Consider the following 288358-nt stretch of genomic DNA (forward strand, 5'->3'; position numbering starts at 1 on the left):
ATACTGACAGCTATCATATAATTATCCATCACAATGAAGTAAGGGTTTTTGCTAAGATACTAAATGCTATTTGGCTCTTGAAATATTTACCCATGATAGTATTGACTTGACTAACTGCATGCCTAGCATCAGTGGAAAAGTAATCAATACTTGAACCCCCAGGCTACCAACTGCTATTCTGAAACCAAATTACCTAATAGAACTTGCTGAATAAAACTTACATTATTTCATTCTGAAAATATTATTCTACCATTTTTTTTTTTCCCTGAGTAACAGGGTGTGTTATTAGTAACTAAGCCCTCGGAGAAAGGCGATTAGTCTTTGAGTGCTAACCCCCTTCAAAACATGGGTGGATAGCTGGTGAAACTGTGATGAGGAGGCCTGTTTTTTACCAGAATAATTCTGAAAACAAATCCGAAAAGACACTAAAAGAATGTTAAATAACAAAGGAAAGTAGAAGGTGAATGGTAGAACCAATGGAGTACAAATCCAAAACAGAGTCATGAGCTCACAAAACCAATCAAAGAAGTTGAACAAAATTCTAGTGCTGGCTTCATTGGTAATACAATAGAGAATTATCGCTTATTTATAGACATTAATTTGATTGATATTATTAGTATTAATTAATATTAATGAAACCCGAGGGGGAGAACTTTATTATGAGGGTAGAAATGATGGTCATGAAGTACCAAGTGAGAAAAAATGGGAGAGGAAGTGGCAAATTGTGCCAAAATAACATATCTTATTGCCAAATGACTGGTACCTTAGAGACAAATTGTGTCCAACATTTTCCAGTTTCTGAAAGTTAAAACTGTTATTAGCTATAGTTAAATTTATTAGCTATGAATTTGAGCAGGAAAAAAAAAAAAAAAAAGGAATGATAACTGGGAACTGCTTTGGGATAGCTCAGTAGATGTCTACAAATTGATGATCAAACCCACAGTCAAGATGCTCAGCATGAGAAGATCTCATGTTAAAGAAAAATGACCTGGCTAGAGAAGAAATGAAAGCAAGCTTAATTATCTTGTTTTCCTGGCCAAGGGGCAGATATTGGCCATTTTAAGCCAATCACTACTTTGCTTAGTTCACTCTTCACTTACATAATTTAAGAAGTAGAAGCCTGATTCAGTTAAACATAATTAACTTCATGAACACATCACTGGTAAGTTAACACTCCTTAAGGGATAGGAAGGGCCTAAAAGAATATAAAAAAAAACACCTTGAATCACATTCCTTTCCCTCTCTCCCCCCCATCCAGTTTTTCACAGCACTACATGCATGTCCCTCTGTACTTTATTGAGACTGTTCAAATGAATACTGGAGTCTCATCTTTTAAAGGGGAGGTGCAACTCAGAAGGTTCTTAAACAGCAACAGATTAAAGGTAAGTATTTTACATCCAGAGATCTAAATAACTCACAAAGAGCTTTTATGGATCACTGATGTTGTTTTTTGTGTGTTTTTTTTTTTTTTTTTTTTTTTCAGGATTTTTTCAAAATTATGAGAAACATCCCTGAAATGAAAGAAAACAAGTATGCAACATTTAAATACACTAAAACAGACCATTCCGGGTACTTCTTGGCCTGTCAGTCTGGTGTCAATCCTGGACAAAATAGTTCTAGATGCTTTGCTTTAGAAATGTCTGTTACTATTGTTCCTGATGAATTGAAAACATTGAAAATTTGCTGAGACAATGCATTGAAACTACCCAAATTTCTCATTAAGATCTAAAATGACACAAAATCAAAATGTTCTACAATGTATGGATGAAAAATAGCTAAGTGTGTCTCAAACTTGAACTGTAAACAAGAAGTCATTGAGAAACAAATCCCGTCTGAAATTTTTGTCTCTTTCTAGTGTTGGCTTAACAAGAAGATTTGTACCACCAGTGAAGTTCAAAGGTGACACAAGTATCGGGAATATGGCGGTTGCTGGAAAAGAGAAAACTGTTGGTGCAGAATGATTTGAATTGGTTGGTATGCTGAAAGAGCAAAGAAAACCATGTTTTACTGTGATTTTTTTTTTTCCCCAGTAGTGATAATGATGGTAAGGATAGGGAGAATTCCCCTGTGGCAAATGACAATGGAAAAGTCTTGAAACTTCTGTGGAATACCACCTGGATGTGAAATCAGCATATTGTTGTGACTGAAAATCTCATGTAATCTTGCCTATATAGAGAGAGAATTATCAAATTTGGGGTATAGAAGGTATATCATCTGTACACCTGATATATGTTCCATATTTTTTTAAAAGGAATGTAGTGGTTTTACCCTGATGGACAGATGAACTCCACCACAACTACTCTCTCGCTCCCCTTCATCAAAGGGGAGGGAGGGGGAAGAGCAGGAGGGGAGAAAGTAGGATGGGAAAGGAAAAGGCTCACAGGTTGAGAAAAGGATAATTTAATGAGAGGGAAAAGAAACAACAACAACAACAAAAAACACACAAAAATCATGAGTTTCCCAGTAAGCAAAGTAATCTGTGCCATATCAGAAAAATGTTGAAAATGCTTCAAATGTGGAAAAAAAATCCAACAAAATTCCAGCTCTTGACTGGCCCCAGAAGTTGAATTCATGATAGTCAAAGGTAAAAGTACAGCAAGAGAAATTGCACATGTTAGAAATGGCTCAGGATTCAAATTAGGATTAAATAAAAAAATAGGATTTATTAAAAGAATATAAAGGAATAGAGGTAAGCAAACAGCGCTGGGTGCACCGGGAGTCTCCGCTCCACCAGGATGCACACCAGCCACATCAAGTAGCTGATTTTTATGCTCCTAGACTAATACATATTCATTACTACTTCTAAAAAAAACAGGTTATTATAATTAGCTTCCGGGGTCCAGTCCCTCCTACTGGAGCATGCACATCAGTCTCCTCTGGGGGTCTCTAGGGGTCTTTCATGCTGAAGGCTCGTAGTCTTCCTCTCCAAGTCCTTCCCCTTTGTACTCCTTTGGCACCGTACCAAGTTTATAGAACATTTTCTGCAGGTCTTGTCTCCCAGCCGTCCTTCAGCTTCTTTTTTCTTCTTCTTAATCTCTTGGCCACCTGGCCAGATACCAGAGGTTTGCATAGTATCCCATAATAGTAACTAGTTGTTATCAGTTGTTCTGAAACCCCCAGACATCAAAGACTTCATACAAACACAAATAGCTTTCTTATTGACACTTCACAAGTAATTAAAACATTCTTCACCAGCCATTCACAGGGACAGTCACACCTATAGCAGTGTTAAATTAATCTCGAAGAAGACAGAAAAAAGGCTGTAACTGTTAGAAATAGAAGTCCGGAATAACAAAAGCAAACAGGTTCATAAATTTGAGGAGTATTTTCTGAAGACTTGATAAATTGACTAGAATGAGGGGGAGACTGGGACACACTGCATCTGTGGTTCAAGAATTAAATTGCCAGTGCAGGGCCCAGAGGCAGACAGGACTGTTCTTTATGGACATGAATTGTTAAAACATTCCTCACACACAATTTACATTCTTTAAACGGCTTGAGTTTAGAAGGTTAATGTACGATACATTGAGACCCCACAGTGCAGTGTCCCATCACAGAACATTATCAAATGCTACCCCTGACAGCCCATGAGCTGAAGGTCAAGAATTTATCATCCTTTCATTAAATAATCAGAATGGAAATAAATGAACAATAGAAGGGGAGAAAACCAACAGCTATAATGGCAGTAAGATTAAAACTAGCGCTTTCAGGAGGATTACTGTTAAAGTCCACTAGATTTTAACAGTAAATGCCAAGGTTTGGGATTTTGTTGGAGATGAAAACCCTAAGCTATTTTCTTCACTGTGATGACCTTTCTGTTGTAATTTTCCTTTGAGCAAATTGATAATAGGAAAATAAGAGAGAAGATAATCTCACCCTGATACGCTCTGCCCATTCACGGTTTTGCTCAAGATTGTGTTTTCAAATGAGAAAAAGAAAGACCTTCTTTCATTTGAAATCTCATGAACTATTTAGTCTTAAATCACAGGAGATACAACAACCTGAATGACTCCAGCAGTTTGCATTCTGTGAATAATTATGCTTTTCCTATGAGAAAATGAAGTTATTACCTGGTTTAATATGTCGCTTCCTAATTCCAGGAGAGGTTTGCCTTTTTAAACTTTATTGCAAAGACTGAAATGCTCATTCGCTCTTTCTTTTCCCCCCTCCTCCACCTATCCATCATTTTTATTATGTCATTAAGAGAACTAGATATATATATTAGCTGCTATGGGCTCAGATACAAGGTGATGCAAAGGAAAGAGGAGGTATCTTCATCTTTGAGTTATATATATGATGACCAAAATAAATACGTGATTTTTTTCTGCCTGTAGACTTCCAATTATGCTTACAGATAAAATAAATACTAAACCCCTTTCCTTACTGCTGAAGTCAGGATATGTCCATTTTCCATATAAGCTGATCTATGTTTGAATATATGTACTGATTATAGCATTGAATTGATAGTGCAACTGTGTTCAAAAAGACAATAAAGGCAGAGTCCTAACAATTCTGGCAGTAAATCCAGTCTCAAAATAATGTAATTATTTAATATAGTCTTCTTTTGCTAGGCCTTGATTCTGTTTAAAGGAAAATAATATATTCCTCTTTTGTTCTGCACAGCAACAGAGCAAGTAGAGAGTAACAGAATGTTCTATTAACTGAACTAACGGAGCAGCTCTTTCTGCTAAACTTATATAACTCTTTAGATACACCATGTGCTGCTTGTTCACTTCCAGTCTATCTCCTAATCATTCTAGCAAGTCAAGTAAGGTCTCTTCCTGCTTAAAGGATATTTCCCTACATCACAGTCTTGAAGCCTCACTTGCTGCTAATTGCAGTGATTGCAAATGTGTTGACACTAAAGCTTGTTGAATGCTGAAAAGAAATCTGCAAATATTTATTTGACTTAGTAAGCACATGTGTTTTCACAGTGTTCACACCCTTTGGAGATTTACTTCTACTCACAAGCTTAGTAACACGAATGGTTGCAAAGCAATGTATTTTGAATAAATATTGCAAATTTCTGGAAAGCAAATTTCAAAATCATAATGGCAAATATTATTGCTGAAAAACCATTCTTAAGCAGACTGTTAAGACTTACTGAAGTTGGTATAATATTCTGTAGATGAAATAGCTCGTGAGTTTTCAAGAATAAGAGAGATCAGTGAATTTGCCAGTTTGCACCAGCAAAAAACTTAACTGCTAAGCCATATCTGTAGAGCCATCTGGGCATCATTACTTGAGATGTGCACAGTTTGTCCTTGGGGAAATGAGGGATTTAAATGCCAAAATAAATGTACTGTGCTACGGTTTAAAGTATACACTGAATTGTTTTAACATTCTCATCTCTCTTTCATTTTGAAAACTGCAGAGCCCTGCAGTGATCGGTTTATTAGTGAACTTTTGTGAAAAATAGTGCTCAAAGGATCCTATTGCTCTGTGTCTTCATTTTCTCAAACCTCCTTAGATATTTTCCTTACAGGATTTTTGTTCTCCATGTTATGTACTTGACAATATAAGAAAACAAGCTAATGGGGTTGAAACGGAAGAAAGATACAGGTGAGGAGACAACAGTAAAGAAGGGATACAATCCTAATTTCTAAATAAGAAAAGGGGAATAGATGATTTTGTAATTTTTGGCTAGTAAATTTCACACCTTTGCATATAAATCAGGAAAAGATGATAAATTATATATTATATAACTATAGAACCTACTCTTTAACTGCCATTTCACCTCTGGTCTACATTACTTTACATTTAAAACATGATTAGGAATATTACCCATAAAAGCTAAGCATGGGAACAAGGTTAAGCCTGAGAAATAAAATTACCTTTTCGTTTCAATTCTTTAATGTATATATTGCAATGTTAGGAGAAAAATGGATTATGTTGAAGCTTTTTTGAAGCATTTAATCTTAGACTGCTCTTTAGTTTCAGTATACTGAATCCTACTTTGATGAAGTTACTTTAAAAAAAGAATGATAAAAATGTGCTGATGCTCAACCTTATAGAAATACTATTGCAAGCTTAAACAAGCAGTTGTCCATTTTATACTGGTGCAAAATGTAAGATGTTGACAAAAGAATTTAAGGCAAAAAAAAAAAAAGGAGTTAAATTCCTTTGAAAAAAAATAGTGTGGTTGCCCCACATTTTTTCTTTAGATGCTTCCCTTTCTTTTACCTCAGTCCCAGCTATTTGAGGTTGCCATGTGTTATTAGAAAAAAATCTTAGATCAGTTTATTGTCAGTGTGTACAGCTTTCCCCAAACTATTATAATAAGAAGCCAAATCACCTGCAATGTTTGAAAACAATTTGCTGCTGCTGTGTGTGTATTCAGTGTCTTACAAAATGCAGGTAATTGTTTTAATTGTTTATTTAGCAGTATCTGATTAAACATGCAGACATATCACCATAATTAAGCTAGTTCTGTTCTGAACTTGGTGTAAATCAGCTCAGATGCTGAGGTCTAATCACTGGTAGTTGAAAGCACTAGTGGCATCTGGTGAGACAAATGGATAAATATCTTACAGAAGTCTAGGAGTTGGTGAGGTTACCAGCCTCACAGAAGACCATTATTTTGTCATTAACTGGTGTGAGCAACAGTGTATAACTCATTTGCAGAACTCTCAAACTATGAACGTTTCCTTCCCCTTCCTTCTCATTCCCCTCCTCCCCCCAGCAATGTGCAAAATTTTAGTAAGAGACTCCATGTCCTGAAGACCATACCTTTGAAGTATATAAGATGGGCAAAGTGTGGCAGAAGGGAAGAACTGTTATAACTAATTTACAGGAAACTGAAGCTCAAAGATGTTAACTTTTTCTAAGATCAGACAGGAGGCTGGAACTGTGAATCAAGGTAAGGAGCTTAAGGACAGGATGTTCTTTCTGGATTTGTTTTCTTAAATATTGGAAAGAAAATGTTTGTGATCTCCAGATTTGACATAGCAGGGATATTTCTCCCCTTGGAAATCTCCATGGAAACGCATGATACAGATTGAAATGGAGACTGCAAAGCAAAAGCAATACAGCTCTGGGCTGTTTAACTGTAGCAAAGAATTTTCTATGCGGTAACATCTCCTTAAAAGTGGATTAGGATAACTGTGAATAAAGGGAGCATCTTTGTCAAGGACTAAAACCAGAACTTTTGTCATCAGTGAAATGCTGTGGCAATGTGGCACCTATTCTGTAAGGGTTATCAGATTATAAAGGCTGAAAAGTAGGACAAATCCAGAAGAAAAATCATTTTTACAGTAAAACAGAATTGTTTAATGCACCTGTAGGATGGCATCATGATTGTTCCTTGTATGCACCATTATGTTGTGTATTTCTCTGGCTGCTCAGCAGCTAGTGGAAAATACAGAAACCTCAACTGATTAATTTGCAAATGGACTCAGGATTTTTCTATATAGAATGAAGGTTTTGATTCCTAAAGGTTGTCTGTCAGTCTTTTTTTTCAGCATTCTTTTGGAATCTTGTGGCATAAAGGCCAGACTCAGCCTATTCTGGGTAGAACACCACAAATTAGAAATTTTATGGTTTTAATATTTCTAAGACTTCAAGGTAGAGTTAGGCATTGTGGTCCTTTTTATGTAAAAGTAACTAGTTCAAAGACTAATGCTGCTTCTTTTTGCCCATATGTCTTAATTTCCATCATAATTTTTAGGTCCTAAGAAATGTAGATTTGGGCCTTTTCTGTTCTAAACTGACTGTGTAAACTTTGTTCTGAGTTGATGGTGCTGCTTAGTCAGTTCTACCAAGAATGAAATATATGCATATGTAGTTTAGGTATGCGACACATTTATTTACCTTCATTGTTATCCTACTATGCTTATATTCTGTCCATAAAATAATGGCTAATAAAGTTTTCCTTTAATTAGTATATTTTGATTTGATATTTTCTAGCTCATTTAAGACATGCAGAATTACTATTTGCGTGTGTTTATTTTCTTTTTGCAAACTTACAGTTATGTTCCTTTACTGAGAGACAATGTGAACAGTTAATACCAGTTTTCTAGCTTTCATGCTTTCTAGCATACTGTCTTGCATTTTAAGTTATGCCTAAGAGAACTCAGAGTAATAACTCTGATTTATTCTCAAAAGATACAGCTGATATTTATGTAGCGGTCTTGATTCTGCAGATACCTGTGTGTTAAATCCTTAATACTCCTGCACTTTCAATTCCTACATTCAAGTGTTGTTTTCTGAAGTAATGGGGTCTTTGTACATGCCAAAGCACGTACAAAGTGATAATGAACATATAATCACTCTAGGAAGTTTAGAAATCACTTTCATTACAGGAAGTTACTTAAAAACATTTTAAGTCCTATATAAATTACCTCGAATTAATGAGACTTTCACTGAAATAGAACTGACATCCTTGCTAATGCTAAATGGAATCATGATTGTTAGTCTAATACACAGAGTAAGAAATCTGTGCATTATAGTTTAAGAACACAGGGCATGCGAGACTTGATAATATATTCACAATCAAAGGAGCTGTATTAAAACATTTTCATTGTCTGTCCTCTCTTTCCCCCTGGGAGGATGCCTGGTGTAGCAATGTTGTGTCCAGGCACAGACGCTGTGCCACTATGCCCAGCCAGCACACCAATTAGACTTAAATGGGGTATCACTGCTGTGAGCTTTAAGGCGTCACCTTTAAGGCATGAGGGAAATTCCTTTGAATTTTAAAGGAGAATAGGCTATTGTCACTTCCTTATTTTAGGCACACAGACTGTGTAATCAGGGGAAGGATCCTCCAACAGAGAGCAAGTGAGAGCAGGAAATTAAATGTAAGTGATCTGGAATACCCCTTTAGAAAAATTCATCCATCTCCATGGGCTATATGGTGATCCTAGGAACAGCAGGCTTTGAGTCAGTCAGCTGAAATGGGAGGGGGAGATATTTTTGACTAGAGCTAGAATAGAATTTATGTCAAAATATCTTGGTGAGAGAATAAAATCTTTCCAGCAGCTTCATTAGTTCAAGTGAACCTGTAAGTTGTGTTACAGCAGGAAGCCACTGGACTTCTTTTGGCTTCAGACAAGAAACTTCTCGAAGCTGCTGTGTTCCTCTTTGTGTCTTCCCAGACTACGAGGACCTTCTCTTTCTCACTTGTTTTGCTGTCAGGAAATGATAGAGTTATCCTGAAAGCTGTGCTTGCCTTTCCACAGAGCAATTGAAATTCAAGCCCTTCTTCTGGACAGTCTTTAATGAGTCAAGAAATCTGAAATTTTTGGTGGAAATTGTGATTCTTCTTGGGAAGGCTTTTGGAAACACACGATTTATAAGTGAGAAATAGGGTCAGGAAAAAGCAGAATTTTGACTCTTAATGGCCAAACTGTTGCGCATTCTACCGGAAGAAGCAATTTCTAGCCTGTACATAAACTTCTTCCTGTCTCATCTCATTGGTCTTCCTGTCTTTTGAGACCTGTTATTCTACAATTATTCACTTTTCCACAGGGCAGGCTCCTCAGCCTCTTTTACTCCTTTTACTCCATGGACTAACCCCCCCCCACCCCTTTTTCTTTCTCTTTCTTTACAGATGGGTTAGGTTGTTTTTGTCTAGCCTTGCAGCTATTAATATTTCTCTTCATGGGAAATTTCTCTGGCTTTTTTTCAGTCTCATGTTGTTTTTGTGGTAACTTGCCCAGAGTGGGAGTTGGAACAAATTCATTTTCCTGAAATGTAGTTATGGGAGGGCTGCACGAGAGGATGAGAGAGAATATGAGAGGATCTCCATTACTGTGTTTATAGCTACCTGTCGCTATTGATCATTAACCAATCTTGCTAGAAGTATGGCTTCAATTTTCTTTTTTCAATGTGGATTAAGCAGTGTTGCCAATGCACATTTTTCTCTGTCAGACTTTACAGTAAGTATGTAGCACACAAAAGTTTGAAAGCCATCTCCTCAGATGCTGTTTTAAAAAGGACTTTTAAATGACTCAGTCAGAGATTTCATGCTCACTGGCATTGAAAAATTAGAATTTAACACTTTCAGCTGACTTTAAAGGCTGCAAAAAGGCTAAAATGGACAGCAGAATTCAGCTGTGTGAAAGACAAAAAAAAAAAAAAGGAGTAGAGAACGGTGAGGAGATGCTTGCTTTTGAAAAGGCTGGAACTACAGCACCACTTAGCATACAGTGCAGCGTTTTAAAAAAGAAACAAGCAAAAAAAAAAAAAAAAAACCCGGAAAACAGCACGTCTCTACCTGTGTTGGGATAGCACTTGGGTCAGGATAGTGAGGCATCTGAGTATTTTCTGAGGTCAGCAGTACCCCAGGCTTTTACCTCCACTAAGCACCTACGCACACTGAAGGAAAATAGGTGAAAATGAACTCAGAGGAAACAGATAGGTGACTGGGGAGACTGAGATTTGGAAACAGAGCTTGAAGAGTCTTATATAAAATGTCCAGAATAGAGGGTGACAAAATCAATAGGAGGAATGGTGTGTGTTCATACATTGCAGGGGATAGCCATAGGAGTTTCTGTGTTCTGGATGTTTCCTACTTCACTTTCATTGGACACTTATTTCTACTGTTACTAAGGCCAGAACTAGGTACTCATGTAGGAAAAATAGGCAGCAAACAGCCAGAAGTGGCAAAATGTTGGTGATCTTGTGGCTTAGCCAGACGCTGGTGCTGCAAGGTAGGCATCTAGCTGCTGTCTCGTCAGGGCAAGAGCTGGGCTGTGGGTGGGCAGCTGGCTCACAAGAGAGGTGCCAGCTGATGTCCCCCTTCTCTGTCCTGCTTTGGCTGGCTGTGTTTCTCCCACTCTGTCTCTTTCCCCTGTGGCTCCCTGTGCCATGACAGTAGTTGTCTGGCCTCAGGTGGGTTCCTCACCCATGTTCAGCAGCTACAAAGCTTTGAGCCGATGCTGGCTTGTCATGTTAGAAGGTAGTTGGTCCTCTTTGTTTTGGTCCCACCAAAAACATTGTCTGAGCATAATTTGAGGAAGTTCAGTGGCCTCTTTTGTAGGACTATCCACCACAACCCACATGGGAATCGGATGATATTATTGGGTCATGATTCCTCACCAGGAGGGAGCTTTCAAGTGCTGTGGTGTTTGTAGCTAGTTGTTTCACAATGATTTACCAGGATTTTAGCAAGTCAGTTGCTTTGGTTGTATGATATTATGAAGCAGAGGTATTACATATAAAATTATTTAAGAAACATAGGGAGGAAAAGGTGGAAGCAGCATAGGAGGCACTTCATCATCAAAAGCTAAGGAAGAAAGGGTGCAGTGCTGACACTTTTTGCTGTCGCATCTGTCTTGCAGCTTGCAGCAGGTTCCAGACAGCGCAGCTGTCTCTGTTTTTATGGTGCTGCAGTTTGTGTGTGAAAATCGCAGTACATCCTTGGCCCCTCCTCCTATCCCCCTGCAGTTGGGGTTTTCTACCACTGGTTTCTCTGGGGTCAAGGTTGCACTGCTGAGTTGTGTGGAGAGGCCTAAGACATCAGGCATACATGCAGTAGGCACACCTATCTGTCAGGGTTTCCCTCAGAAGGAGCTGCCCTGTCTACTCTGCTCTCTCTGTAAATAAAATAAAAATAGAACTCAGGCAGTATGTGAAAGGATTAATGACATTGTCTGAAGCTATATCAGTGTTGTGTACAAACTGGTAGTATGCCAGTAGTGAAATCAGATTATTTAGTAAACTTTAGTAGTAGCATTTCAAGATGATGATGCAAGATTTCTGCACAAAGTAAAAATAGTCAACTCAGATGTCTGCACTCCTGCACGTTGCTCAGCTAGTATTTAGGTGTGACATGTGTATGCTGCATCTGCAATCCAACAGAGAGAAACAAAACTCCACTAATAGCTGAAAACTCTCCTGAGTTTAATAGGTGTGGTCCTTTCAGTCTTTCAGGTTTCTTTTATTTTCAGATTTATTTATTTATTTAATTAATTTTTATTTTTAAGCTTTAGGTTTGGTTGATTTTGCCACTTGGCAATAAAGGTATCCTCCAGCTGCCTTCCAATAAATGAGAGTTAATGTATAGAGTACCGTAAAGTGTTAGCCATCTTTGTGGAGCTATCTCCCTGCAGGACAGCACATGTAAGAAAAATGCAAGCCAAAGATTCAAGAACATACAAAGGAAGATGAAACCTGCCCTCACAAAGAAATAATGCTTCGGGTGAAAGGAAATTTGAGAAGTTACGCAATGTACCAGTAAAAAAACTAGAGCTTATAGTGACAAAATAAATAATGTTAAACCACTGAAAATTCTAGTAAATGCACAGGTTATTTCAGAAGAAGAGGTCCACCTATAAATTTGGAACAGGCAGTTTCCTTCATGTTGCAAGAATGAATGAGGGAGGCAAGAGTGGCATGAGATCAAAGGGCACTTACAGGGTATACTAAACGAATGAGGGAGAGACAGGCAAGACAGAAAGCAGGATCAAAGGACACTAATGATAAAGAAGCTCTGCTTGCCATCTCCTATAAAGAAACACAGTGAGTCAGCAGAAGTTCAGAGAGTATTAAAAGAAAAAATCTAAAAGGAGATCACATTAGAAGCAAGCTACATGTATTTCCTGACCATCAGAGGATGAAATAATAATGGGATGCGGGTGACATTCAAGCACAAGCTTGTTGACTGCAGGTGCCTTTGGCTTGCAGCTATGGATTGAAAAGCCTTTAAGGGAATAGTCTGAAAGAAGCTAAAGCAGCCAGTGCATTAAATGATGGTCTCATTAGGGAGCTTGGTGGAGCCCTGTCTAGAGTGCTTTGAGTTCAGATCCGTTCCTAGCTAATGCCCTGCTGTAAGTATATAGAAATGGTGCACTTTTTTTCCCCCTCTTTTTTCTTTGGTTTTCCTTTAGGTTGTTTCATTGAAAGGATAGTGAAAAGCAGCTTCAAATCATACTCTGAAAGGGTACTCAATTAAGGATATAAAAAAAACGGATTAGAATAATTAGGAAATTGCTCAATATAATAGTTAGCATTTAGATACTAGTTTTCATCCATCAGTTTCAGAGGACTTTATGTGTAGTATACATAGCATATCCTTACTGCTGTTTCTCAGAGGCCTGTTTGTGCTTGAGTCAGTAAGTGGCATGTGTAGTGCTATGCCACAAATCCAATGGAAACCTGGAAACATAACTCATATCTAAGGCTTGAAAGAGGGAGGGAAATGTGTCATTTCAGACAGTTCACAATAGTGTGTTATGCATAGTCTATAAAAAGCATTATTGCAGGGGAACATTACCAGCTACCTCTAGAATGGGGAAAGGAGAAGAAAAACAAAAACAAAGGAATAGCACCAAAGTCACAATTCTTCCCTGAAAAACAGATTTCTGTATCTTTATGCATCTCCCATCACAGGCCTTACTAGCAGTGTACTACCTGGTCAGTATAGCGTGGCAGGAGACAGAAAACAACTCAGGAAATTCATTGACCTGTTCCTTGAAGTAAAACGTGTGCTTTCCATTGTCCTGGGAGATGGATGGGAGAGCCAGCCTCTATATGTAGTATCCTGTACAGAGTACTCACTTTACAGGCTGTATATACCAGAAGGTGGCATGGAGCAGTCAGTAACAGCAAGACAAGGGACTTAGGGCCAGGCTCCTCAGTTGATGCAAGTCCATATAGCTAAGAATCTTCTCATCTCTTTTACTAAATTCCATGAAGTCTTAAGACTTGCCAAAAGGAGTGAAGCTTACCTTCTGTCAAGTTATTTACTGTGTAGGTGCGGTTAATCAGTGAGTGCTTTCTTTGGAGTCCCTTTCCTTTGTGTTGCTGCTTCCCTACGTATGCCTTGAGGAATTTTTCCCAATGTGGTGAATATAATCTTTAAACTTCAAGTCTCCATTGCTTTCTGCTCAGTTTATTCTAGCTGGCTTAATATTTCATTCTACCTGATTCATTTTCCTACTAGCCCTTACTTCTTATTTTTTCTTGTTGAATAAACTGTGGTAGGAAAACAGATTGAACTAGCCCAAACAGTTTGAAATATGGAACTTCTTTAGCAGTTATTCCACTGTTTTACCACTCTCAATTGCAATACAGCTGGGATTCCTCCTTCTTATCCCTGATCAATGTTCTAGTGCTTTTACATCTCATTTTTCTTTGTTTAAACAAACTAGTACCTGATTTTACTATTTTTACTCTAGAAATTTCAACTATTATTTTAGTGAACACTTTTTTTTCTTTTTTTCTTTTTTTTTTTTTTTTTTTCCTGTTGGAGTAGTTAGAGTATATTTCATTTTACTACCCCGTTCATTTTCATTTTACTACCCCTTTCCACAGACTTCAGAGTTATCTTCTCACGTGCTTTCTGTCAAGCTTAAGACTTTAAAACTATCATCTACAATTTTCCATACTTAAGGTTTTTGTTAGAAGGATGAAAATTCCAAAACTGCCAGATTACGTGGAACCGTTTTTATTTAATGAAGTAGATTTATAAAAGCATGTGCCGAAACTAAGCAATGTATAATCCCTTATATATATGCATATATATATATATGTATATATATATATTTGTTACTCTTGATGTCATCCACCTCAGTGATCAAGCTGCTCGATGTTTTTTGAAAAACATGGATCTGACTAATGCATCTTGATCATCTATGGTTCTACCTTTTCAACTGAAATTAAACTCACTAATTTTACACAAGTTTTTAATTTTGATGGAAATTTAAATTTAAGATCTTGAAATTTAAGCTCACTTTTAGCATTGGCAGGCACAGCAGTAATTAGAATCAAGAGTGAAAGACTTGAATTTCTAGTCACTGAAGACTTGATAAAAATACGCGAGTTCATATATTTCATGGAACATATACATCTAATATATAGTAATGTTATAACTTATGTAAAATGTTCTGAAAAAGAAAGGAAAGGATCATATCCCCCTTTACATGCAAATGCCATATGGTGCAGTCCTATATATTTCTGTGCCAAAACGATTGCTCTCCAGAAATTATATGATGAAGTTGCCATAACAGTAGTCCTTTCCAAGCCGTGTGTGGTGGCATTAAAATAGGATAAATGAACTTCAGTAGAAAAGGGAAAATGACTCATTCCAGTTGAGTGTGAATAATTACAAATAAATTTACAATATACCCTAAATCCATGATGGTTTAAAAGTTTTGCTCATGTAAAGGATGTTTGTAATTCATCTGCAGTCTTCTGTGTGACCATCATCACTGGTCAGCAGACCTAGTTCTGAATCCAGCATCTTGAGGCTACTGAGCATTGCAGACAACTTTCGGAGCTTCTGATTCAATGAACATAAAACAATTTTCCTTCCCTAAATGGGAAAAGCATTGATCCTAATGGAGAGAAAGGCTCTGAGGTATGGTGTTGTGGTTTTCTTCTGGGACATAAGAACTTCTTGTATGTTCTGTTTTCTACCCAACAAGCCTAAATGTTACTCCCTGAAAGAGATTAATGTCTCTGGTATAATCACTGGTTTCTGCTAGTCAAAACTAAATGTGGAATAAAAAATAATGAAGTAATAGAAAATGAGTCCAAACATTTTAATAACAGCGAAATATTTCCTCCACTATATCTGAACAGAACATGACCTAAGATCAGGTTAAATTGGGAGAAAACATTTTGGCCAGATTCTGTCCTTGAAGTCAGGAATCAAGTGGAGATATGCCAGTTGACTTTGCTTAAGGATCGGATCTTTGGATGAGAGAAAACAAAGGGAAAAACGTATATACCACAGCTAAAATAAGGTTTATTAAAGTGAGTTTGAATGGGAAGTAATAGTGCTAGATCTACAAAAGAGATTTAATAGGGGATTTAAATTGAATTGTGAAGACTTATTGGTAGTACATTATCAGCCCAAGGTATTTTTTCATCATAGCCCCATAGATTAAAGTAAAGACCATTAAGAGATTGAGGAAGGCATTGTGAACAATGACTAATGAAAAATAAGATTAATGTAGCATTCCCTAAACAAAGAATGGCCTTCAAATAAGAAAGAAATGAATCAGCAGGCAGCAATTCCACCCTGAAGATTAAGACACAGTTTAAGAACCAAATCAAACCTGAGAAATAATTATGATATGCCACATGTTTCTGATGACATGCAACACACATTCTAACTCAGCTTCTCAACTTCTCCTCATTCCTACTTCAAATTAGAGAAGAAAAAGACCTAACAATATGCAGTCTGACTGAACAGCTCCCTGTTTCCTGCATCTTTCCAAGATTTCTCTGGATTTTGTCCTCCTAAGGCCTGTTGATTTGTAATCCTCACCTGATTTTGGCAATATTCTGATTTTTGGTAGCAGACTTCAAAGTTTGATTGGAAGTAGCAATTAATAAACAGAAGCTAAATGGTCTTCATAGAACCCTTTTAAAATGCGAAAGGTCAGAACAGCAACACATTCTCCCAACAGTGCCATCCTGACACTGTTTGGAGATTCCTGATGGTTGAAGTTTCACAGTCCCAGACCTGAAATTTATGGCCTAATTTTTCACCATTCTTTGGAAATAAGCATATTTTCAAAACACCAAGGGACCTTCACCTGTGAGAGATGAGCAATCTAATTTCTAGACTGTGAAGAACCCCTTCACTCTCTCTCACATATCCCCTTTTTTGTTCGTGTTGCAGTCCTTGTCAGTTTTAAAAATGGGCAGGATTCACCTTGAACAAGTTAGTTCTGAAAAGACAAAAATTTAACCCTGATTTTCAGGAAAACTTGGGAACAGTAGAAACATCTTGAAATCTATTATCTGTGTCTTGGAAAACCCCTGAGATACAAAACAGGGTCTATAAGGAATGCCTTGGATAAGTATAATTTGTCTTTCATGCACGCAACTCTACCAATGTAAGCTGATATGTTAAGTAATGGATTTGGTTAATTTGACTGTCATAATGCTAAATGACATCACATTTATAATCCTATAATTAAATTGTAATTGAGGAGGGCTTGAATCAGCTAGCTAGCTGCTAATATGCAGCAGAGAGTTGAGTTGAATGAGAAGAACTGCACATTTAATTCTTTCTCCTTTTATGCTGCCTGTTTGTGTAGCTTGATGGTTAACTGTTTCAGAATAAGACTGGCTGGTTGTGACTCAGCTATAACACCACCACCATGTCATGACACTGTGTCATGATAAGCAATCAAATTCTTGGATGGGGGCATTAATTTTTGGAATAAAATATCAGAATGGTCCTGCAATCAGATGGAATTACTCAGAAGCAAAACAGAGTAACTGTACTAAAATTAAACAAAAGTAAACTTAATAGCTTAAAAATGATAAAAATGTGAAAAAGATAAGGATGAAAAGCTGATTGGAAGTCTTATGGAGTATTTTCTAAAGATGGCAATGTGTATTGTTGATAAGAACTGTGAAATAATTTTGCATTATTGAAGGTATATATTAACATAAGAAAAAGAGTTGTTAGCAGCAATTTACAGCAATATTCTTGTATAATAATCACCCTTGGTCTAGGTGTGTTTATTCATCTAGATCTTCGCTTTCACGAGGATTTTATGACAGTAGTATCAAGTACAACTGGAATGTTCTCTGCAGTCCATTGTTTACATATAGCCTTCTTTACGATACTTTTTCAGGTAGGTCTGTTCAAAAATTTGTCCTAACATTTTTCCTGGTTTGATTCTACTGCAGTTTATTTTTAAATAGTTGTAAGAAATTAAGTTAGTTCTACCTGAACTGTTCTCGAGAGCATAATTTGTTAAGTATGTTTGAGAAGCCTTCATTTGAAATTGAAACTCGTATGCTGAAGTATTAAAAAGAAGCAAATATTCCCTACGTGGACATTGCAGACATTGCAGAAGAGGCATGTAAGAAACATATACACAAAGTATAAATTTGCACGTTCTGGACACATTTTATTCTTTTCCTCTTCTCTCACCTTCTCCCTCCCATCCTTCCTTTTTTCTCTCTCCCTTCCCACTCCCCCCACAATTTTTATATAGCTCTCAGCCAGAGAAAAGGGATGTGAATATTTTTAGAAACAACCAAGGTCATAGAAATAAAATTCAGAAGAAGTAAGAAAAAAAGAGGTGCCCTGAAGCTAAGCCCCTGTTAGCAACCAATTAACTTGCTGCCTATTTGAATCATTTGGCAGGAGGGGAATACTTCCCTTCTTAGTTTTACTCATCAAATTATTGCTTACCTCCTTCATCTTTCCTCATCAAATGAAGAATAGAACTCTACTGCCCAGTAGAACTTTTAAATCAAAAAGTAAACTTCTGGACGTGGATTTTTAACTAGAGTTTACCAAGAATTCCAAAGGCTGAATATATTTTACGTCATTTGTAAGTGAGATCCTTGATAGTCTGAGCAATATTTGGGAAAACCTCAGCATAGGTAAAGTACTAACTGATTAAATACAACTAATTGAAATGTCAATGTGAAAAGCCTGAGACCTTTTCTGAGAAGGAACTGTGATGGTTAGTTTGGAAATCTGCCTTTTTAATCTGACATATAGTTGTGGCATGACTGGATTAGGACTCTGTTGGTAGTAAGCAGTGCCAGTTCCTAAGAGCTAGTCCACAAGAATCTGTGACAGAAGTGACTGGATCAGTCTGAACCCATGAACTCAAATTTGTCCAACTTGCAACATTTTGAGAGTCCTCTGATTAGAAAATTAAGAATCCTGGTTTATGTTGCAATAAAGCCTAGCTTCTTGGACAAAAATAAGACTTTTGTGCTTCTTTTAGAACCTCACTGAAGCATATGATCTGGGCACATCCATTTCAGAGCTCTGGCTCTCAGGTGAAGAGATAAAATTACAACTCTGACACTATAAATGAAGGTATCTGGACAGCCCACGTGCTGGTTGGGGTGTATGAAAAGGAATGGGTGCTTAGGAAACACAACATTAAGAGTGTTTTGGCTTAATAGGCCCAAATGTTTGCAATCAGAAGCATACCCTTGGAGGAACACCTATATTTTTAATACTTAGGTGCAGCATTTAGCTCCCCAACTTCCCAGAGGGACATCTCTTTAAAAAAAAAAAAAAAAAAAAAAGTATAAGATAAAAAGGAAATAATGAGCATAAATCTATAACTGCACATGTCACTAGAGGAATAGATTTTACAGTCCCCTGTTAAATATGGCCTGTCCTTTCATGTCATGAGGATATTTCTTTTTGCATAAATCCTTTTTGCTTTTGAAGGTTTGAAGTATTTGCAAATATTAGCAAGGTTACCCAGGAATGGAAAGAGAGCAATGGGCTTGCTTCTCAGTCATACGATTTATTCTGTTTCTGTCATTAGGCCAGTGAATTTAAGAACGGTTTATTAGTAAACGTAGATTGATTGAAGACAGCAAACAAACTGAGGTTGTAAAGGAACAGGACACACTATGGAGACCCCAGATATTCACAGCTTCAGGAAGTTATTTTGCAAACTAAATTGTGTTTCTCAAATTCTCAGAGTAATTCAACTTTGGATTACACAGAGTACCAAAAATCCACCAGAGTCTCTCTTCCTCATAACCCAGTTTGATTGGAATTTGTTGGTTCCCAGATTTCAGCTTGGAGTAGCAGAGGTACTCCAACTAAATCTGTGCTAGTTAGCTTGGGTACCAGAAGCACTGTAGATGTAGCAATGACAAGCATCTTTTCTATGTGGCTTCCAAGATGCTAGTTGTTTTCCAGCTGGTTCTGGTACCTCAGTATAATATTGCAGTTTTTAAGGTGGGTTGCTTGCAGGGAAATCAACCAGAACCTTTTGATATTTGTACCATTGTTTGAATTTTTCATTATTTGAGTAAGACGTTCCAGCCTATTATTCTGGTTGGAAATTTTTCAGTATTGCATATTTATAGTACTGAAGTTAGAACTGCCAAAGCTAATATCTGCAATGATAAACTCGAGGCAAAATGAAGATATGAGCTATTCCCTGTGTATCCAACGGCAGTGCTATAACTGCCAGACTCTAGAGTCTTCAAATTCCTTTGTCACCCTCCCTCCCCCATTTGCAGAATTGTTGGAAAGAGCTTAGCTTTGCCTCCCAAGACCCTCTGACATTACAGAGCCCCTGGACATTTTGCAGAACAAAATAAAACAAACAAAACCCAACCAACCACCAAATCTCAAAACTAATCAGCCGGAGTTCAATTTAAAGGCCACCTATTAAGTATTTATGGAGCAAAAGCAAGCGGGAGTATGTAGGAAATTTCAAGAGACCTGTATGCTAAAGTAATAGGAAATTTTATTGTTAAAGCTCTACTCTGGGACAAAAGCAGGAATGTATGCCTTATTTTCTGATTACTTTGATGCAGCCCTAACACTGTGAGTGAGTCGCTAATAAGCTCTGTATGTATAAACTCTATGTTTGCAGAGATTAGAGGTTTGTATGTCCAGAAATTTGCTGTGACACAGTAAGGGAAGAAAGCTGAATCATCTCTGTGCAGTTAGCAGTAACTGGGATGGTTGTAATTATTAATAAAAACATACACAAAGACCTAAAATAAGCTGCCTGTTGTTCTGGCTTTTCACTGTATTCTGTGTAAAAAGGAACATAAAATGATGTTCTGATAATTAAAGGGGTAAAAAGTGCTCTTACAATCTCACTATGCACCCAGTATAACATGTATACTTGGTCGCTGTATGTGTTTTAAAATCAGATGAAAACCATAGAAAGCAATATGAAAAGGTACTGTGTTTAAAATCAGACGAGAGGAAATAAAAAAGCTGACATTTTATATCTGTCTGAGTTTGGATTGTATGACTGCTCGTTATTCTTAACACTGAATCATCTCATTACTGAATGACCTATCTCAGGTCACAGCAAAATACACATTACAGTATCTAACATCCATTTTTGTCATTGTAGTGTATAATTTACAAGATGTAAATATAATTTTAGTGAAAACTGGACAGGTCTTGTTTTGCGTTTTGGATACAGGTTAAATAATCTGCATTGCATATATATCAATGTCTGATTCAATGGAAATGTCCATTTTGACCTGGTTAACTCTTAGGAAGAATTGTCTTCTACTTAACACCGTGCCTGTCTTAAATTATGATGTCCTTAACTGGATATTTTTGGCTTGTAATTTTCTTCTGCTGTGTTATTTGCTGTAAATATGCATCTCTCTCTCTCTCTCTCTTTTTTTTTTTTTTTTTTTAATGCAGGGTTTTATGAAATTGTAATTTTTATTGTAACATAAATAATGCTGATTTTATAATAGATATTGATGCCAATAAACATTTACCTATTTTATTGCTGCTATGTAAATAGTGTATTAATTCTGAATGTCATTTACCACTACATAGTCATTTGTAGTTCTGCAGTTCATTGAAGAGCTAGAATATACTGATTTTACCATTTTCTCTCCAGCACAGGCTGGAGGTTCAAGAGATAAGAGGAAACTTTAATAAAGGGACTTTAATAAGATGCTTCTTGAAGAAGTTACAAAGGTTTAGCAGAAATATACATTTGAGATAAGTTGCAGCATTTGACTGAGGAGCAATTGGATAATTTCACAGATAACAAACCTTGTTGTTGTTTCTTCCCCTAGGGAAAGATAGTACATCTCAGAGCACAGAACTAGCTTGGGAGATCTCTCGAGTTTGACTGCATTGTCTGGGGTGATAAACTCAAGGCAAAATGAAGATTTAAGCTATTCCTCACATATCCCATGGCAGTGCTGTAACTGCCATACTCTACAGTCTTCAAAATCATTTGTCACCCTTCCACGTTGCAGAAGTGTTGGAAAGGGCTTGGCTTTGCCTCTCAAGACTCGTGACACTACAGAGCCCCGCACGTTTTGCACCACAGAGCTGCTGTTCTTCACTCAGTGCTGGTAACAAGTTCCTGGTGTTGACTTTGGTGTTTTACATCAACTGCACTATGACTGGAGGCAAAGCGTCAATGGGGGGATTTGAAAGGAGCGGTGGGAAGGGATTTAAGTGCAGCACACTGGAGGAGCACGTATGCTTGGTGCAGGGTGCAGTGTCGCCGGTGGCAGAACAGTGGGGCACTGGGGTAGAATGGAAAGGGGATGGAGGAAATGAGAGGGTCTAATTGGGGATTCAGTAACTTCTCTAAAACCTTGGGTAAATTTTGTGTGTTCCTTTTTGGTTGCTGATGTCTGTTGTCCTTATTAGTTTCTAGTGCACAACAACAATGTGTTTTTTAATTTTCCTTTCAATGTTTCATTTTGCATTATAGTAATACATTTTAAATTATATAATAAAAGAATAGTACATTTTTTTTTCTTAACACTTGTTTCTGTCCTGCAATGTGGGCCCATTTATCCTGTCCTTCACTCCTTCATGTTGCTTGTTTATCTATTGTTCAAGTCTCTGCATGTGCTGTAGGTCTAGTGAGGTTTAAAGTCTTTTCCATATGCCAGGGTGCTTGTGCTTCCCAGGGATAGCTGAAACTTCTTAAACACTACTTAGCTTTTACTCACCTTAGGTGAATCCCCCCTGCATGCAAGTTTTGCATGACTTTTGAGGCCTTAACGCATTGGAATTATACATTTTGGCAGGTTATTCTATACGATAACATTCTGTGGATTCTTCTATTGCTCTCTTTACTCTTTCACATGTTATTGTCCCTTCTTCTGACATCATCTCTATTGTTGTAAAGTTAGATTTAGATGTTGTATTGTGGTTCATTCTACACCCCTCCCCTGCCCCCAAGAGTACATACATTACTGTCCACAAAACTTTCATGTTTTGGGTTTTTAGGATCTATAAGCCTTTAGCTATTTTAAGTAAAGATTGAAGAGCAGACTCTTGAATTCTCTGTGAAGTGAAAGTAGATGTGACTGGTTGTTTCTTGGAAGAGATTGTTGGGATTCAGAGAAGAGCTAGGAATGTGAACAGACAAGAGGAATAAGAATGCTGTTATTGTTATTAGAATGGAGATGAGACAGCCTATATAAGTGCAGATGCATTCATGTAAACTTATATGAGTCTGCTGTCTGAGAATCCAGTGAGTTGCATAATGTTGTGAGGAAACGAATGATTTTACTCGATTTGGACATTGATATGGTCAGATGCTTTGAGAAAGAGTTACTTAGCATTGGAACAAGAACCTGCAAAATATGTTGGCAATGCCCCTCCTTTCTGAATGGCAAAACAAAGGATATATTGTCTGTATGCAAGTACAGTCAGAACTTTTTGATACAAAACACTCGGTTGGTCATGGAATTAAGATCTAAATTTGAAAGTTTCTGGCTCAATGTACTGCTCATTCCTTAAGCGAAATCCTCCTTGGTCCTTGTGATCAGTTTTGAGGTTTGGGGTGCATGGAGTGGAGTAAGAGTGCAGGATAAGGGAGATCTCCCGTATTACCCAGTTACTTCACAATTACTGCCTTCCTCTCTCAGGCCTTGCACTAGAGAACCCTTTACAGAAATGGATCAAACCATACAGTAAAAATAGGAAGGTTTTGCTGGCATTTCCCCTACTGACCTGATTTATCCTGAGCTATGCTGTTCAAACAGGAACTTCTATTTTCCCTCTAGTGGCTAGGCTGTAGCTATTTAGTTTTGTCCTTTAGCTCATGCTGCTCATTTCCCTCCCCAGTGCTGATCTCTTCTGTTGTCTTGCATTCTCAGTCTGTAGGTAGCAATGTTGCTGCCTACCGGCTTTCATTTTAGTACACTAAGAAAACCAAGCTCTTTTAGTCTGACCTCATAATAGGCTTGCCACCCTCTGTGCTCCTAATAATTCTTGCTGTCTGCTGAATCTTCTGCCACTGCAGTTCAGCTGGAGCTGCAGGTACACAGCATGCCCAAAAAGCAAGCATGACTGTATGTTAGCTCAGTTCATTTTTTAAAAGGTGATTCTTATAATCACAGGATTCGCATGGTATTAGCATGTATGTTACAGAGAGATAATGCTAGTGCTGCCACCAATACCCATCCTCCTCCTCCTTGCTCTCCATTCCTGAGGCGTGTGCCTGGCGCTTGTGTCACAAAGGTGGCCTGTCTTTTATGTATTCCTTCACGCAAGCAGCTGTTAAAATAACACCAGCAGGCATTATAAAATAATAATGAATAATAATGATCCCAGGAGTAGCCTGCCCCTCCATTAGCTCAGCTGGAGGGTAGGATAAATTGTAGTACATTCTAGTTAAGAGTTTAAAGTCAGTGGGGGATATGAGACAACCCTGCTTTATGCAGATACTTCACACGTGGATGTCTGCAAGGCTGAGTCTCTGCTGACTTGCCTGTTTAACAGGCAACTTGGCTGCCACAAGCACTCCCTGTTAAGCTGTTTTTGTGATCCATTATCAAGGTGTGGGAAGAAAGCAAGCACACTCGTTTCTGTGATCCGTGCTGCTAATGGACACCTCATAGAAAGTCTTTTAATAGAAAGAAATGGGCATAATCAGAGGAGCTCTCATGGACACCTTGCAGGCTGATTATTGACCTTACTCATCATTAATCCCAGGATATCTGCAAGTAGCAAGAGTTACAAGTTAGGTGTTGAAGCAGCAACTTCACAGTAAACTCAAATTCTTGATGACCAGGATGAATTAGTACACGCAGCCATTTCCCCAAGTCTCTTCCACAAAAACAGTCTGTTTTACTTAATGTCCACGGATGTGTGCAGCATTTTTCTCTGCTACTGAGCATATATAAGCTGTTGTGAGGCCTTATAGTGCTGGTCTGATCAGAAAAGTATTGTAAGTATTTATTTTGTGCTTTCAGTGACTGTAGGACAGCTAGAGCCCACCCATAACTCAGCTGGTTGTGTATTTAGTTTTGGTTCTGGCTTCTGGGATCATGCATGGGACTCCCATTGGTAGTGTCGCAAAATTGTTTCCAAATTAAAAAGAATTTCACAAGTTCCTGAAGGAAATACCAAGAAGTAGCATCTTTGATAATCCAATAAATGGCTTTTCCCTTGCTCTTAACTCTTCATTTCTCACAGGGGAGAAGTTTGAAAGAAGAGCATTTTTCTTTAGGAATTTGCCAATCATGGAATCACAGAAAGGATGTCTGGAAGAGACCTAGTGAAATCTGATGAAGAATGAAAAACATGCCTGGCAGCATCGTGCATGAGGCCAATAATGAATCATATGATCGCTTCAGTTAGCTTGTGCATGCCAGTGAAATGTACTTATTATTTTTTTTCTATCATTTATTTCACAGTTTTGCCTATCTCCTCAGTTGTAATTGTCATTCCATCGGGGTTCTGTCTAAGAAAGCAGAACCATCTGGGGAAATCAGCATTGCTTCACTCAGTCTCAGTTGGAATTAAAATGATGTGATGTGAAGATGAAGAAGGAAAAAAAAAAATCCCAAATACCTTGTCATGGGAATTAAATGGGGCTGTTGACCAGCATCTGTAGTTCAGTATGAGAAAGAAATTTTATTTAAATACTGTAATGTACACTAACATTACAAACCAAACCAAACCAACCAACCAACCAACCAAACAAAACATAGAAATAGCTCCTGTTTTTATAGAGAAGACAGGCAGTCCTGAAATTGTGGTGCATGTGTACTCTAATGAAAGCCAATGAATCGTTCCTGCTTATAAAGACGACAGGATGAGCCCAGCATGTGTTAAAATCAGTGAAAAATATTAATTCTCATTCCTAAAATATGACTTCATATCCCCAAGATTGCAGAGATGAAAGATATGCAGTAAATTAGCCCAACAGCCTTTTACCTCTAGGTCTAAACCCTTAGATCACCAGCTGAAATGAATCTCTGTCTTTATCTGAAGCATGTCTTCTCTGAATATTTATTGACATCACAAAACAGCTTTGGCATCTGGCACAATTTGACATGATTAATTGTCATTGTTCAAAGAGACGACAGAAACAGAGCTGAGCTCTGTTGTGTTGTCTGGGAGTCTGCACAGTGACTGCTAAACTCGTGTTGCTGCTGTCAGGCCTACACTTTCAAAAACATGCAGGAAGCTAATATTAACAAAAAAAGTTTATGTATATGTGGGCGAGAGAGAAGGATAATAAATAAACATGTTAGCAAGCCAGTTGTTCAAAACGATCATCTATCACACACAATTCAGCACTGATGTCTTAATTGATGCTTGCTGCTTAAAATTTGAATGTCTCATAAAATTATCAATGCAGAGAATGCATTGGCTAAATTATCAAATAATATGAGGATTAAAATCGTGTTAAGAAATAGCATTAAATGAATAATTCTCTGAGCACCAGAGCAAATGAAGCCTGATGTTTTTTTATGAATTTTTATCCACTGTTTTGACAGGATAGAATTTATTATATGGCAACATCTTCCTGTTAGGATATTTCTGTCTTTTCTGCATAGATCCTAGGGTACCTGATAATGTTTTATTTTGTAGGCTGTGCCTTGGTGAGGATGACATGGTGTCTCTCCTCTAGCTAGCCTCAGACATCAAACATCTGGCAGTGTAGCATTGACTTTACATGCACAGCTGGGATGAGCTGGAATCACAGCCATTACTCCATCCATCCTGCATTTATTTATTTATTTATTTATTTGGATAATCTGCATTGCCAATGTGGCTGTTGTTCTTGCTGCAGTGAGACAAGTAAAGACCTGGGTGTGAGAGAAGCACAAGCTCTCAGTGATAAAGGCAATGTAGGTGTAACTTGCCCAGACTATTTAGCTCTCAAGCACAGTCTTTCTGTTGAATTTAGGTGAAGGTGAACCTTGTCAAAAGATGGAGACTGACAGATTTTGGCACTATATAGGCCCTACATTAGACTTGCTTCCAATAAAAGCAGGTCAGCCGTTGTGCAGGAGCTGGGAGGAACTTCATGACTTCCCACTTCTGCACTTTTTAATGAATTGATGAATGGCAAATGATGACATCTGTCTGTTTCTGGAAAACAAATGCAAGACTCAATCTTATAAAGGCTTATATCAGAGCTACTATCCACTGTTAGCAAGGAAAATGTTTTAACTGATTAAAAAAAAAGCAAAGTAATGAAAGCAATACCACCACCACAGTAAGGTTAGAGATTTTGTTTCTTTTTTGTCTCTGTTATTTGATTTAAAGCTGGAAGGAGACTGTAGTGTTTCATTGCACTAGAGGGTTAGAAAAAATATCTGAGATTGTCATAAAAAGTATGGGTGTAGAAATGGTGTTTTCACCCATCAAATTTTCCAGCAGCTGAGCAGAACTCTTGAGAAATGTAGGCTTCAAGTTCTGTGGAATAGCTTTTCCTCTGCCAAAAGCACGAGCTAGCTGGATGCCCTCAGTGGGTGTTCCTGGCAGATGAAAACAGGAGAGGGGAAAAAAAACACAATGCACAGAAAATGATAGTCCTAAATCTTGACAGTGATATGGGAATATTAATAGGCAGTGCTGTTTGTTAGGGACATTTATTTTTGCACCTTTGTTTTATGTTTTGTATTGTTAAGAGTGGAAGAGCGTAATAGCTGTTCTGTTTCTGTGGATGAATCTGCCTTGCTTGCTGCTGATTCAATATCACCCCATGAAGCATAATAGAAAGAAGCGAGGGGAAAGAGCTCATTCCTCTTCTGCAGTTTCATACTGCTGCTTCAGGTGGCTACACTGTCTCCATGTACACGTATGCAGGCATATCACTTTGAAAGCAGCCGAGTATTTGTCCTTTCCAGGTTGAATGCCATGCTCACTGTCTTACTGTTTTGATGTGATTTGGTTTACGTTTGAAAGTTATTTTATGTTCTATAAAAGTATACATTTATAAAAATACATGTCTTGGCTCATAATTTAAGAGCTTATTATCACATTTAATATCTTAAATGAAGTAGCATACAGCTGTCAATTCAATGATCAGAGTACCTGTGTCTCAGGGGCTCGGATGTTTAGAAAAAATACTCCATGCCCTGAGCAGCTCAAAATCTAGATAAATGTCCCTCATCAAATATGGCCTGGGGTGAGGAGAAGAAGGGCAGATTGCAGAAGTCAGACAGGGGTGTTACAACTATGGATCGATGATGAAGCATAAAAAGCTATACTTAAGAGGTTGAAGAACAAATGAATGAATGAGCAAACATTTATTTGATCCATTTATTTGTTTGCAGCTATCCAGACTTCACTGTTTCAGACACTCAGATAAGCTCCTCCCCATACTGTGTTTAGCTCATTTTATTGTACATCACACCTGATTTCTCTGGCCACACATCTGAGCCGGTGTGGACTGATTCTGTTAGCTGTATTTTGAATCAGTCTACATTTATCCTTCACTAGAAGGATTCATTCTTCCCATTTCTTTTTTGCTGTTTCAAATAAGCAGCAATGACCTGCAAAAACACTGGCAAGTGAGTATGTTTGAAGTGGAGTGTCCACTTTTCTGAGCTTTTCTTTATGTTTTGTGAAGTAAGCTGCCTTCCTGTTAAGTGAATTGATGGTGTACTTGATGGGTACTTTCTTCTAATGATGGCTGGGCTTTACTTCAGGTGAAGTGCAACTGTAAGAATGGACTGGTGTTGTTCAAGAGGGAGAGATGAGTGCTTTCAGAACTGAAGATGGGTTTTTGATCTATTCTGGGACATTGTACGAGGAAGTTTGAAAAATGATGTAGGAATATGGAGGAGGTAAACAAGTTATCTTCAGGGTTTGAGGCATCCAAGGCAGGTTTTTGGAAGTGAATAGGCAATTCACTGTCTTGTGCACTTTATTTATTTGATAAGAGGTTGTTCTGGTGCTTATGCATTTGAAGGCTTGTTCTCCAAATCCCTTATGTAAAGAACATAAGTTGTTCCTTGCTTGGGAGAGTTGGAGGTCCATATTTGCAGAGAACAGCATGGAGTAAATAGGTCTTGAGAGGAATATGCTAAACTTCAAGGAAAATCTGCAGCAAGGCTAAGGCAGACTGAGGAGATGGTAACTACAGTTACATGTATGGGTAGGTCACACCTGTGAATGAAGAGATGCCCACAGGCATAAGCACACACCCTTCAAGCAGGGAAGAGACAAACTAGAGCTGCTGATCAGACCGTCCCCTGACTTCCAATGTCCCTCACATGAAAAGCACTCTCTTGGAACCACCCTGTTCTAGTGTTATTTTTGCCTCCAAAGTTGGATTCTGATGTGATCTGTGGTGGTAATATTTTGGAAGAACAGCTGGCCTCTCATCCACTGTCAGAATGAAAATGTGAAAGCAGACCAAATGACAGAGACATCAGAGTATGCAATTTGTAAATTTATTAATTGTGGATTGGTGTTTCCCTGTAAGTTTCCTATGAATTTCATGTGTAGTGCGTGTGGAAATCTGTCCCATCTCAACAGTGAATTCTGTTGATCCACATCATATAACTATTTGGCTCAATCAAACCATCAATTGGTATATCTAATAATGCTATATCCTCTTGCTACAGTGTGCTGTCTAAAAGACATTCTTCATTAAAGCTCATTCAAAGGAAGCATTCTGTCAGGCACCAATAAGCCTTATTTGCCTAGACCAGCCGCAGCTGGGACTCACTCCACCTGTCCCTCCACCCTCTGGAAGTTTCTTGCAGAAGCTCTGTTTAAACTGCGGTATGGCTTTTTCTTCCTGTCTGGGTTATGATGCAGGTGTATTTATTTCCAATTTTGCTCCTGACTTGTTCTTTGGATTTGCTGAATTGATCTTGGACCTGTTCTATGGCCTTGCTTTTGTCTGTGCCATCAATGAGGCCTCCTGCCTCCGCTGCTCTACTTGCCCAGCTCTGGTGTTACAGACTGAGTCCTGTTGGTGAGGTGGTTGCCCAGCCTGCACTGTGGCCATACTCAGCTCACCTTCCTTCTTGAAGCTGCCCTGTTCTCGCTCTTCTACCAGGTAGGGAACTTCTTATCATTTATCCAATTGAATGAGTTTTAAATATTATTATTTCATTCTGGAGTGTCTATGCAATGTGGTACAAGTTAAATCGTTGTTAAAATCATAATAACAACTATCGAGATGTATAAGCTAAGCATGAAAGTGAAGTTAGGTCTTCCAAAAAGTTAAGGTTATTGCTTTTGACAAAATATCAAAGTTGCAAGTGGCTAAAGACAGCTGTAATATTTTGCAGTAGAAACAGTTAAAAAATTATTCCATTTGCTGATGCTTATTTTTAAAAAGTAATCTGGGGCTAGGTGGTTTTATCATATTTGAAATGCAGATGCTGATCTTAGGTGCTTCATCGTTATTGTTTTCTGTTATTATTATTGATTCTTTTAACTCTGTAACTACTCTAGTGCAGTCATATTGGATGTGTGCTTTCTGAAGGATAAGCAGTGTCACATATCTAGCTTTCCAGTCGGGGAAAAGAAAAGAAAGGGGGAGAAGTTCTTTATGCTTTGGGAGCTGCAGGAGTGTGTCTCTAAAGAGACCCAGGAGTACCTTGTGTGCCTTCCTGCAGCCCTGCTGCTATAGCAGTCACTGCTATGTGCCTGGATGTGTCTGTATAAAGAAAATAAGGCCCACTGTGTAAGATGGAGTACGAGGGGCACTCAGCTGAAGAATTTGCATTTTATTCACCTCTTGTTGCACTTCCCAAACACTGCGCCTGGACTCAATTCACTAATAGGCAGGAATAAGGGAGGGTGAGGTGAGATGGGATGGTTCTAAGCAGAAGGTTGCTCATGAGTTTGTCGCCGGTACCTGCAGAAAGTTTAGGGGCCCACCAGTGGCTCTGAGACCATGCTGTTTTCACAGGTTGCATCCTTCTAATAACTTATTAGGTGGCAGATTTACTTGGAGCGATGTAGATATGATTGGCAAAGAATATAATTCAGTATAGTCCACCAAGGACTCTTGTTTTTTTAAGCCTTTGCTATTCATCTAGCTGAATGTACGCCTACAGTCACATTATGAAAACCTTTTCAGTTACTGCACTGTTTTGAGCTACTGTGAGCCAAATGAGTAAGAAATCCATGTAATGCTAGGTGTATGCTTAAAACATCAAAGGCTGTTCAGGAAACTAAATGGCCCATGGGCTTTGCTAGATTTATTAGTTTTTGAAAAGCAAAAAGTAACTTGTCTCATGAAATAAACGCAGTGATCCCAAAAGCATCTGTAGTTTACCAGCAAAGATGGATGACAAGCCAAATTATGCTTGCTTCTTTGGTTTAACAACCAAAGTGCCCAACCACAGTGCTCAACCATGTATTTATTTGGTAGTAAAAATAACATGACAGAAAGCAAAGTCTATATACGACTATTTACCAATTCTGCCATTGGAGATAATAAATGCTGTTTGAGTTTATATTCTCTTGTTGGTTAATTTGGAGGAATTTACCACCACTGTGAAATCTGAAAGTGTAAGGGAAGAAGCTATGAAAGGGAATACGTAATTTCTTTACTCTAACTGCTGTTTCATTGCCTCAATTAATCTACATTTCCAAGGCCTTCAATTTATGGAAAATTATTGGAGTGGCAATATGCACCATGGTACAGCTGAAAGCTGGATTTTAATAAATGTGGACTATTCAGTACATAGACATAGGCTGGCCTTTGAAATCCATCAAGGCTTGTCCAGCCTGTTCTGAATAATTTTAAGAAATCTGTGCATAATTAATGAAGAATGCTAACAGATCTTCTGCCCATGGGCTATCATCCTTATTTCCATGAGGAGCAGGAAACGTGAGGTTTGTATAGTCAAGGTTAAAACTTCTGAATCTGTTCCCCTCTTGTCCCTTGTCTGCTAGCACAGGAGTATGATTTGTATCTATGAATTTAAATTAAGCAGCTCTTTTCTGTTAATGAGTAGTATATGTGAACTAGAAGTGTAATTATTTATATAACACATCTAGTCATAGTGTCAGAACTGTATTTCAGTGTGCTTTGGCTCTGAAAGGATGTTGCCTTGTATCAAGAAGCTGGGGTGCAGTGGTGTGTCCCTCTTCCCCGCCTCCCAGTGTCCTGATGCACCATTCTGGCTGTTAAATCTTATATATATATATATATATATATATATATATATATATAAATTACATAAAAAAAAAAAAAAGTATGTAACTGGAAAATCTGAATGTGGAATCTGCTTCTGAGCAGCCTGTGAACAAAAAATGAAAACAATCCTGACACAGGAAGCTGGCATTTGCCTGAGACTGAGGTCTCATCTGCCTCATTATCCCCTCTTTTTCCAGCAGTATTCGTAGCGAGGAGGTTGGGCCTGGCCAGGCTCCTCAGCCATGACAGGCCCAGGCTGCGGCCTGGCAGCCATTTTTCCCCTGCCAGTCTGTCCTGGTTTGGCCTGGGTTAGCGTTAATATTTTTCATGGTAGATGGTGTGATGCTGTTTTAGATTTAAGATGAAACACACTGACTTGTCAGCTTGTTGTGCTGCCCTGCCAGCGAGGAGGCTGGGGGTATCCAAGGAGCTGGGAGGGGACACAGCCAGGACAGCTGAGCCAGAGCAACCAAAGGGATATCGCATGCCATGTGGCATCATGCTGAACAAAGAAAAAGTAAAACTGGGAGGAGTTGGCTAGGGAGGCCGTCATTTCTGGGCATCCATCAGCTAGCTCTGAGCAATTGTGTTGCTTTTTTTTTTTTTTTTTTTTTTTTTTCCTTCCCACTTTTACCTTTCTAATTCTCTTCCCACATCCTAGTGCACGGGGGAGTGAGCGAGTGGCTGAGTGGTGCTGAGCTGCCTACTGGGTTAAACCACAACATGGTTGCCAGCATTTCCATGTAGGCACTCAGATATTCAGGGGCCTACAAATAGAAAGTGACTGTGCTCTAGTACAAGTAATCACTCATTTTCATCTGAAGATGCCACTAATTATCTTTCTAGTGGGTTTGATCCTTCTGCTGCAGTGCTTGGCCTGCTATTAACTGTGAGTGGCCAAGGGATAGATCAAGGTATTATAGCTAGTGCCACTGGTTTCAATTACACTATCTGAAGTGAGCTTGGATTCTGAGCAGCAGAATTTTTTTTTTTTTTTTTTTAAACATTATTGTATATTAAAGAAGGCCTCATTTCTGAACCCTTAGAAGCTGGTAGAGTCCACAAAAAGTAAAGGGAAGGGAAGCGGGGACATGCCAAGATACCTTGCCATGAATCTCCCACTTGACAACTATTTTGTTTCCAAATAGAAACATAGGATTATGGAGATTACCAGACTTGGCTGTTGCTTCTATTCTACCGTAATCCATTTGTTTAGCTTTGTGAGCATTTACCCCAAAACCACAATGCTTTCCTCCTGCTTTTCCTGTTCTGGTGTTGCCACACATCAGTGGCTGAGTGACCTTCGTCAAATTTTCAATGCAAATCTGCTTTTGGCAAATGGTGTATATCTTTGCCCTGCATTGTCTTCTCTTAAATTTATTTTTTTTTTCCTAATGTCTAAGTGGGTTGTTCATGTCAACTGGCAAGAGGGAAAGGCAGCATTCTGCTTGACTGCACAAGGTTGTTTCCAGAGGATCAAAGCACTATCTGCACCATGTTTAAATCACTCTCCAAATTTTAAAATTGCTTGTTTACAATTTACTAGTTATCTGAAAATATCACATAACCCATAGAACAGGCACAGATAGTTCATTCAGTCTTCATTGACAGTTCTTGCTCATTATAAAATGCAACTTATTTTTATGTCTGAGACCAATACTGGGAAAGTGCATCATGTTAGCTCCACCATTAAAAAAACAAACAAACATTAATAGTCTACATTTTTAGTCAGAGAGTAATGATTGAAATGTCAGCCTTGTAGCTTGTTAAACCCTTTGAGGGTTCACAGTTCATAGGAAAAAAGATGACTACTTTCTTCTTGACAAAAATGAACTATTTCAGTCTTGGAAACCACTCCCTAATTAAAAAGTAAATCATGTTAAATGTTCACCATGATGAACTGGTAATAATTGGAAATATCAATTTTATTGATATAAGGTAATAAACTATTTGTGAGTAAGAAATCAAAAATACCCTTATATTCTATGTTTCAATAATAGTCTTTTTAATGTCTATAAGCATAGGCATTACTTTTGTGTCTGTTGTGGCTTAATGCTTTTATTATCTTGAATACCTCATAGAAATAAGAAATTGCTTTCCATCACATTTTAAATATTATTCCATAATAAACCTTGACTGTACCATTAAATCTTCAGGAGCTCTTAACTGCTTTAACAGTAACAGAATTTACATTTGGGCATACTGTAGCTCTTTGCTTAAGTACAGGACATTTAGGGGTTGGTCATAACTCCATAATAAAAGATATTTGTCTCTTTTCTAAGTATTAGATATTAGCTGGTTTGCAAATGAGGTGATAGTGCAGAGCTGTATCAGTGCAATGCATACAGGTGTGATAGAACTGCTAGTTGCTCACAAACTACTTATTCCAAGGCAATTTCAAGGCCTATTCATTTAGCCTTTGGTGACTGAGCATCCAGGCTAGCCTTGTATGTAAGCAAGAAGACTTGCACCACTACAGAGATACAGTATGCAGGCAAACTGGAAAATGCAATTCTGTAATGTTTTAAAGTGGATACCATGAGAACCAAGTGTGTAGTAGAACTACATTTCCCTGAGTAGGCTGGGAGATGGAATTTATTCAGCTAAATGAGGTTTCAGATTCAGGAGACTTTTTGGTGCAAATGATGCATGTCAGGGGAGGTAACACAATTTTGCATGATAGGAGGCTTAGGTAATAATAACAATCCAGACAAACAAGTCCCCAGTGTTCTGTGTATTGTATTTAAATGCAAACTTGTGTCCCTACCACATTTTAAAATAACTGCTCTTTGTACTAATTCTCAAAAAAGATAAGATTTCTTTATAAGAAAAAGCGCTTGCTTCTATGCTTCTTTCTGGGTTCTGCAGCAAAGTCATTGTGATCAATACTTGTGAAATTACAGGTGATTCTTGTCAACAAAAGTTGTCATACTCTGTATTCTAGTTTCATTGCAGAATAAGGTAAAATCTAATTTAGGAGAGAAAAGTTGTTGTTCATAAAACTTTACATAGTTAGAAAGCACAACAGGGGTAAAGGAAATTAGACACAGTAAATTGCTTTTTGTTCCAACTTTCTCTTTATTCAAGCTTGCCCCAGCGTGGTAGCCATTCTTTCAGTGTCAGTTTTCATTAGTGATGCCAAGAGATTTCAACAGCACTAAATGGTAATCTTTAGCGTCTCTCAAGCTCAAACCAATTTCTCAGTCTTCTGATTTTGGTGAAAATAATCCCTTTCAGGGCTACTTATGTCTTGGGAGGAGTTATGTGAAGAAAAATCTGATCTTTGCCCTATAAATGATGATAATTTCACAGATAGAAAGCACACTAATACACACTTGGAGGCAGAAAACTGGACTCTCAAATATTAATGTCAGGTGTGAGGCTGTGCTTGTTAAACTTATGTAGGCAAAATCAATTGTGATATTCCAGCTTGAGTTCTGTCATCTAAAAAGTTTTTTTTTTTTTTTTTTTTTTTCCTCCTATTTGAAAGCAGCTTCCCTCCCTCCCTCCCCCCCCCACCCCCTCTATTATTTTAAAGCAGAGTAGGGAAAAAGTATGTACCTGTGGTACAAAATGGTCAACAAAGAACTGCTGGAGCTATGTGCTGTGTTGATAAATCTGTGTTCCAGTCTTAGAGATATTTGAGGTAGTGTCTTGGTCATGGTGGCCTTAGGAAAAAGGGAGTGTTGGATGCAATTTGGCATTTCCTGTTTAGAAGAATTAGTGCCTCACTTTTACTGCAGCATAACGTTTGAGCAGCCTTGGTGACTTTGTGACTGTTCGTTGCCTTTGAAGGATGGAGTAGAGCTAATAGAGGAGGACAAATGGTGATACACTCTATTCAGGCTTTCCCAAAGCTGTCACCATGCTTGGCAAACTTGAGCAAGGAGAGCTCTGCAGGACCATATTTCCTACTGTTGTGTGGAGCTGGACCATGCCACTTCAAAGAGTTCAACTGGGCTCTCTGGGACTTGGCAGTGTGCAAGGGTGAGGGTTTTCTATAGAGATAGCAGGGTGGAAAACCCCTGGACAGCTTAGTGCTTGCAGTCCTAACTGCAACTTCTGCAGCATGTGATTCAAAGTTCTCCCTATCAAGAACTTGTGAGTGTACAAAACGTGTCAAATACCACTTGACAATACTAGAAATAGCCAAAACCAACACCAACTTCAATATTTTCCCATTTGTCTGAGTGTAGTGCTACCTTTTCTCCTATGTCCTCAGTGTTCTACCTGGATCATGAGTAGCTCCCTTGTGCCTTTTTATATACTTCTGGGTTTGGAATAGACTATCTGAGTTTTTGGTTTGGAAACTGAAAAAAAATAAGGAATATTGAACTCTGCTGATCTGTCAGTAGCTAGCCACATGATCTAACTATTAATAAACTATACTTTTGCAAAAAAAGAATCACAGCATGTGTTTTACATGTTTCTTAGTCATTCAGATGCTATTGAATGTTTTGTAGTCTAGGAGTGGCTGAGTTAAGTTCAGCTGGGCATGCTGTATTTTTTTTTTTGTTTTGTTTCATAACTGTGTGCTAGTAAATGGAGTAAAACTTAAATTGATTTCAGTTTGAACAAGTTTCTGCCTCTGTTAATCAGATAAATTTAGATAGTGGTGGTAACTGCCATTGTTGATATTGCATAAGCAGTTCTGCTTTGCTCAGCTGGTTTCTGCTAGTTACAGTATTTTCAGTTATAGCATTTTCAGTCAACAGTTTTGGAGAAAGAAGACTGAAAATGTTTGCTCCATGCCACGAAGGCATATGAAGTTACATATATCAGTCTCTGTGCCTTGCTTATTTCTTTATCTGTAACAAATGTTTGAAGATTTTTAAAAATTTGTTCTTTGCAGTTAAATGCCCTCAAGTGTCCTGATGAATATGTCTCTTAAAACAGACTAACACACTAAATACGCCATTTTGATTAAGTCCTGTGTGTATTCATTTGTAACTTTATTAAGAGAGAAGGTGGGATTTACTATCACTTACCAAGGAATTAGGGAAACTAGCTTTTGTTATCACATCTTTCAGAGTTGTGCACTCTGTCTCTGGAGATACAGGTCCATTCAGGAAATCACTAAGAAATGTCAATAGTTTCTGGGTTCTCCTATGTACCTGTGTAATTTAGAACTGATTGTAACAAAACATGATTTGAAAATCACACTGAAAATCACATCATGAAATTGCGATTTGAAAATCACACAATATTCATTCTCAAAGAACAACTGGTCTTTGGACTCTGTCTAGAATATTAAACTTTCATTTATGAAGGAAAAATAATCTTTAAGATTAAACTTATACTAACCCTCCACAGAAAAAAAAAAAAAAAAAAAAAAAACAACGACAAAAATTCACCTCAGTGCTTACATTGCTCTAATGTAGGAAGTACTGATGTCCTCCAGTGGTGTGAGTTCAGTTCCAGGAAAGTGTAAAAAACAAAAACAAAAAACGTGTGTGATATCAGCATATCTATTGTATCTCTTTCTGCTTCTTGCTTGAGCTGCATTGGCCCACTGAGAATATTTCTTGGCACCTCTTGTCCCTGTCCATTTTTTCTTATTGCTTAGAAATAGAGAAACAGCATCACTGCTTTCCCCAGCTTTGCTCCCGAATGACTGATTTATTCCTAAATTAATCTTGTGTTACCATCCTTTTCAAACATCACATAAACCTACATAATGAACACTACTTGGCATTTATCAGCTTGTTACTCCAGTAAACTAACTGCAGACTTTCTGGTCTAGTCACTAGTTTAATTGTGCTTCCTTTTATCAAATTCAAGCAATTTTTCAGATTATGAATTGATGGTCTTAGGTACTTTTAATAAAGTGTGTGCTTTTATCTCATCTTTTAAAGCCTTTTATGCTTGGAGTTTTAATCACTGGTCAGTACTGACATAGTTGGTGATTTATGATTAAGGAAGCAGCCAGTTATGCATTAAAATTCATTTCTACATAAATACTTTAAAATCATCCCCTTAAACTATTTGGTTTGCCATTATTTGCAAAGAGAACCAGAGTGATGGTAGGGTAATTTATGCACATACAATGTTCTCTTCATATGGAAACTTTTCACATAAAAGAAGCAAATCTTAAAACAGCTGTAGTCATCTAAGAGTGAAGACAGCTTCTTTTCTAAGATATATGTCTATTTTAAATGCTGACTAGCTTTCTGTTATGGTGGTGGTTGTTTAATTTTTATGTTTTGCCAATTGAAAATGCATCAATATTTGTTCAGGCTTAGTTGCAAAATGACAGAGCAATGGCTCATGTACTGTACTTTCTTGACGGAACAATTTGATTGAAGTCCATAGGGAAACTCATGGGGGGGGGGGGGGGGGAGTAAATCAATGCTCATTTCCAAGGAGATTTCAGGTACTGTCTTTTCAGCCATAGCGGCATAACAGATAACTATGGGGAGGCATTATTTTACAGTTTGGTATTCTTGTTGACATTTCTGCTCTTTTGAAAGACATTCAATGCAAGTGTGCAAAATATGCACAATATGCAAAGTTTCTGGGTTCTGTTCTGAACAAATCTGTTAGTCTGGGAAATCCAAGTATGTTTCATTGTAATGAGAAAAAGTTAGATCTATAACATGGTATTTCTGCTTCAATTATCTTTCACATTTCACTCTCCCATACACATTGGATTTGTGTCTGTCTGATATTTAAAACAAAACATCTCACTGGGAGACATAAAAAGGAATAAATGGAACATCATGTTATTGCTTTATACAAACTAAGTCAGTAAAGAGCTGTAGATGACTTCTACTTTTTCTAGCCATTTTCTTAGAGCTTTATAAACGTAGATACCATAAATCGGAGGAAGGATAACCATTTTTGGTGGTACCAGGATCAGCTGGTGTACCAGGATCCAGATTTTAAGTGTTCTCTGCCTAGTTCTGACACAAATTATTGGCTGATTTTGATCAAATAATTACTACTATTTTTTTTAACATTTGTATAAATAGTTGAGACTGTTTAAATAAAGATGATAATTTGACAGCTCAATTATGATAGTCTGTACTTGAAAAGAACTCTGAATTTATGCAATAAAAGCAGTTCTGTAAACTCAAATGGCTAGACAGACAATTTATTACCAGACCTTTTTGGTGCAAATTTCCTTTCCAAGTGTATGTGCACAGCTACATAAAGTGATTTATGGGCAGCCATAGTTACTTGATTGCTGATACTAATGATGTTGATGGTAACACCTCAAAATTATTGTCCCACATAGCCCACATACATGGGATCAACTTTGCCTTCATCAGCTTACTGTATTCATGCGATTCAGAAAAGGACTGATTTTATTTTCTTTATTTTTGGCAAGCAATATTTAAGTATATTTCTTACTCTTCAATTAACATTGTAACATAGCTTCTTTGACTGTGAATATAAAGGAAATCAAAATTAATACTAACTGCACAGAATTTGGAATAGAATATTCCAAATACGTAAGGTGTTTCAGTATGTTATTTATGTTATTTAAGACATCTGATAAACTGATTTGATCTGTTCCAATGAGAAATAGAACTCTGAATTAATAACTTCACCACTTTTTGGAATTATCCCAGGATGAATCATTCCAAAAAAAAAAAAAAAAAAAAAAAAGGAAGAATCATAGTCCTGAAAAATCTCTAGGCCATAAAGCAAGCAGGATTACTGACAAGTGTACTTCCTGTACATGTGTCTTAATTAACGGAGGATAGCATGCCTGAATTTGTGTACTCTGTTATTTTTTTTGTATGCAACTGTCAATTTTATGATCACCTGTCTATCCTGTTTCAAAGCGGGTGGCAATATGTGAGAGGATTTTCACGTGTAATCGCAACTATCCTATCTATCTCATTGCATTTCCGATAGTTGCATCTGTCTCTCATAGGCTAATTCAAGAGGGAATTGCTACCATTGACAAGATCAACTTGTGCTGGGTAATCTTGAAGCAATTATGAAAGAATTTTCTGACATCAGACTCTTTTCTTGACTTTCATAATTCCCCCCAGGGAAATGCACTTTTAATACAGGAGATTATTTACAGAGTCTATGACACTTCTGGATTCTGTACACAGAATGAAAAGGTGGAAAAACACTCACAAAGCAGACGTTGCATATACAGCCCGTTTTACCTTCCAGGGGTCTCCTGTTGCTTTGAGATGTGCTTATGGGTGGACAAAGCTTACAGAAGAAATAATTAGCTCTTGACTAGCTGAGAAGGAGGCTCTAACCCCAGTCCTAGGAGAGGTTTTTGAGTCAACCCCATTATCCTTGTAAGGGTGGAACACAATAAAGAAGTCTTGATCCTTTCATCCCGTGCCTTTAACATGGTTGCTATCAAGAGCTCTGCAGATACTTGGGACAAAACTGACCTTTGGACTTGGAGAAGCCTGGTGGTTCTGGCCTTTCTTGATTGTGAGGAGGAAAAAGAAGAAAAGGAACCATTGGTTTGATAGGCCAGTCTGTCACTTTAACCTTATAAAGATCACTCTGGGGGGGGGGGGGGGGGAAGTCTGGAAGAAACGTGTGCTAAAACTCTGTATGTTTGTTAAAGAGGAAGGAGAGAAAATTTACCTAACTTTAAAAAAAAATATATAAAATATTTAAATATTTATGACCTAAAAATTGGATATGATTTGAAGTGGTGGGAAACAAACAGGAGAGAGACTATTCTAAGGTGAGGGAGTTTCTGAATGTGCCTGGTATGAATTCCCTTCCTGCTGACTCATGCGGGATCTTTGTCTCCTTCAGTCTTACTCCATGCTGTTTGAGAAGATACAGTTCCAGAGACAAGTAAAGTTGCTTTTCTTTACTTCCATGAATCTGTAACAGTTCACTAGAAGTTCAGAAAAAATGTGTTGGTGGTTGGAGAAGTTTTTCTCATAGCATTTGAAGTTGCGCCTTTCTAGAAATTGTGGTTAGTCTGCAACTTCTCGGAAGTTCATGGATGTCCTGGCTGATGCTTCCTCGAGATGTGCTATAGCAAAAACAAATGTTCATGAGCAGTTTGTACTGAGTGTATGGTATTTCCACTTGGGGAATTAGAAGTGTTTTGAGTTCATGTATGGCAGGTGCTGCAGTGTTACTACCTGGTGCAGTCATTGCAAGGTTCAGTTAATAGTACGGATTAATAGAACAGAATTTATTACTTCTGTATCTTGCACACTGTTCTGTGGTGGGAATTTTTCATGTGCCATGAAGCTGTGCATTCTGCCACCTGCAATGTTTGAAAATAATTGCATGGATCTGCCCTGGATATGCTTTGGTCAGAGGGTGTGTCCCACGCTTCAGATACATTTAGATGTCACAGCCCCATGGCAGAAGTTTGCTCCTAATGAAGGCTTTATTTAGGCTGGAATGTGTCTCGAGCCTTTATTTGTTCAATATGATCATCAAAGCAAAGTAAATACAGTTCTGAAACAAAATGTCAGTGAAATGACTTGGTGGCCCTTTGGTAGCTTGGCCAAGAAAAAATAACCCTTTGAATATGTGTAAGCGGATGTCAAAGATTTTTCTAAAATCTGGAGGATTAGCCCATAAATGAGAAGGAAATGGCTTTTCCCTTTCCTCCCTTTCAAAGGTATCTGCCCCAGTCAAAATATCAGTATTTCTTGTATCACTAAACATGATACGCTGAGTTTCAGTGAGAGGGATGCTTTATTTAAAGTAGTGTTTCATAAAAAAGATTAATTTCTCAGAGGCAAAAAGCAAAGCTTCCTGAAAGAACTGTGATGTTGATCCAATTCCATTACTTTCAACCTTTTGATGCCTGCTGAAGCGTAATGTTGCTTCAGAAGTGAAAGGAAGGGACTTTTTCACAGATTGTAAAGAAGTTGTGACATTTCTCAGATTCATAATAGCTTCTCAGAAGTTCCAGCATTAACTCTTTTATGCTATCGTACATCTGAACTGAAAAACCCCTTTGTTCCCTATACCAATTATCTTCTTAGAGTGGATCAGTTGCTACAGCTCATGCATACCAGAAGCTCTCTATTCCTAGGAATATGCTTAGCTTTGTTGTGCTTCTTCTATATAAAAAAAATAATCATATCAGTCTTTCCTAATTTTATTTTTTTGGCTCAAATTAATGGATGTTGCAGTAGCAGATCCAATATTAATGCAATTAAAATACTTAAAGTATAGAGGAGCTGAAATTCCAGGAAAATGTTTGCGCAAGCTGAGAAGTGAGATTGATATTTTACTCTTCCAGTAATAGAATAGTAATTATGCTATTTCATTGCAGGTTCAGTAGTGATTATCTACACTGCTGAAAAAGGAAGTGGGGCAAAATATCCTGCTCCAGGCTTTGACAATAACTTGTTGTTTGAGTCTGGGCATATTAACTAATGTCTGCCCATTCCTTTTCATGAGCAGGAATCCAGATAATGTGACAATAAAATCACAAAATGTGGCTGGGGAATAAGGTGGTGTGACAGGATCCTATCTGAGAAAGCCAGCAGAAATTGCTGTAGGATGCTCCCTAGAGGGCCAACCAGTACAGCTCTGACTAAGGCATGAGTTTGTGCAGGAAATGTGCTTCTAGGATACTGAAATCCTTTCTTAAAAGATCAATCTTTATTTTGTATTTTTTTTTTTTTTTTGCTTCATGAGAAAGAAACTTCTGTGGCAGAAGGATTTTTTTTTAATTTTTTTAATGTCAGAAAAACAGATTATTTTGAACAGCTCTGGTATTTAGTACACCAAAGGGCATGTTGTGAGACTTTTATATGCTTCCAGGGAAATCTTAATGAGTGGAAGAATAATGTGGGGAAGGAACAGTGTTGCTCCTTACTGAGGCAAGTCAGGTGTTGCTTCTTTGGTATCATGAAGCCTTGCTGCTTGGGGCTGCAGACTGTGTCACAGAGATGTGTGAGCTACTGGAGCAATTCACCCTGTAAGTGTAGAAGCAGTACACAGCTGCGTGGGAGCTCTCTGTAGAGCTTACTGGTTTTGGTGTGGGTCTCTACAGCTTTGCTAACACTGGTGCCTCAACTTAAGCTCACTACTTTGTGGATGCAGCAGACCACTGCAGGGGGTGGGAGGTTAGACACCTCCTAACACTACGTTCAGGCTGCAATATTTAAAATTTACATTTCCTGTGGCAAAGCACAGAAGAGACTGCTGCAACCACTGCATGCTTTAGGTGGTGTCAGTTGTTGCACTGAGTTAGCCCTGCAGAGATTTCTGCGTGTATCCCACAAACTGTCCTTCACAGCGAAGTGTTACTGATGCCAGTTGTCCTAATGAGATGGTCAAAGTACTGTTATGGATCAGACACTCTCTAGAAGGGAAGAAAACATAAATATTTCATCCAAGGTCAATATCATATATCAGCTAAGCTGTGCATCAGTGGTGCATTGCTCTCAATCCCCTTTTTTCCAAAATATGAATAAAATTGGAAAATTGGATGATAGTATTTGATAACTTTACTTACAGTCAAGAGGACACTGAGCAATTTTGGCATGAGTTCAGACTAGGTGAAGAGACTATATGGTATCAAGTCAAATTAAGAAGTGCCAGGGGGGTAAAGGGATGGGGTTTCTAAACCTGTGGTTTTTAGAATGACTGGATTTTTAAATGTTTATTCTTTGCTTGGAGAAGCCACATCAGACTCAGAGACAAAGCAGATGAAAGATGAGTATACACTAAGAGTAGAATAGTCAATAAAGGGAACTTCCCAGTAATGCTGTATTACATCTTCCAATGTAACCCAGGGGTATTCAGTACATGGAGGAGAAAACTCATGACAAGACAGGAAAGGTTGAGAACAACAACTGAGGAAAGAGATGATAGATACATGAAAGAGTGTGTTCCTTTTTTGGGGGGGAATTATCAGTTGGAGATACAAGTGACATTAATAGCTTGTAAGACAGATCTCCTTCTTCCCTCATAACCTCCAAAACAACAACAACAACAAAAAAGAACAACAAACTCCAAGAGGAATGCATTTTACAGCTTGTAATTTGGTAGTGCTGACAGTCATGATGTAATTAAATACTACAATAAAGGAGGGGTATTTAGAGGTATAAATTCTCATGCTTCAGGGATAAGCCAAGTGTCTAACCGCTGGAGTTTCTAAAAGAAACCTTCCTCGAGAACAAACTATTTCCAATTATCTACTGCAAGGTTTCTTAAGGGAAATATTCTGTTAGATCACATGGAGGGTTTGTACCATGCTCATGTTTTTCTGTACTAACTAGTTGGTCATTAAAAGAAGCAGAATCAATTGGAGTCTGTGACTCCAAGTGTCACTGAACAGCCCACTATCTTCACTTTTTCTCTGAAGCACTTGTTGCTGCTAGGATGCTCATCTAAGTGTAACACTGCTAAACAGTACGTCAACTCTTATGATCTTTGTTTCTTTTGATCTCTCCTAAAAAATACAGTTTGGTCAAAAACAAGGGGAAGAAGCGGAAACCATTAATTTTATCACAATTAATGTTGTGCAAGCCTATGCACTGACTTCTGTGTCTACTTGTATAAATAAGTCTGACTGCTTAAAAGTTTGATATACTTCAAGAACTGTTTTGAAACTTAGTTTATTTCAAATGATAATGAAATTTGAACCCATATGAGGTTTTTGATAATTTTGGCCTTTGTTTCAAGAGCAGTTCTGAAGAAGTAATATTCTTTTATCTCACGGACTACCTGGTATTTCTCTGTTTTGTATTACAGTTGTTAAATTCACCCCACACAATCTCATTGATTTACGTGAGATTTTTCCTATAAAAAGGAATTAAATAGCCTTCAGAATTAGTTCCCCCATGAATTCAAAATATTAGATATTACCACAAATCATGTTACTGTTGCATGCTGTCAGTTTTCCACCTTGTAAAATTCTTGGTGCAGAAGCAATATGTATACATACACACACACACACACATATATATATATATATATATAAAGTCTAGGAATTTTGTTGACGCTTGTTTAGGCTACTCTGAGCATCTTCTACAGGAAAGGAAGTTCTTTGTTCAACGTTTTGCCCTTCCTCTCCTCCCCCTGCAATTCTGCATTTACTTTGTTGTTATGCATTTAAATGAAGAAAAATAACTATTTTTTGGGGTAAATGATAAGTACATGATAAAGGCAAGGGCATAATAAAAGATGCCAAGCTCAACATGATTATTTTAACTTGAAAAAAGACCCACAATAATTTACATTTTTTTTTTTTTTTTTGTGTGTGTAATGAGAGCAAAAATGCAACTAGTGTTTGGGAAATGGGGAGTAACATTATCATTAGTTATGCAAAATTAAAGGATTCTTATGATGACTTCTCCTTTATATGAAAGCAAACTTTGGAATACTTTTAATCTTCCTTGGCTCTTTTTGAGGTCTTGGTCTGTCAATGTACGTTTATGCCTAAAGTTAGCAGAGAGACACAGTAACAGAATTCAGAGGTGCCCACTGGACTTTACTTTGGATTTAGAAAAAGGAAGAAAAAGTGATTTGATGTACAAGTTGTGAATAATGTCATTCACCTTAATCCAGCATGTGAAGGTTGCTTTTTTTCCCCTCAAGACTTTTTTTTTTTTTTTTTTTTTTTAAAAATATGCATCTTCCATGCAATTAGATAATTCTAACATGAGGTGGGTGATTTTGATATGAATTCAATTCTTTTTTTTTTTTTTTTCCAGTATATAAAGAGTTTTGAGGATGTAGTAAGAAATAGACTAGAAGCATACATACAACTTTCTATGCTATGTGCACCAAGTGATAAAACAAGGGGAAATCACCTAAAGTTTAGGTAATTTAGGCTGGATAAAGTTTAGGAGGTTTAGACTGGATATTAGGGGAAATTTATTTAACGAAAGGGTTGCGTGGCGTTGGAATAGAGTGCTCAGGGAAGTGGTTGAGTCATCATTCCTGGAGGTCTTCAAGAAATGTGTAGAGTTGGAACTTAGTGTGGTTTGGTGGTGGAGTTTAGTACTAGGTTAAAGGTTGGACTAAATGATCTTAGAACTCTTCTCCAGCCTGTGTGATTCTGTGCATATACTTCATAGGTTCAGATGATTAAGTCAAGGAAAGTGGAGCTTGTCAGTCTTCCACACTAAAGAAGATAAAGTTTATTTAACATTTCATAGCTGAACGCAGTATGTATAGCATGTCCTTGTGAACTGGTGTTCTTTTAGCCAACTAAAAATAAATCCTCAGGTTATGTTTGGTTCTCAGCAAGCGACAGTTCTATGTGTTTGTTGTTCTGATTTTTTTTTTTTAAATCATTATTATTTTAAAACTGGATGTTACGACATGTCTGTGGATGTTGTGCTCCATAAATAAATCATGTACTCTGAAAGCACATTGTAACTGCATCATCTTTAAAATGCTCTAAGTCCTCTGGATGGATTGCATCACTTTTTTTTTTTTTTTTTTTTTTTTCTTTTTCCCCTTATTCTTTTATCCTTGCCACCATTTGAAACTGCTACAGTTTCATCTCTTCCTCAGAACTGGGTGAAAGCCAGGGGCGAGATTTTCACCTAGAATAGATCAGTGCAGCTTGTCTGGTTTCACAGGAAAAAAACACCCTGCCTTTGCCCTGCTGATGATCTCACTCTCTGAGAACATTTTCTTCTTGAAGAAATGTACTTCAGCCTGCCTTTCATAACAATGTTGTTCCCCTGAGATGTCTAAGGAGTCTGGCAGGTCTGTAGCCTGGCTTCCAGCACTCTAACAACTTCCCTCCCTCCTACCCCTCACCGGGCAATATGTTTTTTTTTTCTTCTTTGCTTAAAACAGGCTTAGATCACTTCCATGGTTTAACAAATGGAAACAATGCTTCTGCATTGGTAAGAAACAAGGTTGAGGCTTCAGGTATGGCTTTCCTGTACTGGGCCTTATATATGGTGTGCCTTTGTGAGCTGACATTTTAGCAGTAGTAAAAGCACTACTTGTTTTAGCTCAGAAATTCCCCAGAAGACACTTTAACAGTAAATAATCTAGAAATAGCTAATCTTATTTTAAAGTAAGCACACCAGATCTTGACTTCCTGATTTAGTTTTTCATTGGTCAAGCTGCTATAGACTCTCTATGAGCTGGTTCAAGAGACAAGAATATAAACATGCAGGCCTGAAAATACAATAGTACAAAGGCACTGAAGATCAAGAGTGGCTTTATTGTTACAGAGCAAGTGACTACATAGGTGGTATCTGTGTGTTTGAACAAGTAGGGAAAGTATTGTGCTACACTGAAACTCAAAATATAATATATTTCTAGTATTTTTTATTTCTCTGTAGTACGAGCTGATAGAATTTATCATCATGAGCTTCTCCTGAATGGGTTTTGGGAACAGATATTTCCATAATGAAACCTAAGATTTGCAATGAAACCATGTGATCTCAGGAGCTAGCAGATAATGAAAAATACTGAACTTTGTGGAAGCTTTCAGTTAGCAATTCTGCAAGGCAATTTCTGGCCATTTGGGATGCTGCTTGCCCAGGACTTTACTATCCATATACAAAGTCAGTTGTTTGATTTTTGTCTTTAATCTTTTCTCTATCACATGAGGATCTGCGGTGTCTAGTATCTAACTTGTTGTTTCCAAATACTGCAGAGTGACTGTCATAATTTTGTAATGAATAATGTTATTGTTCAAGGTCTGCATAAGATCTTGATGGAATTAATTGGAGGGAAATTCAGCATGACTTGAGGATGTGCACAGGGAGAAAAATTGGATTGCTGATATTTATTGCTGATATTTATCAAGGAAGGGTTTTTTCTTTTTTTATTGACACACTAGGAGCTGTTTTTACTATTGTCTTGTAAACCTGTAGAAGAAAGATGAAAGAAGAGAAGCAACTTCAGGGAAGATATTTGTGACAGATTGATGATGAGTTTCACCAGATAGTTCCACTCTCTGATTGAATGTGAACCGGGAAAGGTTTGTCCCTTTCCTTACTTGATCATTTAGGCTTATCGCCTGACAGAAAGCAGGAGGCATGCTCCTAGCCATGGAGCACAGCAGGACTTTTGTTTGCAATAAAATGACACTATAGAGAAGTTACGAGTCATTGAAGAAAGAACAAAGCAACCTTTCTGGAAAGGTTGTGGGGTCTGCTGAATCGGAACACTGTGTTATTCCAGTGCAAATGTTGAAGCCTGGTGTGATCTCAGAGCACTGTGGTTGATGCATGACACTATTTCTAAATGAGTGTAGAAATGCATTTATGTGCATAGCAGGGGCTGCTAGCAAAAGGCCAAAACATGCAGGAGACTGTGTGGCACTGTACTCATGGGGTTAAGGTTTTCCCTAATATCATTCAGTTAAGCCTACTGCCTGTTGGAAGTATCCAAGTTCCTTTCCCACAGCTTTGTCAGGTCTTGAGAGTGAGATGACAGAAAGAGTATAGATAATAAAAAGACTTCCTAGAGATGGCTTAATAACTGCAGACATTTGTCATTTGGTCAGAAAAGCTTCCAGTGCAAAAGAAGCAAGCTGGTATTTGCTGACCATATGCTCAAGCAATTAATATACAATTCATGTGTGGTTTAGGAGCCATTTGATCTCAGCCTTCTAGACTGCCGTCAGACAACCTGATCAGGCTGTGGTGGTAGGTGAGAAATCCAGCTTGCACTCAGGTGGCCTTGTCAGGCTGCTGTGTGTCAGACTGCTGGATAGCTGTATTCTGTCAGGCGTAACCAGTGAAAATATTAAGAGTGGGGTGGTGACCTTTACTGTGTTGCTGGCTATCGAATACTTCTAAATTTTGGTTGTGTGTGTTTCTTGAACTGCACAATTGTGCTTAAACAGTACAAAATATGGCATGGCTAGGGAGTTGAAGGCCTCATTGTGAGAAGTATTCAGGAAACTCCTCATATTTGTATGAATTTGAGGGGGTATTCAAGAAGAATAACAAAATGGTTCAGCTATTCTGATATGAATGTATGAAAACAAGTAGAAAATTAGAATAATATAAGCAGATCAGCCTGGCTGCTTCAGTTTTGTAACGGTGGAAGTGTCTGCAGGTAATCCTAATGTAGAACCACAGAGTCAGCATAGGTTACCAAGTCCAACTCCTTGATTCCATGCAGGGCAACCGAAGTGTTAAACCATATATCTAAGAGCATTATCCAAATGTTTCTTGAACGTGGACAGGCTTGGGGCCATGACCACTTCTCTGGGGAGCTTGCTCCAGTGCTTGACCACCTTTCCAGTGAAGAATTTGCTTCTAATATCTGATCTGAACTTCCACTGATGCAGCTGTAAGCTGTCATGATGTTGGTGGTTGAGAACTTTGTGCCTTGTCCTTTTTGCTGTTCCCCTGAGAGACCTCTGTTAACTTGGCTTTGCAAAAAACAAAAACAAACAACAACAACAAAAAACACCACCTAGAATATAGACGCAATCTCAACCTTTCCTTTAGCAATTGGACGAGCGTGGGTTTCCCTTGTCTGTTCCTGCTGTTGTCTTATCCCCGCAGGGAGACATGCAGAGCACGGGGAAAGAAATAGCAGATGGCATTGTTAGGGTAGGCAACAACAGCACAGATGATGAGGAGGACATGCCCTACAACAATAGATGACCCAGGCCACAGACATAAGCGAGGGGCAGAGTAGAGGAGAACAGGCAGGCACTTACCTCAGATACAGAGCAGTGAAAAATCTGGAAAAGAAGCTCATCTCATGATTTGCACAGCTGTTCACTTGTCATTTGGCCTAACACCTTTTCACTGGTGAAATGGGCTCATTAGGACCACTGTGAATCTGGGCTGGTATCAAATTCCTCTGCTGCCCTCATTGGGCTTGCTGGCCCTCAAGTCTCTGTATGGACTGTCTGCCCAAGGGCCATTGTGTTGCTCCAGAGGGCAGGGCCCAGGCAGAAGATGGTGGCTGATGATGCAGTGTCAGCCTATTGCCCTGTTACCATCCCCCTACCTCCTCCTTTTTGTCACTTCTTTTCCATGACTGTGTAAGAAAAGGCAGACGAACATTCTAATAGAGGAAGCAGGAGTTAAATGGTACAGACGTATTTTTTTAAATAATTTATTTTGCAGTTTTAGTCAGCCTTGAGATGGGAGCTCATTTGTATTCTACCAGTGAAAGAGAGAACATTGCTTATTTCTTTTTCAAAAGAGGGTTGGTTACTAGGACTTACTGAAGCTGTGGATTTTGGCAAGCAACAAAAGACCTAAAGTTCAACCAGTTTTGCCTAAACCAGTCACATTTAACCTCTGCATCCCAGCTATAATCTGTGATTGGGTCACTTCAGCAGAAATGGTTTCTTTTGTTTAGAAGCTGTGTCATTCTGTCTGAAAACATAAAGGCACAGAATACAGGTATAATACAGCTCTTAGACCTGTGTAAGCCTTCTTGAACCTTAAAAGCCCTTAAAAGCACTAAAAAAAGTGTTCAGTTAGTCTTTTGGACTGTAGAATTTGTGGGATCTCCATTCTTACAAAACTCCTGTATTTGAACTAGATGGGATAGGTATCTATGACGTTTTCCTCTGGTCAATACCACTAATGCTATCTATAAGAGTACCAGAGAAATATTTTTTTAGTCTTTGCCCTGATTCCCTCCCCTCTTTGTTTTCCTTTGTACACATAGAGGAAAAAATGCTAAAAATCAGTTTTATGAAAACATCTGATCTTTAGTACAGAACTGGTTACTATTACAATCCAGCTTTTATTAGCAGAAAAACACAGGTTAAAGCTCTTTATAAAAAGAAACAAGTGGCATAGCAGTGAGAGCTAGGTGTCTCCTGAAATGCCCTTGGTCTGTCTTTGAAAATATCCTTGAGAGAAGAGAAAGATGTGTCATCTGTATGTGTATGTGTTTGGAAAGGAAAAGTCTCCTAAGATGTACCAGTGTGTGGTGCTGGTGTGGAAGGCTGCTTTTTCTCTGTATGTGTGTACATGAATTGAGGTAGAAAGTGAGTCTAGACTGTGGCAAATTATGATTAAATAAAGTGCCCTTCTTGTTATTTCCAAAGGAAAAAGATTTCATTACTCTATTGATTTACAGTGATTAGTGTTTTCTTTCTGTCTCTCTCTCTTTTTTTTTTTTTTTTTTTTTTTTTTTTTTTTTTTTTTTTCCCTTTAGAAGCTGCATTGTCAGAAGAAGAGTGGTCATTCACAGCCTCTTATTGATTCTAACCAGGACTGAAAAGATGATTGAGTGCTGTGACTTTTTGTGTCCTATAATTTGTCCTTGTACTCTGGTGAAAAACAAACAAGCAAAAAAACAATTAAAAGTATTCTTGTTCCCAATAACAGTATCTTCCTACGTACTCTTAGTCTCCAAAAATACCACTATGGAAAGCAATGGAAAAGCCAGTGATTACCAGACAACCTAGTGTAAAATGAATGCTCATCATTTTACGATATAACATCTATAAGCAGTACAGTCAGGTTCTTTGGAACGGGATTGGAGCATTAATTTAATCTGTAAAACTGCAGGCATATAGGAATAAAGAATTTTAACAAAGAAAAGATTTAAGGATTCAGCTGCACTGTAGTTTGTTTATGATAACCAAACATCTAGAAACATGTCCGATTAGCTGATCAATGACAGTCTGTTGCTGTGCTTTTTATTATCCTGTCACTGCGATAATGACATCGGGGATGTAATTGGTTCTTTAGCTTCGTTGATACTACACATTTGAATCCAAAAATAGGATTTAGCTTTGCTAAATATAGATTGGGATTATACAGCATTGCTAGCACTGGTTTTTAGTGCTTCAGCATTTTAGTGAACAAGATTGGCTTTGCTTCATTCTTGTGGGTTCTTTCCAACTCAGGATGTTCTTTTCTTTAAAAGTGCTTGTTCTCCCACTAGTGAAAAATATAGATGAAGATAAAACTGGTAGGTTGATAAGGGGAATAAAGCAGGGTGCTGGAAAAAATGTGGATTTTGAATCATTGTCAAAATTGTGGATTTTGAAGTAGTTTAAACTGTTGTTGTAATCCAGTTGCATTGGTTGACATGGCTTCTGGTTTACAGCTGTCACCACTCTTGGATCAGAGGCACCCAGGTCATCCGCCTTTTCCACACTTTTCTCCCTTAATGGCTATTTTTGTCCCCAGGAAGCTGTAGACTTGGTAGCTGTTAAAGCTACCTTTTCACTGCTGGGATACCATGTAAAGTTTCAAGGAGACACCCCCGATTGTTGGTCATACTGTTTCTCAATTTGCTCCTTGGTCACTGAGAAATGTCCCTCTGGGGTGACAGTCCGCAGCATCTCACAGGGCATCACGTTTGAATTTCTCATTTGATAGGTATGCAAGGTCTTTTATGGAGATGAAAAAACATAGCAACAAAATCTACTTATTCATCTGATCCTTTTTTCCAGCCTAAAAGTGAACAGCAGCCAGAACCCAAATAACTAGGAAGTAATATGTATGTGAGCCAGATCCTACAGCTCCATTGTAGCTTGAGTGATCTTTCTACGTACAAGTCAGACAGTGAAATCTACTTAATTTCTGGGAAAATCCAGGGTCCTGGGAAGATCTGAATTTGTGCTAGAAAACATTCCTGATCTTCCCCCTCTGTTGACAATAGACTAGGCATTTGTCTGTGTGACTACTGCTGCATGAAAGGAGAGAGCTGAAATTGTGTGTACGTGAGTTCAAATGAAATGCGGGAAATGCCAGCACTCGGGCTTTTTGGTTTTACAGTAGAGAAAGCAGGCTCTGCCATTCTAGTTGGATGAGGTAAAATATTTGTTGTCCTCCCTCTTCCCCCTCACCCCTGCACCCTTGCTTTATTTAACTTGTCACTACTTGTTTTTCTCTGGCAGACGAGTGTTTGTAGATCCGACTTACCTGAGCACTGATGCTGACAGTTTTGTTGCAGTAAGAGCGTGCTAGTGCCTGTGTCATAAATTACAGCTACTGATTTGGAGTTAAATAACAGGTATGTCTTTGTCCTGTACAATCAAGGGGCAAAATAAATAATTGCTATGGATTTTAATAATCAGCAAAGTACTGTCAACTATATGTTGGTTGCTGCTGGTATGTTACATGTGTTTTTTTTTTTTTTTTTTTTTTTTTTTACTATTATTAAATATAACATTGAGGAACATGGCTACTGTCAGTTGATAGAAGGAATGACAGCATTGCCACCAGCGCAGCTGTTTAGCTGGAAGTGTACTGTTGTCTCCCTGAGGAAGGGGGCATTTATGAGAAGGCAAGACATACTGCAGACAGCAGTAATATTCCTCCAGCTGTCAGGGGCTGACATCTCCTAGAACAATCGCAATAGCAGCAGAGTTCAGTGCTAAATACATTTTCAGTAAACCAAAGAGAAGTTCTACCTAGAAAATCACTATCCATATCCAGCCCAAAATGGCAAGCTGGCATACAGAGTAAATTTGAATTGGGTGATCATACTGGGGGCAGATACATTTTGGTGTCTTGCTCTAAGCTAAAGGTCAAACTTCTTGCTATATGTTTCACTGGAAGTGATGCTGCTGAGTGCCCTGCAGGAGAGAGTGGATGGTTAAGGGGCAATATGTAGGTTAACTAAGAGATATTATGGGCGTGTCTACTCTCCTTTGTTAAAGGAAAAACATGCCAGGGTTTCCATGCATAGAGCACTAAAGTTGAAAATCAGCACTGCATTCAAAACTAGAAAGATTTGGTGGCAAAATCAAAGTCTGAGGTTGGTTAGAAGAGGGGCTGCTATGTACTGATCTGTTGCAAAAACCAGTACTGAAGGTGTTTGCTTTACTTCACTAGGAACACGTTTAGCCAATGCCAGTGTACCTGAATCTTCTAACACATCATCTTCTAGTGCTTTGGATGATCAGTCTAAAATACTTCTTGCTACTGGAATTATTTCTACCTGGACAGGAATAGAAAGGTTCTGCTGACATTTTATTTCTGCTGAGGCTACACCTCCTACTTAGACTGTGCTGTTAAAGCTGTAGCAAACCTCTGATTTTCACTGTATAACTACTATGTTCATGTATGAAAACTGACATTTTGATACACTGAAGAAGATCTTAAATCAAACAAAGGTGTAAAGGGTTATTTGTAGAGAAAAATAAAGAAACTGTATGCTGGTCTCTGAACTTGCATCTGTATGAGTTGGGCTCTGGTGGAAACGTGTTTGTTTTCTCCTAAGAGAGAGCAGCTCTCTCCTATAGCAGGGAATTGTGTAATTTTCTTTTAGCAGTTGAAAGAATTCTCTTCATCTTTCTGTTAGTACTCTTTCTTGTAACATGGCATGCCTTTTCTTATCTGAGTTGACTGGAGAACAAAATGTTTGTTTCCCTATTGCATTGCTGTTATGATACTGTCATGATGAAAGGCAGATATGCTGAGCGTGGTCATGTTTCTTCTCTGTCGGCCTTGGAGAAGAAACCAAAACCTGTTTAGTCCTGGACAGTTCTGCCCAGGCTCAAAATCCTTACCCCTGTACCTCTGTCCTCTCATTTCTGAAGTGAATGGTTTTATGTGGAAATACTGACCTAATCCAAGAGGTACCTGCATTTCACCAGCTTTAACAGGATGGCCAAGTTCCTTGTTGTTAGTGGCTTTCACTGTAAAGGACAGAATATAAGAACGGAAATAAAATAACCCGTGATTATTAAAAACCAGTGAACAGCATCAATGAAGTAGACAGAAAGCTGCACCATATATATAGCGATGTACTTTTGATCCTTTTGAAAATTACAATTCAAGCAACTTCTTGTTTTTCTTGGATTTAATGTCTTGAATAGAAATAATCTTCGTTAATGTGTTTGCTGTTTGAATAAATCATTCAAATTTCAGCACTTCAGAGAGGTCTTCATACCAACCAACTCATGCATCTAACACAGATGCTCTGAATTCCCCCATTGACTTCTCACCATTCATTACGTAAAGAATTTCATCTCCTAAATTGCGAGATGTAATAGAAAGGTACCTAAAGAAAGAGGTGGAGCAACACTGGAGTTGCTGAAACTCCCATTCAGAATTGTAAATGGATGCAGCTGAGTACTTAATGGAAAAATAGTCATATATTATTAAGGAAGAAGAAAAAATATATGCTTAGAAACTGGGAGTCTTAAACTGCAGTGGCATACTGGGGGAAAATACTTAACTACTGTTGTTAATATTTCATCATTCCTCACGCTTCTGAGAAAAAGTTGTAGAAGTAGCACTTCAGTCAATATGTTGCTAATATATTTACATGTTATGTCTCAGATCATGTGTAATGCTTTATGAAAAAAATAGTTATTTGTCATGAGTTTTGCAAGAGATACAACTTTACAATCTGTGTTAATATTGAAATATCCTTTGCTTTTTAAAGATCTATGTACCATTTGTAGTGCTGTTGAGGCTTTAAGTTTCTACCTCCTTGCTGATATAATTTATTACTAACTTTTATCTGAAGGATATAAATGAGGGTAGAATTGCTTGAAGCCTTCATATAACCTGCAGGCTTCTTTGATATAGGATAATGAAGAAGCAGGACATTTTCCCATGGTGCTTGCTTATTGAAAGTCCTGTTTAGCCCAGTGGAGATGCATGATTTCTTTATATTTATATATATAAATAAATATGTGCACATATTCACTCACTCTCCTGCAAATTCTGCAAGGTACCATGAGAAATTTATGTGTCCTTACTTTCTTTTTAAAAAAGGAAGACAAAGAAGAGAGTTGTTAGGGCACATCATATACAAATAGTATTTAGTTTCCTGCATTATAGATCATCACATTACCTGCAGTTTACTGGTAATACAAATGTATTTTTTCCCTTGCTGGCTAAGCTACACTTAGCTAGTTTCAGGTATTTTAATCTACAGGATCTTGCTTAACTTTCATCTCTTATGCCCTGTAGTTTGTGATAGTTTTCTGCCATTAAAATGTGAAATTTTAATTATAAATAAAAATTCCAGGAGGAATGTGATATAACTGATATATGGTTCAGTTTTCCAGTGGGATAGCTTTTCCTGCAGATGGAATCAAGCATGAATTTCAATGCTGTGCCTCTCAAGACTTCTGTGTCTCTCTTGAGACCTGAGAAGTATTGTTTTTCTTTGTAGTAATAGACTGTCAGGAAGTACCTTCAGTGATTCTTAGCAGTAGACAAATGGAGCAAAATGGACGTAGAGTATGATTCTTAGTAGTAGATGAATGCTAATGAAAGTGATTTGTAGCAGTAGATGAATGAAGCAAAATGGACATGCTAGGTTGGCCTGAGGAAGGCAGAATTCTTACTAGTTTCTGACTGAAGAACAACAAACTGTTGTGAGAAAATTTCTTGACCAGAAATAATTTTTAGTATTGTGGCTTTTCAGTGAACATTTGTTTTCTGCAATGAACTACTTTTTCCAAATTCACATATTAAATTTTTCCCTGTAGTGGGAAAATTTGGAAAGATTTCTTAGTGAATAGAACACTACTGAGCAGCAGAAAAAAATCTAGAAAACTTTCTATTGTCTAACTCAGTGACATAAACCTTAGGCAGTAAAGTATGCAGGGATAAGCTTGTTAAACAAATGCCAGTATTTACTTCTCCCCTGTGGTGACAAAGCATGGTTATCATTTTGATTGTTATAAGATCAAAAAAAAAAAAAAAGGCATGAAAATTATTTCTGTTTTCTGACTAGCAACTTCTGACAGATTTGGAGTAAAACTAGAGTGGAGCAAAGCTTTCATGTCTTGCCTTTCAATACCAAGGCATTGTGGCTTAGGCAGGTATTCCTGACATGTTGACAGTGATGTATATACATGATCTAACTTTAAATCCAACTCATTAGCTAAGTGCTGAGGGTATAAATAAGGAATGAACTTCAGGAGCTGTGGATTGACTACTAACAGATCAATAGAACTGGGAGGGGTACATCAGCTTTTGAAACTGCAGAACTTTTTTTCCCTGTGTGTTTTCATGTTGTGTAGACATGGGAGTTGCAAAATTGCTTTGCTCTTCTCAGTATCTGTATTGAGCTTTTTGATAAGTTATCCAATGCGTACCCCATGTTTGTAGATGCCTCACTTTTTCTAAAATAAATGGACTTAAAATTCTAGTAAACAGTGAAGTGGGTTTTGGATGATGATCAGTTCTGGTATTCAACTGAATTAGGTATTACCTAAAGCCAGCTAGTATTGTCATGTCACCATGCAGTTTTCTCATGAACATCTGAATCAGCTTCCCTTTTGGTAGTACGCAAATCTGTACAATGTAATACACATACTTCAGCTTGAATCTCAGTGGGGTGTAAGCTCTGTCTCTGTGGGACAGCGTGCAGGCCACCAGGAACGGTCCCAGCTGCTCAGAGGTGGTGTTTCAATTCTACATGGTTGTGGTGATGCTGGTTTTGTAGTTTATTTGAAATCTGACTGCACCTACAGCTACATGGTGGTACCTTTCAGTAGTGGAGCAGCTAGAAATGACTACTGAAACAAATGTTCAGCAATTAACATGTTTCTGAGCCAGAAACACTTCACTGAGAGGTCTGAACCTTGAAAAGTATTCTCTATTCTAAGACAGAGTTTGTTGGCTTCCTACTTGGATTCCTAGTGGGTTTGTCCTGGAGCAAAGCCAACACCAAATAGCAAAAGATATTTTGGGCTGAAACTTTGTAATTTAGAAGCTCCTTTCACAACCATCATACCAGCAAAAGATGCTCACAGTATGAAAGAATAAATGCTTTCATAATTTGCCAGAAGTCATCTTGGCATTGGAAACTGATGTGGCTTCAGTCTTATCCCGTATAGATTTCTTTTCACATTTCTTATGAAAGAAAATAGATGTAATAAACAGTTACACTGCAACAAAATTATAAAACATACAAGTATGAAGTCCCCTCTTGCTGACCTCCTTTTTACTATTTGAAAGGGAGCTCTGCTGTTGAACATATCTTCCTGAAACTTGGAGGAATTTCACTCTAATTCACCAGCAATTTTTAAAGGCTTTTTAAATCTTTAATACCTGCTGGGGAGCTGTTTGCATGTCTGATATGGGTGTGGTGATGACTCAAAAAATCATGCAAACACTTTCATTTGTGGCTACCATTTTCAGAATGGCAGGTGGAAATGAAGACTTACTGTCCGTTTATATTTATTCTACATGTATATCTGCATTGCCCCATGTTGTGGTGTACCTTTTTCTTTTTTTCGCAATAAACCTGTGGGAAGCTGTTGGACGTCTGCTGCATTCATGGTTTCTCTTGCAATGTGCAGTTTACCACGTGCATCTTTTGCATAGAACACCATTCACTCTAATGCCTCTTCCTTTACTGCATATACAATGTGTGCATATATATGTACATTTTAGAGTTGTTATTTTATTTTATTTTATTTTTTTTAATTTTACATCTTCTTTTATTTGCTGCTAGGCAGACAAAATTTGGTCATGATACTGCTGTCTTGTTCTTGCTTTCTGTGTTCTAATTGGTTATCACAGGCAGGCAGCACCATGTAATCTCAGAGGTTTATTGGTGGTGAGGAGGAACCTCACATTTGTGAGTTGAGGGTATTCAGCCTGTTTGCAAGTTAGAGCGTGGTTTATTTTGCTTTTTGATTTGCCATAGTCATAATATGCCATTGCTGCAATGTTTTTCTTAGGTGGATTATTTTTTTTTTCTCCCACAACATCTGTGAAGCTCCACTAAGTGGTAGGAAACTAGGAAGTATTCTTTCCTTGCTGGTTAGTGCGGCTCCTCCACCTGATGCATTTTCAGTATTTTGGTTTGCAGTTATTTTACCCAGGAGACCCTAAAGCACCTCTATTTTTCACGTACATTTATACTGCATGTTTGTGTCAAGGGAAGAAGGGGAATTGTTGATGGTTCTCTGTGGCTGACCACAGGGACGAAGCTTTAGGATGATATGTCTTTGTGTTAGGCATTCTGCTAATTTTCTACATGATGAGATGCATCTGGGAAGCACAGCACCAAATCATACTGAATTCTAACTAATCTCTCCTCATTGCTTCCTCCCACTAAAAAGGGTATGTATCCTGAGCATCATTACTGGCATGTCCATTAACTACTTAGAGTAGGCAGCTGCAGTTTTGGTGTGCATGGCCTGTGGCTGTGGGAAGACTTGCTTGTTCCCCTCCTTGTTCTGTTGCTTGTGCTCTTTCCAGAAATTTGCCTTGCTGCTGGTCCTTGATGCACTAGAGCTGAGCACCACTGGGTATTAGGCTGGATGTGGCAGGGCAAAGGATTCTGTGCAGTGTTTGTGGTGTGTGTTTTTTTTTTTTTTTTTTTTTTTTCTTGCAGGGTGGCAAGCATGTTTGAAGTGCTGATCTCCTTTGCTAAGGGGAAAATGGGTTCCTCAGTCTGCCAAAGGCATTGATTTGTGTCCCCATATATCCCCATCATCCCTACTAAAATTTAACAATTCTGAGATTTATTCAATGTTTTTTTTTGACTCCTAAAGAATCAGAAGAAGTGTATGAAGCCCATCTGACACAAAGAAACTTAACTAATCTGTGCAATTTCTAATAACTTTCGTTGGTCTTCTTCTAGAGTATTTTATGCTTTTGCTGGTGGTATTAATTGAATCTAACAACTTAGTCTTGTTAGTGGAGACTGATATAAACCAGGGTTTATGTTCATTGGACTTCCAGATACGATTTGCTGATACTTTGGCTCTCATTTGAGCAGCAGTCCTGCACTTGTTTTGCTCTTCCTTCTCTGGCTAATCTTAGATGACTCGTCTGTGAGCTGCATCTCATTTTATGGCTTATCTGTTCTCACTAACGAGCATTGCTTTTGTTCTTCCTGCATGTTTTCTTCTTGTGTGAGATCAGCAAATAAGGTCTCATTCAGTTGACACACCAGGCTGCGCATCGCCTGGCTGCTAGAAAGCATGTGAGTGGAGTGTACAGTATCTGAGGGTGTGTTTTTGCACCGTGTTTTTGTGGGTTGGAAACTTTTAAGTAGTGCCTTCAGTAGAAGAAAGGTGGTTCCAAAGCTGTTGGATAATTAGGGTGGAAATTCTAGATTATATTCTTACTGCAGTGGGTATTTCATATGCTGAACATACTGTTTTCCTGCTTGGGGCAGTGTGATTTAATCTTAAAAGAGATTTTGAAAAATACAAATGTATGAATTCTAATACTCCTTTACCTCTCATTTTTAATATTTTGTAATGGTTTTAACAAGTGTTATCAGATGACTTTGATTTCAGGGCAAATCAAATTTTCATTTTCAACTAAACAATTGGAAATAAGGATTTCCAGCACATGAACTCTTTTTTAATAACAGCCATGGTTAAGCTTATAAAGTATTGCACAGTAATTAGGTTTATTGCAGTGTGCCATGGTGTACGCTTATTTAAATTCTGAACATACAGATCTAATTTGTATCTTGATGGCAGGGAGAGAAAGAGAATACATAAAAAGGTGTTACACATACCACTGCTCTGTTGTTGGAAGGTGATGAAATAAAAATCAAACCACCCTAAGTGCAAGAGTAATGTGCACTGGATAACATTCCTTTTAGACTCAACTGTTTTATACAGTATTTTTTTTAGTGTTATTGAAAATAATGCATAGTAATTAAAATGGGGTGATTTTTCCCTTCCAAGTAAGCCTTTATATCCTGTCTAAGAGCAATTGGATGATATTAGGTAAATTCATTCTCTGCATTCAGACATGTTATCTTCTTCCTGATTCATACGTTGCTATAGAAACAATTGACTTCACAAGGGCTGACTCAGCTTTCACAGAAATATGAAATGTCCTGTTTTATATTTTTTTCTGGCATAAGTCACAGAGGTGACTTCAATAGCAATAGCTGATCTTTATACCATGATTTATCTTTTTTTTTTTTTTTTTAATTTGAAGATAAAACAAATTTTTTTCTTAAGTTGAATACATTCCTTTTCTTCCATATTTATTTCTATTAGCATAAATAATGAGATTTGTAGAATGAAAAATACAGATATGATTTTAAAAAGGGCAACTATGATTTTAAATCTTATTTAATTATATACATGCTTATATCGAACTTCTGTTAGTCACCAAAATTGACATCAAATGGCTAAAACCTGCATGCCACATGTAAATATGCAGGTAAAATACAAGTACACAAGGTAAATGCCTTCATTCACTCACCAAAAAAGCAAATGGAAATGTTGCTCTGACAGATCTGCTCTTCTTGACTGACTCCTTAATTCCTTAGTTTGCTCAGAAACAGCTCTTTCCCTTGCCTTGTGACTTTCAAGTGTTACGGGTCACTGTCTGCCCAGCCATATTTTATCAACCCATAAATTGACAGGACTATAAACAGATTTAATAAATGGAGTTTATTGCTGCCTTTTGACTGAGACCAGGCAATGATAATCAATCAGGCTGAGGTGACAAAACCCAAAAGCATCCTGTAACAAACAGTGAAGCTAATCATTCTGCATTTGCAGTGGAATCACTTTTAATTGTTAATAGAACCAGACTAGCTTGCTTGATGTCTGTATGTCAAAGTTCACAGCAAATTGCATTATCTAGTGAGTATTTCAAGCTCTTACATCCCTTCACAGGAGAAAGGCTAAAACTGTAATTTATGTGTGCTGTTTATGAGGCAGTGACCTTGCATGGAGTTTCTAAGCATGTATTTAAGAGTTCATTTTACAGCTTTTCTCCAGTTATTAACAGAGATAATTTAATTGAGTTCTAGAGTAGAAATTTTTACATTACCTTATCATTATGAACTTCTAACGGATGCCCTAATTAGGCAGTGTTTCTACTGGGAATTTTAAACTAAATTAAAATAGGGATGAAAAAGTTCAACATGCTTGGTAGCTTTAGCTTGGAAGGTTGTGCATCCCATAACCTGCTCAATAAACAAGGGTAAATGAGGAAATGAGGCTGAAACATAGGGTGTGAGTTTCATGAGCTTTTTTTGACATCACACTGATATTGAGGTAATGTGCTGGCTTTTGAATGCTTGTTAGTGAAAAGTTGTTATGCTGTTTTCTTCCAATCTGTGAAGAAATGCAGCACATGAGTATTGGAATTCCCATGAAATGAAAACTTAAAATTTGGGGGTAGGGGCCTTTCCACTTAGTGTCACAGCTTTTCAAAAGAGCAGGTGAAAAAGATGATATTTTTATTATATATTTTTTTAAATCTGTACCAGGAATAACTTTAGAATTTCTCTATATATTCTGATCTGCATCTCTTTACTTATTTGAACTTTATGTACTTTGCAACCTTGAACTGTAAAATTGTAGCTGGACTGAAAACAGGCTATTTTAAACTTTTCTCCTCCTTGATTTCTTATGACATTGCCACAGGCATGCATGAGATAGTAGCAATGTTGATGACAACTTTCTTCACTGACCTGGGAGGGTTCTACCACCATGTGACCTCTGCCTTTTCCATTTACTCCTTACCTCCCACCTAATACATCATAATTGGGCCTGTGAATGCCAGAGCTTAATATAACCACAGGAGAACAAAATAAACCATCTTGAAGATGGTGCAAAACAACAGAGGTGTCCAGTCATGTGACTCCATTTCAGGTATCGCACCTGGAATACATTTATCTTGGGCACTGCATTCTCCGCTCTTCTTGCCCACAGCAGATACTTGTGAGTGCAGTGCAGCCATCCCACGCAACAGGGCATATCCCTTCTTATGATGCCTGATTACAGGGTAGGGAGAGAATAAATCTCTCTACTGTGGCCAGAAAAGTGCTGGTTATACAGTAGTGGTATCTACAGCTGCTGCATGAAAGTCCAGTTTATGTATGGAAAAGGTTCGTCAAAAAAAATTTAGTACTGATTTTATAAGAGACTGGGCTGCTTTGGTGGAGGGATAAACGTATAAAGAATGTGTATAAGGATGGCAAATTAAAATCGCATAGATAATCTGAATTCTGGAATAGTACGACTTTTCAGTGCCTAAATCTGCCATGGCATTCTATCAAAGTAACATTTCTGTGTTAAATATAGATGCCAATACATTTACTTTTTTTTTTTTTTTTTTGAGAATTCATGGAATAATCAGTAGAGAGTCGATTTTTGCAGTAGTAACTATTCTTATTGAGAACGCAGGTGAAGTCATTGCACATGTTACACAATATAAATTAGTCACCCCAGTGGCTGACACATACAGGTGTGTGTATAATTTAGAAAATACGTGATTGGATGGAATGTTGATGCATTTAATTTTTCTCTGAGAGTATTCTGAATAATTTTATTTTTTTGTGACAATTTCTCATTCTTGTACATTTGTGCTAATTTTAGCTTACCTGCTAAAGTAGGTAAGCATCAGAAATACTGTTCTGAGATGCTTCTGAGTAACCTGTTGAAATTTGATTGCTGTTTCTAATTACATGAGATTAACAGGCTACAATTTGTACTTCATATTTTATTTTCTTATCTAAAGATTTTCAAGTATGCAAACTGAAAAATAGCAATGCCCTGGTTTGGAGTAGGGAAGCATAACAGCAAGAAAAACAAGAGGAAAAGTACTTGCAATGCCTAGTCAGCCTAGGTGTTAGCATTTATTTTTCAGTGCAAGGTTTGAGATATTTTCACTGCATTGATGATTGATTTTCTTCAGCTAGTAATGCCCAGAGGGGCAACTGTCATGCAGCAAGGTGTGAAAGGGCATGTAGCAGAGCTGGGATGGAGCAAACCTCCCAGGATGTTATAATAGTCCCATTTGCTTAGCTGTTATGTGTCTATTCATGGTTCATTAATTTTGATGGTATCTAGCATTCTTTCAGCTTTCTCGGAAAAAGAAATGATTCATTCATTTGTATTATTGTTTGGCTATATATTCAAAGTTCATTGAAACAAATCCTCCCTCCTCAACCTCCACAATATTCCACTTACCAGAACTGCCCTATCTGTAGGGTATTGGTAGAATATGAATTTCCTGTTGCAATTTTATTATGTCTGTCTAAAAAGATCTTCTAGTAATGGTTTATGGTAGTGGTTTGTTTGTTTGTTTGTTTGTTTGTTTTGTTTGCTGTTTTTTTTTTTTTTTTTTTTTTTAAATTCTGTTGGCGTATTTGTGGGTAAAAAGATGAAGTTTGCATGCAGTAAATGCTGTTCTCTGTTGGACTCATAAATAGGAATCATTAAATGGCTAAACTGGTGTTCATGTTCAAATATCATATTTTAATTACCAGCCAGGGGCTTTAGACGTGAGGACGGACTGTTTAAATCATCTTTGCTTCTGGCAATGACAGATTTTCTGCTTACTGTATATTTTCTATGCTTTTGTCCAGTTTAATTATAAATCTCTAATTAGCAGTATAACTTAAGTAAATTTCTAACAATGTATGTTTCTTGGCAGGGTCTTAAATACATTTGCAAATCAGTCTGCAAAGAAAAAAATTATCTGTGGTAGTTATTTGCAGTGACTCATAAATAGCATTGACATACAGACCTATACTCAGTAAAAGAAGAGAGATCTGTTCTAGGCTGAAGGAAATAGACCAGAGCAGGACAGAGTGTGGGGAAAATATTATTTTGTGTGCAAGGGGGCAAAAATATGTCTATTGTACACATATATGTTGAATGAAGTGGGGCAACAGTAAAAACAGTCTTTTGAGTTCATATAGAAGAGAGAGAAGGTTTTACTGAGGGTTACAGCTCCTCGGTGAGACTGTACAGCTATCACATTGTAATCATGTACCACTAAATTGGGTCTAAGCTATATGAGGATAATTAAAGCAGTGAACACACTTGAAAAAAAAACAAACAACTAGCTAGATTGAATTACTCAAAGTCTCTAGAGGTCTTCAAAAAACATGTAGACGTAGAGCTTAGTGACACGGTTTAATGGTGGACTTAGGAGTGCTAGGTTGGACTAGACAATCTTGGAGGTCTTTTCCAACATGAATGATGGCCTGAAGGGTCCCTGAATGGGCTAGTTCTGAGTCCATGCTGTGAGCCAGGCTGCACCTACCAGAGGTTCTCATCTGGGGACTGTGGGTCTGGCCCTCTGGGTCGTCCAGCTTGGTTGGTTGCTGCTGAGGTGACTCACTGGTGCTGGTGGTTCTTCATTCAGTCCGTGTGACTGCAGAAGCTGGGGAATAAAGAAAGGTCAATGACAAAGCTGATGTCAGGATATATGATGACAGTATCTTTTCACAAGAATGTGAAATGAAATACACACGACATTAAAATCTTGGCCCCTGTCTGAGAATGGATTTTTGATTTAACTCAGGTGGAACTCTTTTCTGATTGTCATAAACCCATGAAAATACATAACCCACGCTTCTGTTAGAAATAAAGAACAGTTCAATGTTATTAACAAAGTAGACTTTTATTATTATTGATATTATTTTTTTCTAAATGGACTCTCCTCAGCTTTACAGTCTTTTTTCCCTCCTCCAAGTCTCTAGCTTGCTCCTTTTCCCCATCTCCTTTACTTTAAAAAATGCATTGTAAAACTGAATGTAGAAGGAAGGAGGAAGGCTGTGGATTTAATGGATTCTAATAATGACCCAGGGATCATATTAAAAACAAATAAAGGAGAGAAAAAAAAAAGGAAAAGAAAAGATCCTTAAGTCGTGTGCAGCCTTATACTTGGCAGTTAATTATGCTTCGCTGTACAATATGTAATTCAATATTTCATGTGTGGCATTTGCACTAGCTGCATGAATGCTGCGTTACATTTCTGAATGACCTGACTATGCTGAAGTATGTGCAGTTTTCCTGCGTGCATTTCATTCTTTTTTTTTTTTTTTTTTTTTTTTTTTTATTGTTCAACTTAATTTTCATCGCATTTTAGGAAGGCAGTAGATAAAAAGCAATCTTAATGATAAAGAAGGTATCCTCAGCAGAGGAGAGAAATGATGCAGGTCAAAATGTTGACTCAGTGCCACTCAATGGACTGTTTCTAACTTTGCAGTGAACGAGAGAATTTGCTTATGGACAGCCAAGTTTGTGTCAAGCTCACTAGGAGCTATGAAAATATCCCTGCTTAGGATACAGCCCAAGTCCCTCTAATGGAAGTTCTCACAAATTTTGCACTTTCAGGAATTATTCTCGCATCCTTCAGCCACTCTGGGCCTATGATCTCTTAAGAATGTTACAGGTTAGCTGATGGATAGGGTTTTTTAAGACCACTTGAGGTATCTCTTTGTTTACTCCTTCCTCTGTTTTCAAAAAAGCAGAAGTTTCTTTGCTCCCTCACATCCTTGTTAAAATGACTCTGAATTTCCTATTGGAAGTGTTAAAATGGCTTTCCAGGCAAGTTCCTGAATACATTTACGAGTGAATGTAATCAGTAATAAAGGAAAAATTGGCTTATAAAGTGGGCTTCATGAGCACGGGTCTGTGCGGACATTAGCACTGTCCTGTGGGAAAGCAGTGCAGTCCCTGTGGCACAATGCCTCAGTTTTCTGTGCTTCAACTTCTTCTTTTCCTCCTTCTACCATTTTGCAATTCTGTATTCCCCAAAGGAAGAAGAGTGCAAACTCACTCTAAAACGGATGATTATGATTTGATTATTATTATTTTTATTGGCACACATGAGTTGCTCAAAGACAAAAAGACTAGGGAAAATTTTTACACCATTTTCATATAATATATATATATATTCTCCAGGCTGTCATAATCTGTGTAAATATCTGAGAGATATTTCTTTCACAGTAAAGTTCTAGATTGGGCATTTATAAAGGAATATGCTTTCCAGAACATCAGTGTTTATCTGAGTAAAGATATATTTTTATTTGCAATATAAGTTTAGCGATTAAAATGTAATTAGTGACTAAACAAGTAAGACTGAAACAGAAACCTCAGTGGTATGAGAGGTTTCTGACTCCTGGAAGGGTGTTAATCCATTTAGAGATTTTTCAAAATAACAACAACAAAAAAGGCGATAGTAATTATCTAATTAATAGGCAACAGGGTCCACTTTCCATAACCACTTTTCTACTGGTATGTTACATTTATTGAAGATAGGGTGGTTCACTGCAAAAACATGAGGGTAAACTTGCAACTAGGGCCAGACACAATTAAAACTGAAAATTGAGACCTGTAACGTTAATTAGAAAATCATTAACTATCACTTATGATAATGTGCCTTTGTGTTTCTCCTTCATCCTCATGTCCCTGTCTTGCTCAAATAAAAACAAAAACTTTCTGATATATCGTTTCTTGAAGGGCAGGGTAATCATGTTATGCTTCCATGCAGTGTCATAATGATTTAGGGACTGAAACTCATGCTTCATTCATAGGAAGGCCATCATGTTGTGGCTTGAGGAGTAAGAAAGCAAATGCTGGGGACAGGATAGAAGGAAATGTTTGAGGGAGAGGGTCTGACATAAAGAAGCAAGTAGCAAGAGTCTGTCAATATAAAGATTACATTGGGATTAGATTGTTTTCTCAGTAAGCATGATTTAAACATGGTCACTTTAATTTGAGGAAGACCAGAAGAGGCAGGTGAACAAGACATTAGAGTAAACAACTGTTTATCTCGAAATCAGTGAAAAATTTCTTTATATAATCTGCAGAAGGTATATTAAAACTTGGCTGTTTTCAAGACTTGAGAGATTTTCACATTGGGAAATATATGAGGGGAGATTTATTACAGGGAGCTACAAATCAAAGTAATTTCTGAGTCATCCACAGCTGGCATGTATGCTACCCATTATTTCTGATAATATGTTCTTTCATTTCATGGACAATATGAATATTTAGTAACAAAGAAAGCTTGCAGGATTTCAAGACACTTCATTAACAGCAGTGAAGGTAGAATTGAGTAAAAAATCACCTTATTTGTTGCTTTTCATTTGGTTGGCAAAAAGACAAACAAACCGCTATTTCTGATTGGATTGACAATAAGCCTCTCTCGTTCTCTGAAATGTTGATAATTAAGAAAATAAATGTTCTGAGGGTGATCGTGATTTTCTGTGTTTTGCCATGATTTGTGTTTGAAAATATTTTGACTTTTAATGAGGTTTTCAATTCAGCTTTTTTTTTTTTTTTTTTTTTTTTGAATGGGAAGAAGTCATGCATATTTTATGTGGGAACTATCTGCTTAGAATTGTGTTTATTTATTTATTATAAGAGTGAGAAACATGGTGAAATAGGAAAATGTTATCAATTTTTAAGTGAATCCTTACTGGATACAGTTTTTTTTTTTTTTTTTTCTTCTTGGCATGGCTTGTTCTCACCACCGAAAGTAGATTTAGGGAACATTTAGGTAAATGGTTTGCTGGGGTAGTAGGATGGTACTTTGACATTCCAGAAAAGGTTTCAGTCCCCTCCAAAAGGCCTCTTCACAAGGCTGAGGAGAACACAAAGATGATGATCTTTCTTCTCACATATCAGGGATGTCTTTGTGCTGCACTAGTTTTCAGCTGGTTTGGGCACCTTGTATGTTTGATGTTATCTGAGCTTTCCTTTAATGCAGAGTGGGTAATTTGCTTTCCTCAGACCTCGGCCATGAGAATGATTGCTGAAGGTTTGTGTTACTCTCATCAGCGATGCCCCCTCTCTCTTGCTGACCAAAGCTATAGTGTTACCTATGCACCAGGAGATCTCTCATACCATAGGAAAATCTATTTGAGGTGCCTGAACCAGCTTTGTGCTGGTTCTCAAGCACCATGATTCAGTCATGTGAAGCTGCTCATGTGCAACAGACAAGGTCAGATGGCACCTGATCTGGTCAGCAGGTGAAGTGAACTGTATTCAGTTAATAGGACTTCGCAGAGTTGACTCCCTCTTCACACTGCCTTACCTCGGAACCTGCACTGCTATTTGCAGAGCAGTACTATAATTTTTTGATCTGGTAAAAAAGTCTGAGCTGTCTGAGACAGACTGCAGTGTTGTCCCCAGCCAGCGTGCAGGTTCACAAGGCCAGAGGAGAGGCTACAGAGGTATTTAGGAGCTGGGAGGCCACCTGTTTGGAAGAAAAGAGTTTGCTCAAGACTTAGCCTAACAGAGGACTCCAGCTCTTAGAGTAGTTAGGTAAAACTAACTGAATGTTTTTTTTCATGGTAGTGTAGGCTCATGTGGCATGCCTCTGAAAATTACTATTAATGCTCTAAGGCTATAGCCATATTTCTGTTGAAAACTGCTCTTTTCATGTGTAATCACAGCAAACAACTTATTAGGAATGTTCTGTGTAACCAAATGATCTGCTGTGTGTCCTAATTTTTGTTAATGTTATTGCTCACATGGCAAATTTATTACCACATGGCAGGACCTATGTTCATCGTGCCACAATTCATCTTTATAACTCAGACTGCATAGTGTATCACCTGGGTAAACATCAGCTTGAATGTAGGGACACACCATCCCAAAAGACACATCAAGGCAGTAAGTGCCAGCCCTAGCAGTGTGCAGAGGGTTTATATTCTCTTCATCCCAGTTTGTTAAAGAAGCGTACCTGACCAGTTTGTGTGGAAGCACCAGTTTTTGAGGAGGATTTGGGTTTAGCAATCCTTGTTCGCATCTGCTGAGACCAAGGAAGCCAGATGCCTTAGGTGGATTGGAATATTCCACATTTGATGCTGAAGAATCTCATCGTCCTGTTGGAGTTTGTAACAGTTGTCGTTGGTAGCTGGCAGTTTGTAGTATTTCATTTAGCTAGCAGAGATAGCCATAAATTGTTATTTCTATTAACGTGTGATTTGTACAGACGTGGATCATTACAACAATTCAATGCTCTAATCATCATGATAATGGAGCCTAATTGCTAAGCTCCGTAAAAACTTTAAGACAAAATCTATGCTAATACCATCTGAAGGCTGGCAGCAGTTCATTATTTCTATTTTGATTTATATTATTTCTATTTTATGTCTATTTTCTGTTCCTATTCTGTAAGGGGGGGAGGGGGAAGGTGTTCTAATTATGCACTTTGAAACATGACCTTGGGATTGTAGATTCAGGCAGACAATGGGAACATTATCTTTTTTTCTTTCTCCCTTTCTGAGTAAGGAAAGAACACCGAATTCTCACATACTATCTAATAGGTAAGCATGGTCTTATTAAAAATAGATAATCAAACACTCAAGGAAGAGCTTAATTAAATCCAGTGTGTCTTTTTTCATAAGGTTGCTAAAACAAAAAGAGGGAATAGCTGAACCTGCTAATAGTCTTTTAGAATGATCTGCCTTCAGTGTCAGTCTCAGTTTTTGGGATGTACTAAAGATGTATATTGTGCACATCTACAGAAAGAGCTTCCACACAAGAGTTATTTATTACCTTCAGAAGGTCAGCAATTGCATCTCATTGCAACACAAAAGCTCAGGTATAAGGGTGACATTTCATACCTAGCACAACATCGGTTTCCAAGCATTTACCTGCAAAATCAGAACACTTGACCACATAAAGGCCTTTTCTGAACATGCTTTCCTTTTGATAGAAAAATTGCCTTCTGAGCACCACATCAGAATGAAATTTTGAGTTAGCTAGACAGTACTCTAATATTGCTTGTTTTTCTTGCAAATATAGCTTAACGTTTTTATCTTCTGACTAGCACCAGGATCTTCACTGTACATGTCACAAATGACGCCTATGAGCTTGTGTCTGTAATTCAGTGAAGCGCTTACACGCTTACAACCTGAATAGCACAGGCATTTCTAGATGATTCCTGCACCCCCCCCCCCCCCCCCCACTCCTCCATTTTTTTTTGTTTCCATTTTTCTTTTTTCCTTACTATCCAAGGTCTTCTCAGAAGATATGTGCTACTTCTGGGAGAAAAGACCATTCTCCATGTTTGTTAGCTCTGCCTTGCCCTCTGGTCTGTACCATTGGTGTTCTCTTTCATGGAGCTTTTCAGAGTGTGTTCAGCTACCCTTCAGTTTTATTTTCACCTTCCTTTTTGTGTCAACCTTAAGAGTATAAGTAAGAAAAAAATCTTTCCCTACCTCATAAAAATGGTCTCTTAATCAGCATTTGAATATCTAGTAAACAGTTTGCTTCAAGTCTGATGCCAAGAAAGCTTTCCTGATGTACTGTCACTTAGTTTCTGCAAGTTTTCATATATAGTATTAAGTATTTTTCTCAAAGTTTTTACAGGTATTGCTAGTAACACTGATCCAAATTACTTTGTTGCGTGTTTTATGGAAATACATTGAAAAAATAGAAGCAATCTTCTTCTGCAGGCTGTAGCCAATACACAGGGCTTAATAAGCGAAGTTATGTTTGTCTGGGGGACTTTTTCACGAAACATAACTGAGGATGACAGCTTGGTTATGAGAAACTCGATGTATACATCAGTTTAAAAGCTTGTCACCTACTTGATGCATTAATTCAAGTATTTTGTGCAAGCCAAAGTTCCTATTCAAGGCAAAGCATATGGTCTGTCACTTAGCACATGACATGTTTTTAGAGCACTGTGTCTGCAATTGCACCACCATCCCTGAATGTGAATGTATAGGCTTGCCCTGTAAAAGCTAGCACTAATTTACTGCTCGTTCAGATAGCTCTGCTGTATTGTTGTGATTATTTATAGATTAAATATGGGGAAAGATGTTTATGGTTTAGCCCACAGGTTGACTTTACTGTATTTCAAGTTATTCCTGTGAGAAATGGCTTCTATTAATCCATCAGTTTAAATAATATTCATAGGAGCATAAATGTATACACACGTGTGTCTCTGTAGAAAAGTCTCAAGTCTCATAACTTTTGCTTTGACTATTTGCTTTGCTTACTGGGAACTGAACTTGATTGTGTAAAGATTGGCTAATTCATCAGGGCTAACTAGATTTTAGTCAGATAAAGGTGAACTGAAAGAAAGAAAGAAACAAAACCCCAAACACCTGAAATTAAGCTTTAAAAGATATCTGTTCATTTACACTTTTGGCCAGCAACTCTGGGTAACAGTACATAAGTATAATTTATGATCAGGCTCATACATGTAGGAATGATTTACTTTTCAGTGCACCAGAATAAGGTCCAAAGATCACTCAATATATTACGCTAAAAATCAGTAATTGCTGGATACCTGTGTTCTAAAATTTCATGCAGTTACTGGGGCATAGGTACATTAGATTAAGTGCCTTTCTATAAAAGTAAGTAGACTGCGAATTTAATGAAAAATATCAAAATCTCTGTTCTAAATGTCAAATAATATGTCACTTCCTGAATGAACCAGAAGATTTATAAATGTGATAAACTTGCAACCAAATTTTGTTTCCCCATAGAAATGTAGTAATTCAAAAAAGTACATCCCTTAATAAAACAATGAAAGAAAAAAAATCTGTCTTTAAACATTTATTTGCATTCTGGATTGCTGATTAGCATGATTAACCTTATTCCTTTTCCATTTTCTTTTTGCAGCTATTGATATGAATGTTTTCTTTTGTTTTCATACACTGATTAGCAAATGTCAGTAACAGAATGTGCATATCTGCATTCGTACATGTCTTGAAGCTTTTGCTCTTTGTGTTTTGCTATTATAATCCCTCCCCCCTCTAAGCTGTCACCATTCAGTTGCAAAGCAGAAAAGGTGCTGGCCTGTGTGAAAAATTGCACACTAATGAAGTGAATTCTAAATCTTGGGATAAAAACCTGTGAAAAATGCATAGGATGTATTTCATCCAGCCCTGGGAACAAGTATGTACCCAGACTGCTTGAAGGGGTGAACTGTAGTTAACTTTTTTTTTTTTTGTTAGCTTTTGTTTTTCAGGCCACTTTTGTCCTTCAGAGAAAACTTTCAAGTGTAAAGTAAAGAAAGATTCTGGCATGTGACAAGTAGTATTAATTTCAAAGACTAATAAATACTGCATTGTAATTGGTTTTGGTCTGAGTGCTGTGAACATGCTCTTCCCCTACCTTTTGTTCCTCAAATTTTGTAAAAAATAAAAATAAAAGTAAAGGCATGTGTGGAGGAGATATCCTTCCAAATGCATGCAGGTACAAAAACTCGAGTACAGAAGATGTAAAAATTGAGAGGTATATGATTTTAGCAACATGATCAAAGTTTAAGCATTAATACTTGCTTTGGTATCTCTGAAAGAGGTATTACAAAGGTTGTGTGAAGCTGTGGTGGTGGCATTTAAAAATGGGTTTGTAGGAAAGCGTGTAATGACCCCCCAAAAAGCATACCAAGGCCTGGAACAAAATGAAAGTAGTAATTGTTTTTGCACTTTGTATTTACAAAGGAAAGATTTGTGCATTGACTTCTTGAGTCTTGAAACATGGATGTGGAAGGCGAGTAGAGCAGGTAATTGGCTGAGAAGGGGTGGTTCCAGTTTTGTGAGGAAATCATCTAATGTCTGGTGTTTCCTGGTAACAAAATTTGCAGCCTTGCTAGCTACTTTATTTACAGTGAACAGTTCAACATATGTTCTGATTAATGTTCATTTTGCTCGAGGTTTTCTCATGTCTATCTCTATTTTAAACAACGTGCCAAATAAACCTCAGGTTAGTAGGTGTTAGTTTTTCAGGCTGTTGTATCAGAGACAAATTCTGGAAGTTGTGGGAAATGAAAACATTTCTGACTTCAGAAGGAGAAAAAGTGAACACAGGAATGAGGTAGAAGACTGAGCAATCACATGAAATTGAAACACCTGGGTGTTAAAGTAAAAAGTGCTTCCTGGCTATGACTTGCTACCTTAGGGCACTGAGCATATTGTTGACATTAGTAGGGCCAGAGCTAGGCACAAAGTACTTGAGAAAACAGTTTTCCTGTCTCACTGTTTCTGCATTCACATGAAACAGCTAGAAAATGACTTGTATTGTCAAGAGCTCTACTCAGCTTAAGTTTAAATAAATAAATAAATAGTATACATAAACATATATATATATATATATATTATTTACTGATTCCTCTCAGTGTTCATTTCACTTCTCCAAAGAACTGAGTGGTACAGTGGCTCTTCCCAAATACAGCTTTTCTTGAGAGTGAAGAATCAAGTAATAAGATAAATGTAATTAGGAGAGACTTGTTCATTTAACAAATGGAGCAGGAGTTTTCGAACAGAAGCTTGGAAGAAGCAACCTAGTGGAAAAAGAGCTCAAGTATTAGCTTTGTTTTCCCTCAGTTAATTGTATTCATAGTAAACAATATGTAGTATTGCTCATAAATGTGATTTTTTAAAAAATCTGTGGTGACTAATGTATCTAGCCTTACTATTATCAGCTTAAAATAAATAATAATAATAATAATGAAAAAAAATGCCCTAGGAAAAACTCTGATTGGCCTTAACACTGGTGCAGTCCTACTGATTACAATAGGATTTCATGAGAGAGAAATCAATGTAAAATTAAAGTCCTTATATTTATAAAGCACTCTTTGATCAAAGGCCTCTGCATTAAGTAAGTTTTACAGTTTCTGAAAAATATAATAAAAATCTCATATTGAAAATGTTATTCAAGGCTGTTAAAATAATTTGCTTAAGGTTATAGAACAGAGGAATCAGGAAACAATATTCTGTTCACTTTTTTGAAGTGCTCTGACTGCAATTGTCTCTAATGCGCTTGACCAATTCTGCTAGAGTAGGGTAAAAATAAGTGTAAGAAGAAAACTCTTGTGAGAGAATCAGTGAACTGCTTTTATTATTGCATCTTGCCGCATAAAGCAATCATTACTTTCAGAATACTATATTGGATTTGCACTGGGCTAAATAAAAATGGAAGTTCAGCAGTATGTTGGCAAAGACCAAGTAAACATTTAACTGTTGCTTTTTACATCTTAAAACCAACCAACCAAACAAAAAACAGTGCATCAGATGCCACATTGCCAGTCACCTTTATGGACTCTGAACTAGTATTATCTGGTATGGCTTGCAGTTGATCCCATCATGTGACTTGGTGGTTCAGTCAGGAAGATAACTTTAATGCCAGACAGGGAATAAATATGTTGTTGCCAGTGTCTATAAAGCAGAATGAGATAAGGGTTACTTCAGCATTTTTAGCTGAAGTAGATTGATCTTGACTGGGATTGATCTTAACTGGGAGATAAAATGGCAGATTGAATTCAATCTAGACCACGCACCCTGGGGGCAAAAAATCTTAAATAAAACGATGAGCTTTGAACTGACTGTTTCTGCTCAAGAACATGATGTTGGCATTGTCTTAAATGACAGCACTGACTTACCATTTTGCTTCATTCTGAAAAAGTGGCTTCAGGTTTAGAATTATTAGGAAAGGAATGGATGGCAAAAAAGTGTGTGTTATTAAGATACTCTGTAAACCCGTGGTTCAACTGCACCTCAAACACTGCATGGAGTTCTGACTCTTCTGTCTGAAAAGGTTCAAAAAAAGTGTCAAAATATTTGGAAGGATGGGGGGAAAAAAAAAAAGGCTTCCACAGGAAGATAAATGAAGTGGGAAGGAGATGTAGAGAGAAGTATAACACAATAAAGGCACCGAGGAATCATAAGGGGAACAAAGAGGGGTAAATAGCAAATGATTGCTTGGTTGTTCCTGTACAAGAAATGATGGACGTCATTTAACAGATGGATGGTTCCTCACACTGCATGTAATTGGGTTGTAGAACTCTTTGCTACAGGACCTTGCTATGGGATTTTGGGGAGATAAAAAGCTAACTAAAAATAAAACCTTATAAGCAAAGAAACAAAAATCCACCAAGGGACTTTTTATAAGATGTTAATACTGGACCCAGAAGACTATTTTGGGTTAAAGTACTAAATGTTTGCCTTATCCTCATGCAGGTCGTTTTACATTCACTAGTGATTATGCTGAGCTATAGATGTGCATTTGCTCTCATGGAGTGTAGCCATGCTTATTGCAGTTACCCAAAGCAAAATAGCTGTATGGTTTGCAAAATTAAATCTTTCAGTTACTGTGCACCATTGTGGAAAAAAAAATCCATATTTTTAAATGGATAAATAAACTCAGAGTAGTTTGTATACACAGCTTCACTTATTCGTCTTTATTTTCAACTGTATTAACATCTGCACACCATAATCTTGGGATATAGTGACAATAATAGCAGTAGTGGAAGTGACTGATAATCCTTTCACCTGTTGGTTCACTGAAGACTTAAAGCAGATGCCATAAAAATGTGGGACTAAGAAACTGAGGAGTAGTGATGCTTTCCCTTATATTGGTGCATAAAACTTTATGTTTTACTCTGGAAATATGGCTTGTGGAGCTTGCATGAGGACTTTGTCAACAAAACCAATTGGCGGTCCTCATTCCAGAGAGAGTGATTTCTGTTAGACTTATTAGACCTCTGTCCATGGAGTGGCTGGACTATCCAGATTTTGGTGTGAAGACTCAGCCTTATCACAGAACAGTAAATCAATTACAGAATTTCTGTCAAAGGATGCTTATTGCCAATTTTACCAGCTTCTCTAGGGTGTTAGAGGGTAGAACACACATAGCAGAACCCCGCTGCTGTGGGGAAGAACAGACAAGTAGGAATATCTTTGAAGAGAGATATTTAAGAGAATTTAAGAGAACAGTGCTGATATAAAAGGGAGATAGAGATCATAAAATTAATTTCTGTGGGGGTTGGGACTGTTTTGTTTTAGGAAGGAAGGATAAATACGTACGTGTTTATCTGAATAAATTAGTAGATTAACTTTTTTTTCTAGAGTGCTTGTACTCTATAGAAATTGTCTGCTTAATAATTAAGTAGGGGAAAAAGTGAAATTAAAACGGCTTTTGAACTTTTGCCATGGAAAAGGAGTTATTTCTGCATAAATTAAACACATATTTAAATAGAATTACAGAAAAAAGAATGGAATTATTGCTTTCTTCTAAAAGTATTTTATTTTGACAATATGCTATTTCAGTCCTTATTTTCTGGATAAAACAACTCTGTTTTCAAATGTAATTGTTACCATCAAGTGATATGGACATTTTTTTCATGACAAGTAAATTGACTAAAAATGAATGTTCAGAAGCATTGAAATGACTTCTCAGTCTGGGTCAATTTGGTGACTAAATTCTTGTTAAATTATATTGATAAAGACTTAAAAAAAAAATCAAAGCATACTGTACTTGCATTTAAAAAAACTTCCTTACTTGTCTGTTTGAAACAAAACTTCTCCTGAAAACTCTTGTTTATATCTTAAAGTCCAATGTCATATTGGAGATGTTCAAGTTTATTTCAAAAGAAAAGATATCCGCTGAGCCAAAGTAAATGTCTTTGTGTATTTTGGAGTTATATTTCAGCAGAACAAACTGTACTTATTGATTCTGTTGCTAAATAGAAGAAACCAAATTTTTCCTAGTTGTAATGCTGCTATTGTCACATAATGTCTTGTGTTATTAAAACTAGCAAATCAGTATAATTTTTTAATAAACATCTACTAAACATTTTTTATTAACCATATCCTTAAGCGTTGTGAATAATTCCAAGTGTTGGTGGTTTCCTGGAGAATTCTAAGACTGCATGGAACATGTGAGATAAAATGTTAAATCACCAGGACTTGTATCAGTGTACTATCAGTTCAACAGAGTGGTATTGATACCTACTCAGCTGAAGGTATCATTTGCCCACAAAAGTGGGCAAATTAAGGGCAGGAACTAATTTCAGGAAAAGAAATATATTTAAACATCAACTGGGGAAAAATGAAAATGATCATTCTTATCTGTTACCAAACTACTATGCTAATTCTGTTTTTATGAGACCTTGGAAAACTAGACAGCACAGAGTTGATAACAAAAATCATATGAAATATTATAAATGTCTGTTTGCCTGGCAGAGATGTTCAATTTGTTTCTGGTAATTTTTTTGTTAACAAATTAAATATGTCAACATGACCTTAGTTTGGATTTTGCTCGATGCTATTTCTCTTCAGCTTAACAAGAGTTAAACACTTGCATGGACCATTTGAACACATGGGGTTATAAACAGATCTTTTATCTTTTGGCTCTCAAGATGGAAACCAGTTACACTTTGTAGCTTTTGGTTTAACAGAGATTGCTTTTTGGGCAGCATGTGGTACTGTCAAACACTCTGATCGTGGTGATAACTTGCCAACCTCTTGATTATGTCCTCCCATAGTTGTTCAGGTTCAATTATCACATTATCGTCATCATCCAAAAAGTGGCAAATATATACAGATAACCTGCTATGCATATAATCCAGATATGTGAATTCATAGTGAACTTTAAGAAAGACAGTATTTCTTTTTTTCCGGGGGGGGGGACACTTTGAAAGGTCTTTGGATGAAAATATGGCAACGTTCTGATCAAGATAAACTCAAGGTTAAATAAAGATGTGGCAGGTAGCCAAGTGTAAATAAGTTTCTGGGTATATACTATAATTCAAATAAAAGATGGTTCTTTGGTTGTAGAAGCTGATTTGATTTGATTTTTAAAGGGAAGGGAAGAAACTAGTCTTGTAGCCATCAGGTGTTTCTCAATCAGTCTTGCAGGAACATGCAGGAAATCTTAAATGCTCCTGTGAAAATGATGAGAGTTTTGCTTCTCCTGTGACATTGGTAGGTGATTTATATATACAGCACATCTGACAATGACATATAAATGTACAGCATGAAATATTTACATCTGAGCTTTATCCAAGGTTTAACAATAGCATTGAAGTCTCACTTCTTAATGATGACAACATGGACAAGTATAAAAGACGTAGATAGAAAGTATTTCTATTCTGATGCTCCATCAAACACAATTGCATGAAAGAGGAGGAGGAGGGCAAGGGGAGTGGGGGGGGGGGGAAGGCCTCAGCCATTTTCACTGCATCTCTCATTCCTCTTTGTCCTAGCAGCTCCCACTGTAAACAGTGGTATAGACCTAAGATGCAGGTAATTTCTCTTGTCATAATAAAACACTGCAGAAAAAGGTCTATTTGTGAAAACCATCCTGTGTTCTTATACATAGACCATTTATTTTAAATCAAATGCTATCAAGAAGTCAGTATTCTTTTGTGTTATTTTCTGACAGATAATATGCATGCATCCTGTTTGAAGAATCATAGAGTAAATTAATTACTTAGTTTCTTTAATGGTTTATTTTTAAGTTATATCAACTTTGCTGGTATCGTAATTACTAACGTCAGTAATCACTGTGTGTAAACCCAGCTACAGAGATAACAAAAGGCACTTGAGAAGTAAGCACAGAATAAGTTTGTTTTCATTAAAATCATGATATATAACATCAGTAGTGATTACCTACAATTTCTTAAACTGATATGCTGTGTCAACTGAGGATAAGATATGTTCATGTAATGAAAAGCTTTTTTACAGTGGATGAGCTCATTACCCTGGACTGCTCCTGCAGGCCTGGCTTCCAAAGTGAGAGATCACTAAATTAAAAATTAAACATGGTATTGATTTCATTACTGACAATATGGTTAACAAGCACTGTGAAACAGAAACAAAGAGCTGGTGCAAAATCTAGCCTGGAGGTACCTGAGGAAAGTGTATTGTTTTTACCCAAACTCTGGGCCAAGTTCTAAAGCAGAAAGAATGGTTCTGTGCTGGGTCAAAGCTTTCAGAAGATGGGAGATAAATAAATGGAAGAAGGATAGATTTTTAAACTATATACTAGTGCAAAGTTAAAAATAGAAGTGGATACAATTTTGATGCTCCTACTACTTTTAATTCAGGGTAATTTTTCTTAACCCTACTTGGAACAATATCACATTGCGGGTTTGTACTCATTTTTCAGCCCACTCTAAATAACATGTTCTATTTGGTACTTCAGCTAAGTTGTTTTTCTCCATTTTTGTTTCTAATCTGTCATGTGCCATCATCATTGTTTTTTTTTTTAATTTATTTATTTTTTAATAAGAAGTCTTATTGATTTTGATTTCAGGCTATTTCTATATCAAGATCACTTGAACCCATCATAGAAGTGTTTGCAGGTGATGTGCACAGTCTCTTTGTTTTGCCACCTGGGTTATTAATGGACATTTTGAACAGAAATAAACCTGAAAAAACATTCCCAGGTTTAAACAGCCTCTTGATTTGACACAAAAATTGTTGATACTCAGACATGAAGCGTTGGCTGCACAGAAAACTCTAATGTCATCACATAACTGGTTTGTGGAATTGTTGGGGGGACAGTATCCATTGCTTCTACAGGGCTTGCAAAAGGCAATGTAAATCAGTAATCTTAAATATGTAAAGTTTACAAGGTGCTCATACCTCTTTGGCACAATGGATATAGATCCAAAAAAACAAAAAAGGTTGAAAAGACAAAGAATTTGTAGTGTTAGGTAGATGGTTGGACTTGACTATCTTAAAGTCTTTTCCAGCAAAAATGATTCTATAATTCTATGAAAAAATATCGACCTATATATAGATCTATATACATTTTTACCTAGTTTGGCTATATAATGTGATTTTTGCTCTTTAAAAAATGCATTCAAAGCAACAGATAGTGCATCTGGTTTCTATTTTATTTTTTTTCCCCACTTTCTATAGCACTGCCAGAGAAGGTATTTAAACTGGATTGATGGAAATTGTACTTGACAAATTGATCCCCTTCTGCAATATTGTGTGATCTTTTAGATGCGTAACACATTGCTTCCTTAATCATTGTATCTTTGTAGATTCAGTTTTCTAATCTCCAATTCCCAATGTTCCCTTTAAAATTACATGTTACATTTGCTTTTTATAGGAATAATGACTTAATTGGCAAATAAATATAGTTGTAACTATTTTATGTTAATATGCACTTTTAATGAAGTAACAAAATGTAACAAAGTAAACCAAAGAAAATAAAACAATTATCTGTCAAATAAAATGTTTTTCTCCACTTTACCATCCTCTTGATGTAATATAACCAGGCTCAAAACACCTTTGACATCATTCAGATGTTAACTAGTTACTATTGATTTTTGTTTGATTCTTTTTTTTTTTTTTCCCCCCTCAAACAGAGAGAGGGAAATAAAACAAACTCTTTTTCTTTCCTTCCTCATTTTCCTGTTTTGAATCTGCAAGTTGAAAGAAAGAACAGCAGCAAAAGAGCGAGGGAAAGAGAACTAAATACGATAGCATCCTGGGGAAGGTCTGTTGTGTTTTTCTGTGTTTCTGTCCACTGGACTCTAGGGAATGAAGTCTTCAAGGTTTCCGCCTTGTCAGTTCTCTAATGTATTTCTGGACTTTATTCCCACATAATGTAGATGCTCTCCTGATTCTGGAGGAACATCCAGCAAAAATATTCAATCTACAAAACAGAAAATTAATGTAAAGACCTTGCTCCCGTATTTAAATGTTGATGTTAACAGACCTGTGTTCAGCTTGCATCAGTTGAGGATTAATCTAGTGATTGAGGATAGTAGTTGAGGATTAGTCTAGTGATCAAATCACAAACATGGCTGTGAACTAACCAAAGGTCCACTTGTCATGGAGAAGTGAAAAAGGTAGACTGAGAAAGCTAAAAACATTTGAAAATAATGGTAATAAGTAGTTAAAATATTATTAGAAGCCTAATGTTTTTCTTCTTAGTTTTGTAAGAAGGTATTATAGTCTACAATAAAACATACTTCTGGAATACTCAGAAAATATATGAAAATACTCTGCAGTATTTTCAAATCTCTTATGCCAGTTTACAGCTACTTTTTATTCGCAGCATGCTTCTGCTGTCATTACTTCTCAGTTTGTCTTCTGCTAACATCAGGGATACTCCCAAGACATGTCATCTCTAGTGCTTCCAGTTGATATTCATTTACATTCTTCAGGGTCCATAGCTCTGGACCCATACAACACCAGGGAGAGCCTCTTTGTCGAGGCAGTTAAGCAGGAGCATAATACCCCAGTCAGTCACTGGTGGGCTTGTGTTCCCAGAGTACATAAGTCCTAAAGACAATAAACGGTAATTTACCCAACTGATTATCCACTGCTTTAAAACCCAATCAGCTGTTGACAATGAGTTCCTATCAGCCATGCTCTATGAATTTAATAAAATCATACTGGAAAAGCAGGATCATACCTTGAGAGCTTTTCTCTCTGTGTGTGTCCCTTTATAGCTCACTCAAAAATAAGGATAAGCAAAGCACTTTAAATAAGAGCAGGAAAATGGTAAATTTTACCAACTTTTTTTTTTCCCTCTTAATCCACAAAGGTGAATAAAACAGGAAAGCACTAGACACATTTTCCTTTTGCACTTTTTTTTTTTTTTTTTTTTAGTTGGTGTGATTTATGTTAGTTACTGTTGGTTATTTAAAGGTATATTTACAAGATTTTAGCATTGTTTATAGAGTTGCTTTGGTTAAGCTTGGTCCTTCACTAGCATCTCTTCACAAGAGGATTTTCACTTCAGAGAGAGCTTGAAAGAAAAGTGTTTTTATAGAAAAAGAAATGTACTTAAGCAAGGTTTACTTTTTTTTTTTTTTTTTTTTTTTCTTCCCCTAAGCATCTCCTTAAGACTCTAGGGAGCAGAATGTTCAATAGGAGTAAGTATAAACGCTGTTCAGGAGCTCATGAACAGAAGGCCAGAAAGCCTCAGCTGCATGAATGAATTCACTGTGTTGGCAGCTTCGATGAAGAGTCATTGATGATAATTTTCAGTGTTCTTCAGGATACAATTTATTGGCCACAGGCTGAAATTTGTTTTCATTTTGACTCTAAAAATGCTATGCTCTCTGTGGACTTTTTTGCCTTGAATTTGATTTGACTCTTGATTAAAAACAAAAAATAAAAATCTGTGGCTTTCCAATTCCCCGAGTCTGTTGGTCATTTGTAGGTACAATCTATCTGCTTTCCATGGCCTGTAACCAAAAGAGATATTTTTTGTTGTTGAATCAATAGTGGTAGGAAGTTTTGAGATATGATTTTTTTTTTTTTTTGTGGAAACTTTATTGTGGGTGCTGACAAAAGGAGCAAATATCTCCTGAGTTGTCCATACATGTCTAGCACCTTCTATATTTAAAAAAAAAAAAAAAAAAAAGCCTCATATGTAGTTCATATTAAACAATACTACCTAAGATGAGCACATTAAGAAATAAGAAATTAATGCAACAGATATCCAGTGTCGCTATTTTTGTTATAGAACTAATTTGAAGTTAGTTAATTATATTTTTGTGGTTGTGTTGCATTTAAATTGGCAGAAGTACTTTAAAGACAGAACCTCTCCATAAAGATCATGAGGTGTAGAGGCTTGCGGTGATCATTAGTGGGCATTTGTTGCAGAGTCTTTGAACAACTTTCTAGTAAGATGTTTCTTCCTCATTGTGTGAATATTACAACAGAGTGGATGGCGTCCAGAAAAGGGGGGCAGCTAAATTATAGCATTAGATTTTCAGCGTGTTTGAAAAATTGTTCCTGGAAGTAAGGTATATTGATTTGTTTTCAAGTGAATTCTGTATTTGTGTGTGTATATTACATACATGTATACAGTGCATTCATTGAATGTATATTTATATAAAACTATATCTCTGTGCATACTGATTTCAAAACAAAAATCAAGTCAAATGCTATTTGAAGGTTTCTTTCCTAGAGGCATGCAAAAACATTTTTGGTGTATACCTCTATATGAAAACTAGCTATTTATTTTCAGGTTTCTTTAAAACATAAATCCCTAAGAGCCATCTGGAGTAGAAAGTATGCCCTGGTTTGGGTTGCTTTTAATTGTTTCATGTTTTATAGAAAAGATGACACAATCTTTTGGGCTAAGGTAGTATTAGGAAATATACTCTCATTTTTTTCCTCGTCTTCTAATCCACCTCCTCCCCCCCCACCCCCCAAACAAACAAACAAAACAAAGCAACCAACAAAACAACCAAAACAAAACAAAACACACACACACCACACACACACACACACACACACACACAAAACAGAGGAAAATTAGTATTTTCTTTTCATTTAGTCTTCAAGGTATGGAGTTCACTAGCATATTATGTCACTGAGATCATGTCAGAGACCACTGAAAATGTAGAGGAAATTAAGTTTTCAATTTTATGGTAGGGAACCCAACTTTCAACATGTAAAGTTGTGATTCATGAAATTACTGTGTTTAAATCCCATTTCCCAAATTATCCTCTGCTGACGCTTACGAGATGATTATACAGAGGTTTATTTACACTCAGACTGCCTCATAGAAGGACCTTGTGTATGTAAAGTATTAATATTATCCTGTGTTGAGGTTAAAATCCTACTCTTTCAAATTTGAGCCTTGGGGTGGGACTGAGTACTGTACCCTAAACAATTACTAAAGTAGCAATTTGAAATTCATGCTGGAGTATGGTTTGGGTAGGGCAACCCAAGTGAAGCTTTCCATTCCAGCCAGTGAAAAATCCTGTTTTGCCTAGTGCTTGAATTGATTAATGACTGTGAGCTCTGCATCCACCTGCAAGTGGTTCTTGCAAATCAAGGCAAGATTTCAAAACTTTTTTCAATAATTTCTCAACTCTTCCCTGTGGTTTCTACTTTAGCAGAATAAATGTGGTTCCTTGACCTGCAGGCTGCAAAATCCTGCTCTTGACAATAAAAGGCAATCTGGGAGCGGGCACAAAGACTGCAGGCAACACGTGGAACTCTTCATTTCAAATGGGTGTTTTCATCATCAGCTTTCTTCCTTGATGTTCTATTCTGCCTTCAGAGTTTAAACCCTCAGGCCTACATCCCCATTCCAAGTGGTGATGTGGTTGTAATTCTCTAATTGCCTGGCAAGAAGAATAGGGTCATTACCCATGATTAGCAATACTAAAAGAGCAGCTGGATTTTATACCAATTGTGATTTTTTTTGTTAATTGTTGAATGGCTGACTGGCTGGGTACTTCATGCTAGGGTTCTTAGGTGTTTTACTGAACTGTACCACTGCATGTACTCAGGGTTTATGAGACAGATAATACCATGTCAGCGTCTCCTGGAATTAGTATATATTTTAGGACTTTTGATTATTTTCATAGTGTTGTAAATGAGTAATCTTTGTGATAAAAAACATTATTTTCAGTAAACTGCTGTGAGAATTGATGCTCTTTTCAATCTGATGCCTACTAGAAGCAATAGCCCAAACAGACTGAATTGCAGAGTTCTGGGACATACCTTGATCCTGGGTTGTCTGCAGACTCTGGAAGGAAATGAAAGAATAAAATCTCACTAGACAGTGAGTAGAAGACCAGGTAACCTTGAATTTTGGTTTTAACCAGTTGCAAGGGAAGTTTTTCCAGAATAATTAACACTGCATATGTTAGAGGTGTGAATCATGATATCAATAGGGCTTTTCAAGCAATTGCTCCACACACAGAGGCTGATGTGTGTGAAACACCTTACCTGCAGAAAACCTTCTGCATCTCTGATTCTGTGATTGCTGAGGTTGATGCCTTTTTTTCCAGATGCCAATCAAAAGAGTAAATAAAACATTTTGAATTTTCCTTCTTATCCTCTTTCTTCCGTTTAAGTTAGATGAACTCAGTGCTTTTCAGCGTTATCTTTAAGGTGTAAAAGTGAGTCTATAGCTGTTTAATCACAGAATTTCTAGGTTGGAAGAGACCTCAAGATCATCGAGTCCAACCTCTGACCTAACACTAACAGTCCTCCACTAAACCATACCCCTAAGCTCTACACCTAAACGTCTTTTAAAGACCTCCACGGATGGTGACTCCACCACTTCCCTGGGCAGCCTGTTCCAATGTCTAACAACCCTTTCAGTAAAGAAGTCCTTCCTAACATCCAACCTAAACCTCTCCTGGCACAACTTTAGCCCATTCCCCCTTGTCCTGTCACCAGGCAGGTGGGAGAACAGACTAACCCCCACCTCGCTACAGCCTCCTTTAAGGTACCTGTAGAGAGCAATAAGGTCGCCCCTGAGCCTCCTTTTCTCCAGGCTGAACAAGCCCAGCTCCCTCAGGCGCTCCTCGTAGGACTTGTTCTCCAAACCCCTCACCAGCTTCGTCGCTCTTCTCTGGGCTTGCTCAAGCACCTTGATGTCCTTCTTGTAGCGAGGGACCCAAAACTGAACACACTACTCGAGGTGTGGCCTCACCAGAGCTGAGTACAGGGGGACGATCACCTCCCTAGCCCTGCTGGCCACACTGCTTCTTATACAAGCCAGGATGCCGTTGGCCTTCTTGGCCACCTGAGCACACTGCTGGCTCATATTCAGCCCACTATCCACCATCACTCCCAGGTCCTTCTCCGCCAGGCAGCTTTCCAACCATTCCTCTCCCAGTCTGTAGCTCTGCTTGGGGTTATTGCGCCCCAGGTGCAGGACCCGGCACTTAGCCTTGTTGAACTTCATGCAGTTGACCTCAGCCCATCGGTGCAGCCTATCCAGATCCTCCTGCAGAGCCTTCCTACCCTCAAGCAGATCGACACACGCACCTAGCTTGGTGTCATCTGCAAACTTACTGAGGGTGCACTCAATGCCCTCATCCAGATCATCGATGAAGATATTAAAAAGGACTGGCCCCAGCACCAAGCCCTGGGGAACGCCACTAGTGACTGGCCTCCAACTGGACTTGACTCCATTCACCACAACTCTTTGGGCCCGGCTATCCAGCCAGTTTCTAACCCAACGAAGCGTATGCCAGTCCAAGCCAAGAGCAGCCAGTTTCTTGAGGAGAATGCTGTGGGAAACGGTGTCAAAAGCCTTGCTGAAGTCAAGGTAGACAACATCCACAGCCTTTCCCTCATCCACCAAGCGTGTCACTTTGTCATAGAAGGAGATCAGGTTCGTCAAGCAGGACCTGCCTTTCATAAACCAATGCTGACTGGGCCTGATTGCGTGGTTGCCCTGCAAGTGCTGCGTAAGGACTCTCAAGATAATCTGCTCCATGAGCTTCCCTGGCACTGAGGTCAAATTGACAGGCCTATAGTTCCCCGGGTCTGCCCTCTGGCCCTTCTTGTAGATGGGTGTCACGTTTGCTAGCTGTCAGTCAACTGGGACCTCCCTGATAGCCAGGACTGCTGTTAAATGATGGAAAGCAGCTTGGCCAGCTCCTCCTCCAGTTCTCTCAGTACCCTTGGGTGGATCCCATCCGGCCCCATCAACTTGCGCACATCCAAGTGCCATAGCAGGTCACCAACCATTTCTTCGTGGATCGTGAGGGCCACGTTCTGCTCCCCATCCCCTTCCACCGGCTCAGGGTACTGGGTATCCAGAGAACAACCAGTATTGCCGCTAAAGACTGAGGCAAAGAAGGCATTAAGCACCTCCGCCTTTTCCTCATCTTTTGTAACAGGGTTTCCCCTCGCCTCCAGTAAAGGATGGAGATTTTCCTTAGTCCTCTGTTTTGCGTTGATGTATTTCTAAAAAGATTTTTTGTTGTCTTTAACAGCAGTAGCCAGATTGAGCTCCAGATGAGCTTTGGCCTTTCTAATTTTGTCCCTGTACAGACTCATAACATCCTTATAATCCTCCTCAGTGGCCTGCCCTTTTTTCCAAAGATTATAAACCCTCTTTTTTCTCCTAAGCTCAAGCTGCAACTCCCTGTTGAGCCAGGCTGGTCTTCTTCCACACCGGCTCGTCTTTGGGCACGTGAGGACAGACAGCTCCTGCGCCATTAAGATTTCCTTCTTGAAGAGTGCCCAGTCTTCCTGGACTCCTCTGCCCTTCAGAACTGCCTCCCAAGGGACTCTACCAACCAGTGCAGAGCAGCTCAAAGTCAGCCCTCCGAAAGTCCAATACAGCAGTTTTACTGGTCCCCGTCCTGGCCTCACCAAGAATAGAGAACTCCAACATTTCATGGTCACTCTGCCCAAGGCATCTTCCGACCACCACATCTCCCACCAGTCCTTCTCTGTTTGTGAAGAGAAGGTCTAGTGGGGTGCCACCCCTGGTAGGCTCACTGACCAGCTGCGTCAGGAAGCTATCTTCCATGCTCTCCAGAAACCTCCTAGACTGCTTTCTCTGGGCTGTGTTGTGCTTCCAGGATATGTCAGGGAAGTTGAAGTCCCCCACGAGAACAAGCGCCGATGATTTCGCAACTTCTGTCAGCTGCCTGTAGAACTCCTCATCCGTCTCCTCATCCTGGTTCGGCAGTCTATAACAGACCCCGACCAGGACGCTAGCCTTGTTGGCCTTCCCACTGATCCTAACCCAAAGGGACTCAACCTTGTCATTCCCAGCCTTGAGTTCCAGAACATCGAAAGATTCTCTAATATAGAGAGCCACACCACCACCCCTTCTGTGATGCCTGTCCTTTCTGAAGAGCCTATAGCCAGTCATTGCAGCACTCCAGTCATGAGAGTGGTCCCACCATGTCTCCGTGATGGCAACCAAGTCGTAGCCTGCCTGCCGCACGATGGCTTCCAGCTCCTCCTGTTTGTTACCCATGCTGCGTGCATTGGTGTAGATGCACTTCAGCTGGGCCATTGCCTTATCCCCAGGCCTTGCCATTGTCCCCCCTGGCGCAGCTCCAACAAGCCTTGTTTCAGAGAAAACCTTGTTTAAGTTATTGTAGACTTAATACAATGGGGTAAGAAGTACTTCATTTATCTGGAAGTTTGTTTAAAATTTACTGTACGTAATTTCTTATTAAAAAAACAGAAGTGGTTGCTTTTCAGCTTGGTACAAAGAATCATAGTAGGAACAGATAGTGGAGAAAATAAGACGTGGATGCACAAAGAGTGGAAGTGTAAGCAGGAAGTATTATAGATGAGGTTCTATTAAGAAAAATAACAAAGCAAACAACAACAAAAAACACCACAAACATTTTAATATTTATTTAATGGAAACCAAAACAGATTGAACTGACTGAATTCTCTAATTGATAATCACAAATAAAATGGCAGAAGAATATAAGTTTTCTTAATCTTTCTTCATTAGCAGGAGCACATTTTTTGATGTTGCTTTCTAGTTAACTTTTACTTTTAATTAATATATAAATTGTGGATAGGACCTGATATTTGGTGGTACCACTACGGAGACAAGAGTGGCTCACCCTCTTTGAGTTAGTAGTCACCAGATGGTTAGCTTTACAAAACTGTTTTCAACCCATAGGAATTTTCATGGTTTCTAGATGAATGGATATTACTGGGAATAAGTGGAATATGGGAATGTTCCTGGTGGTGCTCAGACCTTGTCAGTACATGGTGGACATTGCTGGCAATGAGGAGCAGCACAAAGACACCTGCAATTGTCCGAAGTACTGTATGTACAAGCTATGTATGGTTTGTGTGATTAAGGAACATATATCTAATAATCATAGTTATAAACAAATATGTCACTGGTATTTCTACCCCTCTGGCTACCCAACCTGTCTTGGAAGAGATTGTGATGTGTCAAATTGGACATAATGACTTACCTTTAGTGCAGAATGATAGAAGAGCAGATGTGCCCTTCAGTGTGCTCCTGGTTAAATACAGACATCTGCAGCCTGAAAAGCACAGGTAACAGCTTAAGGATCTATATTACCCATAAAACCAGTAGGGATTACAGGCATCCATAAACTGTCACATGTAGTCAGAAGTAAATTAATAATTAAAAAAAAAAAAAAAAGAGAGAGAGAGAGAAAAGACATTTTAGAAGGGAAAACTTGTAAATAGGACTACACGGTATACTGCTATGTTACCACTGCACTTTGTCTCAGCTCAGCTCATGAGGGCTACCGGAACTGCTGATACTGAGATAACTCATGTGCTGTGGTTGCCACCAGAGCTATGGCGTTTCCCAGGTAGTGAAGTTTGCCAATGGAGGCAGGTGTTCGCAGGGCTGATCTCCTTTCTCCTACAGGGAGAAAGTTCAAATCTGTCTTCAGTTGCATACCTGCAAATTATATCTTATATTTGTATTATATCTTAGATCTGAAACCAAAACAAAATGAATACACGTATATTTAATAAGTATTATCTTTACTAAGTGTTCAGAAGCGAAGTATTTCTTGAACAGTATGTAGAGGAAAGAAACTTAATACAGTATAAGGGCATATTTCTAACCCCATTGAAGTAGATTATTAAATTCTGATTGACTTCAGTCTGCCTTGGACCAGGTATTAATGGAGGATGAAGAAATGCTCTTTAGCTGATATATCTCAGCAGGTGTTCTGCTTTCCTTCTAGCTGGTATTTAAGTTCTGGAGAGCATGTCTCTTTGTTGACAAAAGCTTTGTTCTTTAAGAAGGTGGTTCATTTTAAAGTTTGGATGTTGCACTTGTCAAGTATAGATAATAATGATTATTCCTGTTGAGATATATTATTATACTGTCCTACATAAAACTATATAATCAGCCCCTTTCTAAATTGGTGTGTTTATTGGCAGTAAAATTAGTGTGTTGGCAGAGTGCAGAGATGCTATTTAGAAGAGCATTGGTACATTGGCTTAAAAATCTGGAGCTAACAAATATTGGTGAGAGGAAAATGAAGAGTAGATTGAACTGTAATGTCAGCTTTTAGCCCAAAGGGAGCGAAAGATTATTGCAACTCACCTGCTGTCACGTATGATAGCTAATCTCTTGTGATTCCTTGTACGCTTCATACAATACTGTGAAAAGTACATATATTGAACCAGAGTTGTTTTCATTTGCCCCATTCCCAATTAAGCTAACCTGATTGTCTCTGATCCTTGACAAGTGAGACCTGGAGTTAGTGTCATACAACCACAAGCTGTTTTGAGCAAGTGGGACTGTATAATGTGCTTCAGCATACTGTAATAGCACTTGTTTGACTGTTTTTGTATGGAAGGGCTATGCTGCTTAATGCTTGGTGTAGATCTTGACCTAGTGGCATGAAAATGACTGGTTAAAACTTTTGTTTATGTGTTTTTGTTTTGTTTTGTACTCCCTATTCCCACTTGAATGCTCTGGGGCTCTGCAGAGAATGTAGTACTGAAAATAAACTGCCTCACCTTGTAGTTGCTGAGGCTAAACCAATAGTTCAGTGCATTTTTATTTTTTATTTTATTTTATTTTATTTTATTTTATTTTATTTTATTTTATTTTATTTTATTTTATTTTGTTTTATTTTATTTTATTTATTTACTGCAAATGTAAGTAAATAAGAGGTTGTGACTTCTAGATTCCATCCAGTTGTACAAAATTTTACTTAGGAACCATGTAATGGACAGCTGCCAGGAAGTGGACATTGATACCTGCCTGATGAGTTCTCTGCTGAAATTGGTACTATTTTCACATTGTTGCCCACTCCCCTCTTGTCCTTTGTAATGCAGGCAGAACACACTGCTCTCATAGACGTAGGTGCTTAGGTGCTTAAAGAGAATTACGTTAAGATTTCAGGACTCCTTCCTACTACATACAACAAAGATCTGGGAAAAAAATACAAAACAAAACAAAACACATTGCTTAAAATTTCTCCTTTCCTCTTGCATTTTCACTGCAGAGACTGTGACCTAATGGTTTGCCTTGGCAGGGCTTCCCCTCCCCTGCTGTTTCTCCCCCTGCAGCTGCTCATTTTGGAGCCCATGAGGCTGCATGCGTTGTTAAAAGCCACAGCTGCTCTGCATCCATTGTGAGCTCCAGCTATTGATTTAGATCCTCCAATTTTAATGTGCTGAAAAAGAAAATGGTTGTTTAAAAAGGCGTTTGTGCGGGACCTGGAGTCAGCCAGGGCCTCGAGGCAGAATGGCCACTACTTCCCTGTACAGCAGATATGCCAAAGTGCTGAAAGTGTCTCCCAGGCTCTGGTCCTTGTTTCACTAGAACAAACACAAACTAATAAGCTAGAACCAGAGAAATGTTTTAGAGAGAACACACGGATCTGTTGGGTCAGGCAGATTTAAATCAAAAGTGTTTTTTTTTTTTTTTTTTTTTAATATAAATCTTTTCCATCCTCAATGGGGCCTTGAAAGGTTGGTCCTTTTTTTCTGATTTTGGTTTTGACAGCTGCTGAGAAAAGCCCAGCTTTGTGGGTTGGAATAATCCCCCACGCTGCCCTAGTGAGCTGCAGGTACCTCTCCTTATCGACATCTCCTTTGGGCCCCTCTGTGGCTTTGCTTCTCTCTAAGCATGTGCCCTACTTCTCTCCAAGGTATACAAATCCGTATTTTCACTGGAAGCTCTGTGCTTGGCAGTGTCTCTTTTCTACCTGGCATGTGTTGCAGTACACAAGCTTGTTGTACTCTGCCATTGCAGGGGAGCAGAGCAGCCCTGTCTGAATTTCTGGAAGGATCTTGACAAGACCTGGGTCCAGCCCGTGGCTTTGCTGCACAGCATCATGCCACCACAGTATAGTTTATGTAGAACACAGCAAGCCAGGGAAGCACAACAAATGGTGCTGCCATCATCACTTTGCTTTATACAGGCTTTTTAGCACTTAGGTATTTATTAAAAACATGAAAAGATTTTAACTTTAATGTTGACTCTTGTGTATCACAGCTCTTTGCTTTCTTGTCAAATGGATAAACATAGCAGACTTCACAGAGCTTTTCACAGGTCATTATACATGTATTTTGTTGATGTTCTGGTAGTGAGTGAAGAAGATAAGGAATAGGAAATCAGGGGCGTTCAAGATTGCTTGCAAGAAGTCCTGATTCTCATGGATGGTTTAAATCATGACCTGCCAAAAGGCAGTGTTCTCTAAGGATGATTTGAATTATGTTTTCTGTGAGCTCTCACAGGGTGTGTTGCTTTGTGGTATGCTTTATTTCACCTGTTCATAACATTATGGCCCTACGCTCCTGAATGTCCCATGATGACTTGCCCATTGTCATTAGACATATGGATTAGGACATGAATGGCTGGTAAAAAGAAGTATATTAACACACTATCTCAACAGTTGCAAGGCTGTATTTTCTGTGACAACCTACAGCAGAAACATTTTTACACGTAGGTAACTGAGAGGTCAAAGTAATAATATGTTTGTTGTTTCTCTTCCCATACTCCCACCGTCAAGATTTAGGAAAGCATATTCTAGAAAGCATATGTGAACAGTCAAATAATAAAGTCAGCATCTTTTAAACCACTGTGCTTAAGGGCATTAAGTGTTAAATCCAGGATTTAGAGGCTCTAGGTTTTGCTAAAGATTTTCTCTGCAATCTTAGGTGAAGTCATAGAATCCTACAATTCTTTGAGTCAGAAGGGACCTTAAAGATAATCTGGTTCCAATCCCCCTGCCGTGGACAGGGACACCTCCCACCAGACCAGGTGGCTCAAAGCCTCATCCAACCTGGCCTTGAACAGGGAAGGGAATTTACTGTTTCTTGGTGGAGCCTGTTCCAGTGCCTCATCACCCTCTGAGTAAGGAATTTCTTCCTTATATCTAATCTAAATCTACCCTCTCTTTGTTTAAAGCCATTTTACCCCTTGTCCTATCACTACACTCCCTGACAAAGAGTCCCTCTCCAGCTTTCTTGTAGGACCCCTTTAGATACAAAAAGCTTGCTATAAGGTCTCCCCAGAGCCTCCTCTTCTCCAGGATGAGCAACCCCAACTCCCTCAGGCTGTCTTCATAGAAGAGGTGCTCCAGCCCTCTGATCATCCTTGGGGGCCCTCCTCTGGATGCACTCCAACAGGCCAATGTCCTTGTTATGCTGGGAGCCCCTGAGCTGAACACAGTACTCTAGGTGGTTAGCCATTAACAAAAATCTACTAATTAATAGAACTTTAGAACTTTTTTTTTTTTCTTTATCAGTGGAAAATACTGTACATAGCTTTTCAGTTGAAAACTATCAGACGGAGCCATCATACAGACTGGCAGATAGAAGTATAGCATTCTCAATTAATTGGAAATTTTCAATTGTATACAGTAAATACTGGTGTTACTAAGAAATGTAAATATATGTTATCATACCGGAAATTGTATTTTGAAATTAATATTGTCAAATCAACATTACTATGATTTTTATTTCAGTAGGTTAAATTATTAGTGCAGTAATAAGCTGCAAAATACACTTGATTTGTTTTCTAGAATCTGCAAGCAGAATGAAATAAGTGCCAATTGATATCAAAATAAGTGTTCAGGGTGTACCTGTTTTTAATTAAAGGTCTATTTGCAGCAGTTTATTTGTATTGTTTAGACATAGAATTAGAGGTGTCTGTGGAAAAGAAGAATAGAGCTATGTCTGCATATACTGAGTTTAGGTCTAGTATATGTTTTGACTGCTGCAGAAATGCAGATAAACTACTGCAGTCGCTACAAGATTGGGATGAGATATAGATCAGAAGCAGGTTTCACCCCAGAGTTAGGGTAGGGAGTGAGGTAGTGGCTTCTCCCACTACCCATTTCTCCTTACTAAATGTAACTATTTTGTCCTTCAGGAGGGATAATTATTTATTGCGTGATGTGTCTGTAGCCAGGGTCATGCATTAACAGACATATAATTTGGATGGCTTATGCATGCCCATTATGGAATTTATGTTGCATCCACACTGGAACCATGTTGTGCCTAATAGCTGGGAGTTTATGGTGCATGGGTTTAGCAGCTGAGGTTATGCGTGGAATATAGGATTCAGAGTGTGCCTTTGTATATAACATGTTTTGCATGCTTTGCTGAATACGCATCTAACATACTGTGGAAAACAAGCTGCAGGCATGTTTTTGGGAATTTATGGCATAACAAAGGAAGCTTGTCTCAGGTTTGGAAGTTTGGTACTTCAGTGTCAAACTTTTTGCGTTTGGGATGGAATGAGTGTTACCTCATTTATTGTGCTCCTAAGTTCTGCGTATGATTTGTTGTTTACTTGGTGCCAGCGCACTCTCTTGGCAATCTCTGTTTTGAACTGTAGCACAATATTAGTGAAATACAGTCAAAGCCTCCTTAGGGAGGCTGTTTGTATATCACTGTACAACATGGCACTATTGGTAGCTATAAAAAGGAATTTAAGAAAGCTAAAAGAGGTTGTATTTTAGAAGACAACACCTCTGTGTAGCTGCACAGCACTATATTCAGTTCCTTTGCTGTTTACTCCATGGATTGCTCCTGGCCTGGAATATGGAAGACTTGCAAATAGTTCCCTTCATCCTTTGCTTTCCTAAGAAAATAAATTCATTAGGAAAATTTTTGCAGAAGGGAATGTGGTAGTAAAATTATTAATATTTAAGATTGAGAGGTCAGGCTAAGAAATTTATCCTAACTAAAAGAACTAGGGCTTTTCAACTAAAAGCTAACTTGGATTGTTTCCATCTCCCCACTTCTGAGATAGGATGGTTCTTGGTGTGCCACTGCTTATAGGCTCCACCAAAAGCCATCTCTACATAGTGTGGCAGTTAACAAGCTACTTAAGGAGTCTATCCTTCCTAGGCCTTGCTAATGGTGGAATGATTGTTTTTCCTCAACTTTATTCCCCTTCCCCTTCCCCTTCAACTGAACTATTCTATGCTATTTTATGCTATTCCTCTATGCTGTTCTCTTCTATGACTATAGTTAATAAAACTTCTCACTGACCTGTCTTAAATTGCACTTCCATTATTGCAGATGTTATTGTAGTCCCTAGATCACCAACAGGAAATTCTGCTGTTTATACAAATTTATCCTAGCAATGTGGAATAACATCATACATGCATAAAAGATGCTTCCAGCCCTTAATAGAATAACACTTACTACTAAGAGATTGCCAGTATGGCTTCTTTTCTATGGGAGGATGTGGGGAACACAAACTGAATGGTAAAATGAAGGTGCCAAAAGATAAGCTAATCAAGATGCACATACTGCTTGTGCAACAGTTTTTTCAAAGGACAATAAAAATGTCAGAAAATTTCAGACTGTAGAAAAATATGCAGATGTGTGCCTACGATACCAGCTAATAGCCAAACACATGGATTAAGTAATATCATTTAGATGCAGGTATTGCCTTGTCTTCCCTCCTTCCCCCTGTATTTTCCACCCCCGTTTCAATTACTTGCTGAAGACCTCATCTTTTAACTGTATTATGTCTTTTAGGGACAGGCACTTTCTACTCTCGGGGGGGAGGGGAAGGAAAAAAGAATTAGTTCACTGCCTCTGGAAAACTAGTGCTCTCTCAAGCTTAAGCCCAAGTTGTCTTAATGGGTTTTACACCACCAGATAGCAGGCATTCTGCTCTATGACAACTCTACTTTTGAAACTCACTGAACATACGTAATGGAAATGGATGTAAAGTGTAGTGACTGTTAAACTGTGAAGCTTAGAGACAGCACCCTTGAGGTAAAATTCTCCAAACGAACTGAAACTGCAGAATAGTTGCAGGATAAGGAAATTTGTCACATAACCACTAGGATCCTTCATTACTCCTGACTGGCAGAAGACAAGATAAAAACAGTCTCTAGCTACCTAAAGTCAGAAACAGAATTTCACAGTTAAGGAGTAAATCAATTTTTATTTTTTATTTTTTTGGATGTGTTTTATCTTCGTAAACATCTGATTTTACTGAATTGCAAATAAGCCTATTAGAAGGTTAAGTTGAATACCAGCAGCCCATGTAGTACACTGACAAACCCTCTTTGTTACAGTTTCTATTTTTTTTTTATTATTTTTATTTATTTTTAGGATAAGATGACAGTGTAACTTCATGTAACTGCTATTAGAGAACTTTGGCAATGATATAATACATCTTTCCTGATCTTGTCACAACATTATCCTTCTTTATAATTCATTTAAGGCATGTTAGAGTTGGAATTTGAGGACTCTAAAGCCCTAAACAGGTAAATTTTGGAATATCCAAGTTTATGTTAAGCTTAGTTGGGTGCCAAGTTAAGCTTATGCACTTGACCTGCATGACTCAAAAAAATTGCTTTTGCAAAGAAATGGGGACTGTGCTCAGTGGCACAGTCTCTTATAGTGCAACAGAAACTTTACTTGTCTCAAAATTAACAACTTGTGAATTGGTGTATTACGTGTTGTCTTACAGCATGATCTAACCATGGAAATCAGCATGAAAAGTTACATATTTTGGTAGGTTTACTAGTGGACTCTGATATGTAAAGCCTTTCGCTAAAAACTTTCCCTTTAGACACCAGATACTCTGAAAGCTGTAGAACTGAAGTTAGATTTAGGTGTGTCTGTTCTGTTCAGAAATACCTGTATCACGATACTGAGAAGATGGAGAAGAACAACTTTGTTTTGTGTGTGTTTGTATCGTCTGAGAGTTTTACAGTCACAGTGGTGTTGAAAGATGACCTGTGTGACACTGGGTGTTCAGGGCTGCTGTTTCTAAGATACCACCATGATAAACAAGTAAATATGACATTTTTGGAGAGCAGAGTCCTTTGGGATGTCACCATTTTAGAAAACTATAGATCAGACTCCATCAGATGATGATCTCCAGTATTGATCCATGGTTTCAATATACATATATGTATATACATGTATATCTCTCTCTCTATATATATACACACACATAAACACGTATGTCTTCTGAGAATCTGCTCTGTATTTCCTGTATTCCTAGGAGCTTCTTCACTGAAACAGATCATGATGACCTGACAGTGTTTCTGTGGAGCAGGCTGTTGGTTGGAAGGATCTCTGTGCCTGTCAGACTGTGGTTATAGAATGGTCTTGTTTCTTTTATATTTTGTTGCCTGCCCCCTTCCCCTCCCCCCCCTTCATTTGAGAAGAGGTCTAAGAAATTGGGTTCTTTATCTGAAATTGGAACTATCCTGGATGAAATCTCAATGCTTTATTTTTATATGCTCTACATACTTTAATATGTTTCTGACTATGAAATAAAATGCATCTTTTCAATGAAATAGCTTCTTTTTTACTGCTGTTTCACTCTAGAAAGCATCTTCTGCAATATGTTTAACTTCCCCAGCAGCAATTCAGCTCAGTTAATATACTACAAGTGTAGAACTTGTATTAAGTCTGTGAAATGACTGCTCACCCCAAAATAATCTCACTAAAGAAACTCTGCTAAAAACTGTTAACACATCCTAATAAAAGGATGTAATAGCTTTAGAAAGTTTTAAAGAATTGCTATGGAACTGTAAAGCATATTGCAGAATTTATTTTATTGCACTTCTTAGGTGAGCAGAGTATGAGGACAGTTGCCTTCAAGTGGTAGCTGTGAGAGGCACAGATTGAGAGAAACTTTCTTCAGAAACTGGTAGTAGGCCTGCATTTTGGCACTCAGCTGAACTGAGCCTTTTCTAGACCTCTTTCATGGAGAAACTGTCCCCTCCACTATTGCCAGTTTTGTGTGTGCTGTCTGCATCCTGACGCGCACAGTAGCATGTGCCTCTTCTCCAAAACTATGAGATAGGAAGTAAAAGTAAAGGCTTGCTCTGTTTGACTTAGCGTTACCCATGAAATGTATTGTAAGGCACTGGCCTAGAGCAGGTGGGCTGGCAGTGCCATAGTTTGAGACTGCTGCTTCTATGGAAATGGCACATCTTTTGTGCTCTTGTCCTGTGGAAACTACTGCATGAGATATGATTGAAAGAACATGCTTACTTAAAAGCATAAATTTACAGTATTGAAGTTATATAAAAAGAAAACAAAACACAACAAAACAAAAAATCATTAATATTATACCCTCTAAGGATACCACTATAGCTTGCAAGCCAGTTGTGTCCTGAGAAAATATTAAAGCTATGTCCTTCCTGCTTCTGTTGTGAAATGTACCTAGCAGAGAGATGTAGAAGTTTCACTGGATGTTCTGCTGCTCTTCAGCACAAGATAAAAAGCTTCACTTCATCTGCTCTTTATCTTACTCCTGTGGCTGGGAACACCACTTGTTGATGCTGGGGGATTAAGTTATTTTCTTCTCCTTTTCAAAGTCTTGAAACATGTATACCTTATTGGTACATTTCTAACCTTTTGCGTTCCAACTGTTTAGTTATTTGTTGTCTGTTTATTTTAGGCCTGTTCAGACATGGTAATAAGATTTTTAAGGATTTTGCATTATTGCCATTGCTAATCACACACATTTTAGGCATTGATGAAATTTGTTTATTTTCAGCAACGTGTATGTTTACATCTCACATCTTGGATTCTCAGTTAATGATGATGAGAAAAAAATAATCACAAAAAAAACGTGCCCATCTCTGCTTTAAGGAATTCTCAGGTGACATGGTTGGAGGGGTGGTGTCTTGTATGTTGTGATGCTCATGCATTTCTTCTTCATGAAAAAGAAAACATAAGCTTTTAATATCTGGTAGTGGAAGCATATCATAGCAACAACGATGGGCTCCCTACATCAAGCAGAAGATACAGGACAAGAAAAAACGGACGGGTAGTAATTAAAGCAGAGATTGTGCATTTCTAATATTTCTATGCAGATCCATGTGAAATGCAGGGGGGAATTGGTTTAGTCCTAAGACTTCTGGTGTGTGGAGGAACATCAACAACATAGCTAAAAGGTCTGCTGATTCTCCTACCCTACTGAGCCCTTTCAGTGCAAAGACAGACAGGCTGAGCTAGCTCAATAATACCAGTCTTTTCTTCTAAAACATACAGAAGTTGATATTTATCTATTTCTTAGTGAAAGAATCAAGATGAATAGGCAGGATTATGCACGTGTCCTTCTCTTTAAATATAAAAAGTCTGATTATTTGGCAGTAGGGCAACGTTATGATATCAGTAATGATAAGAAGCTGGTTTACACTTGCACAGACTTTCACTGGCTCCATTTTGAATGTAAAATAAATAACCTAATATTTCAGTAGCACTATTTATCAGATCATCATGAATGAATAAATATCATTTTACCATCACCTTGGCTTTACTGAAAGTCTGGGTTAATGGAAAAGGCATAATCTATTCCTTAGTTGGCTTTTTGGTGAATTATTTAGCTGTTCCTTTTATATTTCTTTTTTAAGAGCTGCCTGTTCTGAAATTCTGGATGTACAGCATCTGTAAGACTTGCTGTTGCAACAAGTAGCATGAAATGATGGGGCATATTGTTGACCAGACATAAAATACTTTTATAAACATGTTCTGATGTCTGAATTATCTCTTTCCTTAAAAGGAAAACTTCAGTTTTAATTTGTGTCTTCATCCAAGTAAAGATGTAAACACAGAGGAAATCTTGTGTACATGCTCTTTTTTTTTTTCTTTTTTTTTAAATCACATATATCTTTTCTGCATATACAACTAGATGATGAATTAAGTTCCTTTCCCTTCTCAACATCTGAGAGACTGTATCATTTAGAAGTTTTTTGAAAGACTCTTAGTTTCAGTTAGCATATGTGGTTTTCCAGAAACTTTCCAGATACAGCCAGTACCTTGGTCTTTCCAGGAAACGTTATAATTACAGATTACAGAGACAAATGAAGATTAAGAAAAAGTGTTGCATGTTGTGGCTTGGCAGAATGATCCTTTTACCTGTCTTCAAACCTCACTTGAGTGAACACAGGAGAGTATAAACTTAGAAGTCTACTACTTTTTTACTGATAAAAGATTCTACATTTTTCTGGAAAGTGGTGCAAAGTGGCTATTCATTTTTCTGATTCTGGAATGAAGCTTCAGTGACAGAGATTAGTTAGAAAAGGGAAGAAAACCCAATAAACATGGCTTCTTTTTTTTTTTTTTTTTCAAATCTTCTACTTCCAAGGACACTGTTGGTTCACTCAACCCTCCATCTGTGAACTGCTTGGCATGGGGTATTTCCATTAGTGTAGACTACAGAAGAGAAGGAAGACAGATTGGATCCTCCTACTCACTGTGACCTGTTTTGCCCTGAGGCAACACTCACCTATCTTTCTCTCACTGAGAAAGAAAAAAAGGCAAGATGTTGGTGTGTTTGTGGCAGAGGAGATGGTGATATTTGAGTTGGTGGTGTAGTTATGAATATATACCTCTAAGCATCTTCCAGTCCTAAAACGTGTTGCTCACCTGCAAAGCTGTCACTTGTGGGCAGTCTGTGAATGCATCTGCAGCTTACTTCTTAGTAGGAGGGACATGTGAGCACAAATGGACTGCATGTCCAAACAGCAAGGCTGAAGTAAGTGGGTGAGACGATCACCTGGCCATCTGCTTAATGATAGGAGTGAATTTTCAACTGTTGCAGTAAAATAAGCATTTGTCAAAGTATTAAACAACAGCTAGTATTATTTTGTTCTCAGTTTTTCTCCCAAACAAATTCTGTGACAATTTAAAATATTTTTTCCAGTAACTTGTGCATAAAGGTCTATTAAAAAAGAAAGAAAATCAGTCAAAAGAAACTACAGTCAGCTCTGACTAAATGCGTACATCCTGAAATGAACAATGGAGTTAAATAAATAAATAATTAAATAAATAAAATCTATTGGAGAGAAATGTGGAACTTCATACATAATCCCAAATAAAAGCAGATATAAGTTTATCCTGACTCAATCCACTAATTTGTACTTTTCACGTAACAGAGTGCAGAAACTTAAATTTGATTTGTGTCTTCTGGCACAAATGCATATAAAAAGGCTGCCAAATTTGCTTATATAAAAAATCCAATATTTCACATATTTTCATCAGAAGTAAATCTTTTGCTTGTTTTCTTTTAATGTGCAAAGCAAAAAAAAAAATATTTTCAGATTCATTCGTACTTAGTTTTCCAGAAGTACAGGTCATTAAACGGAATTATTATCTGTTTAAACCATGGGACAAAGTATCAAATTGAATGGACCAATACTACTACTTGGGCTAAATGTCATTGTAGTGTCACCATGTAACTAACAGAAAAAAAAGGCAGTTTTCCTTCTTTGGGATGTGTTTCATTTCTTGGTGTGGCTCTTAAATTCTTTGAGAATATTTTGGACAGAACCTTTCAAATATATGTTTGCTAAGACAACTGAAACAGCCAAAATAATCCACTTATTTTTAATAAAATATTTTTATTATAATACATAGTTGTACTACATGTAATTCTTTTGTAAAATACAAGTCTCTTTTGCAGTGAAACATAGGATAATTGTGAAGTGTAAAACACATGAAATGAGAGTGAACATGAATGTAGTTTAACAATGGCAGATGATACATTTCCCTAAAGTCTGGCTGTGATGTTATCAAAAAAAACATTCTCACTATAGCACTGTAAAACAGTAAAGTCATTTAGTAACAGAGATGGTGTTTCCATGATATACAGAAGAGCAAAATATCTATCCTGTCGTGTGTGACAGTACAGCTCTAATTATGAATCATTTCTACAGAATTATTTTGATTTTTTTCCTTTTAAACAATCTTCCAGGTTCTGTAAACCCAGCACTTGGGTTTACAGCATTATTATATATATTACCTATATATTATCTCTCTATATATTACCTATAGATATGAATAATATATTCAGGTAAACATATGCCATTCATATTTAAAATATGCTCTTGGCCTTTTTAAATTATATATCTATACTTTGGTATAGACCAAATTGTAATATAAATCACGAGCACCTATCTAATTAGATAAATCAATTCTAAAAGCATTTAAATATTATATTTCCCCCTGACTTTTCCCCCTGTCCTAATACTGAGCTATGAAAGCAGCACTGCTAGTCCTCCTTACCAGGATGGATCTTATCCTTTCAGAAAGAAAGGTTAGAGAGGTGCTCTTGAGGGGATGGACAGGAGAGGAAAGTGAAGCCTGGTATGGACAATCAGCTGTGTAGGGTCAGTTGGATGTTGAGAATGTAGTAGCGCTAAATTCTCTTACAATGTTTTTTGCTGAGTTATCTGCCTGGATTTCTTCTTTCTGGAACCGTTTATTTATTTATTTTTTCTGTTCCCACTTTCCTAACATGTTCCTGTTTCTGTATTACCCTTTTTCCTCCAAGTTCATGAACAAGATACCCTTGCTCTCCTTGTCTCTGTTTTACTGACCCCTCTGGTATAACTTCCTTGACCTGCTTTCCCCAGAAAAATAAACCCTAAGAAAGTTTTGGAAGGACAGAATATATATATATATATATATATATATATATATATATATATATATATATATATATTTATGTATATATATTTATTTATTTATTTATTTATTTATATAGTTATATATATATATTTATTTATTTTTTTTCAACCCCACTGAGGTATAACATGCTGTAAATGTTTACTTGCTAATGTCAGACTTTCATTCTCTTCATTCTAGTAGCATGGTAAAAAGTAGTTTATTTTCTGATTAACTGGTGACAGATTACCACGAGAGGAATGAAAGAAGTTTCAGAGAAAATTAACTCCATGACTTTGAGTTCCTAATACTCACCCAGCTAATTACTGATATTTGTCATTAAAGTTGGTTGTGGGAAGAATGTGTGATCCCTTTGACTCTGGCTTTCATATTTTTATTTCTCACTTAGATTGAAATGTCAAATATCTGCAAGTGGTATTGTGCTAATAATTAATTAAATCATAAAGAAAATAGCCATGACTGTGTAGACTTATCAGTAAAAACAATTGTTTATCCCAGCTGTGTTCTTCTCCAGAGCAGTCTTTCAAAATTAGTATTGGAATCCTTTTTTTTTTTTTTTTTTTTTTTTTTTCTTCTTCCAGATCATTATCTATTTAATTGTATTTCATTAATGCTGGTTTTTATTCTTTTGTTTTCCCTTTCTCTTGGTTTCTGTTATTTCTCATGTCAGCACTTTCTGCTTTCCATTTTTTTTTAATACAAGTTAAATTATCCAAATTAAAAAAAAAAAAAAAAAAGATTTAGAACTTCACATTAAACAGCATAATTTATCCATTGGGATTTTTTGCCATATTATTTCAAATGTGTGAACAGAAAGAATCACAGATGTATGAAATCACACAATTCAGTTCTGGTTTCATTAATGTATAGCTACTGGAAGTAAGAGTATCAGCATATGTAGCATGCAGATTGATGTATAAATCAGCATACTGAAGATGCAACATCGGTTGATCAAGGTCTTGATCAAAAAACGCTGACCAATAAATAGTAAATTTTTATGTCTTTTCAGCTGAACTTAAAATCTCTTAGAAATGTATTGGAAAATAGAAGAGATCAGCAAATATCATGTGAATGAGGACTGCAAAAAATATCTTTTTCAGTAATCTGACAGCATCACTGCATATGAAATTTATCAGGATGAGGTTTCTAAAAACCAGTGTTTGGTGTTGCATAGCAACACTCATTGAGATTTTGATGTATAAATATTGAGCTACATCAGCTCTGAAGTTTGGGATTCTTTGCTCTACCTAAGGTAGCTAAAAGTTAGACATCTACACCCACACTAATATTTCTGAGGCCTATGTTTTATAACTGGGGAAATATAAGCATTTCTCCAAATCTGATTCCATCCAAGAAGGGTGACTTTGGCCAGTTGTGACGTGGTGGTAATCTTGTATTTCTCAGTTTTTGGATGCTTAACTTAAAAATGAAACCCTTGTGTCAACGGAGAAGACAGGAAGCCCTTTCTAGAAAGGTAGACCTTTTAAAGATGGTACAGGGCAACCCACACGTAAGAGTATTAATTTCAGTTTCGAGTGTGAAGTGGTAAGGAGAACATGCAAGATAAGGACGTGCTGGGATATATAGAAAGTCAAAAAAATGTTATGTCTAGAATGGAAAAGCTTACAGAAAACTGAGCCTGTGTGTTGTCAGCTGGGAAGGCCCAAGTGTTTTTTTTGCTTTTTTTTTTTTTTTTTTTTTTTTTTTTTTTTTCCATTTTGTTTGATTTTGGCTGTTGTGCTTAATGGGTATGTGGGAAGAAAATGTCTTGCATTGCTGCTGTGCTCCCTTCAGATTTTGTCTTCTTTGCCCTTCTGCAAGTAAACACGTAACTGCTTTTTGTCACATTTATTATGTTTCTAGTGCTTCCTTTCCTTCCTGCACTGCTACCGTCTCCATCTGTGCAATATCATACACAAAAAACAGTGAGGCATCAGATAAAGTAGTCTACAGTCTCAATACATTGCAAACATACAGGGGCTGATTCTGACATCCTCTTTATGCATTCCTTCGCTACTCTGTCTGACCTCTGAAATAAAGCACTGCAGAATTAAGAATGACAAAATCTGCTTCATCATAACTCAGCTTGACTATTCAGTTAAAATAATTAACAGGCAGTTTATGTGAGATGATGTACAGAGAAATTTTATGGTATATCCTGTTAGAATTATTTAGGTGGACCATGTGAAACAGTGTGGGAACTCCTTGCTGATCTGCAGAGATAGACGCTTTGTGCTTCCCTGTTACAAATGCATGCATGTACCCATACTCTGCTAACCCATAGGGATTGCTTGAGGGCTTGTGCGTGCACACCACAAGCACCAATACTTGTACAATACAGGCACATAATTGAGGCGTCGAGTTTGTATACACATACATTTGAGGCCAATGACAGATTGGCTGGGAATTTATTACATGAACTATCCTGAGGATCCTGAACCATTTTTGATGCTCACTGACCACAGGTGGCTGATGCAGAGCATGAATTTGTTGCTCAGACTTCTCCTTTTAGGCTTTCTGATTGGTTGGAAATGCAGCACTCAAACTAGAGTTAAACAGGTATATGGCAATGTAAATAACTGCTGCTCGGATTTTGACCTGCTCAAATCCCAAGTATTGAATCATACCAGCATTGGCTGTTATCATCTGTTACGCATCTAAAGGGCATCTCTTAACTGGATCATTTCTATATCCAGATGCTGAGCCCACAGTCAAATGCTAATCACTACTAAAACTACGGTCTCAGGCCATGTAACTTTGAATGTGGTTTCTGGAAGTTTTTGGAGTCGCAAGTTGCCATTGTGCAAAATTGTTTCTGCCTCTTGTGCAAGTCAAATGATAGCCACATCATAAACCATATTCCATTCACAAATGGAATTTAGTTGTGCATGTAGTTGGCTGCTTGATATATGAGTGATGGAGAAAGCAATGTAAAGAGGCAGCAGAGACTGAAAAAAAAGTTAATTACAATACATTTTCACTGATGTTGGTAGCAGAACACAGCTGAGTTCAACATACTTTTCAGCACTACAAAGCTGATACATGACGTGAAACATCTAATGATCTTTGTCCAGTGTCTGTTGGGCTCTCTGCCTTTGCAGCACTGTGTAGGCTATGGAAAGCATTCTGAAAGCCCGACTGAAAGTGGTGTAAACCAGTTTTACTATTTTGTCCTTAGCTGAACTAGTATCAGACCAACTGTAGAACTAGCCAGATCCATAACCTTTACAATTTGGCATATATAGGTAACTTTGACAGAAACTGGTTCTATGTTTGCTTGTGTATGCAGATATGTGTACAAGCATGGAATGATTCTGAGTTGGTACATATTTTCTGTTTATTAATGAGACGAGCACATTTAGCCCTACTGAGACAGCTTATCATTTCTTGTATTGCTCTAGTCATGTTCTAAGTGATGGCAGATGAGGGTTGATTTTCTAACATGCAGTTTGACTTCATTAAGCTTACTTTTCAGAGCTAATTCATCTATTAGTGGCAAATTGAATTTTTCCTGCTTTGACATGCTTCAAAATACATTTTTGAGACTCCCCCGTAGCTGAAGATAAGACATGCGTTCCATCTCAATTCACTTTTTCTGCATTTACCTTCTCTTTGTCACTGGCAGCAAGATATGATCCAGCAGCAACTGTCTCATCATTAGAACATTGGTTTCCCATTGAGATTTCTATTGACCTCCACTTCAGCTTTGTTTACAGCGAGAGCAATAAGCTTTCAGCGCATTGTTTGGTTCTACCATATGGGACAGGTCCTGCAGACAAAGAAGATTGGTTAGGTCTCAAATCTGAGCAGGAAAGGCATTAATGCCAACACACTGCCAAAAGCTAAAAGCAATTGGATAGTTTATGCTTTGGAAAGATCCCATTTTCTGAATTTACTGCATGGGCTCCCTGTTTATTTCTTTTTCCTTTCTTGTGTTGTTGTAACATTTGATTTCTCTGTCCAGTTTTACTTCTCACAGTCAAATTCCTTTCTGAGGATCAGACAATCGCTGTCAGATTTATCTTTTTCTGTGGCTGATCTTTATTCAATGAGGACAGGTTTCAAGCGAAGCTGCATGGTCCAATGGTAAGAAACCGACACTGAAAAAAAATGCTCTGTTTTTCAGTAAATCTTGGTATTAGGGTTGAAAAGTGTTAGATTATAAGTGGCCTGGTTTTATGCAGTTCTATTGCCTTCACTGAACAGTTTTCAGCTTTTATTATCTTAGTGTGATGTCAGAGTGCTTTAAAGGCAAAGTACTTGAGATCCTGGGTCCAGATTCTGGATCCAGAGGTTGTGATTAAAATGGGCTTTGTTTGAAAGGCAGTAAGCAGAGAATCTCACCCTACTAGCTGCTGAATCAGGTCCTTGGCACTTTACTACAATCCTTCTCCTTCCTTCTGACCTCATTCACCCTCCCTGCAGTGCCCCCCAGAAGGATGCTGCTGGTGTGAGAAGTGAAACCATCAGTGTAGGAATCAAGTGATTAAGTGGGCTGTGGGAAAATTCAAAGACATCATTGTGCTGCTTCAGTGACAGACAGAAGAAGTCAGCAGGTCTATAGCCTGCTCTCTAGTTTCCTGGAGGGAAATACATATATTCCTCCTACTGTATGTGGTGCTTCAGTGGTTGTGACTTCTCTATTGGGTAGATGCAAGCGGAGTTGATGCTTAGCTGACCTGTGACACCTGCTTGTCCACTTTGTCTGTTGTGAGGCCAGGAAGAGAGAGACATGACAGCAAGCATGATCGGGCTTCTGCCTCCCTCTGCATGCAGCTCTGTGTCTTTCATCAAACCTTTCCCCAAAGGAATTTTTGCCAGATTTGTGCATCTCTGAGCAGGCAGTTATTAAAGTAAGACTGAGCTCCCAGCTGCAGGAAGGGCAGTAGCAGCCCACTGGGGGCTGCCAGCATCCCTGTGCTGTGCTGCATGATACAGGTAGTTTCCAGAAAGAAAAGAAAAGGAAAGGAAAGGAAAGGAAAAGAAAAGGAAAGGAAAAGAAAAGAAAAGAAAAGAAAAGAAAAGAAAAGAAAAGAAAAGAAAAGAAAAGAACACTGTATGCCTCCCTCTGCATCTGCTTTATGAAGATTACTGTGGAGGGTAATCTGTGGCTTTAATTGGCCAAGGAGCTCAAGGGACTGTGGGAAGGGCTCCTGAGGGACCCAGCAGCTTGGGAATGGTCAGTGTGATCTCTGTACATAAGGTGTCAACAAAACTTTCACAAAGGATAAAATTAGTAGATAACAAGTGAGTGAAGTGAATGGGATGCGTTGGGAAAGTGTCACTGTGGCTTTTCCAAAGGGACATAATGCCTCGCAAATGGCTTGGATTTCTCTGGAAGGGAAAAAACAAGCCTGTCAATCAAGTGATGAGCTAGATTTAGAAAAATGTTACAGAATACACTGGAAGCTATTAAAGAAATTAAGCTGTCATGTGGGAGGCTTTCTCATGGATTAATAACTTGTTGGGAAGGAAGGATAGTTTAGTCCTGCTTCTGATTTTTATGCTTTTCTAATGTGTTTCTTTCTCCAGAAATGGCTAGGGGTAGATACTGAGCTGAATAGATGGATTTGGGGTCTAACGTAACATGGTCATTCTTTCAATTTAGATATTTGCAATATTTGAAGTTTTGCATTGCATTATTTTCAGTAAAACATGATCTGTGGGAATATTTTCCTTCACTGGAAGATATTTGAAGCAGACAATGGTAGGTATAGAAAACACTTATTAAGGAGTGCTCTTTTACTGAGAGACTAGTTAAGGAATACACAATAATTAATATCATGTCAGTTGGAACATCACATGGAAGTGGGAATAACTCAAGATTAAGACATTTCAGACATTAAGACATTTTCAGGACTTTAATTTACTTTTTTTTTTTTTTTTTTTTTTAACAATCATTATTGTAGCTATTTTTTTTAAGGATAATTTAAAAGAATCTAATGATCAAAATAGTTTGCAGTTCTGAGATTTAGCATGCACTACTGCTGCTGTTTGAAGAGCTTTTCAAGACCTTGTTAGGTCTGGTTTGAATGTTATTTTAGTATAAAAATCATCTCTAATCCTCATTGTTAAGCTATTGTATTTTTTAAAACCTTGTTATAGGTTTTAAAATAGGTTAGGAGGGCATCTAAGCTTTCTTTTTTTCCTGGAAAGGTTGTAATAACCTCTAACCTAGCTGAAGACACTAATGAAGTATAACAGCTGAATGTGCTGTGTGGGTGGATGCCTGGTGCTTATGCTGCTGGTGATCCCTGCAGGGACTAATTTATTTCCAAAGTGGCAGCTAGATAAGAAAGCTGACTTAGACTAGAATTTATTTCAAGAGTTCAGTTTTGCTTCACTTTAATGTAGCCTATCAAATGCACAAATGGAGTTTGAGAAGTATTATCAGAACATTGCTAATATGAAAGCTCCATCTGTGTGAGCAGTACTATTATTGATTAAGTGCATTTGTGATATGAAATATATGACAACCCTAATGCCAACTTATACCAAACTTACTGATGAATATTTGCTGAGCAAAGTGAGGTCTGTTTGTCCAGTATGTGCTGATGACTCTTGACTTGGGCTTAATGTACTTCAGCCATAGTTAGGAGCACTGATCTGAGGACGGGTTATGGAGGTGGATGCAGGACTTTAGTGGTGAGCTATCAAGTGACATCTAGACTTAACTGCTAGTGAGCATTTTAAATCTAGTTCTGAGATCCAGTTGTCTTAGCACTGCATAAGTGAAATCTATGTGATCCAAGTGAAGTCCCATGAATGTATGCAGTTTAAAGCCCCAAGCCAAGTAAGCTTCACTTGTAAAAAGAGTTGTGTGGCCTGTTTTAAAATCAAAATATCATGTGGTACATTTATGGCAAAGTTGTGCTTGTTTTTTCTTGCTAAGATTTGGGAATATGTAGGTGTCATCAGTACCTTTGCCTTAGGGTTACACTAGATGTAGACAAGAGCACCCAATTGGATCTGATCATTACTGTTGCAGAGGATACAGCTGGTCACAGGAGGAACTTCTGAAATGAAAGGCATCTACCTGTATGAAGAGTAGGCACTCCCTCTGAACTAAAACCAAAATAGATTTTATTGAAAAAAATAACTTTTTTTTTTTTTTTTAAAAAGCTTCAATTTGTAAATATTTCCATTCCAATTCAGCTTGTCGAGTCCTACTACTCTGTACAGACATATTAGCTTTACTAAAGCAGAAGAGCAAATTCTTAGGGTTAAAAACAGCCTACATGGAAAGGTAACATTTCTTTTCCAATGCTAATACAGCAGTGCAGCATTTCTTAATATATACGGTAAAAGATGAGTATCTCCTATTGAATATGGCAGCAATAGCTGGAATTATTCACTCTTCTGCTCTCTTCCTTCTTAACATATAGGGAAGAACTTGATCTAGAGGGATTATACTTTACCTGTGGATTTATTTTCTTCTTCAGTTCATGAAATAACAACAACAGTAATTGATTGTATGAGATAAACACATAAGATAGTTGTTGAATTCTTGAGGAAAGTGTTTTATTGAGGTAATTTCACATAGGTCAAACTTTCTGCAGCTCTTTTGGCCCCTATGGGCAGACTGGAAGGCCCTTCAATAAAATTCCAGTGACTTTCAAATAATAAAATTTTGGAAATATGAGTTACTGCCTTTCAAGTGCTGTGATGTGATGGTCATTTATTTGCAAAAGACCAATATTGGTATAAAAGGGGAACATTTTAATATAACAACATTCAATATCAGCATATCATTGGTCTACATGCCTACTCTCTACTCTTTTCAACAGGCAGATGAGTGCAATGGATCTGTTGGGGTGTGAGGAACAGATCCTGCTCTACTTGTTGCTGTGTTAGGTTGCAGAGAGTGCCAGCTTGGGTGGAGGCTGGTGGAGCAGCTAAGGAGGGACTGTGTACCTTAGTGGGTGAGCTCTTTTTGGGGACAAGAGTAAGGTTTGAAGCAGATCTTTATGTATATTCAAGCTGTACTGTGGCATAGGTGCACACGGGCTTCTGAAATATGGGTAGAATTAGGGCAATAGCCTTTCAGGCATTTATAATTGACCTAGAGACAGAAATAGCTTCTTTGGTTTTCTTACACTGGCCCTTTTCTCAAAGCAAGAATAAAAAGGCCTTTCTGACTGGATCCTTCTTCTGAGGTTGTTTTTTAATATAGGCATAAATGAAACATGGGAATACTGTATCACCCTGGTGTGGAAAGGTTGTACAGGTTAGTTATTATGCACTTCGTACTTTTGCAGATACTGAAATTTTGAATTTCAGACCTTCCCTTTGTATTTTCATATCTGTTTCTAAGTACAGAAAGAGCTGGTTTTATAAATTGCTCATAACTCTTTTCTGTATGTATCTCTTGTGCTGCCAGTTTTTAAATAGTACAAAACTACTGTCTTTCTGTGTTCCTTGCAGTGCTGTGACTTACAGTTAGGTGAAATATCCCAAATATATGGTGAACATTTAGAATATAATATCCCTTCATCCTAAACTGAACCACTTCTCTCCCATTTTATTTCATCTCCAGGGCAGCTGTTCTGGTGAGGGTCCTTCTGCAGTGGAAATAGTGCAAATGTCAGCTTAAAGAGTTGTCGCCCCATTTTCTCACATAATATTTGCTGGCAGGCGATAACTACTGTAGATATCTTGTGAGGACTGTGGTGACAAAGATAAACCTCAGGCTAATTTTCTAAACAAAACCAGTCAGCTTGAGTGAGTCTTCTTGTTTAAAAATTAGATAACGATGATCTTAGTTGTAATGTTTTAAATTATGTAGTAAATAAAGAATGGGATGCTTCCTTGTGGTTAGCTCTTAATTGTCATCTCCAGTGGCAGTGACAGGATATGTCAATGTTTATGATTGATATAGAGATTGTTAAAAAATTTCTTTGGGCAACAGTCTGGAAAATCTACATTTGCTTACACTGGGGAGAATAACATCTGTTTCTCTCTCTCTCTCTTTTTTTTTTTTTTTTTTTTTTTTGACAATGGGCACCAGCTATATTTTATCATGACATAAATTTCCTGGGGAGACAGTAGGTATTGATCCATAAATTACCATTTTTTTTTTCTCGGTCTTTCTTCAAAAGTAGTTTCCTACTGTAAAAAATAAAAAACCATCCATGGAGGAAGGCAACCGTCAGGTAGACAGGATCCACTGTAGCAAGATGTAGAGCTTCAAGCTGATCTTGCTGCACTTGTTTACCCATGCCTAAATGGTATCAATCCTATCTGCTTCTTGGTATTTGTGCATTGTTAAATGAATACATGGGTTGATGCAGGCAGCCCTACTCCTCTGCACTTCTGAGATGGAAAATCCTGAGAATATGAAAATATGTCCACTAGGATGTTGATATAAGTCAGCTGTGCACGTGTGTTATTTTAGGTTAAGTCTTTCTGTTCAAGTGGAACAGTGTCCCCCAAGTGCATGAATATTTCTGTCAGTAATGAAGATACATATTCATTTGGAGCTTATGATACTCATTCTTGGTTCCCTTTCTGTCATTAGAGGAAAATGAGCTTCTATTTAATGACATTTTCCCATTCTTGATTATACAAGAGGAAAGATTGTAATAAGTTTAACAAGTAAATCACAAGTCAGAAACAGATTTTAAAACTTTATTTCAGCGATGCCACCTGGTTTTGAGAAAAGCATAGAGTTGTCTGATTAGAAATGTTGCTTTGGAAGTGAAAGCAAAAACTTGACATTTGATATGATGAATAATAATCTTCTTATAATCAGGATTTTCAGTGAAGCCCATGAGTAGAAGTGTTCTGTAAAGCTTTATTCCCCCAAAGGACGTATCCATGTGGGGTCACCAATGTACTGCACACTGGACTAAAGTATGAAATCACAACCTCACAATGTCATTCCCATTGCAGAAGGATCATTTGTGAGCAGGAACATCCAGACCATGTTTCTTATGCTGGAGTAAGCCTGGGACTGCTATGTCTGAAAACTCACACATGGATTTAGTTGCTTTGCATATACAATAGAGAGGATTCAGCTGAGGATATGAACTGAAACTGGTATCACCTGCTATATCTGTATCTCAGTGTCATGGGGAGGGGGGAAAATGACTTTTTTTTTTTTTTTTTAAATGTGTTGAGTTTTTAGTAAAGATGGTGCTGTACAAACTGAAGAAAAATTCCATATAAATAAAACAGAATTATCAATCTATTCAGACTGGAGAACAATTTGGTGTTAAAATACAGCTCATACTCTGATGAGGCTAGTGTGCTGGGAGCAGTTAGTGAGTATTCGGTCTTGCAAGCACCATATGTTTACCCAATGCAACTAAAACTTTAATAGGGGAATCATCCTGGAAGGAAAATTGTGGGAATGCCATCATTTTCCAGTTTAATTTTAAATGTATTCAAAGTAGTTACGTTGCATTGCACAACTAGAGATGTGAAGAGATGGACTCTGCTCAGATAACGGTTTGAACTGGGTCTGAACCTGGGCTGGAGGGTAAAATTCTAAGCACTTGTGACTGATAACATAAAGGATCTACAACTAGAGCCTCTAGTGCTTGTTCAAAGCTTCTCCAAAATATAAACTTTTTTGGACTAGCACCTAAGTGGAACCAAAATTTAATGGGAACATGCTTGTAACCCCAAGCCAGAATATGACTCACAGTGTGGAAATGCTGAGGAATGTGGGAGAGGCAGTTTTAAGTCTGGTTTAGATTGATTGTAATCCTGATTTATACTTTTCATCTCTAAGGGCATTTGAACAGGGAAAATAGCTTTCCCTATGGTTTAGGTGGCTGAAGGACCATATTACTTAAGACCTCCACACATTGGCATGGCTGTGAACCAGTCAGAGTTTCAAAACCCTGATGTTCCCTTTGAGAGCAATCAGAAAGGTCTGTAAGAAAGTGTTCATAGAGGAAGCAGAAATATTTTGTAGGACTGTGTCAAAAAGCATCCTGTAGTCTTAACTATAATTGTGTGGCAGCTCTGGGCTGCAGGCTTTCATAACTAGGGCATTTTGCAATATAATTTTGTCAGGAAACAGTTTGCAGCAAATAAGTCACCAACTTTTTGGGCCTAATATATGTAATTTAATCCTATTAAACTTGTTTTCCTCATTTACAGCAGCACCACCAGCAAGCAAAACAGTGATTCAGTGCCATTACAGTTTCCCAGATGCAGTCTGTGCCAGAGACTACACAGACACTGCCATTAAGGCTCCCTGAGAGACTGCTCGGAGCAGCAGAAAATGTGCTACATTTTCCGGATGTCCTCATAAGGCTGAATGTGAAATGAGACTTATTGTTTGAAAGCAAAGCATGCATATAATGAGCCAATAATATTAGATATCAGATGTGATACTATTTCAAAAGATATATCACGTGCTTTTACCCACTTCTGCATTTAATACTATAGAACATTTGTTCTGCTACTCCCTCCGAGTTGGATCACAGGTTTGTTATTAAATGGAAACAAATAATGCTTTTTAGTCTGCATCATTTAGAAGACTCCTTCCTGAGAAGTTCTCACTTTCATTTTCATTTCAACAACTATATCCTTATGGTCTACAGTGTATAATAGAAATTAAATTCTGTGCTACCTAGAAGATATATTTTCCCTTCCACTATTTTTTTGGATCACATGGGTAATTTTGTTCTTGTGGGGATGTTGATGCAGACTTTGAGTCAAACTTGCATTAAAAAGTCCCAGCCTGTCTGAAATGCTTTATTTTTTTTTGCCTCTTTTTAAATTTTGGATTTTTTTTTCAGGTTGTTGGAAGGCTCTGAAATGTATTTTGAAAGACCCAGGAAAGACTTTGAACTTGAAATCAAACCTGCTTTTATTTTATTTTATTTTATTTTATTTTATTTTATTTTATTTTATTTTATTTTATTTTATTTTATTTTATTTTATTTATTTTATTTTTATTTTTATTTTATTTTATTTCATTTTATTTATTGTTGTTGTTGTTGTTGTTGTTATTATTATTATTATTATTATTATTATTATTATTATTATTATTATTATTATTATTATTATTATTATTATTATTTTAGTTAGCCCCACTGTAATAGATGGTGAATCACAGAAAGTTCTAAACTTCATTTTGGAGGTGTTCTTATTTCAGTAGTGTTTCAGCTACCACAGGGGTTACTTTTTATCTGTGTCTGAATTTAAGCATGTGTGAGGGGCCACTATGGGGAAGGCAATCTACTACAGATAGGTCAGTGAAGTATTTTTGGCTGTGGCTGGTTTCTTTATTTTCTTTGTTGCAGAGGTGTGCTCACAGTGGATTAGCTTCTCCATCTGTAGCAGCGGTGGCTCCAAATGTCTGAAAACAGTTTGGTTTGGCTATCTGAAAGGGGGCAATGCCTTTGAGGGCCTGGCCTTCTAGCTTAAGGAACAATATCTCACATGAAGGCTTTTTGTTGTGGCAAACTGTCACTTTTAAGGGATGCCAGAAAATGATCTGAAAACACGAACCTGCAGAAGAAAAGGTTTTTATCTTGAGATTAAATTTGGGCACTTTGTAACGATCACTCCTCATGTCCTCAGTCCAATGACTTGAGACTCATCTAAAATGCTTGGCATTTCTAGCCTGGCTTTTAGAGGCAGACTGTTCTATACCAGTTACCAGGCAAAGCTTATTTGGAGCATCTTAATTAAAATTACAAAAGAAAAGATATAGAAGAGATACTAGCTCTGCTACAGTATTTATTTTCCTTGTTGTGGCTCCTTGCATACTATAATGACTGCTTCAGTGGTACTGCTTAGCATAACTGCTTTCTTAGTAGTTTTTACAGTTAAAGAGATTCAAAAGAATGACAGTGGTAAGTGCTCCTCAACTTCACGTGGGATTATGAGCTGAGAAAAGCTTCCACTTTGAGAGGTCAGTTAGGCTGCATACATTTCCTTGCCAGAATTGCCATATTTGCTGGAATAAAAGCCTTCAAGGGAAAAGTCCAAGAGGGAAAAATTACGCTTCAATTATTAGAGTGTAGTGTAGTTATTTATCTAATAGGTCATCATTTCTATAGAGATGTAAGCCTCCAAGAGGAAAAGAAATAGTTGTGGGTACTCAAACAGAGATGCACAGCAGGAGCACAGAGCATAAAGTCTGGACCAGTCCCTCCTCTTGGACTGTTCCCCCCTCTCTGGTGAGTGGCTGTCCTACTTTCCCTGGATGCAGCCGCTTAGATCAGTACAAAGCAGATTTGACATTGGCACTAGAAGTGAGTGAATCAGGGAGGAACCAGTTTGCATTGCTCCCATGCCACACACTGTGCCACAACATAGATGCCAACCCCAAAGTCGGGACTGATGGGAAGCACAAAGGAAAGAAGCCTTCCGCTGCAAATATCGATCTTTTGTTTATCCACATGGAAGGTAGATCCTGGGCAGTGCTTAGCCACGTATCAAGCATGGGGTGAGTTTTTGTGTATGGAAAACATCTTCAAATGACTTAGGGAAGGAAAGAATTTAAAAAGAAAAAAAAAAAAAAAAAGAGTTCTTGGGTAATTCATAAATGATAAAAAAAAAAAAAAAAGGCTAAAAGCTCTGAAAACTTCCCCCATTTCTTCCTCACAGTTTGCCAGCTCAAACAATGGCCATTAGACAAACTTGTGCAACTTGCAATAATGCAGTAGCAAGCCATTTGCATGTCACAATACTGGGATTTGTTTGTTTGGATACAGTTCACTTACTGTTTGCAGTTGTGTTGGTAGTTCTTGATAAATGAGAAATAAGAACTTAAAGTCTGCATATTCATACAACTGCCATCTGATCTCTCTCCTCTACAGGGTGCATAGGAAGTTAGTGTAATGAAAATGTCTATAAAGGGGCTGTGCTTTGAAAGCGGAGATATGTTTTCATACTAAAAGGCCATATTGTTGGACCGAAAACTAGAAAGGTTTATATTGGTATCTGCCTTTTGATTCCTTCAGACCAAACACTTGAATTAAAACATGTTTTTTAGAATAAATGTGAAAGAGAATGGAAGTTACAGGTACTAGCATTCCATTATCAATCTTATTTCAAACATGTCCTTACCAGTTCACAAACAGAAAACTGGAGCCTCAGCTGGTGAATATCAGCATACTTCTATGGACTTCGGTTTGAACTGTACTGACACTTTTCAACAGACTTGGTTTAAAGTATTTTTATTTTTATTTTTACTTTTTTCCCTACATCAAACATGATCTCTTTTGCTTTCAGACTATCATCCAGTTCACAGATTATTTTTTTTTCCTAGAGCAGGAAAGCTTCAATGTTTATACAATGGAAATGTTCCACAGCAGTGCTGTGGATGATATCACTATTATTTCTAAAATAAATTTTCTTTACCTGAAAGAAAAAATCAGAACAAATGAATTTACTGCTTGTATACCTCTGGGGAAAAGTGGAAACAAAAAATATATTGCATGAATGATTTCACTGAATATTTTTACAGTGTCTTAAAAAATCTGTTTTTAAATTGTTTAAATAATAAATAGAAAATAGAACATAAATGGAGCTTATTTATCTAACCACTGTATCTTAAAAAATGGTGAATGTTGCCAATACTCTTAGTTCATTATGATTATATGGGTATGTCTGCAGTTCTTCAAGTATGAGAAATATGCTTCTGTTTCATATTTGTTTTTTGTCAGCTATTCTTCACCAGCATAAGTGCTCACTAGCAATCTATTTCAACATCTCCAGCCAGTAAGTTTCCTGAAAAGACTTTGCCTTTGGTGTGCATTAAACACAGCATAGACATAGTCAAAAGAGGTGATCCTCCTGCTATAGTTAGTGTTGGTGTGGCCTCTCCCTTTCTTCTCCCCTCCTCTCCTCTCCAATGTTTCTGCATATAGGCAAACATGAAACAAAAATATTTAAGCTTGGTTTCTCCACTTCTCTCACAGTTAATCAATGAAATTTGCTTAGTATATATTAGGGGCTTAGTCCTCAGATAATACATTTGGATTATAATTGAAGATTGTCATGAATGTTCTGAAAATTGAGAGATCTTTATGTGTTGCTGTGTGTATATAAGGCAGAGGCTAAGTTAATCAAATACGATTTTCATAGTGAAATAGATGCTACAGTTGCTGAAAATTTAAAGCAACATATTTGGTGCCCAAATAATTTCTTTTTTTTCAATAAGCTAAGAATGATTGCTTGTTGATAATGATCCGTGAAAGACATTTACATTTTAGTGTCGCTTTACATGACAGAATTTGATACTGTTTTGAGGACTTAAAAAAAAAAAAAAAAAAAAAATGACAATTATGAAAAGGCTCCCCTTTTTCCTATTTAGTAATGTATTTTTCTTTCATGTGTGAAAGTAAACCTGTGCAAGAAAAAAAGAAAAAAAGAAAAAAAGGTGTCTACTACTTGGAACTTAACTCCTGTGTCTATTGTAAACATATTCAAAAAACAAATAAGTACCTTAAGCTTTTAATATTATTATTATTATTATTTAAAATATTAATATCTGATAGAAATATATGGTCATGAATAGAAACTAGAGTAGTCCTGAATTAAATCTTAAGAATTAAGAACTCCTCAGAATTTCATGGAAGTTTGGATGTGAAATTGTAAGCCAGCTATGTTGCTATCTCTGCTTATGGTCATCTGAATACGAGTGCACAGCAGAAGCCTTCTAAATGGAGTATAAAGTGCTAAGTGTGAGTGTTTCATGGTCCAATAAATGCAGTTCATCTTCTGTCATACAAGTGAGTTCTGATTCTCAGTCTACAACTTCCTCGTAAGGGGGTGTCGAGAGGCAGGAGACCTTTTCTCCATTAACACCAGTGACAGGACCCGCGGGAATGGGGTTAAGCTGAGGCAGGGGAAATTTAGGTTTGACATCAGGAGGGGGTTCTTCACAGAGAGGGTGTTTGCACACTGGAACAGGCTCCCCAGGGAAGTGGTCACTGCACCGAGCCTGTCTGAATTTAAGAAGAGATTGGACTGTGCACTTAGTCACATGGTCTGAACTTTTGGGTAGACCTGTGCGGTGTCAAGAGTTGGACTTGATGATCCTTAAGGGTCCCTTCCAACTCAGGATATTCTATGATTCTATGATTCTATGATTTTTGTGATTCTGGTCATCCAACAACAGTATAGATAAAAGTGATTTAGGATTTCAGGCACATTCCTGAAGTGGTGAAAGAACAAAAAGGGGAGAAATTCTAATAAACAGTACACAAGAAGGAGATTAAGAAAGAATGTTTTATGCACTTGCATATAAGATAGCATAGAAATAATGATAATGAAAAAATACTTCTCCAAGGTATCCAATTTTGAAACAATTCCAATGCCTTTAGGGGAAAAAAAAAAAAAAAAAAAGGAAACTCAAACCAGGCAGATCTAAAACCAGCAAGCTATAGGATTTGTTAAACAAATATTCCAGCTCAAGGGGGTGTGGTTGTTTTACCCTGCTGGGCAATTGAATTCTGTCATAGCTATTCTCTCACTCCCCCTCCTCAAAAGAAAAGGAGAAAACATGATGGAAAAAGGGCTCAAGGATTCAGATGATGACAGATAACTAATAATAACTGTTACAGGCAAAACAGACTCGACATAGGGAAATTAATATTATTTATTGCCTATTTGTAATGGACTAGAGCAGTGAGAAACTCAAAGCAAACAAAAAACACCTTCCCTCCATCCACTCTCTTCTACCTCCTCCCCCTGAACGGTGCAGGGGAACTTGGAGTGGGGGCTGTAGTCAGACCCTAACGATTTGTCTCTGCCCCTGCTCCCGAGGAGCAGATCCTGTGTGGGTTTCCCCACAGCCAGCAGCTCTTCCAGAACTGCTCCCACATGGCTCCGTACCACGGGGTCCATCCCCCAGGAGCAAGCTGCTCAAGCACTGGTCCCCCACAGGCGGCAGCTCCCTCCAGACCCCCTGCTCCTGTGTGGGCTCCTCTCCACGGGCTGCAGCTCTGGCCCAGGGCCTGATCCTGTGGGGGTTCTCCATGGGCCACAGCCTCCTCCAGGCCACATCCACCTGCTCCACCAGGGGCTCCTCCAAGGGCTGCAGCATGGAGATCTGCTCCATGTGGGACCCATGGGCTGCAGGGGGACAGCCTGCTCCACCTCTACACAGGCCTTTGGGCAGGCCTGTGGGCTTCTCCATGAGCCACAGGGGAACTGCTTCTGTGTGCCTGGAGCACCTCCTGCCCTCCTTCTGCACTGTCCTTGGGGTGTGCAGGACTGTTTCTCAGCTGCTGTTGTGCAGCAGTTCTCCCCCCCCTCCCCCCTTTATTAAATCTGCTCTCCCAGAGGCCCATCCAACATCATTCAGTGGCTCAGCTCTGGCCAGCAGTGGGTCCCTTTTGGATCCTGCTGGAGCTGGCTCTGATCTGACATGGGGCAGCTAATGGGCTCTGTTCACAGAGATACCCTGCAGCCCCCCTTCTAGCAAACCCTTGCCACATTAGAATTAATACTGGGGGAATAAAGTGTTTAGAGAAAGGAAATATCAAGTGAATAAAAATTTAAAATGTTTTGCCTTCTGCAGCAAAGGCACAGTGGAGACAATAGCTGGGGTTACTTGGCAGTGCTTTCCTGCTGTTCTAGAACAGGTGTAGCAGATAGATCAGGAATTTGGGTTATTGGTAAGGCTTGCAAGAAAGGCTTTGAACTGCTTAGAGGTTTTAACTGCACAGCTATTGACTTTGAGAGTGGTGTAAAACTTTGGAAAGGATCTTATTTTTCTTTATTTTTATTTTTTGAAACACAGAGATGTCTTTTATATGCAATGTGCTAGAAAGTGACACGATCTGTTTTGGCCCTAACCTAAGTAAATGAGCCTACTGTGACAGACAGTGCCAGAACTGTCGCCGTCTAGGGTTTTCAGCTTCAGATGTCATTATATTCGACATTGTCATGCAAGCACATTTTTGAGGAACAGCACAAGAATGAATTTTGCCTTCAGGAGAGCTGACTTCGAGTAAATGTGAAATGCCCTAGGGATTTCTCATTGGAATTCAGTAATGATTTGGAAGTAAATACAGAAATAGAGCTGGTTTTAAAAATAGAGCAATAGGTAGGTCTGAAAGAATGTTAATATATGTATATGTATTTTATCAGAGAAAATACAACTCTGTCTAATTGACCAGAATTTGAAATCGAGTAGTTGATTTAGTTATACATAACTAAAGACTTGATGGTTTTTATGTTAAAAACCAAACATATAAAGTAACATTAAAATATATATATGTCTAATAAGTAAGACATTGTACTGAAACAGTAAGTTGACAATGTAAAGATTAATTAAGATGGTATTTAAATTTACTTTAAGCCTTAGTAAAACTATTCTTCTGCACTTCAAGAATTTGGATCATTTTTTATGGGTCTAATGGTAATGTGAATAAAAACTTATTTCTGCCAGTGTGTTTACAGAAGATTGAAGTAATATCTGATCTACTATAAAGTGAATTTGAAAACAAAGCATTTTAAAGAAGGTCGATTTCTTTTAGTAGTCTTTGCTTTCTGCCTTTTTGTGAAGCAAGCACAGCAAAAATTTACTTTGGATAGCCAAAGAGAAAATGGTTGGCTATGTGAAGGCTGCATGTCCCAAAGCAGCTTTCCAAATTCATAAAATGTAGATTTTTATTTTCTTAACACACTCTGTAAAAAATAATAATAATAAAAAAAAAACATAGAATCATATATGTTGGAAAAGACCTTCAAAATCATCAAGTCCAACCATCAACCTGACCTACTGAGTGCCATCACTAAACCATGTCCCTTTGTGTCATGTCCACACATCTCATAAATACCTCCAGGCATGGGAACTCTAACACTTCCTCAGGCAGCCCATTCCAATGCTTGACCACCCGCTCTATGAAGACTGTCTTCCTGAGATCCAATTTTGAACGTCCTCTGGCACAACTTGAGATGACATGAATTGTTTGATTCCAGGAATGCTCATGCACAGAATCAGAGAGCTAGGATGTCACAATGTGCACAAACCCACTTATTTTTCTCAAGAGTTTATGAGATTGAACTATTTAGGTTGATTGGCTTTGGCCTTGATTGCTCCCCCCCCCCCTTTTTTTTTTTTGTAATTATACTTGGAAATAGATTGTTTTTTTCCAGAAGCTGATAGTATGTAGCATTATCTAGGAGCTATACAAAGCTGAAAATTGCTCTGTCAAATTGTTGTAGAATACTCAGTAATATGTTTGTCTTCCATTGGTTCATTTGAGTACTGGAGAAAAATAACCTGAGAAGGAAAGGAGGAATCAACAGACAAGTGATAGTGAAAGGCAGCTCAAAAGGCAAAGGCAGTATACAATACAGTATATTGGTGAACTAATTTTGAGAATTTTTGGGAGGGAGAGTGAAGATGATCCAAGCTGTGGAAACATTTCTGAACAAGGAATGGTTAAGTAGGTTAGGACTGTTGCTTGTACAAGAGAGAACTGAAGCAGAAGTCACAGCAGTATATAAAGATCAGGATAGCCAGGGAAAAGAAAGGTTGCGGTTGCTTGTTCTTCTCCCAGTATAAGAACTAAGTGGTATTAAATGGTCACATATTCAAAACAAGAGAAGATGCTTCTTTATGCAACATGTACTAGAGCTGGGTACCCAGACGCAGGATGCTGGTGTCACTGCTATATGCTAGCCTCTTTAGAAAATACTGCTTCCATGATAGATCAATTTTGAGAAGATACTCTTATCTCTTTGAGGATATATTAAAAATCATTACAATATTACTGACCACATACAGATCTGATTTTCAAAAGTATTAAGGAATGTGAATCTGTGATTAACTACAAAGAGTAATGCCACTAAGAAAATGGATTTGTTGGCCTACCAAATTTTTGAAATTTCCAAAATGACTGTCTTCATCAAAAAAGATGAAGTTTTTCTATTTTATTTTATTTTATTTTATTTTATTTTATTTTATTTTATTTTATTTTATTTTATTTTATTTTATTTTATTTTATTTTATTTTATTTTATTTTATTTTATTTTATTTTATTTTATTTTTTATTCTGAGATGTAATAAATCAAAAGAGTTGGTATTTTGGGGGAGAAGCGAGGAAAAAAATTACATGCAAAATAATGGGCCTATCCCAGCAAATGTTTTAGTAATTGTATTTCCATGGTGGGTTTTGGGTTTAGGTAGTCTGTTTTCTAAAGACGAAATTGGTCTTCAAAATGCCCCTGAATATCTTTGTGTGTGAAAAGACCTCTAAAGATAAACAGGATTCATAGAATCACAGAATGTTAGGAATTGAAAGGGGCCTTGAAAGATCGTCTAGTCCAATCCCCCAGCCATTGGCAGGAACAGCTTCCACTAGATCAAGTTGCTCGAAGCCCCATCCAACCTGGCATTGAACACTTCCAGGGATTATTGAAATGCTTTGTTCAGTTGAGGCCTACCTTTAAGACATTTTGAATAGATGGCGTGACAAATTGTCAATTGTCATCAGATGTGGATAAAATAATTGTATGGTGTTTTTTTTTGGGTCCGTTTTAACAAGTAGATTCAAATGCTAACGTTTTTTCTTTTCTTTTCTTTTCTTTTTTTTTTTTTTTCCCTCAAAAAGCACTTAAGAATTACTACAATATATGTAGCATTGCTACTCCACTCTGTGTAATAATCCCCATTGTCTGTAATCTGAATCCCAGTATATGAACGTGATAAATAATTCAGAACTGTTAGTTTGCCAACTAAAGCTGCTTCTTAGATTGCTGGAGAGGGTTGTTTTGTGCAGGTATGATCTGAATCAACAACCAGGGACATTTGATTGTGCTAAAATGCCTGGGAACAATAGCTATCAAGAAATAGGCATTTCTTACACAGTAGAGAGAGTGATCTGATTTTCTTTTAGGTGGATGGAAGATGAAAATGCAACCACATTTGTAACATTAAGACTGGGTACTGGCAAAATAGAGAATATTAAATGAGGTAGGAATAAAAGTTAGGGAGTATGGGAAAGGATTTAGTCTCAAAGATATTTGCTCAATGATTGCCTCTGTCAGGCCACTATGCAGGTAAATGGAGGAAAAAAAAAAGGAAAAAAAAAAAGGATGCAAGGTTAGAGCAAGAAGAATGATAATGGGGTTAATCCTTGCTGATATCAACTGGCAGAGATCCACTGACATCAGTGGGGCTGGCAGCTTGTATCAGTTCTGTAAGTACTGGGTTATAGCCAGCCCTTCAAAAGCAAGGTTAGACATATTAGGATTTTCCTTGTTTTATTACAGAGGCATGTAAATTTGGCTTTAAAAATAGGGCAATGAAGTTACCATGTTTTTAAATATTAAAAATCAGCTTTTAATATCAACTTCCTATAGGACACTCCTTTGCTAGTTCTTGTTTCCTTGAGAGGTTATTTAATACAATTAACCTGAATGAGGGTGTCTTTGTAACTAATTAATAATTAGTTACAAGTTTTTGGTTGTGTTGCAGTGTGGGATCGTGTATTGATCCCATTGAGGAATCAAGTAGAATTTCAACACACAGGCTATTCTAGGGGAAATCAAATAGTTCATGCTCTCTGTGCAGATATCTGGATGATTTGAACATCCTGAAGAATGGAAGAGGGAGCATGAAAAGAGACAGAAGAGATAGATCTTCTTGTACGGGCTGAAGGCCCTCAGAGGAATTTTGAGAATGAACTTTCAAACTGTACTTCTGCTTCCCTCATATGTGTCAACTAGTGCAAAGCATCTTCTTGCTGGGGTCAGTGATTTGGCTTACAGAAAATGCAGTAAGTGGCTAATTAGATGGATTCCATATCTACCTCATGCACAATTACCTAATTGCTACAAATTTGATACACTGCTCATGATTTGTGAGATAAATGGAGACAGAGATCACAGATCCTATGGCACCATGCAAGTTTGGATTTCATTATGCAAGCATAAAAAAAAATCTAGTGCTTAGCCTTTTGATTATTTCTTGCACAGGCAGTATTTCATAATCAAGATCTTGTTTTTATGACACTCTCAGAAGAAAATCAGCAAAGGAACTGTTTCCATATGTCTGAATCATTGTCTGTATGGTTTTGTGCCATGACATCAACCTACTATCTTTTGAAATCTCCTCCTCTCCTTTCCCCACAGTTGCATTTTAGGGAGACTTCCTCTTGTATCTTCAGTGAAGTATCCCAAGCAATGAAAGAGGCTTTGTTCATACATCTTTTCTCAAGTGAAATGTATTTAACTACTGACACTTTAGATTAAAGATAAAGTCCAAACAGAGTCAGAAATTAAGATCTGACTGGAAATCTGAGAGTCTACAAAACCAGGTTAAATGAAAGTTGAAGAGGTTCTGATCTTACATTATTTTATAATGGCTTAGATTCATTTCCTCAGCTCAGCAGTTTTAATTACATAGGAAGGAATACCCACTTACACCCAAGAAGGTAATTGCTAATGTAACAAGCCAATTACTTGCAAACTTTTGGAACAATGAACTGTTAAATAAAGAACGTGGTAAAAGTGGGCTGTTACAGATGGCTTAGAGCTGGGCTTTCATTCCCAGATTAGCCCTGTGGCTTTGAAAAGATTTTGCTCAAAGACAATTGAAAACATTTCCAAATGCTCAGCTATAATACTCTAGTAGTTTAGAAGAGCTTCAACGTGTGTTTAGACCCCAGATTTGACATTACTTCTGTACTGGCAGCAATCACTATCTTTCTATCCTGTGTATATTCATGATTTGTAGAACAGGAGAAATAAGACACAGAGCAGCTTTGAAGAGCAAGTGAGTTATTTGGTATATGCATGTGCACAGTTAAAGGACATGAGCCCCATGAACCAGCAATGTGCCTTTGTGGCCAAGAAGGCCAGTGGTATCCTGGTGTGCATTAGGAATAGTGTTGCCAGCAGGTCGAGGGAGGTGATCCCACCTCTCTACTCAGCACTGGTGAGGCCACCTCTGGAGCACTGTGTCCAGTTCTGGTCTCCTCTGTACAAGAGAGACATGGAGCTACTGGAGCGAGTCCAGCAGAGGGCTATGAAGATGATTAGGGGACTTCACTTATGAAGGAAAGTTGAGGAGAGAGGCCTATTTAACTTGGATTAGAAAAGGCTGAGAGGGCATCTGATCAATGTTTATCAATATTTTAAGGAAGGATGTCAAGGTGATGGGGCCAGATTCTTCAGTGATGCCCAGCAAAAGAATAAGAAGCAATGGGAACAAAATGAAATGAACATGAGGTTCCATCTGAATATGAGGAAAAACTTTATTGTAAGGGTGACAGAGCAGTGGAACAGGTTGCCCAAAGAGGTTGTAGAATTTCCTTCTCTAAATATATTCAAAACCCACCCAGACATGATCTTGTACAATGTGCTCTATGTGACCCTGCTTGAGCTGGGGGCAGGGGTGGACTAGATGATCTCCAGAGATCCGTTCTAACCTCAGTCTTTCTGTGATTCTCACATATATGTGATTAATGCAGTGAATGAACATTTCATTGCTCTTCAGTCACAGACTGTAGCTTGTTGTCCATCTGTTAAAGCTGCCTGTTGTCTGTCTGTAGGAGTCTGAATGCACCCCTGAGTTAATGACCAGTGTCCTTTGGCACAGTAAATGGTTGATGCCTTGAGAATTTGTTGAGTTGCTGGGATCAGTCTCTGCCACTGAGGAAGTTTAGATGTTCATTTATTCCATTTTCTCTTCGAACTGTCCGGTTCCTTGCCTATTGTGCTGAGTTTGATTTTTTTTTTTTTTTAATGTATTGCCTATTGATGATCTACTGAAGCAATTCCTTGAACATCTGGATTTCAAGACCGCTGCTCATCTTGGGTTTTATTTTTCCATTTGCTTTTAAGTAAAGCAGGAAAGCTTTTTAAGGAACATACACACACACACAAAAGTGAAGCAAATGTGACAGCAGAGCACCCTTGGTCAGGTTTCGGACTACATTTTTCCCTATGCATGTTAATACAATGTGATAGCACAAACTACATGGAAGCTAGTCTATTTCCTATAAGGCTCTTAAGATAGAAATCTGATAACTATAAATATATAGACATCTAACATTTTTCCTTGCTACAAAGAAGAGTTTTGTAATAAAGACCAGCACCGTTTCTGACAAACTGTAGGCTTGTGAATGCTAGGTAAATACTTGTTCCTCCTTCTAACCATTTCACAGGCTTATGACTCAGAAGAAAATATTCATAAACTTTATTTTCAACCCGAATTAGGTTAAAAAAAAAAACACAACACACACACAAAAAGCCAGCACAATTGTGATACCAATGTGCTCAGGACTTTCATAGGCAAACTGTCCAGCTTACACTATGACATAATATGCCATTTTCAGTAACTTCAGCATCATTTTAATAACAAATGAGAAGTAATGAGATTAATGGTGGTTTGTTCACTAGTTTTTGTGAGAACCATTGCCATCTAACATGGACAGCTCTTTTGAAGAAGAAATAAAGCAGAAAAAAAAAAAATAATTTAGAGTAAGAAATCCAAGAAGACTATTCTTCTCATTTTCTCTTCTCATCCCATGTTTGTGTCACCTGTCATAGACACCCAGATGATTTTTTTGAAATTAAAAATACTGTTTTTCTTTGTGGCTTCTGAAGAACCACTTGAATTCTTAAGTGATATTTCGCCTAGGAAGCCTGAAGAGAACATGATTCAAACAAATAACTCTCAGATGCATGTTGCATAGGGGTCTCTGTGGAAAATGACAGATCTTGTGGTCCAGCAATGTGATGGCAGTACTGTTTACAAATGTGGAGACTGTAAGAGGTCCGACCAGATTGACTAGTGTCCTTGATTCAGCATGTTTTAGAAATAAATTAAGAATTTTCTTGGCTTGTTCTTTCAAGACACATCTACCTGAGAGTTGAACTGAGTTCATCTGCATTTCTTAAACTCACTTGGATCTTTATTAATATTCCAGTGTCCTAAACAGTACCGATTCCCTGCATAATGCAACAGCTGTCCCTTGTAGCCCTTGTACTAGTGCTGTCTGTAGAGACAGCTGGTCTCATGCCCTTTAAACCTGATATCAAACACTGAACAGTTGTGCGGGCTAAAGCGTCCCTAACAACTGTCTCCTCCAGGACCCTCTTGTCTACTTAGACTGATGGTAGTTGGTGGTGCACTTGACCAGTGGAGAAAATGAATGAGAGGGAATGAAAAGATGAGCAAGTTTCAGCAGAGAGGGTCAACAGCTCCTCATAATTTAGTATTATCTGCAAACTTACTTAGTATAATTTAGTATTATCTGCAAACTTACTTAGTATACATTTGAGTCCTGCATCCAGATCGTTTATAAAAACATGAAAGAAAACTGTCCGTAAAATGGAGGCCTGGGGATCCCCACCAGTGACTGGCCACCAGCCTGATGTAAACTCACTTACTATATAACCCTTACAGCCTGACCTGTCAGCCAGTTGTTCACACATCATCTTATTTGTCTAGCTGTAAGCTGGACATTCTGTTTAGGAGGATACTGTGAGAAACAGTATTGAAAACTTTGCTGAAATCCAAAAAGGTCACATCCCATGTCTTTTCTTGGTCAACTAGATGGGTAATCTTGTCATACAAGGAAATTAAATACGTTAAAGAGGACTTTCCTTTTGAGAACTTGTGCTGACAATCACCAATGTGTCTGTTGTCTTTCAGATGATTTTCAGTAACTTCCAGAATAATTTTCTTCATAATTTTACCAGGCACTGAAGTGAGATTGACAGACCTCTAATTACTAGGGTCTTCTTTCTTAACCTTAGTGAAAACTGGGGCAACATTTTTCAGCTTCCCGTAACCTGGAAAAACATCCACCAGCTCTTTGAATACCCTGGGATTAATTCCATCAGGCCCTATAGATTTACGTGCATCTGGCTGAAGCAGTAAATCTCACACAAATTCAGAGCTGGCTGGGAGTTTGTTGTTCTCGCAGTCATGGTCCTCCAACTCAGGGTCTAGGGAGTAAAGAATCTCCCAGACCTCTGTTTCAGCTGTGTGGTATTCCCAGTTAGCATCTGGGAAGTTGAAGTCCAGAAGGACAAGGATAGATCTAGAGATCTTTCTCAGATCCTTGAAGAATAACTCATTGGTGAAATACACCATCATCACCACAGTACACATGTCACAGGACTCTTCCCACCAAGTTTTGATTATACCAATGATGTCATAGGTCTAGGACTGAACCAAAGCTTCTCTTGCTTATTCCTCTTGCTTCGTGCATCAGTATAGAAACATTTCAAATGTGCTCCAGTGGACTCAGCATCTCATGGAGAAGACTGAAGGACCTCACTAGCACACAGTCCCTCAAACTTAGCCGTAGCTTATCAACGGTGAGACTGATTTTATCCCTTTCCCCTCCAAATCTAGTTCAATGCTCTTTCAATCAGTCCTTCTAACTTGTGAACAAAAATCATAGAATCATAGAATCATAGAATATCCTGAGTTGGAAGGGACCCTTAAGGATCATCAAGTCCAACTCTTGACACTGCACAGGTCTACCCAAAAGTTCAGACCATGTGACTAAGTGCACAGTCCAATCTCTTCTTAAATTCAGACAGGCTCGGTGCAGTGACCACTTCCCTGGGGAGCCTGTTCCAGTGTGCAAACACCCTCTCTGTGAAGAACCCCCTCCTGATGTCAAACCTAAATTTCCCCTGCCTCAGCTTAACCCCATTCCCGCGGGTTCTGTCACTGGTGTTAATGGAGAAAAGGTCTCCTGCCTCTCGACACCCCCTTACGAGGAAGTTGTAGACTGTGATGAGGTCTCCCCTCAGCCTCCTCTTCTCCAGGCTGAACAGGCCCAGTGACCTCAGCCGTTCTTTGTACGTCTTCCCCTCCAGGCCTTTCACCATCTTCGTAGCCCTCCTCTGGACACTCTCCAACAGTTTCATGTCCTTTTTATACTGTGGTGCCCAGAACTGCACACAGTACTCGAGGTGAGGCCGCACCAGCGCAGAGTAGAGCGGGACAATCACCTCCCTTGACCTACTAGCGATGCCGTGCTTGATGCACTCCAGGACACGGTTGGCCCTCCTGGCTGCCAGGGCACACTGCTGGCTCATATTCAATTTGCTGTCTACCACGACCCCCAGATCCCTCTCTTCTAGGCTGCTCTCCAGCGTCTCATCGCCCAGTCTGTACGTGCAGCCAGGGTTTCCCCATCCCAGGTGCAGGACCCGGCACTTGCTCTTATTGAACTTCATGCGGTTGGTGATCGCCCAGCTCTCCAATCTATCCAGATCCCTCTGCAAGGCCTTTCCACCCTCATTCGAGTCCACAACTCCTCCAAGTTTGGTGTCATCAGCAAACTTGCTCAAAATACCTTCTATTCCTACATCCAGATCGTTTATAAAAATATTGAAAAGTACCGGCCCTAAAATGGAGCCTTGAAGGACCCCACTGGGGTCCGCCAGCCTGACGCAGCCCCATTTACCATAACCCTTTGGGCCCTGCCCGTTAGCCAATTGCTCACCCATCGTATGATGTTTTTATTTAGCTGTATGGTGGACATTTTGTCCAGTAGGATCCTATGGGAAACCGTGTCAAAAGCCTTGCTGAAGTCCAAAAAAATCACATCAGCTGGTTTCCCTTGGTCCACCAACCCTTTCCATCTCTGAGAAAGGTGTATCCTGTCAGGTGCCAGCAGGCCTGGTGTCGTGTAGACCACCCCATGATCAAAGAAAAAGTAAATTTTGCCAGTGACACCAGCCTCAGAGCCACGCATTGATAAGCTGGGTCTGCCTGTTTCTACCAATATCGTTCCCTGTTACTGGAAGGGTAGAAGAAAACTACCTGTGTGCCTGCTCCTTTAACCAATAGTCTCAAGGCCTGGAAGACCTTTTGGATTGCTCTTGGACTTTCTTTGCAACTTCATTGCCTCCTACATGAAAAAACATGAATAGTCTGAGGGCCATACAAGTCTAGTGAGTTTTCTAGCAATATCTTTAACCTGTCCCCAGGGAGGCAGCAGACCTCCCTGTGAGGCAGGTCTGGTTGGCATACTAGGCCCTCTGTTCCCCTCAGAAGGGATGATGCCCACCATGCTCCCTAAGGCTGCCTTCCAGAGGTGTCGGGATGGCCACTGCTGCTCCTGGCTCCCATGCCTCCTCAAGAGAGCTGCCAGTTCATGGTGGGTCTTTGCTGCTCCAGGGTTTCCCCAGTGTGGTGAGAAAAGAACACTAGACCACGATCCCTTGCTCCGAGCCAGCACAGGAAATGGTCACCTCAGCGTGAGATATGTATTTGCTAATAACCAAGACATGTTATTAAAAAGTCAAAAATGGAAAGCAAAATTAGAAAGGAAAATGTGTGGGAGAAATGAAAGAGGATTCTTTTAAGACAAAAAAAAAATAAAAACATAGTAGACTGTAGGGCTCCAGTTACTATGAATGACTTAAGCAGGCAGACAACACAAAAGGGTGAAAAGGAGGAGAGAATAAAGAGAAGAAAAGAAAATGTAGGTTATACAATCCTTTATTACAAAAAGCTTTCACAGGTATTTGGATTTCAAATAGAATTAAAATGCACTAAATTACTTCAGTTATTATGAGGAAAATTAAAACGCCTTTTTTTTTTTTTTTTTTAATATGAATATAGATTCAGACTATACCCGTGATCTTGGTAGTCATATTTCTAATGTAGTTGTTCATTATTTGGCTGGTGACGGAATGCAAGTTTTCCTCACTTCATTCTTTCTCTGAGGTATGCACAAAGGTTGAATTTAATTTAATGGAGAAAACGCAATTATATGGCAGTTAGAATGTTAAGGAAGTAGATTTAAAGTAAGTCAAACTTTTTTTTTTTTTTTTTTTTTTTTGATAAAACACTAGTTGCTTGTACTGTGCACATTTTAAAGTGCTTCATCTTTTCAGCAGGGACTGCAACGTTTGAGATTATCTTGACTTTGCTAAAGTACTACACATTTGACAACTGTCAACAGGACTATATTTAGAGGGCCAATACTTCATGTAGTGGTTTAGCAGCCAGCGTTCCAGTGAAGGAGCATTTCTCAAAGGCTCTTCACTCAGTAAGTAAATGCATGAAGCCCTGATCTGTCACCTGTTCTGCATGTAATGAAAATGTTAATTGTTCTCTTAGATGAATATATTCTCATCTCTTATAAAAATGAAAAGTTGTCCAAAAAATAGCAAGCACAGTAACCATCCTGTAGGGGCAGAATCTCTTACATAGATACAATATGAAGTACGTAAAACTGTATATACACAGTATATAGTCAATTGTTTTGTGTAATTTAAGTAACTGAATTGAGAGCCGCTCTAGAAGGGAAGATAGTGGAAACTAATTTTGTTCATTGCAATAACTGACTAAAGAGGCTGTTGGAATTCTGTCCTGGTATCTGATGTCAGAAAGAAAATTCAGTATTATGCCTTAAGGTTGTTTTTTGTTTCTTGGTTTGCTATTTAATCTCAGAAGAATTTTATATAATACTCTCAGTTGTCTATAATTTAATTATTTTACATTTGGAGCCTCCACTCAAATGCTGTGTTTTCCTTGAAAATGAGTACTTAGTTGGGAGCTCTACTGTTGCAGCTCCTCCATCCTGGTTAGATCAGGATGAAACCTGATTCTCTAAAGCTGCCTGATCATAATTTGCTCCTATAATTCCTTTTAACAATGCTTTTACAATTTGGTTGGCCTCAGTTTTTGAATCTGTCACATACCCACCACTTCTTTTGTTCTGTTTCTGAATCATGTTTTGAGAGAAGATAAGCTTAGTGGATTTTTTTTTTCTTTTTTCTTTAATATCTAAGAAGGAGCTGGTAGGGATCCATTGTTGTTGTTATGTGTGTTTCGAGTCTGAGTGCTTCATTACCATAGCCTGTGAAATCCGTAAGAATCATCTATCCCTCAAGGTATGGGTTTTGTCCCAAAGATGAGGTTTTACCTGAGCCAGACTTCAAATTGATTAAGAACAAGCTGGTTTAAGACTTCTTTGTACACACAACTGCTGGATTCTTGTAGTCTTTAGATATGATTTAAATCTATGTGTACAGAGTTAATGGTTCATACACAGATATATATATCTGCAGCCGTAGTATTTACTTTATGTAGTATTTCCTTTTTATGACTTTTTCAAGCTAAATTACTTGCCATAACTGACATAAATTAAATGTTCAGAACCTGCATTCAGTTTTCACTCCAGCAATTCAGTTTGAGAGTTTATATTCATGTGAGCAGGAAGTAGTCACCCATCTGATGATCTGTCTCACAGCCTAAATCACAACCAGAAAGTATTTTATGCCTGAAGAAATAATCTCTGCAACCTCTTCATGATGATTTCTTTTGACTCTATCAGTCTGCAATGTGTAAGGGTAGTCTGTGTAATCATATTTCTACTCTTAAGTTATGTGGCAGTATTAGAAAATGATTATGCATACGGAGAATAATAGCAGTTATAACTTCAAGATAAAATCTGCTTCCAATCTTTAGTTAGTAAAGATTTTGAAGTGTCGTGGACAATCTTTTCATTTTTGTGTTGGTGTGACCTTGTCTGGCTGCCTGATTCAGTCAGCTTCTCTCTTGTTCCCCTTCTCAACAGAACAAGGGGAGAAACTAAGAAAAATTTCTGGGTGTAGATAAGGACAGGGAGATGAATTACCAATTATCACCAAAGGCAAAACAGACTTGACTTGGTTAGGATTAATTAGCTTTTACTAATTGAAAATAGAGTAGGATGGTGAGAAATAAAAACACAACTAAACCCACCTTTCCCTAATTCTCCCATCTTTCTTGGCTTGCTTTCCCTCCTTTGCTTCCTCTACTGCCTCCTCCCTTCCATGTGGCACAGGAGATGGGGAGCAGGTGTTGCAGTCAGCCCATAAGAGTTCCTCTCTGCTGCTTCTTCCTCCAAACACTTTTCAGATATGTGCAAAGGATGGAAAAGTAATAAATCCATGCTCATGCAGCAGGAGAGGTGAGTGGAACACATACAGAGCCATCTCCAGGCACTGCAGACCATTATTGATATGCTTGAAAGTTGACATTGTTAATTTTTCCTCTAGAAATCATTGGCTGTTTTTTTTTCTAGTTAGTTCAGTGGAGGCTTTTATAAATATGTTTTTAAAATAATGTTTTTAAATAATGCAATAATGCTAAATGCTTATAAAACACACTCTAACGACATTGTTTTAGGTTCTGTGTGTCAGTGTCTGTGCGTAGGTTTTACTCTAAGCACATACAAAGCATTCCAGACATCATTATGCTCCAACTAGAGAAAGTGTTTTTGCAAAAGCCATGTTGTTAACTTTCATAGTGTTTATGACTTTTCTGATGCTTTATATATATGTGTGTGTATGTAATATATATGATTTCTTTCTGTAAAAAAGAGTTCACAAATCTACATTTCTGAGCTATTAGTTTTCAGGAATGTTTTCCTTGCACCTCTATGGTCACCTATATGTGGCATAACTTCAGGCTGATTGCGATAAAAAGGTGGTACATTCATGGCACTAGCAGCCAGCTTCTGAAGTCTTTGGCAAAATCCTGTTCAAGTTGTAAGGATTTTATCCAGAGTACAGTTGTTGCTGTAAATTACAAATGCTGTTTTGCTGAGATAAACTAAGCACTTCTGATCATGAAAATGTTGCTATTCACGGGTACACATTAGAAAAATGTTCACTGGTTTTGTGGTTTACTACTTCTCTACAAAAGAAAGTTCATTTTCTGTAAGCTGGTCAGTTTGGAGTGAAAGACTTAGTCTACTTTGATGTCACCTTTCTTTGTATCAGAATCATGCAATACCAATGTGTGTGCCTTTTACTGTCTGGAGCTATGAACACTCCTAGAGACCTTTTTTGTCTTTATCTTTCACCACTCATGCATAAAATTTTAGGATATATCCTTTCTTTTGTACCTCTGCTTTAATTTTGATTGGGTGAAGTACTGTCTGAGAAGAAAGGAGAAAATTGCTAACTGAGATCTATGGAAGCCTACGGTATGCAATTAACTTCCTTTAAACATGTAGTATTACGTGATAATAGCCAGCGAAAATAATTTCCCAGTATTCTAAAGTTGCAAAGCTGACTCACCTCTAATAATCTGGGCAAAAGCATTTAAGCTGGGGTGTAAACTGTCTTGGATTATCAATGTTGAGAAATATGAAACTGAATAACATTTTGGAAACCCTATTCTGAACATTTGATACCCACATGTACTGTTTCTCAGAGGAAATGACAACTATTAGCCAAAAATTTCTCCTGTCTCCCCTTATGCTGACTTACTCTAACATCTTCAGGGAGTACCTGATCACCATGGACTGCCGCATATGGAAGTGGGTTTATAACCTCAGGAAATAAAATCAAGAGACAACTGCTTAACTTTAAATCCCAAAACTCAATGTAGCAACACTTACAAGTGTGAAAAGATTTTGGTTTACAGTGTTTAATTATAAATAGCAACAACAACAACAGTGGGAAAAGAGTAGTGCTAGCAGGAAAAGTGTGGGGGGCAGGAAGGTCTAGAAATGGAGGGGAAAAAAAGTTATTTTTGGAATACAGCTCTGATTAAAAATCTTCAACTACCTTAAAATTATTTATGTGATGAGTGTGTTGCTGCTAGGTTATTCCTCCAGTTCAGGGAAACTCATGGCCTTTTTAGAAGACAAGGATTGTTCATGTTCATGCTTCAACATGCTGCCTCTGTGATAGGAAGAGGTGTTTGTTTTCTTATAAGAACTTGTGATTAAATTATCCAGTCACATCCTTGACCCTTGAACAAAGCATTTTGATAACTTTGACTCATATTCATGGCCAGACTTGCCAAAACATGCAGGCAGAATTGAACCCGAATCCAAATCACTCTTATTTCTCCCTGAGACTCCAGTATAGTATAGACCAAGAACAGCAATGCTGATTATTTAAAGGAAAAAAAGCTGACGACCATAGTGACCCCCAGTGAAGATGTGTACAAACAGCAAGGCAAGTGGAGTTTATTCCTGAAAGACCCTGAGCTCCTGTGTTTATATTTTGTAAATGTGGTATTCTAGGATTTCATGGCTTCCCGCTGCGGTTAATTGCCCAATCCCCAGACGGTGCTTTCTCTGCATGAAAGACAGCCATTGCACACACTTATTCATGTGAGGACAGTTTTATAGAATATCTGACTGTGTGCTAGAACACCAGCTGTTGGTCTCCACTGAGGTGTGCAGCACTCATCTGTACTTAGTTTGATTACTTTTGTTGTACTTCAGATTCGTTAACTCTTCAGAAGCTTTACAATTAATTGGCAGTCAAGTCACATCACTCCTTTTCTATTTTTCAGTCTTTGCAGTATACTTTAGGCAAATGATCTTTTCTTGCTCAGACAGTCAGGTTTGGCTGCTGTCTTCAAAAACATTGTAAAATTAATGCATTGAGAATGATAAGAAAATGCCTTTTAATTTCTATTGCTATTACTGAAGGAAGACAAACTGTTTAGAAGGTGGAAATGATAGCATGCAGTTCATTTAGGTTTCTTTAGTAGGTATGTAGTGCTGGATGAACAGAAATACTCTGGTGTTGACAAACAAGGCTTTCAATGGATCAGCTGATAAACTGCTGTGTTTGTGTGATATATTACCTACAGGTGCAGGTATATATGGTGACTGTTAGCTAGAACCCTGTTATACAGGGATCAGAGGTTGCAGTGAATGAATTAAAGATGATTGACTCATAATGTAGAGAGCTGCTGTCATTGCTGGGCTGCTGTTGACTTTTGACAGTAAGCTACTCCTTGCAAGAGCATAAGGTCTGAAGTAACTTCTATGCCAACCAAAATAATTCTGTGCTTACTCAAAGAATTTGACTATCTCCCATTTCTCAATGGTGAACATAGAGGTATCATCATATTTCAGTAGCTATAAGCCTCTGTTTCATAATAGCAAGAAGAACTTACTGCAAAGACTTCTATATATAGAAGCCATAGTATATTCCTGCTGCTAGCAGCATGCTTCCTGTTGTGGGTCACATTGGTATTATCGTTTTGGCTAAGGAAGTGAACTTGTGATACTCTAATAGCTGGATCTTGCTACGTTTTCACATCATACTGCTGAATCTCAGTACTTTGGTTGTATAAACACAGCTATCTTGCAAACTCAAGAACTGTATTTTATGATCTTTGAATTTTCTTTGTTTCATGAGTATTATGTGGTATCTGATGTATCCAGTATGTGTGGGACATTTACTTATTAAAGGTATTTGGGAAAGAAGTCTAACTGTAGAGCACAAAAGTATCCTGTCAATACTAGGGGGTGTTTTTGACTTTCCTCTTAGAGGTGGGAAACTGGAAGGAGTTCATGGATACCTGCAGGCCTCTGGAGGGATGAAAGCTGTAGATACCAGACACAGGCAGTAGCTTGTTGGCTTTTGTTCTCAACACTTCTGAAAGGTATGGTGAAGAAGACCATTGATAAAGAAGGAAAGCTCTATCTGGGATACTGGATGCTTCCTTTAATAGGCTTGAGTAAATGAAACAAAGTTTAGGAACACAGAAAAGCTCCTGGGAGCTTATTTGATTTGATTGCTAAACCTTTTGAAGTGTGCTTATTGCTATAAGGAAGGAAATCTGGAAAAGGTCAAGTATGAATTAGGTGAGAAATACAAAAAGGAATTGCTTGAGATGGTCATTAAATAAGACAAAAATGAGATTCAGGAATAAATGGAACAGTATCACTGTAAAGGTGAAATGCCTCAGCATAAATCACTAAAGACAGTGAAACTGGAACAAGTCTATCCAAGATGCATTGATTTTGTAGAGGTCCAATTCCAATCTGATGAAATTGATATTTTGCAAGAGCCTCATATCCCAGTCTACATGCCTGCTTGTGAAGACCTTGTAAAGACTAAAGGTCAGTCTATCTGTCTCTGTCTACTGTACTTACGTATTTCTAACACAACCATTACCATCATGTCTAGGAGTAGGAAAAATGATCAATATTATCGTCTCTGGTGTTGGGGAGTATCCAAAGCCCTGCTACATTAGGCTCTGAGTGACTGAAACAAAGATATATCCGTGCCCATGGGAGCTCACAATCTAGTGTTTGAGGCAATAAGAAAGGAACAATTGAATAATCAGATGAGCACGAAACAAAGGCATGGTAATGCAGATGAAGGAAGCATTCAGTGTAGCTGCCAGAGGTGTCTGTAGTCTGGGCCTCCAAGTTATCAAGATGTTTATTTGAGATGGGACCCACCTCCTCTTTTCATGTAGCAGTGTCAGGGATTATCAGAGCAATTCTCTGGGACCTTTCTGATGCTCTGTTGCTTTGCTGCCTGCTTTGAATGGGGGAAGACTCTAAGTCCTGTTGTTCCCATGTGATTATTCACACTCTGAATCAATCCAAACAAATCTCAGGTGTATTTCTTGGGATTTCATCTTATTTGTCCCACTTTTTTATTAAAGTAAAAAGGCCACCAATATGAAACAGGTAATATTGCTCAGAAGGGGGCTCTGGGACTTTGAGAATGATCGCAGGAATAAATCAAAGGGTTAATACAGAAATAAACTGCTGAACACATTACTTAGGTCTTTGTAATATTTGCCTTCTAAAATGTAGTTTTATGTGAGTCATGTTAGTATCAATATTAATATCTGCTGAGATGAACAAAACTAACAAAGTAATAGGAAAAATAAATGTTAGCCTCCACAATAAAGTTTTCCATGGGGAGTGTCAGAAAGCCTAGGACAATTTGCAAGGGCTGATTTAAATCTCTGAATTTTAGACTGGTGTCACTGTTCTACTCAGTCTGTCACTGTTACTTATTTTCTTTTTTTTTTTTTTTTTTTTTAAACCTGTCTCTACACAGTTGCAGTTAATGTCCTACAGAGAAGAACATCTTTAGTTTGTGCCTGCATGAATGTGCATAGCTTGTTTCAGTACTTAACTGTCTGATATTTTCAACAGAAGATACAATAACTGTATTTTTAAGTACATTTTTCTTGTAATTGCAATATTAGATATATTCAATGTACACTTCCTTGATATTTGCAAACACTAAAATGAAAGTGGTTTATAAGAGGAGAAGGGGATCATCCATGTTTTTTTTTTTGTTTTTGTTTTTTTTTTTTTTTTTCCAGAGGATATTTATCTTTAAACAAGTTGGACAGTCTGGAGATGAAAGAAAATGCTATATAGCTCTACAGACAGAGCCAAATACAAGTGCTCTGTACTCTGTCTCGGTGTAGGTCTTTAGTGAAAGCCCAGAGCTAAGCTACCTGGACAACCATTAGCAGGGAAGATGAATATGGGCAGTACCTTCACATTTAGGATTGCGTGTATTCGTTCTGTTGACAACTCCGCCATTGATAGCTGGTATCACACTAGCTCAGATTTGCTTGAACATACTTCCGTCACACTGAATTACAACGTAGATCTGCTCTGACGAGACAACACCTCATTCTCTGCCCCTGCTAGATAGAGGTTTAGCCAAAGCATCCTCTTGTGGTCTCTGAGCTCTGGGTGATTGCTCGTTGTCTGACAGCTCCAAATTCCTGCAAGGTACAGCATGTCCTAAAACCAGCACGTTGCTTGTAGCCATGCCTTCCCCTGAACAGCCGCAGGAGGAAATTTCACAACTGTTTTCCCAATTGTTGTGACAGGCAAATCCAATGTCCTGCAGGGGTTGGAAGCTTTATGTGGTCCCTGCTGCCATTCTGGGGAGCTTTAATCCAGTGTCTGGATAGCTCTGCCTGTAACATTGGCAAAGTAGAACTGTGAAAGAAATGTCTATGAGGGTGTTTTCTCCAGTGACAAAAACTTGAATGCAGTGAAAGCATTTTATTCTGTGAAATGGGGGCCAGAGGCAGCAGCTGGTGTAAATCAGAACAGCTCCTTTGAAGAGACTAGGGAGATGATACTTTAGATCTGCAGCTGCATCTTATCTTGCATTTTCAAATTAGAATATTATGCATAAACACAATGAGTTGTTCTCCTCAGTGGTGTGGGAAGTACACATTTTGGCCCTCTTGACCTGCAATCTGTTAGCAGCTTTCAGCAATTACACACTTCGTATAAATGATAAATGACTAATATTACAGAATGCATTAATTTTACACTCTTCAACCTCTTGGTAGATATTTTCTTGTGGTAAAACTATATCCTGATATTTATGAAAAGAATAAAAATCTTAAAGAAAAATGAGCAAAGATCATAGAATTGGCCTGGTACGGTTGGCAGCCTCTGCATGTTTCACTCATGTACAGCAACAGCCTAGTAAACACATAAGGGTATCTCCATCTTCTATTAATTATCTCAGGCTGAAAGGAGAAGGAACCCTACCTTGTACAGAGGTCTCATGAGAGTAATTATTTTTTATGCTAATTCTGCCAGCCAAAATTTTGGTCATTGTGGAAACAAATGCCCCTGTATTTTCCAATTATTATTATTATTATTTATTTATTTATTTTTTAATAATGCTTTCCATTTAGGCTGTTGTTCTTGCCTTAGATGTTGGCCCTAGCAACTTGGCCAATTCCTGTCTGTCTCATGGGCTTTTTCCATGTCTTCCTTCAGGCAGACCACTGCATACCTGCACTTCCCACCATGATCAACTCCCTGGGCCATTTCTCCTCACCAGCTTTTGACTCTGTTAATTGCCCCTGGCTGTGAAAGTCACTAAGTTTTCCCCTTCACTAAATATCACAGAGGCACAAGAACCTCATCACAGTGCTGAATCCATCCCCTTGGCTTCCTCAAATGGCCTTTTGCTCTTTGCTTTCTGTGGCAGCATAATGAAATGAGGCAGCAGGTTCATTACAGTATGCTCCAAATGCTGTTTTATGTAATGTTGTTTGCAGCGCTGTAGTTTGCTTCCTTACTGCCAGTTTCATCACCTTCTATAAAGCTTAATTCAATTGTTTGTTGATTACCTCTTTGGATTAGTGCATAAATCTCAAATCGAAGCTGCTAGAAGCATTGGTAGGGCTATAGATGTCACAAAACTTTGTCTCTCTATTTTTGTGTCCTTATCTGGGGTTACACTGGAGTAAACCTTTGCTGCTGTTGTAAAGATGTTCAGGAATGAGAGGAGAAGGCTTCATGCTCATAAAACTTCTACAGAATTGTTTAAAAAGAACAAAAAGAACAACTATGGAGAGAATTGTATATGTCTACTCTAAGTTCTATATCCTCTTTCAACTAGAACATGTATTACTTTGCATTACTTTGGTGTTTGTTAAATTACACGAAGAGAATAAATCTCTGCTCTATTTAATGTATGAGATATTATCTGAATACTGCCAGGACCATGAAGGTTTCTATTTTGAGGCATCTCTTTAAATAAACCACATTTCGTACTTTGGAAGCAAGCCAAACAGAAGTGGTTTTGACTCAAGTTTTTAAGCCAGGATCTGCCTTAGAAGCAGTTGTGTTGACCTCTGCCTCTTTGCCCACATTCCCAGCTCCTGAGAAGTCCTGAGACTTATGGAGATTATGGTTTGCTTTCATAACTTGCAAGGTGCTTTTCTCACCTCTCCTATGCCATCTGAGTGTGGGAAGCTCTCACGTTCATTTTAGGTTTTCAACATGGATCTTTAATGTCTTAGTATACGTTACTTTAAATGTTTTTTCCTTTCAAAGGTTATACAGTTCTATTATTCAAATAGTTTTCCAGGTAAAGGAAATTATATGCTATATATAGAATTAAACACAGAGGAATATTGATAATAAATTGAGATGGCATCAGCAAATGATGTGTAGACTTGTTTACAACTAGCTTTTTTTTTTTCTCTGTCATGCTTTTATGTGTTTTTACCCCCCCCCCCCCCCCCCCTTTTTGCCTTCCTTTTCATTATTTTTTTTCCTTACTTTTTCCTTCCTTGCCTTTCTGTCCAAGTTGCATGTTCCGTCTTACATGGTTTCTGCTCCATTTTCCTTCTGTGACCTCATGAAGGCAGAATAGAAAGCCATTAATATTAACATGTTGTCTGAAGTTTGTGATGTACACAGGAATTCAGAAATGAGCAATATCAATTTCCCAGCTATTATTGAATCTGAATTTACAAAAAACAAATACACTTGACATTTTCGTCATATTTCTTTCTTAATTAAGTTTGTTGAATGCCTTGGTGCAATTTTATTTATTGGAAAATTACAAAAAGCACGTATGGAGATCATGAAACTTCTGCTTGGTCTTCTGAGACCCAAGATGCAACTACCTTCTACAAATTATACTTGGATAGGGCTATTTTTCTACCTCCTTTTTCTACATATCAGCCTTGCTTGTTTGGTGACAATGGCAAGAGCAAGTGATCTACTCTGGTGCTGCTGTTTCTTGCTTGTGCAGATGGTCACTTACTTTTGCTGGGGACTGTGTCTACAAGGCCAGTCTTCTTCTGAGAATTGATGAGGTTTCGGTAATAAACATGCCTTGATGTAATACATAAGGATTTAAATGTATATTAAAATATACTGACAAATAAACCCCTTAAATTACTTGAAGAGAAGGATTTTTGAAATCTGATTCACACTTTCTACTTGTAATGTGGCTAGTGTTTGTCATCTGACCCTTATCAGCTGATGAGAGCAACCTGTCCACTTTGCTTACATTTTCAGTCAGTTTATGGTCAAGTTTCATTGTCCCTTGTGTACATACCATCAAGGTGTCACAGCACCATAGCAGCAAAACCAGGAGAGTGTTTGCTTAAAAGTATGCATCCTTTTGGAGTTCCTCCTCCAACTCTCATAACCATTTTTTGTTGACTCTGAAACTAGGTTTTTTACTTTTTAATAAACCTTTTATTGGGTGTCAGTTTTGCTTGGTGGTGTCCCTTTAAATACTACACTCTGCCTAAATAAAAGATGGGAAGACAGATGTTGAATGAATGTTCATTGATTGCTTTCTGATTGCTACTTCAGGTGTCTTTCTTCAGCCATATAGAATGGCCATATGGGAAATCAATAGTGATGATCTTTATTATAAAGTACCAGAAGCGAGGTGCTTCACCTATACATGTTTTTGGGGAGGGAGAGGGATCAGAACCCAATTAGAAAATGCATGAAACTGACAGAGCACAATGTTCCTTTAAAATTGCTGAGGGCTGCAAAATGAACAGAAAGCTTAATGAAATATTCAGACATTTGCATATTCTGTATGTAAGTTAATCTCAGAGTTGGAGAGGTCCACAAATTTAGTACATCTTGCTTCATTTTTGTATAAAATGCTGGTAGTTGTATGCTTTTACGTGTGAAATTACAATAATTAGTGAGAAAGGCATTGGAAAGTTCAGTAAGTTCAATTATAAAGAAGTTATTGGAATTGATTCTCACTGAGTAAGCAAATAAGCCAGGGTCTGATTTGATCTCTCTGATACTTCTTGTTATGTTAAGAATGACAGGTTTTTTATTTTTATTTTCTTACTATTTACTTTTGAAAGAGTAGGAGTAACAATTTCAAACTCTTCAAATCATACTAAAAGGCTTCGCAGCAGACATGCAAGATAAGACAAAAAAATTCAGTCATTGAGGAGATAATGGGTTTGGGTTTTGGATGGTTAACTGTAGTGTGTGCCTAAGTTAAATGTATAGGCTACACTTGCAGAAGCAGCCATCTGCACTAGGCAAGAAAGTGAAGTTCTTTATCTACCTGCCCAGGCGGTGCAGCACAAGCTGCCACTGCTTCTCAGCTCCACTGAAATCTTTGTCAGTGTATCTCTACCCTCCTGCGGCAGCTGCAGATTTGTTTGCAATGTTTATTTTGGCATTTCTTATTTTGGTCCCCCAAAGAAATCAAGCAAAACTTGTCTCTAGCCCATATTGTATTATATGGGAAGAGATGCCACTTCTTTCTTACCCTAATCATATTTTATGATTCATCAAAGGTTTGGTGCAGTCGTAGATCTGGTTGTACTTCACCCTTTGATTAAAGACAAGTCTTCCACATCACCAATTCCATTTCAGTCTCCAGATTCTTAACATTTAGATATGTAGGGCAAAAAATAACCTCTGTATCCTGTTGTAAAATCCAGGAACTGTTTCATTTTATTTTGCCTTTTATCTGACTTTTTTTTTAATCTTTAACAATGCCTGTGCTGTAAAAAGCTATATGGAACTTTCTGCATGTTTATCATATATTTATCATCTCAGAGGGGTAAAAAGTCATCTAGTTCATATTAACTGAACTCTGTGGTTCCCTGTGGTCAACAGCTGGATGACAAGACATCGAGTGTACATTAGGCAGCTTTCTAATTAAACATCTTCATTGCATCTAAAACACATAGTAGCACTTCCTTGCTAATAAAGTACACTGCAGTCAATTTGTTGCAGATACCGCATTGCCACTCCTATTCCAGACCTCTTACAGTCTGTTGCAAGAGTAGGATACAAACATAATATGTTGTAAAAAGTAACATTTAGCTGTGATTTTGCAAAGTGTTATGCTATTTGTTTTAAGTGTCATGTAATTATCAATTCATTTACTACCTATTGTAATGCCATGAATCATAATGAATGTATTTGCATAATAGGTAGTATCACATGAGCTCAATTATAATTCAGTATTAGCTAAATGTACCATGAAAACAAAATGTTTCCCATAAAGGTAGGCTGGGGTTGATATATAACCTGTCTCATACATGGTGTATCACAAAAGCTGTCAAGGGAAATTGTTCCATTTGTGGACTTGCTCTCAGAGGGAACTATTTTGCAGCTCTGAACTTCATATATTTCCTCTTCCACCTCCAACCCCCCATATTTAAATGCTCTGTGGCCATGTAAACCCTGCAGATGAAGTTATTGCACACAGCATGCTCAGAAACTTGTCCTTGCTATTTAGTTGATATGCCAGTGCTCTGCTAGCTCGTATCACAAAACAGTCTCTGCCCAAAAGACTGAAATTATTGCTTCAGTGATACTCTGAGACCTTCACACACTGTACTGGGTGACTGGGGACTTGTCTCCAGAGGGCTGCCTGAGCTCTGTGTAGGCTTTAAAACTCTTTGATGCCAGACATAACTTCTTTTTAAATAAAAAGGTCTCTAAAATGACATCTGCTCCTTCTCGGAATAGGAGTCAGCTCTACCTCACCGTGTTGCAGAATTTGATATGAACAGTCTCCCAGCTGCATCAGTTACTTGGTTTGCTCAAGTTACGTTGCCTGTGCTGTCCACCACTTACTGATTATCACAGTCAGTTGTCACTTCTCTCCCTACTGTGTTAAAAGCAAGGTTTTCCTTTCAAAACCAGACCCAGCCCATTGCATATACCCTAGCTTGAAGAACTGCCTGATGTCCCTTTAAGTAAAGAACAATGTTATCAGCAGTCCCTGGTTTCTGTACAGCCTGGCATTGCAGATCCTGCTATACCTCTCAGTGTTTCTAATGGGTGATCAAAAGTGATCCACCAGGGATACGCCACTGGGGAGGAAATGGCTCTGTACTTGCATTAGTCATCATTGGCAGTTCAGCTACCAGTATTCTTTCTCCACCTTTCCCCTTCTTTATCTTAGAGCTGCTTCTCCTACCCCAAATGCTCTCTGCTATATCCTATAATTTAATATGCTTTTATTACATGAAGATTTATGTAAGCTGATATGAAGCACGTATTTGCATATAAAATAAGTGGTCCCTTTCAGCTTTGGTTTAATGTGTTTTGAAGACATATGGTCTTGCAATAGCAGAGTGGGTAGAATAACCCAAATGTGAGGAAAAGCCAGTTTCTGAGATGAATGGCTCATACCACTGATTTGGTTCACTTACAAGTTCAATGTTTTCCGTTGCAGAAGCAAGAGTTGCTCGTGCGGTTCCAGTTGCCTTGCAAATGATTGTTGTGTGAACTGCTGTCTATAACAGATGTGTCTAATCCCACTTCTCACTTTTAAATGTATCCTATTTCAGTACAGAATGTGAAATGCTCACTTTCTGGCTAGTCTAGTTCTTTTTTTACTTGTTGCCTTCAAGTTAAATTAAATATACTGATATTGTTGAGGAAACAAGAGAGTTATTTTCCCAAATATAGTATAGTTAATGGTGCCTCGAGGATTATTTAGCCTGATCTACATTCAGGAGACAGCACTGCAATGGCAAAAGGCTAACACAGTTGGCAAAACTTAATTTGTTTGGACTCATGTCACCATCGGCTTTAAAATGTGACAGGAGAAATACATCGTAGGAATTGATGAAGTAGTGACACATTTGCACAATACTACAACTCTTTACAGTCACTTAGGGCAGTGGAAATGCTCCAGTGTTACTACTGGGAATGGTGCAATGTTGCTGCTGGATTTATGTAAATTTAGAGTATTAAAAAGTGAAAGACTAAACGTGTAAGTATTATAAATGTTACAAGGGATCTGTATGATATTCACATAACAGACATTCCTGCTAAATGTATTGTTTGTAATCCCCTTAACTGGGAAAAGCACTGGACCTGACAGAAGGGAGTTGTCTATGTACATATACACAGGCTGGTGTACCTGGCACTGGAACTATACTTCAGTAAGAAAGTTTTTCCAATGCCTGTATATGCACTAGGCCAGTTTGTCAGATAGTAGCATCTCCAAAGAAAGTTGCTGTTCTGAATTTGAAAGGAAATGCTTTCTGTTTAATGGAAATATCAATTTATGTTTTCATAGTTCTCTTTGGCTTAGTGCTAACTATCAGTCAGGAATTTCTGGGCTTTGTTCCTTAATATGAAGTTTGCAAATAAGGATTAAGAGAAAATTAAAAGCTAATGTGCACATGAATTTCTCAGGGGATTATTCCGTGGTGTTTGTATTCTTTATAAGGTTTCTGTTTTAAGCATGTATCTTTGAAATGCACCTTATTTTTATTTTTTGTTCTTGTTTTGTTATAAGTATCCTTTTTATAGGACAACCGCTTATTCAGGTTAATCACAGTTGCAAGGATCCTACTATGTAGGAATCAAACTTACTGGATGATTGCATTTGCACAGCAGATGTAGTACCATCTTACGTAAGACTTACAAGTCTTATGAAGAGCAGCTGAGGGAACTGGTGTTGTTTAGTCGGAAAAAGAGGATGCTCTTCTCCAGAGGGAAGAGACCTTTATTGCTCTCTACAACTACCTGAAAGCAACTAGTGGAGAGCTGGGGGTTGGCCTATTTTCTCTGGTAATTAGTGATGGGACTAGAGGGAATGGTATCAAGTTGCACCAAGGGGCGTTCAGGTTGGAAATTAGGAGAAAGTTCTCAGAAAGAGTGGTCAGGCATTGGAACAGGTTGTCCGGGGAGGTGGTAGAGTCACCCTTCCTGGGTGTGTTTAAGGAAAGGCTGGACGTGGTGCTTAAGGATGTAGTTTAGTGGGTGATATCAGTGGTAGGGGGATGGTTGGACCAGGTGATCTTGGAGGTCTTTTCTAACCTTAACGATTCTATGATTCTACTGAATATGGTCATTAGTAGGGGAAAAAGAACCAAAACTGTAAGAGGTCTTACTGTGATGGCTTTTTCAGTGTAATCAGAAGTATCGTCATGGTTGTACCAGTTACTGGTGACTTTGCAAAGTGTATGATCTGTACTGGATAATGTACAAGTATTATCAGCCCTTCTTGCACAAGCTGTTAGCTGCATTCAAGTGATGGGGCTACCAGCTGTCCGAGGCTGATTAGGTCTCTCTCTTACCACCTCTCACCTTGCATGAGACTTCCAACAATGGCATGAAGAAAGTTTGGATCAATTTACGTACCTTTTATCTTGTGTGTCCCTGTTATCCTTTCATGGAAAGGCAGAAGGTTGTGGTGTGTTTGAATCCTAACTCTGATATATCATTTAAGATCCCTTTGTGATGACAACTCTGAAAATTGTCGATTCACTGAATGAGATGAAAAGGAACAGACCTGTCCTAGGAATCAGAGCCTGGGAATTAAAATCTCCTCCATGTGCCATATGATGCTCAGTGTAATTTTTACTGATCCATAAAAAGTGAAACTATGCAAAAACTCTTCCTGCATGATTGTAATTATGTGCTTTTCTTCCCCCAAGACTCCCTCTTTAGTATTTTGTATTGCTGTTAAATGTTTTGAAAAGCCTCCTGAAAATTACGTGGAAGTGTCTTCCATTCACGCTATGGCTTCTGTGATGCTAGCTGTAAATCTGCTAGCTTGGGGTCAACTAAATTAGTGGAAAAGTTCAGTTCTGCTCTTCTATCTTTATTTCATTTGGGGGAAGAAAAAAAAAAGGAAATACTTCTCTAACATTGGCAGCTTCTGCATCAATTGAAAATTGTTACTGGTTGCACTCATTTGTTGACACAACAGTATTTTGTCCATATAGACATTGTGTCTCAAATGGGAAGAAAAACATTATCATTTGGCACAGGCCTTGAAGTGGTGCAAAGGAAGAAGAGGAAGAAATAGCTGCATATGACCTAGAGCTAGGTACAAGCATTATAGTTGGTCATCTGCACTTTTATTGAACTAACTCTTTTCAATATGTTTTAGTTCACTAGTTCTGATGAAGGTTCGTTTTGCAGATGATACTGCAAAGAGAAGCAGTTGCTTCCTTGTTTTTATACAGACTTTCTAGATGGGATATTTCCACCAAGAGTATCTTTCCTTAATTTTCCCTGCTATGGTACATCAATCATAAACATCCTGAAATAAAGCTCTCCAAAATCATTTGTATCATGGGACCAGTAACACTGCTATATAAAATTTTAAAGCTTAATGAAAGTATCAGTGTAGTCTAGTATAGCCAAAGCTAGAAAATACCTTCTCATCTATAGTTTTTTTTTCTCTTCCAGTTTTCCTTTACAAGCTAGACTTCTTCAAGCTCTGGTTTTGCGCTCAGCAAAAATGCCTGGAAACCTAAAATTCAGCAACCTTCTGTCCCCCCAGATATGACTAGCATAACTTTCTGCATGCTTTGACAGCAAGGGAACCAAATCTTATACTGTGGTGAGACATTAGTACCTAAGTGAGGAGAGCACCATGTGAAACCTTGCCTGGCCTGCTTTGTGCCTAGTTAGTGTGACTTGTTCACAAGCCTTGTCACTTGCACAGCTTCAGCTTACTGCACAAGGAAGTGATGGTATACGCTGGCAAACTGCGTGAGGCTCTACAAGCAGAGTGAGTCCTGAAAAGCTCTATTAAGTGTCCAAGACACTCACTGTCTGCTGCTCCACTGGCACACCAAAAAATGCAGTTCAGGCACATTTATTTCTTCATTTATTTTAAAGCTAAGCTTTGCATGTGGGACAGAGCACATTTAAATTAATTATGTGGTTTTGAAAATACTCTGTCTGTCTAACACTATAGCTGTTTGGTAGGTCAAGCTTGGGCATTTTTCACCTTAGCAGTGACCCTGATAGTAAATTTATAAAACCATATCAAGGATGTTTAGTTTCCTGTGTCCAATAAATTTCTGTGCAGTGCCATTTGTAAATGGCAGCAATAGTGAAAGCCTGCAGGAGAAGCTTTTCTTGCCTGCCTGATGTGGTTTCTAATTCTTGGTCCTGCAGCTGTTTACAGACATCTATTGTGTTATGTTAGTTTTAGTCTATGGGTGGCAGTCACTTTCTAAATTTCTTGCACGATGATTGCAGTCTTGCCTGCACTAGCCTTATCAAATTTGCTGTTAGTAACACACATCAACAGGCAATCGATAAAATCAGAGCTAATTACATAATGTGTTTTTTTCTTTTTTTTTTTTTTTTTTTTTAAAAAAAAAAAAAAAAAAAAAACAACTGTCTGCAGCACAAGCAGATGTTAAATGAAAGCTAATAAAGTGTGTCATCTTTAAATAAGGGTATGCCCTGTGATTTTAGACTGGACAAGCTCTGAGCCACAAAAGGCAATTTCCACAGAGGTCTGCATGCTTCGAAATAATGAAATAATCATGCAAGCAATGCATACAGGAGCTAAACCTGAATAGTCATTTCAGATCTCTGCAAACACTTGGAGCTTGTTAGAAAATGAAAGAGATACCAGGCAAAGGCAGCAAGCAGTGCAGCTAGCAAACTAACAGACTACTTAATAGTAAAGATACACTATCAGAGTCCTGGCCATTTCTATAGGTTTTCATATGTCTTCACTGGAAGTCCAATGCTTGTCTAAATAGTGGCTCATTTGGTGCTGGGGTGGTGCTCATTTACGTGACTTTTATTCAAGAAGGGAGAATTTAAACTACGGGCTATTTCATACTGTGAAGGAGAGCACAGAAGATAGAAATAATGTAACAGCTGGCTATTATTTATTTATTTATTTATTTTACTTGTTCCACTAATAATCTCACACAATAACACATTATACTACTGCAAGTTATTTTTAGTTTTTTGATTCCTTTATATTTCTCAGCAATATTAGTGACAGGGAAATCTCTATGGTTTGAGACTGTATCCCTTTTACAACTAATAAGTAATTGTCCAATCTCTAAGCTGGCTGTTAGTGAGAAGAGAGCCAGTCCAAAATAGGAGGAGGGGAAAATCCTAAATTCCACCAAAATCAATAGAAATAATGGACTGGCTCTGCCTCACAAGTAACATTGTGAATTAGGTATTGCAAGGGCTGTGCACGTGCTTTGTCAGGAAAACTGTGTTTTTCACAGGCTTAAAATTCTTCTTGGCACTTCAGTAAATAGACAGCACTAAAATTTAAATGTCATGAAACAGATTCCAAGTATCCTGCAGGTAGTCACTTTAAAAAAATATATATATATACAGCTGAAACACTTTTATTTACTATATATATTTTGGACTCCTGAGAGCTCACGTTTTTTAGCAATCTTTCCCTGAGTCCCTAAAGGCTGCAAATTTATTTTATTAAAAAAAAAAGAGAGAGAGGAAAAAGGCAAAGCTAGGAATTTCAGGTAGTGATATATACAGGTGGCTTTTAATAAAATTTTATTAAATGTGATAAAAATGTTCAGAAAACAAAATAGCTGAGAGAAAATAACGTTAAAAAAATAATAGTTTTGAGCAATCACCTTAATGTTCATGAACAATGAATATTATCATCACATTAATAAGAAGAACATCATATTTGAATTGTTAAATCCTATTTTTTTTCATGAATGTTTGTTTTCATTATTCAGCTACCTTTATTTCCTTCCCTCAGGAGGGGAGGTGGCTCCTTCACAGATATCATTCTGTTCTCCGTGCCTTTTGATAATGATCTAAAAGGTTATTGGAATAATTTGTCACTCCTGTGTGCCTGAAAGCTTGTCTCCCTCAACACTCTAGACCAGGTAAAGACTGGAATTATAACTAATGCATTTCAGAGGCCTCCAAATATTGTTTTAGACTTTGAAAATGCAAAATAATTAGACTAAGTTATGGTATGTCAGAACTTTCGTAGAATCATACAATCATAGAATGGTTTGGGTTGGAAGGGACCTTAAAGACCATCTAGTTCCAACCCCCCTGCCACAGGCAGGGACACTTCCAACTAGGTCAGGTTGTCCAGGATGTGTCCAACCTAGCCTCCAGTGATGTGACAACCACAGCTTCTGTGGGCAACCTCTTCCAGCGCCTGACCACCCTCTGAGTAAACAACTTCATCTTAATGTATTTAATCTAAATCTCCCCTCTCTTAAAACTTTCTGGGGCTAGGAAATGAGAAAAAAAAAATCAGAAGTTATTTTGAATGAGCTTTTTTTCTGCTATCAGTAGAGCATCCCTTCAAAAGCTATGCTAAATAGGAGTACCCTAAAATAAAAACGTAACTCAAAAGACTTTCAGTCAGCCTAGACAAATTTTGAATGGTATTTATGACTTGGTGGACTTCATCATCTGTCTTGTCTATACGGTTCTTGCATCTGCTGGCATTCATTTATCATCAGAGCTCTTCAACCTTGTTACCATCAGACCATGCCTCACCACAAAGTGGTTTCTTTTCCCTCTTTATCTGGGTGGCAGAAAGTACATGCTATAACAAGATATCAGCAGTGGTCACAAGTGACTATTTAGGAGGAAACAAGAAACATCAGTGGTAATTTAGCATCTTCCTCTTATCTCTCTTCAGCACAGCCAACAGTCCGACTCCTCAATGGAAGATAGATTGAAGCATGAAAACTAAAACTAAATAAGTATATTTATTGGATTATTTTTATCATAATATTTTAACTATAGAATGATACTGCTAAATAACCTAAAGGCACTATCACATTAACCTTTCTTTGCTGTTTCTCAGTTTATTGGCTTTCATAAAAATCCAGGCATCACACAAAATAACTAATCAGATTCAGTGAGCAGGAGGGCTGTGAGATGGCATTTTAATCAGAAATGGTGAAGATTTCCAACATTTCTCTCTCTGTGTTAGGGGGTGACATTTTTAAATGCTCAAAGGGCATGCAGGTACTCAACTCCTGGTGAAACAATGTGTGAATGTGATGTTCAGCTCTGATTTCTGTTCTTTATCGTAATAATAATAAAAATACTTATTATTATCATTAGTTATTTCAGATCTGGATTTTTAATGCAGTAATAAGAAAATATGCCAGCCAGTGACACTCCGAAAAAAAATCCACTCAAGGAACTGCAACTACAGAGCTCAGCGCACACACCTCCCAGTAATTGTATTTTATTTAAGTAGAATATACAGACATCTTTTAAGATCCCCTTGTTATATGTGGCTAAATAAATGCAGCTTTTTAATTATATTCAGTATAATTTGGTAATTACTTGGTTTCAGAAATTGCCTGAACTTTTTATACTCTTTTCATGCACATATGAATGATTTGAGTGCTGCAAGTGTGACTGTCTGCTGAAAGAGAGAATTTCAGAGTCCTGAGAAAGCTGAACAACTCTAAAAAGCAACATTGACATTTTCAGAATTATTTTGTCTGGAAGATACTTTCTGCTTGCTCATTAAGGAATCAGTATTAGGAGGAGGTTGATGGTCAGCTTCTTATTCTCTGGGAGGAATGTGCAGGTCTCAAAAAGATTTAGTTTTCTACCTGAGGAGAAATAAAACTCATTCATTTTATAAAGGCTAAACTTAATAGTCATGGTCGCAAATTGTGAACTTAGTGTTTCAGGAAATGTACATAGCAGAGGATGGACTTGATGTGCAGAGATCAGCCATGTCATTGAGAAGATAAGTTGCAGTGGTTGGATACTAGTTGAAATGTCAAAAAAAGTGGTAGGCATGATTATATTGTTTTAGATTATGAGCATAGACAAACGTTCTTCCATACAGATGGACCTGATGACTTGAACAGTTGGCTACTTGATAGGCTTGGAAATAGAAGGCTATGAAAGCACTTAAGCCCATCTGAAAATTTCACTGTGGATGTTAGATCTGTAAGGTAAATCTGTGTTCTGATGTTAACTGAAATTGGGCTCCCTCCACTTGTTTCCTCCTTTTTCTAGTCTCTTCCAGTTAAACTTCTTTACTACTAGAAATTTCTAATCTGCAATAGAAGGGTATATATGAAATTTGAGTACTCTGATTTTTGTTTTGTGTCTGGGCATAATCCCAAATTTATCTGTTTAGAACTATCATGTTTTTACTAGCTTTTGATAAATCACTTTTTTTCTTTCCATTCTGTATCCTGTGATCACAGTTCGCAAGAAAAAAATTTCTGTTCAAAATAATAGTGCACTGGGGAGAAGATTTAATGTCTTAGATTATCAGATCTCTGAATTTATCCAAATTAGGTCAAGGCAATCCTAAGAGCAACTTTTTTTTTTTTTTTCCCCCCATTTTGAGCGTCTCTCCTGCTTATTGTAAACTAAGCCAGTAATAGGCCATATTCCTTCCATGTTCTCTTCCATATTTCCTACTGTTGTACTGTGCAAGTGATACAGTTTAGTTGCATCTCTGCCTCCACACTACATACTAGAATGCATGAATTAACTACTCAATACAGGATCTCAAAGACTGAAGTGTTTCAGGATGGCAGTATCACATATGTTCAATTCATGCCAGTATGAACAACATATAACCCAATTAGAAAGAAGTGAACAGAAATTGAGTGAGATGATGGCTCACCGATTAGTGACAGGAGGTAGGGTGGGGATGGATGACAGCAGGTGAAACTTCACCTTGTTGTGGGGAACCTGCGGCTTGCTGGAGATTAGGTACAAGAAATAGCTCAGAGGGATTTCTTTCAAAACACAGCTGTGAGCTGACACTGGTTGACAATCCAAGGCAAAACACTCGGATATGAAGTGTTCTACCTTACTTATTGTACTGTAAAATGATTTGTCTGTCAAGTGCACACTTTGGCAGACAGACATGGCATAATAAACTTACCATAAAATATCCATGTATAGCAAATGCCTATAATGTCAGTTACAAAACTAGTTCAAAGTTGAAAAATATTTACAAAATTTTCGGCATGCCTATGTTAAAAAGCTTTTGATATATTAAAGTGATGAAAGTTTTGTTGTTATTTAGTTTTCTTTTTGTGCTTGGCTAAATGCTTGGCTCAAATTTGCCTTTTTTTGTTTGTTTGTTTGTGTGTTTGTGTGAATGTTACATACTTTTGTAGAACTGAAAGCTGGTCCAATTGCAACTGGATGAGCTAAGCAAACATATTGCAATGCAAAGCAATATATCCCCCCATCGCAAAGAAACTGCATGGCATTTGATGGAGACTGATTAGCCTTAAATCCTATAAATACATATTCTGTAACACTGAAGTTGTGTGGAGTGAGCTCATAGAGAGACAGCTCTGTGCACTCTTGAGTGGGACATGTTTCATGAAATGGAACAATATCTTTTACCTGTAGGACTGTAAATTAAACGTTTTGAATTGTGGACATGTATGCAAGTATATATACTGTTTTCAAAACCATGACAGGGGAAGATTGTTGATTTTGCTTGAATTTTATTCTTAAAATTAGGCATCTGCTCAAAGGTTTTCTAATCAAAAGGAAAAGGCTGAATCCAGTCTATTGGTTTCAGAGCAGTATGAGAGGAATGAACTGACCTTTATAGGGAGAGATAGCAATAATTCAACCATTTGATCTTTGATCAATTGTTGTATTAAAAAAGTGATATAAAAACTTTTAACACACAGTACTTGAATGCCTACATTCTTCTGTCTCCTTTTGTAATCATCTGTCATTTCCACTACAAAATGAAACAATGATAAAGATATTTGATACATCAAACAACAGAAGCAGGTTATCTGAGGTCTACATAGCACTTGTAAAAAGATCAGTGTACTCCACATAAAAGATGCACTGAGATTCATGAGTTGGAAATTAAACTTCATGCTGATTTTAACAAAGATTTTAAGATAAAGCCAAAAAGCTGTCATCTATATCATTCAAATCAGTTACTTGAATATTCAAGGCTATTATTTATATAATGGATAAAATTCAAAATATATACAATTTCTTTAGGCATCTTTCTTTTTTATTTTGGTTAATCTATGCAACTACGCAGTTAGGAAATAGAGTATATTATTGTGATCTTGTGCAACAATGCACATTATAAGAACTTTGAATAGCTGTGACTTGTTTGTTCTGAAAGATACTATTCCAAAGGGGCTCTGATCAAAACTTTGTAAAACCTACTAGTATTTGATCACTGGGTTTGGTCTATTGTGACTTTATCTGTTGAGATTCCGACTCAAAAATTCAAAGGCCAATTATGTTGGTTATATACGATTTCTACCACAAAGAATAAATTGGCCAGAGCAAAACTCAGATAAACTCTTGAGAAACATGTTTGATGGTACATATTCTGAATAAATAATTTATTCAACTCTAATTGCAGGCACTGAGGGATTATAAACCAGATTTTTCATGTTGAAATGCATACATAGATATACTTTTAAGATGCAGAGATTGAAAAAACAAAAGGGAAAATGATGATTAAACTAATCTGACCTCTTGTGTAATGTGGGCTAAGGAATTTCAGTGGTTCTCACTTCAAATGCTAAATGATTGTGTTTTGTTTTATAAATGTGTTATGGTATGAGTTTCACTATCAGAAGCTGGAGGAAACTAAAAGGGAACTCTCCTGAGTTGCAACGCATATCAAATGACCTCCCTGACTACTATGTTTTGCTGAGGTTGACAGTGTCACAACAAATAGGGTTTGGACTCCATGTTGAAAAGGTGAAACAATAAAATTAGCAAACGGGTTTTGCAGAAATTCTAAAAGTGTTAACACAGTAAAACATATGAGTCAGCAGTGATTATCAGTGGGGTTTGTTTGTATTATGACATAAATGTTAACCAGAGAAGGCATAGTAGAATGGAAGCAGATTGCTAGTCAAATGAACTTGACTGTGATGGGCATCTGCAGACTTCTATGTTTCTATGCCAGATAGGATAGTCAACTTAATTGTCTTCAAAGCGAGTTGGGCATTCATTTCAGTTCTTTGTTGGCATACGTATTTCCCAACCTGCCAGGCAGCTCTGTTCTTCAGTCATGCACAACTGTTACTTGGGACAGTCTTGCTCCACTGAAGTGTTATTTTTTGAAAACAATGAATGAGGGGAATTTGTATTTCCATGTAGCTTCCTCTGCCACTGTACTGTGCCATGTTGCCAGTATCACTTTCTCACTGTAGCAAATATGCTGTTTCTACTCACTTCAGATTCCCAGTATGATTGCACATAGCGGCTTTATAAAGAAATGGCAAGAGGTAAATCAAAAAGCCAGTAAGGAACTATGATATGGCTCAGGATTTTTATTTCATTTCAATGTCTATATTTAATTTTTAAACAAAATTTTAAAGTTCTAGGAATTACATGTGTGCTTGGCTGCTTTTTCTTTATTATTATTATTTTTTTTTGTTGTTGTTCAAGGAACCCTTTTAAATGAGGCAGTGCTTGCAGATGCATTTCTTAATTAATTGTGAACACGTAGTGTGGTGACAGATGCAGAGGATGTTGCCTTTATCCTGATCACATTAAAATGAGTTGTGTTGAATATTCTATGATGCTTGGGGAAATTGCTTAATCCTATTACTTCTTGGAGAAGATTGAGTGCCTCCTAATGTGAAATACGAAACCTCACAGCCGCACAGTGCAAATGCTGCCTCTGAGAGTGCAGCACAAAATGTATAGGATTTCTTCTAATGTGAGTCAACAATGATTTCTAGGCTTGTTTATCACATAAATGTTATCTGGCAAATTATTAGACAGTTGCTATGGAAACAAAGGCCTACTACTAGAAGGATTTGTTACCATAAGCAGTTAAGACAATGCTCAGACCTGCATTCCTGCTGCAAACAGTCAGCTCCTAAGGATGGAAGTGACAGATAACAAAACACACTGATAACAACAATACAGAAATATTTATCAGCTGGCCTTTTTTTTTTTTTTTTTAGCAAATATATAGATATATTATAAAGGTGTGAGAACACTAAAGGAAAATGCTTTTTATCTTATTTCATGTGGTTCAAAAAGAAAATATAGATGTTGGAATCTAATAGAGCGCAGAGGGTAAGACATATGGAAGGCCTGGACAGGCTTATATTGCTCCTCTGTAGTGTTTCATGAAACAAAATGAAAAAGTATTCCATCTGGAGGAAATATTAATTGCTGATTTTTGAACTGGATAGAAAGAAAAGCAAGATGTTTGGAACTGGTGTCTTCTTCCGATGAAAGGTATAATGGAAATATTTGCAAAAAAGGAAACAAGTCCTTCTTGTGGAAAAGATGATCTACAGCCAGATTGCTCTTGATTATATTCCTTTGTGGAGTGGCAGAAGTGATATCTCCACTTTCTGTATTTATCTAGTAAAGAAAGGCAAGCTGCCTCCAATTTCCACGTAGATTTCAGTGACCTTAGTGCTTGTAATATTCTAAGGGGTTTCATAATATTTTGTGTTTGATCCATCCTCTGAATAAGGCAGTTATCTGAACTTCTCTGCTGTCATTTTGGAAGACCTAGTCTTTAAATTTGTAGAAAAAACCTTGGAAGATGCGAAGGCTGTAAGTTAAATAATTGAAAGCTATAAATCCCCCAAAATAAAATGTCATTTTGTTTTTCCTGTCTCATAATTTTGAAACCAATAGCACATCTACTAGGCTGGGTTATTTTTATCTTCTTAGAGCCAGCAGTCCCATGATTCTCATGAATGTGATCAGTATTTTTGTGAATATGATACTAACATTTTTGTATGGCAGCTTCCAGCAGCATGGTTTTTGGACTGTGGAGCGTGAAGCAGCATGCCGCATTAAGTGCGGGTAGCAGTTACAGGCATATGAGAGGGAGAGTCCTGTGGCAGCAGCGTAACTGAAATGGGAAGTCAGATTCCAACAAAACAGACTCTGTAGTGGCAATTGACACCAGCTGAAGTGATTTCCCAGTGCCGTAAGCATATGGGAAAATGTGCAAGAAATATAGCCTGCTACACAGCTGGGCAGAGAGTCTGTCATCACCTGTGCAATATGCACAAAAAAGACAAAAAGGTGACATTCATTGTGTGATTTTTTTTTTTTTTTTCCTAGTAGCTATGGGCAGGAAGAGAACAGAATATGAACAGGCTATTGATCTAAAAGCAAACAGGATGGTTGTTTAAATTAGATGCTCATACACAGTCTAACACATTGCCACGAATTATGTTCTAGCAATAAAGGAAAAGCCAGAGGCACTGGAGGGTTAAAATACTAAAGCAGATGATTTATAGAGCTGAATTTCTATGTACCGAATGCATACGTTAAATGTGTGGGAAATGCAAAATGACACAACTTGTGCTAGAACCAGCAAAAACAGACAACGATATCCATCACTGGGTTAAATCCTATCAGACCTTTAGCAAGAGAACAAGGTTTTTTGGTGGGTTAGAAAGAGCTAAGGAAATTTTAATACTTCATTCAGGGAACACAAAAACTCTCAGCAGAATATTGAATTGAGTTAAAAAAATAAATAAATCTCAGTTTAGCCACATGGTTGATGCCCTAGGACAGATTCCCCCAGTCCAAAGAAGCAGAAAAAGAATTGCGTAGACCTGTTGCTTTGGAAACTGCTGAGCAAAGAGAAGAAACAACAGGATGGATGTATTAATTTTTTTTTCATTTCAGGAGAAAAATGAGGAATTAAATACATTAAAAGGAAAGAGGGGGGGGGGAAAAAAAGAACGCTCTCCATCACATATAAAAGACGACATTTCTGGAAATGTGATTGATGCCAAATATATCTGTATATACATTTATATATATGCATAGTTATATTTTATAATGAACGTAACAGCAGGGTTCTGGCAGCTCTTTTTAGCAAACTGAACTAGTCTTTGTGTGTATTCAGCACCTCCTTTGGGGAGACAGTTTCCTCCTGCTGCTGTCTGGATCATGTTCAACACCTGAGGTGTAACACATTTTTGAAGGTATAGAGGGCTTTAGGTTTACACAGATGAATTTTTTATCTGGGGAAAAACAGAAGAATATACACCCAAAGGCAATGAGACATTTTGGGAAGGATGAGAATTTTGGCTTCAGCTAACTACATGTAGATATGCAAATTGTGTATGATAGAAATAAGATTCATGAGACAGAAATTAATCTAGCAGCATGTACAGGTAGATCTTAACTAACACACTTGTCCCAGTAGTCAATGGAAAATATACAGAGTCCTTATTTTGAGAGATTTTAAGGAAATTTGGGCCATATCTTATAGGCTTTGAGATGAGATGGCACAGTGATAGCTCAGTGAATGAAATTCATGACCTCGAACATGCTGAGATGAGGTCTTCAAAATTAACCAATGGAAATACCAGCTTAATTTCTGAAATTCTATTTATTATTATTATTATTATTATTTTATTTTATTTTTTTTTTCTCTGAAACTAAGGCGTGTGTTTGCTGCCTTCAGTTAGGTGCAGTGTAAAACTGGAATATCATAGTTTCCAAAGGCATCCCACGGAGATTACAGGCTTGTCCTTTCATTTCAACATGGAGTCAGTGATGGTTCTGTGACAGTAAAGGCAGCAGGGGACTGAAACAGGGAGTCTGGGGTTAAATTCTCTTCGCAGTCAGAGAAAATCAACTCTATATTACCTGCTGTTAGAAAATTATCTATGCCATCCCCTTACACATCCCAAGAGCTCATTCTTATTCATTCCTCTTGAAACTGGACATCAGATTTAAAAGAATCCAAGGAGGAATTTTCAAGGAGAGAAAGCAAGCGTGAGCTTGACTTAATGTCTGGGAGTAAGGACTTAATGTCTGGGAGTAAGGAACCTTGGGGGAAAAAAAAAAAGAAGTGCCTAGAAAGATGGTCCATTTAGCAAGGATGATGGTGACTACATATATTCAAGAACAGATTTTTGAATGCCCAGAGATTTGCAAGGAAATGTAAAAACCTGCAGCCTTTCATATGCCTAACCAGGCTTTGTGCATGCGCAATGCAAATTTAGGATTTAGGCACACAGCTTCTGCCAATTTTGTATCTGTAGTGTGCCAGTACCAGTTTGGATCTTGCCCTTTGTGCAAAATACAGCTGCTTAAACAATTAAAATTGGGAACACACTGTGGAAAGAATAATGTCCGTGACTCAGGGAGTGTCTCAGTGGAGTTTTGAGAAACCTCTGTCAGTATGATGCAACATGTTAATTTCATCTCTTTGTATTCAACGTTGTACCAACTATTAAGCAATTAGATTAGGATAAAGTTAGGTCAAAAAGGAAAGAATAATTTTCAGTATAAATATTCTTGATTTTTTTTTTGTCAGCTTTCTCAGCCTCTAAAACTTGGATGCCCTTCATAGAATCAGCTACCTTTTGGTAAGCTCTCACATGTACTCAATTTTAGAAGCTCTTTTCTTATAATATACACATATGTATATTATAAAATTCCTTATACTTGCAAAGATATATATGTAGCTGTTTTTAATGATGTAAGCAATACTCCAGTTCATTTTTAGGTATATTTTAAGGTATGATATTGATGAACCAGTACTGGTTTAGGAGGAAACTGCGAAACTGGAACTAATTTAATGTCAGCAGTATTTTAACATTAGAAATGGGTGACTTATGTTTCCCAGCCTCACTCAATTTTTAAAAACATTTAATTCTGCTTGAGAATTCATATGTGTGTGTGTATATTATAATATATATTATATATAATACATATAATATATATATTAATTTCAAGTGATGTGAAACTTCTTCCTTTTTTTTTTTTTTTTTTTTTTTTTTGTGCAAACAACAGAATAGACCCAGGGAAGGTAGGTCTTCCCACTGGATCTTTTCACATAAAACTGTATTATGTGTGTATGAGTATGTATGTATATCATATCACATCAAATCTATTATATGATCAGTAAAGACCATATGTGATTTTTGCATGCATGCATATTTGACTATTAGGAGTAAATATAGCCAAAAGTATTTCAGAAAGCAACTTAGAAAGTTCAGAGCACATCTCTTTTTGGGCTATAATTGCCATTAAAGCAATTCTCCTTCATAATTACAATGTGTTTCAGCATGCATTTCTCAGTCCAATTTTGCATTAACAAAACAGATGAAAAACTACATCTCCTTCATTTCCTTCCTAAAATCAGGGTTTCATATTCCCCTGTATAATCACTAACAGCATTACAATATTATCTTGAGCAAGGCAGAGAAGTATGAAAAGAAGGAAAAAAAAGGCTTTCCTTCTCTGCCCACAGGCCAGTAACTTCATTGAGTCTAGTGTGGAAGACATGGAGCTCAGAGTATAGGGTTTCAGGGAAGAAAAATGATTTTATATATTTCCTTTTGTGTAGTCAATTTTAATTCATGGATAACCACCAGTGATTGTATTGTGTTCATGACTTCAATCTTTAAATTCTTTTTATTTCTTTGTAAAAAATAGTTTATGTGCAAAAGGAAATATCCTTTGAACCAAGCAATTGTCAGTAAGCATGTTGCTTACGGAAAAACATTTTTTTTTTTGGGTAATTTTTAAGTCTGTATTTATTTTCTTTAGAGAACAATGAAAACCTAGCAACACCGTACTACTTATTTTTCTCCCTTTCCATGCTTTTCCATGCATCGACTAATTTTCTTTCCTCCACCTTACATCCTAACAGTAAGTTGAAATGCATTCAATTTTGTGAATGAGCGTTATTTGTACAGATCGGCTTTGAATCTTTTGGAGTGGAACTATGGCAGGTAATTCTGGCAAATTTCATTTTCTTTTGTTCTTGTTACTCAATTGCTCAAAATTAGGAAATGGAGCTCAAAGATGGACAATTGCTTACCTGGATAGAATCCTTATTGTTTTATTACAACTCAATCTATTGATAAGACTGGAGGTCATTAAGGAAGAAATTTCCTCTTTACTATAACCTTTGACATTCAGGAGAGAAGAGGAGACAAAGAGAAAGCTGAGACTCCCATGGGGCTGTGAAAGAGTCAGTTCAAATCTTCAGTTCCTGATGGTATGAGAGGAAGAGGTTAATTGAGTACAGAGAAAAGGCATGCATCCAGAAATGAGCTGTGTGACCTATTTGTGTTCTGAGAGGACTTTCAATGAGCTATAGGTGTCTGTTTGGAAGCTGACAGCATTAGAAGGTGAAGTGAAAATCTTGCTGGAAAAAGAAGCATTTTTGTGTTATGGTCAGGTACTGACTGTTTGCTTTGAAGATCCTTCATTAGTGAAGGAGACTCATGAATAAAATAGGGCCTTGCTTTCCTGAGAATGGAGCCCCACTTGCCAAAGGTGTTGCTTGTAATGCATGTTTCAAACTACCATTTAAATAACTAGCAAATCGCAGAAGGCCATAGTCTGGCATCTCGCTTGTCCAACGAGAGAATCACAATTTAGCTTGGTTTCCCAAGGGCAGAAGACTTCTGTGACCATGTTTTGTAAATGTGTATATATATATGGAGCTATACACACACTTTATTTGTTCTTTCTGTTCTCCAATATGTCTTTAATCTATTGGCTAATTTCAACCAAATTTCACAGATTCACAAAATACTGTATTTCTAGGAGTTTTATTAAAAAAAAAAAAAAAAAAAAAAAGGCAGACAGAAAGAGGAGAACCTACTACTCAACTGAAAGAAGTTTCTCATCCGAATTCTGTGCTAATTATACAGAATGAAATCCACAGGGATAGCCACCGAGACACAAATTATTAAAAACTCTGCTTCCATTAATTGTATGGTTCATGAAACTAATCCTAGTAGGTAGAAATTAGCAGGTTCTTGAGCAAACTTGAGTCTAAATAACCCTAACACTGGTGGGGAAACAAAAAAATAAAAAATGGGGGTGGGGGGAAGTGTGAGTGGGCAACACAACGCATTTCATGTCTCAGCAGCAAAGAGTGCTGTACTATTTTTGTCAGCTCTTGCATGATGATTAGGTTTCTTAAATGTTATGGTTTACCAATAAAATAAAATATAAAATGTATGCTTGTAGACATTAAGATGCTGAGCCATTTTTTCCCCACCTGCTTTTGCTTAAATCTGATTTACCTCAAAATATAATTATTGCGATCACAGATTTGCACACTTAACCACTTAAGGATAATGTTAAAATAGCTTAGATGATTGTATGTCAGGCTTACCTACTTACTCAGCTAAGTTTTACTCAGTTTAATTCTGCATATTAAATTTTGGAGATAAATTAGATCTTGGCATGCATGAAGATCTGTGCCTTTGTGCAGACTACAGTAAAGGTCACTACCATTAAAACATAACAAACAGAAATCTTAGTAAATAAATTGGCTACATCAGACTTGCTTCAACTAGATCTAGAATATAGATTCTGTAAACATAAAATGAGAGGAAAACAATATGGAATGGCTTAAGTAAAAAAAAAAAAAAAAAAGTACTCCAGAAATCAGAGGGTGTTGTTCAGATTTTTGTTCTAGCCTATTTTTTTAATTGTTGTTTTAAACCAGTATGCAGTTATACCTTCTTTGTATAATGAACAGATGAAAACATTTCGTATAATAGAAATGAGGACTTTTATGCTGTTACCTTCTTGTAACATGGCAGTAAGAAATTTGCAACTAAATTTGAGCTAAAATTCAACCTACGTCACTTCTTACTGTGTGTGTGTATCAGGGTAAATCTTTACCTTCATTGGTGGTAGAAAGAGCAGTATAGTTGAGGAGATTTATCTTTGTCTTTCTGGTCCAGGCTTCTGGAGCCGGACCAGCAGTGATAAACACCTAATGAGGTAGGCTTTGTCACTACTTTGCAGCAGCAGCATGTGCCCAGTAATGAATGCATCCTCTGATCTACAGAACATGCACTATAGAGCCCAAATTGCAATCACATGGTCTGGCACAGAGATGTGCCAGTCCATGGATACTCAGGCAGCTCTCCAAGCACTCTTTGTAGCCATTGTACTAGGCTTTTTTTCCTTGTTTGTATATTTGTTGGTGCAGTGTAGGAAGGGGGGGGGGAGGGGAATGACCTATGTAACTTGTCTTTCCTAGCTCATCTGTGATCACCTGGGGTGTGATAATTATTTCTGGTGTTACTTTCTATGAAGATGATGATCTGATTTCAAAGCACTTCTGTTCATTAAAAAACACTAAATCCTTTAAATCTCTTCACTGAAGTTTTTATATGTTGTTGCTTGGTCCTTTCTTATTCTGCTTCTTGCCCTATTAATTTTTATATTTGAAATAAAGCAGCACACCACAAGTTTAGAGTCAGAGTTCCCCTTTCCTGCAGTACAACAAATCTGTCTTCCTATACACCAGATGGAGATAACATTGGCTGCTGGAGGCTTGACCATCATCTCAACAATGCATAGATAACTGTGGAAGCCAGTGTGACAGTAAATTAACAGGATGGTAATACTTGAAGAAGTTGCCTTTGAAAGGAATGTGTGGTAATTGACTTTGTGTTGGCAAGAAGTATGGGCACTCCATCCTACTATAGCTTCTGTGACACCTTGAGATCCTTATCTTTTCTGAAATTAGTGTCACAAGCTAGCTTTTTTTTTTTAATTTAAAAAACAGAATGGAACACCTGTTTAAGGGAGGCTTGACTTTTTTAACCATCTCCACTGACTTACAGTGCATGCCCATACCCAAAGATCATGTGTTATTGATTATGTGCATGTTAAATAACTCCTGTTTGTCTCAGTCCTTCCCCTGTGTTGAGCATGGAAACAGTTTTTGGTTGATAGAATAGATTTATATGGTAATTAAAAATGTTATAAGTGTACTCTCATTTCCTATTTCTTAGCTTTCTCACGTCTAGTAACAAAAGGCATGTCTGAAACAGGCAAAGGGCAAGGAAGTTTTTGTTTTTTACTGTGAAAGATGAAACTGGGAGAGCTCGTATGGAACACAGCTGTTGACCTGTCCAGCACAGAAAGGTCAGATCTGTGCAGAAGAAGGCTCTGCTAGTAAACAGAGCCAAATACTAAGTCTGGACTTTCAAGAGGGAAGTACCTCTGACATTTTTTTTTTTTCTCAGCAGACAGGGAAAAAAAAATAAAAATTACCTGGCAAACCACAATGTATACACCTATGTCACTTGATTTAGACTCTTATTTTTCTTCACTTCAGCAAATCCTCCCTTGCTGATGCCTCAGGGACTGTGTAAGGTAGCAGCTACCCCAGAGGTAGCAGAGCTAGCCTGTTTGCTTGTTTAGCATGTATCTTAATACTCGATTTTTCAAGCTTGCAGCCAGGAGTCTTTGGCTTATCTACAGCAGGACAGCGCAGGCAGGGACAGTTTACAATGCTCTATTCTGCAACTCTGCTTTCCAGCCATCACCTGTGGGAGTGGGGGAGTCATTCCCTTTCTCATTCATTGCTCTAACGAAGCAAAGCTGTTCACAAGGAGGCAGTGTTTGGTGTCCCCTCCAGAATGAGACTGAAGTCAGCAGTTTGTGTCAGATATGCTGTGAATGGCTCTTGCATGGATATTCAAGTATGCTGTCTATATAGCCAACATCAGCATTTTCTCTGGCCACATCCATACTGTGGATGTGTTTATTGTTTGTTGCTGTCACTGTGCTAGGGTTTGTTGGGCTCTGGATGTAACTATTCAGTTAGGCATAGGAGAGCTTCCAGTCTCATTACAGTCAAAATAAGCAATTCAAACAGTCAACATAGTTCCTTCTGACAGAAGTAGGTCATAGAGGTATCTTCTGGGCAGCTCAGCCAGTCATTCCAGTGTGGCTGGAGACTCCCACTCCTCTCCCCCTCCCCCACAAATGGGAAAAAGGAGGACAAGCAGGAGGTGGGAGAGCATCATGGGCACTATGCTGGGAAGAGTGCTCAAGTTTACATCCTCAGGTGCAAGATATTCATTATCTTGTTGGTTCTTTTAATGTGTTTCCAACCCTTCTGTGTTTTTCTTTATCTCACTGAGAATAGATTTTGAATGCTGCTGTTGTGTCCCCATATCCCAATAGGTTTCAGAGTACTTAGCTTGTCAGTGAATAACATACACAACTGCTTGATGATAATGTTAGTAACAAAGTATATAAGGACATATTAGCAGATGACTATTTCATAGCCATTGCTCAATTAATGAGTATGAAAAATGTGGTTAAAGAATTGTGCCATTCATTCACTCCTGATGGGGATCCAATTATTCTTTTATTTCCTGCTGTTCTTTATTTGCATGTTCAAGATTAACAATATTCTCAGAAGGACAGCTTTAGAAAGCATTTTGTAACCCTGGCTACAATGGTTCCTCTTCCCCTACAGTGATGGTAATCTGATTTTAGAAAACCTTACTGAACTTCAAAGCTCATCATGTGAAACATACAGTGTGACGTTAAAAAACAGTATAACTGGAGCCAGAAAGAAATGTGTGATTCTCAAAATAGTGGCATCCCTTCATCATGTAGTACAGCTTTCAGCAACAAACAAGCAAAATGTTGTAGGTGAATATATATTTTTATGTATCTATCTATCTAAGTCAGAGAATTAGATATTATGTTGATAGGAATATTTAGAAGATTGACAAATTAGGCCATTTTTCAACTTCAAAACTAAATGTCACTAAATTCATTCTTTATCAACAAATTTTGCTCTTCTGTTTTTCTGTCTGCAATTCCTTGGCTTTACCCCTTTGATGGTCAGGTTGTTCACATACTGTTTATTGTATATTGAGTTTGGCATAATACTTGCACGTTGTTGTTGGTTACATTATTTTAGTATGCTTATATTTGGGTTCAGTGCAAGCTAATAACAATTATTTCCTAAGGCACTTATAAATTCTAGGTATCATAGGTATCTGTTTTGCCTTTCTTCAGCATTGTTTATAAAACATAAATCAATACTGTGGTGCTATCATCTGGGAGCCCTATAACTTCATCTGCCTCTGGTTCTTGTCCTTCTTTTACCTTATCTTGTGTCCAGCTGAACATTTTGTACCAGCTGTATGGAGGCGGAAGAACAGATCTGATGGCTTTTTTCTTTTTTTTGGAGAAGGATGTGTGTGGGAAAAGCACAATATAATGCACCACAAAGCAATCTGTACCTTGCCCAAGAGAAAACATAACTTGATGAAATGTCTCAGTACAAAAGAATATACCCTTGGATTTGACATAAATGATCAGTGGTCATGTGTTTGTAATATAGTAGTGACTTAGTTTATTTTAGGGTTAGTTCTCTTTAATGTAATTATAAATTACCTGTATGTAGGATTCAAATGTCTAAGTAAGTTTTCAGATAATACTCAGGTTGGAGGAGCTGTTGACTCCCTTGAGGGTGGAGTGGCCTTGCAGTGAGATCTTAACAAACTAGAGGTATGGGTGATCACCAAGAAATTTAACAAGAGCGAGTGTCGGGTTCTGCCCTGGCCAAAGGCTGGAGAACAGCCCCTGCAGAAAGGCATCGGGGTTTTTGGTTGATGGCAAGATGAACATGGGTCAACAGTGTGCCCTGACAGCCAAAAGGGCCAACTGTATTCTCGAGTGCATCAGAGACAGCATAGCCAACCAGTCCAGTGAAGTGACTCAGCTCTGCACTGGTGTGGTTTCACCTAAAATACTGTGTGCAGTTCTGGGTGCTACAGTATCAGAATGGCATAAAAGAAAAAGTGTGTCCAAAAGAAGGATATAAAGATTGTGAAAGGTCTGGAGGGGAAGATGTATGAGGAGCGGCTGAAGTGACTTGGTTTGTTTAGCCTGGAGAAGAGCAGACTGAGAGGAGGCCTCGTGGCCTACAGATTCCTTGGGAGGGGAGGGAAAGGACCCGATCTCTGCTCTCTGGTGACCAGCCAAAGGAATGACGTGAATCTGCATCAGATGTTTGGATTGGATATCAGGGAAAGGTTCATTGAGAGGGTGGTTAGGCACCAAAACAGTCTCCCCTGGGCAGTGGTCATGGCACTGAGCCTGCCAGAGTTCAAGAAGCATTTGGACAATGCTCTCAGACATAGGCTTTAATTTTTACATACTCGTGTGCCAAGTCAGGAGTTGGACTTGAAGATTCTTGTGTGACCCTTCCAACTTGTGATATTCTAGGATTCTATGATTCAATGTTTTCCATTTTTGTCATAAGTATTTCACAAAACCAATGACCAAGTGGTCATTTTTAGGAAGGGCTTGAAGGAAGGACAGAAGTGACCCTCAGCTTATGTAAAGTTGTCTCTGGGGAAGACACATGGGCAAGAATTGAAGTCATTTTGGAACAGGGAGAAAATCTAATGATGAAGATTGTATTGCTCTTGAGTATGTTCTTAATGAGAAATGACTAAAACAAATGGACTTCTGGCTAAATTCAGAGTCATTAGAAGATGAAAGGGGAAGGAGGGATGCAAAGTAAATGAGCCATTTGCAGGTTGCCTTATCAGCAACCTGCTGTATTGTAGCAACTGTATTGCTACCTTAACTTCCTCAACCACTGTAATAGGGATATGCAAAAAGAGTTCAATGTGTGTGAAATGCTAGCTTTTACAGCTCTAAAGGAATTTAAGTGCTTTATTCTTCTTATCCAACCCTGGCTGCCATAGCCAGAAGGAAGCATACTGTCGTGGTTTAACCCGGCTGGCAGCTAAACACCACGCAGCCGTTCGCTCACCCTCCCCCCTCCCTCTCTGGGACGGGGGAGAGAAATGGAAAGTGAAGCCCGTGAGTTGAGATAAAGACAGTTTAATAAGACAGGAAAATAATAATAATAATAATAATAATAATACAATGATGATAATAGTACTACTACTAATAATATGTACAAACAAGTGATGCACAATGCAATTGCTCACCACCTACTGACCGATGCCCAGCTTAACCCCGAGCAGTCCGGCCCCCTCCCCCCGGCTAGCCACCCCTATATATTGTTTAGCATGACGTCAGATGGTATGGAATACCCCTTTGGCTAGTTTGGGTCACCTGTCCTGGGTCTGTCCCCTCCCAGCTCTTACTGCACCCCCAGCCTGCCTGTTGGCAGGACAGAGCGAAAGGCTGAGGTGTCCTTGGCTTGGTATAAGCACTGCTCTGCAACAATTAAAACATCGGGGTGTTATCAGCACTCTTCTCATCCTAAGCCAAAACACAGCATTCCACCAGCTACTAGGAAGAAAATTAATTCTGTTCTAACTGAAACCAGGACACATACATGAATCCATTTGGGGTTGAAAAAGCCCTGAGTGCAGCACAGTAAAAGCTGTTGCACTTTTCAGTCAGCTTTCAGAGGGTGGTGTAGCTTGGGCAGCCTCCCTGGGGGAACTGCTTGTTACCAGGTGGTGAGCACAGCCTGTGCCCAAAAGAGAAATTGCTTCCGAAGCCCTAAATCTGCAGAACTGCCTGTATCTTCTGCATGCCATTCAGCTGCAGTAGTTTCAAACTGATGGCTATCTAAACTCCAGCATACTGCTCTATCACTCCTCCTTCTCCAAGGAAATCGGAGAGAAAATGATGAAAAAAGGCTCAACGGTTGAGATACAGACAGGATGATCACTCACCAATTCCAGCAATTGCAAAACAAACTCAACAGAAGGGAGATTAATGTAATTCATTGCCTATTGATAACGGAGTAGAACACGGAGAATCTCAAAGCAAACTAAAAATCCTGCTCCCCCCTCCACCTTCTTCTGTTTCCTCCCCCTGAGTGGCACAGGAGAATGGGGAACTGGGGCTGCGGTCAGTCCCTGACACTTCGTCATCTCCACTGCTCCTTCACGGTCACTCTCTTCCCCTGCCCCATGTGGGGTCCCTCCCACAGGATGCCGTCCTTCCCAAACTGATCCTGCGGGGGCTTCCCACAAGCAGCAGCTCTTCAAGACCTGCTCCCACATGGCTCCATACCATGTCCATACCCACATGGTCCATTCCCCAGGAGCAAACTGCTCCAGCATGGGTCCCCCATGGGTGGCAGCTCCCCCCCAGACCCCCTGCTCCAGTGTGGGCTCTTCTCCATGGGCTGCAGCTCCGGCCCGGGGCCTGCTCCTGTGGGGACTCTCCATGGGCCACAGCCTCCTCCAGGCCACATCCACCTGCTCCATTGTGGGCTCCTCCACGGGCTGCAGTGTAGAGATCTGTTCTCTATGGGAGCCATGGGCTGCAGGGGGACAGCCTGCTCCATCAGGGGCCTCTCCACAGGCTGCAGGGGAACTGCTGCTCTGTGCCTGGAGCACCTCCTGCCCTCCTGCTGCACTGACCTTGGGGTCTGCAGGGCTGATTCTCACTCCTATCTCCCAGCTGCTGTTGTGCAGCAGTTTTTTCCTGTTTTAAAATCTGCTCTCCCAGAGGCCCAACCAACTTTGCTCATTGTCTCAGTTCTGGCCAGGACCAGGTGCCTTTTGGATCCAGATGGAGCTGGCTCTGATCTGACGTGGGGCAGCTGCTGGGCTCTGCTCACAGAGGTGACCCCTGCAGCCCCCTGCTACCAACACCTATTCATGTAAGCCCAGTACTTCATTGCACGTAATTCTTCAGGTATTCGGTTTACTTTGAAGCTGGGGCTCACGTATATAGGTAGTACTGTAAACTATGGGAAGGAAGTCAGGCAACTGACTAATTGTGCGTGCGTGCAAGGGGAATGTCTATATCCTCCAGGCTTAAAAAAAAAAATTAACTTTAGTATATCTTCGTAATTTTATAGCACACGCATACATGTACATATTTATGATGGTATTATGCACTTCACTTGAAAAAAATATAATTTCTGTACAAAAAAGTGTTTTAAAGATTTTTTCTTTCTAAAATTATTTTGAGGATTTTAAATGATCATAAAAACAATTGCTTTTGGACACTTGCTCTTGATATTCCAAAATACACCTCTAAAAGTTAACATAGTACAGTGTTATCCCCAGATGCTCTTCTCTACTCTAAAGGAAGAAAAGGAATAGATAAATGAGTTATATTTTAATAAAGTCATCTGTTGAAGCAGGTCTTAAGGGGGTAGTTCTAAAGAATAGAAAAGTGTATTTTGCTAAATGATTATTTCTGTCATTTTAATAGTAGGGGAAAATTAAAATGCAGGCAGTCATGATTGGGAAGAACGGTATTACTCTTGACTGTGCAAGAGCATGAAGGATCTGTTCAAGTGGAAAAGATAAAAGATTATTGAATATGGGACAAATAGGTTTGGGGCAACATGATTACAGCTATATTGAATAATGGGATGGAGGGTGAATGATGTAATTTCTAAATTGTTTCTTTAAACAAGGTCTCTTAGTCAAAAGGAGCAATACTGCTTAGGAGATGTTGGAGATGAAAGTGGAGATGAAATTTATGAAAATTAGGTCATGGAATAGTCACATGAAGAGAACAAGCTACAATTCTAATAGGGTTGAAAATGAGTGTTTTTCTTTTTTTTTTTTTTTTTTTCATTCTTTTGATTACTTTCTAACAATCTTTTTAAAATAATAGGAGGTTTACTTTCTTTATTCTCCCCCCTATTTTTTTTTTTTTTTAATTTTTCTCAGAAAAGTTTTTGCTACCTGTTTGTGGACCTGTTCATATACATGGCTTACGTACTGATTTATGAAATGATAGGTTTAGTTTTAATGATTTAGCACTTTAAGGCACCTACTTATTATCCTAGACCTTTTTTTTAGAGGTTACCATTTATGCAGAAAGAATGACAGAGCAAGATATGAACTGCTGCCTCAGCTGCTCTGCATCACAGCCTGGAGTATTAATGTGAGTGAGTACTGAAAGTGATGAAATAAAGATACTCTAGGAATCACATGCAAAATCTTTCTTTTATAAATCAAGAAACTGGAAAATGCTCTTAGAAAATAAAATATTTTTTTATTCTGTTTAAATTCTTATTTATATTCTTCAATGAAAGAAAAAAGTATTTTTTTTTTATTTTTTTTTTTTTAAATAAAACTAAACGATTTATTTGAATCAAAATTAACTTACTGTGTCTGTAGTCTTTCAGGCAGGAACTCTGACACTGACACTGTACCCTCCTGGTACAAATATGTGATTGACTTCAGATATCACATTTATGCCTTTGACTTCAGTGCATGGGTCATCTACTTTAGAGAGAAGCAAATTTATGTAGCAGGGCTTATGGCCCTGATGTGCATAATTTGCTTGGAATTAATTTCTTTCATATACTCAAATATTCTAGTGGAAGAGCGTAACCTATTCATTCTAAAACTTTTTTTTTTTTTTTTCCCCAATAACCGTTTGTTATATTGTCAGAGTTTCTGAAATATTTTGTGATGTTTGTAAGTTGGTGTTTATTATTTTGTAAAATATTTTGAGTGTTAGTTTCACAGTGTGTCCATCTGGGCTTAATAATTGTTGGGTAAATGAAGAAAAAACCCTCATTAATGTTGTTATAATTACTGTTTAGTATTAACTACTATTTGTCACCTGCTCAGGCAGTGGTGTAGGATTTTGGACTTAGGACAGAATTAATAGCAATACAAAGGTTTTAATCATAGCAATTGTATTTTAAAGGAACTGAGAAGTCTAAAGATGCACCCCCCCCCCCCCCCATATATATATAGTTGGTGATAATCTACCATCCCCTTTTTAATAGCACAAACATGTCATATGTCTGTTCATTCCTTCCTTCATGCACTCAGCTTTTTGTGGAAGAAGTAGGAAAGACAGAATGCCGTGGATCTGTTCCCCTCCACCCTACCAATGTTCATGGGAGCTTTTTTACCCACTCATGTTTTCGACTTTCTGTGGTCTGTAAAGTAAATCTCCTATGGCAAAGGGAACTCCATGTTTTCTTATACCTGTGTTATGTTGAATGGTTTCCCTGAACTACAGACTCAGTTGTACAGAGTCCAGGTACAAGAGGCTGGTCTCTGGGTTATTTGGTTTAACACCAAATGATGGAAAAATAAGTTTTATTGTTCTTTCAAATCTCAAGCTTTTTTGATGAAATAATGGTAAAACCACTTTAATGAATATATATAGGAGCTCAAATGAAAACTGCTGAACACTGCTGTCTGTATTCCATATCTCCTGTATTTTTGCAATATGTGAAATTACTTTATAGTTGTATGTTAGTATTAATTTTAATTCACTTCTAGACTTCTGCTTTTGATTAAAGATTGATCCTTTGTCACTCACAAGCAATAAATCTGGATAATGTTGTGAGAGGAAGTCATGTACAAGTCCTTAGCTGCTGTAAATGTACAACAGTTTTTTGAGGTTGTGCTTATTTAATGCTACATGAGCATTTGTCCTGCTATATTTATTATATCATGAGTATTTTGTTCTAAGTAAAAGCAGACCTCTGTTCATCTTCAGGAGAATGTTATAGGCTCTGAGTTGCTATAAACAGCTGTAACACCTCTGGCCTTGGCAGCTGTCTGCTGAAATTATGATTTTATATTAGGAACATGCCCTTACCTCCAATTTTAATGGTGGTGGACAGTACATTTCCATCTGTTATTTCCATTTCACCTTTTTTATAATCTTATGCTGAAGTACATCTAGATTTATGCTTGTTACCCAGCTGTAATTCTGGGATAATGCTTTTCTGGGGCTAAAAAGGGATCTGAAGAGCTTCTGGTGTGGTGCCAGCATCTCCCCCTCCAGCCAGAGACTACAATGACTACATGGAGCAGTCATTGCCTGTCACAGTAGCAGCAGCAGGGCTTCTATTTTTTTTTCCCCCTTTTCTCCAATCTCAGTGTAATTCTCTGCTTTTCTCATGTTGAACTAAAGAACACCCATCTGCTAAACATTGACCTCCAGTCTTCTAGTCCATCAACTCAAGAACAGGAATATCATTTCACAATGATTATAACCGTTCCTTGCCTTGTTTTGTACCATTCTAACTTCCTGAAGTTCCTTCACTTCTGTGAGAGGAACATTTCAGGATTTAAGCATAAGATGGTCAGTGTGACATCCAGATTTTATACCTTCCTTTGTGCAGACCGTGCTCTCTTACCCACTGTTGCTCAGCAGTTCCCAGAGCTGAGTCATCAGGAGGTGTGCATTAAGGGCAAGGAAATGAAACCCTACCTTGGATCTACCTTCTCTTTGGTATGGTTGAGCACAACTCCTATCCACAAGCCATTTGTATTAACACAGTGTTGGGCATGAGGCCGTGAACCATGATGAAGCTGGCCTCTGCACCACACTAATGAGTGAAACAGTACTCGGGATGGAGCCACCCTTTGGTAGCCAGAATGAGTCCCTAGGCTTCTCTGGAACCTATAGACGCAGTCAAAGTGTATGTGTAATCAGACAGAACCATAATTCTTTTTTTTTTTTTTTTTTTTTTTTTTTTTTTTTTTTTTTTTTTGTTGGCTACTCCTCAGAGTAGTGATTAAGACAGCATTCAGTGTTTTTCAATACTTCACATTTTTCTTCAGGTTCAGTACAGGTACAGTCCAGGTACAGTTTGTTGAACTTTTTGTAGATGGAGATGTCTGTAAAATGAAGAGCAGAATGATGACAGTATAGTTCCTGCTAAATGAGAGACCTAGAGAAAAAAAAGAAAATCAAATAAAATACAAAAGTAACATTATTTTTACATTTGAGTTAGTTATACCTAGGGATGAAGCCCTACCTCTGAAATAGAACCCAAGTTAGTCCCATTGATGCTGTAAAAGATTTTATATAATGTAGACTATTTTGCTATATCACCTGTTAGATGATTTTCATTAAAAGCCTAAGTGTTCATATGTATTCTTTACCTAAAAAAAAAAAAATAAATCTAACTGAAGACCAAAATTTTGGAGGGGTTGATTAATATGATCAAGTAAGTTTAAATTTAAAATGGTGATTCTTCAAGTAGAACCAGAAATTGGTAGGGTTATTATCATCAAAGAAGGGAAAGTGTAGCTACTGGTCAATCAAGTAAATACAAGCAAATCAAAATCAAACTATCAGATACACTTTCATTTGGTTTCTTGAACTTAAAAAAAAAAAAAAAAAAAAAAAAAAAAAGTGAGAGAAAAAATAAAAAATCTTCAACAGTTCCTTATGTTTCTAGCTGGGGGTTTGTAAAGTGTCTCACATCACAGAGGACTGAATTTGGGATTTTATTGTAAAGAAGACTGATGTATTTTTAGCTGATGTTAATCACTTACTGAAATGATGTATGAAGATATATCTGCCCTATATCTTCTTACCTCTATATTCATGTGAAGTGTAAAGGAAAAGTGTTAAAGTAGGAACAGAAAGAAAAGTACCTCTCATGGAGTGTTCTGTTATTTCTCCTGTCTTGTCTCATTCTCCCTCTCCTCTGCAGTGTTTCATATTGTAACCATGAAAAGAAGGAGGAGGCATCTTCCCCCCTCTGTAGTTTGAACAACATTTTATTTGCAGTTTGCTGTGAATACCTAACTAGCAGCATACACATGCTGGCTTTAGAGCTCTCTTTGAATTGGTGAACTGCTAGGATTGCCACATTGAAATATACAAAAGAGATTTATTCCCTACAAGTATTTACATGAGCAATAATATTATCTCCCATTACTACTTCATATCTTGGCAAATTGCTCTTAGATCATATGCATTTATAAACAACAACAAAAAAGCCAGTTCTTACACAAACAAAATAATTAGCATCCACCTCTAGTTCTCTATCTGCTAAAATTATTGGAAGCTATAATAACAAAATCTGCTGATGCAAGCTTCTCCAATAGCTGTTAAATCACATCAAAATAAAACTTGCAATTGGCCGCTGTGAGTTGCAGGATCTATTCCAGGTTATTACACACAAAGCATCCTTTGATCCCCTTCCTTGTGCCATGTCTTAATTCAACTTTTTTTTTTTTTTAACCTTTATTCTGCATCATAATTCTGTTGCTTGCCTTTCTCTCTCTCCTATGGCGCAGAACAAATATTAGGCCACAAATGGCCTTGGTAACTGACCAAGTCTTACAAGGACCTTTTCTGGTTATCAGGATGAGCTCTCCTACTGTTGTGGGGGCTGGAGGGTGGTGTGGAGGAGCACGCACCACTGTATTTTCCTGTTGGTTTTAGATTATTCATAATTTCAGATTTCTGTCACCCTAAAGCTATATTCCTGAAGATGCATACATCAGTAACATCTTCTTGTTCAGGCTGGAGATCAAGCAGAACAATACAGATGTAAGGTCTAATGCCCTCCTCCTTTTAATGTTTGGAAGACTTCAGATCAGTGTTTGGGTGCCTGTGTTGCTGAGATTGGTGTTTTTTTGTTTGTTTGTTTATTTATTTATTTACTTATTTATTTTTTTGTACTGAAAAACTCATTCAGAAAATGTCTATCCAGATTGCTTGAGCATAGGAAACTGAGCTAGAATTTCCATTAGAAGTTTGATAAATTTATGGCATCTTGCCATCTAGTCCAGACTGGAATGTGGAACTTTAAGACTCTTATCAGAACATTTCAGACCTCAAATATATTTTGGTCTTTAAATGGTCACAGGTTCAGCACAGAACTAATGTGTTTGTGTCATTTAGTTCGGTTCATTTGCCTCATAACCTGAAAACAGAGGCATAAACTCTGACAGGAAGAGTTGTAGGTTTAGTGGTTGCAGACTTTTGAGTATGAGGAGATGTTAATGTGCAGAAAGTTGTAACAAATATACAGGTTAATTGAACAACTGCGATATAGAGGAACATTTTTCATTGTAGGGAACAAACAGGCAAGGACAGGTGGCCTTTTTAATGTAAGCTGATGATTAATGCAAAGCAATATGAGTTATGAAGTGTGTTGATAGCCCACTAAACCTTATCCCTATGAGTTCTCATGGGAGGCTGTAAAAATGCATTATTTGTTGTACAAAAAGTTGTAGGCAAGATTAGTTGTTCTTTCTTGCCTCACTGTTTCTGATTAGAGGAAAGTGGCATGCCTGACTCCAGCTTCAAGACAAAGCTGTCTACTGAAAGAAATTAGGACAACTAACTGTACCTAGGAGAGGTAATAAGGTCTGTTACATGGAAAAGCAAAATGAATGTAATTGCTAATGAAGGAAATCATGGTTAATTTACATACTTTGCATTTGGTTTGGTTAATTTTGATTTGTTGTCCATTTTTAGTGGATTCGCCTGTGGCACCATGTGTCTCATTTTACAGTCTTTCACAACTGCACTTGGATGATCCTGATTACCTTGACCTAGCAAAGGGATCTTTATGCACATTTAAAAAAAATATTCTAGTGAGTGGTTTTTAATAAAACAACAAATAGAGCTGATAGTTCAGTGACCTTCTCATTTTCCACCTGGAATCACAGAGTTACAGCTGAGGTTTTATTCATGCTGTCTATCATTTCCAAAGAACATCTCCTTGCTCAGTAAAACCTGTCTGAACCTTTATTGCCTGTGTCCCATGCTGTTGTGGACCTAGAGGGTGTGTTGCTTTATGCATATGCTGTTGTTGATTATTCTGACTCTCCCAATTTAAATTGTCTGCATCTGTTCCTTGAATAAGGATTAATTTTTAAAACATGGAAAAATTCCATATTCACCATTATTTTAGCAAAAAGGAATTCAATCTGCATGTTCCACATAGGCCGTTGATTAATTCCCAAGGCAAAGGTACCCTTTAGCTTTACCATCTCACTAAATTTACGTTTTGTGCAAAGAAAACACATTGAGCTATGATCCTGACAAATGTAGTTATGAAAATGTATTTAATTTTGATAGTACACAGTCTTAAAATATTACTGGGTGGTTAGTTGGTCAGAATATGCAGAGAAACATATTTTGTTTTGATACACATGGCTGAGCAAATAAATTACCTACACATTTGTAATTTTATCTTCAGCAGTTTTCTTGAGGGAGATGGGTGAATACTAACAGTAGTCTAAATCATATCCTTTTCTGCAAAATATTAATGAAAATTAGGTTGTTGATTCTTTAAATAACAATAGCAGAAGCAGCAAATAGAACCAATTAATCTTTATGAGTAGATAGATTCATCATAGTTAACTATTCATACTGCATTTGCATCAACCTCTGAAAACAAATGTAGGAGGGCACCACTGCTCAACTGTGAGTGCCAATTTGTCTGATGCACTTTGGCAGATGTTGCCGCCTCCCCAACTTCAAAGGTACTGAAAGAAGAGGAGTAGAGAAACTTTTATATCATGATTGCTCAATCTTGAAGAAACACCTAAGACTTTGCAAAAATCTTCTCTCTGGGAAGCTGAAGAACAGCCACAGCAGCACCAGGACTGGATACTGTGCTGGTCTAGGTGAAATTCTGCCCTGCCCTTAGATGGTGCCAAATAAAACAGTGCCTCTCTTCCAGTAGTCTAGCCTCCCTGCCTAGTGAAATTCAAAAAGGAGCTGGTGAAATATCTGTATCACATAAACATTATTTAGGCATGATATTTTTTGTAATTATTGCTAAGCTGGGCTTATTTCTAATTAAGGAAAACATCAGTGTGTGGGTTAGGGAACCTGCCCTAGCTTTGTCCTGGTTCAAGCAAGTCCTTGAGAGAGTTGATTTCTGAGCATCATTGCACAATGGCACGTGTTAGTGAGGTAGTTGTATGTACATGTTCATCTAATTATCTAAATGGATGTTTTAATCTTATTATTAAGGAGCCTGTGGAAATCAGACATTTAACATCACTGATCTATGTTATGGAAAACAACCATCTCAGCTATTTGCAGCTGTAGAATGGGTTAAAGTTGGCAGTAGCTGTGTTTTACTTTGAGCCGAGGCCATTGAAACGATGATTTTTTTTCAAAAAACTTATACTGAAAGTGGAGGTAAAATATTGTAAAGTAATGGAGAAAAAATCTGTAGGAACATCTATTTACACTATTTTTAAACTGCATTATTTGGAATTGAGCCCAGAAGCAAATGTGAATGTTGCCAAGGATTGTATGTAGGTATAGCAGCAACACATGCTATTCACTCAGGTCATAAGTCGAAATGACAAGTTCTTTAAATGTTAGTTGAAATGTGCTGTTTTTTAAAATGAGAATTAAAACTGTAAACAGATCCTTAATTATCTTTATAGGTGGCAGGTAGAACCAGTGGAATAGCTTTTGTTGAAAATATTTTATTTGAGAAGTGGGAATATTTGTCAAAAATATTCCATCATCCCATTCAAACTGAAAGGCTTGACTGAAAAGCTTAGCTCATAAGCAAGGAGGAATTGTCCAGTGACTCCTGGACACTTTTCCCTTAAAAAGGTCAGAAAAATCTAATTCCAACTGAATACTTTCAAAATGATACAGAAGTTTTACACATCCATTGTTTAGAATGGACTGAGTTAAACCTATAGCAGAATAGGTAGAAGTTTTTTTTTCTTTTAGACATAGTAACAGTGAAAAGTGTCTAAGAAATTAATTGTTATAAATTATCTCTGCAACTTCTTGAGGAGGGGAAATGGAGAGAGAGATGCTGATCTCTTCTCCCTGGTAACAGATGACAGGACATGCAGCACTGGCACAAAGCTGCACCAGGTGAGGTGGGGTGGTTTTACCCAGCTGGGCAGCTGAGCTCCACCACAACCACTCTCTTGCTCCCCCTTATCAAGAGGAAAGGGGGATAAAATAAGATGAAAAGGGATGAAGAGTTGAGATAAGGACAGGGAGATCACTCAACAATAACTGTCATGGGCAAAACAGACTCAGCACGGGGAGATTAATGTAATGTATTACTTACAGCAAAAGCAGTAGGTAACCAAAGTAAAAACACCTTCCCCCCCCCCCCCCCCCCCCCATCTGCCCTATGTCCTCTCTCCAAGCAGTGCAGGAAAACAGGGAATGGGGGCTGCGATCAGTCAGTAAGGCTTCGTCTCCACCACTCCTTTACGGTCATTCTATGCCCCTGCTCCATGTGGGATCCCTCCCATGGGATGCCATCCTTCCCAAACTGATCCTGCAGGGGCTTCCCACAGACAGTTGCTCTTCAAGAACTGCTTCCACGTGGCTCTGTACCAAGGGGTCCATCCATCAAACCTGTCCACGTAAACCCAATACAGGAGGTTCAGAATGGACATTAGGAAAAATTTCTTTACCGCGAAGGTGGTCAAATACTAGAACAGGCTTCCTTGTATGAGGTGGTTTTCAGTATTGCTTGTCACTATGCAAGAGAGATTTGCCCTCATTAAGAGACGATGCCCTCATTAATGTGCTTTAAATTTTGGTTAGCACTGGAAAGGTTAGGCAGTTGGACTCAAGGATCTTTGACTCAAGTTGGACTCAGGAGTTGGACTCAATGATCCTTGCAGGTCCCTTCCAACTTGGGATATTCCATGATTCTATGATCTTTGAAGTCCCTTCCAAATGAACTATTCTATTCTATTCCATTGTATTCTCATAAACCATGGTTAATGTATCAACACAATTAATGCATGTTTTCTGGAAAGAGAAGTATTCCAGTGAACAGCTTTATTATAGCAAGTTGAATAAAACCATACCTGATTTTTTTTTTTTATAATTTTTTTATAATACAAATATTCTACAGAAAATTTGTCATAATGAATCTGAAAATAATGTCAATTTCAACATAATTTTTCTAGCAATTCTGCAGTAGCAATCTTCACTACAACACGCTGTCTTATTTCATTGAGATAAATCTTTGGAATGTAGAACTAGTACTAAATGCAGTGTAAATTTACCCCCTAAGTAATTTCTTCACATACTTTTCTGGGTTCATGACAGGAAACCTGTCTCATTTAAATTCACAAGGTACAGTCAAATCTTACCCATATTCATCATTGTATCACACCGACTTTTAAAAAATATTCAGAAATAACACCCTTGATCTATAAAGTGTAGATGAAGAACAGGCTATGTTTGATGTGAACAGTATCCTTCCGTTATTCTGATGTCATTTACACAATCTCAGAGAAGTGTCACCTACACTGCATTAAATCTGAAGATTTCCATGCCAGGAATGACATTCAGACTTTTTTTTTTTTTTTTTTTTTTCCACTGTATGTGTTGTCTTGGTTGTGCACTATCATATCTTAAGCTACAAAATTAATCTTGAAAATTCTGAGCCAAACTCTCTTCTCAATGTATATTGATGACACTGTTGAAGTCATACAATGTACACTGATAAAAAGGAGGCTTGAACCAAAGTCATGAAGATAAAGCTTAGAGGAATAGTGATAGCGATCCCCTCGAAATTTGAAGTCTGACATCTCAAGTTCCCTTCTTTTCAAATGTAATGGATTTATGACATGACATTTAATTTACTTTTCCCTGTAATCATGTCACCTATGTCTGCCTGGACATCATTATTTTGACATGAGTTCCAAATGATTTGATGTAAGGATTACTCTGTTCCTAGACGTAATAGGGAAAACAGATGAAATACAAATATGGGAGCTTGATTCTATAAATCTCCTTCATACTGAGTCCTTTCATTTCAGTGATGGTCGTAAGTAGGGAGTTTCAATTTCTGCATGTGGAATGTGAATTTTGCATGTACATGTAGGGACATTCAGGTATCTCTGTGTACCTAAATGAATCTGTAAACCAAAGAGATAACATTAATATAATATATATGCCAGAAATGTCACCATTAATGCCACCTAGTCATTAAACTGGAAACAAAAAGATGAGAGATGACACGTAACCATTCAGAAATATTATTTTTACATATGGTAAATATTACAGAATCACAGAATTTCTAGGTTGGAAGAGACCTCAAGATCATCGAGTCCAACCTCTGACCTAACACTAGCAGTCCCCAATAAACCATATCCCTAAGCTAATCCCTAAGCTAGTTATTCTATTTGCATTCTTCAGGAAAAACACTCTTATTTAATCCTGTATTTTACTCCAGCATCATCATTTCTAGACACTATAATCTGTCTCAAAAATGGCAAAAAATTCTCTTCAGAAAAATCATTAAAAAAAACAAACAAAAAACTGTTTCTCCAAAACATGTGTCATTCCTCTTCTGTCAAAATGCCACATCCTTGCATAATAAAACATCCTCTCCTAAACAGAATGTTCTTTGTACTTGAAGATTATTGTTGACTTCTAAGATCATTTCTACATCAAAGTACATCTAGCCTCTAAGTAAAATAGCAATATATTATATAAATCTTAATTAATGCTATGCTGTACTAAAATGTGTACTGAAAAGTATTAAGAACTTACCTAGTAAAGTAGAAACGGGTTATGATTTTACTTCTTTCCCAGAATATCTGTGTTAAGTCTTCAAATAGTTCATACACTTGGCCAGACTTACCACTGAAAGCAAAAGAGATCAGTGAGCACCAAATGGTGCCTAACATTTCTGTTTTCCAAGGTGCAAAGTGCACCTTCATATCCCTGAAGCCTTCAGAATGGCCACCTACTCTATATGTGCATTTTGCGGTTTGCAGTTGACTTCATGAAATACACCAAATGCGGGCAGGAAACTACATGGGTAAAAATTGCTCTAGAATGAACACAAACACAGTGGTCAGTAAAGAAAAGAAAGAGTTATTTCTTTGTGGAAGAATACTTTCCATGTTTTTGGAAGTGCATTTCTGAACTCTACACACTGTCTTGGTTTGCAGAGCAGAGTGTGCTTGGAGCACATAAACTGCATTTCAGTTAAACCTTTCAGTTGAAACTAAATGTCAAAATACATTATCAGGAATGCACCTGAGGTGCTCCAGCTACAAATGGCCACTTGGTCCACAGCAGCAAACAGGACCTTGCTCCACATGTTACCTAGGTAGGTGTATAGTGTAGGCATTGGGAGTACCTCACAGAGCTGCATTGCTCTACAGATGTGCTGATAGAGGCTTCACTACTGGCAAGCTAGTTGCAGCATCAGGCCGCTTGTGGTAGAACAGTCCATGTTTCTGCAATTACACTCTCTTATCCTCTAGAATAGGGTAGCAACTTCCAAACTGCCACCAGGACTAGTCTGAGGCACCTTCTAAGCCTCTAGCGATGCCAAGTAAATGTTTGAAGTAATGTTAGTTGGAATGGGCCAAAACCATGTGATGGATGCTTTTGAAAACATCATAGTTGTGGTAGTTGAGTTCCCCTGCTGAGAAATATCTGACACTTTAAAGATAGTGATACAAGTGTAGCTCCTCTGTCCACAAGCTAGTGCTGCCAGGGGGACTATGTGAATTCAGACTTTGAGAGGTTGGGATCTGTAACCAGGGACCAGTCTTGCTGACTGAGCTTCAAGCCTGGCACTCAGTAGTTTCATGACCATTGGGCTGTAGAACCCAGTAACCAAATGGCTCCAGAAGCAGGAGTGCTTTGCAATCCAGGTCTGCCCAGGACAGGCATGTGGAGCCCTGTTTGTTACTAGCTCAAATGTGTATGTTTAGTATCAGTTTCTCACCACTCTTTCAGCCTTCACAACTTTGTAGACATTTGCGACGACAGGCATTCTGACTTCATTATTTAGCAAATTCACAAGCCATTCTTAAAAAGAGTCGTTTGTGAGAATTTGAGTGAAGAGGTGACAGTAAACAAACCCATGTCAGTGGCAGAGATGATAAATCCCAGCTAGAAGTGACAAATCAAGAAAGGCAAAACGCCTACTGCAAAAGCAAAAGTTCTGTCTCTGACAGGTAAGGGTTAGGAGGCATCTCCTGTACCTTTTCTTTCCTCATATTGCTTCCGTATAAATACTTTTAGATCTGGGAAATGTGAGTGTATTCTTGCTCATCACAAAAGAATTGTAGGGACTGAAGGCAAAAAGGTGAACTTGGCATTACAATACATTTTCACAGGCTGAATCAATACCCGTGTGATTGGTAGTGTTTAGTATATGGGAAAAGAAAAGAGCTTCTACCAGCATTTTCCTTATTAAAAAAAATGCAGAATGAGCACAAAAAAATGCTCAAGATTTGTCTGATAATTTTTCTTCACTAGAGTGATGTTTTTTACCTTTCTCTTTACTTTATGAGAAATAAAAATACTTATTTTTAATATATTTTTCTGGAAAATAAGTGAGTGTAGGAGATAAATAAAGACAGAAATGGGACCAGAATTCAGTAAATATGCAAAAGCATGGCAAGAAATTAACAAAATATGTGGGACTATCCTCCCTCACATAAATGACTATTTAAAGACATTAATTTATGCAACAGTAATGGGATAAGAGTCATGGCAGGTTCTGTAATATGAACAGCATTATAAATAATTCCAGATCTCCGTGTAATGAAAATTAAAGAATACTCGTTATTTCAAGAGAACTTTTGATTCCAGATCACAAACTTATTTGCATCAGTTTTATTTTGTAGTTGCTTCTAACTTACACAGATATAAAGGTGGAATTGGGACCTCTTTTACATGTACAAATACACTACAGTCTATTCCACAAGAACTTTATTGTTACTTCACAAATTGCAACACTCAGCCTCAGAAAGGATAGATGAAGCTCCCCAGGGATATTGAATCTCTTTCTTGGACATATTTACCAGTAGCAGGGTAGCATGGATGAGGAGTGAAACCCATGAAAATACACAAAGTGAATTATTTTGGATTCAGCAAATGTGTGAAGTCTTAGTAAATGCATTGGGCTTATTTAAGTAGTTATGCATTACGAACTACTTTTTGTTTTAGTTAGCTTTTCTTTGGTGTTTATCATGGTTACAATCCATCATTTCATCTGCATTAAAGACTGTAGAAATAGTGATATATTACTACCACATTAGTAGTTTGCCATTTTACAGTGTGTGTTGCAGAGCCTGGAAGCAACCTCTCTTGGATTTGTTCAGGCAAAAACTGTGGTCTCATTTCTGCTATTTCTGTACTCCAATTTGGGAAAAGCCTTGCATAGGAATTCCCCTGCTGCATTGGGTTATTAGGTGTAAGCGTCCTCTCTGGTGCCAATTAGTTTGTGGGATAACAAGTTAGCCATAGTTAATGCCCAGGTATTTCTCATGAGTTAGAAGTCAAACTTTCACTACATGGTTTTAAGACTGATACATCTTTCCACGTCGTAAGTATTCACTATTGACATTTTCTCAGTGCCTGCAAAATCCTTTTAAAACTCTGCTTAGTTGTGATAACCTGGTATGAGTTTCTCATTCATAGTGTAACAAAGTATTTTCTTTTACTATTTTGATTTGTGTAGGATACCATATACTCCCTAACAACATACAGAAAATTGCTAGACCAATTGCATGTCTGGGTGATAGGTTCCAGTTTGGTACAAGCTGTACCACAGTTTTATAGACTTACTATATTAGTGAGTAAATGAAACAGGTGAGTAGACATTTGGTACTGGGTACTGACAAACAATTAAGAAAGGTGACTAGCTGAAAAACTCTAAAAGTTGCAAAGGAAATGTTACAAATCTCTCTGCTACCTCTGATTTTCTTTGAGGTAGAGGCCGTAAGGTTAAGGCAATTTTTTTTTCCTTGGCACCTTGATTCCTGTGGAGCAGATGGGTAGTACTAGTTAGCACAGTGAGCCAGTGAGGGAAGCATCATTGTTTCTGGCTAAGGAGAAGGGCACAAGTTGTACATTGTTGGGTTGGAAGGAGTAACACCAGCTTTTGGGGAATCCGATGTGTAACCACTGGACAAAAGCTTCATGGGTAGCCACTGGATTAAAGCCTTAGGTAGCATTTGTGGCCTTGGTGTTAATGAACTCCTTTTGGGTAATGAACTCCTTTTCTATGCAGTTGTGCCTTTGGTGAAAGCTATAATGCTGCCAGCAATGCACATATGAGATACTGACCCAGGAGGAAGAGTTCAACAGAGGTCTGGGAAGTGGTATGTTTAAGGTGAAATAATGCTACACGTATTTTAAAGGGGCCACTAATTTTGGATGCCCTGCTTTTTAGCTGGTCAGATATGAAACATTTTGGTAAAACTCACAGAGGCTTTAGAAGCTACCAGTTCTCACTGAAGTGAAAATGTGTACCTGTTTTACAGTGCTTTGCACAAAAGAGAAATAACAGGAAGAGTATATGGCTATTTGAGAGGTGAACACTTAAACCAGAAGAACATTTTTAGCCTACAAAAAGACATATAATCACTGTAGGAGTGCTAAGATTATAAAAAGAGAAACGATAATGAAATGTTTGTGGGGAAATAAATATTCTTGAGCTCAATTACATTATAGGTAGTAAAATTAGTAATTAATAATGAATTATTAAATCTTAAATACTACCGCTACTTAGCACTGGAAAAGTCAATTTATGGCTCAGTATTTAGTGGAACTGTTATGCCCTACAGCAGCAGGTAACTACTAATATATAGATCCATCATCTGGGCTTGCTGCAAGCAGTTCTGCAGTTCTGAGAGGTACTGACTGTTTTCCCAAAATGCTCATGGGGCTAAATTCTGTCTGCGGCTTTCTGTGTGAATGCTAGTATCTGCAATGCAGTCTTTTCTGGAGCATATATTACTCATTTGGTACGCATGTATATTACACATGCTACTGCATTGACCTTTCCCATCCCTTCTTTCTGTTTCATTTGGCTTGTACAGAGAATATCCTTGGCATTTGTCTGCCCTGTCAGTCAAACAGGGTTATAAGCCTGTTCTTAAATCTGGATTAGCCCACGTCCATTATTTATTTATTTATTTATTTATTTATTTATTTATTTATTTATTTATTTATTTATTTATTTATTTATTTTCCCCAGAAGTATTACTTAGGCACAGGCTGTTATTTAGAGCACACTTGAACATATTTTGTGCTGTATTGCAGTCTGTGTTCATTGTGAGTGAGGTGGACATGGACAGGACACAGAAATGTGCTGTGATCCTCTCTACTAGCAGCACCTGCAAGCTGCTATCTTTACCAACAAATCTGACCTTGACTGGTGCCCAGAAATGTGGAACAATAAATGCTCAGCCAGGATTTCAATTTTGCCTGCCGAGCCTTTTTTTCAATCTGACATTTTAGACGGCAGTAGAAGGTTGTCCAAAATATTGAAAAGTCAAACTCGGATACTGAGAGGCTCTTTTCTTAGGTCTCTATCCACCAAATGTGGAGGAATTTATTCCAGTCTGCTCTCCATACCATTGTGTGTTAGCCTTGGGCATGACAGTAGCAAAGAAGTAGAATGACCAAGGTGTGACAAACATGAGTTCACACAATAAAATCACTCTCATTTAGTGGAAAAGAGCTGTCATTCTTGTTTTTTTGAAAATCACTTTGTTGTTTTTTAATAATATTCATGATGACTGCATCATAGTTATTGAGTACTCTTGTTTTACCACTAAGCTTTCTGTGTTATATGTCCCATTATTTTTGTTTGCTCAGTGCAAAAGTGCTGAACAAAGATGGCAAAGGAAAGCAAATCAAACCAAATCCTGGAAGGTTTTGCTGTCACTTCATCTGTTAATGAGGATAGATACCAGCATCTAATAACAACATAAGGATTTTTCACAGAGGTGGGATTATTTTCTGCTTCTTTACAGTTACCACATATTCTTCACAAAGCGTAAAAGAACAAATAGGAGGTAAAAGTTGGATTTTTATGGTCTTGCTGATATGCAGTCAAACTTGAATAATACAAACTGATGAAAATTCTGTTGCTGTGGCATTCCTATATTTCATTTTAGTCTTCTCAGTTGTACTATTTCCTGATTGTTATTATTCTGACTCAGATACAAGGAACTCTGATCAATGTCCTTTTTGAACTATTACTTTTAATGAAATATTAAGCTATTGGCAAGATCAGAGACATACCCAGAAAGTTGAGCTGCACAAAAGTTGATGCTGTACCTAAATATACCACATATTAATACAGTGTCCTCATCACTGCATACAAAGGATGTATGCAATGTACATACATGTATGTAGTTACATCAGTTGATTATGGAAATGATCATTAATGTATCAGAGTTGCATGTTTCACGTAGAAACTCAATTTCAATTGTTAGTTTGATGCCTTAACAGCAGCTAGGATTTTTACAAATTATATCTATGCAACTTATTATTAATAAATAGCTGTGCCTGAAGATGTTTCTTGTTCTAAGAAAAGTGGACCTGAGTAACTTTGCACTCTTTCCAGTGAAATTTCAAAAATAATTAGATACGTAATAATGGATTCCTTTAAAATCCCTTTTATGCAGGCTTAGAGTAATGACCATCTTTCAAGAACAGGATAGCAAGTCTTAAGTGTAGTCTAGTTAAACTGTGGCATGACATCAGTGTACCCCAGTAAGAAAACAAGCCATATCTTAAATGATGCCTCTTCAGCCAAAAAGAGAGAACTGCACAGATTTCTCTAACTGTTCAGCCTACACTGCTGTTCAGAGGAGGCTTAAATACTGTCAGCTCTTAATTTCTGTAAGGTGCTACATTGGGCCCATATTTTCCTTCAGACTTTAGGAAAGGGTTACTTTTTAAAGTACTTATAAGGAAATAAAGATATCCTCATAACCTGGAGCTTAGTATCAGGAGCATAATGTGCATCGTTAGTAATGCAGCTGTGTTTTCATTTAGTGTGCTGCCATTCAAATACACACATTTACAATTTCCTTTTATTAAGATATCCCCTTGATAATATTGTGAAAGATTACAAATTATTTGTGACAAATCCTTCAGCAGGTATTGTATATATAGCTACACCTCAAGTAATTCACATGAAATAGATTTCAAGGGAAAACAGTTGTGTGTCAACAGCTCATTTCATTTCTTTACCTTATTGAAGAAACTTCAACAAAGTGAAAGCCATTCTGTTCCTGAAACAAGATACAGATGATATAGCTCACTATTTTGGAGAACACTGTGCAATCCATAAGCTTTAGAGCACATACTGTAATTGCTTTCAGAAGAAGAGTGAGTGTGGCATGTAGCTGAATTAGGTAAAGGATCAATTAAGCTATTTGTCTTTCTGCTATTTACTCTATGTAAGAAGGATACTTTAAAAGTACTTATTTTTCTTAATTTAACCATGAAATAGCTATATATCCAAAAATAAAGCCCAAAGCTTTCAGTTTCTAAAATACAGCAGATATTTCAGACAAAAACATTTCAAGGTGATTTAAAGCTCTAGCATAAATTTTGCCTTAATTGTGTCTTACATTGACTGTGTTTACTATCCCTTCAGCACAGAGTCATTGCACAAGAATGTTTTACTGAGCTGATTGTATTATCCAATTCCTGGAAAGATTCAGTTTTATAATATTATATATGCTTAGGCCTAGCTTATTCATGGAGATGAGCAGATTCTCATATTGCAGACACATTTATATTATACCTGCATAATATAATGGACATAAAAGAATGATAAAAATATAAAAGAATGGGTACAATATATATATATAAATATATATATTTCACCTATTTATTTTTCTTCTAAAATATAAGCTGTTTTGTGAGTTTTATGGAAGGTCACAATCCAAATCACAGTAGAAAAGAGTCTGATCAGGTGCTTCCTTATCCTTGCCCTTCCTGTTTCTCTTTTCCCCTTTTTCCTTTCCTCTTTCCCCTTTCATTCTGTCTTTTCTCTTCTTCAACACGTTCCCATGTGGCAATGCTGAGTTGGGATGAGCTGACAGAAATAAACTGGCAGTTGCAATTCACTTCCTAAGTTACAAGTGTTGATGCTCATGGCATCTTTTCTCTTGCGGTTCATGGCTTGGCATGTGCTGAAGGGAGATGGACAATAAGTAACGTTTTCAAACTCTTGGTGATATCATTCTGAAGCTTTGTTTTAGCATCAATAGATCTTGAGTTTCCAGCTTGTGGGAGACAAGTGCACTTTGACAGCAGGTGGGTTGTCTGTAATATGGTAAAGGTTGGTGCATAGCCTACGTGTTTACAGAATCCCACACATGGAAAAGTTAGTGTAATAGCATAAATTCGTGGAATATTACTGAACATAGGAAGCTAAATTCCCACTTTCTAGATTTAGATTCAGCAGCTCAAAATACATTTTTTATTTGAAGAATGTAGAAGCTCATGAAAACAGAGACTGCTGCTGCTTCACACAGGCTTGTGGCTGTGTTTTGCTGGCTTCACCAGGAACAGAAGATAAAACTCTGAGATTCCATATTAAAATGCAATCAGGGATGAGTCATCAACCATGTTTTCCTTGTTAGGAGCCATTTAAGTTGTGCCTGGTACAGCTGCTCTGTCTACAGTTAGTGCCAAACACTGTGTCAGGGCTGCCAGCTCTACTGGGTCAGAAAAGGACAAATTAAGGACCAGTACAACTGTTTTCATAAAATCAGTTTCAAAAATTGATTGGAAAAAGACTGGTCCTTTACCAATATACTAGTTCTGTTCTCACAGGGAAAAACATTTGGTAGAAATGTCTGTATAAGGAGCTGGTGCTTTGCTAGTGGCATGGTGTGGAAATGTGTGTGTGGCTTCCCACCAGTGCTGGTATTGAGTAATCTTGAGTATTGAGATGTCCACACCCTGCTCCAACATGCCAAGACAGGCTTGCCATCAACCCCATTCTTCTTCACACAGCTACAGCCATGGAAAGGAGTCTTGTGGAAATAATCCATGTGTGATCCTGTGGGCTTCTAGAAGCTTCCTTCACATGAAACCTTTTCTTTTAAGCAAGTGTCAGGCAGAAATCTGACCTCAACAGATTGAAAGGAACCTGTAGAATGTTTCACAAGAAACCTTTTATTTCTTTCACTAAGATGTGTAGCCTCAATGCTAAATATCTCTTTTAGTTAACCCACTTTTTTCCCATTAGAATATCAAGGATAGGAGAAGCTTATAAATACTAAAAAGGACTTTCAAGAAATGCTTGCAAGGTTTTGCACTGCTGTTCAAATTGTATTATCTGTTATTCTTAAAAAGTGTAAGCCTTTGTCAACACCTCCTATGGTCAAAATTGTCTCAGTCTGGTTACCAGTAGCATGACTTGACTACCTGTATGGCTCTTAATTTGTCTTCCTTTAGGGAGATACTTTTTCTCTCAGCAATACATAATTTAAGCCTCTGAACTCTGGAAGTTAAAATGAAAAGGTTACCAGAATTCTCTAAGTGGAGATTTTCATGCCATTTAGGAGTCTTTTTTTTTTTTTTTTTAAATTATGATCAAAGATTCATTTTATAGACTCCATCAAATCCTTTACATGTATAACATTCAATAGTTCAAAGCATAGTACATGGTAGCTTGAAAACTGCTCTAACTGGTCTGAATGCTCCATTTAACTCCATATTCCATGCAGCTAAGGTGTTTATCCATTGTCTGATCTGCCTTTTGCAGAAAAGGTGTGTTTGCTTTTTAAAACTCTTCTTGCATTTATAAATAAGGTGTGGGGTTCATGACTGTGGCTTAAATTGAAAAAAAATAATAATTCTGCCAGATAAAACAGGGACAGATGTGTTGGTTTGTCAGGTTGGTGACTTAGTACCGGTATAGGCTCTTCTAAGCAAGGAATGTAGACCAAATTATCATCCCATTAAAATCCTAGATAAATGGTCTTTCCTTGAGTTTTGCAGGAGAGGATGTTCCTGGAGGTCTGTATCTCAGACCGTCTAGACCAGTGAGAAGTGAAAAGACTTGCCCATGAGGTCAGAGTCTAATCTGGTTCTTCTGAAGTCAAGCACTGCCCCAAAGCAGTACTTCCAAAAATGTACTAAGTCTCAAGTCCTATGTTTCAGTGGGGAAAAAAAGCTCCTGCCCCTATTGTGTGTATCTTTCTCGGTGTTTCTGATTTCTGCAGGATTCACATGGCTCAGTCTTGTGCAAGTTTACATTTTCTTGAAATGCTAAATGACCTGCAGGTTTTCTGACAAGGGTGATGGTGTGGTTTGTTGAAGCAGAATTCCTGGTATGTACTAGCATTTGCCTGCAGCTTCAATTAAGTTTATCTAAACAAGTGCTCTACCAGATGGTAACTTGTAATTGTTTTGGATTATCACTGCTATACTGCCCTTTCCTCAGGGCTGGGCAACAAAACTTCCGTAGTCTCTTTTTTTTTTTTTTTTCTTCCTAGAAGTATTCAAAGACCAAATTTTGAGTGGCAAATGGGTATGCAGTGCAAAGAGTAGTAGTTGCAGTAGGGTTTTTTTGTTGTTGTTGTTTTGTTTTTTGTCACTTTATGGCATGGATTTCAAGCGGTTTTCTGGAGGTCAGTCTAGAACTGCCCATGTTCCTTGTCCATGTCACTCTGAGAGCAACATAAAATGACAAAAAGTGGCTGTAGTCTACTTATGCTGATCTGGATTAAGGGTAAATTTGTGTTAGATTTGTTGTTCGTTAATTCAGCTTTGATTATAAAGAAGAGTTTGGTAGGAGAAAATAACTGCATCATGCTAAAAACAAGAGGTAAGCTCTCCAGATACAGAGATTACAAGTATATGTGTAGAATCCAAGAATTAGTCTCAAATATCTCAACAGTGAAGATTTTCTGATTGATAATGGAGTAACACTGATTTATACTGTCTGAGGACCTCTACTGAAAAATGAGCCATTGTTGGTTCATTGCTGTTGGCTGCATATCAGAAATGAGGCTGAAAAGGAAACACATCAGTTGCAGAAAATACAGGTAACAATAATTATGTGCAATAGGGAAAAATACAGCATTAGGAAAAAATAATAAAAATGCGGTTCACAGCTCAGAAAATAGGACTGAAGAACTACCGTGTAATTAATAAAATTCACAAAGTGTCAATCAAGTAAACAATCTGGTTTGGGGCAGATTGAAAATAGAGAGGGCCAAATTCTGTCTTCAGCTGCTCATATGTGGTTTTGTCTCCGAGGCAGAATTTACTTTATAGTCTATGAATGGATAACAACAGAAAACAAGAGAAAGGATGTTTTAGTGGTAGCCACAAATGACAGACACGAGGCAAATCTGTTAGATTTAACAGAGCTTTAATTGAGAAGGCTGACCTTGCATAACAGCAGCAGACTATGCTGCCAGTCCTTGAACCTACCCTCTAATAAAAAATCATTGTTAACTGTTAGGCCTTATGAATACAGCATTGGTTTCCAGCCAGAGAATCATAAGAAGTTGATTGCCCAGACATAATGGTAGCAATTTCGAATAATACTGTGTTGCAGCAGTTTAGAGGATATAGCAGCATGAGAAAGAGATGCAACTGCTTGAAGAAAAATGTATGTTGCTGGCATACCCTATAAGAAGCTTGATTAGCAAAGAAATAGTTAAAAAGTGATCAGTTTTTCAGGTAGGCTAAGAACATGGATGAAGAAATATTTGTCTAGGTTCTTCTCACCCTCCAAAAGTCTAGAACATGGATAGATCTGAATGGAATAAGGAATAATGAGATAGCAGAAGACAGCTTTTCTAAGATTCCTGGTAAGAAAAAAATGGGATTTCTACTATGATAATTTCAGTAGCTGTTGTGGTTAACGAAAAGGGTGCAACTAATGCAAAGGGCTACATGGGCATTTTTTTTTTTTTTTGTCAAAGCACAGCAATGCAATTATGCGTATGGCATCACTTTTAATTTTGTATCATTTAGATATTTGAAACTATGGAGGCCACAGTAATTTAGCATGTATTAACAATCTAAATTCAGTGTTATTGGTGAGATTGTCAGAGGACATCAATAAGACAAAATTTGTAGTAAGAAGTAATATATTTTATTGGACAAATAAGTAATTGAAAAATTGAAACAAGCTTTTGGGCCTGCAAACCTTCCTTTGTGTCTTCATTTGAAAATACAGCCTTTAAAGGGTGATGCAAATGTGATCTTCAGGTGACTTCCCCCAAATTGTATAAGCATTTTATTGCATTCATATAACACAGAAAGCAGAAAAAAACTTTAAAGATTTTAGTGTCATTTAGGCCCCACATGAAGAATACATAAGCTTCAGTCTCCTTCCCAGACTATGTTGCACTGAATTATATCTATAGCCACAGGAAAACAAAACAAAAAAAAACAACAACAAAAAACAACAACAAAAAACACCACACAACCACAAACAAACAAAAACACCAGAAAAATGGGAGTAGAATTTGTATCCCAGAAGAACTATCCTTTTCACTACTGACTTTGGTACAGCTCTCAACAAGCTCCAGAAAACAAAGTGCCTTTATTTTAGAGATGAGAGAGTGTCCTGAGACTGAAATTCTTGTCCATGTCAAGCACAAATTTCATCAGGATTCCTGGCTCAGCCACACAGAAATTTAAGGACCTCAAGTTGCTTATCTAGTCCAGCCTCTGTTTAAAGGTTCACTGGCAGATGTTTTTCTAATCCATATTTAAAAAATTTCTGGTAGATATTCCACAACTTCCCTATCTATAACCTGTTCTAGTGCTTGTTTTGCATTACAGTTATAAAGTCCTACCTCATATCTAGCCTATTTTAATTCTTGCTAAAAATCTGTACTTCATAGGAAAATGCAGAGAACAATAGATAACCATCAAGTTTATAATGCATTTTTATAGTGAAGGAAATTAAGCAGGGTCTTATGTAGTCTCCTCTATCACTTCCTTCCACCTTGATAAGTCATGTTTATAACCCTCTTGTTATTTTTGCCCTCTTTGGGATCTTTCCATCTAGTTTACATTTTTTTTTCCTCAAGTGTAGTGGAGAATGGGATTAAGAACTTCAGTAAGGCTGTGTCTGTATTGAGACAAGTCAAGTGTAATAATGATTGACCTTGTTGTACTCACAATGCTCCTGTTAGTACATCTCAGAAAGACACTTGCTGTTTTGGGGACATGTTGTTTACTCACACTTAGCCCAGAGTCTGTTACAGAGCCCAGATTATTTGCCAGTTATTGCACATTTTGTATTTGTGTATTTTTTCTTCCTTCCTAAATCCACTTTGCATTCTGTGTTATAGTACATCCTATTGATTTCAAACAATTTCTTCCCTTGATCAAGATCATTACTTACTTTAAGATTTTCATCCCAGATGAATCCCAGTGAGCTAGTTCTCAACCACAGCACAGGTTTTATAGCTGGATTCGTTATTTCATCTTGCAAGTCTTGAGTGAAGTTATTAAACAGAAGCAAGCTTCAGCTAGGCCTCTAGTAAAGTGCCTTCCCAAAGTGATAGCAAACCTTTTCAGAGTACACAGGATAATGCATTCACCTTTCACTAGTCTAATTATGACTCTGTTTTCCTGACTCATGTAGGAGAATGCTGTGATACAGTATCTCAAAAGCCTTACAGAGGTCAAATTGTATCACATATACAGCTTCTCCACACTCCACAAAACCAGCGTATTCTGTCAAAGAAGCTAATGAGTTTGGTCTTATATGATCTGCTCTTGACAAATCTGTGTTGTCTGTTTCTTTTCTGCTTATTATGCTTGAAAATCTTAAAAACAGATTATTAATAATTTGTCCCTGTATCTTTCCAGGTGTCAGTTCAATGCCACCTTGTCTACAAATCCCCAACTTCCTCTTTTCCACTTTTAAAAGTTATTCAGTTACTTGTCTCTCCTCAGGTCTTTGGGAACTCTTAATTTTCAATGAGTTCTTGAAGATAATTATTAATGGTTTGGAGATTGCTTTAGCTAGTTCCTTAAGCACTCTAGGGTGAATTTCAGTAGGCCCCGCTGACTTGAATTCATCTGACATTTAAATACCCTGCTCTATCCCTCTCTTTGCCTGTACTTCTCTCCTCTTATTCAAGCTAATTGTGCTAATCATTCTGAACATTTTCTGAAAAGACAGAAGAGAAGTACAGGAGGTATTGAAGACTTCAGCCTTCTCTATTTCTTTCATCATTTGTCTCTTCTTTCTTTCCATCTTCATTATTATCTTTATCTAGGTCTTTACCTTTAAGTTTGATCACTCTGTAATTCACTTTTTACTGTAGCTTCTCAAAGTTTAATTCAGGCCATCTCTTGGCTTGTTCTACACATCCTCCAATGATGCAATTACCCTGCTTACATTCAAAGAATGAAGTGGTTTATGCTGTGTTTATGGTGCAAATGGGCTTAGTATGCAACCTAGAGTTTTTCCCTGCTGCCAGTGTGTAATGTATAGAGTTTGACATATTGAACTTACTATTATTTTTTGGAAATAATACCCCATGCTGCTGGATCTAAGATACTATCACCTAAGATCATCTGAGATACTTTTGGACCTTATGACTTGACCTGCTTATTTTTTTTCCTATGCATGAAGGCAGCAAAACAGGTGTGGGAATTTATGACTGAACTCAATGAAGTCTGTAGAGACTGTCATATAATTGGGATGTTAGTGAATGGCATTATCTGTCAGCCTGAAATCCAGACCAGAGGAACACTTCCAGCTGCAATAGGGACAACTCCTTATGTATCCGTTCAAGGGGGAAAAAACAAAAACAAAAAACATACTGCTTGTGAAATCTTAAATAGCAACATCTTGAAAGTTTCCTCTTTGAAAGTAGATTTTAAGAGGTGCTATTGGAATAGAAATTTTCTTTACCTTTAAACATTTTCTTTACCTTTAAAATGCTGAGGATAGCTTACTCTATTGTTCAAAACCAGCTGTGGCTGTGCAGTAGCTGTGCTTTGGTGAAAGATATGCAATGGTGGTCATGACTTCTGAAAGAATATCAGCCATGCTACTGCATCAGGGTTGTTCAGAGCACATATTATATGGGCACAGGTCCTCACTGTCTTTTTTTTTGAGTGCTGAGGAGAGAGTTGCTGACTATAGCAGAGCTCACAGTGCTCAATTTCCTTCTGCTTTGAACCTGTGGGAGCTAGTAGAGAAGCTTGTACTTTGACACGGATGTGTTAGGCTACTCTGGACTTCTGACACATGCCCTGGGGGTGTGAAATTCCTAGAAGACCTGTTTCTTTACTAAATATGTTCAGGACCCATTGCAGCAGGAAATGTTCAAAAGCCTCTGATAACAGTAACTTCGGCACATACTTCTTTCCCCCCACATATCCTAGGCCCCCACAGTTCCAGTGGGGCCTATAGAGAGTTGACACTTCTGGTTGTCCATCCTTTTGCTGTATAAATGGGTAAATATTGATTCAAGAGTTGATTCAAAAGATGATCACTCAGGAAGGAGGCATTATGGAGGTATTGCTCTTAGTTTTTTTTTGCCTGGTGGCATTGCCTGGAGGCCTGTACCGGTGCTTAGAAGTCTGCATGTGCAGGTAGCAGAAAGAGATTTCTGCAGTGCAGGAGAAAGTATAAGACCCATTAAATGCATCATATTACTAACAGTAGTGTTATTTTGTATCTGATATGCTGACAGTAAAACAAAATAGTATCCACTTTTATTTTTAAACCCATGACAGATTAGAAGACAAATCCGTATGCAGCTATCTCAATTTGTTACCTCCATTTTGTTTATAAAGGCATTTTTGATTGCAAAGCTGTCCAGTGCCCTGCTATAGATTCCACTGAGACTTCATGCTGCACTGAATCAGCAGGCTGTCAAGCCTTGAGAATCACCCATTCAGACAAGGCTTTCATGAAGAGCTAACTGTTTTCTAGCCAAGAAAATCCTGTTTCTTAAGAATCTGTAACATTCACGCATCGAAACTGAGAAAGGAGGTAGCATGTACGCGTCTGTCTTACATCAGCATCACTTATGCTGTTGCAAAATAAAAATGATTGATTTAGTAATCTTTCTAAAATGTCTTTGTCTTACATCAAGTAGTTTGTGGTCACAAAGGGCTTAGGCGTTAACTGGAAAATCTTATAAATTAGAGCTTTGCAAAAAGGCCTGCTCAGGCTCCTTGAGTGTTTTGCGGGGCACAGGTGTAATTTTCAGGCATCTGTCTTGCAAAATCCTTTTTCTGGCAAAGGGATACATTTCAGTAACTCAAACCCCAAGTTTAAATAATGATGTCTAGAGCTCTGAGGGAGTGTATCTAAGTAGTCTGGTCCTATGTGGAAGGAAAGTGTGGATGCCATGTGAGATCACAGACATACATATGTGATTTGGCTTTTGCAAGGTCAGAAGCTGCTGAGGTTATACTGAAGTCCAACTGAAAAATACGCAGGAAACTAACTTTTTGGTTGGGTCTGAGGTGAAATGAAAAAGTTAATAGAGAATGATGCAATCATTGGGTGCTTGTCCAAAGGCTAACAATTTTGGCCTGAATTTATACCCCACACAAACTCAATTGGAAACTAAATGTTAGCAGCAGACCCCTTAAGATTTGCATTTGAAGAGTTATTTTCCATTTATTTATTTCTTCTGGAGCTTCAAGAAACAAAGTCTGGAGACTAGAACCTGCCTTACTACAAATTTCTTTCAAGTAGTTGTAGAGATCAATGACATTTTTTCTCAGTCTCCTCTTCTCCAGACAAACCAACCCCAGTACCCTCAGTTGCTCCTCAGTCAGTTTTCTAGTCCCTTCACCTGAGATGGGGAAGATTACTTGTAGGAGGAGGCAGTTTTAGTGAAATGTCTGACACTCACAGTTCAGGAGCATCACTAAGGTAGAAAAGGGTTTCCTAGTGTTGCTGAAATATGTTCAAGTATATGAGTAAGATGCAGTCAGCTAATAATTTAAATCAGGCTTACGGCACTGGTAAAATTTTATGAAAACCAAAGATGTCTTCCTACGTATTTGCTTTTATTTATTGTTCTAAAAATATCATACTTTTGTGAACAAATATATTAATAAATCTGTGTTAATAGTATTGAAACATCTACAGATGTTAGTTGAGTTATCACTTTGCCCCAAGTATATAATAATTTCCAGCTCTGGATTAGTTCATTCCTAGCAGGAAGAAAATAGGTAGATTAATAGGACAATGTGAAAATGCATGTTGTTCGCCACTGACTCAACTCCGCAGAAACACGCCTCTGAGATACAGTTGAAAGAAAATACTCAAATGTATAGAAACAGTGTCTTTACAGAGCTTTCTGAGCTTTATAGACCCCCTTCTCATTATTGGCTTTCAGCATTGAATGAAGGATTGGAACTTCAATTATTTGTAAATTCTACATAATTAAAGAAATGATTTAAATCACACTTGTATGTGTGTGGAAAGATGTTTTACATATTTTTCTACAAATTCTGGTTATTTTAAATGGATTCAGAAGTATCCCTAGGAGGTGGGAGCCAGGTGCAGCAGCTTCACTGTTCTGCCTAAATGAATGGCTCTAAATCTTATGTACCTCTTTGGTACTATAAAGAACAGGAGCTGTGTGTCTGTGTCTGCTTGCCCTTCACTGAGCTGACTGCCATCACGCATGCCATTTAATCTTTAACTTGTTCTTTCATGTGTCTTACACATAAACACAATTTTCTGTTTGCTTTTCCTATAAACTGGCTTGTTAATTTGGATGTCAATGAGACAGAGTTTCTTATAGTGCCAGACATGTAGTCACCAATGTACACAATCCAGGTTTGGTTGCAGAGAGCTCCAGGAATTATTTGCACCTTTCCCGAAAGGTCACTCTCTTCAATGTGATCTCAGTCTTGTTTACTTCTGTCAACTTCACAGCTCTTGATGAGAGTTTACAACTACTGTGTACCTGAGAGGTTTTGCTACCATTGATGGTGCATAGTGCTAGTGTTAACATCTGTTAGAAGGATCTGGAGAATGGCTCCTATCTGATAAAAAAAACCTGTTGAAACAACAAGCTTCCTTTGTGCAGTGTTCTTTCAGGATTCATGTAAGGAAATCTGTTAGTTAATGGGTTAAAGGTTTGCACATTAGTTATTCGTCCAGTTAGAAGCTTTCTAAATGCTTGTCTCAATTTTACACTTTAAAAGAGTTAAGAAATGTGTAATAGCTAGTTAGAATGGACTGTGTTTCAGTAGGTTGAGTAACCCAGTCAGTCTCTGAATTGAAGTAATATGATTACAGATAAATTACTGTTATTCATTCAGCCATCTTTCAGGGGATTATTGATCTTGCCAAGCCTCAGAGAACGTGTTGTTCCCAGGTGCAAACACAAACTGTCATGCCTGCGTGGGTCACTGCAGCTCAGAGCAGAGCTAGTGCAGACTTTGAGCAAAACTGCAACAAATTTGGCAAGGCTGGAGTGGATGCTCTGGACTATTTGTACTTCCAACAATTCAGCTTCAAAGAGTGCAATTTGCTTGTGCAGTCAAGGTTAAATGAAGACTATTACCTTCTGGAAAGATCATGAGAATGGGACAGGTCAAGAGAATAGTCCATTGAGAGGTATTTTCGTTTTAATAATGCTACTTTGGACTTTGGAGCAATTTAAACTAAAATCTGAACAAGCTTGAGATTTTTTACTTTATTTCTTTATTTTTTTATAATGGTGAAGGCAAGTACAGTAACCTTGGGCTGGGATCTTTTGTTTTCAGTAGTTACTACCCCAGTGAAACTGATAACATGCCCCTTAAAGAGTGAAACTTTATATTTTGCACATACCTCAAGTAAATGAATACAGTGGTCTGGTAGTGGGATCACAAAATCATGGGATGTCTGATTTAGGAAGGCACCTCTGGAGATTATCTAATCCAACCCTGCTGCTCAAAGCAGTGTCAGATTAAGCAGGTTATTTATTGCATTGTTCAGCAGGGATTTTAGTATCTCCAAGGATGGAGATTCCACAGCCTCTCTGGGTAACCTGCTCCAGAGTTTGATTGCGCTTCCAGAAAAAAAGTGTTTCCTAATATTTAAGTGGACTTTTCTGTATTTCAGTTTGTGCCCATTACGTCTTTTCCTGTCACTGGATATATCCCTGAGAAATCTGGCTCCATCTCCATTACTGCCTTGTGAGGAAATAAGATTGATACCATTCCCCCCGTGCCTCCTCCAGGCTGCTCAGCTCCAACTCTCCCAAAGTTTTACCTCTCCCATTGTCCAAGAGATGTTCCAGTCCCTTAAACATCCTTGTGATGCTGTGTGAGGCTCACTACAGCATGTCTTTGTCTGTCTTGAACTGGACCCAGCACTACAGATGTGTCTCACCAGTGCTGAGTGGAAAGGAAGCATCATCTGTCAGCTTGCTGGTGATGTTTTTCCTAATGCAGTCCAGAACGCTCTTGGCTACAAAACAGTCCAGAACATGTGGGCTCATGTTCAAGTTTGTGGTCACCAGGACCCAGGCCTTTTTCTGCAAAGTTTGCAGATGTGTTTGTCAGTACCTCCTTGTGCATCCATGCAGGCCACCTGCTACCTCCTTTGGTTGACTTGAGTGGACTAGGCCTTGGGCTTGGAGAATGTGATCTTTGAAAATCATCCCACCCTCCTGGACTCCTTTTTCTCCAGGCTGCATACATGGGATTCTTCCAAGCAGGCCCTGAAAAGGCCACAGTCTGCTCTCATGAGGTCCAGGGTTGTGATCCTGCTATTTACTTAGTTACTCCTGCTAAGGTTCCTGAAACTCCACTACCTCATGGTAATTGCAGCCAAGGTTGATCCTAGTATTCCCATCCCTGACCAGCTTCACCTTTCTTGAAAATACTAGGTCCAGCAGTTGCCTGAAGAAGGCCTCATCTATTTCTTTCTGATTAGATTATCTGCAGCTGACACCTACCACAATGTTGACAGAGCACTCTTCCACTGCCTCACCACCCTTTTGTATCTAATCTAAATCTACTCTCTTTTAGTTTAAAACCATTACTCCTTGTCATATCATTCCACTCTCTGACAAAGAGTCCTCCCCCAGCTTAGGTACTGGAAGGATGCTATAAGGTCTCCCTGGAGATCTCCTTTCTTTTCTCTGGGAGAGATGATTACAGTCTTATACTGTTCAAAACCCAGCCTTGATGGTTTAGTGCAAGTGGGAAAAATGCCTTAACTTAGTATGTGCATTAATAAGATAAACAAATACAAAGTTTTATTTCTTCAATTCCTGAAGTTTTAGTAGAAAAAATACTAATAAGATAGAGAATTCAAAACTAGTTAGGTATTCATCAAATTACATTCTAGAGGAGACAGCAAAATTAGTTTCCTGTTTATATGATGAAAAGTAAACACAAATGTATAGTTTTCCAGTTCACACATGTTCTGTATAAAATGCCATTAGAAAGGGAATTAGGTACATTATTTAAATAACCAAAAAAAATGAAACATAACCCTCATTACATTGACATTCATGGAATAAAGAGCAGGATTAATATACTTATTCATATCTCTTATTTAAATCCTTTAGAGAGCAATGATAGGAAAGGCTCTGATTGCATTGGGGAAATTGCTGATGACCAGCCCATAGTCCTGCACTGAAGAGCAAGCACACAGGAGTACTGCAAGGTCTGACAGCAGGACAGTGTAGCCATAGCCACCCACCAATTGTGGAGACCAGTCCTTTGTGCCCTTATTACCCAGTGAGCACACAGGATAGGGACATGAGCTGATATGAGGATCTGATGCCAAGTGCAAGCTTTTAACCTTTTGAAATTTCAGTCTCAAATAGTCACAGAAAGCAACCGGGAGTGAAAATTATTTCATTACAGTTCACATCAGACTGAATCACTATTTAAATCACTCAGCTTTTCGGCGCCGTTCCTCTGTTATTTGCCTTGTTAGTGTGTACCACTGTCAGAAATGAGATTGTTTAGTGTCCTTCAGAGCACAGCACTTAAAAAGAAAGTTAACTGTGTCAACACATCCTGGTGAAAAGATTGCTTATTTTACCATGTACTTCATCCTTTGTAGCATGTGGAAGTCTCAGGGCAGATATGTTCACTGTACAAATACTTGGATCCTTTGGGTCTTCACATAAACCAGTTTGCCTCATCTTAGAGAAGATGTGTGTGTTTTTACAGCAGAAGTGTGTGTGTAGCAGGCTACCTAGTTTGTGATTACAGTGTGGGGTAGGTTTTGCTACATGGGCTTAAATCAAGTCTACTGGTTCCAGTCTGTCCTGCAGAGAAGATGGCTGTGCATGTACTAACTTTCCAGGGATTTACTGTGCTTCTTAGCTGGGTTTTGCAGTCTGTGTTAACACTAAGATATTGTATGTTAGCTACTACTTATTATAGATGTATGGGGGGACTTAAATCCAAGGATGCCCAGATTTGGAAGGCACCCAGAGATACATAAATATTTGAAGAAATATATCCTGGCTGCATCTGTAGATGTATTTAGAGTATTATAGTTCTAAATAAATATATCATATTGTAAACATAACCCTTAGAGACCATAAATCAGTTCCCTCTGCAGAATTCATTGTTTATGCCACTGTTTCCCTTTGGAATATTTGGTGAAATTGTTACATTTTCATATTTTTCATGATTTGTTAGTTTTGTTAGCAGTGTTAACTTCTATTAGCAGCTGAATGTGTTATAGCGGTGCTAAGGGTGTTAATAGAACAATGAGATTAGAAGATTCAGTAAGCCCCCTCCTTCCCATGAACTGGAGATTATTACAAAGGTAATAAGGCTTGCCTTTTCAACTATTTCATATAATTTTTACTGATATCAATTTAAGTATGGCAGCCAGAACACTAGGCAGAAATGCAGGGTTAGATATGTTCTTAGCTCTGTCACTGATAAAACTGGGCAGGCCATTATACCTCTCCAAGCTCCATTTTCCCACCAGTAAAACCACTTTCACAAACTGTTGAACTCCGTGACACTGCCAAATATGTTTTGAAACAGATGAGGAAAACACAGACTACTGCTCTGTAAAGGGCTTTGAAACGTGTTAAGCAGCACCTAGACAGCATTATATTTGCTCTTCTGGCTTCTGAAAACTCTTACTGGATTCTGATTTTCAAATTTTATTTATTTATTTATTTTCTGGCTATGTCTTATTTTGAAATGGGTTGTTGCTTTTGTCACCTTGGGAGTGACTTGTTTATAAAACAACAGATGAAGACAGTGACCCCGTACAGTCAGGTGTCTCAGACATGTAAGAATCTGTGGTGATGCTGAGCATATCTGAAAGAAATGTTCCTCCATTCTAGCATTTTCTGCTCTAAGGATCCTCTGGAGATCTTTCTGTAAATTAGAAGGACTAGAAAGCCTTTGAGGTCACACTGTTGTACTGTCTTTGCTAGTTACATAGTAAAGTTAAAGACTATATCAGTTACATTAAACTTGATAAATTGTTCAAGGTGAGCTCACAGAACTGCTTTGCAAAGCTGTGAGGCCTGTTCTGGGAAATAAAGACCATCTATGGAGCTTTAAAACTCTTGATCTATTGTCTTTTCTGACGACTTAGTTTAATAGAATCAGAGTTGGGCAGCGAAGATTCAAAAGGTCAAGGCTTCATCAAGGGCTGTGTGACATCGACCTGGTCAGTAGGACATGCTTACATTATCTTTATTTCTGCCAATTTCCCTTTCTCTTCAAATAATAATTTTGAAAGTTTTATTTTTTCCAGTTCAAAAGCTGACACCAGTAGTGAAACACATCACATAGCCTGGTGACAAGGCGCTTGTTTGGAAAACATCTTTTTCCATTCCGTGCTCAAGTAGATACAGGTACCACACTTTGTGGTAGTTCTGGTAGTCTTGTAGGAGCTGGTGTTTGGACTCAAATCCCATTAGCAGAGAAGAAGATTTCAATCTGAATCCACTTCATCCTGGACAAACATTACAAGTATTTTATTCTCCCCAACTCCACAGCTTTTTTTCCTTCTCTCCACCATTCATTTGTCTTTTTTTTTTTTTTTAATTCAATGAAAAAATATTTGAATAAAATGTCAAATTCTCAAGGGGTGATAGAGAACAGATGATAAAAATTTAAAGTCAGCATTGACAGATACTGAAAGAAAAGTGAGGTTATAAATGCTCTTGACACCATGTTGTGGATAGGTCAAAATGGTTTGGACTATGCTTTGCAGAAGGCAAGGGGACTTTAAACTTACCTTACGCTTACGCTGCAGCAGATGTGGGCTCTGCACAGATCACTCCTTCTTGTTTCTCTTTTTTTCTACTGCCTTGACAAAATGTAGTTGGTGTCATGGCTGGGCTGCTTGGCGCTCTCATTGCTGCAAAGTCAGGGCAGGGCTGTCAGGAGTACAGAGGGATTCGTATTCAAAGAATTTCTTTTCAGTGTTATAGCTTCTCATCTTGAGCTGACATTACATACTGCATTGCTGTTGCTGTTAGAAGTTACCACAGTGCTGGTAGCAGCTGCAGCATTTTCTGGATGAGAAAGCCTCTGTTTTCATTTTGTAAACGAATGCCAGTGAGTCCATATTCTTGACATGCTCCCATGTTAACAACACTGTCCCGTGTGCTGCCAAAAGCACATGGAATAAACAACAGAGGAGGGCTGGAAAGATTCTCAAACTTACTGACATTCATGATAAGTAGTTTTATATAGCTGCCTTTATTTTAGAAAAATAAAGAGAAGAAAGTTTTAGAAAGTGGATTCTAGAACCAGTCAAAAGGTGGAAGATGCAGAATTTTTTTTTTTTTTTTTCCTCTGGTTGAATTTGAATCTACTTAATTCTGAAGAAGTATCATAATTCATTGGTCCTCCCATGATGCACCCCAGTTCCTCTTTCCCTTTCCCTCCTTAATGCATTGGTATTTTTTTTTTATTTTTTTCCCCTTACTGTAATATGCTGACAAATGAGAATCAGAATTCACAGCTATCTCTTGATACATTTGATATATGGAGCTTTAAAAGTAGTCTGAATGGGAAGGAATAATAATATGTGCCTTTAAAGATTGCTGCTAGCAGGAATTCAATGACACAGAGTGGAGATGAGGAAGGATCTGTTGACAGTTTGACAAACCCTCATATATCCTAAGAAGAAAACTTTGGGAATATGGTAAAGAACCTGGAGACATAAACAATGGTAAAACTGTGCATTTGAGCTGAAGCTGGCATTTAAGGTATCTGTGGGTGCTGCTGATGAGTGATCGTTATTTTTATGCCATGGAGGGTCTCTCTCATCTAGTTGATGAAGTCCATAGATTGACACTGAAAACTGAATTCATCTTTATTAGATTTCAGACAAGGATCTAGATCTGAATTAGAGGGGACGTTGATTTAAAAATCTCCCCTCTTTTAGTTTAAAACCACCCCCCCTTGTCCTATTATCTTCATAAGTAAAAAGTTGCTCTCCATCTTTTCTATAAGCCCCCTTCAAGTACTGAAAGGCTGCAATGAAGTCTCCCCTCAGCCTTCTCTTTTTCAGGCTGAACAGCCCCAGCTCTCTCAGCCTTTCTTCTTGGGAGAGGTGCTCCAGCCCTCTAATCAACTTTGTGGCCCTCCTCTGCACATGTTCTAAAGATCAACATTGTTCTTGTGCTGGGAGCCCCAGACCTGGATGCAGTGCTCCAAATGGGGCCTTGCAAGGGCAGAACAGAAGAGAGCAATCACCTCCCTCAACCTGTTGATGCAGCCCAGCATGCAGTTGGCCTTCTGGGCTACAAGTGCACACTGCTGGCTCAAGCCTTTTGTCCACCAGAACCCCCAAGTCCTTCTCTGCAGGGCTGCTCTCGATGAGTTCTTCTTCCCATTATGTACTCATGTCTGGGATTGCCCTGACCTAGGTGCAGCACCTTGCACTTGGACTTGTTGAACCTCATGTGGTTCACAACGTAGGCCCACTACTCATGTAGGCCCACTTACCTAGCTTGTCCAGGGATGCCCTCTTACCTGCCTGACAGTATAGCTGTGATATATTGCTTCAGCGTATAGGGTGTGCTTTAGAAGGGGTTGCTAAAAAGGCATTCCTAAACAGTTTGAGTGCCACAGTTTGATCTTAGCAGTTCCTTCTGTTCACATACTTGGAGTTGGGAAGAGTATGTCTTTTTTTGGTAGACCTTACATTTAACAAATAAATGACCTTGATCTCTTGATTTGTGGATCTTCCATGCTTATGAACAGCATGTGACTCATGAGCTGTTTAAGGTTTTCTCTTCAGCGTTTGACTACTGGCAAACACATTGTTGAAGGCTCCCTGCAATGTCAGACCTCTCCTACAAAATGCCACACACATTATAACATTCACTGAACGATGATGCCCTCAGACATGCAATTCTCCATCTGAAGTGGTATGATGTTAGCTAAGGTTGGCTACGCTATTTCATGCTGTGTGCTCATTTAATGACATTTAAAAATAACTCATACTTACAACAAACTATGAGATATTGTGTTAACATGTGGTTGCTTAGCACAAATGGGTCTGGATATATATAAGTCTCCAGCAATGTTCATTTCTGAGTCTAAAAGTCTCATGTATGGGTGCCAAAAATCAGACACCAAGTCCTTATTCTTTTGTCATCTATATAATAATGTGTTTCTTGCCAGGGCAACACACCTTACAAGGAAGATAACATCCCTATTATCCGAAGTACAGATTCTTGAAGTCCATGAATTTCATTGTGCTGCTAGGAATTCATATCTATAGTACTTCAATTTAATGGCTGCAAACTTCTCTTACAGATACTGAACATACTGAAGTGTTTTCTGAGAAAGCAATTTAAATTGTTTGCATGAGATGAACATATAGGAGACAATAAAGCTATCTATTCTAATATTCCATAAGGAGAAAACATGTGGCACATTTTATTATAGTCTAGTAGAAATACAAATGTTTAAAGGAAAAAATAGTTTCTACAGGAAAGTATGATATGAATGATAGAGAAAGTGTTCCAGGTGAATTCAATCAAGTTCAGGATATGGAAACATTCTTGTCAGGAAAGTATTAGATTGTTCAGAACTTTTCTTATATTTTTGTCTTTCTTGCTGATAATCTAATTTTTCAAGAACTTCTCATGGCTTTACTATCAAAATCAGGTCCAAAAACAAAAATGCTGACAAAAAAATCAAACTTATTCTGTTGATGAAATATTTCAAATGAAGAATGTCAGAGGGCAAATGACTCAATTGACTAGGTATTTCTTGCACATCTACCTTGATCTTGAGAATTCACGCATGATGCAAAGTTGGTTAGATACTGTAGTTTTAGCTGCTATGTGAAAATAGCTCATTTTTTTTCTGAAACAAATCATCCTTAAAATTCAATGACTAACAGTTGTGTGATACTATTTTGAAAGGGGGGGGGAAGGAAGAATGAAAGGTATTTAATTAAATGTGGGCTACTAGAAGCTGTAGCTTTCTAAAAAGTATGCTAAAGAATTTACCCTCTCTCTTCTTAAAATGTATTTCCTAATGTAGAATGCGGTATAGATTTTTTTTCCCCCATGTTGTTATTCACATTTACAGACAGTATTGCTAGATATGCTTTGTTTTTCCAACATTTCTGAAAGTTCTCCAGAGTCCCCCTGTTTCTCCAAGAATAGCACTGCAGAGTTCTGATAATTCAACTGTTTAAGTTAGGCAGCCAGACTAGAGATTTTGAATGCTGAAAATCTAGCCTAAAAAGGCTAAAACCCCTTTGCATTACAAATGATTCTGTAGACTTCTCTAGAACCCGATGTGGGACCATGGAACTGAAATACAAGCCTTTTCTTTGTGATATTTTAGTAGCCATCATAAAATAAAGATCTGTTACTAAAAGAAAAAAAAAAAATAAAGATGGAAACAGAGAGAGAAAGGAGATAAGTGTCTAGGGATATCTATAGATATCCTCTCCCCTGTTTCTTTTAAGCCACCCCCCCATTCTTTAATTACAGGGAGGGTGGAACAAGACACAATCTTTCAAGTGAATTGAGCTGCTCCAGGAACTTAAAGAAAAGTCCAGTACCAATTAATTCCAATTGTCTTAGCATTTAATGCAATCCCTGTGTGTGTGGAGTCATGCATAGATGTTTGTATTCCAGTCTTAGAGGCGACAACACTGTGCCAAGTAGAAAATAGGATAAGGGAAATTGAATGCATTATTTCTTATGCCTGTTTACGATTTCACCACACATAGCACATTGCCTTTCCTGACACTGAATGCCTTTAAAATGTGAATAATCCAGTAAAGTCCATTTGTCTACCACTGGTTGAAACATCTCCTTTACAAGACGGTCAGTTTAAGACTGTCAGGTCTGCTATCAGCTCAGCTGGCATTAGTCATGTCATTGAGTGCTGTTTCCTCATCTTTACTGAACTCCAAAGTGTTTGGAGCCTCATGGATGGCTAGTCAATGTTTATGAGGTTTGGGAAATAAAACTATAAGTAACTTAGTGTGCAGATATTGAAAAGTCTGCAGGAGAAATCATTTTAGGAAAGGGTAGCAATTGTATGAAATTGTTTTGGCTTCTTAGGCAGATATATATTATACAAACAGACTCTTTTAAAATTACTTAACCTTTTTTTTTTTTTTCTTTTCTTTAAATGCTTAAAATGCATACACAGTTTTTTATGAATCTTTTTCTCTGATAAACACTTTCTTCTGAGCTGAAGGAGCATTAATAGTAATCAATTCTTTAGTTTCATCAGCTTCTAAGCAATAGATAAGACTTGACTTGTGTGCTTGAGATAGATCCTTATCCAGCTTATGTTACCATGGCTCTTCAGTTTAGCAGTTAACATTTGTGCTATATTAACATTAATTCTCTGCCTTCCTCACCGTGCAGTTCCCGTTACGTGATGCACCTGTCTAACCCACATCTGTAAATAGATTTTTCACCTCCTAGGATGGCACCTGAGCCTAAGTGAGCCACATCTGTTAAGGCAGTTTAATTGTAAAAATGCCATGTAAGCTAGAGGAGGAGGTGATGACATCTGCCAGGATGGTTGGTGTTTCTGTATGACTTCTTTTAAATGTGGTAAAAGTCAGGGAAGGGAAAGGAAGAAAAAATTTGGAACTGAGTAACTCATACAGCTAGATCTGGATTCCAGAGGAAAACACGTCCCTTTCATGGCAGGCCCTTCCTCATGAAAACAATGCACAAATGTAGGACTCGGTCTTTGGCCTGGTACTATGAGGCACCTATATACCTATGAGATGACATAAACCTGGCTCAGTTTGCACACTGTCTTCAATTAAATAAACCTTTGTCGTTTTTATATTTTATAAAAGATTAATTACTTTAACTCACTTTTTTATCTTGTTAGTGTTAAAAGTGATTTGAGGTAATAGACCAAAACAATCATAAGCATCCCTTTTGGCAGCAGTGGTTCTTACAGCTGACCTACATGAACATCTTTGCTGTTCTAGGAATTGCTCTAGAGCATTCAGAATAACTGATAAAGTAGGTATTATCATCCAGACCTGCTTGGGAGATAGTAGCATGGGAGTCTGTAGACTGAGAGCAGTGATTATTCTCTTCTGCTTGGCATTGGTGGTAACACATTTGGAAAAGTGCTTCCGCTATGAGAGATGTTGATGAACCAGTATAATATATATGTATATAATGTAAGTAAAAGCAAAAGATGACTACGAGATCACATTATAATTGAGAAAAGAGGGTGATGGGGGAAGACAGATAGACACCTCTCAGAGGTGCATCGCAAACAAAGAGGAGTCTTAAGTGGAAACAAAGGAAATTCTGATTTTAGATTAAGGAAAAAGAAAATTTACCATGAGAGTGGTTCAGCACTGGAAAGGGTTGTCCAGAGATGCTGTGGGATTTTCAGCCTTGGAGATTTTCCATACTCAGCTAGAGAAGGCCCTGTGCTACCTTGGAAATTAACCCTGGTTTGGGCAGGGGTTTGCTCTAGGTGACCTGGTTCTGGCCAACCTGCATTACCCTGGTGTTCCCTACATTGACCAGCTCTATTGAGAAAATCTTCCCTGCAAGTTGGTCCAGGAGCAATTCTAGTCCTGATGTACAGGTGAATGCAGGAGTTTCTTTACAAACACTTTGCCAGGGCACCTCTCTGATTTGTTATATGTTCTTTTGATTTCTGAAATGACATAAGAAAAGAAAGGTGTGCAAGCAGCTACAGTGCTTCGAATTTCCATAGATACAGTATAATGTATCTTGACCTATTCCTATATATTCCCACCTAGGCTCAGATGTTCCTTACATTAAGTTGATGATGTTTAAGTGAACTGTTCAGTGAATAGTATAATTATGAGGCACTCCCAGGTTCACAGTGACTTTCCTTGCCTGTACACCATTATGTAGTTAAAAGCCAGCTCAGCTTGCTTCTAGCAGCCTGCTATCTATCTGCTGAACAAGCCACGTGCAGGTTGATTCAGAAAGAGTAAAACACAAAAACCAAGAGAGCAGGAAAATCTCTAATATGATAAGGAAACATATTTTTCAGTTCCTGCTGTTCTTTATTGTTACTCTTTTCCAGTGTATTCACTTACCTTGCTGCTTTAAGTTTGACATTTTTAATTTATCTATTAGCTGTGGTTCAGATCACACTACATGCATGAGGAATGACTTTGCTTGCCAAGAAGCGTTCCTGAGGTATTACAGCTCTAGCAAGGGGCCATACCTTACTGGAGTAAAGTTTAATAATCTCTAAAATGTTCATTGAGAAAAACCTGCAAGTTTAATTCCAACTCTTTCCTTATAAATCAAACAGTATTTTTTATGTGTATAGCTATGCAACGTAATTATTTCATTACTAGAAACATGGTGCACTAAAAGTCTTACAGTATGACAACACAATAATGCAAATTTGATGAAGTTTCACATGTAGTTCTTGCTGTCATCATAAAGACAACTTTACATTTTTTTTTTTTTTTTTTTTTGAGAATTAAGTGATACAAAGGTTTTATGAGACAGGTAAATTTTTCACAATCAAAATTAGGAAAAAGATAACATGTTATCTTATATGCCTCTTATATGTATAATATAAGAGGCACGGAAACAACCTTAAAAGGGGCATGAACCATATACATGAAACAAAGAATCTATTCAAAGTAGAATTAATGCTCTAATGTTTTTCAAATTATCAAATCAATACAAAAAAAGCCTCATTAATAATTCAGTTAAATTGTTATGCAGAGACCTCACATCTGTCTACCCCTATTTCCTAGTGTTATGCTCACCATACCAGTGTTGCTCTGGATCCTACAGTCAACATTTTCAACCTGGCTCCAGCAGAGCAGCAGTGGGCTGTGGCAAGTCAGGGACTTGTTGAGGTCTTCACCAGGAAGTATATTACAGGTGTTATGGAGACCTCCTTGGTCTAGTGTCTACTTGGGTTTATTTTTTATACCCTTTTCATCATAGTTTGCTTTCTTACCATGGGTTTCCCACTCAAGTTTGAAAATCACACTCTAGCATCAACTAGCATAAAAGGGGTATTGTTTCTTATGAAGTGTCAACCTGGGTTTGTCAGATCTTTGCCAAACAGTATTATTGTATTTACAGAATTTAAGATAACACAGATTATGTAATCATCACTTGAACCAGTAGACAACTGCTAAAACCTGTTAAATCTAGACAAGGCCAAGGCAGTCCTGGACAACTGCAGAGACCCCACACTGTCAAATCAATACAAAACCCGTGGCCCTTTATTATTCATGGCAGAAATCACATTTACTAGGTTACAAGGGAGGGAGCAGTGCTTTTATAGTTGGCCATATACAATTATGCAGTGAAAGCTGATTTATCACTCCATGTGGAGAAAGGAGAATGTGAATAAAGCTACCCCTGGAGCAGAATACTACAGATACGTATAAGTGTGATAGCATAAGTTGCACTGTTTTAACACAATAGACATTTGAGATGTAGTGCTTTCAGTGCCAGAAAGTATGTCCTGCTAACCTCAGTAGAGCTGATGAACAGGAGTCAAAAATAATGTGTACTTTCTATTGCGTATTTTTGAAATCCTTAATTAGGTTATTTTCTGAACTTGAACTTACTGCAGCATTTCTGAGAATCAAACTTTATTCATACTATGTAAAACAATATTACCCAATTCAATGTCCTGGTATTGTTGCTGCATTTTTTTTTTACACTTTAAAAGCAGGATTGTGCCTGACTCCTTGCATTTGTACTGTAGGTGGGAAGAAAAGATACAGAGATTGTGTTGTCACTTGTTCCACTATGTAATATTCAAATATATTATGGAGTTTAACTGTCTCTTGAAAGAAGAATTTTGTGGTGGTGGTCACAGTGGATTGTGAAACTGAATGGCTAAACACCATCATCAATCATAAAATCACAGAATTGTAAAACCACAGAATCATTAAAGTTGGAAAAGACCTCCAAGATCATCTGGTCCAACCATCCCCCCTACCACCAGTGTCACCAACTAAACCATGTCCCTAAACAGCATGTCCAACCTTTCCTTAAACATCCCTAAGGACAGTGACTCCATCACCTCCCTGGGCAACCCATTAAGATAATCAAGATCATCAAGCAAGATCATCAAGCTTGAAAAACATGGGAATGGGTACCACTATATTCTGACAAATCTGGGAAGTCTTTGTGAGAACTTCTGCTCAACTCGACTGTGACTGTGGTCTAAACTGCCCTAGGTGGCTAAAAGCATTCCTTAAGCTGGTGGGGACGGTTCGTTTCATGTGACTAGAGTTCTCTTTGCCCTTAATCTGTCTCTGCTTTGCACCACCTGCATCCTTTTTCTGCTTTTTCTGACATCCTGAGAGTCATTTTTTTAATGTTGTATATAAGATCTTGCTCCATTATAGTCACAGGAACATAGTTATTGAGTTCATGTGTCACATATTTTTAATCTACTTATATTGATTATGTCCTCAGCAATCTAGCAAAAGTTTTATCTGATCTGGAGTGTTTTAACTTATTTCTGATACCAAACAGTTCATGAATGATAGCTGACCAAATCAAAATTATCAGATCTTCTAGCAATCACTTTCCAAATACACTAATATGTTTTCTTCTGTCATTAAGGGTATGATCAAGAATTTATTTTCTAGCCATATAGCTGAACTTCTGCTGTTTATTGAATTCAGAATGCAGATGCCCTCAACCACTTTTTTTTTTTTTTTTTCCTTTAGAAAAGGAAGTAAGTGAACATCCTGTATCTAGAGGTCTTTTATCAAGTACTAAAAATGTTAGCTATACTTATTGGCTAGGTATTTTTTACACTGAATACTGAAAATGAATAAAGAGGTACTATCTTGTGTTATGTATTTATACAAATTAAGCAGATGCTGAATGAACATTTATAATGTTCGAATAGGCAAATCAGGTGAGTATGAAAGCTGGAGTTACCTTCCACACTGCTATAGCTCTGCAACTATGGTTTTGCCCTACTCTCCCATATAATTTCTATATTCTCTAAAAAGATTAAATTTGCAGTTTGCCCCATAATGATCTGACTCATACTGTTTCAGAGAAGTGTTTAGAAGTAAATATTTCTGTCATTTGAAGGAATTTCTTTACAACTATCTAGGTAAATTACAGTGTTCACATTGACTTACAGACTGGCAACATAAGTACACAACAGCAGTGCAAGTCATCCCTGTACAATGTGCTAATGTGTCTTTTGCAAAGGTGGCACAGGAGTTTAAAATTAAGCGAAATGCATTCCTTGGTTCTGTCACCAAGAGGTATAAAATGATGTGGAAAATGTGGCAGTTAAATTAGGAAAAAATAGGAGATAATGCTTTTATCTTATCTACCTGAAGGATGTAGAAATGGATGAAGAGGAAGGGTTTGACAATAGGTCTGAAGAAGAAAATAATGAGAGGAAATTATTAAGAAGAGAAACTTAGATTGAATATCAGGGAACTTGTCCAGACAGTGAAATCTGTTACAACCTGGAATTGTCTCCCAAAGGAAGACGTCAAAACTTAATTGCTTTGGGCATTTTTAACAATTCTTGTCAAATTGCATGGAAGAAATGTAGAGAACAATCAAGGACTTGCAGAGGAGTACACTAGGTGATATACTAGGCTTTGCCACCTCTTATTCTTTAACTGCCAGAAGGAGTGACACTAATTATACTGGCAGTTTTTGTTGGGAGGGAGACCTGTTGTCTAAGAGCTCAGCTGTATTACAGCCTTGGTTTGAAACAGCCTTCAAGCATGGAAGTTCAGAATGAAGAAACTAATGGTCTATTGAGGGTGTTGTGCTGAAACCTGTAGTCAATTCATTTGGATGTTGAAGCTTCTGTTAGGTGACCACATAAATGGTCAGGAGAAAGTGTTCATTAGACTGGAAAAAAATGGAAAGTAATTGGATTGCAAGGCACAAGAGATCTGTGCTTGCTTGCCTGTAAAACAAGTTGCTGCTGTGGGCTTTGGAGAGGAGGACAAGGACAAGGACATGGATGAGGGGAGGATGTCCTCATTTGCCCTGAGGTTCAGGTGAAAGTCTGGTATTATGTATTGCTTTATAGCTTTTCTCCTTGCAGTAGGCAAAATCAGAGTGGGAAGGCAATAAATTACCGACATTCCAGATAGGATCATCTCTCCTGTCTGTGGGACTGTTAAGCAAAATTAATAAAGAAAAGGTTAAAAGTTAGATTTTGCCCTTCTCCACCAGACCACAAAGATACTTAGGATACAGGACTGTAAACACAAAGAAAATAAGCTCTGAAAACTGCATATATTCATATTAGTTGTGGTGCAGATTTTTGCATGGTCACATTTAAATCCTATTAACTGAAATACAATGTAAACTCATTTGTATTAATGTATGCCAGTGTACAGGCACATAGGCATGCCAGAGAACATGTACTGAGAGTATTGCAACTTCTTGTCGAATTATCTGGCACAGACATCAAAGAAAAAAAGTCAAAGACATTGACCCAACACAGAGGAGAGTGTTGTTGTTGTCGTCCCAGGAAGTGAATCCACTGGGACTGCGTCATGTCCCTCAGTAGGTGTGTGGCTAGAACTCAGCTCTTATTTAGGTTGTATATTGTTTTCACTGAAGGTCCAGTGGTTCTTCTATCTGTTTGATAGTGAACCATGTGAATGTTTGATGAAAACAAACCTGGAAATTGGGGAAAGGAAAGGGAGTTGGGTCTAAGTGTGAAAGATTGTGCCACACTGAAAGTGAGGTGCCACTGTGCCTAATTCACCTGCAGGTGTAACAGGCAGAGTAAAATTTACTTGTGCTTGCTGTTCTGTGTTTTTGTGCAGGCAGCATTGTCCTTGTGCTTTGGCCTATTTCACCTTTACCTGTCTCCATTCTGGGTACAACAGTGGTCTGTTGTAGGAGCAGGAGGAGCATTACAGGCCATGCATTGTTGTGGCCTATATCAACGGTAAGGAGCCTCTTTTGCATACTTCCACTTTTAAGTGGACTACCCACAGTTTTTCTTAGCGCTGTAGATCTGCCTGTCATACTTTGCTCGGATTACTGCCATCTGTTAAAGAGATTCATTTGTGGTCTCTGTTTCTAAAGTTACCATGAAGGATCAGGGACCATAATTTTATTATGTGTTAGTAAAGCATCCAGCATGACGAGAGTCCAATTCCATTTGAGATCAAGAGTTTATATTACATTTCCTGTTATGTCTGTTATTGTTATTCATTGTAAACCAAATTCTTTTCTTATTTTACCCAGTGGGCTTCTCATTGTCTTGAATGGGAGCTGGATTAACTCCTGTCAGACTACATGAAAAGTCTCTGTATTTTCCTCAGATATAATACTGCATTGTTACTCTTTTGGTGTGATGAAATTATAAAGCTCAATTGCTTGTTGAGTTTAGTACATGTTACAAACACCTATACATTGACCTATGGAAAAATTTTGATGTGTCACTGGTCAGACTGATTTTGTAGAGCTCTTAAAAATGGTGGCAGAAAGGTGGCAGTGTATGTGACAATACATTCTATAAATTACAACAATAAATTTTAATTAGAAGAGACTAAGATACATCTTCTGAGGAATAAAATGCTACTCAGAGAAAGTGGCAATAAAAGTAAATGGCTTACTGGTCTTATGCCTTTACTTTTGGAAAGGCTGAGGGGGATGGTACACTTCAAATATTCTTCATCAAGTTAGCTTCTCCGTTACAGATATGCTGAGCACAGAAATATTGACCTTAACAGCACTGTGAATTTAAGATAAGATCTGACAGTATTAACAAGAGTAAGGCTTTATGGTCTCCTCTAGCCTAGTAAGTATCATCTGAGGATATTCAAAAAAAAATCAGATAAATTTAGATTTCAACATGTGAAAAATCCAGACTAAACCTAACAAGTCCATGAGATACAGGCTTTTTGAATTCCTGCTTGTAAGTGACTGATTTCAAAGTAATTATTTTCATTTTTTTCTTCCATATTGCTTCAAATGATTTTCCTTTTCTTAAAAAAGAAACACACAATGGCAGATTATATCATGCTTTATAATGCTATATTATGCTTCATTAAGCTTTAGCCACAACTGTTCAACCATGGGCATGTTATTTGAAATATACATGTATGTACCTGAGTATGTGTGTTACTCATTCAAATATATATGTAAGAGGAGAGGTGGTATATGGATGCTGGCTGATGGACATTTGCCCAATCTTTTTCTGGTAATTCTAGTGAAAAAGGCTTCCTCATCTTGGTTGGCAGCCTGTTCCACTTAGCACATAGTTATGTAGTTATATATCCTTTCCCCTTTTCTGGCAGCACATGGGTAGCAGTGGATAACATTCTGACTTTTGCAAACTGAAACATCCTTATTGTGTCCCTCGCTATCTGTCTCTTTTGGAGACCATCAGACCAAATCATTCTACACTAATTCATGGCTAAGACCACTTCATTTAAAGCTTCTTATCAGTTCTGTTTCTTTCCTCTAGCCCCTTTCTTATTTTCTCTCCTTAAAGAGCACACTCCAGTTGAGGCCTCGCTGAGGAAAGAATAATAACCAGATCCCATGTTTTGGAGAGTGCATTACTATTGCTGAAGAGCAAAATAGATTTGTCTTCTTTAGCGTTTTCCTTCCTTCCTTCCTTCCTTCCTTCCTTCCTTCCTTCCTTCCTTCCTTCCTTCCTTCCTTCCTTCCTTCCTTCCTTCCTTCCTTCCTTCCTTCCTTCCTTCCTTCCTTCCTTCCTTCCTTCCTTCCTTCCTTCCTTCCTTCCTTCCTTCCTTCTTTCCTTCCTTCCTTCTTTCTTTCTTTCTTTCTTTTTCCTCTCTCTCTTTTATTTTTTGATTTTTGATTTTTTTTTTCCTTTCTGTTTTCTTTGTTTTTCAGCATGGGCTGTGTTGACTTGCAACTATAGTAACAGGTATGGAATTAAATGATTAAATATTTAAAATCCAGGAACAGCAGTGTGCTCCTGTGATAATGTACGGGTTCTGGTTCTTTCACAGCTGAAAATTTGACAACTCCAGCTTTCCGTTCCTGTTGTACTCACTGATAACACCTTTTGGGGCTTTGGGGGTATAGAGATGTTTAATATCCAGTCTGAGAAATGTGATCTTTAATAGTTTTGGGACCTGTCCTGCTGAAATTGGCAGAAAGAGCTGCTCTTAGATCTGGCCTTTATCAGGTTTCTGTTATGTGGACCAGCCATAATATGGTTTGGTTCAGGAGTTATAATTAATAGCTGCCATTTTGATACATCTGTAAATAATTTGGCCAGGGAAGAATTTTTTTAACAGGGATTTAGAAATTAAACCCCTACATTCTGGAAACATTTGCAGCAAAAGTAAAGAAGCAAAGTCTCATAAAGAAACAATAGTATTGACTAATTTGAACAAAAGAAGAAAGTCATATTACATCCCAAGTCTTGCTGAAATGTGGATAATCTGGAACATTTGAAGCAAGAGATAGCCTTGAGCAATGGTTATTGCTTAGGGTCTAAGGTCAGTTGAGACAAAATAGAGGTCAGAGTAATGGCATCAGGTTTAATAGCAGATGTTTTCAATCCCACTGAAAGCATCTGAAGGCATGAAATTAGTCGCTGGAGGAACAAGGCATCTGAGGAAATGTAAACTGATTCTAAGGGACCAACTTCTTAAAAATGTGCATTCTTAGAGAGAGATATGGAAGAAGTTAAAATGTATAGTTTTGTGCCTTCCAATCTGAAGGCTTGCAGAAGGCTGAATTAGCATATATTTATCTGAGCTTTTCATACATATTTTTGCCTGATTGAGAAAAATCACAACAGACATTCCTTTAAAATTGGAAAGAACTCTGTTTTAAGGATGGGAAAATTAATACACCGAACTGCTAATAGTGATGAAGGCCTCTGTGATTGAGTGCATGTTTTGGGGGTCATTACACTTGTGACTAACTTATGCTATTATGTATTGAAGCCAAGGAGTAAGTATTGCAAAATCATACTTACTACAAAAATACAGAAGACATATCTTTTTAAAGTGTTTGCTTTTAACTTTGGTCTTCTTATCTTTGCTGTTTTTTTTTTGTTTTGTTTTGTTTTTTTTTTTTGTCCAGTATGATATATAATTATACTGTTGAACCTATAGAAGCTAGTTACGTTGTCTGTGGCTTTAGAAATGATACATACACTTTCAAATTACACTTTATGATCCAGTGTCCAAAATCTCATTTTTATCTGTCTGAAGAAGTAGTGAGCAGTTGAGTAGCCATCGGTTGATGTGACAGAGTCCCGTAGTAAACTGATGGCAGCTGGGACTGCACTTCAATTCCCTCTTTTCAAAACCGTTTTCTGTCATACCTGTATGTCATGGTTATATTCTGTGAAGAGCTGGGAAGAAACAGCAAGAAGCTGAGACATGCTGACACCAAAACTATGATGATATAGTCATCTATAACTGAGGTTAGAGTGGAGAGCTTCCTTGTCCTAGTTACATTGTTGGGGATTAAAACTGTAGTGGCCAAATGGGAGAGCAAACCTGACATGGCTTGATTTGAAATTTCACTGGCAACAGTCTCTTATACAATGATATAAATTCAATTTGTAGAAGAAGGAGGAAATGAAATTAATATACGTGTATTTTTTCTATAACTGAAGAATGAGAGAAACATCATCCCCAAGAGAGCCCTTTTGGTAATCCATTCATGCTGCAAGGAAACCTGATAGTCTCAAAAAACATGTTTAAAACAGCATTTCCCCCACCTGTGTCACCTATTTGGTGTAATGTTAGAGCAGTATTATATTAATCCTGCCATCAGCTGTCAGGATAGCACTGCTGCACCAGGCCTGAGTCTGAGTAGGAAGCCTGGCAAGGGGAGGCACTTAGCCTGTTGTGTAATTTTCCTCTGTTATTTGATTCTGATCCTCCAGTTGATCTCCTAACCTGGCAGTCCATTTTCAAATTTCCCTTGTAATAAAAATGCATCTAGCTGATCTGTAGAATACCAGACTCTCCTTTTCTTTGAAACTGAAAAGCTTGTGGACACTGGTCATGGTACTCAGAATGTCTCTTAGTATTTATGCCTGAATCGTATGATTTACCAAACACTTTCTACCAAGTGCCTTTCAAAACTGGTGATACCAGTTGCCAAGGCAGTGTGGAACACCCTTGCAAATGCAAACAGTGCATTGCAGCAAAATACTGAGATGTTTTTATTTACTGAGAATATTTTATTATTTACAGTTGGTTAGGTAACTTGCACTGCTTAGTCAGTGATGAGGATACATGCACCAAGTAACATCACATTGCACTCTAAGGACAAAAATGACTTAATTGATGATTCTCTGAAGATCAGATAAGTTGTTAGATATCTAGAAAGTCTTTTGTTATTGTTCAGGGTGTTCATATGCTCTCAATTGTTGAATTGAAAGCTCTTGATAGACTTAGATGCCCAGTTTTAGAGATTTTTCCTTCACTTCTAAAATGAGGCGAGAGTGACAAGAAAGGAATGGGGATGTAGAAGAAATTATAATGAATCATGTAATACTTTGAATTTCTCCTGAAGCTAATTTCAAAGTTTGTAGTGTTAAAAAGGAATAAGTAGTTCACAGTGTTTCAATGTCTTTTAGAGGAATCTAATGTGCAAGAATTGGAGTTTCCTCATATTGGGAAAATATGGTGTATGTGATTTTCAACATATTGTTTGTTCTGGAGCATTCCCATATGGTCTTTGCATTCATCTCAGTAATCCCTTACTGATTCTTTGTCTTTACTGCCTCTCCATCTTTTGCCTTTCGTCTTTGTCCACCCCTCCATTATTTGTTGTATTAACTGTTTATTTGTGTATCTTACAGATAGGCATCTCTTTGCCATCTACCTTGGTGTTTACTTGTGCAGGAAAAGGGGGTAGTGGCCAGCTGCCATGAGCAGATAAATTCTCACGGAGTAGCTGGCTTCACTTCCCTTGTTTTTTTTTCATCATGATAAATCTTCCTGTCTCTGTCAGTTCGGCAAAATGACTCACAGGCACTGAGTGCTAGCAGAACAAACATATTTCCAAAACCATATCATGTATGTAAGAATTGATTTTAAAGACTGGGGAGTTTCATTCTCCAGTTTATGTAAAGTCAATTTAAAAGGCTGCCAGCCCAATCTGAGTGAGCTTCATACTCTGTAAAGGCAGGACAGCAGTCCAAAACAAAGTCCATTGAAAACAGTGGAAATCTTTCTGCTGTTTTTGCTGTGCAGTGGATCTGGTCTTAGCAACCATGAAAGTAAGATGCAGAGTCCACAGGTTTTTTAGCCAGTGGCTTTTATATAACTCTGAACAGAAATTGTCCTGAAAATAAGCAATTTTGCACATACATGTTTAAACATCCAGTGACAGTTAATTATAAATAAAGATATTCTATCCAAGGAGAGCAGATTTTTTAAAAATAGTGTTATCTTTTGAAATCTGAGAACTGTTTATAGAAAAGATTGCATAGGAATACACAGGGATGTCTTATTGGAGACTTATTCAGGGTAGCAGCTTTGAAAATGAACAAGAAGTTTGCTGCATTTCTGTCCTAATTTTTATTTCTTCCTAAGTTTAGATACAGTTTCAGTTTCTTATTATAATTCTACATTTCTGTAAATAAAGTGTAGAACAACCCAAAGACCATTTTCAATGATGTAATATGCCCTTTTCACTGTCTGCTGAGATCACAGCTGACAAAAAATTGTCTTTCTGTTGTGTTCTTTGGAGACCTTCCTGCCAAACAAGATTAAGATCTGTACTGCAGCAATACAGTCTTTGCAGGCAGCGACAGCTTCTGCTGGTGGAACCCAAAGCTACTTCATTTTAAAGATGAGAAAGGGTTAACATGAATGCAATGACATCTGGTTCCTGGTAAAAGGCCTTTTTAATGTAGCTATATGGCTTGTAGTCATAGCTATATTATAAAAGTCCTTTGGGAACAGTAAAAGCACATGCAATCCTTGCAGGTATAACAAGTGGAGAATTTTCTTAGTGCTTGATCAAGGTTAAGGTCAGATTAAATTTAAAGGTGATTCAAATGTTTGCCTCAATTCAGAGCAAAGTGCTGAGGTGATAATATGCAGTTAGAGTACAAGGGAAATGATAAGAAATTGGCTATAGCAAAGTCAATGCAAAAGAAGAGCACCCAATATACTTGCTTACATTTGAAGCTTGGTCAGATGTAACAGTCAGATGAATGCTCTCATCTTCTTGACATAATGACCCCTTATGAGGCAGCTTGACATTTTTCTCCTCCCTTGTCAAAGCTTATTTACTCTACTTCACTTTGGATAAGATAACTTACAGGTAAGTCTGAACATTGCTGGAGGTACCTTAGATACCGGAGTTTCTTACAATTTCCCCGTTTCTCTATTTAGTAATTGCTGTAAAATGAAAATAAATAAATAAATAAATAAATAAACCCATTGTGTCCATTATCCTAATTCTGGAAGATAGGGAAACATATTTTACCTTTTCAAGTACAAGTAGACTAGTATCTTGTGAGGTTGTAACCCTCTGGACAGGAGCTATCTCTGCTTCCAAGATCACCCTTTCTTTATTCTGCTACAGTCAAGCTAGTTAGGCTGTATAATCTCAGAGAAGCCGAGGCCTCCAAAATGTAAAACAATGGGACAAAATTCACATTTGTCAAGTTTTTCTTATGTATACTCATATCTGACACGGAGAATGATATGTTCTGCAATTATATGTTGTGCATTTTGCAATTTAGATAGTATATACTGATAAGCTGTACAGTTAAATGTTGTTACTCTGTATTCTACAGTTTGAGTTAAAAATTGACTCAACTCCAGCGTTACAGGACTTGAGCAGACTGTATAAATGCGAGTCATTACTGCCTAAATGTTGCAGAGTGTTATGGTGAGCAAAGACAAGTGTCAAATAAACCCTTTTATCTACGGACAGAATAATTCCCTGCTTTAATCCTAAAACAAATGCAATTTGTGAAAAGTCAGACATTAGAGAGACCTGCATTTTGATAGACTTTATAAGCAGATATTAGGGTAAGTGTAATCTTCAGAGAGACATGTCATGCCTGTGGGTTAGAACAAATTCCGTTAATAATTAGTGGAGTAAAGCTCTGACAAATAAATGGTAGGTACTTAGTCTGAGCTCTGTCTTTGCCTTTGTGGGTTGTGATTAGACTATCAGTGCTACATCAATGGTATTTTTTTTTCTCTGATTTAATACTACATCACTTCTATCCCCAATCCAGTTGTGATCTGATAAACATAGCTTGAGTCTAGAAAAAGAAATGCCATTCGCACATTTTAGTTTATCCTTGTTGGCATTAAATGCATTCCAGGCACACTTTCCTTTTATAAGACAGCATCTGAATTTGAGTGGATGTATTTGTAATAAGAGTTTTACCAGATACATACTTATTTTGACATCTAGTGTTAAATATCTTCAATATGTACAATGGCATTAAATTCAAGCTTGCATATACTACTGGGTTTGACTTTGAAATTGCAAACAATGGTCTAGTAGAGATTGAAAGTTTGCACACTAACAGCTTGTTTCAGATACCTCAAAGGTATAGCATAGCCTTTCTTTTCATAAGAAAATATGGTGGCAGATGTTATCACTAATAGTGCTAAAGAGCCTCAGTTTGTGTCTCTCTGTGGACTGTATTCAAGTCCCATTAAAATCACTGGGAAGATTTTGCCTGCCTGCCATGAAAGCAGAGCAGGCCTTACATCTTTGAACTACACTGGCTGAAAATGTCTTCAGTGCACAAAACTTCATAGTCAACAGTTCTTAAGAAACTGATGCTGACAACAACTGGGATTATTTTCATTTTCCCATAACTACTGGCTTAAAAATAACTCATGAATGTGCACTTGCTAATTCAGAAAGTGATGAAGTATTTTAGAATTTTGCTTTTTTATAACTAGCAAGAGACACAGTAATAGTGAATTTGTCATGTAGAAGTACACAGCTGCTGCACTGAAAATCTTTTACAGCATCGGGACTATATGAGTGGGCCTAACTAAAAAAAAAAAAATCTTTTTTTTTTTTTTTTTAATTCTTTTTTTTTTTTTCCTACCTGAGCAAGGTTCTGCGATCTCATGTTATTCATCATATGTGATGATAATGTCTAACTGGCATCTTTTTTGCTTGCCTGGAAATTGCTGAAGGAAATCCTTCCAAGCATCAGCTGCCAGTATCTGTGTAATAGTCCAAATCAAGGTCTGGCTTCAATAAAAAACTGTGCTGTTAGTTCTCTGAATTTCAGTAAGGTTAACTATTGCATGGTGTTATATGCACAGGTGCCTGCAGCAAAGTAAGTCCAGAACATGGGATGTCTGGGAACAGACTTAGAGGTGAGATTGTAACTGAGTACATGACCACCAAGAACTGTAAGATCTCTGAAATTCATTCACCATAGATTTATGGGCACCTGACTTTTATTAATTTGCTGCTTGGCTCCCACTTTGCAATTTACCTTGCTGTGTTATAGGGCCTCATCTATAGCTAAATAGTCTGAAGTACCTGTGATGCTCAAAAGCCAGGGAAGGTGGTGTTTGCTTTGGCATTTTAATGATGTGTTGTATGTCCCTTATGGCTATCAGACTGGCTGAGTCAATCATTGCAGATAAACAGGAGATATTCTTTCTCCCTTCCAATTGCTTATATCGCGTATATCACCCTACAATGTCCCAACAATGGTTTTATCTTACATTTGCTGTTCAATTAGCTAAACAAGTGCTGCTTTGACTTGCTGCTTTGAGGCTGTTGTTACTGTGAAACCATGGGTGGCTGTTAGCAGTGTCCAGGGGTTATAAAAAGGACCTTCCCAATACCTCTTTGCCCTCACGGTTTAGAATTATTACTAAAACCTCCAGCCTTTTTTGTCTTTCTTGTGTCTGCTCCCCTTGGGGATTAGTGTTCATGGAGGCCACCCAGGTGGGCAGGTGGACTGCATGTGGTGCCCACCACTGCTGAAGGCCTGTTTTAACCCCTTATTTCAAGTAGGAGGCTGCTGTGCTGAGGAAGAATGGGCTGCTCTCATGCATGAGTTCACAACAGGACTGCTTTCCCTCTGCTTGTCTGGTGCAATGCCTTTTGGGGGGCTTTGAGTGCTTCTCTCCTTGGCTCCTCCTTTCACCAACTGTGAAATGAAGAGCAACCAGTACCAGGTAAGTTATTGCCAGCTCTTTTCTCAGATGTATTGAGTGAATAGCTCTGTGACCTGTTTAAACCACAGCCTCAGTCACCTTGTTCCTCTTCCTGCAGTGTTGAGGCTTATGGATGACAGTTTTGCCTGAAAAATATCCAAGCATTCTGATATACGTAGGATTTTCAAATTTGGGAAACGATTGCATCATCTTTTCTTCATGTAGCAATTTCCTTTTAAATTGTGCAGAAATGCAGGGGGCAGCTTTCTGAGCTGTTTATAAAATTAGACTGCCTTCATTTATTTGGTTTTATTGTTAGGAAAAACAAAAAGCATATAACCACGTAGATATATATTCAGATGCAAGTAGTCCGTGAACACCAAAGACAGTTTTTTAAACAGTTCTAGAAATGCAAGCCATATTATTGCTTTCTAATATGTCTGCATATAGTTGTTCACTTTTCTGCTGACATATTTTCCCAGAGGAAATAAACACATTTTACCAGTTTGCCCATAGCATTCACTCCCTGGCTTTAATTTTGTAATGATGGAGCAAAAAGCCACAGAAGGGTTTGGCTGATAAACAGAGATGCTTCTCTCCTTATCTAGCTATTATGATGCAGTCATCAAAATTAAGATAGGAGTAAAAAGATATAAAATCAATGATAATGAAGCAAATGTTCTAATAGCTGTTTAGTATTTTACTAAATGGCAGTGGTGTTAGCTTTTAGAAAAATGTTACTTTTTTCTGGACTTACAATACCAAAAAGTGCTGCATGAACATTATTAATACACTAGCTCAGCTTTGCTCCTGTGTAGAACAGGTACTAACCCAATGAGGTGTATTGGTAGCCATTTACAGTTAAGATATATGGGTTGGACGATGGGCTGTGATGGGACTTCCATGGCAAATGTGAATTTTATATGCTTTGTTGCAAAGCTGTCTCTGCAGCTAACCTTTGGGTGATCTGACACAACCTCCTTAATATGTTTTGTTTTATTTATTAATGTATTTATTTTTATGTAACAACTAGATATAACAACTTTGATGTTCTTTTAAATCAGTTAGAGCAAGATGGGAGGTATTGTTTCTTAAAGTCCAGAAAATTGACTGCAAATCATAGGTGGTCTCACTGATAAAGCTTGATATTGATAAACAGGTTTCTGGTGATCTGTGTGTAGCTGTACCTGTCTTTGAATGCTTTAAAAGTCTGTATGGGTACATTATGAGGTAATAAGTAGAAAAACAACAAACAGAAAACCCTCTCCAATGAGGGGTAGCAAATGATTTTAAAAAGTTAAAATCAAGATGATTTGATTAAAACTGATACACTTATGCCAAGTAGTATTGGCAACAAGAAGCATCAAAATTGTTCTGGATCTATTAGTACTAACTTTGCTCTTGTTCTGTGCAGGTCTGTCTGTCTGGATCTGCAGAAGTCATTTTATTTTTTTAAAAAGAATAATAGAATCATTCAGGTTGGAAAACACCTCTAAGATCATATAGTTCAATCTTTAACCTAGTACTAAAATTCACCACTAAACCATGCTACTAAGTTCTACATCTACACATTTCTTGAAGACCCCCAGGGACGGTGACTCAACCACTTCCTTAAGCAGCCTGTTCCAATGCCGCACAACTCTATCACTAAAGAAATTTCTCCTAATATCCAAAGAGGATCGAGACAGTTGATTTGTTCTCTTTTGTTGCAAATTCACAGAAGATGTATGTTATAAATGGGTAGTCTATATTTGTAGCCCATTAGGGTTTAAGGTTAGAGCATATTAGATGCTACTGGCAAAAAGTGAACTTTGTTGTCAGATATTAGCTGTTCAGTCTCTTGAAAGCCTTGGGGTTTATGAGCCACATTTTCATTATTTTTGGTCATGGCAAAAAAAAAAAAAAAAAAAAAAAAAAAAAAGCAACAAAATAATAAAATGGCAAATAAAATGCAAAATTAAAGCCTTTAAAGAACTCAGAGGATGAAGGAAGCAAATTAAAGATGTTGGGACTTATTACAGATTCTGCCTTAAATGATCTGTGAGGTCTGCATATGAATCTGGAACAGTATTTTGAGATATAAAGAAATCAAACAAAACACAACAGTATGTTATCCTTAGCAGATGAAGAGGAAACAAAACTGCAAATGGGTAGCTTCCTACATTTTCATTCCTGATGCAGTTTCTCATTCTAAGATTCTTTTGCACAGAGAGACTTTCTTTAATAATGGCACCATTTCTTTGTCTCTGAAATAAAGTGTGAGACTAATGCAGTAGGTAGCTATCTGCAAATTTGTTCTTACCTTGCAGTGCATTTACTTTTTAATGAGAACTATAGAAGCTGATTAACCGTGGCTTCTGCACCTATAATTTAGGTAGGACACATTTTCAAACAGACTGCCCATCAAACTGAACTCATCAGGAAATCTTCCTGTTTACAGTAATAAAAGATACCATTTAAGAGTTCCTCCCAGAACCAAGATTGTTCTTGGAGCTGAGGCTCTCAGGGGTAGTGAGAATTTGCAACATCCATTAAAACCAATGAACTGGTCCTGCAAACCTTGTACTCACCATTAATTCTTCTCACCAAATGTATTCACCATTATTTCTTCTGGCCAACATTAGCAGGATGGAATAATACTTTATTTGGCCTAATATATTATACTATGGATGGATTTGTTAATTTATTAATAATCACAGTGTAAGAGTTCTTATTTATATTAGCAATATAGTTTGTAATTAAAAATATCTTTCAAGTTAAGAATTCAACTTCATACCTGTCTGTAATGAAACCCTTATATATGAAATTTCTGAATTAAGGTCTCCTTAGTAGTCTAATGTATTTTCTGTGGAGAACATGTTTGTAGGATGTTTGACAAGAGGATACTGTCATAAATTTATAAGCAAATACTGTATTTAGATTCAGTTTTCAGCTAAATTGAATAATAAATATAGTTTCTTACATGAAAAGATTGGCACTAAATACATAGTCCCATTTGTTCTGAAGGTTTTCTACTGCTAAAATACATTAGAACATGTAAGAAAATAATTAACTCACCCTAAATGGCTTCTGTTAAATCCCATTTGTTTTATTGGATTTTTCTGTGCCACAGAAGTTGTAACCCATGTTCTGTTTTCACTTTTGCTTTATTTGATAACTGTATGAAGTTGCATGTAGCTTGGTAAAATCCTCTCTTTGGAGAGGAAGTATCCAAATTGTCAACCACAGCAGACAGGGTCATGCTGTACAAGCGTCTGTTCTCTATTCCAGCTGCCTAGCAGAAAGAGTTCAGCACATGCAGCATCAAGGAGTTTTTTGATAAGTTTTATGTCTTTTTATATCTAATTTAATGTTGAGCTTTCCAAGAACAAAAGCTGTTTGCCTTGAGATGGCTTATTTGGGTTTGACAAAAGAAAGCAAAAATATGAAAACAGCAATCTATAATGATGATAATTTGACTCATGGCATATGCTTTTGGGTTCAGTGAATTTCCTGTATCGATTTTTGAGCATGAGCATTAATGAATTCCATCTTCAAGCAACATGCATCCTTTGGGATGCGCAGGCTTTCTGAGTATTATTGAATTAAGGCTGTGGGATGCTCACGAGGTATTTTTTTCCTTGGCTGCTGATGGGGGTTCCAGCTGAGTTTTTGTTCTGCTACACTGTTTCAGCTTCATGGTTGTTGTCTCCTTTGATTTTTTATTTTTTTCAGCAGAATCTAACAGCTTGATATTTTTAATTAAAACGTTTGATAAATATTCATTCTAATTTGTATATGATTTGCAGCATTTTCACTAGAGATCAGCCTCTGCACTGGGTATTCTCACATGTAGGTTGAACCAGCAGTTCAAATTCTCAATGTGTTTGCAATCATAGTTTTTCTGGGTTTTATTTTAATAATCTATGCAATATTCTTTACAACTTTCAGTTCTTTTGCATAATTCACAATCAGTTTTCTTGTATTAGCTCTCATCAGCACCACCAGAAAACATTGCCACCTGGGCTCTTTTACCAGGAGGGACTGCCTTCTCTAAGGAATACTTGGAGGTATTTTACTCTGAACTTACATCGTATATTAAAAACTACTGTAGTATCCCCTGATCCCTCCTCCCAGCTGAAGAGTACTGAATTTCTATCTTGTGCTTCCTTAAAACAATTACATAGCATGAAATTACATTGTTTCTTTATTTGAGTATTGTGTTCCATATTAGGTGGTATTTTAACTAGAGTTGAGGTGCCCTGGTAAGGCTGATACTTTAGTGATTGCTTCTACTGGCATCCATTGACTAGTTTGTTCTGTCCACCAATTTGTGATTAAAATGTACAAAAATAGACGGTATTCTTGTGATAGATGTTTATATGGTTCATGACCAGCAGTGCTTGTGGAAATGTGATTCTGATGTTTGGATTACAGGAATGAAATGAAAAAGTGAGAACTCCAAGGTATATCTTATCTATAGCAGACAAATTTACAGACACAAAACAATCTCTGAATAACATGATTCCTTGAATAATATGATCAGGAATATGACCTATATTTCATTATATATGGACTCAGAAAATATCAATATAAACATGCTTAAGATCTCCAAAATTACCAAATCCATACAGTACCATTCTGTGGTGTCAGGGTCTATTTTGGTATTGCTTATAAGAACTGATGTGCAAGTCAGCCATTTGCTGAGTTGTGAAAGACAGGAATGCTGACCATTTTTTTTAAAGAAAATTTGCAGCTACAAAACAAGCGTTTCTTCTGTGTACGGTCATGATAGAGTGTTTGCTGATTTTTTTTTTTTTTTTTTTTTTTTTTTTTTGTGAATCACTTAGCAGTGGAAGACAAATCAGCAGTATAAGTTTGTGTGGTAATAAAAGAAATCTCTTTTCAGAAAACAAAACGTCCCGCTGTTAGATTCCAGAATAGTTGGATAGTTGGGCTGGGAAGAGTGACATGGAGTCTTCAACATTTTGTGTGTCCTCACGGTTGGCTTTGACAGTATAGACTGCTAAACACATTCTCTTATTTGTTGCAGAACATTAGACATTGGGCACATGCCTTTGAACAAAATAATGGAATTAATGCTCTGAGCTGTTAGAAAGTCTCACTCTGACAGATAATACTTTCATCCAGGTCTGCTGGGTGTATGCTAAGTACACACCCCTGCATCCTGGGGTTCTGCTTTTATTCTAAAGCCATCTGTTGGGAAAGGTCATGTCTGTTTGCTAGCCCAGAAATGTTTCCTATGAAATGTGTTCTACTGTTTCCTGCTTAAATAGTCTCAAAGTACCAAGATGGACTCCTTTCACAAGCGATCATGATTCTAAACATACTTGCTGTTCAAACACACCCACCACTAAGTGAATCCTTAATAATAATAATAATAATAAAACTAGCTAAAGCAGAGGCCAAAATAGAATACAGAAATCAGTCTCAGATCATCAGCTTTCCATTTATTTATTTTTTAATTTTTATCTTTTCTGGTGTTTACGATAATTAGTGACAAACAAATTGTCCTCATTATCAGCCTCCTTGTCTCTCTGATGACACTTGGAAATATGTTCCAGAACATGTTGTCTAAGTAACAAATGGTTTTTTATTTTTAAGAATGTCACTCTATGAGCTTTTCAGCTAGAAGACCAAACTCATCTATCATTTGTGAATTGCAAGGTATTGAATTACAGCCAGGGCCTAATTTGCAGACCCAAACACCTACACTAAGCAGCTAGCTGGACCCAGGGATGTCAGCACCCTTAAGTATACTGTGTTTGAGTGAGCCCACAAGTTAGTCTGAAAGCTCATTTAACTGTCTGTCCTTGAAAACTGAGTTCCTAAATTCCTAAATTAGTTTTGGCACGTTTGGAAAAGAAAACCCATGTCTTTGTTAAAACTGAAAAATAGGCATGTATGCTGGGAATTCATATAGACAGCATACATTGCTTCAAGTGAATATATGCACTTATCTGTTATTGAGTCAAGCAAAAGCATCACAACTTTGTGTCAATAATGCTGCATAACATGATCAACTGTTTTCTTTTGATGTAATAAACCCTGTCTTAAAGCTATAGTAACATGTGTGTTATTTAATGCAATAGTGTTAAATGACAACCTCCAAGATATAGGTAGTTTATTGAACTCAAATCAAATGACTAGAAATATTCTAGTAGAAATATTCTTATGAAGAGTTAACACATCAACTTGCTAAGCCTATCCAGTAGTTTTGGAAGGATTAGCCAAGTATTCTCTTTGTACCGTCTTTTTGGCAAGAACATTATCTGCTGTACAAGCATGTGCCTCTTAAAGGCAATTTATAATTAATATAATTGCTTAATGGGACTTTTCCCTTGACCATAGCATGCCATGCTGTCCAGACGTCATCTTATGCTTCAGTGCTTTGCTGAAGAGCTACTGGCATTTTTTTCAAAGAGGAGAGTAAAAATGTCTCCAACAAATATGTCATCCAATATCTCTAAAGCAGGGGAGTAAGTTCATCATGACACATCAAATACCATATCCTGTATATGTTTGAATTGGTAACGTATTTTCTAGTTGCCTTATCCAAAAAGTGTCTCTGTTCAGGAGCTACACTTTTATTGACATGAACTCCAAGGATTGCTTTTAATTTACGGTAAACTGCAAACAGTCTACTGGTTTTCCTTGGGTGCTGAGGGATCAGTAAATAATATATGTAACCTATTGTTATTATGTAAACTATGTCTGCTAGCATAAAGGTCATTTTTCTAGAAAGAAACATTTACTGATTCTGGGGTGACATCATTTTAAAAGATAGAAGGACCCAACTGAACTGGAAATCTCTTCATTATAAATTGAGCAGAATTGCCCTTTTGTTTATAAAATAATCATGTTTCAGTTTTCTCACCTCTTCCTTGTTTTGCCTAGCAGTAATCAAAGGGCTGTGAAAAAGCTTCATAAAGCTGTTTTTTTTTTTTTTTTTTTTTTTTTTTTTTTTTTTAAGCCTCGTAAATTATTTACAGCTTTTAGATTGTGTAGAACTATCTGTAAATCATGCTGAGTTCAGTGACCATTTCTGTCCAAAACTAAAACAAGTTATCAGAACAGAAAGAGGAGAAAACAAACACAAAGGTGAAAAATTACCCTGGAATATTTTATACATATATATATATATACACACAACTAAAGTATTTTTCATTATTGGAATTTGAGAAAAAAATTAATATGACCACATAAAAATTATAAAGCAAAGCAATATGAATTGTTTCATTAAACTTAAAATACTTGGAAGGCAGTGAGAGAGTTGGAAGTACCAGGAGGGAAGAGTTATTTCTGTCAAGGAAAGTATTTACATTTCAAGTTGGAGGTTTGATTTGCTTTGCAAATTTAACAAACTGAAAAATCAATTATTAACATAACTCTAACTTCATTTACTAAATAAGGAGTATTATCTCTATAATTCCAAGCTGAAAAGAAAAGTACTAGAAGTAGTACTAGAAAAAAAGCCTTGTTGGCATTCATCTATTGGCTTTGATTAGACTAAAGATTGGTAGATTTTTAAGTTAAGAAAAAAGGCACAAACCTAGCCAAGTCTTTTGAAGTTCTGCTTCCATCTCTGAGATGGAAAGCAGGGAAATTCGTGTTATTATGGCATTGTTTCTGACGTATCAGGGAATGGTTATATCAGAGATTACTGAGAGGATATCCATTCTTACTTTTCTGAAGTTATTATGCATTATTTATATTTTTTCCTGCAAAGTCCTCTTCCTTTTGACAATGCAGAATGCATTGGATCAAAAACTAATCAACAAAGCTTAATTCATTGCCTTTTTTGCATGCAATTAGCAAATTTTGCTCTTAACTTTGTAGGTAAGCTAAGCTTGAAATCTGCAGAAGCACAACTCTCTTCAACTTGAAGCAATAACATGTACAAGACAAAACCATGGTAGGTTTTGAAATCTTATTTTTAGAAATTTGCTATTTGAGAGTGTCAATGGAGCTGAGGTCACTATTACATTTTGCTGCTCCTTGAAGTTGCCAAATAAATAAATGCCTTTGTAGTCTAGCTATCTTTCAGTGTTTGAACAAGCATTACAGCACCAAAATGACTAAGTCAATCAATGCTGTGTGCTAGCTATATAGTATGCTGGATGAATGTAACCACTACCATTTACACTAATATCAGTGAAAGTCTCCTAATGGATGTTCAAGTGAACAAATATCAGTAGCAATATTAAATAAAAACAAATGCCTACTGCAAACCATTTGAATTTACAGTTCTGTGAACAGTAACAGCTATTGTTACAGTATCTGCTACCCCCCTACCTTAACATATTGGAATAAGGAATAGTAACAGTCACTATTTGAACATCTTTCAATTATTAAGTTATTCAGTGCATTACATAAGGTTAAGCTGGAAAAAACATTTATTCGTACTTTCTAAAGGCATCCAGTGGAACAATAAGCTGGACAAATACTGTTTTGATGAACATTCAACTCTAGTAGAATTATATGTATTTTTGGTATTATTTTTTTGCAGTATTAACTCTACTGGAAAGGAGAACTAAAATACAATAAAATTAATAGCAGCAACTACATCTTGGCGTATATAAAAAATAAAAGATTTTGCAATTGCGAACTATATGTTTGCATAATACAGTGGCTAAGAAGAGCTTGTCATAAAGAGTGTTTTCAGTATCTGTTATGTAGTTTGGATGATCTTTGAGGATGAAAGTGGGTCATTCTGCATGTGCCTGACCCCTGGGGGAGGTAAATGGAAGTTGTGCTGTATTGCAATTGTCTGCAGAGACAAAAGTAAATTTGATCAATGAGCTCTCTCTGTTGTCCAGTTGTCAAACACTTTTGTACATAAATGATGCCTAAGAGTAAATTGCCACTGAATATATCTAAGTAAACACAATGCTATGGTAGCCCAGTAGTAGTTTTTTTTTTCTTTCTTTCTTTCTTCTAAAGCATTTGCCATACTCCCAATCATGAAAGAGGAATACTAAAACAAACAAACAAAAACAAAAAACAAACAACAACAACAACAACAAAAAAGTGTTTCCACTTAGCCTCCATTTTCTCTGATTACAGAAAGAATATATGCAATGAAATAAAACATGAGAAAAAAGCATAAAACAACGATCGAGCTTTCCTTAGAATTACATGTAATTTCTATTGCCCAGCATTTGAGAAGCAAATAGGACAGAATTATATTCAACGTATTTCATACTTGTTCAAAAGCAAAATATATAAGGAAAAATCATGCTTAGAGGTTTAGGATATTGAAAATATCCATTAATTCCCTTTGAACCAAAAAAAGATAGAGTGTTGCTTACAGGCGTGAAGGACCTTTCATATAACAGTCTGTTGCTTTTACTGGGGGAAAAAAAAAAAAAAGGCCATGAAAAAAGTGCTTGTTTCAGGATTAGCATGTTATCCTTTACCCAGATCCATGCCTCTGATCAAGCATTTCCTTAATTTTTTTGTTACGTATACCGAGAGAAAAGATATGCCCAATGCGACATGATGGATAAACTTTTGTCCTAGCTGCCTTATTCATACATCTTTGCCTTTTTCTCATCCTCACATTTAATTCAAAGTTTGATGTCATGCGGGAAGGCAGATAGATGTCAATTTTCATTAAAAAATGAACTAAAAAGGAAACATACTAAATATCATGAATAGTACTTTCAAGTACCTAGAATCCTCAGTTGACTTCTCTGGTGTTTAGTTAAAGACAGCTCCATAGCATTATTTCATTGCTAAACTGGGGTCCGCTGGTGCCCGCAGTACTCTGATTTGGAGGATTATGGACAATTACAGTAACTGTTTTACAGTGCTTGGAATTGAAAACTTGACAATGAACTAACATTTCTGCCTATATAGAAAATATATGCAATGGATCTAGCAGACCCGGTTAAAGGTGTACCATCTGTATAAATATCAAAACAGCTTTCTGTGAACAGTAAGGGATGCCTTAGATCTTTATATTGATGGAAGCTAAAATACATAACTATGGGTAGCTCAAATACATATGTGGATGAAGAGAATATATCATAGACGTAAACCTGGAGTAATGCATACTACTATCTACTACTACTATCCGTGAACACATAATAATGCTGTCAATCAAAAAGTGAACTTTTCAGAGTACGGGCTAAGCTCTAATTATTTTTTTTTTATTATTATTATTATTTTTTTTTTCAGTGGAGTCAATTTTCCACTCTTGAGATGAGGCTCAATCACCTTTAGTTTTGTATTACATGTTCACAGGACGGAACCAAGTGGTTTTCAGCTGCTGTTGTGATGTATTCACAATGATGTAGCTAAATCTGTTTCAGGGATGCTGTTATGTTTTTATAGCTCTTTAAAATGGGCCAAATTATCTGGCTATAACTTCATTCTTCATGTATGGTTGGGTTAATTGGTTTAAAATCAAAAGACAATTCAATGCTAACATCTGTAGCAGTGCAGAATGACCAAAGTAGTTCTGGGATTTCCGTGTATATTCCTAAGATGTTCAAGAACTTTAGCTCTTTAATTTTTACATTAGAGGCAGGAAGAAAAAAGATTATGCATTAAAAAAAAATATATATGTTTTCTCGTATTTCTCAGTTCACTAAAATAAATGTGTCACAAAAATCTTATATGCTCATCACTTCTAATTTTTGTTTTCAAACTGAGTAGGATAAAATCACAGACATACTTTTGAATATTCCATAAGCTGAAATAACAGACTTAATATAGTATTACTTATCAATAGCATAAGAATTAGCAAATATATTTGCTGTATTTTATTGCTTATGCTGTTACTAATTCTTTTGAAATGATGTACTATTCTAATCCTTGACATAGTCTGAATAAGCCTTATTTTTTTTCCTAGTTTCTAAGCTTTTCTGTGACATTGTGAAATCAGTTTAACATCTGACCTTTTAGCCAGCTGACTGGAGAGCAGCCCTGCTGAGTTTATGCAGAAGGGCTTGATTGCTCTGCTGGATAGTACAGTATTTTGGATATGCAGATGTTAGTGACTGAAGTGAATTATCCATCTTGAACGCCACTTGAATTTATGCTGAAGCTTTCGAGCTCTGTTCTTTGAATAGGTCCCACAGTAATTGAATTCTCATATTGTGCACAAAAAAAAAGAAAAAAAAAAAAAGTCATACCTTATGTGCAGAACTGAGAAACTCCCCTGATTGTTAAAAATTGGCATGAGAGGGCTTTCAAAAAAAGGACATCGAGCACCTGCAGCAATATTCTAGCTCTCCAGGTTCTGATAGTTTCATATAGAAATTGATTTCTATTACTGACCTAGGGATGACAGACAGGATGACAATGTGCTGAGCATTCAGTGTTATTGCAGCTCCTGGAGATTTGTTGAAATTTTCAGTGCTTCATTCCTCTTGCCTGCCAGATCTGTCTTCGAGTACTCAACTCTTTTTGTGGAGCTAGTTAACTTCCTGTGAGCATGGTGCTAAATGAAAGGAGGATCCCAGAGGAAAGACATGATACCAAAGAGTCAGACAAGGTTACCTAGTATGAGAACAAAGTTAAGAAAAATTTCTTCAGATGTTAGTTCAGTCCATCCCTGAGAAAGACCTTCAACCTTCAGATACAGATTCTGGAGATTCCAGTGGACTTTCACTATACACTTTGCTGTCACTTCTGCAGTGAAGGCAGGAATACCCAATTTACTATGAGTTTATTGGGGGAAATTGCCACCACGTCTTAGCAAAATGCAGGCACTATTGATTTTTCCCACAATAAGAAAGATAGGCCTCAGAGACAAACTGAGATTGAAGAATATGAGCTCACAAAAGTGGAGGCAAAGTAACAAGAGTTCCTTTAAAGAAAGCATGGTCTTGCAGAACAGTAATGATAACAAGTGGGCTCTAGCTAACAGTTTAAAGAAAAGTCATTTGAACTAAGGTCCTGTTTTGCTGAATCCCATTCAGCCAAGGAAGACTGGTGAGAGAATTTCAGTATTTCTATTTTAGTTGAACAGCCATGGGAGTTGTCTGTCTTCTTTCATAGTACAGTAATTGGTTCAAATGCTGCTGCCAGTTAAGCAGCTCCTGTAGACTTAATGGGAATCTATATTGTGCTCACAAGGTTAGAGTTTGGGTCAAGGTCAAAGCAGTCACCATTATGGACATACTGGGGACTGATTTAATATATTAAGATGATAGAAAGAAAAGCATTGCCTGACCACGAACACCATTTTCTACTGTCTATGTTTAACAGGACACCTGAAATAAAATCCATGAGAGTCTTGCTGTCAGAAGCAAAGAGTTGCAACCCTCTGTGAGAACAGTAGGTCCTATATTTGCTCAGGAATTCTGTAAACCAGTCTTATGTCTCACATGAGGGGTGTTATACTATGAATGTACTGTTTTTGGAGAGGTGGTCTAGATTTTTTTGTTTGTTTGTTCTAATAGTGATGTAAAGTTCTTCAGCAATAAACCACTACTTCATCTAACATATTATTTTGACAACAGCAGGGCCAATCCAGTTTTCTTTATAGGAAGTCATGGAATCTTTGTTATGCCTCTAAATACAAATTTTAAGAAAGGGCATAAATTTCTAGCTGCAATCTATGTCTTCTGCATAGCCTTTCTTCCATAGTTAGAAGACCATTTTATACACGTATAATTATGTTATTGAATTTTCAATCTTTCTTCAGGTTTTTAATTTCAAGAAATGTCCCTCAATAAGTTTTGTGATTGTGCAGAATATACCCTACAAAAACGATTCTGCCATCAGGGAGTACTCACACCTCCTAAGGTTTGACTGGCAGAAACATGTTTTCCAATTGAGTTCTGCCAGTGGTATTTGTGTATGACAAATAGGACCTCGAAAGAGAAGAGATTCAAGCAAGACAGTGTGATAAATCCTTCTGCAGAAACATAAATGATTTATTATATTATTATGAATTATTAATGTTTCATCAGATGGACTTGAAAAGCTTCAGCACATTATTGTAAACACTGCATCATTTCTGAGTGACTCCAGGTAAGATTAAAGTAAAAAGCAAGGTAGAAAACAGAGCTGACTGTGGTGACTAAAAGTCTCTTAGGGTCACAGAAGGAAGGAGCTTTGATCAGTGTCATCAGAAGAGAAAAACAAAACAAAACAAAACAAAACAAAACAAAAAAAAAACACTAAATGTTTTCACTGGAAGAGAAGTTACCAGTTAAAATACCAGATACAAAAAATGTTTCACAGTGAAGTCGGTGGCTGTAAACTGAAAAGTCTTGCAACCCTTTGCTTGAATGGTTTATCTGAATCACTGCAGTGACTCAAATTCAACACATACGCAGTTTTCCTGTTCAAAACCTCAGAAGGAATCTTCCACTTTGAAAGTATCGGAGATCCCATCACATATTACATAAAATCCTAGCTATCACTTAAACTTTTATATCTGCCTTTGAGGAAAAGTCCAGAACACTCTGAAGTGGTGTGCCCACATTTAGCCAAGCAGAGCATGAGCATTTGGCTGTCTGGGAAGGTTGACATTAGCCCTTCTGTAGGGTGGCTGCCACTTCCGACTCTCTATCCAGAATTTTTAACAAGCATCATTTAATTACTTCTTTCAAGATCATCATTATGTTGTTTTGAGTTTATATCTTTGTCTAAAAGATAATAAAGAATATAGTAGCAGTCTTTTTTTTTTTTTTTTAGTAGTTTTACTGTACAGGTTAGTCATCATCTTGAAGATAACTTGAGTCCTTTCTCCAGTGATTCATATTTTCTATCATGTCTTTAGTGTCATCAGGCCATATACAGCATTTTATATATGCGTGTTGGAGTAAAGACTTACGTGCTCAGCTTCTCCTAGATAATGTTCCTGAAACTTCTGAATTGAAAAAAAAAATGCTAATATTGTTCCAGCCTCACCCTATGTTGATAACATCTTCTGTCTCTGCTTGCCTAACCCTGTGCATCATTTTCTTCCAACCTTTCTCAAGCCTTTTACTCTGATATAATTCATCTGTTCCTTGCTTTTGTGACCTGCAAAAAAAAAAATAAAAATTCAAGGATAGGTCCCCTTAAGACACACAGGGCAGCCTATTGTGAAGATAAATGTTTCAAGGTCTTTGGGGATTTGAGAGCATTTTTGCATCACAGATAACAGTTTGTGTTCCTTAGAGAAGTCTTTTCCAAGTATAAACTATTTTTTTTTGATTAAGCTGATATTCTTGAGGACAACTTTAAAGTTCTCCCCTTCCTTATCATGCTAATTTATTTTCATTGCTTTTTTTTTTTTTTTTCTTTTTTTTTTTTTTTTTTTTTTTTTTCCCCGAGGCAAGACCTTTCTGCTTTGTAAAAGGGATACATAGAGTTAATGCATCAGGTGTATTTCTTGGCTGGAGCATGGCTCCAATACTGCTTGGTTCATTGATGGTCTCCTGATGGTCAACTAATGTGTAAAATTATGGTTTTGTCATTTCAAACCAAAGGCTTTTCTCTTTCTCTCTGTGACCATCTCTGTAGTCAACTGAGATGCTGAATCTGGATTCCCAGTGCCAGATGAATAATAATATAAAAACACTTATAGATCTTTCTATAATGAACTTTAAAGTACATTTTTATGCTTTAAACCATTTCTTCCCCTCTATTTTTTAGCTTTCAGAGCAAAGCATGATGTTTGGGGGAAGCACTGCAGTGTGAGTTGTTAGCTCATGTACCCTGGGGAATTTTTGTGCATTGACAAAGACACATGGGCTTAGATGCTTTGTGTGCAAGAGCTCTAAAGCCTTGGGTGAAACAGGTATTTTTAATACAGATTCTAAATAAGTAATATATATATATAATAAACAAAAGTGACAGATATTTACAAATGAAAAGCATATAATTGTTTAAGACAGTTTGCAGGAAAGTTGGTTGTTCAATTATTTTCTTTTGGATAGTGGAGGGAGTGTACATTTTGTGTGTTGACCTCTTAGGGAGCAGAGGAAGCAAAGCTTAGCAGTTAAATAAGAGATCATATGTCTCCCTTTGTTTTGGTAAAATTAACAGATCTTTTTCTATAGCTCGGAATAAATATTTGGAAGGTGTCTGTCATAGCGTGTTCGATTGTATGCCTGATAGCTGACAGTCGATCAGCCTGAGTTTTATAAAAGGAGAAGAAGGGCTCAAGCAGAGGGAACAGAGCTTGATGGTCTAGAGTTACTTCCATGTGAAATATCTCCTTATGGGAAAAGTCAGGATCCTTACCCACATTTTAAATACAGAAAAATAGATGTCAGAGTCAAAGATAACTTCTACAAGTACATAAACATATTGCTCTTCAGCTGAACATTTAAACCTTTGACTTTAACTTAATAAAACACATTTTTCTTTGGATCCCCAGAAAAATTAGGGCTGCCTCAACAAATTTTCAAACAATGTTAACTCTCTTTGTAGGAGGAAAAAGGACTGAAAAAACTATAAAAGGTTTCCCACTAGAAAGGTTTGTGCATGAATATGTTAGCCTCGGCTATGCTGTTAATGGATCAAGATAAAAAGAAAAGCAATAAATCTATTTCAAGTAGTACACTTTAAAATAAATAATTATAAATTAGTATTTATGATCTTTTTTTTTTTTTCTTTTTGTGTTCAGGTGCAATCAGCACCTGATTCATCAGCAATACCCATTTTTAATGTTACTTTTGTCCATACTTTTGCATTTATGCAGTGCATTATTTAGTATCAAATAAAATTGTTCCATCATTTAGCAGTCTATTTTTTCGGCAGTGGAGTAAGGGCAAAAACCACATTCTTCAAAACGTCACTGAAAAATATCCTAAAGCCCAACAAATGTGGATATTATAACTCAGCTGTCAAATCAAAGGAATTTTGAACACTCTGGGAGAACTAGAAAAATAATATTTTTGTTGCGTATTGATACTTGCATATATTCAATTAAAGTGAATCTTTTTTTTTTTTTCTATATCCAATTCCAGTAGTAGTTTTAAAATTCATGTTTTGGAATAATATATTGATATGTTCCTTTCAAATATAGCTATGAAACATTTTGATTTCTTAAGAATGCAAATTCTTTTAAACTTTTTTACATGCCCTTCCTGCCCTTTTTCTGTCAAACTGTTTCACAAAATGAAAGTAAATATGTGATCAGTTTAATTTCTTCCAAGTTGTACTTTCATTTTCTCCAAACCTGTGGGTTTTGGTGAAGTTTCTGTCTGGGAAACACTTTTGCCCAGCTCTACTTCCTAGTGAAGACAGTGATGGTTTTATCCTGGATCTAAATGAGAGTTGCTTCAGATTCCAGTACTGTGGCCATTATATAACAAATTTCTGAATTGTCTTGCAAGGTCAGTTTCTCACTAAATGAAGTTATTTAAGATGTACAGGCCAAAAGAAATAAGGGATATTTCAAATATCAAATCAAAACTATTTTCTTGGGTAGTCAGTGATTTTTGGTACATTTTATGTAACTGACTTAGAAAATGATAAGGAAAATAATTATATACATTAATTTATTTGTTTTCTGCAGATTTTTCACTGATGTATCATTTCAATGTATTTGTCTGAATGTCAAACCAGAGCTCAACAGCTAAAATTGTTGTAATTCTTATATTTCATTAGTATCATTAGGCTGTTCTATCGTCATTTATGGCTATAATGGCTGCTCAACCAAATTTTAGCACAAATTAAAAGCATGATAGAATCTCTCTTTTTTATTATTATTATTAACCTTTAAAAAATGCATGTGGACTCTACAGTGTGGATTATTTAATACAACATTGTCTTTATGTGGGCAGTTTCTTCTCCTGGTTTTGATAATCATCGTTATTTAATAAATGTAATCTAATGTTTATATTCTGGGCTTGATTCTACGCTTCTACAACTTTATACTTTTTGTAAAGCTATCATTTTAATTCTAATTTTATAATTCTAATAATTATTTAACAATCCTTTGCAGTTTCTGCATGTTTTCAAAAAGTGAAATAATACACAAAAACTCAAATAACTCTGCAAGAGTAAGGACATTTGTATACTTTTGAGTATTGCTGTTTTTTAAGCGCTTTTGTTATTTTAAAAGTTATGAGACACAGCATCCACTGATGACGGTTGGAAAACTAAGGAAAGTTGAAGTGCATCTGCTATGTAATTTAATATAGGCCCATTTCTGCTGGTACATAAAATGTTTATAGTCAAATTAGACAGATTGTTTCTTTTGATACAGATTGAATTTAGGGGTAGTCCTATACTCAAATCTTGAGTATGATCAGAAATGACCCCTTGAAAGGGTAAGATCAAAAACATGTTGCTGATTACAATTTCTACTGCTGTCTTGACAAGAACCTCAGATTGAAATTTATTTATTTGAAATTTATTTAAAAGTTAGAATTCTTGTCCCTGCATGTGTTCTTCCATTAATTTCTACACTTTCACAATGATACGGTAAAACAGAGAGAGCTGTGCCCATCTTTCATAACTGAAGAACAAAGAAACCTGAACTATGTCAGTGAAGTTGTGTATTTGAATCTTAGTGAGGATCCCCCAGAATTTTACGTAAGCCCTTACTTAATAGTTTTTGTTTGTTTGTTTTTTAATTCTCCATTGTGATCTCCTTTTTCTATTCATTTTGAAAATGTCTACATTTCTAATTGAGTATTTTTATAAAGGTAAGGAAGCTCAGATGTTGAGCATTTATTCCAACTGCACCTTCCTGCCAAAAAGCAGCAAGTGCTTGGTTTGACTCTCCCACCCACTCTGTCTTTAAAGTCCTGGGCATCTGTGTGAGTTATATCCGCCCTCATGTCAGACAAACACACGCCATCTGGACGGAAGACACTGAGGCATTCTCTAAGTAATGAGGTCATCTCTCAGGAGTGAAATTCAGCAAAAGCATGCCACTTCATAATGTACATATGTACTGATTTCTAAACTCATTGAAACTGGAAAAAAAAAAAAAAAAGAGGAAGAAGAAGGAAAAAAAGGAAATATGGAAAGTAGCTACTGAAATTCATGGAACTCTTCTTTGTAAGTGAACAAATATGCTTTCTTGGTAGGCTATTTGTGCACACTCTCTTCATAGTGAAATAATTTGGACTGCACTAAGATCTATGTGATAGATAGATGTTGGAGGCTGCATCTGTGAGCTGCTGAAGTGGCATTATGAGCCTGTATAACGCATCTGTAAGGTTGGAATTTCCATGTACCCTCTTGTTATATAAATGCCCGTGTGGTTTGATGGCATTTTTAATGACAAAATTATATAACAGTGTCTGCTGAGATGGTCTAAATAATAATGCTACTATGGAAATAGCATTGCAGCTAGGGTAAAGAAAGAAAGTGTTCTCTCTAGGAATAAGATAACACACAAGTATTATTGTAATATCCATATGAATAGTAGAAGCAGATGAACTGAGTAATAAACTTGTTGAAGATCTGTACTATTTCCTCAACCTTATTCCTCTCGAGAGACATCAGCAGGTGCCAGGCTAGCCCAAGATCATCTAACAGAAGAACAGAGGCAATAGACCAAGTAGACAAGAGAAGTCTTACTCCATTCCAGAGCCCACCTGATATTTCAAAGTTCTCTGCTTACCATCCTTCCAATGCAACAGAGAGATGGAAAACACTAAGCAGCATGGAGCAGGCTGCAAATCTTCCCATGCTTTTATATACCACCAGAGATGTAAAGATTTGTTGCTGCCATCCCCTCAGCTGTAAACCAGGGATGACCAACTTCTCTTTCATCCTTATGTGGTTATAAACTATTTCACACAGTCACATCCCACAAAGAGATTAAAAGCAATTCAGTCAGTTTAAATCAAGACAAACAAGTGCAATGGAAATGTTGTTTTTGAGCAAAGGTGTGGAAGCTACTAGACAAAGCTTCACAATGAAAGACCAGTGGAGGATCTCTGTGAGCAGAAGATGTTTTAATTTTGTATTATTTTTTGTTAACAGAATGGAGCAGGTGCCAGACCTAGTGGCTGGTTGGATGCATAATTAAAAGACAATTTCATTTAACAATGGAATAATAGAATCGCATAGTAGATTTTAATTACTTTAGGACCAAGTTAGTACTTGATACTCCCCAGAGATGTGCCTGAAGTATTCATAACTGAGATTGCCTCACAGAACAGGAACAAACCTATGTCTGGGATAAGTACAGCCAGAACCACCTCAGACGTAGCTATTTTTTATCAAGAGGGTGGGGGGCTCTTCTGCTTCCAGCAGATTGGTTCAAATACTGAATTTAACCTGCTGGGTAGATTCCTGCACTGGGTAAAGGTGAATAGTTCCATGCGTTCAGCTTGCTTTCCTACCCTCTCAACCTACTCACAAGGTAATTCTGCAATCAAAGCAGCATCCATTTAAAAGTAAAAGCAGGATTAAACATTGCCTGGTGGCATAAGCTATCTGGGCTTGGTAGGTCCCCTCTCTAAGAAGAGGCTGTTGCTGTCCCTCTGTCTGCTGGTGGCAGGGTGCAGAGGAGGACGCATGGTCTCACAAGGGAGTGACAGGTGCAGTATCTGTCGGCATCCCTGCAGCAGCCCTTTCTGCAGTGCTCCATGCTGGCTCCAAAGGGGTGGCTGCTCACAGGGCATACCACCCCATGCAGCATTTTTGGCCTCTATTTCGCCAGACCCTTGCTTTTCCTAACATTTTGGCTTAGACTTAACACCTTGTCTCTGTGTGATACATGACTGTAGAGCAGCAATTCCTCTTTGGAGCAGGGGAGGATAAATAGCAGTTTGCTTCAGAGGTTTTCTTCCTGCTCTGTACATGCACTTGGCAAACAAAAGACCATTTTCCCCAGCCTCATTATATGCATGTCTTGCTGCCAGCTTTGTGTTACTGTATCTGTGGTTGTCTGCTCTGCTTCCCCCCTTTCTTTACTTTCCCTGGCACAAATCTCCTAGTCTTCATTTCTATTTTGGATATTTTGTGGCTGCTGAGATTCATGGTATTATGGCTTATGACCATAAACAAGGTAATTTTATTTTCCTGAATATTATAATGTTTTAAGGACCAATCCTATTTTTTTATAAAAATTAGTGAAAGGTTTTCTGTTTACATTTGTGGGAAAAGGCTAACCCTCTCCATGATTATGTCTTGGAAAATGAAATGATCTGGGCTTGGTACCATGATGTCTCTGTAAATTGTTCCTGTTGTGCTGTCTAATCCAAACAACATGTGATATATACGTGAATACACCTTAGGGTATAATCTTTGCTGTCAATAGTTCTCTGTAGCTGGTAACTGGCATAATTTTCCAAAATTCTCATTAGCTTGCTGCAGATAGAGGGCTTAATCGATCACTGATGACAAATATTTTTTTAAAGTATGCTGTGTCAAATCCCTAACCGAATTGTGTAAGAGAGAAATAGATATACCAGTTATTGCAGTATGTAATGCTGCTTTGCTTTAGTGTTTTTGGGACATTTTAAGACAGAAACACATTTTCATGGCTTGGTAGACCAAACTATTGATGAACTGTATGAGAAACAAACTTTGAAAGCATGAGTCTGGATCTTGCCCTCCCTCCCTTTTTACTCTAACTTGTTCCAGCCATTCCCTGAAGCTAAACATTCCCAAATTGATGCATTCATTTTATTTTCTCAGACCTATTAGACTTTCCCATTCCCATAATTGCTTTTCTCAAGACAGTTACTCCCAGCAGAGAGTCACTTAGTTCCACCTCCCTCCAAGAAGCTCCTTCACTTCTGCTGGAAATGTCTTCAGGCAGATTTTCCCCATCCGCTTGCTCCTCCCTGGAAAAGGTTGCTGGAGGTGATGGAGAGCAATGATAAGTCCAGACTGGACAGCAGGGCTATACACAGCTATCCACAACATTAGTGGACTAACCACAGCTGGGCGTTATTTTGTTCTGTCTCACAAGAGAAACAAGTCGTTTTTTTTAGAGCCCAGTTACACTGTAATATGGTGATTACCAAGAATAGCTCTCCTCCCATTGTAATGGAAATAAGTCATCACACACAGATCTGCTTACTGCCAGCCAACCAGTGGTAAAACCAGGGGAAACAAATGGAGAAATGTTTTATGAAGTTTTGGGAAGTATGGAGATACAATTTTTTCGTTTGCCTATTTGTCTTGAATGCAGGATCCAAACTGTCTGACAGCATAAACCTTTATTTTTAGTGTATAACTGGACCAAGGATACTGAATATTATTGGCAAATGAGTTATCTAATGAGAGGTGGAAAGTGACCAATCCTGATATATCTAGGCAGAAATGCCTTGAATTAGGAAAATATGAAGGGGAAAACCTTTTAGGACTTAATAAATCCTAAGGCTGCCCTGCCTTTGTGAGGGATCCTATTCTCCAGCATGTATGCAGATGTTGCTTGCCCTCTCTTCATCTTGCTTCTTCCAGTGCATGTGAAAGAGGTACATAGGGATACTGGTGCTTGAAGAACTTGCTTCATAGAAGGTGATGTCATGTCTGTGCCAGACATTAGATAATTTATTACATCTTTCTTTTGCTGTGTGTTGCTGTGTTTCTTCTGGGGTTTGTGATACCTGCTTCCTATTTAGAATACAGTGTGAGGTCTAGTTAGGATATATGTAGAACTGCTGTTCTTCATTATTCCAAACTAATCAAGTTTTGAGGGTAGGATTATTTGAAATAAAGCAATGGGTAGACTTTTCTGACACTACTATTCAGGGATTGCTAGTGTTCTTACAAGTCATGTTTTCCATTCCTGTTTTTTTTTTTTTTTTTTTTTTTTTTTTTTTTTTTTTTAAATGCTATGTGCAACTTTTAAAGAGAGTTGTTACCCTTCCTAATTGGAAGCAATCAATCTGGTCACAGGTGCTGTTCTAGATCTGGGACCAATAGATATACTGACAGATTTTAGTCCTCTAAGGATACTCGGATGCTGTTTTGTCGTGGTTTAACCCGGCCGACAGCTAAACACCACACAGCTCTTCGCTCACTCTCCCCCTCCCTTTCTGGGACGGGGGAGAGAAATGGAAAGTGAAGCCCGTGAGTTGAGATAAAGACAGTTTAATAAGACAGGAAAATAATAATAACAAAAATAATAATAGCAATAATAATAATACAGTGGTGATAATAGGAAAGTAATAATAATATGTACAAACAAGTGATGCACAATGCAATTGCTCATCACCTGCTGACCGATGCCCAGCCTAACCCCGAGCAGTCCGGCCCCCTCCCCCCGGCTAACCACCCCTATATATTGTTTAGCATGACGTCAGATGGTATGGAATACCCCTTTGGCTAGTTTGGGTCACCTGTCCTGGGTCTGTCCCCTCCCAGCTCTTACTGCACCCCCAGCCTGCCTGTTGGCAGGACAGAGCAAAAGGCTGAGATGTCCTTGGCTTAGTATAAGCACTGCTCTGCAACAATTAAAACATCGGGGTATTATCAGCACTCTTCTCATCCTAAGCCAAAACACAGCATTCCACCAGCTACTAGGAAGAAAATTAATTCTGTTCTAACTGAAACCAGGACATTTTTTTAGCGGTTTTATTTTCATATAAACAATTTTCTGGGATCATCTCAATGTAGTCTTTCTCATCTCTTCTCTAAAAACAAACAAACAAAAAAACTCTTCTGTTTTAAACTGTATCATCCTTTTCAAAAACTAGGCTAGGACTGTTTGAGGGGAAAAAGGTTCTAACAGTGCCAAGTTAAATCTGATTTTCTATTAAATTAGATATATAGAGGGCATATTAAATGTTAACAGTGTCTAAGATTGATTATTGCATTTTGGGTTTATTTACTAGGATAGTACGTATTGTGTACCAGCCTTGCCAATAATTGAAGTGAATCGAGTTTAAGTGGTAGAAGAAGGACTTGCAGATTTAGTTTGTTTTTAGATTGCTTGTCTAAGCAAGTAAGCACTTTCCACTTTTTTAGCCCCAGGAAGGATGATATACTGTAAGCTTTAAAGGACTCATCAACTCAAGGTTAGGTAAGGACTGTTTATTATGTTTTATCAGAGACAGAAAAAGTACCCTGGGGATGGGGAAATTGAGTGTGTTACACAGTTTCAGCATAAAAGGTGAGGGAAGAACTAGTCTGTCATGATTAGTGGTGAATGAACTGGCATGGAATAAATATTCCATCTGTTGCAACTAGCACAGGTTCTAAATCTTGGGATCAAACATATGCAACCCTAATGATCCTGGCTAACACCCAGCAATAGATTAGCTCTTCCTAATGTGTGAAGATAGCTTTTGAAAGCACTGGTGCACAAAGGTCAGATAACAACTTCCTTTCCTCCCATGGACAAGTCCTCTTGCTTCACAGCCCAACTCTGAGCCTCCTCCTTCCAGCATGCCAGGCATGGCACTGGGCAGAAAAATAAACTCTTGTTGCAGGAGGCGTCACCAGTTGACACAAGGGCTTTAATGTCACCTCAATTGAGTTCATCCTTAAAGAGGGAAATACTAATGTTTCTTGTCAGCGTGAACTGACACTGGAAGGCATGTTAAAAAGAAGTTAGTATCTCAGCAAAAAATAAACCTGAAAGTTTAAAATGTGTTAGGCTGACATTTAATGTTTATTACTGAACAAGAGAAGAAAAATGGAAGAAAGGCATTTTAAAAATCTTTTTCCTCTTGGCCTCTGACAAATCTCCCTTCCCCCCTTTTTCAATAAATAAATAAATAAATAATAATAATATATATATATATATATATATCCATGAGCAGTGTTTTGGCATTGCCATATTGAAAATGTATGGGTACATATTCATTAACATTTGTAAATGTTCTTTACATGAGTCATAACTCTGAGCACTGTGGGAAATGAACATGAGATAAATTCCTATGTCCTCTAGATTTTAATTCTATAATAATGCGTTCTTAGCAACTTGGGTAAGATTGTAGGGTCACCTCTCACATTTTCTGTTTGGATCTTTTTACAGGTTACTCATCTCTCCTATTCAGTTTTTGAAATCTTAGGCTAACAGCCACTATATTGTTAAGGACCACAGCAAACAAAACACAGACTTTGTACTGTTAATTTGTAGCATCTGTGAAAAGGAAGTCTGATTCATCACTTACTGATGTCAAGGGTTTTTATCAGTTCCAACAGACCAGGGATGACATTTCTTTGAAATACTAAGGGTGAATTTATTTTCTTTCTTTTTCTTTTATTGTTCCATTAAGCATAGCATATGATGTGTTTGGGAGGTTAAAAAAGTGTTTCCTGTGAATTTTGTTCTCTAGCAGAGCAATGTGTTGTCTTTCATAATGAATTCAGTAAGTGCTTGGAAACTTGTTCATGCCTCTAGGTCTCACACACTTTAAAATATTCATATCCAGAAAATACCTTGTAATAGGCCAACAACAATCAGAACAGCTGAGTCTCACTTGGTCCTTAGTCTCAAGGAGCAAGTGCTTGAGTCTTTTTCTCGTTTAATCTGATGGCTGTTCAGGTCCTCTACAGAAACAAAATCAGTTGTGTCTTATATGGCTCATAAAGAGTTAAGCTGGAAAGGTGCCACTGATACAAATCAAAACAGGCTGTTTCTGTTATTAATTTGGGAAATGACTCCTTTTCCAGCAGGCAACTGGCATTTAGTAAATAAGGAAAACTGTGATAAGCAGAAAGAATCATGATCTATTATTTCAGCTTGATCACTTTTGGAAAATGCAAAAGTTAATGAGGTAATTTGTTGCTCTAGGTGAGCTGCATATTTTTCAGAATGACTTAAAGTGGCAGTGAAAGTATAGGTGAGGTGTAATGTGCTCTGGCTTTAAAAGCGAGACACAGTGTTTCTCAAATACAAGTGTTTTCTTTTCTTATGTCTTAGCCATCTTCTACTTTACCATAGCACACAAACAAATGCTCTGTAAAGGCTTTAATAAAATGACAAACCTACACTGCAAGTCCAGGATCTGCTGGACCATAAGAGAAACAAAAATAAGACAAAAAAAAAAAGCTCCAACCCCTTCCTAATTAGTTGACTTCAGCAAGGCTTGTAACCTTACATGTGCATTTAGCTTTGGGCATATGAATAGTTTCCCAGAATCTAGCATACTTGTGCATGTCAGACAGTGACTCATTGGTCTGGGACCTGGCTAATGGAGGTGTTCTCCATAGAAGCTTGAGAGAAAAAAACAACTGCTTCCTTCAGGATGAGCTGTGTGGGCAGCACAAGTCTCGAAATGCCTTTTTCAGGAGGGATAGAATCCAGAGGCATCTCCAGGCAGCAGGAAGCCTTCCTCTGTCCACGGAAGAAAGGTATAGTCTGAAAAGTTATGGTTCCCACATATGATGGAAGGAACTGGCAAGCAATACACCGACACTAGGATGGATCTTTCTGTATTTCCAAGCTTTCATAGAAAACACTCATAGAAATCTATAGTAAAACTTCCACAGACTTCTGCAGGTCTTGGATTGAGCCTTTTCCTTCCTTTCTTCCTCTTTTCCTTCCTTCCTTTTTTTTTTTTTTTTTTTTTTTTTTTCCAGTCCTATAATATTCATTCTGATGAGGTTCAACCAAAACACTAAAGTTTAATAGAAATACTTTGTTTTGTATGAGCATTTTTATCTGGAGCTCAGTAAAACCAATTACTAGTTGCATTGAGAAACAAAAAGGAAGAGACTTGTGTACTTTCCTGCACATTGGTGCCTTAAAAATTAATATTTTCTACTTCAAAAACATGCTGAATGAAATGCATGTCTCATTTATCACTTAAATAGTAATAATAGTGTCCACTGCATGCTGCAGGCTGGATTCTGACATAGGTGGATTGACAGTGTTCGCTCAGCGGAAGCAATAAACAGATCAATAACAAAACGTTGCCTGGGGGGCTGGAGGTGTGACAAGTCAACCATGATTTCAGACTCTTGCTGGGACCCTTATTAAACTCATTTGTACGTCTGAAAACAACCGATGGCTCATTGGGTTGAAGGTAGCTGCAAATATTGGTCTGAAGCAGGCTTGAATCTTATCAGTGCCCCAGAGGAACAGGAGTGCTCAGGCTTGCTCTTTTGGAAGAGCGAGAAGCAGCGAGATCCAAAATGTAATTAACTAAAAAGGCAATGTTGTATTTGATTTTTGTTTCCTTCCCCATAAATGTTGTCAGTGGTGGTTTGGACTGAGAGCTTTTCTTATGTGAGGGAGAAAAGTAAATCAGATTTTACCTGTCTTATCGTTGTACTCTCTTGTTACTCCCCACTAAGTGATGGCAACGTACCTCCAGGGCGAAGGAAATAGCTTGCTCCTTCTGGTCACTTTACTGGAGGGAGTGATAATAAGAGAGTGCCTTGCATTCTCTCCTGCCACGCTTAGCAGCTGCCTGACCACAAGGCTGTCGGAAAAAAAACTTCTCTCTTCAGGTAGCAATGACTCAGGTTTCTACTTTTTAGCCTGTTAGGGCTGTGTCTCAGTTACTCTGCCCTGGAGGCGACAGTCGTTAGGCCTTTTACCAGGAGAAGTCCCTACAGCCACAAACAGGCCTTATAAATGTTTTGCTCACCTTTCAGGCCAGGAAAGGAGTGTGCCTGATTTGAAGGTTAACCGAAATGAAAAACTTGGAAGCTTGAACACCTGTTGCGTGTTCTTCTTTTTATCAGACTTCTGTGGGCAGGAATGAGGTCAGTGGCAGGAGGAACTGTGGTGTTCCAGAAGCAGCTTGGGAAGCTGCTGAGCTGCTAACCACAGGCACCTGAGTGGGCAGAGCATGGCCATCTCTCACTCCTTTTGGATGAAAGTGCCTAGCCTGCCTGGAAATGCTGCTTTAGTATCTGGTGCTCAGCATGCTAAGATAAAACACTGGCTGCTCTGAAAAGTATCCCTCTGGCAGGTTGATCAGAATGGGTGATGACCTCACTTTCACAAGTGCTCTCCGGGAACATTATTATTATTTTTTTAATATATAAATTAACAAGTGACTCTCTAAGGAAACATTTTGCTAATACTAGGTATTAGCTCCTTGCTGTGTCTCTAGTTTAGCAGCATTTCAGAAAGGATCGTTATGGGTAGGGTAGAGAGTGTTGTGGTTTAGCCCTGACAGGCAGCTAATTACCACAGAGCCACTCATTCAATCTCCCCAGGTGGGATGGGGGAGAGAATTAGAAAGGTGAAAGTGCAAAAACTCATGGGTTGAGACAAAGGCAAATTACTAGGTAAAGCAAAAGCTGTGCATGTAAGCAAAGCAAAGCAAACCAAGGAATTGATTTGCTACTTCCCATTGTCAGTCAGGTGTTCTGCCACTGCCAGGAAATCAGGGCTCATCACATGTAATGGTTTCTTGGGAAGACAAATGTCATCACTCCCAATATTCCGCCCCCCCCCTTTCCTCCTTCTTTGACCCACTTTTATTTCTGAGTGCGACTCCATGTGGTATGGAATATCCCTTTGGTCAGTCTGGGCCAGCTGTCCTGGTTCTGTCCCCTCCCAGCTCCTGGGGCACCCCCAGCCTCCTCACTGGCAGGGCAGCACGAGAAGCTGAAAAGTCCTTGGCTCTGTGTAAGCACTGTGTGCATTACCTGAAAGAAGCTCCTCACTGTGAGAAAACTGTCGCAACTTGTGTGATGCTTCCTGTACTCAAGAAATGAGGATCCCATGAACTTTTGCAAAACAGCATGGTTGCATCAACCATGATTTCAGCTATGTTGTTTTCTGCTAGCTGGTGCGTCAAGCATTGGCTAGCAATCTATAACATATCTGACTCAAGATGAGCTAGACTGTTCACAGAAACCAAACCCATGGTGGTAGTTAAGGTTTAGTGACTAAAAGAAAGTGAGAAGAATCTGTCTGTAAATTTTGCATAGATTATTTTATTTTTACTGAATCCACCTCAGACTGCACACAGATATTCTGTCAAAACAAAACAAAACAAAACTTACATTTGCAAAAGCATTTAATTCCATGGGGTTTAGATACTGATTTAATTTGCAACCACACAGCAGGAACTTTGTTTTAAAATATAGGGGAAAAATTGGACCAGTAGTCAGACCTCAAAGAAAAAATAAATGAAATACAAATAGCTTGGAGATGACCTAGAAAAGATCACAGCTGTTTTCTGTTTAAATGGACAAATATTTTTGAAAAGAAAATAAATAACCGTAGAGAACTTATACACTTGACGTTTAGGTTCAGCGGCATATCACTCAGCATAAATGCATAAATAGCTTATCCATGGCACTTAAATGGGTTAGCCAGACACTAAGAGAGAGGAATGGTACAAAGAAACAGAGACTTCATACTATAGCCAAATTCATCGAATTCATCCTGGATACAATGAAGAATAGTACAGAACAACTATCTCTAGGCTTGGGTGACTGTCTAAACAGGTTTGAGTTGACTCATACAATAGGTTCCACTGGTTAATTTGGAGCTACTCACATGCAATTGCAAATAAACAAGAATACATTCAGATCTGTATCTTCATTTCTGCATATATAGATATAGGATAGTTATACAGTGTATCCAAAATCATTATTATGTATTATTTGTAATCAGATGCATAGTTCATTACAAGGTATAGCTTGTAAAGTGCATAGAAAGATTACAGAAGTTCAAAAGAAAAAAAAAATAAAAAAAAAAGTAAAGCTTTGTGTTCTAGCTGATAAATACATTTAAACACTTCATTGCATAAAAGTAGGACTGATAACTGGAGTATCGTCACCAAATGAATGTATGCAAAATTTTTAACCTTTCCTTTGTGAGCAGAAAGTTTCATTTTCCTAATCATGATCAAAACAGATGGAAAAAATCGATGTGGTATATACGCAGACTGGAATGAGCACATTTTATACAGAAGTCTTCAGAGGTCTACAGTTATTAATGCAATCAATGCTGCAGCTTTATTGCATAAAATTCTGTATATCTATATCCTTATTGATTTCTGGTAAGTGAACATTATGAACTTTGCTAAAAATTTAAAAATCTCACCAAACGTTACAAAGATGTTCTCCTTTATCTTAACCCTTATTTTGCTGCATTTAACAAATTAATTTTTTTGTTGCTGTTGTTTTGTTTTTTCCCCCTAGAGGATTTCAAAGTGTTTTCCATCAAAAAATTTGCAAAATGGCATTTGCGTTATCTTGTTTATATATAATGTGCTTCTGAAATGATTTTATTTTTCCTCTTAAAGTGCTGTTTTTTTTTTTTCTTTCAGCATACTAAATAACAATTACTTATATGAAATAATCTTATGTAAATTAGATTCAGTAAGAACAAACAATCTTATTTCTCTACAAAAATAACAAGAAATTCCAGCAACCCAAAGAGTCCAAGAAAAAGCAATATTCTTAGCACTTTAGCCTGTTTCACAGAGGAGGTGGGTGATGCTACCTATGTACTTTATGTGTAGGTATAGATCCATGAAAGAAGCGAATGAATCAGGCTTTTCAAGATGTCATCTGGAAACACATCATGAGGAGTAATGACCAAGTCACTAAGTAATCACAAAGAAAGTATCATTTTACTTCCAGAGTAACACATTGGTCCTGTTGGATGTGAGTTTATACATGGGGCTGTTAACAATGAATGGTCTCATAAAGAACAGTGCTGAACTACAGTTATTTATTATTTTCTTCTCTAAAGAATTAAGATTGGCTCATCTTGTAGGAAATTGCCTGACTCTTTCATGCACTTTATCACCAGCCTTGATTTCTGAAATCAAGTTTTCTGTGTTGCTTCGGCTGGTAAAATATTTTTATCTGGATTATTTAAAATGGCCATAAACTGGTGCAAACATTATATTAGAGAACAAGGTTTTAGTGGAAGAGGAAGAAGAAAAATAATTTGCTGTTTAAATTGAATGTCTATGTATTGAATAATAATTCGCTCTGGTAATTAGCTTTCAAAATAGAGCTAGTAAGATGGATAAACTAATGAAGAAAAATAATTTGTTATACCAGCCTTCATCAGATTTTAATTTAGAGTATGTGATTGGGAGGAATATTTGGTGAGATGGAATTTCTGAAGTATAATTCAGTAGGACACATAAAAGACTAAAAAAAGAAATTAAATTTTATCGTTTAAAATTTGTGAATCACACATGGATGATTGCCTTAAAGTGTTTTGTTTTGTTTTGTTTTGTTTGTTTGTTTGTTTTTTCCATCTACTCAATATGAGCAGTCCAGAGATTTTCTTTCTGTTGTAGTGGACCAAGAGAAGCATCTATCATTAAAATTATGTGGCGGGTTCCCTTATAAATCTCTTTCTCATTTTAACTTTACCAAAGTGCAGAATCATGGTCATGAAATTTGCTGTGCCTAAAGTCTTCTGAAGGCCGTTCCCAACATTAGTTGCTAACAGGTCAAAAAGGATATCATTAAATGCATTTGTTTCTACCTTCACATCATCATACTAAAGACATAGTCCTTACTTTTGTGTCCTTTTAATATCTAAATTTTGGCATGGGAAATCATCAGTTGTAGTTTGAAGTATAGTAAACTGTTAATCTTTACTAACATATTTTTTTCTTTTTGTGGAAAAGTAAGTCCAGAACTAGCTCACGTACAACAGCATAATTCCTGTGATTTCAGTAATTAAAACAAAGCAAAGCTACTTTCCTACCTTAATTATTTATATTGTATTATCCATTATAGTTATGAATACAGTGGAATTAATGATGCTTTTCTAATTTACACCAGCAAAGGCATAATATACTGCCCAATATAAGTAGCTTAATTGGTATGGAGTGAATGTCACTTTCTTTAAATAACGTTAGTATCCTTCTTGTGCAATTCATTAAAATACATGATGTGTCTGCCTATATTATTAGGGCCTCATTGGCAAAGCATCAGAGAGTAAATGACAAGAAATATGAAATCTCAGGCATGTAGTTTAAGACAAAAGAGGAATTTGTTCCCTGCCCCAAATAACTCCAGCCTTATACGTCCCAGGATGGCAATGCACTAGGGCAACTTGAGAGAAAGAGAACATGTGTGCATGTGTGCCTATGTGTTTGAACACAGGAGAGAAAAAAGAGAGAGGATTACAATGAATTTGAACACAGTTGTCATGGAAAATGAAATTACCGTTTTTCCTCTGCAAATATAAATGTAGAAGCAAATTCTTTTAAAAAATCAGTAATAACTATGAAGTCTGCTGAAGTGAATGCAAGTCTATGACCTTCTTAGTGCCTCTCTATTGCAGTAAATATTTTATGACTGTGAATGGAATTAATAAAATCTAAGCCTCACACGTACAGATATGCACCACATACACAGAGTGAATACATGCTTGTGCATATCAGACACCAGAGGTAATATTCCCAGGGAGAAAACTTCAGGGCTAATAGCAGTGTGTGTGTTTACCACAGTGTGCTAGGCAATTCTCAAGTTGGAGGAAGGGCTGTTCATAATTTCTCTGCACCTGAAGGAGATGGGCATCTCATCAGAGAGTGGGGGCTAATTCTGATCTGTGCTGAGACATTAGCAATGCTGGATTTTAATGCTCCGTACCTGATGAATAATTGCATTAATCAAGCACTGGCTATTTACTTTCCTTAAGCAATCAGAAACTCTGAGTGCAGATTTTAGTAGTGAATTAGTCTGCCATTTTTATTCTCATGGACCTTGGCCTGATACAAAAATTGAGGTCAGTTGGAAGACATCCACTGATTTCCACAGGCTTTGAATTTTGCTCTGTAGGGACTGAACTGAATTACAGCTAAAATGACTGGGAGTCCTGAATCCCTTCCACATGTCCCTGACCCGTGAGATATTTCACCTCTCTCCCTCAGAACAGATTTCAGCTCCATATATTATGTTCATTAGCCATCTTAAACCCCTGCTGTAAATCTTATGGACTGAAAGGAAATAAACCGTCAGTTTAAGAAATATATGGGGCCAGATGAGAAAATTTGTATTAGGCAGAATAAATCCACTCACTTCTGTGGGACAATTATAATTATTTGCATTATAGAACAATTATTTTCAAATTTTCATTTAAACCATTAATTAAAATGTAAATTAATACACTTCTACTTTCTACTCTTTATTAGTACAATTAATATTATGTAGAAGACAGCACACACACACACACACACAAAAAGAAGAAATTAAGAACAATTTTGGGAGGAAGAATAGTTATGTGACTGGTGGAGACAGTGGAGACATCGATCTCAATTCCACTTTTGCTCTGCTACAGATACCCCACATACCTTCACATAAACTACTGAATACCTCAGCCTTCTAGCTTTAAGATGGGTGTAGCAATCCTTGCTTTTCAGTTATTTTCTGTTTGGACTGTAAATGTTTCAGAGCACGTTTGTCTTTGGAAGAATGCTTGTATAACCCAAGAGACTTGCTGCCTCTCTTGGGACCCCATTAAGTAACCTGTGATACCTCTAATTTCACTCTTTTGCTTTGGGGATCTTGCAGAACTCTAATTTCAAATTTTTCATTGGCAGTATACGAGGCAGGAATCAGGAAGGTATATATAATCTCTTGTTAAAAAGAAAAAAGAAAACCTATTCAGCTATCGCCTCTTACTCCTCTTTTGCTGTGGTGTCAGTGCAGACCAGGGCAGTCACACAGACTGGACATGCCCTAGCATTCTGTCTGTGTTCTGGGTGAGGTTAAAGTTTATTATTTCAATTTTCACTTCCTTTTGCCAATTTAACGGCTATTTGCCATAGCCAGCTCCACTTCTTTGGAGTTATCTCACCTTCTAGATGTTTTTTGCCACCTATTACTCTGCTTATCTGTTTTTGAATTAGGACTGATAGGATGTTAGAAATGAAAAAGAATTGTCAAGCTACCTGAAGGAGACAGATTCCTGAAAACCTTAGCAGTATTTCTAAATATAAGGGGAAATCTCTCGTATCTTACTCTTATTTTAAGATGCACAGGAGTAAAATATGTTTATTTGTGTTAGAGCTTTTTGGGGCTTGGATTTTTTTATTATTTTTTTATTTTTTTAATAGTTTGTAAATAATTGTGTCATTTGTGCAACGTTCATGCACACTGTTGGAAGTTTTGTCTAACTTGTTATATAGCACTTATTACTCTATTATCTCAGCTTTGCCATTCCTAATAAGCTTTATCTCTTCAAGTTTCTGTTCCATGAGGTCCATATGTTAATTAAGAGAAGTCAGTGATATAGATAGGAACAGAAAGGGTTTCTGATAGTGTTGAAGGGCAGAAGGAGGGCAGTTTGTAGGGTTCCGTCATTTCTCTGCCATCCATAGTGCTTTCAAGACAACATGAAAGTTTTCTGGAATTTCCTTGAAAAGATATAGAGGGGGAATTAAATGCTTTCTTGTGTGTTTTTTGTTTGGTTGGTCAGTTTTCCAAAAGGCTCAGAAAAAGCATTTGGACTTTTTATTTTGTTTATTTATTTATTTTTAAGGACTTCATTACAAGAGTTGTGAGACTGAATGAGGAACTCTAGTGCTTGTTCAAAGTCTTGATTTAAAGTTTCTGGTTTATATGGTTAGAGAGATTAAATGAAAGTAGAAACATTTATCTACACCCTTTGTCATGTTAAAGTCTCTTTTCACTCTGACAGCATTGCAGGGCAGCTTGGTTAGAAAACACTAATGGTTTGCCCCCCTACTTCAGTATCTCTTGTGTCATGCCAGCAGCTTTACCACAAAAGCAGAATGTAGCCAACTTACCACTTTCCCCAGTCATCTTCAGGCTTGTCAAGCGCGTGCAATGGCTTTGTGCTTAGTGGGGTTTGTGCTTAATGGACTTCATGGTGGAGCTCAGACATAAAATTTTTGCAGGAGGATGGGGTGGAAGAGAGCAATAAAATGTAGAACTGAATCTTGTTTCAGGAAACCCAAGCCTTGTGATGAACTAAATACCACACCGTGCCATGGGGACACCTGTTGCACCTCAGAAAATTTCTGCTCTCCTGTCCTATCTCCCCAGATCGCCTACCCTGAAAAAAACAACAACCAACCAAGCAAAAACAAAACAAAACAAAACAAACAAACAAACAAACAAACAAAAAAAAAAAAAAACAAAAAACAAAAAACAACAACAACAACAAAAAAAAAAACACAATGTTTTGGGTGCCCTTTTCTCTGACAGAAAAGACAGCACCATCAAGAGCTGAGGCCCATTCTCTGTGGAGCACAGGTGTTATGTGTAAGGGAAAACCTTATCAAGGGTGTTACTGGTATGGCTGTGCTTTGAGTGTTCTGGAGACGACTGAGAGGCTGCATGTGGAGAAAAATCTATTACTGACCATAAACTCTAAATGTAAGACTGCTGCTTGTTCTTTTCCAAATATTTAAGAATATTTGAATAGCCTAATCAGAGCACTGCTTTGCCTAAATGAGAGAGCTTAAATATTTTACCCCGTCCTATTTAAAGATTAACATAGTTGTCCTGGTTTTCCTATACATTTGTTAATATGGTTGGTTTTGTAAGAACTCTGCAAATCCCCTTGGTTGTATTTGCCAGACCTGCATGATTGTACATAGGGCTCAATAGTAATTTTTATTCAGTGAAAGAGGTACTGCCTATCCCACTGATTGTGAACTATGTAGGGCAAAAAGTTTTGAGGAGGATATCTAAAACACAGTAGTCCTAACTTAAAATAATTGGGGCCCTAGCCACACAGATGAACTTAGAGAAATCTTGCTGGTTTTACACCAATCTCCATTAAAGTTGGAATGGTTTCAGGCAGCAGACTGCTTCCAAGGAAGGGTATTTCCAGGAATGAGGATATACGTGTATTTAGTGTGACTTGTGATTATAGCTGATTTATTTCCTTAACAAAAACGAACAAAAAAAAGTTGAATAATGTATTTTGAAAATGGATCCATTAGGCTTTTTACTTTCCTGGTTCTGGTTCTGTAAAGAGTGTTTGCAACAAATGTGCGAATAGCCATTGTAACTGAGCTGGAAAATAGGAAGTGAGGAGTGTAATGGTATCTTCAAATTCCATGTGCTGATCAGAAATGCAAGAAATTTAAAAGAAGGGCATGTGACAGGGTGGGAAAGATGGTGAGAATTTAAGTAAGAGGAAGCCATGCCATGAGAGCATTAGCGTAACTGAAGATGAGAAAAACCTTCAGAGCAGCTGAGTGTTTGCCCTTGTCTACCAGACTTGTATTACAACATAATAACTAAACCAAATGCTTGAAGAACCAAAACCAATCCTGCATGGCTCAAAGTAAGTGATAATACCTAGATTTATTTCAGGAGAAACAGTAGTAAGTCCCAGACACTTGTCTCTTTTATTGACTTGAGCATTAATTAATTTATGAGTGGGTTTCACATTTCCACATGTTGCAAAATTATAGGGTTGAATTAATTATTTGGTAATCATTCAATCCCATTAGGTGAAACAATATGGAGTTGTTCAGTAGCTTAAACATTATTCAACATTAGTGTAGCAGTTGTATACTCATTACAATGATGATGCTTTCATTAAATATACCTTCAATTAGTTCTGGTTCATTTTAATCTCTACCTCCTGAAAAAACATTCAATCAAGCACTGTGACAATAGCAGAATGATGAATATGCCAGGGCCAGTTCTGCTTAGTCCTTCAAGGGTACTGCACAGGCTATAGTAAGTTGAACTTCAGAAATGTTTGCCTTTCTTTTCCTTGAAACTTCATATATAATCACCAAGTCATAGAAGATCCTTAGTTGGAAGGACACAGAGCATGACATGTTAGACATCAAGACATGCTATTTTTCTTTAACACTTTAAAATAACATTAACGATCCAGCCATTTACAATGTTGCATTTGGGCCCACAGCAGAAAATAAAGGGGAATCAGGGCATGTCTTTCTTACCTGCCTTCTCCTTGCCTGTCATACTCAAAGCAGTTTGCCCTTGTACTAGAGGACCTGCTTCCTTGAAGCTATTTTCCACCTCTCCCAGTTTTGATCCTTTCAGCAATCTTAAGGTGGTGCAGAGGCAGGATGGCTAGCATCCCCAGGCCAGTACTGAGGCAAGGGATTTTTGGGGTCTCAGGACTGTACAGGGAAAATAAAACCCATCCTGAGAGACAGAGCTGTCTCCCAGGGCAAGGGGGAGGGCATGCCCCTTTTCACCCACGAGAGACCTTTCTGTTTGTAGAGTTATTTACAGCAGTGGCTATCCTAATAAAACCTGTAAAGTGGCTCCTACAATGTGATATGTGGGTAGCCAGTGGGTTTTGTCTCCACTACGATGTGACGTGTGGGTAACCAGTGGGTTTTGGCTCCCCTCAGAGTAGTACTGCACTGCCAGTTGCCTTGTAACAAGTTCTGCTGAAGATATTGCTTTGCTGCTTCTCTTGCTTATATTTAAATGAAAACCATCATTATTAATCAGAGAATTAGAATAGCTAACAAAGGAGACAATTCTTATTCCCTGGAGGATGTGATATTCAGGGAGTCAGTAATAGATACAGAGCCTTTCCCCTTTCAAATCCCAGCAAGGGCAACCGTGACTGAAAAATCATTACCATATGCTATTTTGTCTGTCATCTTTGTGAAATGAGTAAGTAGACTGGACAGATTCCATATTACATAAAATAATATTACTACCAGCATCTTTGGAGCCTCTGCAAGCTAGCTGAATGTAGCAGAGGAGAATGTGGGGGAAGTGAGAACTGAGAAAGATTCAGGCCTACACTACATGCTTTTTTTGTGTGGTGATGTTTTTGAATATGCAGCCTAGAAAGCTGCATTCCATATTCATAATCTGTGAATCTGAACTCTTTTAATATAGTTTCTTCTGGGCTCTAAAAGATGTAAATGATGCATTCCTGGTTAATAGTTCTCTCCAAAACTTGGATCTGAATTTTTTCTACCCACTCAACTTGCACAGTGACAGTGTGAACTTCTTCACAGTGACCTGCTGCAGCTCCTTTTAGAAGTGCCGCCCACTAATATTACAACTATTAACCCATCTGAGCGTAATATTAATGAACTTATTCTCTGTTCATTTCAGTTCTGCTGCTGAAACACATATGTGAAGAGTTTCTTCATGCACTTTATGTGCACTTGTCCTGGGAAATTGTGTGAGTACTGTGTACTTCAATTTCATTTGTTGTTTTGGTTTCTCTAGCAACTAGAAGGTGCCTTTGATCCCTCTATCATCTCTTTGTTTTTTGCATTTTGATGATTTTATCATGAATTCATGTTTAATTCATGTTGAAGTGATGCAGTAAGTGGCAACACTCAAAGAAAAGATACTTTCTGCAAAATCAAACCATATTCATTTGAACTCTGTATGAACTACTCCTTTCCTTTCAAGTAGAATATATTAATGAGGGCAGATATTAAAAAAGATACTTATACTAAGTAACATTTGTTATCCCATCTGAGACTACAGTGGAAGTAGATCTATCAGATTAAAAAAGAGTGTTCTTTGAGTAAACTTTTAGTTGAAACACGTTGACAAGTGACTAATTGTTTTGTGTTGGCTTTTTGATTTTTTGTTGTTTTTATGTCCTTTTCTACTTCTGCGTTACATATTCACTGATGTACTTGAATTTTATGGACAAATCACATGAATAATTAACAAGACATGCACAAATGTGAAATATATTTCCTCTGGAGGAAAAAAAGGGCATATAAATTTCACGTGGCACGCTCTGTTTACAGGCAATTTTCATCTTTTTAATCAGAGGCTTCCTGTGAAAGTATTGGTGGGGCTGTGTTTTTTTTTGTTTTTTTTTGTTTTTTTTTTTTTTATGAATTGGGTTAGAATCAAAGGAACTGTCTGTAATTCTTTCAAAGGAAACCACAATGACATGATGTTGAAGGTATCCATAGCTCTGGACATGAGATGCATGTAGCACTTTGAGATGGGGTAGGCACAGCCCAGGAGTATAAATTGATAGATGTCATCATAGGACACTAGCATATAGCATAGGGCCACTAGTGATGCCATCTTGCATAGATTTTAAAGGACCCCAGCTGCTTTGCAGTGCAGTTAAATTTATTTATACAGCTAGTGGATCTTCTGGAGGTGTCTAGATTTGCCTAACATTAATACTCGAACTCCTTTTTTTTTTTTTTCTTTTTCCCCATAGAAAAGCATCTTAAGCATTTGAGTTTTGACATAGTAGGAGAGAGTTGTATGCCTACAATGTTGCATTAAAATAAATGTATCCTAAATTGTGCTCTCTCCCCCCTCCCCCCCCCCCAATGGTTTTAACATCCATTTTGAAGTACTATCATGATTTCTGTTAGTCATAAAGTCACCACTTTCATGCAAAAGTGGGTGTCATCTGCCTGGGTGGCAGCACGCTCTCCCTGCTCACCAGGTCAGAGCAGAGGAGGAGTAATAGGACAAGTCACCACTGGGATGACACAAAATGCATAACACTATGCTTATAATTTAAGGCAAATGAAAAGCAGACTGTCAAAGAACAATTATGGTTTATGAGAAGAAAATAATTGTGAGTACATAAAGCTAAATTGGATTATATTTGAATATATGTAAAATTGATTGAACTCAAAATTTAATCTCTAGGACACCATTTTAATTTGCAGTTGCATGCAACAATTTATCTTTTTGAATGGTTATTAATTTATTTGAGAATTGCTTGTCATTGATGTTTTCTCTGGATTTTGGTAGATGTTGAAATTTTTAGTAGTTTGTTATGGGCTAGACTGTTTCATGGTTTCTTTAGCATAGTGAGCTTTTGTCTAAACAGAGACCTTAGCTTCAGTCTACAAAATTATCGGAAGCACTGTAACTGTTGTTCATAACGATGGTAGCCATTTGAATCTATATGACATTTACTCCTGAAATAAGCTGATGTAATGACACAAGACTACTTAAGAAAAAAGAAAAAGCCATGTGATGTTTAAAGTGAACTCAAATGCGTTTGGTTTTCACAAAGATCCCTTTGATTGATGTAGGGAGTGCTGAGACAAGGGAAGTGGGTTGGTTGTGAATATAGACTTGAATATACTGTGAATATAAACTTGGACTTGGTCAAGTTGATGATCAGACTTTGTGATCTTGAAGGTCTTTTCCAGCCTAGATGATTTTTATGATTCTATAAGACAGAATTAAAGGAAAGCAATGTTTTTTTTTTTTTTTTGTATATATATATATATATATATTTTTTTTTTTTTTTGTGGACATAATAAAAGTGATTAGCTGATATTTATTATTTTTTTCTGCTTTCTGATCAAATTCACTTCTTGGCCAAGGCATGTGACTTGGAGAGTACTTACTACCTCTTCATTATGGGTCAGATAACATGTGAAAATGTGACTCCTGTTACACGGAATCATCTCTGATGGACAGCTGCGGTGCCTGTGGAAAAGGGATGGGAAGAAAGTGCAAGAGGGGAAAAATAAAAACAGGTGGCAAGGGGCCCAGAAACAATAAAAGTCTGAATGAGAACACCTTTATCACTTCTGCAACAACAGCTTAGAGGCCCAAGGAGAAAAATAGATTTTGTAAATCAGGGTAAATATTTTTTACAGGGTGCAGTGTGCAGCTTAAGAACCCAGTTGGGAAAAATAGCTTTTGAAAATCAGTAAAGAAAATATATTTTCCTGGCTACTGTTTAAGAGCAGGGGGAGAGAGGAGATGGAAATAACTTTTACAGGGCAAAGAACAAATGTGTATGTATATATGTATATATATTTTGGGAGGACTCCATAAAAAGCTACATTTAAAGAAGCCTTCTCCATTGCATAGCCACATTTACTGGTTCTTATAAAACCTGTAAACCTTTGTGTGCATTTTTATGCATTAGTTACTGACATGCACTTTTATATATACTAAGTACTTGTACAGATAAAAGCATCTCTTTTCAGAACAATGATTCTACATGTGATGACTTTGGAGAAGCCCTTTTGAATTAAGAGAAAATGACCAAATACATTGTATGGAAACTCCTACTGAAGTTAGAGGTATTGAGCAACAAATCATTACAATGACCCTCCCAAAAATTATTACTTAGCTTATCAAGGCAGTTATGTGAAAAGTTCATAATGTTGTGTAGGCCCTCACATAGGTCAGGGCCATGATTAAGACCCCCCAAGTTTTAATGCCCAGTTATAGGACCCTTTGCAGAGGCATGATGCCCATTATTGCTGGTCCAGGACAGGCTCGTCTGTGAGAACAAAAGGATGATATTGGAAATAGAATTATTAACGAGACATCTTAACTAGATAAGATTTTTATTATTATGTCTAGTAAATGGAATTGGTTAATAGTGCCAAGAATACTGAAATTGGATGGAATCATATACAAATGCCTGATATTTTTTGTTTTGCTTTTTTTTTTTTTTTTTTTCATCTGATCCATCTTTCTTCAAGATGGACAGGAACTGTGTACAGATTGAGAACAGAATAGACTGGTAAAGAACATACTGAATATCTACCCACTCATTTTTTTTATTTTTTTTTTTGACATCATTAAGAAGTTGAATAGAAAAGATCAGAACACTAAAATGATTCTCATCTTATAAAAAAAAAAAAAGTCAAAATATTTCTTTTAGTTCTTTTGGCAAAACCAGGCTTTGGGATTGTCCGACTTTTCTTAGTTAGTCTGCATTGAAACGGACTCTTGTGCTTACTTGAAAATTGGGGCAATTTTTTAAAGAGCAGAATTGTCTTATTTCTGCTTCCTATATATAAAATGATGCAGGAACAGTCACCATAACAAATAAAATGATGTATTACCACTGTCAGTGTAAAATGTTATATCGGGCAAGATGCTTCCTCCTTCTCTGGGATGTGTTATTGTTATTGATGGCAGCTCTGGGTGTCTGTTGCCAGTGAGTGTGCTGGGAAGCTTTTATATTCCTCCTTGTGAAAGGACAACTTTTTTGCTTTGACATCTGTTGTCCAGACTTCTGTACATTTTTCATTTGATCAAACCTTTTGTAAGTGTCAACTGTTTTTAAGAAAGAATTTCCCCTAAACAGCGTCCTCTTTTTAAAACAAACAAACAAAAAAATGATACCTACAGCTCTTAGCTTCCTAATGAGACCTTCCTACCCAAGTAGGGGCAGTAATGGAAGATGTTGTATGGGGGAGGATGAGTTTTTAGTTTGTTTTTAGTTTCTCACTGCTCTAACTTGTTAATAATGAGTAATAAGTTTTGTTAACCTCCGTATGCTGAGTCTGTTTTGCCCATGGCAATAATTGTTGAGTGATCTCCTTGTCATTATCTCAAGCCTTGAGCCCTTTGCATCCTATTTTCTCCTGCTTTTCCTTTGAGGAGTGGGAACGAGAGAGTGGTTGTGGTGGAGCTCAGCTGCCCAGTTGGCTAAAACCACCACAGGGATGTTCAGACTGGAGAAGAGAAGGCTCCAGGGAGACCTCATTGCAGCTTTCAGTGAAGGGAGGTTATAAAAAGATAGAGAGTTACTTTTTACATAGGCAAATAGTGGTAGGATAAGGGCGAAATGATTTCAAACTAAAAGAGGGTAGATTTAGATTAGATATTAGCAGAAAATTCTTCACTCAGAGGGTGGTGAGGCACTGGCACAGGTTGCCCAGAGAAGTTGTGGATGCCCCATCCCTGGAGGGTCAGGTTGGACTAGGCCCTGGGCAACCTGCTCTAGTGGGTGGCATCTTTGCCTATGGCAGGGGGATTGAAAGTAGGTGATCTTTAAAGTCTTTTCTAACTCAAGACATTCTATAATTCTGTAAATATTGTATTAACTCGAATAGGCTGTAGTTTCTTAAATTTTGGAATGGATGAGCTTACTTGGTCTGATATCTCCTTCTTCAGCAAAACAACCTGCTTATGGTGGGTTTCAATGCCACCTGTTAGTCAAAAATTAAGGTAGCCACATTATGTAAGGAAACCTTACATAATTGTGAAACTTGCTTAGGACATGATGCACGTGTTCTGTGTGCTTGTAACAACCTCACCTGTGTGCTAAATTGACTTAGTATTAGAAGAGCTGCAACTGTATGCCAAGTGGATAATAGAAGTGTTAAAGCTGTACTGCCCTTGGACATTTGATGGTCCTGTCCTGTGGGTGTTCCCCTGCCCCTGAGAACTGCTGCTCTGGAGTGTCAGGGATCTGTGCAAAATCATGGTAGTCAACCAGCAAAGCCAGAAAGCTGATCAGGTGTTGTCCAGTAGCCTTCCAGGATTCAGTGAACAATAATCATACATGTACAGTTAATTCTTCAGGCAAAGGAAAGCAACAGTTCATACATTGATTGAGGTGGTATGGGGATCATCAAGAAGGTATTTTAATAGAAAAAAGACAATCTTATTAAAATTTAAACACTTTTGTAATGTTGGAAATAGAGTTTGAACATATATCCAGTATGTATTTTTAAAATGCTCCATAAGCCAAGTGCAAATTTACATTTTATATGAACCTGGGATGCCTTGGCACTTCCTACTAGGAGTTCCCAGAGCTTGTTTTCATGTTGTCCAGAAGTATCCTTAAATAAAAAAAAAAAAAAAAAAAAAAAGTAACCACTGGCTGGGTTGCAAGGTGTAACTTTGGAGGCAGCTCAGGGAATCACAGTTAAGTATGACCAACCTTCCAACTGTTATTTCAGAAGGAAGTTATCTAATACTTAGATGCACTAAGACAAGATAGTGTTGAGATAAATGATAAGATGTAGGAGTTCAGGAATGCAGGAAAACCCTAGTTGCTATCTTGTTTGCAGAGCATAAAGACACTGAGGTGTGCCTTGTTGTGTGTATCTTCTGCATCATTTTACACAGTGACATGTTTGGTTTAAACAGAGATTTATACTGGTGTTAAAATGTTAATGAAACTTTCAGGTACCTTCACTGGAATAACACAGCATTTAATATGAGGATGACACAAATAACTCTTTACAAGTCCTGTAATCTCAGTGATTAAGTACGTAATTTTGCAGGTGCATGCCTGTGTTCTGTAAAGTAGGTGCTTTTAAATTGTGTCCAAATCTGAACTTGAGTGTTCAGCTGCCATTAGGACCTTTTTTTTTTTTTTTTTTTTTTTTTTCTTTGTATAGCATAAGCCTCTGAATTGGTGCCTGATTTGTTACCACTAATCAAATACTTTTATCACGGTAATGGCCTCAAGTTGCACAGGAGACATTTACATTGGACATAAAGAATAATTTCCTCAGAGAGAGAGTGGTCAAGTGTTACACTGGGCTGCCCAGGGAAGTGGTGGAGTGCCCATCCCTGGAGGTATTTGACAAACATGTGGACATGGCACTAAGGAACAATGGTTTAGTGATGGGACTCAGTAGGTCAGGTTGATGTTTGGGCTTGGTGGTCTTGAACGTCTTTTCCAACCAATGATTATATAATTCAGTGATTCTATTTGTGGTTGTCAGGTATCTTCCTTATAAAACTACCTCTGGAAGGAACAGCCTGTTTTTTGTTTTCGTTGTTATTGTTCTGTTTGTTTTTAATTTATGTTGGTGTCCATTTGAACTGAGTCAGAATCCTGAAATAAAGCCCTTGTTGAAAAGGTGATTTGCTGTCTGGACAAACATTTCCTTTGGTTGTTCTACCTCTGGGTCTGTTATTTCTGTATAGGGACTGACATTTCTATTAAAGGCCACCTTGAAGCTACAATTAGTACTTACAATCAGTACTTAACAGTAAATATTAGAATGATAGGTGTATTGTGGAAAAATCTAATAATGAGGAATTGATATAATGAGCACAGTGATGATGACACTGAGTTTTCCTCAGCGGAGGAATGTGAAATGTTAAATTGTACATAATCATGAAGCAAGGTAAAAACACATATTATTTCTGACTCTGTTATGTGACAGTAGGCTGCCGCTTCATTCCTTCTCTCCACCACTGGTGGGACACCTTTGGGGTCCGTGGGCTGGGGAAAAGCCCAACAAGAACTGTTCAAAAAAGGTTCCTTGAGATCTGAGATGGAAGTTTTGTTCAGGAAGCAGAGCTGAGCAGGCAGTCTGGCTGGCCAGGAGTATTTGAAAAGGGGAGTTGTGAGCCTGTGCCTGCTGTGCTTGACAGTTCTGGAGAGGGGGGTCACAAGAAGAATACATGCAAAGCAGGGGGATGATGAGAGACTTATGGAGCCATTCAACCATTCCCGTGGAAAACACACATTATTTTCATGTGAAGAAACAGCATCAAGGTATTTTCTGCTTAATGTAGGATATGGAAGGGTGTGTGGCAGTGTGTGCTACTGTGTTCTTCCTTTTTGTTTTGTTAAATTACTATGCTTAAATAGGTCTATTGTACTTCCCTGGGAGCCCTGTTGCTCTATCGTATTAACACAGAAGTTAGCTAATGAAAGGACTCCATCCCTGCATTCTCCAAGCTGTGGGAAATTATTGTTTCATTTGAACTGACCTGCTGAGTGCTTAAGCAGTGCTACATCCTCTAGGACAGGTTTTGTTTTCTATTGGTTTTGATGTTGATGTATGAAAGAAAACCAAACCAAAACAAACCTACAATTACGAATTTCAAATTTAGTCATTTACTGCATCCTTGTAGCACCAGTAAAAACAAACAAACAAAAACAAAACAAAACAAAAACCAAACAAACAAAAAATAAAAAACAGTTCTTTCTCTGACAGTAGCAGTGTGGCACAGAACCTAGTATCTAGTATTTCTGTTTCTCTCTGAGAGTGGAGAGAGAAGGAAGTTATTCTTTAGAAAAGATATTAATTGGTTTGCTTCTCCTTTTATCCATTATTGATCAGGGAGGCTACACTTCTACAATTTCAAAATAGTAAAACAAGTATTATGGGAATGTTTCATAATTAATTATTGGGTTAACTTATTATTACTATTGAAAAAATTGTTACGGAATGCTAGAGGATAATCTTTATTATAACTTCTACAAACTGTGTGAACAAGCAATCTTTTAATCTTACCAAAATTATCGTTGAAATAAAGGGATTCTTGCTTGAATCAAAACTCAGTAAGGCCTACAGAAGTACAGTGCAGTAATCATGTGCTGGGCAGGGCATGATGTAGTGCAGCAGGTTGTGCACACAGAGGTTTATAGTCCAGGGATATGGTGTATGAATGGAGAGTTCTCCTTGCAAGGACTTACTAACTTGGGTGAAGAGTGAGGCTCACATCATTCTTCTGCTTCCAGAACGAGAAGGGGCTTGGCTTAAAACTATATTATTATCAGGTCAATTTCTATGTTTCTTAGGCATTTTTTTTTACATATACATATATTTTAAATAGTACCCTAATTTCATTTTTCTGCTGGAGCTTAAAATTTTGTGCAAGATTGTGCTGAAGTAAATTTTATATATATATATATATATATATATTTTATATAAACCTTACATTGTTAAAGTTGGTTCCTGATTAAAAGAAGTGTAGGATAAAGAATCTTGTAGTCATGGGTTGACTTATCACTTGCTTCAGTACAAATGCCTTTTTCAGAATTGGATGAAAACAGGAAGATACATTTCATTTATTTTCTTGCAGTGCTTGTGGCTAGTTGCCAGCTTGTCAATGATGTGCTCCAAAAAGGACATTGAATCATGACAAGAACTGTCAGTACAGTTGTGTTTTTCCATCAAAATTGCATGAAACAATAAACTTCATGTGGTTTTGAAGTGAAACTGTATTTAAGGTCTAGCTTGCTTGAAACAGTGCCCAGGTTTGTTTGCAAAGTTCTGGAAACTTTTTGAATAATGCCCAGGGTAATATCTTGCTGGGATCATAGAATATGACTGTCTTTGTATGATTCAGATACTGATTATAGAGATTTGAACTAAATTACTCTCACATGCTCTTCTGTGTATGGGGTCCTTATGTCATGATGATTTATAGCATTATGAGCTAAGATAAAGGCTGTAGGCTACTTCATCTACAGCCATTTAAGTCTTTTTTCTTTCTCTCCAACACAGAAATGGAACTTCAAGCTTGTCTTCTCTGCAGAGCTAGATAAATATCACTCGTTTCAGCATGTGGTAGCTCTCACTGAAGTTAAATTTATCTTCATAAATGACCACTTTTTAGAGAGGTTATCTCCTGTTGTGTGGTACTTATGCCTAATTTGTTTGGGGATTGCAATGCTTTGACCCATGGACAGAAAGAGATACCAGAATGAAAGTCACACAATTCAATCAGTTATAGACTGTGGCAAGGCAAGATCCCATACATTTGCCTGCGAATGTCTGCTTGTCATGCGCGCAATATATAAATGGGAGTAACAGTTACAGTTGAGGAGTTCTGTAGAAAAAACAAGAACAACAACCAAAAAACAAAACAAACAAAAAAACACACACACACACACACACAAAACAGACAATGATTTCATTTGCTGTGTTGTTGTTGTAGGTCTTTTTTGTTTGTTTGCTTTTTTGTTGTTGTTTTGTTTTTCTCTCCAGGGCCCAGACGAATTCAAAAAGAGGTGGTGAACCTTTATCCTTCACACATTAAAACTTCAGCTTGCTGTCAGCAAAGTGTCTTATGTAAATGTTGCAATACATTCAGGTGTGGCTGTGCTCTAAGAATAGGGCAGCTTCAGAGAGAATTTTAAATGGCTTGTCTTCTGGTACTGTCAGTCACTATTTTGTAAGTTGGTCACATATTGCTGGTGATGTGTACTAATCCACTTTCTGCCTATAGCATCACCTGTTTTATTTTCTATCCCAGTTTCATACCTTTTTTTTGGCAAAACCACAGGGGAAATATATTTCAGTGACAGTATATGATAATTCTGCTCTATTCACTCTAGCTCATTACCCAACCCTTGTCTTTTTAAAATAGAGAAAGGATTTACGTCTCCTACTATCATTTCTGCCACACACTGATTCAGTGGGAGAGCTTTGGGGTGGCTGGGAGTAAATTTAATTTTCCCTGCTGTTTCATGAAGTGTGTGAATCACTTTCTATCAGTTGATGTCACTGCCAACTTACAAGTTTTTCTTCCTGTACTCCTGTGTAGGAGGAATCGTAAGGACTCTTTTTGTCATGGTAATGTAGTTAGGTGTAGAGGACTATGCAGTACAGGAGGCAGTGTTCAAACTATTTTATTTTTGCCAAAACAGATAAGCTAAATTTGAAAGGAGGGGCAGGAAGTGTCCCATTCAAACTCTGGCTAGTGGGGAGTGAGGAATTTTGTCCATGTTTGGTTCTTACACATTGAAGAGACTTGTTTTCTGTGTGGTCCATGACCATAGCTCTAACAGTGAAGAATTTAGTTTGTTTTGGAAAAGAAACTTTAGTTTATTTTTGAAAAAGTGGAAATCCCAAAGAAGCATGTCAGGTTAGAGGGAAGGACGGTGAGTAATTAGCACTGAGAGAGAGGAAATCTTTTATAGATTATGCATGTCTATTAGGCTTCAGAGGCAGATATAAACCCTTTCTGTAATTCAGACAGTTATATAAGCTAATACTTCTTTACATATATTCCCTACGTAGAATCATAGAATTCTTTAGTGGTTTGGATTGGAAGGGACCTTAAACACAGTCTAATCCCAACCCCCCAGCAGGGACACTTCCTACTAGACCAGGTTTCTCAAATCCCCATCCAACCTGACCTTGAAAACTTTGAGGAATGGGTCATCCACAACTTCTCTCTTCTTCCTCTGACACATCTGGTGCCTTGTTATATTTGGCATCTAGTTCCAGTCTGCTGTTTGTTTATCCTTCATCTGGTGATTTATTGTGAAGTAGACAGAAACCATAGGTTCGTTGGGAGGCAGGGGGAAGAGTAGAGAATTATTAGTTCCTTATTAACCTGAAATAGTAGCAGATCCCAACTGAACTTCTTCTCCCAAAGGCTTCAGTCTTGAGAGCTGTATGTACCATCCAGATTTGGATTGTTGTTTCTTAAAGACAAATGTAGACTCCTACTGAGTGTGTAAAAATGCATTTACAATTTCATGGTCTCCATTCAGCTAGCAGAATATCTGAAATGATTAAATAGAACTATTGCAGTGTGCTCCTGTTAGGCAAAAAGAATAATGCAAGTAAAATTCATACTTACAGTGAGTTGTATTTACTTGGTTTTATGAGTATATGCAGTTCAGCTAAGTTAGTTTGTTCCTGACTAGCTGCTTTTCATGTTTGAGGGCATGCATTCCTGCTAAATGCACTTGCGTATTCCCATGATCATGCCAAACATTAAATGATTTATGCTTAATTTGTGTCAGTGAATGCATCTTTTAATACCCGGTACTTCTGTAAATGCCTTTTAGGCAAGGATCTAGCACCTTAGATAAATTGCACTCAGAGTGTCACATACCTGAGCTAAGGAAAAATTTTACAAGTAGTGTACTGATAAATGGAGAGAGACAAATGTTGATTTAATAGATAAGTTTAATTTTTGTGTCCAATTCCCCTACAATGAGTAAAATACTTCCATCCCACCAACTTCCAACCTTCCTCACACCCTATCTGAGTATTGCCGAATGAAGTAGTTGAGGAGTCCTGCCTTTTTGCATTCTTTCTCTCAAGTAATTGAGATCATCACCAAGGAAGCTGTCTCTTTGTGTTAACGAGCAATAACTTTGATAGTGCTTTCAGCAAAATGAACATATTCTGCAGAGCATGTGTGGGATTGCCATATAATTACTGTAACACACCATACCTGGTTACTTCATGTTAAGCCAACATGCTACTTGCACCTGGGTATGGGTGTCTGCATTTCTGAAGGTGTCTGGTTCACACCATACTATTTCTATGTACCTTGAATTCCTCTTCAAATCACAGAATTTCTAGGTTGGAAGAGACCTCAAGATCATTGAGTCCAACCTCTGACCTAACACTAACAGTCCTCCACTAAACCATATCCCTAAGTTCTACATCTAAACGTCTTTTAAAGACCTCCAGGGATGGTGACTCCACCACTTCCCTGGGCAGCCTGTTCCAATGTCTAACAACCATTTCAGGAAAGAAGTTCTTCCTAAGATCCAACCTAAAACTCCACTGGTGCAACTTAAGCCCATTCCCCCTCGTCCTGTCACCAGGCACGTGGGAGAACAGACCAACCCCCACCTCACTACAGCCTCCCTTGAGGTACCTATAGAGAGCGATAAGGTCGCCCCTGAGCCTCCTCTTCTCCAGGCTGAACAAGCCCAGCTCCCTCAGCCGCTCCTCGTAGGACTTGTTCTCCAGACCCCTCACCAGCTTCGTTGCCCTTCTCTGGACCTGCTCAAGCACCTCGACGTCCTTCTTGTAGCGAGGGGCCCAAAACGTACTCGAGGTGCGGCCTCACCAGAGCTGAGTACACAAAGGTGCATCCTGACTGCAGATGCTCATCTTTTACTTTTTTTTTTTTTTTTTTTTTTTGGTATGCATATTTGACTCACAAGCACTGAGAGGAAGCTTATTGCCTTTTAACATGCAGTACACTCTGCTTCCACTTTCAGTCATGGAAGAGTTGGGTTCATGTCTTTCTGCAGCCATGTGTTGTTTTGTGCTGGTTTGTAAGCCATATGTAGAAAAAAAAAATCTCAGTTCTCTATAACTATCATTCAGCTGCAGTTCAAGATGCAGCAAGCATCTGAATTTACTCTAAATATGTTTTGTGATTGAATATTTCAAAGAATCTAACCCAGTACTTCCTATGATCATAAATCATATGCATGACCAGGTCACCCACCATAAGATTGTATTATATGAAGTTATGTGTTCTTTTTTTATTATTTCTCCTTTTTTACTGTCATATTGTTGTATATCTAAAACAGAAATTAGCATCTTCACACTGTCAAAATCTGCTGTAATTACAGAAGATTGAAAGAATTTTCCTTATTTTTTTAATAAGCAGTAAATCTTGTTACTTACATTTGGCTAGATGACAGATTTATTTATTTTTTTTTTTCTAGCATGCAGAATAAACACTTCAGCAAATTTTTACAGGTAATAGTTTTTAGAAAGTCTCTTTTATATCTTACAGTAGTACTATATGCTACCTTTAAAAGAATTCCTTACCCAATGGGAATAGTTAGCACAACCTCTTAATTACAGGGCAAGAAAGTAATGTTACTACTCTTTCTAAATGTTTCATTATATCTTCAGAACATACTAAACCATCACAAACTTCCCTTTGGGCATCTAGGTATAAAATGTTGAAGCAAGAAGGTCCAAATTAGAGCAAGTCAAGAGCTACAGTTGAGAAGATTTGTTTTTCCCATAAGTGAATTTTATTTCCATACATTTTTATTCCAGTTCTGCAACATTCTGTAAGGAGAAACTACTCTGGCTGGCGTAATATGTCATTCTTGTGCATATACGTTATGATTTAATCTTTAATCAACCTCCCATAGGACTTCTTTCTTTTCTGGTATTCGAGGTGCACACTGCTTGATTATTAATGAGTACATATAGTATTGTGGTGGGTTTACATGGCAAGGTTTTGGTAGCAGGGTGCTGCAGGGTGGTCTCTGTGGCAAGAGTCCAGAAGCTGCCCAAAGTTAGATGAGGGCCAGTTTCAGCCACCTCCAAAGGGACCCGCCACTGCCCAGGACCGAGCCAATAAGATATGTTGTTTGAACCTCTGTGAGACCAGATTTAAGAAAAGGGGGAAAAAAATGCTTTGCAAGAGCAGGAGAGAGCAAGGAGCAAGAACCAGCCTCAGAGAACCCCAGGTCAGTGCAGCAGGATGGCAGGAGGTGCTCCAGGCACACAGCAGCAGTTGCTTATGGAGAGGCCCCTGGTGAAGAAGGCTGTCCCCCTGCAGCCCATGGGTCCTACATGGAGCAGATCTCCATGCTGCAGCCTGTGGAGGAGCCCCCAGTGGAGAAGGTGGATGTGGCCTGGAGGAGGCTGCGGCCCATGGAGAAGCCCCCGCAGGAGCAGGCCCCAGGCCGGAGCTGCAGCCCTTGGAGAGGAGCCCACACAGGAGCAGGGGGTCTGGGGGGAGCTGCCTCCTGTGGGGGACCCATGCTGGGGCAGTTTGCTCCTGGGGAATGGACCCCGTGGTACGGAGCCATGTGGGAGCAGTTCCTGAAGAGTTACTGCCTGTGGGCAGCAGGCTCAGTTTGGGAAGGACGGCATCCCTGTGGGGGGGACCCCATGTGGAGCAGGGGCAGAGAGTGACTATGAAGGAATGGCAGGGACTGACTGCAGCCCCCATTCCCTGTTCACCTGCATTGCTTGGGGGAAGGTGATCAAAGAGGATGGATGGGGGGAAGGTGTTTTTAGTTTTTTATATGTTTGTTTCTCACTTCTCTAGCTTGTTAGTAATAGGTAACAATTTATATTAATATCCCTGCATTGTCCATTTTGCCTGTGAGGATAATTGTTGAGTAATCTTGCTGTCCTTATCTCAACCCTTGAGCCCTTTTCATCATATTTTCTCCACTTTCCCTTTGAGGAGGGAGAGTGCAAGAGCAGTTATGGTGGAGCTCAGCTGTCCAGCTGGGCAAAACCACCAGAACTATGAAGAAAAACTTGTAATAAGCCCATGGGTTTCTCTACAATGTTTATCAATGAAGTGTCTGAATACTAGTATATTCTAATTTTATCTTCACATTAGCCTATGGGAGAAAATCATGGCAAAATTCCCGTTTTACAGATGGGAAATTCAGAGAACAGGTTAAAGCCAGAAGCATCCACCAGTTGTTGGCAGCTTGTCCAACCAATATGAAACTTTTTTTTTTTTTTTTTCTAATTTAAGTGAAACACTGCTTTTGTTGGCTTCTGTTGGGTCTGTGAATGTTCAGCATTTCTTCACAATAGATACAATGATTTTCAGAGGACTATACAGTTAAGTACATTTTCTTTACATACCTAATCTCCACTGCAGCCAAAGATATTTAGGAACCTAGTAGATCTCAGTGACTTATTGCAAAAGATTGATTTTAAGTGATTAGCTTAATTGCAGTAGAAATTCTTTGGAGAAGCACATACGGAAGCTGATTCCTTAGGAAAACATTTACTTCCCTTACAAAAGATTAATATCCTTTTGACCCTTGCAATTTTATTTTTCATTCATCTCTATGCGGTAGAGATGTGATGAGAAGACGTATCTTTGACTTCTTTGTTTTTTTGACTGGTCTTTGGGGTGCACCCACTGGCTGCAGTGCCTTTTGCAGGTGTGTGCTGTCAGTATGCTCTAGGACTGCTCACTTCTGCATGCTCCAGTCATAGGTCTTCCAGGAAGAACCATCTCTGTGTGTCTGGAGGACACAGAACAGGGCTTGGGCTTTAGCAGGTATAAGAAATAATCTGAATAAAGTATACCTGTTATTTCACAACCTGGACTTTTATGGTTTTATCTAACTGTCTAGTCTGCCATGTTTTAGTTTACAGGGACTACTGGTAAAACCAAGAATTGTAACTTGAAACAGGAAAACATGGTGGTATCTTGGCCTTATGGAGCCTCTAAAGGTGTGTTTATCAGCTCTCCCGGTAAAGCTGTGATTGACATGTTTGATATATCATCCAGGGCTTTCATGGTGTCTCTTGAAAGAGTTTCATAAGCTTTTGCCTTCCATTTATTACTTTCAGTGAATTAAAATGACATGGTAGGCGTACAATCCTTACATCTTTTGCATGTGCTAGGTGAGCTGTTAAGAGTCAGTGCTGAGCAACAGCGTCCTTTCTACTGTGGGACAAAATTTTTCCCTGCTGTGAATGCTGGGCTTGCAGACACCAACTAAGCTCAAAGGCATTTCTAGATGAAAACAGGTACCAACAGAATTATTGGTACAATGGGCTGAGGCAGAATAAAGCAGTGATGGAAAAGGCAGGCAGAAAATAATTTGTGGCAGGATAGCTACAGGAGATGAAGCAATAAAATGTGAAGAAACAGCAGGGAAGTATCTGTTAGTGCTGGAGATTACCTCTGCGAGGAAAAGCTAAATAGGTACTGATTTTGGAGAGATGAGGTAAAAAGTATAGTCTGATAATTAGAAAAGGAAACCGGATGGACATGAGATTAATTAGTTGTTTTTTTTTTTTTTTTTTTTTTTTTTGAGGAGGAAGACTAAGAAAAAAAATAAGCATCTGGTAGGTGACTATGGGATATAGATAAGTGACAGTTCTGAGGACATTTTAACAAAAATGATACAGAGAAAGTCAGCAAGGATGCAGAGGAGACTCTGGAGAAAACTTGATAATATTTGGTATTTAGTGGTATACTTCACCACTGGGGTCTCAGTGCTTTCAAAGAAACCAACAGAATAAATATTTTCTTCCCTTTACAATGATATTTTAAAGAATGATACATCATTCTAGTGAAATCTGCCAGTCTAATCAAGCAAAAAATGAGACTGATGAATATACACATATATTTATTGTTGTTTCCTACACATCAGGCTTGCAGTCTCCTGTGTAGAAATCAGATTGCTATCCACCATCCTGCACCTTTCTCTGAATCTTATTTACTTCAGTCTGATCCCAGAAGACTGATCCCTACACTCTGAACACAGAATCCTGCCTCCACGAAAATGGAGGAAGAAGGCTTCCTATGCCTATTCCGAAGATCTTCCTATGCCTGATCCCACCTTTCCAGTAAGCTCTGTGGTATTTGTGCTCCTGTTTTTCCTTTGAAGCTTGCTGTGGAGGAACAGCAGGAGTTTACAGTTAGACTAACCTGATTCCTTTGACATAAAATCCCTAGTTTACTTAGCTGGAGCCAAAGTTGGTTTACATTTTAGGTAGCAATCAATTCCACTAGGTACTAATCTGAAAAGCTATGAAGAGTGGCCCACAGACCTCTTTTACTACTGCTGAGATAACGGAACAGGAAGATGCTGAGATGAAAGTGACAGACTCAGTTCAAAGGAAGAAGAGGGATTACTCTGGTCATCCTGTTTGGAGCTAGACCAGTTTGAAAGGCATAGGTGATCCATGAGAAATGGGAGTCCTCTGCCTATGCTGTTGTCTGCTCTTGAAGATTACTAGTTGCTTCAATGGTTTTAATACTGAGAAAGGTGTGATTGTGTTCTGTGTCCCCAGCACTCTTGCATAGTGGGCCATCTTTCCTGCTTGTGGCCTCATGTTTGTTCCAAGGAAGCAGTCAGCAGCAGCTGTGTTGTTAAAAGCAGCCAGATGACATTTCTGAGTGATAAATTTGCGTTGTAAGAACAGATGTCTTGTATGCAGTTATTTTCATGGTTTAAGAGTGGTTCATGTTTTTCACATTACTTTGACCATGACACTTGCCTGTGCTTTAGAAATGTTGCATCTTTTTGTAATGAAACAGTTCTAAATGGTTTCTTTTTAAAATGAGAGTAGTTTAATCTCTAGAATATTACTTTTATTTCAGTGTGTTGTGTATCTCTAGGATCTGCATTGTATACATCTGCATGAGCTCTATGCCTTCCTTTACTGAGTGCTCCATGAACTAGGTATTTTTGAAAGGACAACCTGCTGTTCATTCTAGGTTATTTTCAAGCTTCTTTCTTTAACTCTCTCCTGTTATTTTGTGTTGAGCACAGTGGTATTACTGTATATCTGTAAAATTAGTTAGTGAGTTAGTTTGTTTTGTTTGTTTGTTTGTTTTTCCCTCATAGCCAAGTTTGCTTTAAAACAAAAAGGCAGTAGGGCTTGGGGTAAGAGGGAAGGTCTATTAGTTTATGCTTGGGAAATCTTGGAGTAAGGTTGAGGATAGTGCTGGTGCCGATAACAGGTGAAAGCACTTTCACTAGTCACTTACCCCCAGTATCTGTGAAAACAAATCCTATTCAGTATGATATATGAAAGCATAACCCTCTGTAGTATAGGAATCAATGGAACAATTCATGTAATAGATGACTTTTCAGGTTTGTGCAGTCTGCCACTTGAACATAATTGGCATCTATGTAATAAAATACTGAACACCAAGGGAAATATTTTAGATGTTTATGAGTCATCACATGGTTTATTATAGAAGACTGACATACAACTGTGTAAAGCAGAATAGGCTAAATAGCACTTGAATTACTGTTAACAGTATTTAATACTGCGTTAAAGAAATACGAAGATTTTAGACTTCCCTTGTGTTTAAATTATATACCATCAAAATCAGTTATTGGGAACCTGGCAGGTATAATATAGCAGCACATTTTTAAGCCAGTGATTTTACATGAAATCCATAAGTCATTGCTCAAAAACACAGGTGTGAAATACAGGTCTTAGAGTGCAGCATTGCTGACAAGCAGAATTGGCTGAACATTTGCACAGTGCATTGTAAGCCCCTCTGAATGGTTCCTGTCTTTTGCTGTGTGCCTGCATAGTATTTAGTGCAGCTGGGAGTCCTTATCTCAGCTGGAGGCCTCTCTAGATGCTACTGTAAAGGAAATAATAATATATTTGTCAGCTGCATGTCTTAAGCATGTTAATAAATTCCCTATTTATGAAAAGGACCTGCTTGCTTGGCATTTGAACAGCCTTGCAGCCTATTGATCTTATCCTGCAAATCTTGGGCTCTGTTTAGAGAAATATGGTAAAATAACTCTCCAGAGCTCATATCTCATCATGACAGCATTGTTTCTAGCACCCAGACAGCAAGTATAAAGCTAGCTCTGGTGTGACGATGTATTGCAGTCTGCAGTGTATACATGTTAACGTTAAGTGTTGTGCTTGCTCTGTGAGATGCTTCTCAAAAGTAAAGTTAGGAATTGTGGTACACAGAAGTACCAGAACTCTCCTCATATTTCAGCGCTACTCACTTGACAGTCTAGTTTGTCACCCTCCATTCAACTCATATTTGATTGAAAAAAATAGAAAGCAAATGACTATAAATATGTCTGCGATAGAAAGTGAATGAGTACAACACTAACAAAAAGCATGCAAGGGTTTGTACATATTCTGTTTTGCTGAGTAACAAAGCTCAGCATATCCGTCCTGTACCATGCCATTCAGTACCTTGTAAGAGTGTCTCATTTCTCTTAATTATTAATGCTTTTGATTCTACCACAGAAAATGGGAAAAAGAAAATGGTACTCTGCCTTTTGAATGTTGCATTACCAATGCTAATACATCTTCCCCACCTCCCACGAAAAATGGCTTAACCACACCAAGCACATTAATGAATTGATATGTAGTACATGTAGATGACATGTAATTCACAGGATATTCATACTATTCTTTGTCCACATGAGATGTAGATGTCCATTTTTTCATGTGCATGGAAATGCTCTGGAAAATGTCTTAAATGGCAGAGTTTTTCTTCTTCCTTACCTTATCTGTGTGCAAGATCCTTAACTGTGACAATTCTGCTTAGCCCTGCTGATTTTTTTTTTTTTTTTTTTTTTTTTTTTAAGAATCTTTCACTTATAGCAGAGGCCCTTTCTACCTTTTATTTAGTGTCCCTCCTCCCCCCTCATTTTTTGATTATGGGATGAGTCCATTTAGTCTTTAGTCCATAAGTCTTCAATTTCACTATTAAAAGTATTATCCTTAGGTAATATAACAGTAAATCATGCTTTCTTTCATTGTCCTGTCCCAGTGGTTGGTATTTCTACATTATGCATTGTTCAGAGTGTGGTGGGGGTGTGTAACAGCAAAAGGAGCTAAGAAACACAGAGATCAGGATTGCCCTGTCTCTTTACGGTAACTCTCCAGCTTGTGATTTTGGACAGCTGAGGCAGGTTTTCAAAGAGAGTGAACACAAACAGAGTTCTTGACAATTAGGAAAAAATAATATTTACAAGGTAAATATGGTTCTTTCCCTCAGACATGAAAGAGAAGTGATATTAAAGTACTAAAGATGTAGAAATGGGGAAAAATAACATGATGTAAAAAAGAAACTTTTCATTTATCCATGGGAAATATTGATAAAGCTTTCAGAACTGAAGGACAAGCCCTAAGATACAAAGCTACACAAAAATGTGGTGAAGGTGCAGGAAAGAAGATGGAAACGGATTTCCTAGGGTATATCCACTGTGATATGTATCAGGGCTAAGGTACAAAGAGACTTGGGAACAGAGGAAGAGTTGTAAGAATATGCTGTATTGGGAGAAAGGATCTGCTTATGCTGTCCCTGGATAATTAAAACCTTCCAGAATAAATCTAGACCTTGAATAGAGCTTGAGAGAAAGGTAGAGATAAATCTAGCAGGAAAAAAAAACAAAACAAACAAACAAACAAACAAAACTTTATCTGGAACTTTTGTACAGTCCAGATGAATATCTTGCTGTGATGCAACCCCATCTAAACTTCACTGACCTTGGAGACCAAAGCATTGGATCGACTTCAGTTTGCAGCCACACGAGGCTTGTGGGGGAAGGTTAACAGTTCCCTGTAGTTCTAGAAATCAGCTACTATTAGCCATAGTGTGTAGGTCAGGGATATACTAAGGTGCAAATCTGATGGGACCGTATGAGGTTTCCTTTCCTTCTTCTAGTAATCTGACTGTTAGAGAATAAAAAAGCATTTGATAGTAATATCCAGGTGCAGTTTTTTGCAGCGTAAGCTTTATTTGGGGTTTATCACTGTTGGAAATAGTTGGCAGACTGTATGGTCAACTTTCTGCTCCTAAGGAGTTGCCAAACCTGATCCACAGTACGTGGACGACATATGTGACCTTTTTTTTTTTTTTTTTTCAAATCTGCAGTGTGGCATTGGAAGATTTGTTCACACCTTGTGTTTTCAGCTTTTAATCAAACCTCCATGCTATAGAAAATTCACATGGAAATCTCACAGCAGAACCTCTCTTGGGACTTCTTAATTTTCTCAAGCATGGAACATATTTTGAGAATAGGTAGTTCATAGCAACATATTCCTTTGGGGGCAAATCTAAAATGAGAAGAGCTATGAGAAAGTGAAAATAAAATATTTTGAATCTCAGAAGAGATTCAGTATGGATTTGATCTCAAGATAATTTGGTCTATTTAGGCCATTCTTATTAACTCAAAGCTGATTCATATATGCCTATTAGAAAGGTGCTGTGAGGACCTTAAGCTAAGAGAGTGAAGGTTGGATGTCTTGTTTTTACTCTTGCAGCTTGGTGTAATGGGAATTCATCTACAAGTCAGAACAAAGCCCTGACTATTTTCCTCACTACTTTAGGTCTTGAAAAAGAATTGAATATATGTCAATTCATTACCTGATTCTTATAGTAAAAGTATGGTTGATGGTATTTCATATCAGTAGTCTTTCACAAAGGTTATTCTGTAGTATTAGAGTTATATCTTTTATTTAATGGTGTTATGTTCATGGCCACATATGTAGTGCAGCTTTTAACTGGGATAGCAAAATGGTTTTTAACTAACAAATGCATTTGCAGCATGAGTGAAAATATGCTGCAGTGTTGAAAATCTGTTGCAGTGTACCTAGCTGTAGGAAAGTGAATGGCAAAATACTTAGACATTCAAACAAAAAGCAGGGTTTTTAGTAAGTGATGAATTGCCTTTTTTTTTTTTTTTAAACCATAATTTGCTTTCCCACCCTATTGGGAATAACTTGTGCACTTCACCTCAGTATTGGAAAAATGAGAACTTCACAAATTGCAGAAATTGCCTAGCAAAAAAGAACTGGCCATATTTTTGAAACTGTTGAAATATTATTTATAGATTGGTGACAGCTTGATAAAAACTACCATTGCACACTTGATTTATTTTAAAGTGAATGATAAAGTATTTTTTAGCAAGCAGATTCTATATCAACTCCTATAAAAAATTTGGTTTGAAAATAATCAAGAAAAATATCCTCCTACTGTTTTTTTACAGTAGCCAGCCTTGGCAAAGGACTCAGATACAGTCAGCAGTGGGTTGCTTAGTATCACCTTTTGTTCTAACTCCCTGTAAAACCTAAAATCTGGTTTTTGTTTGTTAGTTATTTTTTTTTTTTTTTGTCATTATGAAGGTGTTGTGAAATATAAGCTTATGGGTTAAGACCCAGCCCTGCAACCATCTCCCTTAAACAACAAGGGAAGAGGCAGCAGCAACGAAGGACTGAACTCTGCAACCTTGTTCATCTCTCTGCTACCATCATCATACCTCCAGTACAATGATAAAACCATATCTGAGAATGGCAGCAGGAAGCTAAAACTGGGAAAGAGTGAGGATTAGTTCATGTTTGCCATTTTGTATGTTTTCTTGCATGAATATAGATCAAGACCTAACTGGAGGAGCTGTTAGGAATTGTAAGCTTATTGGGTTTTCCCAGGATTTACAGGGACTTTGTTTCTGCTAAGTGAACAGTGTCATACCACAAAAATCATCATGTCCTAAGTCATAGGACTACAAGCTCTGATCAGCCTTTACTCTGTGCTTCCCTGTGATGCCATAACTAAATGCAATGGAAACTTGTTGGCTCTACTTTCCTCAACAATGTTCATTCTTCTGCAAAACAAGCATCTCTTTGCTGATGGGGAAACAGCATCTTTTTGCTTTTCTGTACTGGCAGTAAAGGATCATCTCATTCTTACCAAGTATTATAGATATTTATTTTTTTTTCTTAAAGGGGTGATTTGTTCTTTTGACTTTATTTTCAGCTTGCAACTTCTCTGCATTGCTTCTTTCTGGAGCTAATATTGCTAATCCTAACATATTCAAATCTTCCCTTACTCAGGAGAAGAATGATATGTAGCTCATTTTTTCTACTGCTTCTATAACTTGAACAAATCAGAAATTGTTCAATTGCATTTCTGTTATGCAGACCCAGCAACTATGCTTGCAAAATCCTATCTTTCATACAGCCGAGTTCTCCCTGCATGCCGTCAAAGCAAGCAAGGAAGCATTGATAATTGTATATAAAAGGGCTCTTCTGACCATAGAAAATTCCTGCAAATCCTACAAGCAGGTACTTCGGTCTGCTGATGTCATTGATTACGGGGCCCATTCATATGCCAGAATGATTTGCAGCTGCCAAAATGGGAATAAAATGTCATTTCTGGTGACTCATTTTTTTTTTAGTAACTCAGTTGAGTATGAGAAAGTCTTATGAAACTTAATTGTGACTCGAGCCTCAGTTCAGGAACACCTTTTAATTGGTTTCACTGGGACTTTAAAAATATTTCCTGCAGCTAATTGTTGAATTGGGGACAAATGCTATAGGATTTTGTGGACACACATAAATGTGCTCAAGAAAGTTTGCAGACATGAATAATCCCACAGCTTGTGCCATTCTCTAGTAATACTCTGCACATTTATATTCTTCTTTTGTACTGTCTCCTCTACTAAAAAATATGACTTTTTATCCCCTGTCTGGTTGTGTCTTTTCCTTACATGAGTCAAATATAAAACATGCAGCAGGCTCTTCTTTCCAAAGAGACTTAAAAATAACTGAAGATTTGCCCAGTGCACTCAGGCCATTGGGAAGTGCTCTGAGAGGGACTAAAGAAACACAGATCAGGTTGAAAATCTCTTGGATATTATGGCTGGATATGGTGTCTGTCTTCTTCTCCATCTTAAACAGTTGTGATGCCATTAAAAGTCAATGTGCTTCCCAGCAGAAGTGGTTGAGTTTCAAAAATGAGAGGAATGATCGCTGTGTGCAGTTGGCAGATGAGTTTGTAATGTGCTCTGGGATTCTTTTCCATGCTGTAAATTCAAATTACATCTCATCATGTGCCTAGTTAAAGAACAGAATATGTCACAATAGAGAAAGAGAAAACCAGGAACAGATTGTGATCCTGTTGACAATTATGTAAGCCTAGACCACTTTTCTGTCATTTCTTCATTTCCCAGGATAAACGACAGCAGGGCAGGAGTTCTTTGGGGAAAAAAGCTAAGAAACAAACAAACAGCCCCAACTCATATTGGACAAATTATGATGACACTTACATTTCAAGTGATTTAAAAACTAAGAGCTACTATTCAATTTAAACGACTGAAAGTCAGAACCATCCCTCAGTGCTCAAGGATGGCTGCCTTGGAGCTGCCACAGCACCTGACCACGTGTTGCAGGGGGATTTGGGCCATGCTTCGCCAGGGATGGCCTGGGACAGTGGCATGACCAAGTCACACCTGCCTGCTCTCGCTGCGCCCCCGTCCTCTGCCTAGAAAATGGCCCCGGGAGGGTAGCGCCATGCAGTGCCTGCCAGGCATGAGGAGCATGCAGTGTGCTGTGGTGGTGGCTGTGGGAGTTTGTGTGGTGGGGTACGGGGGTTCTGTCCCTCTTTTTTGAGTCCACCCTATCTGCTAGCAGTTTCTGACCGTAGATTTTGCCATGGTTTCCCCCAGGCAGAGAGCTTGTAACCCCCCCCCACCTCCCCCATCTGCTTCCCTCACATTTCCAGGTCCCCCTAAGCAATAGGTTTCTAGCATTGGACATTGAAGGGGAGGTCAGTGGGGAGGCGCGAGAAGGTTCCCCAAAGAGCTTACCAAGGACGAAGCAGTCAACTCCACGCATTCAGACTGCCTCTGCCAGGAAAGAAAGAAGCATGGTTGTGGTAGGTGACTCCCTTCTCAGATGAACAGAGGGTCCCATTCGCAGACCAGACCCGAGCTGTAGGGGAGTGTGCTGCCTACCTGGGTCCCAGGTCAGGGGCATAACTAGAAAACTCCTGGAGCTGATTCACCATGCTTATTATTACCCATTGCTCATAGTTCAGGCGAGCAATGATGAAATCTCTCAGAGAAGCCTGCAAACTGTGAAGAGAAATTTCAGGGGTTTAGGGTGAATAGTTCAAGGAGCGGGAGTGCAAGTCGTGTTTTGTTCTATTCCTTCTGGGGAGGTTAAGGACATGGAGAGGGCTAGGAAAACACAAGTAATGAATAATTGGCTGAGAGGCTCGCGTCGAGACAGGAACTTGGTTCTTTGACCATGGGGCAGTTTACTCAACTCCTGGCCTGTTGTCAATGGATGGAACTCACCTGTCTCAAAGGGGGAAATAAATTCTATCACAGGAGCTAGCAGGACTTGTGGAGAGAGCTTTAATCTAGCTCTGACAGGGGAAGAGGGTAAAACAGGGCTCACCAGATAAGTGCCTGGGGGAACAATGCTGAAGCTGAGGGTGAGGCAGATGCCTCATCTGAAGTGCATCTACACCAATGCATGCAGCATGGGCAACAAACAGGAGGAGCTGGAAGCGATTGTGCGACAGGCAAATTATGACCTAGTTGGAATAAATGAAACATGGTGGGATCGCTCCCACGACTGGAATACTGTGATGGACAGCTACAAGCTCTTCCACAGGGATCAAAGGAAGGGTGATAGTGTGGCTCTTTATATTAAAGAGTGTTTTGATGTTGAAGAGCTTCCAGTTGGGAATGAAAAAGTTGTGTGCCTATGGATAAGGATCTGGGGAAGGCCTGTAGGGGTGACATCTTGGTAAGCGTCTGTTATAAAGCGCCTAATCAGGATGAAGAAATGGATGAGGCATTCTGTGAGCAGCTTGCAAAAGTTACACGATCACCAGCACTCATTCTCATGGGAGACTTCAACTTCCCTGATATATGCTGGAAGTATAATACTTCACAGAGGAGCCATTCCAGGAGGTTTCTAGAGTGTGTGGAAGATAGCTTCCTGACACAGCTGGTCCAAGAGCCTACCAGGGGAGGTGCTAGACCTTCTCTTCACTAACGGAGAAGGACTGGTGTGATATCTGAAAGCGGGGGACTGTCCTGGATAGAGTGACCATGAAATTGTGGAGTTTTCTGTCCTTGGTGGTGTCAGAAGGGTAACTAGCAAAACTGTCTTGAACTTCCTGAGGGCGGACTTTGACTTATTCGGGACGCTTGTTGCAGGGGTCCCTTGGGAGTCACTCCCGAATGGCAAAGGGGTCCAGGAAGCCTGGACACTCCTCAAGAAGGAAATCTCAAATGCACAGGAGCAGGCTGTTCCTGAGTCCCATAAGGTGAGCCAGAGGGGAAGAACACTGGTGTGGATGAACCAAGAATTTTTTGAGACTCTGGGAGAAAAAGAGGGTCTATGTCTGCTGGAAGAAGAGACAGGCTACTTGAGGCGACTACAAGGAATTTGCTAAGAGGTGCAGAGAGGAAGTTAGAAAGGCAAAATCCCAGCCTGAACTCAGCTTGGCCACTGCAGTAAAAGAGAACGAGAAATCCTTTTACAAATACATTAACAACAAGAGAAGAACCAAGGAAAATTTCCATCCTTTACTCAATGCAGCAGGGAATGTGATCACTGAGGATAAGGATAAGGCTGAGGTTCTCAACACCTTCTGTACATCTGTCTCTAATAGCTGGATCAGTTATCTTCAGGGTACTTCACTCCATGACCTGGATGTCCCCTGTGATTCGTGTAAAGAATGCCCCCTACCCCCACACACACCCCGTGATCCAGGAAGAGAGAGTTAGAGACCTGCTCCTCCACCTGGAATGTCGCAAGTCCATGGGATCATACAAACTCCACCCTAGGGTGCTGAGGGAGCTGTCGGAGATGATTGCCAAGCCACTTTCCACCATCTATCAGCATTCCCAGTTATCTGGAGAGGTCCCAGAGGATTGGAGGCTTGCCAATGTGACTCCCATCTACAAGAAGGGCCATGGGGAGGACCTGGGGAACTGCAGACCTGTAGCTTGACCTCAGTCCAGGGAAAGTTATGGGGCAAATCATCTTGGGTGAGATCACCCAGCACTTGCATGGCATCCAGGGGATCAGGCCCAGCCAGCACAGGTTCACAAAATGCAGGTTGTGCTTGTCCAACCTCATCTCCTTCTATGATTGTGTGACCAGACTGGTAGATGAGGGAAAGGCTGTTGATGTAGTCTACTTAGACTTCAGCAAAGCCTTTGAGACGGTCTCCCACAGTATTCTCCCGGGGAAACTGGCTGCCTGTGGCCTGGACAGGTACACTCTTATCTGGGTAAAGAACTGGCTGGAAGGCCGTGCCCAGTGGGTAGTGGTTAGTGGAGTTAAGTCCAGCTGGCATCCCGTTACAAGTGGTGACCCCCAGGGGTTGGTACTGGGGCCTGTCTTATTCAATATCTTTACTGATGACCTGGACGAGGGGATTGAGTGTACCCTCAGTAAGTTTGCAGACAACACCAAGTTGGGAGGTAGTGTCGATCAACCTGAGGGTAGGATGGCCCTTCAGAGGGATCTGAATAGGTTGGACTGCTGGGCTGAGGTGAATGGGATAAGGTTTAACAAGGCTAAGTGCTGGGTCCTGCACTTTGACCACAATAATCCCATGCAATGCTATAGGCTTGGGGCAGCGTGGCTAGAAGATTGTGAAGAGGAAAGGGACCTGGGAGTGTTGATCGATGCTCAGCTGAACATGAGTCAGCAGTGTGCCCAGGTGGCCAAGAAGGCCAATGGCATCCTGGCCTGTATCAGGAATAGTGTAGCCAACAGGAGCAGGGAGGTGATTGTCCCCCTGTACTCTCAGCTTTGGTGAGGCCACACCTCGAGTTCCGTGTTCAGCTTTGGACCCCTCAATACAAGGACATCGAGACCCTGAAGCATGTCCAGAGACAGACAACAAAACTGGTGAGGGGTCTGGAGCACAACTCTTATGAGGAGCAGCTGAGGGAGTTGGGGTTGTTTAGTCTGGAGAAGATGAGGCTCAGGGGAGACCTCATTGCACTGTGCAACTGCCTGAAAGGAAGTGGTGGAGAGCTGGGGGTTGGCCTCTTCTCTCAGATAACTGATGATAGGACTTGAAGGAATGGGCACAAGTTGCACCTGGGGAGATTTAGATTAGATATCAGGAAAAACTGTTTCTCTCAAAGAGTGGTCAGGCACTGGGGTGGCCTACCCAGGGAGGTGGTGGAGTCACCGTCCCTTGTGGTGTTCAAGAAGCACCTGGACAAGGTGCTACAGGAACTGATTTAGTAGCTTAGTGGG

The sequence above is a fragment of the Netta rufina genome, assembly GCF_964035555.1.
Source record: "Netta rufina genome assembly, chromosome: 3".
NCBI classification, from domain to species: Eukaryota; Metazoa; Chordata; class Aves; order Anseriformes; family Anatidae; genus Netta; species Netta rufina.